Raw genomic sequence first — 236,519 nt, 5'->3', positions numbered from 1 at the left:
AATATCGGAATCATGAATGGAATACGTAGTACCCGTTTACTCGCGCGTGTGTGACATTGAACATATTGGTTTCAGTTTTCATGCATTTCCGTGGAAATGCACATATATTTCTCATGGTAAATTGATTGCATTGGATACTTAAATACGTGCACTGTGTGTGTGAGTGTGGGGAGGCAAAATAAAGAACAAACAATACAATATGCGCCCTAGAACAAACAAGAATCGCGCAGCAAGAAAAATATGTATTTTTCCAAGAAGCTTATCGAAAAATAGCTTCGATGGACGCGCGAGAAATAATGAATGTCATCGACGAGAATGCGAAAGGTTGCAAGAAAGAGTTTAATGAAAAAGAAACGGCATGCTTTGGATTCTTTGCAATTTTCTAACATCTCGATCATACGATGATTCGAATGACAAACTTATTTCTTATCAACATGTTGTTATCGTTGAATTGAAAATACGCGACTGTGTCGCGCCATGTGTGGTATCTGCAACACAGAAAAAAAGGACGAAAACATTCACCGTGCCTCTGTACACATATCCACACCACATTGCGTGCGGTTTTTCGCCTTCCAATACACGACGATTGACGATAGCACACAGCGGCTTGCAACGTAAACAAACTCCCCTCGGTTTATCTATTGCACGTCATACTGATGTAAATTCGAGCTGTCTCCATTAGGGCGTTCTGTTGTTTTTCGACGTAAATTTTATTTTTTCCTGGAAAAATGGAGACGAACATCGATTGACTCATTCGCTGAAATTTGGTTTCTCCCACCAATCGATAGGGAATTGAGTGTCACGTTTGGGATCGATGTAAATTTGGTATTGGGAATTTCATGGTAGAAAACGTGTATGTTTCACAAAGACAACTAATCACGTTACATGTTCAACGTGACGAAAAACAAAGCATCGATTTTTTTTTCCATACATGTGGCCCGTAGAATCCATCTTATTCTCATGTAATTGGATACAGTACACAGCTTCAGATACACAAAGAGAGATGTTGCTTATTCAAAGATAAAATTCCCAATTCACGAAAGTCATTTGAAGGTAGGTTCGATTTCGGAATGAACAGTTCACTCCATAAATAAAAATCAATGCACCGGCAATCCGAACGAAAATAGACACCCTTGATTTTGTAGCCAAGCTTGCGATCGCAATTACGCGCTTATCTTCATTCTTTTGGATTCGAAGTCAGTGTAGCACTGTGTAATGCGATAATTCTGTGAACGCGAACAAAAAGACAAACAAAAAATATTCACCCCAAGCAAAGACATCGTTATCACCACTGTTAACTGAAATAAATGTTTCTTGCTTTTATTTTCAAGTTCGCGTACTTATTAATTACGCTGTCCGGATATTACTATTTTTGTTTTGGAAAATAATCATACATACACACCGTAAACGAAAACAATCACGCGTCACAAAAAAAGTAATATCGCCTGTTCGGACGTAATCAAATTTAAATATGTTGGGCGTGAAATACAAATATTTGCCTAAAACATGAATGGACACGCGTGTTCAAATAGAAAATTAGTTTATTTAAGCGCTTCGCAAAAGTGTATATTTTTGTCATTGTCATACGATTTGCATACGCAGATTTGCTTGATCACTTGATTGTGAAATGAAAAGTGACGCATATTATACAAAGTGATAATGACTTGCCAATGAATGAGATTTTCGCGTTATCGTCGTCGTTGTCATCTATCTTCGTCGGTTTTGATGCGTTCCGATTTATTTTCAATATTTTGATCAGCTGAACAAATCAAAAACACATAATGCAATGATACCGCTAAAAAGAGGCCGTTCGCAACGAACTTTTTGGAGAGTGCCTGTGAAACAGTTCATTGTGAAGTGTCCGTATAAGAAACGCATACACTCGGGCTGATTTTTCCACTGAATATATTGAACAAATTGCAACAACGAGAAAACAGCATCCACATTTATATATGCGATGACGCAAACCGAAATGTTTATCCGTGATATATTTTGCGAGTTGCGAAGCTCATGCATAATTTTACTGAATCTCAAACCGCAAATAAATCAGAGCAAAAATAGATTTGTCATTTGAAAATATCGGCGAATCGCATGAAATATGAATGGATTATCATAATTGAAGTTTGAATATTGCACGCCGCGCAAGCAAAGCCATCGTTCTTAAAATAGTATAAGATGAATGAGTCTACGACGAAAATCAGTGTTATTTCTACTAGTGTAAACACCACATTTACATGTTCGACAGTCATCGTTATTATGCTTAAATCATCTTAATTACCAAGCTAGAACTATTACGAGCTCTTAATTACACACACACACACACCTGAGAAAAGATTGATCACAATCGCTGTTGGCTCAAAGTTCATCTCTACTAGTGCTTGGAATTGTTCTATCAGAGCATGATCTTATTTAGAAAATCCCCGTAACTATTAACGACAAAACGATGTGTATTCGTTTATTGGGGGATTTCTTGCATCCGTAAGCAAAATGATTCATAGTTATGCATATTTTTATTTGAAATCGACTTATTTTTTTTTCGAACGACTTTGAGGAACTTTCGAGTAAATTTCATCTTGACTGATTAATATTCCGCGCCGAATTCAAGGATAAATTCTTGGCATTGCTGAAATTTCTATCAAGGTTTCTGATGGTCTATGTGCACGTTGGTCTCATTTTCGGAGGAAAATGCTACAATTTGTAAATGACCTATAATAATATGTTCGTCTGGCATCTTTCGTAACGGTATTTCGAGTGAATATTAAGCCACAACATCTGTTCGCACGTGATTAACCAAAATTAGAGGAAACGTTTCATTGCCCGTGTGCAAATAAAATGACTAACAGTCACTCAGTTGTATGTAACTGTATGTAGTGATACACAACTAAAACTGGCTAAGTTGATTGAAATCATGCGTTTTGTATGGAGACAATCACGTTTAGTTATTCTTTCAGTCAGTCGACTAATTTGAGACATTTTGACTAAGAGTGATTTGTGATTAAAGTTAACTGCAGTTGCTTTTTTTGTTCGAGACAATCACTTTTAGTCAGTCAAAATGTCCCAAATTAATCGACTGAATAGTCAGTCAAAAATTTTCCACACGGGTGATTCACCCGTTTGCTATTTCTCTCTCTCTGTGTCTCAATGGCACAGAGAATTCTTAACAACTTGCAATCAAAGCGTGTCTATTTTTAGACACGTATTGTTCGCCAATCAATGGTTCATCAAATCTAATGGCACACGCCAATTTGGGTTCGTGTGAATTTCACGTATTATGAAATCAACGCTGTCATATCATTTCGGCTCTATGATAGAGACGAATTTTTCGCTTGTTGTGAAAAAATGCTCATTCATTTCGTTATTGGAAGTCTATCCAAACATACACACACACACACGAAAAAATCCATCGAAATGAATGCCAATCGAAATTTTTTTTTTTTGCATTTTGAATGAATGGTTCCAATCGAATGTGCAACTTTCAAGTGAATGATAACTTTTTTTTTGTCATTCGTGTATGGCTGATTTTTTCGATCGATTTTTATGCATACGTGTGATAACAAATCGAAATGGGGCTTGCAATTGAAAAGAAAGTAGGCAATTTTTTTCTCTCTCTCACATTTTTTCCAGTTTGAACCCAAGCAAGTGCAAAGTCGAATTCATGTGGCGTTATGGTTCATCAGCACCTTCGTACCTTTGGTAAACCGTCTTTATTGTTTTTTTGTGTGTTTCGTGGGTTTGGCTGTGTGTAAGCTCCAGACATTTAATTTTGATCGTTCATTGACTGCAGCGATTGGCTACATCAGTATGTATCTGTTTTCAAGTGTTTTTTTGGGTGCCGTTCAAATAAAGAGTATGAATTCATGAGAAAAAAAATTGGAAGTGCGAGATAATTCGTTCATTAAACAAGAAATGAAAACAAAAAACCGTCCGCACAAAAAGTTGAATGATTTGCGGTATTTACATACGACAAAAACAGTGATCAAAGACATTGGGAAAAAATAAGCTTATCGAGGAATTGTTCGACTGAACCACATCCAAACGAGCATTCAGCACTTATGAAATGCGTCGTAATCAATCGTTTTGAGATGAAGTAAGAAAAACGATGAAATGTGCTTTTTTCGCGCCAGCTCCAACCGCGAGATATGGCACTGTCAAATTGACACGTATATGATGAGCCGCCGCGTTGACGACTTGCAACGCCTTGACTTTTGACTTTATTCGAAAAATCGTTCAACGATTTTGAAAGTTTTGCGATTGTCAAAATTCAACGAACACATGCACACACGTTCGATCGCCATTTTATAATTTCGAGTCTAATGCAAGCTCATTTAAATGTCTTTTAAATTCCGTTTTTTTCCTTCGATATATTTATTTGGCAATGATTATTTCTAATACCGTTAAAGTTGAAGAAGAAGATGCGCGCAAAACGTGCGCGATTGAGGAAAAACAAATCGTAAATTTGTGCGTAAAATGCAAATGACACGGCATATATGGATGTACGAATATGCGAATCGTATTGGAATTGTATCATTCGATACGAGACGATGTATTCAAGATCAATTTCACTTGAATAAAAAAACGGTGTTGTTGTTGCTGTGCCTATGTTCATAATTACCATTATCACACTATGGCAATGATTATGCAAACATGAAAATGCTTTTTACAAACAATCTCGTTAGTGTTTATAAATTGTGTGATACGGTCTTTGAAAAAAAAAAAACAGTCGTGATATGGACAAGCAATTATCATTAACAATAAAATGTATTAAGTCGCTAACAATTTGTAAAATAGACAAAAGTCACATGCTACTTTGAATATAAAAATCGACAGAATAAAAAGTCAATTTGTTCAAATCTAGCTTACCTACGGTTGCGGCAAAATCGAATCCCCAGAATCGTGTACAGTCGAATATTAATGAATTTTCAGTGAATACGGTGTGTGTTTGATGGGCCGATGAACTGGTTTGTTTTATGGTGACAATTGGTTCGACTTCGAGTCCTCGTTCGCTCACCACCGCTGCGATCGGTTCTACAATCTCGTCAACGATCTCAATTTCGTCTTTCTCATCGCCATGAATGTCAACCACTTGTTTTTCGCTAAATTTCCGGATATTTCCACGTTCATCGCGTTCAATGACCAGCGATTCGATTGACTTTTGAACATTACTACCACCAATGCGATTGTTCATCGCAAATTGATCGGTGTCAATATATTCTGGTTGTTCGACGTCACGTTCGACTCGACCGCCATAGCTGTGATGATGGCTGCGATGATTGTGTTGCAATGTTGGATTAACTGTTGTCGATTCCAACGAATGATGAATCAATCGGTCATTGAATGATTTCCGAAATTCGGTTTGAAAATCAAAAATGCGTTCGGCCGTTGCTTCAACCGTGTTGTCCATATGAAAACGGGTTTTCAAGCCGCCATGCAGCCATAAAGCTGGAGTCAATGCCAAACACGCAATAATATTTGCAACCAATAAATTAATGACAAATCGATTGGCTGTGGCTCGTAAACCGGGTGAAATCCAAAATGCACCCAAAGCCAGCACATTCACAGCAGCTGCTAACAATTGTAAACCTCCGATTATATAATCTAATGCCATGGTTTCTATCGTTATTAGTCACTCCACTATTTTGTTGTTTTTTTTTTTAAACTTCTCTTTAAACTGTTATTGTTTTTAATTTTTATGTCTTGGGCGTTGATTGATTTCGAAATCGTCAGTCGTCGCTTAATTTCTCTTTAATTTCGTTGATTGAAACGGATTTCGTTGTCCTGCATCGATGATTTCTTCGTTGCGTTGATTTTGATTGGATTTCTCTTTGGTCATAGGTGTTCACACTTGAAACACTCATCAAGTAATGACTTCTTCGATGTTTTGCTGGGAAATTCACGTGTGTACAAACTTTTTTCCACATGAACGACCGATATCACACACAAAACCAGAAGGAACAAAAAAAAACGGTGATCGTGTGGCGACAGTGAAATTCTGTTGTTTGAAATTGAGTATTTGCCAACGACAATGAAACTAAATCCACCGGAGAGGCACGTTTTCTTGGAATATGCCCACAACTTATTATTAAAATTGTGGACAAGTGTGGCGTTTTTTCTACTTCTGCGGTTTCTTCTCTCACTCGCTCACTTCTTTCGGTTGTTTCGTTTTCAAATTAAACTTCGGACTTGTCTGACTGGCGTTGTTGTTCCCACCGGCGTCGCTTGTTAGAATATTCTAATGTGTGTCGCTTTTTTATGTCGTGTTCTATTTTTTTTTCTCTTTACTTTGTTTAAAAGAACACGGTATAAATGATTAGGCACTTAGAATGCACTTAATTACGTTTGATAATACTGCTTCAGTTGCTGACAATAATTTATTGGTTGATTAACCGTTGTTTTTCGGGGTTTTCGGCCGGAGTGAATGGAGGAAATTTTCCACACTTGATTTGACTCAAACAATTTACGAGTTGTCGTCGGATCCGACAAAGTCTTTTATTTGCAAATTTGTGTGAACGGTTCTATGTCCGCAGCGATGGTTGGAGTTGGCGAAAAAAGAAATTGTTACGTGTCGTCACAATGTCTATGTCGATGTGGTGTTCGCTGAATCTTCGGTGATGCTCTGACTCACTTACTCGATACGACGACTCTTCGCTTCTTTTTTCGTAAACTTGTGAATTTTTTATGCGTGAAAAACTTTTGGTCGCTCGTAAATATATCATAAATTTACTTTTCCGTTTCGCACGGCATTCAATTTCATTTATAACACCAATTTGTGTTTCAATTTTTCGGTCGGCCTCTCTCTATGTCAGTATTTATTTCTCGCTTCACGTTAAATATTAATTTATGCACACATCCAAATATATATATATATATATATATATATATACACCCCGAATAAAAAGCTAACTATGGATATCCAGCGATTGTTTCTTTCTTTATATCTATTCGTAGACACAATTTGTAGGTGATATTTTCGCGGGTCTTTGAATGTCACCAAACTAGTAACTAGATCAGATAAATGTTAAATATATATATTGTAAAACTTTTAATCTTGTCCTCACTTCTCGATTGCATCAAACAAAAAATTGTCTGTCGTCACAGTGGGCGTTCGATGTAGGCATTCTCTTTCTCTGTCTGTTTTATTCGTTTTTTTCTTCTTCTTGACAAAATCAACCACAGCAACAATATGACACAATTGATACTGAATGGATTCAATTGACGTAAGAATGTGGTGCAATTGGTCAATAACACCGTCCTCGTTAAATGGAAATGACTCCTTGATCTTCGAATGAACGGTGATATTGTTTTTGTTTTTTAAGCCGCGAATGTCTTCGGTTTTGAAAAATGTCTCAATTTTCCTTTGTCTTGTCGTTTTTTGAAACGAAAAGTTATCACTTGTTGTTGGCGTTGCTGCTTTTTTTTCCTTTGTCTTGATAAAATCGTTAATTATTTACGTTCGCGATTTTCTTTCAATGCAACTTCTTATGAGAGTCACTTTCACGCTTTCATCTCGTTCTCGTTGATTTTCAATTAATTTATACTTATATTGGTTGTGCTCCAGATTTTGCGTTTAATTCTATCTGTTTGTGTTTCGTCTTTCGTTTTTATTCGCTGCTTTTTATGCTGTGGATTGTTTTTCAGGCGTTTTAAATATAAGAATCACAGTTCGTTCCGTCTTTTTTTTTCAGTGTGAAGTGGGTCAAACAGTTTTCGGTTGATCCAATTTCTGTAGAAATTTGCTTTTCCTAGGAGTCAATTTATCCCGGTTTCGGTCACTTAAACTACTGAATCATTGAAAGGATTGTGATTTCTAGTGAAACTTTCCGTACACGCACGGACTGATCCTAATACACTCTGTATGTTTTTCTTCTTTTTTTTCGTCACTTGTTTCCTGTGTAATGATGATCTTTGCTGTATCAAACTATCACTTTCACAGATATTGTGTTTATAGTAGAGTCGCCTTGTTCTGTTTTGAGTTTTTTTTTTCGACGATTACAACAACAAAAATTGTTTATTACTGATATGAATTATTGTCTCGATCGAATCAAACGGTTCTCTTTTCTTTCATGAACAAGGAAACGGCGGGAGAAAAAGTTTTGTTTTATTTGATTTATTTTTCTTGGTCTGGTACGATTTTTATACTGCGATACGATCACTTCGCTTGTCGGGCGCGATTCGTATTGCCTAGATTTTGTTGTACGAAATGCAAAAAAATAAATAAAAAAATTCGTTGTGCGACCGTGCGCTATCAACTTTAAAGCGAAACTAATTCGAGGCTTTGTGAGTCAAGAGAGAAAAACACAACATAAAACAAAATTAAATAGCAACAAACAGAATCACACACATGCACCAATACACATCGTCACACAGACACAGGCAAGCACACACGGCACATAAACACAGCGATTGGCAGCGTGCAAAGCGGCCAAACTGTACTCGGTTCATAATAATCAAACCGAATTAACACAATGAAACAACACACTGTGTGTGAAAAAAAAACAGCTGAACGCAACAACAATAACACCGCAACCCAGTGAATTCACGAATATCAAGAATAGGAAGAATAGAAAATAAGTAATGAATGATCTATATTACGTATGAGCGACTTTTTTTTCTCTCGCTGTGTGTATGTCTATTTCTCGCTCGCGCTCGTTTTTTAGCACTACATGAAATGTAGAGCTAGTAATTTGCTCTTTTTTTCCCTACATACTTTTTGAGTGATGAAACAAATTATGGTGAATTTGAATTTTATGCTCTTTTTTTTAATTTAATTTAAAACAGTGGCAGTAACGACAAATAAGTGCATAATATCTCAAAGCGCCAATCAAATTTTTATTATCAAATGTTGTTGAAAAATTACATTAATTTTTCGTATAATATTTTCTGAGTCTTGACCAGAATTAAAGTGATTCTAGATTCTATGCTCATATTATAATAAATAATTATTTATTTAATTTAAACCAAAGGCAGTATATTTCAAAAAAGAATTTAAACCAAGATTTTCATTCGTTTTGCAAATAAATATATTACTTCAAAGTTACTTTGATGAAATACATTTCATGTAGTGCGCCAAAAAATAGTTTGTTGTAAAACAACAAAATAGATTACGTTATTAAAAACTCAAGAACGCAGAGTGGAGCGAAGCGAAGGTCTGCGGTCTTGTTTTATCTCTCTCCCACTCTGTTCCAACCAAACGCCACTCTTATTGGCACGAGTGTGTAGTGGTATCGCGAGTGCCATTCAAGTGTATTAAACGAGAATTGAGAAGTAACAAAAATATGTACACGCGAAACAATGAACAGTAACCAAGAGCATGAGTTACATTTAGCTGCACAGACACGAGTACCAGAGACTAACATTTCGTTATCGAAATCAGAATGAAAAATTTCATCACTTTGGTTTCGAAAGCCGTTGCATTTGTGGAAATAATTTGAGTGTCAACCAGAATTCCATCGTCCGGAATCTTAATCGATGGAGCATTCAAGAAAAATCAAATGACCACGATTTGGTCTCTGGCTTCTTTTTTTTTCCAAGTCGCTACAAATATGTCAATGAAATCAAATTATATGCGGTATCGCCATGGGTAAAGTAGTCAGCTCGTGCTGATATGTTGACCGTCTATAACTGCTGTGAACATGAACAAATTAGAGAAAATACACACACATAGCGTAAATGGGCTTAAAACATAGTGGCTGTATTCACAAACTAATGCGATCTACGTTTGCTGTATTTACTAGTGACTTTCCGTCGAGCACCCTTTTTTCTGGCATCATCAATACCGTCGATGTTAAATTTAGCAATTAATTCCGTACGAAATTTGCATGTGTATAAAATTTGGCTTCAAACAAAGACGACAACGACAACGATGACGATGACAGAAAAAAAAACGCTACAACAACGAAAATAAAGTTGATGGGACGCCACGCTTACTCAGTCAGTCTCTCACATTTGTGTACACATGATTTCTAAAACGGAGCATGAATGAAGAGACCAAACACAACAATAAAAAAAATCGCTGGCAATATGTAAAATAATCCCGATAAGAGACAGAGATAATGCTAATTCATCTCTTTTGCACACCATCGCCGCCATGGCTGGCCGTATGTAAATTACACGCTTGACTTTCCATACACACGCTTCGGTAGAAAAAATCATCTGTTTTTGATTTGAATTTTGCGCATTCGCGCATGTTTTCGTTCGTATTTTGCGATTTTCCGACACACAAACACATAGGAACACAAAAACTCACAACGTGTTTTGATTGTTTGTCATTTGATGATCAGGGAATTTGTCGTATTGACAAGATATAAGATTGTCCATTTGATCATCAGTGAAATCGCGAATGATTTGCTTTGTTTTGCATGCCAAAACCGAAATTTACACTCAAAAATTACAAACACGCACAAATCACTTGGATGGGGATTTCTTGAACGTATCGCTTATTTTTTGCCGCTCTTTGTTTATTATTGATATTTATTGACAGAGCAACACGTTGACCATCGACAAGCAGCAGTGATATGTAAATAAAATCAAAATGCAAATCACCGCATTTTTCGGTAGTTTTTTTTCGCGTGCCAATCGAATGGTTAAATACAAAACGTCTAAAAATGAAACAAAATCGTCTAAAAAAATGACAATTTTGTCTAAAGAAAATGGTCCCTTTTTTCAACAAATTCGTCTAAAATCATTTTTTTTAAATGACAAAATCATCTAAAAATGTGACAATTTTTTTCTTAAAAAAATCGGGTTTTAAAATAACAGAATCGTCTAAATACGAGTTTTCTGGCAAATCTGACAAAAACGTCTAAAAGAATCCAAAAACATCTATGTATAAAATGTTTATTCAGAGTGACAATATCATCTAAAACACTCTCAAAAATCACAAATTCATATGATACTATTTTCATCTTGAGAAAATCGCCTGAAATACGCCAATTTTTTCAATATCTTCTTTATTAAAAAAGAAATAAAGAAGAATATAAAATTATTTACATAAGTCGTTTGCAAATGAAAAGATACTCTCCGGATTGGAAAGCCATCTTCAGTGTATGTCTTATCAAATTCACTGGGTATGGTTTTGATCATATCACTTTTTGGAATCAAAATAAGCTCATATGCAATGTGTTGTGAAGAAAAAATAAAAATAATCAAATGAATATTCGGCAAAATGTGTGATTCTTAAAGCAAAAAATAAAGAAAATATTGGAAAAAATGAGATTTTAGATGATTTTGCCATTTAAAAAAATTTATTTTAGACGGATTTGTTAAAAGAAGGGACGATTTCTTTAAGACGAACTTGTAATTTTTTTAGACGATTTTGTTTTATTAACAAAGTGAAGCAATCGTTTTTGGACTCGGCATCAAGGCAAATATTTAGTAGAAATGTATTCAATTTAGACAACAGTATTTTTGAAGAATTGTATGTATAGTGAATAGTGGTGCCGCAGAGCGCCACTTCGAAGTCATTAGGGCTGGTGGCTAGGCTATTCGATTCGGGAGTGTCTCACTGCTTGTCAAATTGTAAATGAATTGTATAATGTTATTCAGTCTGTGATTAGACGGTGAAATAAATAAATAAATAAAATAAATAAATATTTTTAGACGTTTTTGTAAGCAGCCTATATTTTAATTTGCACACAACAACGAAATACGCAAGGGAAATATTCTTTAAATTTCGGTTCGCATATATTCGGTTATATTTGTTTAACGCTATTTTTATACGAACAACTGTGAGGTTTTCACATTCATTTGATTTACCAATCTATAAAAATGGACATTTCTATATCGGAGATATAATTTATGGGCGTTATTTTGTTAAGGCAATCGATAAAAGTTTATTGGTTTGATTAAGAGAACTCTTAAAATAATTAGGCGATGCCAATGTAGCTGAAATATGTTGCAAACACAGATAAATTGGAACAGCGTCAAACATATTGAATCTGTATACATGCACAATTGAGGAAATGTCCAATCGATTTCCTAGGGATACAACAAATCGACAAACCATTCTCATTACTCTTCTTCGAAACGCATTTCGAATTCGTGCGCATTTTTCATATGTCCACAGTCATGTTGTGCTGGCACAAAATTGAACAAGAAACTAGCTGTATGTGATGCCAATTTTTTATCGACTTGAACATTTTGCCCATAAAAACCATTTATGACCCATTAAGCCGATTTATGTTTTCTGAAAAGATTCACTCGTACAGAGAGACAAAAAAAACTCACAACCGAACGCAGCAAGAGGACGGTGGTTGGTCAATATGTAGTAATCAGCATCCATCACTTTCTGTTCAGCTAAATCGTTTCGCCATTTACAATGTGCAAAATCATCTTAATCATCAAGACAACGATTCTCTCATTTTTTTTTCTTCATCTCTTCTGGTTTCATTTCATTTCATTTCGACTCGTTTTTTTTTCTGCCGATTTTTTCTACGTGCAAATTCCAATGATATGAAATTAAATTATAAGAATTGTGATTGTTCTTTTTTTTCCTTTCCCATTTATCTCAATTCCATCGTGTACGTTCTACATTAACCCTGGCCATTTGTACAAGTTTTTATTCTTGGGCATTGCTATGATCATAAACCCACCGATCAAATGGCAAACATGAAAATCCAATTCACTTCCGGCATTTGCCCATCTTTCGGCGCTAAATAAATCTAATGGAAACGGATTGAATGGTATCCAGTCGAAAAATACTCATTTTAATATACTTTCGCATGCGAAGTACTTGAACAAAAAGAAGCGGCGCGTGTGTTACATAAAAATCTGTGTCAGTAGATGCGGTCATGTTACTATTTATATTTGATGTACAAAAACAGTCTGTTTTGGTGAGATCAACGCAAAACGAATAAAATCAAATAACAAAATCGACTTGAAAAGATGTTTTCAAGTGATAAAAAAAAAACAAGAGATGAAATAACATCAAAACAAACATTAAATCTAGGGTTAAGGTATCCACTTTACTGAGTCGCATAAAAATTGCACTTTGATCCGGTGCGATGGCCACACAGCAGATGGTCAGTCAGTTCATGTGCACAAACAAAGTGAGTACAAGTGAGGCGGTATCCAAAGTGCCCATAATCGGTCAATAACAACAAAATGAGAATAGAGTCGGACGCTTAAATTACATGTATCACACACGCAGAATGCATTGAATTAAATCACCGTAAAGGCACAAAATGATCACTCACACTGTACTCTTTCAATTTGCATACGAAATGAGTGCATTCAGGATGTGCATGCACATTGCACAGGCACTCAGTGCGATGCAGCGCACCGACTGAATCAACGCCAAGAATTTCCATATTTAACCAGATTAACTTAAATGGCATTTTTAACGGAACCCGTAATTTCATGCAGAAATTCTCTGCTAAGGCCACAATTATTGGCACAGAGATTCTTGTAGAATTTTTTTTGGAATATTATCGAAACTGGATCCAGATGAGAAAAAAATTATTTGCTCAACATACGCAAAAACCATAATATTGAGCTCTATTTTTGTGTGATGTCAAAACCAACGCCTAATCGACAACGGCGACAGCGACGATGTTGACATAAAGCGACGCCCTTTTGAATCCATCCAAGGGGGAAACTACTACTACCGCATAATTCATATTAATACAATCTAGTACAACATCAATTCTGATAAATTCCAAAAAATTCTGCGCAATTCAAAACAATTCCAATCAATTCCGATGTTTCTAAGTCAAATTTGATGATGATCAACTTCAAAAATTGCAAATATAGGGTCATTTAGCATCTCAAAGGAATGCTTAAGCGCATAGATGTTCAATCTTATCGAAATAACTTCAGATAGGGCATTTTTAATTGTACATAGGTCTCACTTCCAATTCAATATTTCACTTCAAATAGGTAAAGTGATGATAAAATATTTTCAAAATAGAAAACAGAGCTAGAATTGAGTCTTGTAGATCAAACCAAGTCAAATATGTTCTAGAAGTAAAAATCTTCAATATGCATTCAAATGAATGGTAAATGTTCCTATATTTGTAATATTTTGAGTTGATCATCACCAAATTTGACTAAGGAACATCGGAATTGATTGGAATTGTTTTGAATTGCGCAGAATTTTTTGGAATTTTCCAGAATTTGTGTTGTACTAGATTGTATTAATATTAATTACGCGGTAGTAGTAGTTTCCCCCTTGAATCCATCACGCGGGTTTGGACTATAAACTTATATGGAAATTAAAATTCTCAGCGAAATTGGTTTTTCCCATGTTTGTCACGCTAATTCTTTTGATGGAATATTTTTCATTCTTATGGCGTCTAAGAATAGACTCATTCACTCTCTCTATCTCTTGCCTCTCTTTCTTGTTTTTTTTTTCTCTCTCTCTCAAAAACTCGTTGTTCTCGCAAGCATCTTGTGCTCGAATGATGGATACGCTTCTGCGAAATGCTGTGTTGTTTGTCTCGCCAAAGGTGGGCTTGAGCGATTTGTTGTGTTGCACGTTGAATGCAAAAGCGTTCCTTTGATGTGCGCTTTATAATCTTAAATTAGCCGCAATTTTTCGTTGCATGCACGATAACGCGTTTAATGGATGTTTACATTGGTTTGGCTAAACAGTCTGTTTGGTGCACACACGTTCGCTTCCTAACTGAATACCAAGCAATTCTGTCTGGTTTATTTTTCCAACGAACAAACAAGCAACAACAACGACGGCAACCATACCAACCAACAAAACCCAATTGCATTGGATAATCGCAATAATACGAAAGAATGAGCATAAAACCTCTTTGCCTCTGCACGGACAATCACAATCGCCGAGACGTTGTTGTTGTTGCTGTCGTCATGGTCGTTGTTATTGTCACCGTCACGTTGTGAATCGGCAGGTTTCAGTCGATGAATTGTTGTTGCTTTTTCTTATTATTATTATTTGCAAAGGGGAATTTCAACCGGTAGAAAAACTTTCCGTCGCTTTAGTGCATGCGAATGACAGGGAATTTTTCCATTATTCGCGAGCATCAAACGTGTAAACATCAATCGACCAAATACAATGTTTGTTATGGGATGTGTGTATGAATTACACGCGACGCGCTACAACCATAAATTCTCTTGGTCAGTTTTTATTACAAACAACAATGATCCGTTTGAATTGGTTTTTCTTCAGTTGTTGTTGCTTTCATTTTCCGAGTTTTCCACATTAGCTGTCAATTCGAAACGACTTCACTCTATTTTACAATGTTTTCGTTTACATTGATCAGTTCCACGAACTGTTTATGATATAACCTGCATCGATAATAGCTGTTTTGTTACAAAACAGAACTATATGGTTTCATGGTCTCAAAGGTAAAATCGACGCCTTCTATTTGGTAGGAAAAAAAAACGTAGAGAGTAAATAATGCGATAGTGAACAAATGCCAATGAACAGGAATAACACGGAATGAATTGATGAAAATGGAGTAAACAAAAGTGACTATCCCATTGCTCTTGATCGAGAATGTTCGCCGGCATTTAATCAACCCATGTAAAGAGCTGGAACAATTGTGAACAACAAGCCAATAAACTAACAAAATTACAAATTTTCCGCATTTTAACACCATTATTTGCTTCGATATAATTTGATTACATTGGAATGAAAGCGCATTTATTCCCAAAGCGTAGCACTGTATGTCTCTTCTTCATTTCGTTAAGTTTTTTTTTATCAGTTACTATAAAGGAAAATTTTTATCATTCATTTGAGTTGATACGCGTATTCAATGTGCTTGTGCATGCACTGTCAATTGAACGTAATTATTTGTCTTGCTTAACATTTACATTGGGTATAGTGGAGTAGTAAAACGAGAATGTGTCCATATCACATGTACCTTAAGGCAATTTGTAATGGAAGAAGCCACCAATTACATCGAAAAACCATTAAATCATTTAATTGATTTGGTGGCGTTTGATATGAATAACATAAAATCGAAAGTGATGACTGGCCGAAAGTTGATTTACCCAACCACGACTGGATTTTTTGAACAGAAATTATCAAAAGAGTCCATGGTCCAGTCGATAATTTGACCCTCTTTAACATATGTATCAAGCACATAAATGTCAATCGCCTTATTCGCACTCAATAAAACACGAGCAATGTTAACGTCTTACTCGAATCTGGTCGTCTCAAAATACAAAATTTAATCGAAATGTTGACGCCATCGATGCTAATTGAAAGGAATGTCTGTATACACTTCGATTCGTTCGTTTTGCAAATATTTAATTTTAAGTTAAGTGATTTGCGTGCGACATGTGATCATCGTCATCAAATTTTCATTTTCAGAAGAAGAAAAACAACTTCATTTGTAAATATATTTCTGGTGGAACGGATATCACTTCATTTACGCGGAACACACACAACACCCAGGACAGATGTCAATCGTTTTTTATTTGAAAAAATTACTTTCAATTTAAATGATGGCTGATATCTTAATATTGCAAATGTTCAATCAAATCAATTATTTCAACGATACGCTTCATATCAAGTATGGTGTGTGTTTTATAGACTCAAATGCCAATCAATTTAAGCAATTGTATTAATCGATATGAAGCAGTTTGTACTACACATTACTGCTTAGTTGTCCATATATACATATTTCATTGCATCGTGTGTCGTCTGCATCAAATCTAGACAACAATTAAAATTCATATAACCATTTCACACATGTGACTTATATTACCGCATAATTAAATTCAATCAATTGCTCGGTTTATTTATTAACATTGCAATATGTGTTGATTTTCTAACCACTTTGATGCAATGTAAAGCTTGAATTTCAAACGGTATGGCTGAAATTCACGCAGAAAAATCCGCTATTCAATCTAATTGAGTTGCAGGAAAATTCAAGAAAATCAAATCGGCCGTTATTGAAGAGCCAACACAACCTATCTAAAAACTATAAATGTTCCACCTGAAACATGCCATTTTTGTTGTTGTTGCTGTTGTTGAAAAATGCTCTATTAAAACTGCACTTGCCACCGGAAAACGAACGAAAAAAAAACAACAACATAAAGTTAAATTAGAAACTGTAATCGCGATCTGGTCGAAGGCGTGACTCAATCAAAAAAAAAAATGAACCAAACATGCACACAACTCGTTGATGAAGTAGTTGAAAAATACAAAACATCGTCTCGATGAAGGCTCGAGAACGATTCAAATGAGTTATTAGAATAAAGTTTTGATCGAGAAAATTCAAATTGCACGCTGGCACAGAAATCGAAAAACCAGTTTTGTTTCTCTCTATTTTATGCATATCGAAATCGAACTTTGCATTTTACAATTACAAATATTATGCAAAAAATGCATCAAGAGCCAGGTAAGAAGTCAATGACGTCAAATTACAATATTTATAATGCAAGACAACAACTTCTAACGTCAATGCACAAAGTGAATGGGAATATTTTATGTGGATGGATTTGTTTAATAACTTTTCTTTTATCTTTGAAATAAAGTGAATCGGATTTCATTCACATATCAAACAAAGAACAAAAGCCATCAATCGAATCGTGTGTGTATGTGTGTGTCGTACATTATGAGTGAGCCGCACGCTTTATGCATTTCTATGGAAATTTTAATAAACAAACCGCAAACTGACGACGCAAAACGAAGTGTATTGACACGAGAACAGCGGGAAAAAAACAACAATGCTATCCATTATCATTTTGACTGACGAGCATTTTAAAATATTATAGTTTTCCATTTTTAATAGACGTGTCAAGTTCAATAAAATTCAAAGTCAATTGGAAGTGTGCAAACGACGTACGGCGTGTGTACCACAGAAAGCGCATGGAAAAAAGCTCAAGCCATAGAAACTAGAGCGAAAAGTGTTAAAAAGGCACACACATAGCGGAAAACGGAAGACGAATAACAATAGACAAACGAACAGGTTGATGTCGTCGATTAAGTTCATGACCAATTTGCCGCTCGTGCAATTTTTATGCAAGGACCGATCGATATTGCTATGGTGCATGCAACATAGTTGCAATCGCAAATCGATTCAACAGCCATATACAATACCGCCACCGCTTCGGTGAGTGCAAAAATTGCAAACACTATTCATTTGTTGCTCGGTCATTTTACACACGTGCTACACTCCAATCAAAAGTGTTTCAATACATTTTCCTGTTAGACGCTTCGTTTTTTTCGTGTATGCGATGCGGTTACTTTATTTCGGCCACGTTTAGATTAACCGAATCGAGCTTTTTGCAATAGTCCAATTGCTTGTATAACGGGCACAGTGATTGTTGTGAAGAAACACGTCGATTTTCTTTCCCGACATGGGAATATACATAACAATCCAACAATAAATGACAGTCGAAATCCACGTGTAACATCAGATGGGCGATGTTTTAACACGAGAAATGAACATTGCACCGAACAATTCACTACGAATGGAGGGAGGTGGAGAGAGGTGGAGAGAATAGTGTCATTCGCGTGCTCTTCCGTATTTCTCTATTTCAGTACGAAATTTGCGTGCATCTAAAATTACCGATAAAATCCCCCCACACACAAACACTCACACCGCATGTGTAAGATAATCTAAAACTAGCAATAAAATGGTAAAAATATATTCATGAAGTACATGTGTCGTCTAATCCCATATCGGTTTTAGTGCATCAATTCATTGGCTCGATTCCATTTTTGTTTCGAAAACTTCGGAACACGAGCCAATAAATGTATGATGACAACCTTGGATTTTTTGGTGGAGTTTTTTTTTCTTCTTTCTTTGTCGATTTCAAGAACAAAATGAAAATCTTAGATCAAACGACGTAGAAGAATGTCTTTGGGGTAATTTGCATTTCCCCGGAGATGGTCAAACTGCAATATGAACCGTTCCTTTTTGTTATTCAACGACCAGAAAATCAAAAGTCAATATAGCAATCAATGTGATTCTATACATTCTGAAAGCAAAAAGCCTCTGCGTCAGTCCATCCAATTGACGTTGATGACTAATTTGAGTGAGGTAAATTATGAAAGTCGACCGATATCTTTGGAATGTTATCCACACTCTCTATCTTTGGTCTGGTCGCATTCAGCTTTTTTGTTTTGATTTTCCCTCCATATCAGACCGGGAATTCGGGATCGATAACACTCATTGCGGTAGACGAATATTACTGATAATAAACGAAAAATATGCTGTCGAAATATAGATTTGTTATCTATGAAGGCTGTTTTGTCAGCTGTGGCTGCCGCCGCTGTGATCGCAGTCGGCACAACAAGTCATGAGGAAGCAGTAAAGACAAATAAAATCAACGCATTAATTGACGAAAGTCACCAGAACTGAGCAAATTTTGGCTAAATATAAAATATCGAATGACAAACCGAACCCGATGTATGTTGCTTAATCGAAATCTAATCTATCACGTGCCCCTATTCAAATTCGTGAGTAGATAAAAAAAAAACGAACATGGTGTGCATTGTGCCATCAACAAACAGTTTGTCTAATTCAAAACTCATTAAGCTTTTTATTCCTGTTAAATTAACCGCTGTGTTAGTCTAGACACTATCTGACTCCAATTTCTGTCATATTAAATACAATATATTTGAATTGACAACACGAAACAAACCGCGAACAACATCGAAATAATACTTGAAATTAAAACAAGGAATTCAAAACCCGGCCCCAGCACATGCCGTTGTCTTTTGCTAAATACATGCACCGCCGCTTGCCATTCAATTATTTATCATGGAAAATTCCATGTAAATTCATTTACCAATCGGAGGAGGCATGATTTGTGTGCTCTAGTTCGTTGTATTTTCTCTATTTCTCGCTCTCGTGTTCGATCGTTCTGTTCCTTTCTATTGTCTTTTCACCGACCCGTTCATTAACGGTTGTCATTTGAATTTGCTGTCGATTCAATTAATTCACGCAAAAGTGACGTTTTTCTCTCTCTCTCTCTCGCTATTACTGCGCCGTTCATATTATTTTCAAAGAGCCGACGGTTACAGCCAAAATGCTATATTAGGTTTCCATTGTTCATTATTTCATTTTCATTGTTGTCTTGGCTTCTTGTGGTAAACGAACACCAAAGTGTGCGACACGAAAGAAAGCCACACGGACGATAGGATTCGGGTTTCATTTAACCTCACACGTACTTTAAGTATCATTTTAAGCAATCGCACACCGAAAAAATAGCCATTTCAATTTCATCGACGGACCGAAAAAAAACCTCTCCGATAAACACCTACGTGTTGTCAATAGAACGATGGGCAGAAATGCAGTGCAGAATAACATAAGTGAATCATTCCCCCATGATTGATATCAATTACCATTTTCGTTCTCTTTCTTCTTCTTTCATTCTTTTCCTTCCATGTGCTTGAGTCGATCACATTTTATGTTTGATGATTGATTTCGTGCGTTGTGCATGTAGACAATAATGTTGGTTATTTCCAATGCAAAATCGCTTTTTTCACTCGCTCGTTGTAGAAAATGTCGAAAGAATAACGCATTGGAAGAAGGAGATGGAAAGCAAAATACCACTTATTAAATACACAGAATCGGATTATATTACGATTGGAGGGATTTTATTCTTTCGTTTAGCCAGCCGATTTGTTGAAAATGGTTGAAATTGATGAGAGAAGACGATATAAAAGACGACGGCGAAGACGCAAAATGTTGTGTGCAAAGTGCACTTGGAAATCAAGTGGTTGTCTTTGTGCTACTGCTCTTTATGTTGCAGTTTTTTTCCAGTTGGTAATAATCTGCACAATGAGCGGCAAAGAAGAGGAATGAAAAAAAGACGACCGCCGTCTAAGTGAATGCAAGCGACTGAATGATGATGAGCATCATGACCATGACATTTTCTCCCTTTTCATCACCCGGTGATTTTTTTCTTCTTCTGTTTTGCTTTCTTGTATGTAATCGCGTTGCAAATGGAGCTGTCGATTAAGAAAAAAAAATGTTATCGTAAAATGTTTTAAAATTTTCCGTAATAACGCACATACACAACGGCGCACATTTTTTTTGCCTGTATTTCGTATCAAATGCGAACATTCTTAGACGCCCGACCAAATGACGTGGAAAATTACTTTCATTTTGCGGTCGACGATTATTTTATAGCCACACATTTTTTTTTCTTGTTATGCACGGAATTATTTTGATTGGATGCATTTAGAATTGCATTTGTTCAATATGGTTTTGTTGTTGTTGAAAAATAAATCACGTTTTTCAATCGCGGTTTGACAGTACTGAGCGAGCAAATATTCCACCACAATTGTTTGTTTGGGAAAAATCCAATAGAGCGCAAGCGCCCTAAGGTTAAATTTTATCGCTTGTGGGATTGTTTTTGAAGCCCCGTCAAATGACTGACAAGTTCCAATGAGATGCCAAGACCTGTCTCTATTCTAAACCGTTCGACTCTATTCGTACAGGAAATTAGTTGCGGCAGAAGAAAAAAAAATGAATCGTCAAATTGCGGCCAACAGATGTAAAATCACACAATCGACCATTTGCTCGCATACACACACATTACGCACCGTCTTCTGATCACTTCGTTGTTCAAAATGTAAACATAAAATTGCACCAAACTTGAAAAACGAGATGAGCAAATACCGATAAATATTCCGTCCGTAAGTGACGGAACGAGTTCAACAGAATAGGTTCGTGGCCATACACAAAAACGGTGTCGGTGCATCGATCTATTATTACATTCTCCCAAAGGTCATACTGACTTTCTACGACCAAATCACAATGAACTATGTGTGTTGTAAGTGAATCGTACGATCATCATTGGGCCCGGTAATAAAGAATTTTCATATTGTTTTTGAAAAGAAATAAAACAAACGATCGCAATGTGAATAACAACATCTTCAAATGAGCAATTAACAAGTTTATATTGTGCATTGGAAACAAGTTAACACTGACCCAAACTACCAATCCAGTCAACCAGTTTATTGGTAGTCGGCTTGAAAACCGTTTTTTTTTCTCTTCTTATTCGTTTAAGACTTAAATTTTAAGTGTGTTTTTTTTTCGTTTTCTGTAGTAAAGAAGCAACAACTACGGTTGGCCTAATAAATAATAATCCAGTTACTATCAATGTCAATGACAATTGCAATGCAACGCGAGGCCGTTCGCACATATATTCGCATTGTGTATGTTTTTTTTGTCTGTTCGTGAAGGATATTCATACAAGACTTACAGTTACTTTTTACCTCAATTTACAGTTACTTTCTTTGGCTATTTTTATTCATGAACTGAACCGATCGACTCGACTCATTTCAGATTATTTTAACGAATTATTTTGTTATATTGAAAATCACAACAAAATTATCTTCGTCGGGAGTTGATTCCAACAAAATTAGATAAGAGTAGTTATTTTGAGAATGATTTTTATTATTGGATCAACATATGTGTTGTGTAAATAAACCGCTGACCAAATTAGGTTTATCGAAATAATTAAAAAATTCATTCAGAAATGTTGCGGTTTCGACTTCTTTGCATATTTTGCAACGAAAAAAGTTATAAACACGAGCTAATAAAAATAGAAGGCAAGGTGTTTGCACCTACATCTAAACAAGAATCACTGCCAATGGAATACTACCGATACGCCGTAATTTAATGCCAAACACATGAGTAAAACACAACTGAAATAATAACCAAAGTTTGAATGTCGCAACTTTTATTGGATGCTTGCGGTTTCGCACATTATAAAATGTAAAAAAAATCACAATCATTTCTTTTTGCGCGGAATTGACCAGCGGAACACCAATTAGATTTAATTTGCTTGCGAATGCAATAAAAGAAACGAAAATGATCGAGTTGATCGTTGATGTTAGTTCTGTTTATTCTTTTTCAACAAGACATTGATCATGTGAGCAAATATTATGGAAATATTCAGCATCGTTTCGCATACAGAAAATGTGTTTTTTCTTCGGTAAATGAGCCACGAAGACAAAACAAACCAACTTGATAATTGGATTATTATGAAAATTGTTGTTGAAAATTCGGAGGAAGCATGTGATTTTGTGGACATTGCCCACGCACGCGCAAAAAAATCACTAGTCACTATCTATTTTTTTGTCAATTACAAGAGAGCAATTTGTTTCTAAATCTACTTAAAATTGATGCTAGGCAAGACAAATGATCCCATGATGTGACAGCGCGTGTAAAAAACTCCTATAAATAGATTTATTGATGCTTATAATTTTGGCCCTTACAATACCACATTAAACTGAATCGAATCATTGAGCGTACGCATGTGTTATTGTTGCTATTGCGATGTTCTCAGGACTTTTCATTGTGATGTAAATGTATTTCTTGTCGACCGCTAATCGGCACTAAAAAGCAGCACAAGCACGTGATTTCGCTCATTACTCTGTGTTACTGTATATTAAATTGTTATCAAATATTGATTGAGCCGGGAAAAATGATTAATGCGGTGCAATTGAATGGGAGCAAGTGAGACCAATATATTTTACCAACAAAAATCACATGACTGTTTACATTTCTTAAAGCGGTCACATTTTCTCTTTTGCTCTTGTTCGCTCTTTCCCTCTTTCTTTCTCTCTCGTTCTCTCGCGTTCACTGTTTTTCATACGATTGGCTCAGTGTACTTGGCAAATTAGTGTATGAAATGTAATGGTTTTACAGTGTCTTGCGTTTTCTTTTCCGGTTTCTTAACCTTGTTTACTTTCGATTGTCGATGAATTACTTGGAAAGATTTTTGTGATATCTGATATATTCATGAATATAGCATGAATACTTGTCAACAATTCAGCGGAGAACGTACAACTGGAACATGTTCATTTTTAGAAAGACTTCAAATTGTAATTTTGTCACAATCTTTCAGTAAGAGCTGAAGCACTCAAGCGTACTAATAAATAATATGATCACGTCAAATCTGTTTGAGCTGAAATGTTACTGCGAATTTGATTTCCACGAAAGTCCCAAATTTTTCCATCGTTGCATTTCATAGAACAAAATTCTTATTAAAATCGACTTGAAAAGAATTGGATTGTTTATTCGACGAAATAAACCGCGGGAATATACGTATTTTCTTCCTTTCCATATATACGGCGTTTGTTTACATTTCTGTTGTAAAAAAAAACGAATAAAAATTCGAATCGTTTTGATTTGCGCTTGAATTGATCAAAGAGGGTGTGTCACATGACTTGGTTCGGTGGGCTTAACCTTGTGTGTTATCCTATATTCATTCAATTAATTCATTACAACGATTTATTTGCGTATTTTTACTGTGTAAAGCTATCATTACGCCCGGTACTTGGTGATAAGGAAGACTCTCACTGTAGCAAACTTCACATCAATTCAAGTAAAATTGAGATGATTCAGTTCAATTGATCAAATCCATATATATACTTTTTTCTCTGTTTCATGTTATTGGGTAAGATAAGTTTCATTTTGATGTTTTTTTCTTTCGCTGTACTTTGTGTGCGTCGCAGTGATAAGAACACTGTCTTTGTCTTGTCTAAAGTCAAAGGTCTGTCGCTCAGTAACAACAACTACTAACGCAAACAGCAGCAACAACAACTAAATGGCTGGAGAAAAACTTCCGCTGACACAGAAAACGTGTCAGTATTGAAATGTGATTAGTTATGAATAAAGTGGTGTACAATTGAATACTTTGTTAATTGGTTTCTAAATGCGGAATTTTCGTTGCGCAGAGATGAAAAACACAATCAATCGAATGATTGAAAAAAATTGAAAATCCGTTGATCTCATCACACAAGTAATTATCGCCATCGAGACAAAAAAGAGCCTACTACGCATGAGAAACCCAGTTTTATTTTTAGTTGTTAGTGCTATTTTGAATGGAATATAAAATTACGTTGTCCTCAAATCCCATTCTACATTGAGATTCTATCACTGAGAAGCCGTCAATTCTCATGTCAGATGTCAATAGAAGTTTGTCGCATCGAAACCTTATCAATTCCAATACAAATTGAGATTGAAACAGAGTCACAATCCCGATGCGTGCTATCTCTTTTGCTCAAGTGTTGCTCGTGTGTTTATTTACCCGGGCCACACATGACCACAATGTTGTCACATTGGCAACGAATGGCTCTTATTGCATCAATGACATGCTTTCACACGCAACTGTCACATATCAGTCTTGAGTGAAGCCAACGCGCCCTATTTTGACCAGTATCGAGTAAATAATCATTGATTTTTTATTTTTCTTTTGTTTGGAACTTTTTTCCATTTCGATGGGTATTGATACATTTCAGAAAAAATTGTGTAAAAAAAGAAATTCCTTTGTTCGCCTTCTATTTGAGTGTTCATTCACACGAAGAAAGACGTGTTTATGTCGTACATTCCTTCTGACTGTCAATTCTCTGGTTCATGTCATTTTACAAAAGAAGGAAAAATCCGTGTGTACTTGATGAAGCAATGGCGCGCCACACAGAGCATCAAAAACGGCGACTGGCGCATTCAAACAAACTCTGCGATTTAGATAATGGATGAGAATGAAAGCATCCAGCAACGTTATGCTATACAAACTTATTTGTATACGTACGAAATGTTCTTGAAATGCTTTTAACTAGAAAAGAAAATTGTGAAAATTTTCGAAGGTGAACGTGACGTCGTCGCCGTCGCCGTCGCCGTCTTGCTGTCGATAGCCAGAAAATCGATATGGATTGGTAGTCGAAATTCAAGTGCACAGCATTGAACGTTCCGTTGAACTGGTAACGAAATCACTTTACATAAAACGCTCGTCCACTCGTCGGTCTCACACCAGATGGAGATTAGTCATTTTTCTCAATCGCACATCGCAATATGTGTGCGCGTCAATTAAAAGAATTATGACAAAAATACTAATTGGTTGAACGAATAAGCACAGATTAAAAAAATCGGTTTCATTTCCGACTATTGTCTTTAGATTCCAAAAGAGATATTTTTTTTTATTTCGAAAGAGATATTGACCAGAGGTCGCAAGCGGACCGAAATTGAAATTTTTTCGTCAATATTATTGACTCGTGACTGCTAATGCATCAGCTTTTGTACTTCCTTCCGGCTATATCCGATTAAAACCAAGCTCATAATCAATCACTAAATGTTTATGCATGCGCCTGTTGTTTTTGCTGAACGAAACACGAAAATAAGACACGAAATGTTAACCTCGCATATTTTTGATTTACATACATATATTGACTTTAACAGATTCTTTGAACTTCCAGAATAAATTGTATTTCCTTATCGACGAACAAAATTCACAACGAAAGAAAAATGCATGTTTTTTCTTTGTTTATTCGAATTGATATTATACTGAATTCATGAATCAATTCATCAATGAATGAAAAAAAAAACATCACAAAAGTAGGAAATGTTCTATGTGTCAAAAATGGTTCAAACAACGATGAAAGACATTTCAATGGCTTTTGGTGATGATAAAAGGAGAAAGTCCAGTTGTTTTACCTTGATTAGCAAAATAGAAAGAGAAAAACAAATAAAATGAAATTAAGTTCGAAAATTTCATTGGCTAATTTTCCGACTTTATTTATGCCATGACTTCTCCCAGTATAAATTCAAAATATTATGGTTGGTGTTCAGCTGTTGTGAGTTCATTTCTCCCCGGCCAAATGTTGCCATTTGCTGAATTACGGCATAATAATGGGTTTATTGCGTTTATGATTCTTCATAATCGATTGACCTACTAATTTCGAAATCCACGGTTGAACGATTATTCTCGAATCATTGAAAATTATTTATGGAGTCTATTTTTGAAGTTTTCCACCAAAATAAATAAACGTCCAGCTCAAATGTTTTCCATTAGCGAGCGAGTTGTACATGACGAGAGTAAATAAAAATCGCGAAATTTGTTTGTTACAAATTAGAGTTCGTTATTGATATATGTGTGTCCGTTCGAGCGTCATAGACAAATGAAAACAATTTGAATAAATAGGGAAATAATTTGGCTCAGTGGTTCAAGGCAATTCCAACGCAGCGATACTTTGTACGACGGTTGAACGTGTGCGTACGTGTGTGTGTGTGTACAAGCGAGAAACAAGAAACTGTACATCATGCCGAGCAAACACAGAACGAGAACGATCGATATGTTAGTGAGAAGGCTGATAATTTAGATTAACTGGATGCGTAATGTGTTTACGAGATGAACTAGATGCAAACACGGTTAATAAATAATATATGGCCATAACATGAAGCGAATTAAAAGCATTAAGGCAATATTCTTTGGATCCCTCCGGTTTATCGCTTGCACGCATTCCCTGCACACATACACACACTCGCGTCAAGCCAACAATGTTGTGCCATTAACAGTTACCTTGCACAATTCAACTCACGTGACTATGAAACTCCTTGCTCAATAATATATTACGCGTCCCAACTGTCGTTTATGGCACAAAAATATAATGGAATTATATATGTATCCTGAGCCTAAACGCCTCAAATTCGGAAAATTGCTTGGATTTTACCTGTCAAATGTTGTCTTTGCATTTCGTGCTTTGCGTTAGAACGAATTATATGAACAAATAAATCAGACGAATTCCGACAGAACAATTTTTCTTACGCAACATGTCGACACGTACTGAATATGAATTTTTCCTCCTGCTCTATGGAACTTACTGACCATAACTCCAATTTTGGTTTGGCCTAACACACCGAAATGAATAAATTAATCACATTTTTTCACTTTAATGAATTTATTGCAAAGTTTTTGGGCTTAACTTTAATGAACTTTAATTACGAATAGGCATCTTATCGGAATAAAATATTCATTGATATCCCTTTTTTCGGCTCTTCCATCATCTATTTGTTGAAATTTTCAACCGTCAACCAAAATGTTTTATTCAAGCACTTCCCTTTTTCTGCAGTTTAATTCAAGCCAAAATTTATTCAAAATACGGACCCGTTTTTTCCAGCGGAAAAAGCAAAAATTTATTGCATGAATATTAAATCAAATAAAATGTGAGAAAATGCCACATGAATGTGATGCTATTTCTGCCGCAGAGTACAATTTTCTCCATGTTTCCCTATCTTGTTTTCTGTTGATGGGCCAAAGCGGCTCCGGATTCATGATTTCTCATAATCTCACGATAAACTTGATGAAATATGATTATGGCTTGAGAGCGCACAAACTCCCCTCTCTCTCTCTGATTTAAATCTGTTTCTTGTCATTTAACGAAAAAATATGCGAAAGATTTCATTCAAATTGTACTGGGTTATTCATAATAATGTGCTAGAATTAAGCTAATCCTATTGAAATGTGCCACAAATGAGATTTCAAAAGAAGCGGCGACTTTGTTTGGAAATTATATCGTGCATTGTTTATGCCGTGTAGTATGCTGAATCCAAGCCTTTTTGTGCGAAAATTCCATCGATTGACGCCTTTTGCTCAGACACGCTCGAGAAAATGCCTACGACAAAACAGAAGAATAATAAACGAAGAAGCGATAAGAATGTAAGGAGAGAAAAACAAACCGACGTCGTTTCCGTCGATTAAATCATAAAAGATGAATATTTCAATACCTGGCAAATCCTTTGTGCAACCACCGGTTGCTATGGAGATACCAATTTGTTCGTAACGCTTCAGCTCACCGCTGGGTTGAGTTGCACAAAAGAGCGCCGCACCATGATCACAAAAACATGAATCATCAATGGTATGCATTCGTTTGGTACAAAATTGATTGGTTTTCAATCGGAATGTTGTGTCCTCGAGATACTGTTGCCAATCGAGTTCGCACACCGAGCGATGTGTATCGGTCGATAGTTCAGTGCGGCCCAAAATTGAATGCAATCCTTTCAAACCGCTACAATTCTGTTGACCCCATGCAGCTGTGGTACATTCACGTGTGTCCGCCAATTCGGGAGATGTTCCAGGCAATGGCAAACACACCGTTCGAATGTTTAGCGAGAGCACGAATGGTTCAGTCACAAAAATCAACTGCACCGAATCTGGATCCGTTTCGTCGATATTAATAACATCAGCAATGGTTCGATCTTGATATGGATGCTCTTCGTTGATGGCACCAAAATCCCATTCACCAGCTCGTATGAGGTCCATTGCAGTTGTATGATGCTTATTGGCCGCAGTCAGCACGACCGATGGATGAATTAAAGAGCCAGCTCCACTGTACAATAGAGTCTCTTTCCGCGAACTGTGATTTAATTTTCGAAGCAGTGCGACGGTCCATGCAAATTCACCTAAAAATCAAATTGGTTCACTTATTTGTCATTGATTCATCGGTTATTCAATTTGTCGTTGGCTCATTGAAAAATCCACATCATGCGGCATGATTCATGCCAAAAATTTATTCATGAATTCATGGCGTTTGATGGCACACACACACACTGAATTTATTAGCTCACCTGCTTTGGAATGTGATGAGGACAAAAACTCCAATCCAAATTTATTCAAACCCGTCTGATTTGGTACGCCGCATTTTTTCAATTCCTGACTAGTGTTTTCACTCAAGCCCTGGTTTGCAATCGGTTCATTGATATCGAATCTACTGCCCAAGTCAATCTCCTGCCGAATACAAACAACGATTCACACAAAACCATCTTCGTATTGCAACATTTGTGCATTTTTGTTGATATATTCGTTTTTACCTGTTGAACTGCTGCGACCTCTGGAAAGGCTGTGCACGGTAAAAATTGATGGAAAATTACACTGATAGCCACTAGAGCGGTGTATGAAATTGTTAGACGTTCCATGTTGTGTATTCCGAATTCCACACTCAATCTCATACTAATTGTCAGTTGAACCGTCTCAATGCAAATGACTACCTATTTTATGCATTTGTGTGAGCCTGTTTCTGTTCTACTCCGTTGCAACGAGAGAACTTGTTTCAGTCAATGGGATTTTGCGTTACAACTGGTTATTCTGGTGCCGTGCGAATCTACAACGATTTGTTGTGTGTTGAGAAGAAAGGAAAAAAAAAAACAAATCGCGCAAGAACAGAACTGTTAGGTGAGATGAGACCCAATGAATGTGCATAAAATCTGATGCAAAAACTGAAACTTTAAGCCAATGTGAATATCCAGTGAAACCAATTCGATCGAACGCATCGGAATGGCACACCGTAAGAATGTGATACCTGTTGAGCTTGAATTTTTGCCATGGTATCATGATGACGGTCGGCTTTCCAGCAGCTGCTGGCCATACTTGGGTTGGATTGTGTGATCATGCCGCATTTCTTACGGAATATCCAATCGTTGAATCGTTTCCTGAAACTGATCATATTTTTCGTCACGAATGATGGAATACCTAGTGGTATGAGAGAATTGCATGAATAAAAATTTACAATGATGAAATAATATACAATCAATGAATACTGTAACATTTTTTTTCCTCTCAAATCTGCCGCTTCTCTGCAATGGAAAAATAATTCAACAAAATCATTTTGTAAACAAATGCTGAAAATGATGTGCACACGTTCTTGCAGTCCATCATCAAAGCGTCTTGATTAATCTGAACGCCAAATGAATTGAGGTTAGGGAATTCTCCTTTGACAATTCCGATAGAAACAACAACCAAAATCGTTTTGAATGATAACAACAAACCAATTAACAAGAACCAAAAAATTTTCTGTTTTATTCGTTCAATCAATTCAAGTCGTCAATTCACATTTCAAAATGCTAATGTAGAAGCAAAAAAAAAAATTGTATATAATGTTTGCTATCACCTGAGCAAAATTAAAAGCGAAAAAAATATATATACGTATGTCGAGAGGTCAATTTTAACGTGATTCCATTACAAGCAATTGAATTCATGATAACGTTCTATAAATTCCAAATCATGACCCGAATCTATGCCAAATGTCAATGATACTACTTCAAAGCAAAATATAAACACAGCTATTCTGCTCAAAATGGTAAATCGGATGGAATCGTTTACATTCCGAAAAATTGTTACGTCTTACTTGAAACGGCAAAGTGAAACAAACAATTCGAAAAATGAAATAAAAAGAAATGTATACACCAGAAGAGAATCAAGTTGAATGTCGGATGTCCAATTGTCCATAGCCGTTTGATGCCGCTTAAATGGTCTCATCATTATCTGGTGGCGGTTCACATGTTGAGTTTTTGTAATGATTGTGCAGACGAATGCGCAGGGAAAATGATTTTCGGCACGTTTGACATTGAAATTCCTTCTTGTCGCGCACTTCGTTGTCATTGGATTCGTGTGGTGTACTTGGTCCGCTCATGGTGTTTTGTTGATTGCCGTCATTTTTCTCTGCAAAAAAAAATTGGAATAGAACAAATCAAGTTTAATGAAGAAAATATGCAAACAATGTTTCAAAGTTTTTACTTGAAATATTTTATTTTGCTTACCTGTAACTTTTCCATTGCCAGTGTCATTGCGAGCACCAGTGTTTGATACAGTTTTCCTGTTTCTTTTCGACGATGTACCGTTCGATTGACCTGGCGGAATTTTATCCGTCGATTTGGGCAAGTGCACTGTTTTACCCTTCGCTGGTTCAGTAGCCTTTTCCACGCGAGCACGTTTACGATCATTCGTTTTTCGACTCGATGCAGGCTCTGGATTATTAGTGCTATTATTGACTCTTCCGTCCAAATCCAATGATCGCTTGCGTTGTCGTCCAGTCTGAACACCCGCTTCTTCGCTGGAAGTATTGTTCGGCACTGGCGCCGAACGGTCAACCTGATCATTTGTTGTATTTGGTGTATTTGTCGTATTTGGTGTATTTGGTTCAGATGACTCCGATCCAATAACAGACAGATCGCCGGGCGAAATTTCATGATGCAAACCAAGAATTTCCAACTGTTTGGCCACGCGGAAAAATTCATCGAGTTCATCGCTACGAATTTGTGTTTTACCCGTATACAAATACTGTACGATGCGTTTCATGTGCTCAAATCGAATGTCAGTGAAGACGACTGGAGAAAAATATTTTTTTAAACATTAAAATTGACAATTCCACTTATTGCTCTTCATGCCAAAGAAGAAGAAAAAAACATTTGTTTTACTTACAAATCGGAAATTGGCTTGAATTATCGTTGCTATGTAGCATGTTGTAGAAGTATTTGGAGCCAGCAGCTAAAACAAAGCGATGTACTTGGATACGTTTACCTTCCGCCGATAGAACAGCATCGAGAAAGTCATCTAATGCCAGGATATTTTGAAATAATCGTGCGTGGAAATTTCTAGAGCACAGAGACGCAATTCGTGGCACATTGTCCGACATTTTTGAGCAACAAATTTTACACAATCAATATCTGATGCACAGCGTTCGAAGCGACAAGACGAAATGCTGTGTGTTTATGGTAAGGTCACGCGGTTGAACTGTCACTTGCTGCAAACACACTTGTTGTTGTTGTTGTTGCTTCAAACGGTTTTTCAATGGAACACAATCGAAACAAACGCCGTACAGTCGGCTTTGTGACTGTATTTGAATTTGGTGTAGGGCTGCCACTTGAAAAATGCTAAAACTAGAACATCAACCGTTGACAGATACGCTGTACGTTCGCCGCTTTAGTTTATTTTGAGCTGACATAATAGTATCACGGTTTTCTTTAGCCAAACGGGAGAAAGACACAAACTAGCACGTGCTCTATTTGATTGAATTGAAGTGAAATTGGAATCGTTTGATTGAATCAACAAAATGGGGGATGAAACCATTTACGAAATTGAAGAGATTATTACACACCGGAGACGCCCAGATGGAAAATTTGAATATTTCGTCAAATGGAAGGTAAATATGATTTCTTGTGATTAAAAAAGATTCAATGACTGATGTCTTCAGTCTGATGATTTGTATTTAAGTGAATATTTCTTTGTTCATCACAAAAGTCTTGCGTAAATCGGATTAATCGATTGTGTAAAATTGAATTTGTTTCAGGGCTACGACAATAATTCAAACACATGGGAACCCGCAGATAATTTCGAATCACCAAGAATGCTCGTGGAATATCATAATTCGCTTGAGGGAAACTCCATCTCGGATCAATTGACACGAATGCAAAATGCCATTTCGAATCCGATCAAACGAAAATCGTCGAAGAAAACTTTGGATCCAGACGATTTGCTCACGGCAACAACCATTAAAGATCGTAATTTGGTGCCAGAAAAGGTGTTGAACATTTTTCATGTGCGTAATGATGAAAAAGACCTGGTCGCTTTCATTCGCTTCAAGAATACAAAACAACCGGAATTCGTACAAGCATCTTGGGCACACGAAAACTGTCCACAATTGGTCATCCAGTTTTACGAAAGTCGCATCTTTTGGCGCGATAAGAAGTGAGTGGTCGTCTTTTTCTGTGATTTTATTGCTACTTTTTCCATTTCAAAATTGGGCTGAATTTCAGTTAAGAGATGACTTTGATTGTAAGACTGTGCAAATTAATCAGAAAAATGTCCTTTTGGATTGATTACAGATCTGGAGAACTCGTCAAAGGTCGTCGTACAAATGGAGAATCTGGGCGAAAGAAACAATAGCTGCTATATAATAGCATGAACTTTCCAATCCAAACTTGCTAACATTTTTTAAGTTTACATTGAACTTCAAGCCGTTCAAGTCGCAAATTCGGTTTATATTCAATTTGAATAAATGATTACGAGATTTTTTTTTACTATTTTTGTAAACCGAAATGTTTTATTTATTGAAATCAGTGACATTTGGTTTTGGAATGACAGTTGGATTACTTTCACGGTTTATTGCTTTTATTTTAGCTCATTGTATGCGGTTATCATCGGTTTATGTACGATGTATTTTTGAAACGTTCAAGCAAAACTAATGCGAATCAACTCGGATCTATTTCTATTTTGGAAAATGATGCATTTTTGTTCACTTTACTTGTAAAAAAGACGTGAATTTTTAGCTCGGACGCATGAGAATTTCAGTCCCTGTCATTGATTGATTTGTTCATGATTATTTCTAGGTTATGTTCGTATTTTTATGAATTCTGTTTATCTGCATGGACTTTATCAATTCAAATGATATGGCGATTGCAACTAACATATGTTGACATCATTTAATTTGATCTATCTCTTCTTCTTCTCTTTCTTCTCTTCCATTTCTTTTTTCTCCTTTTGTTTGTATTTTCACATAACCAAATTGATTGATGATAAAGAGTATAATATAAAACGGTCTGTACGAAATGTCAAAAAAGGTAATGAAATGCAATTTCCATTGAAATTCAAACAAAATACATGATACGTCATTGGAAGCGCTATAAATAATCTTAATCCAAAACAATATAATAAAGTGTCATAGACAACAATGTCGGTTACATCTCATCACTTGTACTCCCTTCGCAACAAAAGGCTAACATGTGGAAATGTCTTAATCTCTATGCTTTTCGTACATTCTTGTACGTAACGAATGCTTTGTTTCCCTCCATATTGCACTGAATGACCTTGTGGTTGTGCTGAAAGAGTTCACGATAGCAGCCGGGAGAACTTTCAACGACAATCATTTGACGGCTGGCAAATTGTGGCCCACGGGCGAGATTATCAATTTCAGACACCAGCTGGAATGTGTAGATGATTTTCCGTAAACTGTCGACTGGGTGACCAATGATATTCTTGTTCAGGATGATTACCGATGGATTCTTCCATACGGACAGAATCATGTGAAGAAGCAAACAGAAGCGAGGGCTTTTCACACTGAGCAAGTCACTTGTGATGATGGTATCGTTGTTATCACGCATCTTGCCGACAAAAGTCAAGCCACACAGATTCTTTATCGCGAATTGATTGCACTGAAAAAGAAATGATACCCATGAGATTGTCTGAGTTTCTGATGAAAATCAACTACTTAAATTACCCATGCTTCGTCAACGGTTGTATCAGGGAACATGTAGACACTGCCATTCTTCGAATCAATTTCCAATCCAATGACTTCGTCGCGACCATCGATCGTTTCGTTCAGAGTGCTCAACACATTCTGTAAGCAGTAGAAGTACAAAGCAACCAAAAACATTTCGGTGCTCATTTTGACGACGTTGATTCGAACTTTTGGCATATTCACATCATATTCATCGACGCCTTCATAGTCCGACTGGAATTGTTTGAAATCAGCATCGAGTTTTGGCAATAGCAATGCCTTTGATGGCACAAAACCGAATGCCGCTTGCTTCTGATCGCGTAGCTGTGAACAAATCGATTTTTTTGACTCAATAATAATGACTACTTTTTGAATATTCTGAAGTACTTACGCTCTGCAAGCTCAATCCGGCCAAATCGTTTGCCTTTTGCATGTTCACCAGCTGTGGATATTTCTTGATGGCATTAAGTTGTGATGTCTTTGTCTTCAATTGCTTGAGAATTTCGCTGTGATCCTGAACCTTGCGATCAATTTCAATGCACAGTTCTTTCAAGTCCTCCTTTGACTGCACCATCGTTACCTCGAATTGCCGCTTGTAATCGAAGGTTTCTAGCACCGATAAGCCACGCTGAAGTTCCTCGATTCCGGGTTTGAGCTTTGCGAGGGCATCTGGGTGCGCTGCAACCATCGTTGTGATGAAGCTGTCCACAATTTTCAAAGCATTCTTCTCAAATTTTCTACGAATTGAGTAAAGAAAATGAGAAAAATTCGTATTCAATATAGATTCGTGTCTGAATTCGGAAAATTGACTTACATGATGGAGCCATCCACAGCGATCGCTTCAACCTGTGGCACCTGTGCTGTTTCCTTGAATTCGACGTGTGGCGTTGCATTACCTTCCTGAAAATTCAATCATGATACATTGACATTAGTCTTTTGACGTCGGTTGAAGAAAAAATTGAACTTTTACCTCAAGCAATTCCTTTTTCTTTCGATTGATCTCAGTCTGGATTTTTTGCTCCATCTCAAGATCCGCATACTTTGCCAACATATCCGTATTTCGAACCATATCCTTCATGCCATCTGCGATTGTGATCAAATTTCCACTGCAAATGGATTGAGTCGACAAACATGAATATTTGAAAATAATCAAAGAACATTGGAAAAAAAATTACATGCGTTCCACGAGTTCGCTGTGCATTCGTTCCGTTGCAGCCTTCTTCTTGTCGATTTTGAACTTTTCGCCTTGCAACTTGAGCTTCATGTTTCGCTGTACGGCGACCACCTGCCATTTCACCAAGAACTCTTCCATTGCACCAACCACTGTTTTGCCATTGAAAATCTCGGTGAAATTGCCATCTTCGTGGAAACATTTATTGTTGAAAATGATCTTGCAACGATGTTTGATCGCTAGCCGACGAATTACTTCTGGTTTGGCCTCTGCTTGTGTGAAAATGCGAATGTTGTTAAACCAATTCGTGATGAGTGGATACTCTGCTTGGGTCGCATCACTCAATACTTGATCGGCCAATGATGTGAATGGCTGTGGGATATTGTAGAATTGAATTCTGTAGCCTTTTTCCGTATATTTTCATTGAAAACAAAAATACTCACCAGGTTAGCCAAACGTGTCTCATCGACATCCTCAGTAATGACATGAGTGTAGATATGTAATCCGTCTGTCAAGAAATGCTTGACGAGCTCACTGAATGCGTCTGCCACCGACTTTGTCTTGAAGAAGAACATTGCAAAGTACTGACACAACAATGGCAAAGCAATATTCAGTTTATCGTTGCTCGTATTCGGGTTGATGAAGTCCAACACGTTTCCAGCAAAATTTTGCGGGATTTCCTTGGCGTAAGCCGTTTCCAAGGTCAGTGCCATGAAGCCAGCACGCCATGACTCAATGCAGATCTGGAATTGAGTTGAATTTTTGGCTCATTACTGAGAAATTGCAAAGGAAACTCTTGAGAAAAGGGAAACTTGGGTTTACTCACTGGATTCAAGAGAGTTTGACGCAGAAAGAACTGTTCAATGGTGAGTTGAGCGGGTGCCATCTGATTTGTGAATGTCACAAAATCACGTGTACTTTTGGAACTGTGGAATTTTAAGAGAGAAAAAAGGAATTATGGACTGTCGACTCAATGTGATTCTTCTTTTATGAATTACCGTTCAATTTCGTTGTCCAAGCATTTTTGTTCAAGACCTTTGAGCTTTGTAATCTCGTCGTTCACCGCATTGCGTCGATCTTCAATGTCCTTGCTCATCTCGGCAGCCAGTCGCTTTGTCAGCTTGTAATCTTCATTTTGTTGCATTTTCCGAAGACGATTCTGAGCTGCGTCAATTTTCTTTTCACAATCTTTAGCAAATTCGGCGGGTGTAACTCGTTGATTGAAATGAGCGCCAAGCATGGTTTTCATTTTGTTCATCTGAACATACTTGTCGTATTCCCACTGAATTTCACGTGCGTTTTTCATGTCTTCCGTGTACTTTTTCCAACACACCATGAATTCTTTGAACAAATCATTGACCTCAACCATAAATTCGGCGGACAAACTTTCCAATTCTGAAATCCGGTGAAGAGCATATGCGTATTTGTAAAAACGAAGAAGTTGAACGTTTTCGAATTTTGCCGCTTGCAGATGCAAGGCGATTTCACGCTGTTTTTCTCGAGCAGCGTGGTTATCGGGCGAACATTTCGAATCCATCTCATTGATTTCATTCATCAATATTGCCGCTTCCAATGTTCGAAGTTCAGTCAGATGTGATTTACCCTCAGCGCATTGCCGTTTTAGCACCAACAAAAGGCGTGACTCGTTGTCGCTCCGCGCGCTGCTCTTCGCTCCAAGGAAATTGCTGACTTTGATGCCCTCAACCACTTCCTTCAAATTCATTGCGCCAACGAAAATCTCATTCAAATCAGAACTCGTTGGGCAACTGCGTTCACTGATGAGCACATCATCCATGCGTGTGAACTGCAACAAATTCAACTGATTGTGAAACGCTTGAATGTCCTGTTCCTTTGGCTTCTGACCATTGCACGAAACGTAGACCGAACCAATACGATTCTTGGTTAAGAATCGAGTCAATTCGAATTTTTTCCCGTCCATTTGCTGTGAATAACAAAGAGAAGATTTTCAATTAGGTTTGTCTTCTGGAACTCAGTTTCTTCGTTTTTCCTCACATTCAGTTCGAAATCCACATCGCCCGAGATGTGCACAGTCACATAAGACTTGTCGATGAGACATTCTTTATGCGACAGTTGCGATGCCAGGTTTTCGTCTTGATACGATGAATTCAACACGAAATCGATGGCTGGGGATTGAAAAGAAAAAAAATTGTTAGAGAAAATATTTGAAAATGAAAGAAAAAATCAAACGTTTCCATCACTAGGATAATTCTACGTTCAATGATTCACGCACCCGATATAATTGCCTGCTTGACATCGTACGCCGGACCATCAAGCAAATTGGTATGCTTGTCGAATTTAACTTCGACTTTATTTTTGATCGCCGCAAATCCACGAATGACAACCTGTTTGAAAGAAAAAGCATGTTGCATTCCAATTAGTCACTTTGAATTTGTTGGTTGAGTTCAACACTCATTTCCGTTGGGTTTCACAAAAAATATCTCATTGGATAAATATAAATCCAATCGATTTTGAAAAAAAAAATCCATCAAAATCTGAGGTTTTACCTAAGGGGGAGACAAGAAACTTAAATGAGTAAAATTAGAACATTATTCAACGATAATAGAAAAAATAGAAGAAATTAGTGAGTTTGGTTTGCCAATGTTAACGCTTATGGACGTATTGTTTATTGTTTACAAAATAGTCCCGTTAGGTCTTTCATAAGCATTATATTGATAGTGTAATACGCTCTGCAACCGAATATTAGCACTTTTGCACCAAAACTAGAAAAATTAGAGGACATAAAGCAAAAATATATAAAATTGAATGTAACTAGACTCTACTAGAATTTGTGTCTCACCCCTTGGGTTTTACACGAAAAAGCACCAGATTTTCGAACAATTATGAAAAAATAAGTGAAAACCTTGTCAATTATTATTTTTGATGCCGTGAATTCCGTCATGTTGCAGTGCGTCGAACAAGCGTCCGAACAGAAAACACAGTTTGATTGATGGTTTGATAGGCAATCGTTACAAATTCCGTAAGATACAAATGATTTGGGATGTTGATCGATCAAAACTTACCTCAAGACTGACTCTCCAAAAAAGTAACCATCCGAAAAATGTCCATCGGAATGAATTCATGAGATCATCGTGCGTTCAGCAAATCGATGATTTCCGCTTTGATGTCACACAACAAATTCCTGAAAACAACAGAAAAAACAATGAAACCGTTAAAAATGCAAATATTTGTCAGCCGATTGAGATGCAATCAAAACAACAACCCTAGAAAAATCGAAACTATGTTCACATGATATTGAATGCTTGCATTTGGTTGTCAATCTTTGCAACAAAACAAACCGTTTTAGCAAACAAATGTTGGCCGAGCATTGAGTTGATATTTTTCATTTATCGTACGGAAAAGGTGATGACAAAGGCGACAATTTTTGCTTAATTCCACCATCGACTAAGAATGGGATTCCATTAACGATGTTTTTGTTGATGACACAATGGCATCTGCTCATCCAAGCCGTTCATTGTTCATATCAATCACTATTCTTTGTGCTGATAAAGAAGTTCAGACTTGATTTCCGCTCACAAAGCACAAGTCAAATCGCTCTGAATAATCGATGCGAATATAAAGAAGTTTGTGCATTTCAAAATCATCTTGGGATCCATTTCAAACTAATTTGATCGGATAAAGGAAAAACTCATGAAAAAAAGCGTTACAAGAAACTTTAGCCATTGTTTTTCAAACGCCTTGGGAAATGACCAATGACAACAAAAATGAGAAAGACTCTTTCACATGGAAACAAGCATTGTTTTTGCATAGAAATGTCTTTGTTCCGAATAAAATGGAATAAATCACTCTCAAAATCGCTAGCATGCACAAATCATTATAATTTTCAGTGGTTCAGTGGTTCAGCCGTTCATATTTACTAAAATGATGTTAGAAGAATTGTCTTTTCGATTCTGAATTTCGAACGATAAATTCGATGACACGAGAACAGAGCAACCAATGTATTCCCAATTGGCTTTTTTACTCTGAAAAATATGGAAAAAACGATTCTCGCTCATATCAAAACGTCACTCACTTTTTCATTGAGTCAATTTTGTTCGGAGTCAGTTTTCACTCATTCATTCGATGGAAAAAGTACTCAAGCCAATTCAATTCATTCTAGCCATTGTACTTGCAATCAGTTGTTATCAAACCATCATAAAAGTACCATCCAATTGCTGTTTACGTCTCGAATTTTCACTACAAAGCGAACGTAACCAATAGTGTGAGTTTCGGGCTACTTTTTTTGGCTAAAAGAATAAGAAATATCCTTTTAAATAGAATGATGCTGTTGATTTCGAGCAGGAATTGAATGTGTGCGTGTTGAGAAGTGTGATTGGGGTCTTTTATTGTATTGCTATGTCAACAATGTTTGTTGTCAACAAATTGGTTGAAAGTGAGAAATAATTGGGTCGTGGTACGATATATTCATTTTTTTCTTCTTGTCGTTTGTGTGTTGCAAAGAGCGTTTAACGAGAGTTGGAGATGCGAAAAATACGGTATGAAAGGTTTGCTTCATTATTTTGACTAGGTTCACGGTGTTTATTGATTAAATATTCAGAGACTACCTTCATCACGCATATGATTCATTTTTTTTTTGCGTTTTTCGTCATTTTATAATTCATAAATCGCACCTGTTCATCAATATTAGATGGGTTTTCGCATGAAAACTTTCGGTATTTTTGCTAGAATTTCAATTTTCATTCCATTTTCGGAACACTTTATCATCTCAAGCGAAAAATATACAACGAAAATGTTTTAACACGGGCAGAAAAATGCTTTGTTGCTCTGCAGTGTGGGGCTCATATTGTAAACGTGAGCGTGAGTGTGCGTGTATTCGAAATATACCTTGTTGAAACTAAAAAAGCCATTACTGTTACACATTCATACCGAGATCATCAAGAGAGAAAAAATATCCTTTGAAATCTCTTCCGACTTTGAAGAAGTCAATGAAAATCTATGTTTGTTTATCTCAATATTGACAACTTGACACAATCTCCATCCGAGACTCACAAATCTCATGAAGAATACAATGATTGAAGGAATTTGTTTGAAGAGGTGCTAGAGTGTCAATTTAGCCCGGAGTGATTTTGCAGTGTGATTGAGAATATGCATTGACGAAACAAAGCGGAATAAAGAGATGAAGAAAAATAAGAAGTAAATCGTCTAAAATGATATATGTTTATGTGTGTGTGATGTGTACTTGTGTCAGGTAGGGCATGGTATTTCTGTGATATATTGCATTGATATTAATTCACTTTGCAAACCACAGTCAAGTTCGTGCAATGCACAGCGACAATACAACATTTTGTTTGAGCTCAAGTGAACAAATCACATAAATGTCGATAAAACGTATCGCTTCGGGAGAGAAAGAGCGACGCAGAGAGAAAAGTCTATCAATACCAAGACAAATCGTGATCGAATTCAAGGTAAGGCAAAAATTGTACAATTTTCCCTAATGTAAGTGATTTTCTGTAGATTTACTCGTTTAAACGTGACATTCTGTGTATGATTTTGGGTAAAAAGCAATTGAACGATATTTACACATGAGCGTCGCTCGTTTTTAGCCATATCGGTGATAATTTTCTATCGGAAAACATCTCACCAACATTACATTCACAATACCATATTTCGTGTTGGGGCCACTTCAGCGTCTTCGACACGTACGCCACAGAAAGTAAATAAATAAACCAATTAAATGGTTCGTTTTCGCCACCATGCCAACACCGACAACCACTTAATGAATCATACTGGCGTTTTCGTTTCATCAGAACAATTTCCTAAATTAATAATTCCATCGTTCGCACAGAATAACGCAAAACTACTGTTACTTGGTAACAATAATCTAACCAGCCCTAGTTACAATCGAACCATTTTTGTCATTGTTTTGCTCTGAGACAAATGCAATGTCATCTCAGGATATCTTTGCATCATTTTCGACATCCGACGTTTCAACTTGATTATTTACAACGCTCGTATGCTCGTTTCCTGTATGTGTATACAATCCATCCTCTTTGGCAACAAAACAAGTCTACGCAATCAAGAAACACAATCACTCTCATTTTTCCCCGAAAAAATCTCCTTCGTCTGAACCTTCTTTGTTTACATTATTGGGACCAACACCACTTTTCTTCGGGCTTCAGCGTTTTCGTATTTCTTCGTCGATTCATTGAAGATATTTTCTCGTAACTTTGTCACTCTTTTTTTCACATTTCCTACACTTATATGGTTCAGTATGGAATTTTGAACGAAATTTCGATATTCAGTGTTTAATGACACGATAAATGAATTGATGATAGAAAATGTATCAAATGATAGAGATGCTCTGTGGCATTGAATAATAGTCAAAAATCCATCAGAGCTGCTAAAAACACATTGTTCCAATTTAATGCAAGCCTTTTTTTTGCGAGTCGGTGCTCTTCACGGCTGCTTGAAACCAACTAAATGTTTTGTATTATTCAAATGAAACTGAAACGACACAAATTTCGATAGGTCCACCGCACCGTATACAACAAACACAAAAATCGTTCCGACGGACGTAATTTGATCTCTTTGCGGCTCGTTGCGATCGTTTAGTACCAAAATCCGATTAAACATAAACTGTTTACTTGACAACAAATCAAAATACATTAAGTCAATCGAAAGTTTAAAGCAATAGCAACGTTTATTTATTGAATTTGTGTGGTATCAATAAATGCGGAGATTTCGAAGATAGGCGGTTCTTGAGAATGCAAAGAGCGAAAAAATATAAATAAATAGCTTGGTTATATATAAAAATGTGGGGTTCAATTTCTAAGAATCAATCGCCTCTGGTGGAAATCATTTAAGTCGAAAATGTTCATCGCATCGGTCGGTCACGTAATATAACATAGCGTTGCTGTAGGTCATTCTGGTGAATTATGACGTCGCAAGATAGATTTCATTAGAAGAAGTGCGTTTTCAATGGCAACGCCATGACTGAAGCCAATAAATTACGCCACAGAAGATGAACTTGCAAACACATACGCTCAAAAAGATACCTCAATTCGTCTAGTGCCACGTCACATATGGGAACTAAGTGTTATCCAAGCTGTGCATTTCAATGTTATATAACATTCGATTCTCTCAAATCCGGTCTCTTTTTCTTCTGAAATAGTATAGCAATTGACAAAGCCGAATCTTATTCAAGCCATTAGACAAAGGACACCGATGATTTGAACATTTGATAAGCTTCTTGTGAATTGGTGGCGATGATAATCAGGTTTTCGCTAGAAACCAGATACCAAAATCAAATTGATTGAAGTAAACGAAATTGAGTTGCAGCCGATAAGCAACAGTTAAAGTAATTGAAGTGGAAGCAAACGGCAAATTTCGTCGTCGAAACACATTATTGTCACAAATTCGGCTGAAATGTACTTTGATTGAATCTGCAGTTCAGGCGACTCAATTACTTTGGCCAACTCACATTCAAGTATGTGCGAAATTAATTTGCACATTTCGAATCATGAATTTTTCGGAAATTCAAATTAGCCACGGGTCATTACTTGAAATTTATTGCAAACGACGCTCGTGGGCTTATTCGCTTATAACGTAATGTGTTCATTCATACACATACACCTACACCCGAACAGAGATTTCGAGGGAAATGTATCAAAATTATTGGGACGGACCCAAATTTTACTCCAACTAATTGCCACATTTTTTGCCAATTAATCGCACAAGTCTGTCAATCGCATTCTGGAACGCTTTTTCCATCTCTTTTCCTCTTATTTGACTTGGCTCCAGCTCTTTGAAAATGAGCCATTTAATATGAAAGAAAATACTCTTTTGCTTGGGCGGTCGCCGTTTGTCGGGTAATTAAAATATAATATTTCCATGAACATACAACATAATTGAATAATAACCGTAATTTAAAATCGTGAAATAAAATACGTGTGAAACCTAGATTTACTCCGAGCATTGCTTCGGCTAAATGTATAGCTCAAAAACTATTTTCCACTGAAACTATTACGACAATGATAGGATAGAATTTCGATGTTTTGAGCCCTGGAGTAAAGCACATTGGAAGTGAAATGTTTAATATTTACCTTCATTTTGAGTCGAATTTAATCGAATGATATCAATATTGTGCTTCACGTGACGCTTTCGATTTGGGCTTTCGAATCCCTTTCATCTCAAGAGGAATTGCTTCTGTGTTCATTTCGATGGAATATGACGTCAACAATTTCGATTTGAATGTCACTTGAACTATCTCAAAAATGATGGATATTTTCCAAATTGGACACAATTGATTCGTGATACGGTCCTACGCAATAATCACAATCAGTGGCGTATCCAGGGGGTTTGAGGGTTCAAACCCCCCCGAAATCCGGAAAGGGAAAAAATATTATAGATTGAAGAAAAATTGCATTCAAGGTTACAAGTTATCAAGAAAATTTCCGCTCGATTCGCTCGCGACCCTGTAAAAACTTTCGCAAAATATATTATTGTGGCTCCATTTGCCTTGAAGATTCATATGATTTTGATTAAATTTTATACATAAAGTTAATGTTTAACATTTTTTTGTAAAATAAGTTCGATATTCGCAAATCATTTACTTGTGCAGCTGAATATGAAAATACCGAACACATTCAATAAATTGCAATAATCTTGTAGAAAATTCGATGATATTCCTCTGTCGCCCATTCAAATGTGACGATTTCTAGGGAATGGTGACATTTTTCACGAAAACTTAATATATATCTATTTGTTCACACTGCCAAGTACTGGCCGAATATGTTTTGAGAACGCCCAAAACCCCTGCATTAATGATCTCTTCAAGTCTTTAGCAGATATTGGCTCTCAAGCGTTTTCCAACTCTGGAAAAGGAAATTTCGCCTTCCCCTTGCAAATTAGATCAATCGAAAAACTCCCCCTGAAATTCATCTCTGGATACGCCGCTGACCACAATAGAAGTTTATTTTAACTCGACTTGACTTTGATAATCCAGTCGAACCGAAACAATAACAATGAACTAAGTTATCGACACAACCCCTGCACCACACTAACAAAACAAAGTAAAACACGAATTTGCGATGAGCGCATTCAGTGAAGTTCATTCCAATTATTTACGTCGTTAGACGCACCCATAAACGCAACAAATTGAACGCATCAACAATGTTCCGTAATGAAAGAAACATTTTTTACTTATAAAATTGATGTTTATCACGTGCTACGCTCTCACAAAAATCAATTTTGCACATTCGTGACATTTTTATTTTTATTTTGTCTACTTTATTAACAAATATAAAAAAGATTCAATAATACATTGAACGATCTGTGTCACAACTTTTGACACTTGTCTCGTAGTGCTAGAAGTGAACTGTCAGACGCTTAGGTGCAGGACCTTCGGTTATCGAACACCATGATTCGGTTTAATTAATTGGAATTCATTACAATGTGAATGGACAACAGAAAAATGAATCACTTTTTGAAATCTAAAATATTTGATTCAAACACGTTGCCGCCACATTTGCCGTTATCAAACATTACTCGGAAAAACTAAAATGGTCGTTTTCCTCCGGTTGTTATGTTCTAGACTGTTGTTTGCTTTGGTATTCTTAGGAAAAGTACTGTTAGCGTAAAAGCGTAAACAATGCGAAGAAAATCAATAAACTCAAAGGAATGGCGATGTGCAAGGGGGTTTTCTGAAGGATATCCAGCGAAATTGTTCAATTAATCGGAATGTTATTTGTAAAGCTAAAGCAACATAACTGTTCCCCGTTCCTTTTTGTGCGAAAATGATATTTCTATTTGGTTAGTGGAAGATGGCTGCATTTATTTCATAATCGATTACAACACACTTTTCTATTCAGCTTTCAATGTTATCGAATCATAATAGCATTCGTAACATTTCCACTTGAGTTTGTTGAGCCATTGAACACTTAATACATTTGCCGCGATAATAAGTAAACATTTCTCCGAATGAGTTAAATATTTTGCAACCAATATTTGTTATATTTCGTGGAAAATTTTGATTAAATTTTTTGATTGATTTCATTTACGCAATCACAGTCTTTTTTTTTTCATTCATTAGTTTCAATTGAAGTTCAGGAAAATTGTTTGACAGCACCAAAGCAACGACAAATATAAGCGTGTTGCGATGGGGAAAAAACTCGATTTGTCATATTTAACGATGACACTGACTTTCAGCCGATACACCATATGAATAAATCAAAATCGATTGAATTGTGAATCGAATTGAAGCTATATACATATAAATCACTATCGATCGATATGAACATTTCGGACTGTCTTCTACCGCATTATTCCATATTGGCATTTACGAAATACATGGATGAAGCACGACACGAAACAAAAACACTAAATTGCAGTGTGCGGTATTTTTCAGCAATTTTTCAGCACGCAGACACATGTTTGGATTCACTAGACGTATTGATTTCTCGGCATGTGCACGCAATTTTCAAAGGATATAATTTTCAGATCATGCCTGAAAACACAAAGATGAACCATTGGAATTAATTAATTCAATTAACGCATTCCCGAAAAAAACAAAACAATTAAGGTAACCGAAGAAATCACGTTGATTGCCGAAAAAATCTTTTGAATATTTTCGAAAAGATTTCCAATGTGTGTTGCGATTCACACGCTTCTTTCTCCCTCTACACATTTAACATTTTTTTTTTAAATTTTCATCATTTTTTCTATTGTTTTCGCAATTCAAGACACTTATGAAATACGGCGGTTAAGTTATTTCATTTTTTAGCTCGATTTTTGCACAAAACTCGAATGGATCAATCAAATCTTCTTGTGCTAAGATGATCTCTTGTCACACCACTATATAATCACTGTTTGGCAATGCTAACCGTCTTGTCAGTGTTCATCGGTTGAAAAAATATTGAAATTAGGACAAAAATGTTGTTTCGAATTCGGTAATGAGATGCACAGCGCTACACTTGGCAGATTCTTCGATACAACTGAATGTTTGAATTTTTTTTTTTGGGTCAAACCAAAAGTGCTGTCTACACCACATCCAAAAAAAAATCGTACGTTCGATGTAATTTGATCTCCTTGAGGCAGAACCCTTAGCTGAAATCGAATTCAATGTGGAATTCTTTATTACATAAAAACCAAAATATTTCAGCTAATGTAAACTTGCACAGAGTTCAACGTAACAAAAAATCGGTATCCACCGAATCCGGTATCGATAAATCAGCGATTTTTTTTACATGCCAATGGAATGTACCAGACGGTTTTTTCGGGAACGCTTTATTTTTGCTTCGCTAAATGAATGTCGGTTGTTGTTAATGAAAATGTGGCATGCACTTTTCAAATCAATTGCCTAGAGCGAAAATCAATCTGGCCTTCGATAAACTTCGGTAACACACTCAATACTCACGAAGCGCTCCACTCGAAATACACCTAATTTTCCATACTTACCATTACAGTCACATGCCCTTAGTTCACAATGAGAATTGCTCATAAATCGATTTTCCTTTCAAAATATCACTCGGAGTTGTCGGTGTGTATGTGTTTGTGTGCACGAAATTGCCAGAGGATTTCGACGTGGTGCATGCGATTGTTTTTTCCAATTTTAGCATTTATCATTTCAGTGTTTTCTGGTTGCCGGTCGGTCGGTCAGTCGGTCTTGACTCTGAACATTCATTTATTATTTAAGCCAATGAATCGACAGCTGTGTGACATTGCTCAGTCCACCGTCAACACACAGTGCAATGAATCGGAGTGAGGAAAAACCAGTCAAGGCCAATGTAAATCACATTGTGCAGGATTTTCCAATTCGGACATCGTGCACGATGGCTTAATCTCGTCATTTATTGTGCGGCATATGGTTAAATACAAATCAAATCGGAACGATGTGCTTGAATATAAAGTGTGTACACAATTTGGCTGTAGGCACAGTAACTGAGCATTGTGATGTCTTAGCGCTGTTTACGCGGAACTTTACTTCAATGGATTCCTTTGAAATGGATTCTGTTGTCTAATGCAAAAGGGTAATGTAAAAGTTGCCACCAAAATCTTTTGATACTACCGCACTGAATGAATAACGATTCAACTGTCGCTTCGTCAAAGTTGAATAAGTCGGCCAATCATTATGGAATCTTTTGCGACAACTCCATTGGTGTTGACATGCCACTCGAGCCGAGTGAATTGTTGTCGAATACAAAAGCCCGAATTATTACAATATTAATAAGACTGAATCATTAGCAAAGACGCGTTGGCATTTGGGTGATTTTTGTATCCATGTTTGGCAGTGAATTAATCTAGGAGACTTTTTTCCCATCTTTTAATTAACGTTATCAAAAGCTTTTGTAATTGATTCGTTGAATAGGCACCGAAATAATTTTCTTTGCAGCTTAATTGCGTAGTGATTTCATGAAATCAACAATCAATTTTTCAGTAAAAAATGTCTTCATCGAATAAATGTTGCCATCAAGCCATATTTGTGGTAGGCGATGCTCTTTCTTTGAAATACAGTTTGCCCTGATTTAAAGTGGTTCAATTGAACTGAATTTCGCTTTTCAAATTGCGAAACCTTTGAAATGAACTTCAAATAACAAATGAAATTGCGGTACATGTTTGGTTTATAATTGGATATAGCAAAAACCTAGAATAGGCATATTTAACATTTCCTCTTAAACGTACGAATTTAACTTTTTTCACAACGGATTTTGTTTTGCTTCTCTTATTTATTCATCAAGAACTCGCAATACAAATTTTTCAGCTCATTTTATAGGGAAGGTTTTATTAGACCGTTGGTTTTGGCCGAATTTTTCTATTCTTACTTTATTTCTCCCTCATAACAATGGCATCTCTCTAACGTGTGAGGTGTTTCACAATTTATATAACAGTTGTTTATTTCTAATACATATATGGGAACGCTAAAAACGCCAGGAACGCCAAGAACGCCTTGATAAACGCGCTTACTATTTCCGTTTGCCTAACGTGTGACAGTGCCATGCGTTTTACTTATGGCTTCTTTTTCCCTCATTCGGGTCTTTGAAATCAGTGGTTTCGTTTTAATTTGATTCCAATCGGTTTTTTCCACCTGCTTTCTTCTCTGGTGAAATTGTTTCCTTTTGCCTGTCAGATGTTTGCGTTTTCGGCATTTTTTCGGCATTTAAAAAGAATCTGTACCAATTCAACATCCTAACGAATTAATAAAAACACCGCCATAATTCCATTGAATGTACCTTCAATTAGAACCTGGTTTATTTCCGTTCAATCATTTGCGACACATTTTACGTCTCTCAAAGTGGTCGTTTCTTCTCTATCGATTTTTTTTAGAATTACTTTGTTGAAATTGGTCACGAAATTCCGTTCAACGGCTGTAAATGGACGTTGTTTTGAAAAACTGGTTCCAGCACGAATTGATCTAGCAAAATGATCAACACCTTGATCTTTACACGATTGTCGTTAATTCATTTTAGTTAGCAACCAAATTCATTGAACATACTCGCAAGAGCTCCCTCCATTTGAACGGCAGAAATGCTATTAAGGATTGTAATGAATGAAAAATGTATATAAACAGTAAATCGGGTCTTTCATTGTATTTAATGAATACCATCCATCACATTTTTTTTCCAAATTAATATTCATGGATGGAGGCCATTGATCTACTAAAAAATTCAAACGACTGGTTTGATTTACATTTTTTTGTTCTACATCCATACCTAATTTCTTCTCAACCGATTTATTCAGCAAGAAATTCTTTTGAAAACAGATTATTAGTAAGCGCAATACATATCCGGTTTCACCGTTTTCTTAAACCGAAGGGAAAGATTCTTTCCCTACGCTGACAAAATCTTGCAGCTTTAAAAATCCTGACGTGCGTTGTATCTGTTTCAAAACAGAAAATAAGGATTTCATTCCTTTTCGTAGAGTGATGCTTGAATGCCAGTCACAGCAGAAAATGAATTTGATATTTTAAAACCACTCTTGTCAAGCTGATCCAGTGGTCACTGTGAGAGTATATGGGAAAATTTGTGATTTAATCAGTTTCCAAAAAAAAATTCTTAATGCACCACCATCATCATATTGACATACATTTGACTGTGGTCTAGCCTAAAACGGAAAATAAATCAAATTATTATTAAAGCATTTTATAAAAGGTAGAACTGCGCGTAGAAGCTAACAACAAAGTAACAGGCAAACTGTTTGAATATTCAGATTGAAACACATTTTGTAAATTGATGCTCAGTGAAGCGCTTTCAAATTCCAAATCTGAACTGGGTGCAAACTATTTGCTTATATAGAATGTTTAAATACCGGTAATTTGAATGGTTGGAAATTCATTTGTGCAAGATTAATTGCAAAAATTGTAATTATAATTTTCATATTCGTTCGAAATTTTAATTCAAAGCAAAAACTACTTCAACATTAATGAGTTCAGCAAAATGCTTCCCCTGTATATAGTTCGCAGGCTTGTTTCAAATTGTTCTGGTGCATCATTACCGTTGCCATGCTTTTTGGAATTCAAATTGTTCTGGTGCATCATTACCGTTGCCATGCTTTATGGAATTATTAAAAACACCACTTGGACACTATGACACTCACACACTGCGATTTTGTACAGTGTACGCTCCATTATTCTTCTCCGATGTCGACAATTGAAGTTGTTGTTGAATTATAACTACATCTTCTCTTGTTAAACTATACGTCCTAACGAACACAAGGCAGTGTAATTTGTAAAGAGCCACTCGTCACTTTTTACATATTTATATTTCATAGTTTTGTCTGTTCTTGTTGTCGGGGCGCCGTTTCTGACTTTCATTACATTTTTCAAGGCCTAGGTTTCATTTTAAAGGTGAAACTGTATTAATTTAAAATTATTTTATTTTTGTAATTAAATTTTCTGATGGAATTCAGAGAAAAAAAATCCGATGTAAATAATTTATGGCAACAAATCAACTTTTATCATCAACGAATCACCATTAAGCAAAAAAACTACCAACATCAAAATTAATCCGAAAAAATACGTGGAATTCTTTGGGTAAAAAAAAATCGATGTGATGTTAATAATGAAAGTATGGACATGCCTGGAGTGATTGAGTATAAATATTATTGAAATATTTACTGCATCGCAAATCATGGCTGACATTTTATTATCATTTTATGTAAAATGGAATGTCATACAAATTTGGAATATAGCCGAGAAAAGCCCCGAAAAAGAAATTGGTTAATAAACCGATTGATTGGCTTGGATGTTCATTAAATAATAACGAGCAGCATTAAAGCATTTGATGATCAACAAATGGCATAAAAGGTCAAATGAATTGATTCTATGCACGTATCGATTAATGCCAACACGTCGCACACTGATTTGAATTGGTTTGGCAATGTGTGGTGTTGCAAATGATCGATTTACTTTATCACATGAATTTGTTAGGGCCAATTTTGATAAATGGCCGGAAACATTTATGAAATAATTGAATGGATATGGGTTACAGATGATTTCAGATAAATTGTGTTTTCGTTCGATTTATTAGACAGTACGAATAACAGTCGATGTATATGAAAAACAAACGTGATCCAGCCGAATGGGTTTACGAATTCATGAGAATAAGAGCTGTATAGCAGCGTTGTTTGTAGTCGGTGAAATCGTGCGTCGCAAGAGGTTTTCCGAAGTTTTTTTTTGCCAGCTCGATAATTTGGCTTCAAAGATTCACTTCATTGTTAGCATATTTTGTTTGGTCGAACATTAAACTTAACCCAACGCTTAAAAGTGATTGGATTTCTCGGAGACAAAACTTTTTTCGTGACCGAAGACGGGATACGATTACACGCTTGTTAATCAAAATCAATTTGGAATGAAAACCGGGAAAACAACCACAAAGCACTGTAAAACCTAATTTCCATCTATTTCTTCTGGTTTAAAGTAATTAAAAAAACTTTGTGCAAGAAATAGCAACCTTCTTCATGTACTTGCTTCAAAGAATTGCGCGAAGGTTAAGAGTATTGTGAAATATGCGTTTACCATGCAAATTGAAGACTAAATTTTACGGAAAACACAACAAGGTTAAGTTTTTTTTACAAGAGGGTGTAAAATTTTTGCTCAAGAACTTTTCTCGATTTTTTTTTTAGTACATTAAACGGAACAAACAACATACTCAATGCGAACAATTTCCAAGTGCTTTGTGTAGCTTAATCGAGAATCGCTCGAAATTTTTTCGAAACTTGAAAGAGTGCGTATTTCGCTGAGTATTTGTGTGTTTGTTTCAATTTCCATCGCAAGCGTAGAATTTTTTTTTCAACGAACAAAATTCCTGGTGTATATGTTTGGGACTTTGGGTGTATTTAGTTATAAAATGTATAAAACCGTAAAGTACACAAATAATGGCAAGCCAAGAAGATTGCTGTGCCATGGAGTCGATAATAACCATAAGTTCCGTTAAATTAGAACCGTTTCAACGCTATTAGTGCGCTTTGTAAATATAATATAACGGTGATTACATTCTTTGGCTTGCATCGAATTTTGCCTGCAGAAGCTGAAGCAACGGCACATATTCGGCGAAAAGCGACTGTAGAGGGAGGAAGAAGTATATAGAGAGGAAGACCCGTTCCAAGTTTGGTTTTTTCTTATTATTTCAAAACAAACACCATGATTTAAAGTTATGGCACACAATGGCTGCGAACGAGATCATATTTTTTTTCTGTTAGCATTTGAAAAGTAAATTCAAGTTTCGTCGTCGAAAATCAAACAGAAAATGCACGCCACAGCACATGTTCTGACGCAGTTTATGACACTTAACACATACAGAGGGAGAGAGAGAGAGAGATGAAAACAACAAAATGGAAATTTTCAATGGAACTCGGAAAAAAATACATGGAGAGGGTTTTTTCGTCGTTATTGTCAAGCCCACAGGTTTCAACATGTCGTTTTCGTTTACGTGCTTATTCGTTCTCTTTGAATCATGTACTTTTTTGCACTTGCATTTCGAATGCTTGAGCAAATTTGCTCTTTCCTCCTGCATAATCATCGTAGGCTCTGATTCTATCTTAATTTGCATGTATTTGTGTGTTTGTGCAAACCAGCGAATAAAATGTGTGGGACGATGAACAAAGTCCAAAATGCCCGATGGGTCTCAAATCCATGACAAAGCGATTTTTGTCTCACAGTTCCTTGCTACTAATAATTCAACCGAAAAAAAACGCACAATTGTCATGAAAAAACAATCGCATATGATTTTTCCCGGCTTCAACTTTCAATCTCAAACGTTCATCTCAGCAGATTTCAATCAATGGTAGCAGTTTTCAAATTTATAGTCGAAATTCCGGCAATAAAAAGATGAACGAACTGAATGAAATATTCATATGATAAAAAAAAGTTCATTTTGCGGTTTCTAACATGCCAATTTAGCATCCTTTTCGTTCCCTTTTGTGATGTTTATTTTTTTCGTTGTGGAGGAAAAACCTCGAATACATATACATATAAAACTAAATATCCTTTTGAAAACTGTTTTTTTTTTACCTGAAAGGTGGCTATGTCCCAACCCAAACCATTTGCCAAACCACATTTGCTGTTGCCAACTTCGGAATAATAATGCTGGTTTCGGTGAATGAATCAAACCAGTCGGAGAAAACGTTAGCTAATTCCAAAATGTGGTTCGTTACACCAAAGCAGCTGCTTTGCAGTTGCCATGAGAATGGGAGAGAAAAAGATTCGTCCGATATGAAAAGTGTTTTTTCAGCTTGTATTACAAGTGCGCTAGAAACAATATTGCCATGTTTCAACTTTTTTTCTACGTTCGCCCCATTACAGATATGCGCTCAGTCGAAGCGACTCGGTGTTTATTTTATTTCGACAACATTTCTCTCTCTCTATCTGTTATCTATTGTTTTTTTTCGCGGCTGTTGATCTTGTTACGGGTTTGTTACGGTTGAGGGAGGAAAATATGTTGCAAAACATTTACGGTGTGGCTTATCCAATGATCACATTCAAAGCAATATATCCAATCCATTTATATAGCTTACATCCGGCATATTTGAAGACAACAAACACAATAAAATCACCGTGTGTATTGCAGAGTAAAGCTAATTTTTTGCATGACAAACGCCATAAGCAAAGCTGACAAAAAAAGCGCAGATTTTGTTCGGTGAAAAATGGGGAAGGGTAATCATTTTGTGTTAAAAAAACATGACGAGTGTGCGTTTACAGGATAACAACTTCATTGTGTGTGTCACAAACAAATTGAGTGTGTGTGTGAGGATTGCTGTTGTTTAAAATGTCATCATCATTTCGCGGCATACCGTAACTCTGATTGATACCTTCAAAAGGGAACCGCATACAAAATGATTGCATGCCCGTTGCCTTTTTGTGTTTGAATTTCCGTTCTTTTTTTGAGTGCAATTCAACATATAAACGTTGCGTTCCCACGTGAATCCGTTTAATCCGTTCGGCGCTTTTCGCATTATTGTTTATTTTTAAAGCAAAAAAAAGAGCGGCGGAATGGAATTAATTAAAAAGGATTTGTCGCCGAATGCGCTGCTTCTGCTGACACTGGTACATACTTGGGTATGGCAATGACGCAACAAAAACCTAACGTTCAAGGATGAATACCATTTTTTGTGACATGAATCCGAAGCATGCACACAAATATTTGCTTAGTCGATGCATTCGATTAACACTAAAGAATGACGGCAGTCAGGCGGAATGGGGCCGATTTTCAGAAGGCTTATCGTCCGTTTTGTGTTGATACAGTGTAGCACATTTTCGTTTCTTTGGTCCATATTTGCAGTTTATTTGTGTATAGATCAAACAAACCTCATTCCATCATCAAATTGTTCACATGTTGTTTGGCACAAAATGCATGTACGGTTTTAAAGTTTCAAAGACATTTTTTTGCTCTTCAATTGAGTCTGTGTGCAGAAGAACTTGTCATTATGGCATTTTTGACAAGGGACCCGAATGTGTAGCGAGTATTCTACGGATTTTGATGACAAAACTTCGGAACTAAGCACCAAGCAAACCACAATGTTTGCAAAAAGAGTACCCAGTGTGGTTTATTGAAGAAAAGCGCCAGCATCTTGTCGCTTATCAGAATGAAGCGCACATATTATAAGGATTACAAGTTGGAAAAGACAGGATGGTGTTGTATGCGTGCATGTGTTTGCTCATAATAATCAAAATCAGACGGTTGCATGGTGTTGAGCTGCTTGTTCCTCTGTGCAATTCCTGGTATGCTTATGCTTTTGAATGCGATTAACTTCATAAGGTGCATTTTCGTTCGGAAAATTTCCACTTGCATACATGGAATCGCAATAATTTTCATGAATTTGTGACCGAAAGGCTTTCACCATGTCACCACACAAAGACAACTTTATTGCATCTTGGTGATATTTGATATGCTGTCGCTTCACCACACTAAATCTCTTCGGAAGTCACTGCTTTGTCCACAAAGCGTCGTTTCTTTCAATATATATTCCCATGCTACTGCTGCCGCTGTTGCTTGTTGCCATGTTCTGTGAGCAAGAACATGGCAACAAGCAACAGCGAATTGTCAAAGGCAATGAAAACGCAAAGTTTATTCAAATGACACAAGCAACCAGGCTGGTTCAATAAGCTCATAAGGTAGAACACTTTATTTTCCAATTGTCGTAAACACGAACGCACTCCGCGAAATACAACAGTCAATCTGTGCACAAAATAAGCTTTTCTCTTCTCATTTAAATATGAAGAGTGCTTGAGAGTTTACGGTGACAATGACAATTTTCTTTGCCGAATACATATCGTTTACATCTTTTAGACCTTGAGTGCTATTCCATTTGATGGCATGCACAAAAGTGAAGTGAAATGAATGAGTGGTAGATTGAATTAACTTCGCTTGGGTTAAATAATGTGATATACGCCTTTTAAAGCCCAATTCAATTAGCTAGTCCGGGCGGGTTTTTCTATAGCAGAAACTGTTGCCGAGTAATTTCAAAATTTAGTGAATCCCATGATTATAAGTTTTCTCTTCATCTCTTACTCTCTATTTCTAAATCACGTGCACAAAGTTTCTTTTGTGCGTGGCACTCTGGAGGATTCTTTCTGTTGAGCTTTATTTCGAATATTTCGTTCGCATAAAATGACGTGAATTTTTCTGCGAAAAAAATGGTGGCATTTCAAAGATTGCATCAACATAAATAAAATATTTTCCGATAAAATAACATGAAACACAAAAAAAGAACGTAACAGAATACAAAAATGTTTACAAAAAGCGCACGGTACTTGGTTCGGATATCACGCGGGAAAAAAGAAGAAAAAAAACAAACGCAATCCCCAGAAGTGTCCTCTGGTATGGTTGCTATTGCTGGCGCTGTGGTTTCATGACTTGGAATGAGGCAAATAAACAAGAAGAAACAAGAGCAAATAAAAACGGTCGTTAAATGCTCACCGCAAAATTTTCCATATGCTCGGTTGATTTGGGGGCTGGATGTTTGGTTGGTATGCGATGGTATGTTTTGCGATGTTATTTTTTTGTGCCTGGATTACGGTCTCAGCAAGCTTTGCTGTTGTTTGTCATTCAAGTGGTTTCGACATGATCAATCAATATCATGCGATATTGCCAACACCGTAATAGACACACATGCTTTGTGACTCCTGCCACCTCCATCCCCACACAAGAATGGATATGCGATCAATTTTCTTCATGTAATTTTTCATGCCATATTGGTTTAGGCGATATGATCCAACTCGACTCTCCTTTTCTCGCTCTGTGTTTGTGTTTTTCCCCGTTACAGCCTAAAGATGTGCCCGAAAAAAGTCAAGTCAAATAAAATACAACCGTGTACACTGTACACGATCCGTATATATACTTCCGACTGCAATTACAGTTTCCGGAATGGCATTCCCTGCGGTTGGTTGGATATACACTCACCGCAATCTCATAATACCAGCTAAATATGATTATGTACGTGTTCAATAATTCACCATCCACCATATGTATATTAAAAGTGTTCGGCGGCCGAGGCTCTAAGTGCGTCCCACGAATATGAGCCGTACGCATAATCGTCGGTTTATTTTCATTTTGCATCTATTATGAAGGTTTTTATGCTCCATTTCTGCAATTACCTCGACGATGTGGAGCGTCTATATGGGCTTTGTTCTTGGTGCTCTGTCATTGTGACGCAACAAATTGAAATACGATACGAGCGCCATCATCGTGTTGTGGTTTGGCCTGGTTTCATGTATTTGTGTATACGGCCTCCGTATTCAAATTTGCTTTCGGCAACTGTGAAACGTGTGCTCTGCTCGCTTCTGTATGGAAACTTTTTACATCATGCACACGATGCCCAGAGCAAGTTTTTCCCGCATACAATCCAATGAAAATCAATTTTCTATTATGTTTATGAGATTTTTCTTATTGAATTTCCATTGCTCACAAAGGAAACACGTAACATTCAAAAGCATGAATGAGCCCACATATTGGTCGTGTGTGTGTGCGGTGGCGGTGTTGTTACTGAACGTGGAAAAACGGAACATACACACAAAGTGCTGCAAAAGTATTCGTTTAGCTATGGCTCAACATTTTCGCTGTCGACACATCTTAACGTCAGTCGCGCAGCCGAGAGAAAGTAAATTTTTATTGAATTTATTGTACAAAAATGCGACAATGATGAGCCTATCATTTCGGCCCAAGTAAATACTGTTTACTTCCGTGGAGTTGGTAAAACGACACGATTGTTATCCGTTTATTTGCCTAAAGCCATATATGCAATCCCAAACAAAGCGAAGGAGAAAAGAAAATATACCATTCGCAACCAGTCCGTTTGCGAATGTGGATCGATTGCAGTCGATTGGGTAAATAATTTAAATTGTTTGTATTGTGCATGGCAGAATTTGGTTCGGAGAAAAAACGGTTTGACAGCGGTTTCGACATGAAGCCATAAAAGGGAAAGAACATACACGCACCAGCGTCCATTGGATACCAATCTCATTTCATTCGCTCATTTATCTTCATTTTATAGAAATAAAATGTCATGAGTTTCCGACAAAATTGGAAATTTCATTCAAATCGAAAGCGAACCAGCTGCAAGGAATCATTTTCAATTGAAAAAAAAATACAGACAAAGAATGGAAACTAGCTTCGTATCCTTTGGCTAAAATTTTCCGTTGGCAAAACTGTTTCTTCGCAATATTTATTCAAAATGACGAACAAAGCAATCGAACTTTAATTGAATGCGAACTTTTTCAAAGGAAAAATGGAAAATACTTTGGAAAAGTTCATTTCCGTTTGATGTAGTTTAATTAAAATATGATACACTGTATTCGTCTTTAATCATTTCCATGTAAGCGATTATTGCTACATGTAGCAATTATGCATAATATGAAGTTCCACGTTCCACATAAATATGTTTCATAAAGAATCTCTTTGAAAGCAGTGTTCCATTGTTTTGTTTGATCCTCTTCGCAATGCTCCGAAATACAGCATGAATTTACGTCATTGAATTCATTGTTCACTGGAATTTCCAGTGAAAAAACGGCAGGAATGAGTTTTGTCATTGGAAAAATAACATTGCAGGCGTTAGTTGAATGGTGGTTGAATGCCAATTTGTGCGATAAATTAAGTCATTTCATCATAATCCGTTGTTTTAAATAATAAAAAAATGACTCTCTGGTCACCGAATGCATTAGGTGAAATGGAATCACAAAAAATAAAACCATCGGCAAATTATTGTGCAATTAGTTCCAAAGAATACCGACGCAACCGACCGTTATTATTCACAGCAGAAACCAATCTTCGCCAAATTAAATATCACATGGGCGTCACTTTAAAAAAAACTATTGGAATACTTTCCAATTAAACAGAGCATTGCTATTATCTTCTTCTTCGTCGTTTTTTTTTTGTTATCGAACACCGCGTTTGACGTAGAAAAGCGATCGTAAAAATTGAATTCACCATAACAAAGTCGTTAGCGAAGCTCTTCACGATATCAATTTTATTGGTCGTCGTGCATTGGGAATGTCAGCGAGAATAAACACTGTGTGTATGACCTTGACACGTGAAGAGTCAAATGACATCTTTTATCATTCATACCATCAGTTGACAATGCAAAGACGACAGCCACGTCTACCACCACCACATCAATTCAATATGTAGTGCAGTTTAGTCAAGCAAATAATCGTGAACAATGGGCTTCCTGCATTCCTCATTCGCCCGGGTTAAACGAACGCCACAATCATTTTCAAAAGAAATCAACAATCATCGATAAAACATGGTGTAACAAAAAATAAATGAATAAAGGTTGTGGCTCTTGAGCCCAACGATTTAGCCATACAATGAATTTCTATTATCATGTTTGTTTAAATTGGTAACGCTGCTTAGGAGCATTGACCAAAACGGTATGCCTATATATAGCTGGCATGTCCCTTGGTATCTCAAGTATTCATTGCCGAAGGTGTACTGTACACATTCAACATGAGTTGGATACACGACACAGAGGTCGATTCAATAAATAGAAACTCTTCATCGATTTCACGTTTTTTTTACCTTTTCTCTCGAACTTTCCATCGACTTTATACTTGTTTTTCCCTCGGTCGATATTACTGTCGTATAAAATCGCATCAAAATCAATTGAGTATTTATGACTTTGACAGGAAATATGATAGACTTGCCCCTCTCTGGGTTGTAAAAACGGAGAGTAAATGTATCCGCTTAGCACGGTGTCGAAAGTATAACGGACGCGTTTCTTTTTTTAAAGCTTTAGCATTCGAACTAAATGTTTTTAAAATGTTCTAAAAGCAAGTGATGAATAATCCGCATATACCATGGGGTTGTCTTAAGGGATAAATGACTGCCATGGGACAGATAAACAACACATCTGTTTGCATACTTATTGCCAAGTTGTCATGAATGAAACTATACTCTTTTTTTTAACAAGAAAAGTGTTTTTCACTTTAGTGAAATATAATCAAGTGGTTGAAAATGCGGTCTGCACATTGTTTCTTGGCGAATGAAAAAATGAGCAATTTTTTTTCTCCCTAATAAGGGTCCGATATTAAGGTCGTCAATATTTGAGTTGCGGATATCGTTTGTACGATGAAAATATAACCTAAGTACACATTGTTTTTCTGTTTGAACATCACCCTTTGGACGCTTCAAATGCAAAATCTGCCAATAAAGTGAACGGCACTCTTTTTAGCGTGTAAATGGCATGCTGGAAATTGTGTGTACAAAACATTTGCACTTTCATTAGGATTTATCGGAATTGAATTCGACAAATTGAAAGTTTAATGTCGTTTACAAACTGTTGTGAAAGTGTCATTAGCATCGTTAAAAAGACAATATGATTGCTTTGTGCTTTCGTGAAAAAAAAATTCGTGGAATTCTTCCATGCCAAAATGTGGGTGTGTCAACTTGCACATTCCATGTCGTACAGAATAAAAAAAATTTCAACTGCAAACGTTGTTTGCTCTTCATCAGCTGAACAGCAATAACAAACAACAACAAGAAGAAGAGTCATTGAAAAAAGTTAAGTTTGTAATAAAACTTATTGTTTTCCTCTTCAGATTTATTATTTCGCTCTCCAGTAAAACAAATCCATTGAAATGCGGTGTAGTGACTCCACAGTCCACATGTTTCCCATTGATAGAAAGTGTAATAAAACATGAACTCGAGTTTTTTTCCCCCTACTTCTTCCCACTCCTATTGTTCAACAATATAGCACAAAGATTATTTTGTTCGAATGGCTTTGAAGTGGCCACGATAGAAGCACGAATTTATTGCTATTCGAAAACTATTTCACCCTGAAGACGAAACGGAATCATCGATTCGGTGCCGTACAAAGTGAATGCCTTTGGCGGGAAATCACAACGGAATTTAAATTATCTAGCAGCGATAAGGATGAAACGCTCGTGCATCATTCACGGCTTACAAAATTTGAAATGCATTGACGATCGAAATTAGTTTTGATTACTTTAAAAAAACCGATCCGAGTATATCCATGTGGCAGCGATAAATTCATCACATCGAATAAAGGAAGTTCATTCTCTAAGCTATTTACCATCATATCAATGAACTTTTTGAATGTGTAGGAAGGTGAAAGAATATATGTAATCAATACAGTGTTTGTACGAGGATTGAACTGAAACAAAGACATGCAAAGTTATTAAATCCTTTTCATTCCTTGATCCGGACATAGCAAATCAATACAATGACAATGGAGTTGTTTTTTTCCACTTTAAGTTCAAGTTTGAAGAGAAAAAGCCGAATGTCAAAGATAAATGACTTTTTTCGTATTGATACACGCGCCGTGCTGTGTTGTCAAGCTGGAAATTGAGGACGAAAAAAAAGAATGTTCATTCTCCAGTTTCCTAATTCATAACGCGTTCGAATTCATTTAAGCATCTGGTTCGAGTCCATTATGCAGTGGCACGTTTCGTTTCTAATCAATCAAATCATCCGAACAATGGATGGCCGGGCAACAGGACAATCGTCAACTCACTTAAACAAAACATTGAAATTCCATCATCCAAACCATTTGAATAAACTTGACATAGATAAATAGCGTGAAGATTTTTTCACGCTCTACTTAGAGGTGTCAACGGACACGGACAAAAATTCGGACAATAGTGTCCGTCCGTCCGAAAACCGAAAAAAAAAATTCGGACGTCCGGTCCGAATGTCCGAATTTTTTTTTCGGACGGACGGACAAGGGGTTTTGTCCGAACTTTTCAAATTTTTTCGGACGTCCGAAGTTTTTTCGGACGTCCGTAGAATTTCCAGACGTCTGAAAAAAATTCAAAGCCAAAAAAAATATTCGAGCCAAAAAAAAATTCGAAAGAAAATATATTAGTTTGTATATTAGTTGGTTTACACTTTTTGGTAAAAGTTTTTACGTTGGTTGTTGCACTTTGAAACTAAAATATTCTGAGGGAATTTGTTTGTCGCAACGGATTGTGGGATTAGAAAGAAATCATTGGAGCCGAGAAAATTTTCTTTTGAATTTTTTTTTGGCTCGAATATTTTTTTGGCTTTGAATTTTTTTCGGACGTCCGAAGTTTTTTCGGACGTCCGGAAATTTTACGGACATCCGAAAAATCTTCGGACGTCCGAAAAAATTTGAAAAGTTCGGACAAATCCCTTGTCCGTCCGTCCGTCCGAAAAAAAATTCGGACATTCGGACCGGACGTCCGAAAAAAAAATTTGGTTTTCGGACATTCGGACCGGACGTCCGAAAAAAATTTCAGTTTTCGGACATTCGGACCGGACGTCCGAATTTTTTCAAAAAATGTTCGGACGGACAGACGGACAAAATTTTGTCCGTTGACACCTCTAGCTCTACTTTCTAATCAATAATATTGATTTAAATATTCTTGGTTCGTGTTTCGGATACAGAATTGAAAGAGTGTGAGACTAATCAAAATCCGCATGGAGAAGAAGATGGAGAGAGGTAAAACGAAGGATGTAGTTTTCTTTCTATCAGAGTGTTTCCTCAATCCATGTTGAAAAGGTGCTGCGCATTTGAATAAATGCATTCACTTTGTTGCCATTTTACCTCAGGAATGCTGCCATAATTGTGCCACATATGGGTGGAAATTGGAATTTTGACTAAATTTATGGTAGCATTCCAACCTCTTATGTAAACAAAACTGCAATTCATTTGATATTCAAATTCGGTTGGATTGTTTTTGAATGAGATTCCTAGCCGAAACCGCATAAACCGTACACCGAGTATTAGTTTAAATGTTTACCAAGGATAACATGCATCCTACGGACGCATTCCTGAATATGCAGAATTTTCAATTAGTTGATGAACGCAATCAGGTTTTAGTTAAATGAGACCAGATCCGAATATATTTTTGTAGCAACAGGTGAAATACGAGCGCCTGATTTCTAGGGGTTTCACGCAACTTAAAATTCATCTAAAATTTCAATATTTCTCTCTTTTCTCTAAAATTCTCTGGGATTCACCAAAATCCGTATTATTTCGAAATATTCCAACATTCACCTTGAAAATGATGTTCTGGAAGTGGGTTTTTGGTGGATCCTCAGGATCGTTCAAAACTGCCCCCGGTTCTGGAAGTGGGTTTTGGTGGATCTTCAGGATGGATCCGACTGGGTTTGACAATGCCCTGGTCCATCCTGAGGATCCACTTCCAGAACCAGGAGCGGTTTTGAACAATCCTGAGGATCCACCAAAACCCACTTCCAGAATTTTTAGATTAAAAAAATTCTAAAAAATTTGAGTTTATGGATAAAAAGAAGCAATATCTATAGTTTACACATAAAATGGTTTTATTTCCAGCTATTTAGTAAAATCTTCGGCCTTCGAGTTTGCGTGAAACCCTAGCCTGATTTATAGCTGCCGTCTCGATCTTTGACTACTACATTGATGAATCAAAACAATCGATAAATTATTCACGACAGAGAAACATGGTGCCCTGAATCACTATCACTCATAATATTGAAAGAGAAAGAGAGAAAGAGAAAGGAATAACCACGTACAAATCAATTGCTTCGAGCTCGACTCACACTCATTCATCACGAACACTGATAATAATTCATTATCTGAACAACGGCAACTCAAAGCAAAATGCAATTGCTATGCATTTTAATGGTTGTCGATAGGGTAATGTGTTTGCTTGTGGTTCAATCAGCTGTATTACGAGGCTAGCCAACCATAAAGATATGGCCATTGTGTGCAGCCGGTTCGAACAACTTTGCGTGCTCCTACCTAACCGAGTTGAACTAGTTTAATAAAATTCCGAGAAGTTTTCGACGAAACAAATTGAATTGTTCCAAAACAAATGGTTCCGTCCAACGTGGGCAACTTGAGTGATTGAGAGAGAGGGAGAGAGAGTTTTTCGCCTATTTTTTGATTGGGTCAAAAAAAGTTCTTATCGAATTTCAACGACAAAATAAATTGGTGATATCATCAATTCGCCACCGTTCTGTTAGAGAGCCTCCACATCGCAGAAAAAAAGATCGTGTGTTTTCGATAATAATCAAAAAAAAGTTTTCTGGTCACACACCCGGTCTTTAGTCTTTTATTTGGTATGACCGGATCGCATCATCAAAATGTATATATACATCATGCCATGTCAAAACTTGCTGATCCAACTGACCCAAAATGTGGTTTCTGCTCTTTTGACTCGATTCGATACTCCCTTGTTCACTTATTTTTCATTCTTCGACCGTACACTGCTTCTGATGCATCAGCAAAAACTTATTCCAATCATATGAGTCACACAATGACATAACATTGTGAATGGCAATCAATGTTGAAACAAAAATAAATATTTTCAAGAGAATGAACCGTTGGTTCTTTCTTCGCTCTCCTTCACTTGCTCTCTCTCTCTCTCTATTCCAATTTCAATGGAAATTCTGCGTAAACATGCAATGTGATCCCAAGAAATCCATACATAAATTTCGTAGTTGTGTAAATGTAATCGGATTTTGATAGCCAATCCTTGTGGTTAGATTGTTCCGATGCCAAAGTAAATGCGAAATTCGTAGATTTCCAAAAACGGAACATATTTCAATCATCTACGTGAATGAACTGAAAGTGTATTTGCTTAAGCAGCGCAATTTAGCTGCTGCATGAACGAAAAATCATCTCGACGCGCCGAGAGAGAGAGAGAGAGAGAGAGATAGAGAGAGAGACACACCGGCGAGAACATTAAATATGCTCGGCCAGTCAATGCGCACAGACTAAAATTGTTTTGACTGAACCACTGAACAAAGACCAATAAACTCATATCGAATAATTTACTGATTCGATCAGCGTATATTTGCATTGGCTTTCAGGCACAAATACAAATGAATCGCACTGGGCTCTCTGATGTCTGTTCGTATGGAATCGCACACTAATTTGTATATTTCGTTGGTATTTTTTTCTCTCTCGATCTTATACAAGCAACCAGCACAGACAAGTAATAACCACATCGCAAATATTTACACCTATAAAGTGCTGATCAAAATGCAAAACCATCGTCCAGCGTTCGTCCCACTCGAAATCGATTCAACAAATCGGCTATATCTATTGTCTTACATTGGTATATGGAGATATTCAACTTGAAATATGGTACGGTATATGGTCGAGAGGGAGAGCAATTTTTCATGATGTGACAAAATGTCAACGAAATTTGTTCACTTGTTGGACGGACACGGTTATTTGCATCGGATCACTTTTCTGAAACATTATGCAAATGATATTTTTCACCGTTGCAGCAATTTGTCTCTGTTTTCATCTTCTGCTGATGATATGCAACATAATGATTGCCTGACAGACTCACCTGATCGCCGAAAAGAATTTATTCGCATATTGTTTGCATAAATAAATTCACACGGAAAGTGTGAACAATACATAAGGGCGCTATAAATAGAATCATCTCGATTGGAATATGTACGATTATTTGAATGCCTTTTATGAATGCGAACCGTCCCGAATTGGGATACGAATAAACGAAACCAGTAATCGTAAGCCAAATAGCAACAGCAATCATTTATTAATAAATCAATGGACGACATTGGTCGGTCGATCATTCCGTTTACTTTTTCTTTTATGATTAATTTGACGCTCAATTTCCAATCCTGAACAATTTATCTAAGAATAGCAAACCTTTTGAATGTATCAAACTTTTATACGACGTCGATATGGTTTCAATGTCCCCAGTAATAATTTTATATCCAGTGCCGTGCACGACACACAGTTGACAACCGTGAAAGTCATATTACCATTAAAAAGGTCGACTTTTTCTCACTATCTCTCCTATCGAATTGAAATGTAAATTCATGCGTTAGAATAGAAATGATTTTCTGATGAAAAATTGAAGTGTCAATACGCTCATCCGTTATGAATAGATATGAAAGAAAAAGTGATCACACACACACAAACCGGTGTGTCCCATCGAGATATGTGTTTGTAAACGATTCATTCACCTTTTACGGAATTTACATACACGGTTGTCCTTTACATCCAACGAATTCTATATTCAGCGCAAAATTTAGATATTCATCACAATTTGATGACTTTCTTAGATATTTGCATTAACATCAAAAGTTCATTATAAAACAAGCATCATTATTATTATAAAAGTTGAATCAATTATATAATAATTCGAATCTAATCATTGGAACGTCACAGTGTCATAAAAAAAGGGTCGACTAAAGTGTTTATCGTCTTTTAACAAGTTTATTTCGTTCATTCCAGAACCTTGTCGAATCACACGATGAAGACACATATTGTTTTCCTCCACTTTGTGTATTGGCCTTTTTTCACTCTTCATTCGGTTGGTTTTGTCTTCGTTTTTTGCTGTTGTGTCAGCACAAAATGTCAAACAGCAAAACAACATCTTGAGAGAGTCAAGAGTCTTACGATAGAGAGACAAATTGAAAACAAAATATAAACAAATTTCCCGCTTCGCAACAAGCGCATGATTTATCGATGATGAATAAACGGCAACGCGTTTTGTTGTACATTTATTGAATAACACAAGTCAATTATATACGTTGACGAACACAGCTTCAAACACCATATTGCTCTGTGTCTATCGCGGATAGATTAGTATTCGCTGTGATATGGTGTGATTATCGAAAATTGTTTACTTAAAAATTGATATTTCAGTTTAGTTTGAAGCATGAGTTAGTTGTGTGAATTTTATGGTTTGGTGTGATGACATATACGACAACGCAATTCTGAGAACTATTAAAATGAACTTGAATTTGACTGATTATTTTGTGCGATGTAGTACGATTTTCGGGGCTAGACATAAACAAACCATAATGCGGTAACCAATTAGAATGTCGTTCAATAAACATGGCGAAGAGAATGACAAAAAAGAACTGAGTTCTGTGTGTATGATTCAGAACGTTGTATGAATTTGAATGCCAAATTAATTTTCACACTAAATTGCACAACGGTTGCGTTATTTGAGTCGTGTAAATAATGTGCTCGTTTGAGACTGGCAACATAACTGCTTTGAATTTTAGCCGATTTCCAGAAAATTTAGCCCAATTTCACGGAGTCATGTATCGGATAATTTTGATATGGTTGCTTCGACAGTGAATGAGAGAGGAGCGAGCGAACGAGTGAAACCACAAATCACTTCTAATAAAGAGCCTCTACCTTGGTTACCCCAATGGATTTCAAAGGGAAGAAAAATGTGGTAGCCATGTGGTTGTCTCCGTCGTCTTCATGGTACCATATCATCAAATTCATAAAGGTAATGGGTTGAGTTAATCAAAGATTTGTAACGAGACTAACACACGTTGATCGGACTGCTCCGTACCGCTTCGTTTATACTCCACATCACAAACCGAGTTCGAGTTACACGCAATTTCGGATTCTATGCTACGCTATTTCGTTCTAATTTGAAACTACGACAAACTGATAAGCTCGACAACCGAACATCGTAAACAAATCAAATATTCACAAATTTACGAGAGAGAGAGAGAGTGAGAGAGAGAGAGAGAGAGAGTAAACGAAGGCCATTCCATGTGCATTTTGCATATAATTATCTTTTACACGCGCGTTTTCGTGTTTATTATTTACATTTTAACTGTGGAATCTAGAGCATAGCGCGTCAAGAGGCACTTACACGAGAAAAAAAATGACTGAAACTAGAGAAAGACTACACACTTAAAATAGAATATCATTTATCAGACACTTTGCTGCAACTTTATTCTATTTTTTGCCACAGTCAATTTGCATTGCCGTGGCGGCGGCGGCGGCGGCGGCGGTGGTGTCATTGTAGGTGAGAGTTGTTTTTTCAATTGTGTTTGGCTACAATGTGGGCTGTTGGCATGACATATGTTTTTTTTGTAGAGTTCCGTTCAACAATCTTCTAGAATCACACTACATTTAAGTGTGCTAAAAATACGTGATTTCAATTGGGCTGGCGATTAGATAAATCGATAAAATACCGTGTTTTTGGAATAGAGCCACCTTCGTCGTTGGTGCCGTTGCATTCCTTTTTCGGAACGAAAATAAATCAGTTTCAATAACAAATCAGCTGATATGGTGATGTAAGAAAAACAGAATCGTACAATGCGCGTTGTAACGTGACTTGGCTTGGCTTGCTGGCCAACTTGTTTGTCGATCAAGTGACCAATATGTACAAAAAATCAGCTCGTCTCTCGTTCAGCATAACACAAACGCTTGGGTCATTCATTGTTGCACTGTTTTTTCTCTCTCTCTTTCTTGTCACATTTTAAATTAAATGAACAAGTTTAAAATTAGGAAAATGAAGTCATCGCGAAATGTTTTTTGAATCGATCATCAGAGTCGCACAGAGTGCGGTTTCGGACAAAAGGGAAGAACAAACAAAATATATAATCATTGAGGTGTGATATTTTGTTTCCGTTTCATTTGCTTGCTCGTTCGTGTATTTGGTGGAATATAAATCAATCATGTGGGCTTAGTATTGATTTGGTATGCCCTAATGAAAATTCATAAATCATGAGTCTTCTTCCGATTGGATATATTCATAATTATGATGAAGTGTGCGCCTTCAGCTTTATCAGTTGATTAAGCTATTAGTCGAGTCACCACCTCTAATAGACATACACTTGGACTGAAGCCCACAATCCAAATCTAATTCTTCGGAATCCAATTTGTAGTACTTTCAATCTTGTGTGCGAAAAAACAACGACGAAAACAACAACAAAAAGCCGCAACTAACGAGGAAACACCATCAAATTCCAAGGAGACATTTTATGATGGTAAGAGAAATTCCTGTCACATTCATAAATCACACTTCAGCCGATATCATCAACATTACCATACCGTAATCAACAATGTTTATTAATTTAAACATTGGAGTGAGAGAGAAAAAAAAGTTGTGCGTGGTCGTGCACACATTTTGATGAACTCCATTATTCGTCCAATTACATTGTTTCGTTCGCTGTTTTCGTGACAGGCCGAACTGTAACGGGAATTGCGGTAGAGATTCCGTTTGGAAGGCGGATCTGCAATTAGTAGATTGAACAAAGCTTTGGAATATCTTATTATTCATTATGATACGACAACCGTCATTTCTGCCTCACATTGTGACACTCTTTAAAATTCAACACCTCAACCGAAATGTGGTTGTTTTGATGCAAACTCGCACGTGTTTGCAACATTTTTGCGCGCCAGAAGAGAGAGGGAAAAAACACAACAACGATGAACTTTGGCCTAATACATATTCAAAATGCATACCATTACATCCCGATATGTTACATAAACCGAGAATACATCAATTTGATTATTATAATTTAAATGAATTGGCTTCGCTTTCGATGGGAAATTGCGTGCCAATGGAACAACTTTTACACGTGGAGGCGACGACGACGGTGTCTAGAGGGAGAGATCGAGAGGGAGAGAGATAGAAAAAAACGGAATGAAATTGAATTGATTTGGCTCCGAAATTCGATGAAGATTCATCGATGCATGGAACTAATTAAAGCACTTCAAGCCGACAATGGCGGAGAGCTAGGAAAAAGAACACTGTCATTCCGGACTAATGCATAAAGTATAATTAACACATTTTCGGTACATACACACACGTACACGTGCCAGTGAGCGAAATCCATTAGAATTTCATTGAACTTTAGCCGGGATAAATCCATTCTCAGCTCTCTGTATCCATCTCTTCTCCGTACACTATTTCGGTACGCATGTAAAGTGTACACTTTCATCGTAAGACAAACAGATGAAAAACCAAACGGAAATGTGCATGTGATTGAGATTTATGTGTTTGGCGAAATAGTGAGATTGACGCCAATGGCAGTTACATTAACGCATCTCATGCCAATCTGACAGATTATATTGTCGCCGTACTTCGTTAATTTTCACTTGCAATTTAGCGACTGGTGTCGACTGTCGACTTTGGGTGTGTTTTTTTTCCTTCTCGTCGACGTGGGTTTTCAAAATGAGAGAGCAGTGCTAAGCTGATTCATGACATTTTCAGATTTCTCGACAGCTATAGATTATGCAGGGCACTTTTTTCAATCTTAATTCACAATTCGCATTCCATACGCGGGTGGCTGGCTGAATTAAAATGAGACTTCCATGAATTTTGACTCATTAAATATTTAAAGTTCGAACATGATGATGTTTTTTTATTGCTCATGAAATGGTCCCGAGATCGCCCCGCTTTTTTCGTAGACTTGTTTCGATACATAAAACTTGTATACGTACATTCACTAAATGCTTCAGTTTAATTAACCCGTTGGCGTTACATTAACCGAACTTTTCATCAGTTAACTCATTTCCTGCGCGCTTTCTGCGTAAGCATACACACCATTAGCAACGTCGTACAACGAATCCAGTAAAAACAATAGCGTTCCACTGATAACCACATTTTCGGAGTTTCAAACTTCTGATTAAATTTTATGTGACCCGAAAAATGTTCGGCGGCAGAACTTATTTCATGCCAGAACAGAAAAATGTTCTGAATCAATTTTGTTATTCTATCATCCGCTTGGATTGAATTTTTATCTTTGGTAATGTGAACCGCCTTTAGTCTCCCTCTGTTTCATATATTAAACAGACGACAACGGCGGTAACGGTCAGGACGGTTGACGGTGTGAATTGAATTTATACATTCTTCATCAAATCATAAATAATACACAACATAAGAGAAAAAAAAATGCGACAATCTTTAGTCAGAATTCTGCGAAAGAACAAGTTCTGACTAGTAAAAACTTCGAATTACTTGTTCCACATTCACCGAATTGTGTACACATGTAGACCCAGTGACCTCATCACGTGGCACGTTTGATGTGTTGGTATTGGATCGCAAAGACGGTGTTTATCGATTTTGATGTAAAAATCATTACAAACATGGGCATGTGGCTGATGGCTATGGCCTACCACTCGATTTATGGTGCGATTGATGCTACATTTGTTCCGATTACGATACGGATGACTTGCCGCATGTGTACCATATCCATTAACGCATCTATTTGCGGAATTTCACACCTAATTCGCATTTAATGATAAATCAATTGATATGACAATCACTTTGAACATAGAGCCAAAGTGAAAAAGAAGACTTAAGGCACATGAAGCAGTTTCTATAGCAATTTACATTTCACTTGATTCATTTTGATGTTTACAACTTTTTGAGACTTTTTTTTATTCTTCTAAGAAACATTTCCCCTCCTATTTCTCGCATATTTCTTGTCCGACGTTTTTCTCCGAAAAGCAGCAATTTTTTTGTTTGTCTCACCAAATCCCGTCCAATTTGCTACTTAGTCGAAATAAAATTTATCAAGTCATTGTTTGTGATTGGGCAAAAAAAAGAAGAAAACAACAACATTGATGGCCCCAAATTATGTGTGCCGAATAACGAATAAGCTGTTGAATAAGCTTAAGTCATCGTTTAACGAAAAGCTACAAAATGTTAGAAGAATCACTGAACCAGATTTTGCGTCCGATCGTTCTTGGAACAACTTTTTGCATGCGATTGACATTTGGCCAGTGAGTGGAGAGTGTCATTGCAAAGATCATGCATAACAATCTTTTTTTTATGGAATAAGGAGTCTTTAAACATGATCAGGTTATAACTGAACCGGGCAGTGGTATACGTGCCTCAGGTCACAAACCATTTTATTAAAAACAAAATAGACAAATCGACTCATCCTCCACACACACATTCAAACCAATTAATATCCAATCAAATCCACTCTCATGCATATTCATAATTCTCGTTTCTTTTATTTTATCTTTTTTGTCATATAATTTTATCGACGTCCGATCCATTGATAATCAACATACCTAAAAGAATCTCCGGGCCTTTACGATTATATTATTTATTATTAAATAACTTGAAATGGACGGAGTTTTCTTGTTTTATATTCATGAAAATCATTATAATCAGTAAGTGCAGTTGACCGTACGCTGTTGGTGGCAGAAACCAATAAAATCAAGAAAAACCTGTAGCCAACGTACAAACATCAAAGTGATATGGTTTCACTCGGGTGCCTGTCGTACCAATTTTTCACGGCGATCACTGTCATTCAGTTCCGTGGCGTTTAATAGGATTTCTTTGGTCTCAACGCCCACTCCACAAATACTTTGCATTTATCCGAAAATTGGACCGTTTCAAAAGTAAAAGAGACGAAACAAGTGCAAGCGGAAATGTGATGGAATGCGAGAGAGGTAATTTTGGATCGAAACACAGTTACATGGCATTTATGGGCAAATTAATCATTAATATGATGTCACCGACAGTGGTTATTCAAATAAATATCCTTTTTGATGAAGTGAACGCTATCATTGTGTCATGAAACATGTTACGGCGGTTGCAACTGGGTCTTACGCTCGCTACCACCATAAAATGATGTTGTGGACAAACGCTATTTAACGTAATGATAATGTTATTCAAATAAAAACCAATGATAATTTTCAATGGTTTGCATGCTAGCAACAGCGTCCTGTGCGCACGGGCCCGTTCAGCACGTGCAACACGCCGCATAATTACTTACAAATTAGCCATTAATTTTGTACAAATAGCTGAAATATGAATACACGCAAACTGGAATCAGACGCGCGCGTTCGTTTGCACTTTAATAGCCGCGAGCGAGATATCTTCTCACACTCACTCTGTCAATGTATCTCGAGTGTATTCCAGCGGTGCTCCTACGCCAATCGTACTTAAGTGTTCGTGTGTTTTTTTTCTTTTTCTCTTGGCTTAATTGCCAGGATTACATTGTTCAAGTATAATTATTTTCGGACATATTGTTCTGTGTGTTAGGGTGCTTGCTAAAAAGGCCATTCAACTCGATATCTCTTCTGCGCATTAGAATAACCTAGTCCGGTCACTCGGTAACTATTTTTAAAGAGCATGATTCATCGCTGGAGACTTTGAGCACGACGACAAGTGAAAAAAAGAAGAGGAAAACATTGTTGACAAACACGTTGCATGGCATAGGAAACGCGCCAGAGAGAATCTATCTCGATCTATCTGCTGAGTGGTGTCTAATAAAATGATGTTTCCAATGGCGTGTGAAAGCAATGTCAACGTGAGCAATGTATTGTCGTCGGGGGCACCATTTGCGATTATTAAACAAATAACGGAATTAACAACAACTCGAGTCGCCCCGCGGAACCATCGCAATATTCTCCACAGACCGACCGCCACAAGGAATCATCGAAATTATTATTATATACAATCGAAAATTGTGTTTCGCTTCCATGTTCGATTGATTCACAACATTTCTCTTTTCTTTCTCCTTTGCTCTCTGTTCTATTTCATTGATATATTTTGAACTTGAAAGCTGCTTAATCGCATTTCGTGTCGTGAAAAAAATCGATATATTCAACAAAATAACATTCATTAGTACAATTATCCCGCTGAGATACCGGCGGCATCATACCGCTTACTATTATTTTCAATGCGCCTAGCAAACACACAATATTAGAATTGTAGAAGTAATATTGTAGCGTATCGTAAACAAATTTTAATGCGCTTTTTTCTTTCATCTCCCTCATATCCCTCACTCTCTCTCGATTCAGTTTAAAAATAAAGTCACATGAACATTTACAATTTAACAAATGTTTTCACTTGGCTCTTCTGTAAATAAACATCATAACAAGTCTGTCGTGTTTTGTTTTCTTCTTGTTATTAGATGACATAGTGTTTAGCTATGGAATACAGCAAGAAAAGAAAATTTGGTTCCCAATTTTGAATCAACAAAATAAAATCTCATTGAATGTTTCAAGTGCAATGTGAAGGAATACGGAACACGTCCAATTTGTTGCCCCATCGTATCGACCGTGTATGTGTGTGTGTGTGTGTGTGTTCAGACAAACACTCAAAACCACTTAAATTAAGTTGATGGAACCGAAGCACGTATGGAGGACACAGGACGATTTAGGGATTGACATATGCCAATTTATGTCTATTTTTATGATGTTATCTCGATGTTTTCAATTCGAACCAACGACACATTTACGCTCCACTGAAATATAGCATACACAAAACAACACGCGTGCCACATGAACAATTCGATACCCAACAAGTTATGAGCTTGTATGCCTCTCGTTAAATTTCACATTTGGTCGTTAAACGGATTTATAGAGCTTCGACATGACGGTTTCTCACTCTCTCTCTCCTTCTCTCGTTCTAAACAAGATGGAACAAATCACTCAAACTTTTTCGAGGAAGAGAAAAAAAGAATCTTGTCATAAAACTTTGTGTCTTCTGAATTTTCCCTAATAATTCTTATCTGCGAAAAATTTCCGATGAATTTCTCTTCCTTGTAGAAAATAATTTGTTTTGCTTGGAACTTCCTACACATTCGGTTTACTTCATATTATTTCGGTTGGTTTTCAACTAATCCAATAAAAGATAAACAGCGAAAAAACAAGTACGAAGTTATGTGGGTTGAAGTCCCTTCATTGCATTATAATTAATGTGTATCTGCTCGCTATATGGAATATCTTCTGAACTAGCTGTCATTCAATTGACGGCCGCATCCAAGTGGACTCGAGCTTTGAATCTTAATTAAAATTTGATTCAAGCAAAAGTTTCATTTCGTTCAACGACTACGTTTTTTTTTCTCCCGAAAGTGATTCAACTGATCAGTGTTCATGAGCAGTGACTTTATTTCATCAAAATCATATTTTGAACGTAGAAAAAAAAACATTGTTCATTCATAGCAACATGCTACTGACACATCTGAAAAATGTATCCTCACAAGTATCATTTTTGATAGCCAATTTAACGGCCGATCTCAAATTTCATTCATACTCTGAAAAAACGGGGGCATACTGTCATTGCAACGTGATTTTGCCAAAAGGCTGTCATAATTCGTGTTTTCTAGGAAAAGGAATTTACTTGGAAAATGTGATGAATGAAAAAAATGACATGGATTTGTACGGAAAAAGCGACAGTGAGCTTTAAAAAGGAACAAATCGTAAAAAAAAGAAAGAAAGTCGAAATTTGTTGTTGGTTCTACGTCAAGTACACTTATGCGATATAAATCTGTGATAAAGAATTCTTTTACACGAAATAATCATTTCAATCCAACCTTCTCACATTATATGACCGAGAAACAGTTTCGAAACTTAAGTCATCATAAAATTCGGAATTTTTATTTTTACTGTACTGTGTCTGCCCCGGAATATTGACTCACACCAACTGTGAATCGTCAACTGATTATTGTACGGAAACCAAATACGTCATCACTTCGTCATGTTTGTGGTCAGCCAAAATTGGGGCGTACAATTCGCCGTAGTAAAAACCAACTCATCGCCTCAAATGACGACATTTTGGAGAAATTCAATCAGAAATTTGATCTACAATTCCCAATTGATAAAGTCGCGTCGAATCGCCCAATTTGTTATTTGAATCGTATAACGGTACGGTTTTCTCTGTTTCTTTGCGGCGCCGAAATCTAATTGCGCCCCAGGTTAAATGAAAATTCAGTGGTGCACTTCACTTGATTTAAAAGCAATTCTTTGTTTTTGTCCTTGACTCGTGGCTCCTTTTGATATTCGATGTGTTTTTGCAGTGAAACTTATGCGATGGATCATTTGTCGATTATTTTGCGTTTGTCAATCAATAATCCATTTCGAGTTTTCGGATTTCAATCCAAAGTCGGCTGATGTTTCATCAGCCGATTTCATTGAATGCAGCTGCTGTCATCGTCGACTTCTTGGAAAAGGTGAAATCGATTTTGCTTCACTCCCGAAATCTAATTCCAAATTGATTAAGCCTTTCGAAGTGTCGTGTTTTTGTATTCTCATCTAATCAGTTTACGGTGGAAGAGTGGGAAAGAGTGGGCGAGCAAGAATGAAAGCGAGGAGAGAGAACGAGTGCGAGTGCGACAAACATACGTTTACCGATGGCTCAGCATCTCAGCATTTCATATCACACAAACAGAGAGTTTTACAAACAACCACTTATACAGTGACTTGCGTAGTCGATATGCTCGGATATATCCGCAGATACGAAATGCTGAGATGCTGAGCCATCGGTAAACGTATGTTTGGAGTGCGAGAATGTCGTCTTTTATGTTCATCCATCATAAATGTGTCAATGAATAAACGAAAAAGTTGAGCCGCTTTCAAGTTTACGGGTTTGCGAAAGTAATCACTCAAAATTAAACTGAAATTGATAAAGTATGATGAGATAATGGCACACAATGTTGTTTAGATTGAGTATGCTCAAAAAAATGTCTACCAGATTATAATCATTCAAGTAAACATATATTGCGAAATTGATGCTCTATTTTGGAATAAATTTCGGGGCAAATTGTTTGTTTGCAAATTAACCGAACGAAGGATAAAATTGGAAAAAGGGATTTCATCCCATTAAAATGTTGACAGATTTCTTTTCTATAGAAAAACCAAGAAGAGTTTAAAACTAATCCCGCCAAAATCAATATTTAAACGAAGAAAATGCTAGACTTGTGCATGGCTAAAGAAGTCTTGTGTCGCCACGTAAAGTAAACGGCCTTTAAAAATTTACAACGTTTAACGAAATAAATTCCAATGGATTTAGCGATAAGGATTGAGGAATGTTCATGTCATTTTCGGTCACGATAAAGAAATAAAAGCATTCTCTCTATGTGAATCTATTAGATTTTAGATCGCTCAATTAACGATCCCTTTGACATAAACACCGTTAAATTGCTTGTGTATTTAATTTTCGGGGTTTTATATGAGCTTTGAAGTCGAACCGAACGAGAATAAAAGTGAAACAACTTTTACTACTTGTCGACGAAGGGAAACAAATTGAACGAAAGCAAAAACGAAACCGGTTGCATCGTTATCGCGTTTCACTGCTCATTTTAATAGTCATTGTTTTAGAACAATATATTATCCGAATGCCGGGCACCGATAACAACAAGTCATATAAATAGTCGCTTCACTAGAAATGAAGAAGAAGACAAAACAAAACGGTTTTCGATAGCATTGTGACGATTTACGAGTGGAGCAGCAGTTGCACACGCTCCATGTTCAGACGATATATCGTTTCATCTTCATGACGTACGCGATATTCGATTTCCAAACATATGAGAACCAATTATCTGTATACAAAAGCTGATTGAAAGTTTTAACATGGGAATAAAGCGAGAGTAAATATTTACTAAACAAAGGATAGCGACAGAACGAGAGAGACATGTGCGAAACGGCGGCGTTGTCGATCAAACACCAAGAGAAAAAAAGTACACGTACTGCATATATGGCCTATAGAAATCATTGTGTGATAAAGTACTTTGTTGAGGTATTATATAATCCGGAGAGCATAAAGAAGAGCCGGCTTATTGATTGTCGTGCCGTCGTGCGAAACAATGTTATTGATGGAGCCTCCCGCCACATGCAAACAATTCACGTATTCGACATTACGAATAAATTCAAACCGATCAAATAGAACCCAAACATGAAAAAATTCGTCGCTATTTTTATCCAATTGACGTCTAAACGCGGCAAACACTTTTAGACTGAAACAAAAAATCGAACTATTTTCGACATATTGTACAAGTTGCTACATTTTTTCTGGTACACAGTTGAATTTAAATAGTTAAATGAGGGTTTATTTTCCTCTGTGTGTCTCATGTGGCGTGTGCGTCATGGTGTTTTCGGACTAAATGCCAATTCAATTCATTCTCACTTAATTTGAACGACTCAATTGTAAAAACCCAAGTGAACTTTGATACCCAGCGAGAGAGTGAATGCACACAGCCACGAAGCGCCACGATGACGAAGAATGTTCAGTTCAGTTCATTATCGTCTGATTTTTTTGTTCGTCCCATTGAGTAAACAAAGATTGAATCATCATCGTCATGATGTGCATTATCTACTGCAGAAAAAAGCGAATCATGTGGTCAGTGAATAATTCAATTCACTGTTAACAAGAATCCTGAATAATGATTGAATTTGGACCGAGTACTGCAAAACATATGATTTTGTCTGGTAAATTGCTGTATTTGGTCAGAGTGTAATTATTCGCCATTTTTTTGCGAACGCTTTTAATTTACGATTGTCTAAGTGTTTAACAAACGATATGGTGTTGCATCGCAACTGCATTGATAAAAAACAAAGCAAACACCGCCACTTCGCAACAGAATACGCGAAAGTGAAGAGACAATATTGTAAACAATAATTCTCATATGACACTCTTGAAAAGTGTTTGAAAAGAACCTATTAACAGTGGAAGATAAAAAAAAAGTAGAAACATGATGATAGCAAACTGGGGGTAAAAACCAGCCAGACCATAAAAAAACCATTCAAAATGGCGCGTAAATGATCAACTGATTTCTTTTGTTTGTGACACACAAGTATTGCCAATGATAATAATAAATACTCGATGCGTTTTGTTATGATATGCAGCAAAATATACTGTTGCCATATCGCCTCGATACTTATCTTCGTTGCGATGGTAATGTTAACGTAATGCAATAGAGAGTCATCGAAAGAGATAGAGAGAATAATAGAACGAAGAAACAGTTGAGGATTTGACATTACAATGAAAATCATCATCATCATCGGTTTATTAAAAAAGGCTCAGCGTATGAAATCGTATACGTTTTGTCTAGACGCGATAAATGGAAACCGAATTAAATACTCGTAAATTATGTATATGAGAATAACAAAAAAAAAATTCAACTACATATAAATGGCAAACAGAGAGTAACTCTTTTTTTCGCGTAACACTTCTCTTTTATCTGTTTGTCGCAATGATAATCATCGGTTTTTGTTGTTGGTGGTATGCAAACCGCAAAGGCAAATGAAGCATAAACATAGTCTAACAAGCACATGGATTTCCATAGAATTGGCACTGTTTTTCAGAAAGTCTTATTTATTACTTCGAATCGATTGCAATTGTCTAACTTTTTCTTCTGTTTGCTTTCAATTTTCTTTCTATTCTATCTTTTCATCGTGGTGGTTACAAATGAACCCATATTATTCATGGAATTGTTATCATGTGAAACTGAAGACGTCTAAGTGTTTATATATTTTGAATTCAGCTTTTTTTTCTTCGTTTGAAAGAAAAGAAGAACACGAAAAATAATAACGGATTTATGTGTCGTACATTTGATACGTTCGAGGACTCGCGACAGAATTGAATTACATACTTACATGCACTCGTACGCAAAACCACTGAAATTCTGGATAATTGACTGGGAATTCAGGAGTGAATTACAAGGTTAACAATGAAACGTTCTGTCTGCACATACAAAAAAGTCTGGCTTTTCAAGCAACAGCAACAAGTTTGGACTTTAACGCCATTCGGTGACTTTCGGTTGCCAAGGAGCATATCAAATTCTTACGTTCACGTACTTTTGTTACAATTTTTGTCTCTCTTCTTTTTCTCTGCAAATAATCGTAAAATACCTCACTTATCGTTAGCAAGACACATTAAAATTCCCAGATTCCATTCACATTTAATGTAATCGTGGTGGAAAAATGGACTGCTAGAATGTAGCAGACTGGAAAATGAGTATATGCTCCCAAGCCGTTTGAAAGCCTTTAGAAAAAAATTCAATCATTTCAGACGATTGAGGAAAATTGGTTTCAGATTAAACATCGTCCAATAAATGCACTAGAGAGATTGTTTTCTGGCGGCTGATGTGCACTCAGACACTCTTCGAAAAGTTTTCGAGTTACATTTTGGCATGGTACATAATAATGAATGGTGAATTCGGGGTTGCATGCCTCTCTGCTGGCGACAATTTGTAGCTTGTTCACTTTATTATCACAACTTCTTCAATTATCGTTGTGTATGCTAAGTATTTGGCAACAGAGTCAAGAGACGAATCGATAGCATTGAAAAATGGCTACGATGTCAATACCAATGGAATACCATTATGCTAATTCAAGAACGTGAGTCTCGTTTTTCACGAAAACAAATGAAAATTGTTTTTTTTTCCTTCGGTTTCGTTACTTTGATGTCGATTTTTACGTGACTCCGCGAAACCATTATGTATAATATAGTAAATATGTATCGAAAACCAAGACTTCCGTATAACTTTTCCGTACACACCGTGTCAAGGGAAAGTATAGGAATTGGTCCCGAAAGCTTTTTTCGCAAAATTGGTTTAGATCATCATAAAAACTCATGAAACGCGTAGAAAACCACTTTTTGAGACACTTTTCCGTTCGTGTGCCGTCGTTGTCGTCGTCGTCGTCGTTGGTGTGTGTTAACACGATAACTCAAAAAATAATTGAGATAATCAAAATCTGGAAATGCCAAAAGTTTTGTATTCGAAAAACTTAGTTTGAGTTTGAAGATGAGCCATTTTCGATTTGATCCTGGGGTACTTGCCCTAAGAAAAACCTCAAAAATTGACACCTTTGTATGGGAGGTACCCGTAAATCGGACTCGATTGGCTTCAAACTTTCTGGGATTTCATTTTTTGAGAAAAAAATAAGATTCTGAAAGTTTGAAACCATTCGGAATCGATTTACGGGTACCTCCCATACAAAATTTTTGAAGTTTTGACTAAAATTACCGATTTTTGGACAATTTTGTATGTGAGGTACCCGGTAATCGATTCTGATTGGCTTCAAACATTCTGAGGATTCATTTTTTGAAGAAAAAATAATATTCTGAAAGTTTCATGTTGATCGCATTTGCAGAAGTTTGATTTTTGGCCCTCAAATTTTGTCGACATTTTCTTGGAAAAAATTGAGGGCCAAAAACCAAACTTCTGCAAATGCGATCAAGATGAAACTTTCAGAATCTTATTTTTTCTCCAAAAAATGAAACCCCATAAAGTTTAAAGCCAATGAGGATCGGTTTACGGGTACCTCTCATACAGAATTGTCGAAGTTTTAGTTAAAGTGACCGATTTTTCACTTTATTTTTATTATTATATTTTCACTGCCTTTATTTCAAGAAAATTCACAAAAAATAACCAAAAGTACCTACGGACAACGCAGGCCAACGGTACGGAAAAGTTCGGGATTACCAATGTAATTCTTTTTATTATTATTTATAAATTAAATAGATTTTCGTTTCAAAAAGTAATTCGATTCGAATTCCACGCGATGAAAACAATCGGCAAACCTATTACCGCTCCATTCTCGCCCTCTCTATGCCTCTGATGCATGCAACAAAGTTTTTTTTTTGGGAATACCGAAGCGCACACTCAAAAAAAGCAGTCTTCATTTGTCAGGTGTCATATTAAGTTTGAAATGAGATTGCATGACATATGAAACTTCATACCCAATTTGAAAAGCTCACACAAAAATCTTTCCAGAAGCAAGTGATAACAAGGAGTGTGTGTGTGTGTGTGTGTGTGTCACATGACAATTATATATTCACCACAAGTTCCAGAGCCGTCGTCACGCTTCTCTATGATTGCGAAAATTGAGCCGACTCAAAATGAATGCCGGGAAAGTGCACGCGAACCCCAAAACGACCTTGCCGATTGATAACGTGCAACTTGGTTTTTTCAGACGAAAAAAAAGAAATACACGAAAGTGAGACTACTCTAGAAAAAGGGCAATAGAAGAAGATACACGTTTATTTACGCCGAGTTAATTTCGCAGTTTGTCACGTTAGTGTTCGTCTTTCAGTTTGTGTCTACCTCTCTCACTCTCCGTTAAGCAGTGATGTCGTTTCAGCTCTCGGATTCAATTTATGTTTTTGTTTGAATTTGAGATTTTTACTACAAATATGGGCTATTGTGTGTTATATGCTTACATAGACATGACACACATCATCATATCTAATATCTTTGTTCACGTTTTTCGTATGAAATGATAATAATGCGATACGGCATATGTGCTGCTATCTCGGAAGCCAGGCACAACGACATCACATGCACACTCTGCGCAATTTGTCTGCTTGAACACTGAACGTCATAGCAGATATACAAAAGGATGATGAAGAAGAAGAACCCATTTGTGGATAGCTCTCGGTTTTTTTTCATCGAACTTTTATCAAATTAACTTACACACAGTTTTATCGCTTTCATCTCATTCATCATCGTGAATATCACGTTTAAAACCATATCATTTTAAAGTTCTAAGTAAACTATTTATGTATTCATCCGATTCTTTTGGTCTCTCTATCTCTGTTTCCGTTTCAGCTGTGATTTTACAAAGCCACTGAATTTGATGACGATGGATGCATTAAACTAACGGACGTCACAAGCAATTCAATCCTTACAAACATTCGCAGCCACCCATATTCGAACATTTTCTCGCAAGTTTTATCTACTCTTATTTTATATAAACTAAATGAAGTTCTGATTTCATTGAAAAGCCCGCATCCAACTCCGAAACTACTATTTTCGGTTTGTTAGTTCATATCCAAACTATTGCACATTGCACACTGCACACATATGTGATGCATTTCCCAACGAATCGATCATTAAAATTTCTCAATGGAATGAATAGCAAACGAAGTATTAAACGAAAATGCATCAGGTTTGAGCGGTAGTAGAACTAAAACAACGTTCAATATGCGCATAAAAATGCTTACATTGTAATGAAAGGAATAAAAGCAAACAACTTGTTTTTAAGACACACACGTGCGCGCCAAATGTCCTGAAATAAGCGTTCAAAGCAGAGAAAAACTTCAAAAGATTGCCATTTATTGTATGATTGAGACCGATGTCGTCAATAAAAATGCACATAATTTCCCATAGTATAAAATGATATTTTTGCGCGTCACGATTTATTAGTTGGGTCACATGTGATCGAATACAAATTGCACGTCAATACATGGCAGCTCCCTGTCATCGCCGCGCAACTAATTCGATTCACTGACTTCGGCACTGATTCTGTTATTCGATAGCCATACACAACCAGTCATTCGTTTGCTCTGGTTTCGTGCTATATCTTGGTCGTGCTTCAACTGCTTGGAGATTACTTATTTAGAAATATGAATCATGAGAGAGCCACACGACGCAGTGCTGCAGCGTCGCGAAATCGGAGCAAAAACCAATAATGTAAACAGTCAAATTAATGACTGTGCAATTGAATTAACGCAAAAAATAAATGCATTGAACAGACACCAAAACCACATAAAACTCGTCGCGACGCAAGAATTGCCGAGCTGTGTGTACGTTCAATTTGTACAATGATTATAAAGTCACCAACCAGCGATACATGAAGATTTTTTTTTATTAAGATTTTGCGACATCGTCGCAAGTGAAAAGTGAAAAGATAAAAAATAAACCCAGACTTGAAGATTTCGCTTGTTTTTTCTTGGGCAGAAAAATCGATGATTTATTCATTTTCTCTGGCAAATCTATTTTGATTACACCGAATTCCGATTGGCTTACCCAAACAAACCGAATTCACAAAATTCGCTTAAGGGTTATGATTAAAATTTAATCGCCAAAGAAAACAACACGGATGAAACATTTAGCGAAATTGTTTCAAATCGAATTGAATGATATTCGTAGAAAATTGAAAATTAATTGATTCATAAAACATTTTATGAAAAAACAAAGTTACTTTTGTTGAATCTCAACGCTGCTTTTCTATTTCAATCATTCGAGTTTAAGGACCAAATCAATTGAGTTTGAATTATTGAGCTTTACCCTTAGCATCGCCCATATGTATAATAAATTGACGTTCGTTTCAGCTATTAGTTTCTATTTCACTGTCTTTTTCCGTCCATAATTTATTAATAGATTGAATAGCTGCGTTCATTTCGTTTAAATTCAAATTTTCGACGCCGTTCGCTTGTTGAATGAAATTTTTGATTTATTCGATGAATTTAAATGCATACGATGAAGAGAATATATATGGAATGGGCGCCAAATGTCTGCTTACATTAAATAGCAATCGTCAAATGGGGAGACCGAATGCGATTTCTTCACCATTTCACCGAAATACCATGTTTAATTGAAGCGAAGAAAAATCATATGTATCGTTGTTTCTAACCAAATGTTTCTAAATTCTAAATTTAAAAGGATTCGTCTTTTGCTTCACAACAATGTATGCATTATTTGTTGCGAACGAGTAATTATGATCCGATTAAATCATTTGCCATGAAATAATTCATTCATCCAACTTACTGTCGTTCGATACAGATAATACGTTTATATTGCGCTGTTCCTTGTTTGCTCTTCGGTTTCAATCGTCGTTTCGTGCGTTTTGGTTTTCGTTTGTGGTTGTCAGTATTTCAAGCACAATCAATTTTGTGGGTAATTAAATCAAAAATAGTTCCGTCAACAGAGTTTGAATTTCATAAAAGTAATTGTTTGTCAAGGCGCTCGGGTCGCTTTCCGCTCTATCTTTCTCTCGCTTCGTGTTGTCGTTGTGTCAGCAGCAGGAAAACCAAAAATGACCTAATGAATATGTAATTATAGTCTTCAATTGCACTCGCAACCGCAGAATACAATTTGCATCACAAACTATCTATTGTTTTTCATCCCGTGACAGCAGCCAATCGATGCATGCACAGTGGCAACTATGTGGTTTTTTTTGTGTTCAGTAAAGTAAATAGCAATTTGAATTGTGGTTGAAAACACACCGACGAGAAAACGCGAACTATTCACGCGCCTGAAATCTCTCTCAATCTCCGTGTATCTCGTTTAAAGCGTAATTTAAATCGACAATTTCCATTTTTTTCTTTCAATATTTTAAAAGGCATGGCAAAACACTTGTCGAACGTGCAAAGTGAACAATTTATGGGGCAGAGAGCAAACGAAAAAAACGAGATTATAATCAAAATTCAATTCGAAAAATTCCAATTGAAACCGAAAGGTCGATTAATTTGATGAAACTAATTTACGGACTGAATTCGAAATGAGCTGAATGCGGTTGTGTGATGTTGTCATAAATTTCGACGCGTCACTGCATCGCCATCCACATAAATCATGTAATGAGCGGAATAAATCAAATTGACTCACCTGAAATCTATGACACCACGCACACACATCGCTTTTTTTGCACATATGACAGACTGACACATATATCTATTTTGGAGCCAAAACTCGAATGGAGTCTCTCTCTCTCTCTCCCTCGGTTAGCTTAAAATATTTACAAATATTTGCACAATACGACAAATTACAAAGAAAAATGTAATAACAAGCCGTTGAAAGTGGTGTATGTGCGCGTGTAAGATTAAACAAAAGCCACTCCAGTTTTAAAAATAGAATCATTTACTTTCGAATATCATTCCATAAAATGATGCGATGAAATGTGTGGCATCACATGCGAACCATCCAAAATACACCACATCATTGTTACAAAGTTATGAACGGAGCAAAAGAGCGTGAGTATTCAAGATAAATAATAAAAGAAGACTCACACAAAGAAAAATCTTTAATTAAAACCTACAACAAAACGATGATGTTGACATTTATGTCGTCGTATCACATGCGTTCGGCTGATGACGAATGAATTGCAAAGACGAGTGACAAGAACAAAGTATCATCATGATAAGCAATGGCGCGAGCCGTTGTCGCATGCAATCGGAATATATCTGAAACTGGATGTATTTACGTGTTTTAAATTCTCTGCGAGAAAACATTTCGTTCGAAGTGCATAAACAAGCGACACTACAGCTGTTCGATGGCATGCTATTGACTTAACGGACTGGTTTTTTGTGCGATTTTGGATCCGTTAATGTTTTTTGCGGGTTTTTTTTAGCCCATAACATTCCATACCTGTGCTGGAATTCTACGACATTTTTGACGAATCCGAATCAGAATCGGAATTCTGTCACAAAAAACAATGAAATCCATTCTTCTTGAATTTACTTTCCAAATTGGACTGAAATGGATTCCATCCACTTTTTTCATATTTTCCGAATATATTCGGTAACATATTGTGTCGACAGAATAATTCCGACTAAAATAATGTGTTTCGAGAATATATTCGGCAAATATGAAAAAAGTGGATGGGATCCATTTCAGTCCAATTTGGAAAGTAAATTCAAGAAGAATGGATTTCATTGTTTTTTGTGACAGAATTCCGATTCTGATTCGGATTCGGCAAAAATGTCGTAGAATTCCAGCACTGTATGTCGTTTAAAACGTGTAAAAAAAAGTTTAATTCGATTATGGCTGTATACGCTCAAGAGTCCCGGAATACAAGTAACCTTTTGGTCGAAGCACTGCTGTGAGTTGTCATCTTTTGAGTGTGTATTGTTCGTCTTGGCCATGTTTACTATCCAAACATGCAACATACAAACACAATGCATCAAACATTCCTTACTGTTGACACAATGCTCCAAGTTTCCCAACTCAAACGCAACATGTATGTAAATATTGTTCTTGTCCAAACATCCAACGGGCCAACGTAATTAGATGCATATGCGGTGAAATGGCACGTGCTCACTTGAGAAATCGAAGCAATGACAAAAACGTAACGCGATATGAAGACGCATTTAAATTCCGCTTCCTCACTTCCTATTGTCGTAAATCGAAAATAACGTTGCGCATTCAGGCGCACTCAGATACTGGTTTCGCGCCACGAATATCAATTTACTTAACTCGAATAAATCAAATGGCTTTTAATTAATGTGAAGAAGATAGATGAAACAACAAAAAAATGTTAAAATAACGGCTGATTTGCCACTTTTTTTCTTCGTTTTTTCTGCACTCTTTGTCAGATCTTATCACAGGCAGTTAAATTCAAATGGTCTGATGCCATTCAAGGCCGAATTCCTGTTTATTTCTTCAAAAATAAAAGGCAGCAACAGACACAAAAAAAAACAACTGAATATCATGTTATAACATCATTCTTTCTACAGTCATTCCAACCGCACTCTCAATTAATCGTTTCGAATAAATGAACATATCTGCTGGGTGCGCGTGCACGTTTAACTTCTTGATACTTGGTAGTAATTCTAACGGTGAAAATTAGGTCATCGAATATGCTTGCTTCCATCGCATTATATCACTGTAATCTCAAATGATGTTTTAACGATTTCGAATCGCAATTTTAATCCACGCATTGTAGGATCGCATTGTTTTTGCCGTGTTGTGTTCTTACATAAGTAATAATTGCAGGTGCGAGCAGTTATGATGATTCGTTTGATTTTGCGTTGGCGCAAAATAGCGCTCCGACATAACTGGGACACAAAGTGGATTCAATTCCTCAAGCCAATTCTATTATGTAATCTTCTTACGTTGGAAATAAATGGATTGTTTATCCTTTTATTGCATTGGCTTGTCTAGAAGTGGGTCGTGTTACAAATGTCGAGCAAACAACCAACCGCTTACTCTTCCTTTTCGACTTGAATTTGATATTCAATTCAAATTTCGATAAACAGCGGTTAACGCATCAGTGTCAATTTGGTGTAACCACTTGAAAATGTGTGTGTTGTTGTGTGGATTCCAATGCGCTCCGAAAGAATGAAGATTGATTTCATAATCCGATTTCATCATACGATTCTTCTCTGCCAGTCTTCTTTCATCTCAATGGTTACAGGCTTATATATGCATTGCGTTTGTTGCCAAAATTCGCGATATGCTTCACAGAATGTGGTGCTATTTATGAAAATATTATAGAAATGAAACGGAAGAGTGGCAGCCGGAAAAACCATAAGCAACAAAAGGCGTACATATGCTACAATGCGTATTTTGGAGTGTGTTAAATTCGTTGAAAAACAACCGAGATAAAACAAGTGATGAGCAAATGGTTATTAGAGCCAGTATTTGCTAAATAATTTTTAGATCATTGTTTCCAAGCCACAACTGATTATCAATTAGTACATCAAAGAGATATACAAAAACCACAATTGTTATTCGCACTGGCGATGTTTTCGACACATCTATGACGTCATGACGTTTTACTAATAATACGATTATTTTACACAGATGATTGGATATGTGTTCTTCGTAACATTTCGTCAGTGCTTTAAGTTTCGCATCGACCAAGAACTTATCTAAATATAGTATACGCGTATAGAGCGGATAAAAAACCCACAAACTGCCCACCACCAACATACGAAATTCATAATCACGTCGTTTTTATATTTCCAGTCGACATTTTAATGCGACGGACCAAATGCGATCTGTGAAATTTTCCGAATCATAAAGAAAAATCTCAATTTGTTTTTCTTCGGTAGAATATCAGATCGTTAAGATGGTTGTAAAATATTTGACAGTAATGACCACATCAAATTGTAGCCCGGACGATAAGTGTGCAAGAGAGAAGTAGCAACCGAAAACATACACACACTGGTGTGTATCTCTGGTCAGAAAGAGGTTTGCACATCAAAAGCATTCTGTGTATTGTGTTGCATTGCGAAACGAAAAAAACGGTTTTTCGTAAAATCACAGCAAAAAAAAATTGCTGGCCGAATTAGTTTGGTGATGATAAAGACACTGTATGTGTGTATGAATGGGCCAGAAATGCGAACGAACGGAGAACATTTCGTTCATTTTTTCTTCTTTGTCACTGTGTTTGCAAGTGATCGGAAGGCATTCAGTTCAGAGAGCGGTTTTTTCGAGATGAAGAAATAAAATTAAAAAAAAAAAAGAAATATAAACACACACAAAATCTATATATAAAGAATGAGAGAAAAAAGCGGCAGGCAAATGACATGAATAGTCGACATGCATAGAAACATAATGGTTGTGTACAGAAACGTATCACCGCACCGAAATCATCTGTTTTGCTTGCGTTCAAGTAATCAGCGATCAACTGGTGAACGCTGCTGCACCATCGAGAGCACACACCACATACACACATGCTGTGAACGTTCGAACGTTCGAAAATGCTCACAGATAAAAGTGACTGGCGTTTTGGTGTATGCACGCCCGCGCGTCACATACATGCCTCACATCGGTACCGAAACCGAACGAAAACATTCCGTTCATAGACGCAGCACAGCGTTCAAATCCATTTGAAATTGAAGTTTCAGTTTCGTGGTGAAATTGGAAGCGAATGGTTGTACTGTCGTTCGCTGTTACTGCACACGCATAGTTATAGCATTGTGTTTGAAACTTGTGTTCGATTTGTAACCGAAACCGAAACATTCAACGGAAATTTATAATAAAACCTGAATGAAAGAAACAGAAATTAAACACAAAAATCAAAATTAAAGAAGGAAATAAAGGTGAATAATATTTACACAGAAATAAAGAGAGTAACTTGGACACGCAAAGAGCGACAAGAAAAAAAAGAAACGAAATCTTGAAATTAAACATAAAAAAAAGAAGAAAATAGTCTCATTTGGAAATGGAATATACTTGTGCCAAGAGAATTGAGTGCGTGTGTGAACATTGTGAGTTTTGTGTTGGAAACGAGCAAGTGAGAGACAAGACATGGCAAAAAATGAAATGAACAAAACTCGACTGCTTTTGGAATGTGTGATCGTCAGCATTGAATTGAATGTAGGTTTTCTAAACGATTGAAAGTCCCATTTTTATTTTTATTTTCATTTTTTATTCATTTACGTATGTTCCCTTCTTTTCTGTCGAGATTTCGTCTTGTGTTGAAATAGTCATGGAACAAAATAAATCATGCTATCAGTAAATGAGTAAAAATAATATTATCGAAACAAAGAAATTCTCCGAAAACACAACGAATCATGATTCGGTAGAAAAATGGAGAATTTTTCTGCGGTTCAAATTCTTCAACTAACGAAGAAATGTTCGAACGAATAAAAAAAAAATCAGTGCATCAAACGGTTGCTCGCCTATTATTTACGGAATCAAAGTGCAAGCACATGAGAAAAGCGATGTTATGTTTGCTGTTCTATATGAAAACATCGACCATCAAGTCAAAATTACACATAACTCTATACAAAAAGGTCGACAACATAAACTCATTTAGTGCATACATATTTTTCTGCTTTTTTTTCATGAAACCCATAACACCGAACAAAGACGTTGAAAGAGTGAGAGAAGGGAACCAGTGAGAAAACGGATTGGAAGAATGAGAGAAGGAGAGGAACAGCAAAAAAATGTTGTATACAACACAGACAATATGTGTGTCTGTGTGATCATATGAATTGTTGTTTAACAAAAAAAAAACACTGGGGAATATTGTGTGTTTTACTTGTGCATCGTGTGGCATGTTAAGATCGGTCGGTTCGAACGAAACGACAATCGCACGAAATTGAAAGAAGAGATTTTTTCCTCTACCCATTTTAAGAGAGAAGACATGATAATACAAAAAAAAAGATCGAATACCGATTCTTCCGTGGTTGTAATTCTTGGTTCTCACGATATCATCACGGTGCTGTTGGTTCGGCTCAAAGCCAAAAGTGTTGCGACCAATGACCTACCATAACGTCGCATTCCAACACACCAGATAAACTCTTTCGGGTCGTTTTTTCTGTCTTCTTCTTTTCAGCTTCATTTTGATCGATATAAGTACCATGGGAAAAAAACAATTCTGAACTAAATCACAGAACAAAAAGAAAGTGCACACGAATCTACTGTAAAGAATATATCAAACAATTTTATCTTCTGAAATATGGCTAAGAAATGAAAAAAAAGACACGAACGCAAAAGCCGTTTCATTTTTGTTTGGGTTTCAGCACACGCTTTGTTCAGCAAACAAACGAAATGAAAAAAAATATTTTCGCAGTGTAATTAATCAGTGTTTTGAATGTTCGCTCAATCAATTCGACAATATTTGCGAAAGTGTGAAACATAGGATTTCGAAAAAAACACATTTCAATATAGTTTTCCTAACATATTTTGATTTTTTTCAGAAAAAGTGTTTTTAACAAAATTCGATTTTGAAATTTTGAGGTTTTGGAATTGAATTTTGTTTAGTTTTTCATGAAGAATTTTATGGTGGTTTCAGTTTTCATTTATGATGAGTCGTTTTGAAAAATTTTCCAGGTTAATAACGAAAATATGTTATTAATATGTTAATAAGATCGGTATCTTATTAACTAGCATTTTTGGGTTAATTTTTCAAAATGCTCAATCGAAGCTTCAAACTGAAACCACCACAAAATTCTTCGTGAGAAACTAAACAAAATCCGAATTTAAAAATCCAGAATTTCAAAATCGAATTTTGCTGAAAAACACTTTTTCTGAAAAAAATCGAAATATGTTAGGAAAACTATACATTTCAAGACACCTTTCCATTGACAGTTGTGAGCATATCGAAAAAATATCGCATTAATCAAGAATACACACAAACAGACAGACAGGGAACGTGGGAATTAGACTTTTTGGTGGCGAGACTTGTTGACATTAACATATACTGATTGGAATTGGCTGTGAAACCATTTCAGTTTCAAATAATAACACTATTAGACGATCTAAACTGCAGAGAGAGAGAGAGAGAGAACTTTACACAAGCCAATCGATTAACGATAATGGCCTGCTATATTAAGTGCACTGCTTTAATTGTGGCATATTGAATGTTCGATCAAATGACACTAAACATACAAACTGAAAAACTGGTTTCAATAAAACGCCTGATAAATGTTCTTCATCCGGGTCTCATATTAGTCGCAGCTAGCACACCATCGATCAGTTGGTCGTGTGATCTTTGACGCAGCGCATCACGGTGCAAATGCTGTGAACTGAATTATTCGCTCTCGGCTTAGAATTTTCAACGTCTCCGAACCGATGGTCGTTTGATGTCAAAGACATTTGAGAGAATGCGCATTTGAATCCGTCACGGGTATTTTGATGTTTGCGAACAATTTGTTACGGTGTTATTCGAAGGCATTCTTTTTATATTCGTTCATTCGTTCGTGGGTTCGTTTCTTCCATTATTATTGCTGTTGTTTTTTTTGTATCTTTCTCATTAAGTAATACACAATGTAATACAAAACGGTGTGTGATCAAATCATTAGTTTGCTCCTCCGTTTGTTTTTCTTATGTTACCTTTGTGTACAGCTCAAGACCTACAATGCATTGCAATCAGCCACAACCATTCGCAACGCATGCACAATTACATGCAAACAATAATATCGCTAATAAAATTGCTCAACCATTCGTAAAAGTGTGGGAATATCATGAATGTAAAGTATGTTTTCATTTGATTTTGTTTGCATTGTTAAACATCAATTGAAACACGTCGAATGTATGCAGTCGAAAATGGATGCTATCCAAAATGGTGTGTGAACGAAGAGAAAAGAAAACGAAGAATTCCAACGATTGATAGAAGAAAAAGCATTCATCAACACAAAAAAGTTGTGGTTTCATTTGGTTGGAAGCAGCAGCAGCAGCTCAAGAGAGAAAATCGCTGAGCAAAAATAAATAGTTCTTCGTCTTTCTCTTCTATTTGGTGTTGCATTCGATTGAAAATTGTTGCGACATTCGAATTATTCGAGTGAAAGATTAAAAATATCTTGTGATCCATTCTGAATGAGAGAGAGAGAAAAAAGAGTCCTATTTCAATATTAAAGCCTCTGTCTTCGAAGGAAATGAGATTATTTCGAGACAAGTGAAACTGTACAAATTTTGTGAATTGCCAGTGTTTCTTTTTCGGTCTATTCTGGAGCCTTTATTTCTTGCTCAATCCCCACACAGAAACAGAAACACATTTCACAATAGAATTAAGCGAATGGCAACAAAGAATCGATTTACCGCGTGTCTGTGAGCAACAAATTATTGGTTATGGCAAACTAGACGAAAACCAGGCGATTGAATTGATTTGAACCGATTGATTTTTTTCTGTTCGGTTGGCTGTCGTTTGATACCTGCGTTCAGGGTCACAAATTATATACACCAAATAATATGGCAGCAGCATGAACGGCGGCCCCATTTGATATTCCTTTGTAGTATACATGGTTTGGATTGAATAAATCGTGTGTGTGTGTGTGTGCGTTTGTGGCGGATGAAAAGACGACAAAACCGTTGAAAAACCGACGGTTTGAATGTTTCTTTCAATTTCTTGTTTGTTTCAAATTTGTCGAGGTCGAAACGAGATCATTACGCACAAAGATTTACAATACTCTACTCTTCTTGTACTCTGACTGTCTGAATGAATGTTAATATGCGTGTGACTGTTTCGCATGTGCCGAACGTGATTTGAACGTAAGACAAAACTACCTTCAAGTGGTAACAAATATTTAACATTCAGTGGAATCCAGCCGTTCAAATATTACATTATCCAATTGCAACTGACTCATGTTGAATCATTATTAATTTTTTGTATGTTTCATTCGTTGTTTCTTCTCATTTGCAGTGAAATCATCGTCCGGGCAAATTACACACCGAGAAAGAGAGAGAGTGACCTAGCAGCTAAAGTCAAGTGGCAATGTTGCGACATGAACACTCATTGTTTAATTGACCAAATCAAATTATAAGTGATTCGTGAAATTCTCAAAGCAGAAAAAAGATAGAAAAAAAAACGTAAAAGAGAAATTGAACTGTTTGACCCCAAGGAAAAAACGAAAAAAAAAACATTTCAAGTAAAAAAAGTACCAACAAGAGCCAAAACAAAACAAAAAATTAAATGATGTGCAAAAAATGGCAATCGATTATATTATTGGCGCTCTTCAATTACTATCAACGGCTGTAAATGTATTAGCGCTCGGTTCATTTTGGATAACACCCGGTCTACGAACAACGGCCAATCGTTTTGTAATCAATTTGCTGATCGTAAATATTGTTGGTTGTTTGGCATTAACGCCTGCACTCTGGCTGCATGGTGGACTTATACGAACGGTTTACAGTGAAACCCATCAAGTTCATGATAATGCGGAGGCATTCACCAGACCTGCAACGCCATTGAGCACACTACAAAATCACATTGAATTGATAGCAACCGTTAAACCATCGACCTTTGTCAAAATATTTGCCACTGAGCGAATATTTGACGATAATTACGATGAAGAAATTTTTGCTGATATTCGAGAGGATACGATTCAACCGAATCGCACGACGCACAATAAAACCGCCGCCACCAACGAAACATGGTCACCAACGAAGAACATTCAGTATTCTGACTGTACACGATTCTGGGGCTTCGATCTGGTTGCCGCCTTAGGTAAGTGTCATCCTTATCTTGTTTTCCATTATTAATATACACTTTTTCTGCGCTCTTTTTTTTTCAAAAATAACTCCCAAGGGCTATCTCAATACATCATTTATTTATGAAAATTAGAGTACTGCTTTTTTCATTGCATTCAAATCAAATTGAAAAATAAACAAAAATTTTATCGCATTTTAATGTCGATGCGATAATGATTAGCAATATACCGATTGCTTATGCATTATTTTCTGTGCGGCAGCGGCGATGGCGGTGGTGGTTGATGCGTCAGTTGCAAACAGAAACAGCACTTATTTCTAGTGGAAATGACAAATGTAAACAGCGCACACTTCAAATCAATTCACATTCATTGTGATAAACAATTCACACGTAGCACTGTCGCGAGGGAAAAAATCGAGTGTGTGCAAGAAAAAAATGACAACATTTTTATAATTTAAAATCAAATGTGAATTTTACGACCATTTTATATATATTCTAATCAATTTGAACGAGCTAACAGTCACTAATGGGATTCTTATCGTCGATTTTATTCTCGCTATTTTCCTTCATTTTTCGACACATTATAATTCTTGTGCATTTTTCATGATTAGATTGTTACTGATCAATGTTCGCACAGGCTATTTCAGCGTGTGTTCATATGCGATTCATCGAAATGCTCTCTCGTCCATTTATTGTGCATATCGCACCCTGTGATTGCGGTTGTTGTCGACTCTTATCAAATTCTGAAGAAGAAGAAAAAAAACACCACACACTCGTGTACTATGTACTACTTGTCATTCTATCACTCAACAACGCAACACTGTTTCTTCTTATGCTTTCTTCTTCTCCTCTCTGAATTGCCTTATGTATTTCAATGTACATCGTTCTTTTGATTTACAATGTGTGTCGCGATGAATCTCATCCTGTTTTCTGTGCCACATCAAAACACTCGATGCATTTGTGATTCAAATACATAATGATAATGTAAACATAGGATTTCTACGGTTCCGATTCCAAACCGAACGAGCGATAGAATGTTGAAGAAGAAAAAAAAAACGTAAAATCTCAAGTGGAAATTTTTTTCTTTCATTCTCTATAAAGAGACGCCATCGCGCTAAATAAAGTTCAGTGAAGAGTAACGATAGTGGCTGCAAACATTGCATGCATGATTTCAAAATAAACACAAATCACGAGAATAGTACAGCGCGAGAAAGTTGAAACACATCACAACAGTAAAAACGGTCTAAAGTGTAATGAAGTTTTACACAAAGCAAACAATCATAAAACTGTGTATGTGTGTGTGTGTGTGTGTGTGTGTGTGTGTGTGTGTGTGTGTGTACGACTGTACGTGCCTAAACGTTAGTTCGCGTCGAGCTAGTATCGATCGATTAAGAACGAGTTTCCTGTAGACACAAAGAGGTTGCTCTCTTGATTGCAGAGCACATCAGTGAATACATTTTCCGTGGAACAAAGTGAACGAGAGATGTGCACGCTTCCTTATTGCATTTATGCAGTCCGCTCTACTTGTTTGCTCGCCATTTCGTGCAATTCATGTTGGCGCGACATATCAAATTAATTTCATTTACTAAAATATATGCGCAACAAGTCACCAATGTTTAATAGAGTCTTGAATAGCATGAAATTTTCATGCTGTTGTTGGTTTGTTTTTTTCTCAACAAGCGATCAAAAGAGCGAGCACAGTGTACACACATACAAATCAGTTATATGGCTGTTGTCGCACAGCAAACTTTCAAAGACAAAGTACTTCCTCGAACTGTGTAGCTATACAATGAATTTCATTTGGCGACGATGATAGTTGATACACACATATCAGCTGTTGTCAAGTGCGACCACCTTAGTCGATTGAATGGCGTGTGTATGCATCAAGTGGCCAATGAAGGAGTTTTGTCACCAAGCCTCAACATAATCAAAAACATGAAAAAGGGCTTGTGGCTCGGTCAACCGTTAAAATTATTCAATTTTACAGCATGCGTAGTTTTTTCTTCTTCTTTGAAATCGGCTGAAATGTCATGTATCATCAGGAAACACTTCCGTTTTCATTGGACTGGTAGATATATACATATTTCGGCTGTGCATGATTTCCTGAACTTTTTAACTTCATTACCGATTATAATCCATTTTAAACGAAAACACATTTTTTGTTGGTAAGGAATGAGTTATTCTTTTTATCCATTCCGTCAAACCGAACTCCGGACTCATAATATATGATAAGCTCGAGGACGGGTTTTTTTTTCTGCTGTTGTTGTCTCGTTGCTCGTTGCTCGTTGCTGTTGTTGATTGTTCAATGCCGTGATTTCATTCGATTTGTATGGTAAATCATGGCTTTCTATTCCGAGTCGGGGGAAGCGTTTTGTTCCAGCAAATCTTCAAACAAACAAAAATTGCTGTCATTTCACTGATGCCATAGCCAAATATATTAAGCGTTGTCTAAGCATCATCTATCCGATTCAACTCACGAACCATGGTGAATGCTTTTGCCCATTGTCATAATATGGCAATAACGCGAATTTTTTTTCGACGCTTGCTATTGTACACTTCCCATTGTGATTCCGTTATTTTAAGTTTTGGCATTGGTATGTTTCGGTTAGTTTTCGCTTCAGTCGACCGATTTTTCTTGCCCTGAGTTGGTTTTTTCTGTTGCTCTTGCGCAAACATAAGTGAAAGCACGCGCCAAATAAAAAATACGCTGGAAAAAATGCATCGAGAGTCGACAATGATGAGAGCTCTCCACACACATAAATTTAATCATTCAACCGTGAAAACCATTGATTTTGGTGTGTGAGTGTGTGTGTTTAACTACGAACATTTCAATGGTTTCAATTCGACAGATTTTTGTTTTTTTCGGACACTTCATTTGCAAGCACATGGTGCTCGAAATGAATCCATAATTAACAAGTACACCAACCGAAAGAGAGAGAGAGAGAGAGAGAGAGAGAGAGAGAGAGAGAGAGAGAGAAATAAACGGTGTTAAAATGTTGAGCGTTTATTTTCGTAACTCGTTGGTGTTAAGTGCGATATATTTTATTTTGAGTACAAACACAAATCATGGCTCGAATGTATAATGAATACTAAAGATATCGTCGTGATTCACCAAAAGTCCATTAATCACACCAAAAGTCGATTATGATGATAGAAGTTGATGAGATTCGATTTGCAACATCGAAATAAATCGGACAAAATGACACATTTTATTGATTGATTCTACGCATTTACTTCATCTTTCTCAATAGCCTCACGTTTTTTTGTCTTGAACTTTTTTAAAATTCAATCGATCAGATTACCATACATTAAATGAGTTATCAGATGGAACAAGACATATACTACCGCCAATACCGCTATATAGAACCACTGCATAGATTCCGGACCGAAAAAATGTTTTAAACATCGTTTACTTTGAGGCCCACAACAATGAAACAAGAGGAAAGATAAAAGCATTTTCTAACAAATTGATTCGTACACGCGCCTATGCCATGTTTACAACAATCATTGTTTGTAAACTGTAACGTGATGCACGCGCCGTGCCAAAGAAATATTGCCAGAGTTTTACACAGTGACTGAATCTATCAATGTCTGAATTAATCGATCGTTAAATAATTCGTGAAACGAAGCGATTTTTCAACTAGTTTAAATTGCAAACGGTGGAAAATTTAAAACATCAATTACGCTATACCATATGCGTCGTAGTTTGTTGAAGTGAATCGGGTTTTGAGGCTAGAACAAGATTTTCAAAGAATGAAGAAAAAAATTCAACGATAAAAAAATACAAAAGAAACTCTATAATCTGAAAGGGAAACAAAAGAATGACTTCAAACTGACAAGGAGTGGTCAAACGAGTGGCCTTTTGAATGTTTGCGATTTAAATGTTTATGGCACATTTTTCGACAATTTTGATGTGATTATGCTTGATTTATTTTGGTTGGCATGTAGCTGAAGCAAATCATGTCCGCTTAGTACAATGTTCACATGTGAACTTTTTTCCCCTTCAAGCATCCATATGCTCTTAATCACATTTCATTTTTATACTTCATCATTTTGATGAATCTCATCAAATTCCGCCTGTCGTTCCATTCGTTAATTCGAAAATTGTGAACGATGGTACTGTCGTAAACCCATTTTCCAAACGCAAACATCATCGCCACCCATGCTGAACAACCGAACAGGTAATAAAAACGGCTTTATTTTTTAAAAACGGCATCAATGAATGAAATGATCGCCGCGTTTTTTTTCAGCGTTCGTTACATGAATTGCGTTTTTTATTTGTTCGCGGAATTTATCTAAGCAGTATCAAGACAAACGGACGCGTGTACGAGCACATTGTTTGTGGATGTGTGTCTGTGTGTCGGCGCGTGTGATTATTTACAATTGCACGATTCCGTCAGGTTCGTGAATCGTAACGAGACACAACTAATTTGATTTCATCTAGCAAATGGTTTTGCGAATTTGGTTGGTTATTAAGCACGAGGAGTGTGAGAAATACGAAAATCACGAAATGGTGTTTTCGAATTTTTGTTTTGTTGAAGCAAAATGCGTGCCACTGTGGTATCGGTGACCTCTTTAGGTGTATAAAATATTAAACAGCTTGCTTGTACTCACTGTTATTTCAAATTCCTTTCTTTCAGCTGTTTGTCTACTGCCGCAATATTTCACTCTTGATTTGCTTTGAGTGTGTATGTGTGTGCTCTTTTTCGTATACAAATGGCGTTTGCGTTTTGCGAAATTGAATTGAATGCAATTTTTATTTCACTACAAAGAGAGATACTAAACATACACCGTATATACTGTAAACAGCAATAAATTCATCAAAACACTAATAAATTCGTCTAGTGTTTAGAATTTAAGCGCGTCGTGTTCAAATCAAGTTCCTTACACGAGCGCGCAGCGCGCAGCTCGCACACGCGTACTGCCAAATATGACGCTTTCAATTAACTGAAGTGCAATCAGTGTGCGCTAATTAATAATAATAATATTGTTAATCGGTCATTGTTTACTGTTGACTTTGGCACTATTACTTGGCGTAAATCAATGTACACGCCAATCATCTGCGTTGCACTGCTGCTGCAGCTACACACCGGTGTGTTACACTTGCCATTGAGAGAAAGAAATAGCAATTGAAAACATAAAATTCCCCATCGTTTCGAATTAGGTCATATCGGATGCAGTCAAACAAACTCTCATTAATTGCGATAAGTTGCAATTTTTAACGCGATTTTCCATAGAGACATTGAAACTATTTCGATTCCGATGTCTACGAAACGAAGCGGGTCTTTGTGAAATGTTGTTGTTGTTGTTGTTGCTGCTTTTTTTCTCACATTCTTCACATCAAAGTGAAACAAATTGGCGGGTTTTTTCCCAGGGTCATCATTGATTTGCATACGACAAGATATCACGCTCTCTTTATCGAAAAACTGAAATCTTGAATCGGTCATAAATGACAAGTGAATTAAATTAATTTAGATCGTTTGCCGTTTGATCACATCAGCTAAGAATTTGATCAGGCAACGGTCTTTTTGGTTCGATAATGTTCTTTTTTTTTGGATCTTATCCATATCCAATTCTTATATCATACATTAAAATACTGTAGGCCCAAACTAGTTTTAAATGATGTGATCATTTCGATTGAATCATACGATTAATTTTTGTCTTCTGTTTTTTTCATTTTTTTCTCAATGTTGCAGGTGGCCTTTCGGTGATGCTAGTTGTGGGCGATACATGGTGTGCCGTGACCGATCCATTGCGATATCATTCACGTATATCAGGCCTAAAATCTTGGGTATTAATCGTGGCTACATGGTTTGTGAGCATATTGTTCTGCATTGCATCGGCATTGCGGCGAGATTGTCGTATGATAACAACGGAAATCACATCGACGCTACAGAAAATCACATCCAGTAGCTCTGAATCGGATGTGCCCTCACCAACATCATCATCATCATCGTCATCATTGTCGTCGACGAGCATGGTTGGTGATTCGCTCGGCTTTGATGACATCTACAATCTAATTTATTCGTGTACATTTTTTGTGGTAATCATTTTGCTGCCGATTTGTCTGGTGTGTGCAATGTACTGGAAGATATATTCGGAGGCACGTCAAAATGGATTACGAATGAGACAGAATGGTTCGTCGCCACTTTTGCAAAGCGCATTGAATTTGGCTACCGCCTCCGCACATTTGCCACCACCCACGCACCTTGATCATTCGTGCAGTGTGATTGGCGAAGAAGATTCGGACAATGCGACTGATAGTTTAGCTAGTAGCCGATCGAATGTAATTCAAATTACGCTGCGTCGTAATTCGATGGCCGCAACAACGAGTCCCGTTCATCATGTCAGCATCAAAGACCCACATTGCAGAACCGCCATCACACCAACGCGACTACATTCATCGGTGCACAAAGTCAATAGTCAACCTTCACCGATTCATCGTCGATACTTGGAAATTCCAAAATTTAACGAAATTCAAAACTATCGCACGCATATTGATGAGAGTAAAAATCAAATGACCGAACTGAATGGACCCATAGATGCGTCATCGGATGAATCGTCTTCGGGCGTTGATAAACGTCGACACTTACTATTCGAACATCGCCTCGTTTACGATCCATTGACAGCGGATGTGGCCAATGAACTGCGGCAGGTGCATTCAACACCGGATCTACAGAAATCCATACAAACGGAGTTGTCACTGTTGGCGGCCAGTCATCGCAATGCCAAGCATTCAAGTGATAAAAAGATCCATAGCAGTGGCAGTATTAATAAGCATGCATGCACCGCCACACCAACACGTCGACCATCGATTTGTACGCCGCCAAAAGCACTTAGCTACATGACATCAATACGGCATCGTTTGTCAAATGCATCGTCGATATTCAAGTATCGTGAAGAGTCGCGAGCAGCCCGCATCAGTATTTTAGTTGTAATTATGTTCCTATTTTCATACTTTCCGTACGGTTTGTTGGTGTTACTTCAGGGTCGTGCCACATTCTTTGCCAATTCATCGTGTTTTGGCGTATTATTTTTGCTTATTGCAAACATTAGCTCACCATTTATATTTGCTTATCGAAATCGACGTGTGCGCCGTGGTGTGTGCCGTCTATTTGGCGTCGATGCAAAAACAAATGAACGATTACAAAAACAACGAATGATCATGCACGGTAATTTGCGTGCGAATAGTTGTCGTGAGCGTAAACGTAAAACCAAAGTCGTTCGAATCAATCGAAATTCAACGAAATCGGCTAGCTTTAGCAGTGGTTCCATTGATCAACCCAAGTACACACCAGTCCCATTGATCGAACCAAATGAAACCACCGAAACGTCGAATCAAAAGTACAACAAACCGAAAGAGAGCACTGTGTGCATTGATGGTGAAAATGAAAATGATAGCACAAACGGCGTCGCTCCAATGGATGCAGAGTGTCGCATCGATATGCCACATACAAATGTGGACGATGAACATGAAACAAATGGATGCGTCCCATCGCATGTCATCAATTTCATTTCAAATTGTACGAATAATAGTAGTAATTGTAAACGAGACCAAAGTGATTCAATGGACGATGCAGCTGTTGCCAAATACGTTAAAGACATTGTTAATAATATAAATTGTGCGAATAATGGTAATAAAAATGCGAACCATCAACTAAATCGTATTCCAATCCACTTAAATCATAATAACAACAACAACAACAATAATAGTATAAATACTAGTTTGGGAAAAGTGGCAAATGTAAATAGCAAGACACGCGGAAATAGTTGCAATTTAGGCCCAACGACCGGTGCAAATGTAATTAAGCAAAAGATCTCATTGTTACGACGTGTGTGTAAGCACACGGCCAAAAAGCGCTCACCAACCAATTGTGGCAGTCCAACAAGCCCATGCACCGATCATCCATTCTATTTCGATAGCAACCATCCAACCAAACCGGTCAATGTTTAAATAATTGATACGTTAAGAAATCACACAGAGAACACATTTCCCACGAAACTACTCAACTAATGTTTCTTTTTCTAATTCGCGCTCTCTCTCTCTGTGTGTGTCTTCTTTTCAATTTCGCGAATTCAGTTTTTATTGTTCTGACCCTGTTGTATCATTGATAAGATTAATTCGCCCGCAAAGTTTTACATTGTTTTTTATCTTCAGGAAACCTGTAAACGAATTCCCGTGTGTAAATAAAATGACTAACAGTCACTCAGTTGTATGTGGCTGTCTGTAGTGATACACAACTAAAACTGACTAAGTTGATTGAAATCATGCATTTTGTAAGGAGACAATCACGTTTAGTTATTCTTTCAGTCAGTCGACTAATTTGGGACGTTTTGACTAAGAGTGATTTGTGATTAAAGTTAACTGCAGTTGCTTATTTTGTTCGAGACAATCACTTCTAGTCAGTCAAATAGTCACTGAATGTCCCAAATTAATCGACTGAGTTAGACAGTCAAAAAATTTCCACATGGGTTTGCATATGTTACAAACTAATTGAACGATTAAGAGCTCACACTAAAAAAGACACATCCAAGATATGAAAGCGATTGGAAATTGCAATAAATCAAGCTAGTTTTATATCATTCGGCCATAAAATGGTGAAAAAGGAATGACTGAAATGAATTTCCGAGTTTTAGACAGAAGAAAAAAAACTTCGTATTGTTTCATTAACATCTGTTTCGACGCATGAATTAGAAGACACAAAATTTAGACTCATTTTTGCGGCTATAACGAAGAAAAATCTATCAAAACAACAAAGTTCACAGTGGTGAATGACTTGGCGAAAAAAAAGTACCGCTGAGGATTAAATAGAAATTATCTTCATCACAGTGTTAGAAGTCAATAAGTAGCAAGAGTATATATTTTGTTGAACCTCCGTTGGTCCATTGCCATTACATTTTTTATCCGTCGACAGCATACACACAAAAACAGCAGACGGCGAATTGTTTTTTTTTTCTATTCAGCTCTCTTCCACTGTTCCCATGTCGTTCAAGTCAAACACAATAAAATGGCAAATTGTGGGAGAGAATGAGAAAAAACCACGCCAACACAAATCAAATCAACCGGTCAAACCTGTCTACTTTATTAATGATTCGATATGTTATTTTTCTAGTAACATTTTTACTGTTCAAGTATTAGATGCTAAAATGTTTAGCGATTGTGTTCATTTCTTTCTCACGATATGTTTGAGTACATGAACCGTGGTGGCTGCCATTTTTGGTCGTGGTGGTGTGAGATATCGCTGATTGACAAAGTGACAAGGAAATACATAATTTTTGACTTTGGCCATTTGTTTATGCCAAATACAAGACATTTAAATTCATAAATTTCTTCTGCCAGTGATTGGCTTTTAAAAAGTTTGACAATTTTTTTTTTAAAATTAGATTAATGAAAGACAAAGTAATTGAAGCGAACTCTGAACGGTCTGTCTCCGCATGACTTATATTCCGTGTGCGTCATTTTTGATGTTCGTACAACTAAATTGTAAGTGATAGCGTGCATCGCCAGACAATCGAACGCCAGCAGGCATAAAGCCAAAATCTTTCAATTTTTTTTCCTTCAGAAAAAAAAAATGACAGAGAGATAAAGAATAATACCCAAAGACTTTAAGTCTTTAATATTTTTAATTGGGCTCAGTACATCGTGAGCAATTCAATGGTTTCAAGTGGAAAATACGAGCTTCGTAAATAGAAAATCAGACCTTGAACACGTAGAAATTTTAATGTAGTCATACAAGAAGACAACAACAAAAATAGGATCATACACTAGTTAAATGCCAGTAAATTCAATGTTTTTCCCTCTCTTTCTCTCTCTAAATATAAATGTACGCTTTATCAAATGTTAAGCTTTACAGGAGATCAGACAGTCAATATCAAATACAATTCAAGCTCATTAAATGGAATTTTCAGATTTTAATCATATTTAAACATATTATGTAATAAATATATTTTTCGACAACATTACACTCACACAAACAAAATACATGAACAAAATATATCAACGTACAAAAAATAGAGATAAAATCATACACATTCAGTGGATATTATCGTCTACAGAAATTTTTAATCTAATTGAAGAGAGAAACAGAACATAATCGATATTCTACATATTTATGGAACAGATGGAATTAAATGCTAATACCATAGAATGCCTAAAAATGATTGTGATAAACGGAAGAGAAAGCCAGATAAAAACAAAATGAAGAAAATTATCGAAAAAAAGAAAATAATTTATATATAATATATTAAAAAATAACAAATCTTTTAGGATCTATCATTGTTGGAAAATTACAAAATGTTTAGCTAAAAATAAATGTTGCACAAGAAATGAATAACATTTAAAATGAATATTTTAAAAAATGGCAAACAAAACCAAGGGAGAAAAAAAAACTATATGGAAACAAATTCGAGTGCAGGTAATACACAAGTGATTTCAAAACGAGGTTAGAACATTTTATGCACAGAAAACAGTTTTCTGAAAACTACAAAAAACACACACAAATCGATTGACTTATTGTTAAGCATATAAATACATTGAAAAAACAAAATAATGTTCTAGATCAGAAGATGGTTTCTTTTGATTTGCATCTATTTAATTTACAGAGTAGTTTTATGCTCAACACATACTTTAAATTCATTCTAATATGGTTTTTTTTTATTATTATTTCATTTAATGTAAAAAACAAGTTGACTTACGATAATTTATATTTTATGATTTAAGAAATTCGAAATTATGCTAAGAAAAGAATTATTTATTTTTGTTTATTTCATACGATTTTGATTTATTTAATTGAAATTCAATACAAATGAAAATATTGCACAAAAATTCGGACTCGTTTTTCGTTTAATTTTGTACTTTTCAGTTTTTCTTTTGATATTTGTTGCCTTATTTCTTATGTTGGTGAGTAAAGACTTTGAAGAGTACTGTGCTTCAACGATAAATACCTTTTTTTATTGGTTCATTCTTTCCTGAAGGCTGTTTGGAACCCAAACTTTTTCTCGAAAAAAGAAAACCAGGAAATTCCTGGCAAGAATTGATTTTTCACACTAAAAATTGAAGAAGAAAAAAACAAAATCTCAATTTTCAATCTCAAGTATTCTTGCGTAAAACCAGTTTTTTTTATGCTTAGCCAATCTCATTTCCGCTTGTAGAGTAAGAAGCTTAAAATCAAATCAAATCAAAAAGAAAATCTCTTTGCCAATGCCAAGAGCACACAAGCACACGCACACAAATACAGCTGGTCTGCAAATGAGTGATTTCGCAAAGAGCGAGTGTGTAACATAATCTTGGCATCGAAAATGGCATAAGCGGTTAAAAACAACAAAAAATCGGTTAAAATCAATAAACTCATCATTTGAATGCGTTTTAAGGGACTATGGATATTGCAGAGCATATGTTTCAATCCCCATTGGATTAGACGTGATCGATATTTTTTTGCTTTCAATAGCATGTGGGTGCCTAGAAAAAGGCCTCAATTTCAATATTTTGACAAGCCAACGGTAAATCCAATTTCGAATGGCTTTTCACGTGTGAAAATCCATCTAATAGGAAATATCAAGTATAAAAAGGCCAAATATTCAAAAGGGATTAAGCGTTGCTGTTGCTTTTGAAACATGATAGCCTAAACCAAAATCCGTTGGCTGTAGTCTCTAAGCATAAGCATAAGGAAGTTAATTTTATATAAATAAATTGCTCTATTTTTGAAATTGCAGAGAAATTATGTCTACATGTAAACAATAGTCAATAATAAAATAGACCATGACTTCTTCCCAAAACAGAATATACACCCATTTAGCGTTGAATGTGTGAATTTAATTATAAAATGAAAACAATTTCTATGTGTGTAAATAATAAACGTTAGAGCTTTGGAAAATGTGTTTGTCTTTTGCTATTTATATCTCTTCTGCCAGTTTAATTTTGCCATAAATAAAGGTAAGGATTTTACATAATTACGGATTCCTGGTGAGTGTGCAGGTGGACGGTTTTGTGTAATTTACTTTGTTGGCTTTGAGGTGAGTTAATATTCTCCGCTCACTTCTAAACTACTCGGTAAGATATGTGATGCAACATGTCAGACAAACACATTCGTCTAGTCTATTGACAGCAACAAGTGTTAGCGTTATGTTACATGTTACGTTATGCCATCGTATCGAGCACATGTACACCGTTCGGGCGAAGCGTTATCGTTATGTCAAAATATGTCTGCGCATCCACATGTGTCAAAGCTGTCATTGTGTATAGTATACGGTGTGTGCAAACAAAGAAAATATTTATTGTCGTATTTTTTTTTCTTCGGTTTTTTTTCTGTTATCCCTAATTATTCCGTCGGGAGCTCGATTTGCTGCTGCTAATCCATTAGTGAAATTAAAAACACAAACTTATGAATTAAGCGTAATTAAAAACTTCTGATAAAATGTCAAATTTACGTGAAACATACAAATGGATTGATGAATACAATGATAAAAAACTTACACCATCACCGGCTGCCGCACGTTTCATCGAAATTGTCTTTGATGGCGAGGTGAAAGCACTTTAATTTGTTTGTTGTTCATTTCTTCATTTTTTCAAGTTCACCTTTTCATTCATTATTATTAAAAAAAAAACATTTTGCGCAATTCCCATTTAACAGAGGTATGAAAGCAAGGCTCTAGAACACGCACAATTCAGGACAACCTTACCATTTGCTCGTACCGAGTGTTTTGCAGCCAATTTCATTGATGTACATCAACTAATCAACAATGACGCTAACGAATCGATTAAAAATGTATATGAGCTCACGCTGCAGATCAAGGTTTGTATCACACAGCGATATGGCTTTCATTTGAATGCAATTGAATCGAAATTGGTGTGTTTACTATCTTTTGTTTCGGAATTTTAGAACAAAGTCATTGATTACTCGCCTGGAGACACCATTGGAATATTGCCACAAAACTCGGATGAGGTTGTGAATGTAATCATCGATAAAGGCTCTGAATTAAAAGCCAAATGCCATGATTCACTCCATTTGAAAATATCTGCCGAAGCGGCGACTCAGAAGAGAGTGCCAAAGATGCCTATTTTCTTACCGGCTTGTCAAACGAGTCTATATAAATTGTTCCAAGAGTGTGTTGATTTCCATGCATTCCCAAAGAAAGGATTTCTATCGGCTCTAGTCAATTACAATTGCTTGAGTGACGCTACCGAACGACGTTTTCTTTCAATTTTGGCATCTCGAGAAGGTTCAGCTTTGTACACAACGGAAATTTTTCAGCAACAAACCACATTCTATGCGCTGCTTAATCGGCTTCATTCTTGGACATTTACAATTGAAAATGTTGCCGTTTTACTTGAACACTTGCCACGTTTGATGCCGCGCCCATATTCCATTTCAAACAGTCCATTGACCACGGAATCCTCCATTGATTATGATGGACAGTCGACTATTTTAAAGGTTATTTTCTCATTGAATAATCCGCCGGGGATCACGACACGCATGTTACAACAATTGATATTCAAATATGAGGTTGAACTCACACTCAAGCTGGACACCCGTGACCAGTTTGTTAACGCTTATACTCGCCAAAGTAATCACTTCCAATTGACCAACGGAGATTTGGAGAGACCATTGATTATGATAGCCATTGGAACTGGAGTGGCTCCATTCATTGGGTTTTTGGAACATATTCAGGAGCAAAGGAAGCGAAAACACACAAAAAAATCATTCACATGGCTTATCTTTGGATGTCGATACAAGAACAAGCAAATATGTGGCGAGCGACTGAGTGAATTTGTTAAGGACGGCACACTTTCCAAGCTTAGTGAATGTTTTTCAAGGGATGCCAATACTAAAACCAAATACGTTCAAGACTGTGTTCGAAATGAAGCAACCGAAATTTCCAACCTGTTAACTGATGCCACCGGTGGAATAGCCAGTAAAGTATTTATTTGTGGCAACAAGAAAATGTCCACTGACATACGGACCGCCGTTGAAGAGAGCCTTGTCAAGGCTGCCCAATGCAGTGCAATCGATGATGCCAAACTAATTGTTGACGAATTGGTGAAAAGTGGACGATATATCGAGGATATATGGATCTAAAAAAGCAAACTTATTCAACGAGATCTAAGTCAGCATTTAAAATGTGCACCTTTGCAATTCGCGATAAAAATCTTATGAACCAATTCATAAACGCTTCGCCTTAATTTATTTATATTGTCATTTTTAATGGGTTTTTTTTCTAATAAACATTTTCAGTCTACAAGACTAGTCTATATTGACTATACATGGGTTGTTTCAAATTTACAAAACTTTGTACAAATCTTCACTAATCGCTTTGACTTCATTAAATCCTTCGCATTGTTTCAGCATATTTTCGGATATGACAGCGTCTCCGTAATAGGCACCACATAGTGCACCAGTCATACTTGTGATTGTATTTGCGTGTCCGCCCAGCGTAATCGAGTACTCGATGGCTTCTCGAAATGGATTTGTCTGTGGAATATGCGAGAGAATTGGTGAAGTGGATTTTTTCGGTCTAACTAGGTAAGATTAAGATTAAACCTACATCGCTTTGGTTTTTTACACCGCGTAAAAAGCAATAAATTGCCGTCGGTACAGAGTATAACGCTTGCGAGCTATGACCAAGAACATTCACCACTCTTTCTTCTGATGGATTTGTAACATTCAGCAGCTTCTTGACCCCATGCAATTGTTCTCTGAACGAAGGTCCATCGCCCGATGTAGAGTTTGTCTCCATTGAATCAAGGATTTCATCCAAAAAATGATCAATATTAAACTTTTTGCCGTCCTTAACGAGGATATTTATAGCGTTCGCTTGAAGAATCGCTCCATTCACAGCCATTTCATGAAGGTGAGTCAAAGTCGTTGCTTTTTGTACTTGATCATTTAAATTTCGAGTTTCGTCTCTAGTGCAGATTAACGCAATTGGTGCAACGTACATGGCACAGCTGTTGCCACCCGAGTCAATGTTCAAGGTCTCTTTTGCCGGAAATAAAACATCTTCGAAATTGGTGTGCTTGAGTTTTGCGAATATATCAATCAAAGAAGCGTCAAATCCTCGGTAGACATTCTTATAAAATTCATTTACGAAATTAATGGCCAAGATTTTTTGATCTAAAAATGAAAAAAGATGCGCATTTTAATAGCTTCTTCAATTAGCTGAATCCAAAAAAATACGAATTTACCGATTTGTTTACAAGCATTTATTGTTCGTGCGACGGCCAAAGTGAGCGCCGTGTCGTCTGTGTACGATTTGCGAAGACCTAAAAATAAACCACTCAAATTGTTTTGATATATTTCAATCAATTATAAGTTTTCTCATTGCAATATTTACCCACACTACCAGTCCCATTTTCCAAGTTATCAAGAAATTTACGCAGCACCAGACGCGAACCTTTCGATAAAATTGAGCTCTCTTGAAACAATGCACCGAAGCAATCGCCCACTAAAACTCCATAAAGTGTTCCACGAAATTTTTCAAGCATTTTTTCGACCGAAAAACATTCACATATAATTGCGTTTTGTTATGTTGTTTTGTGGCCGGCAATTTTGACGATTCTGTCAAATGGTTAGACACTGGTCGCATTCATTCGCATGAAACGCATCCACTGTCAAAATGTGACAGTTCATGTCGACGCTACTAAATGCCAGAATTATTGTGTTCTACAAACGCCGAATTCTTTAACTTCAATGCACGTTTAACACGACAAAATTGTATTTTTTTCATAGTTTTTTTCTATTGGTTTTATTTGAAGTGCACACTTTTACAGTGCTTTTGCATGAAGGCATGATTTGGAATTACAATGCCGAGTTCAGTGCAATGAAATTGTTCAATATTACGGACTAACACCGACCAAACACAATTTTTGGTTCTTTGGACCACTTTTCTTTTTTCAAACGCGATTCGCGTTCTAAATTCAGCAGCGGTAATCGATATTTAATTGTTTGCTAGGCAACACGTAACAGTGCAAGCACGGCATGCCCTTAGATTTTACATTAACCAAACGACTTTTATGTATTGTATTTGTATTGTGTTTGATCTATTGGTTGAAATATAGTGTTTTATTCATTGACGATTTGTAAAAGAAAGAGTAAAACAAAGCTACGCTTCTATTAGAATAGAGCTTAGAATAGATTTGATTTGATTTTGGTTGGCATTTGCATTAATTGGGTGTTCAAATGACACGGAAAGTATCATACTTTTACCATCCGGATGTGGGCAACTTCCACTATGGACCCGGCCATCCCATGAAACCGCATCGACTGTCGGTATGTAAATGAGTGCGAGAAATTGGCGACGGAAAAATGTCGCACAAATTTTCTTGATGAAATTTTTTCGTTGTAAATCAATTTTGGTTGTTTACTAACAAAATACTTGATTTGTTTCATTTACAGATGACTCACAGCTTGGTCATGAACTACGGCCTGCATAAAAAGATGAAAATCTACCGTCCATACAAGTAAGAAAGCATATTCTATTCAAAGGTCACATCATTTATTCATTGTGTTTTCCATTCTTTCTTCCATTTTAGAGCCAGCGCTCAGGATATGCTGCGATTCCACAGTGAAGAATACGTTGAATTCCTGCAACGAGTCACACCGCAAAATATTCAAGCGGTTGGTTACACGAAATACCTGTCACATTTCAGCGTTGGTGACGATTGTCCCGTATTCGATGGTTTATTCGACTTTTGCGCTTTGGTAACAAAAAAACACACGGCACACCTCATGCTATGTAAAATCATTAACGCGAAATTTGTTCTATTTTCAGTATACTGGCGCATCATTGGAAGGTGCTCAAAAATTGAATCATGATCACAGCGACATTTGTATCAATTGGTCAGGTGGATTGCATCACGCAAAGAAATTCGAAGCTTCAGGTATGTTAATTGAAAAAAAACGTCGGTGTACGAAGTGATGAATCAATTGCATCATTCGAAGCCATAGAATATGGAAATGAAAATATCAATCCGAAAACTTTAAATAGAACCAATTCAAATAACCAATTTTCCATTTGGCAGGTTTCTGTTATGTAAACGACATTGTCATCGGAATATTGGAGCTATTAAAATATCATCCACGTGTATTGTACATTGACATCGATGTGCACCATGGCGACGGCGTTCAAGAGGCATTTTATTTAACGGATCGCGTGATGACAGTATCGTTTCACAAATACGGGAATTGGTTTTTCCCAGGTACGGGTGATATGTATGAAATAGGCGCAGAAACCGGACGCTACTATTCGGTGAATGTGCCGTTGAAAGAGGGCATCGATGATTTGAGCTACTATCAAGTATTCAAGCCGGTTATATCGAACGTAATGGAATTCTATCGGCCAACCGCAATCGTATTGCAATGTGGTGCTGACTCGTTGGCTGGCGATCGATTGGGTTGCTTTTCGCTCAGCAGCAAAGGGCACGGTGAATGTGTGAATTTTGTGAAGGATTTCAATGTGCCAACACTTGTTGTTGGTGGAGGCGGCTATACACCCAGAAATGTGGCCCGTTGTTGGGTATACGAAACATCATTGCTAGTTGACGAACAAATTTCAAATGAAATCCCCATGAATGACTATTTAGAATTCTTTGCACCTGATTTCACATTGCATCCCGAGATCCCAACGCGACAAGAGAATGCAAACAGCAAACAATATCTCGATATGATTAATCGATATGTTTACGACAATTTGAAAATGTGTCAGCATGCGCCGAGTGTTCAAATGTACAATATCCCAGAGGATGCGCTACCACCAGAAGATGAACGAACACAAGATGAGCCCGATCCAGATGTTCGAATCAGCCAATCAGATGAAGATCGTGCGGTCGAACCACGAAATGAATTCTACGATGGCGATCAGGACAACGACAAAATGGACTCGGAAAGCTAAATTTTACATTTTAATTGATTTTAATTCTAATCATTATAAGCAGAAATAAAATAAAAAAGAAACGAAATAGTATGGAAATTGGTTTGGAAATTTTATTGAGTCACTTTCAAAGGTATTTTTTTTCACATTCATGAATGCAATTTGGTAAAGGCTTTTTGCCACTTAATAAAGGATTCAATAATCTGAAGTTCGTTCAAAATATGGTACCTTTTGGTACAAAGATTATCTAGAGCGGCTTTAGCAGCGACAAGATGTGTAATTGCTTCGATTCGGATTGATAATGGTTCACATGATGACACATGGATCCGGAGCGGCTACAGAATCAACAAGATGTGACTGTTCGAAGAATGGATTGGTGATGGCTTCGGTTTGTGTGCGCAGAACTTCCACCGTATCGTAGTCGACTTTCTCGTCACCTGAACCACAAAAGAAGAAATGAAACGAATCATAAATGATAAAACGTGATGAAAGTAAAGAATGAAATCTGTTTTCTTACGCAGATTTTGTTCCACTTCCAAAAAAACCTTCATCTTCTGGGCACCAGTCAGCTTCTTTCGTTTGGTATCAATCGTAGCAAAGACTTTGAAGTCTTCTTTTTGTTCCATCATGTCCCCTCCAGAAAACAATAAGTTTCTTACACTTCGATGCGAATAGCCGTTCAAGTACAGTTTTTTCAATTTTGGCAATCGGCTGCCCAGAATACGGATTGCGTCGTCATAATACGACAGTGGTCTTGCTGAACAAGAGACGAAAACCTCTTCCAAATTCGGTAAACGGCACAACAATTCGGCTGGAACAATTTCTTTTGCTTGCAACACTTTCAAGTTGATGAGTTTGGGAAAAACGGCAGCAAAACAGTCCTGAATGTAGTCTTCGAAGTATAAACCCACAATGTATGGTGCAAGTAATTCCAGTTGACCAGGTTGTTTTTCAAAGTCATTTCCACAAATCTTCAAATGCAGGCGAATTCGTTGATCATCGTTCACAACCTTCATTGATACTTGCTTCTCGCAGAAATCCTTCAAATCCTTCACAATTTCGGCAATTTCAGCTTCCCACTCAGCAAAGCTCCGATAAATAATTGTAAAAAACAATTCATTGACTTGAATGCCAGTTGTTGTCAAAATGGTGAGCTGACTTTGCGACTCCAATCGCAACGAAACAAACTTTATACCCGGATTCATCTTGAGAAAACGTACCATTTCAGTTACTGAAAAATCATTCTCGTGTTCGTGCATTTTTGGCGCCGTGTGCCACGCAAAGTATTCAAGCGTTGGACATGGTGGTTGCATCCAAATTGAGTTGTACGAAACCTTTACTGATCCAGGATCTTTGACAGTAAAATCTAGTACCGTCAATCGTTTCAAGTTAGGCATGAATCCAAACAGGCACCCGTCCAAATCAGCGTTGATTGAAGTGTTTTCGAATGTTACTGACTTGACGTTTTTCAAAATGGCAGCAATCGGGTTGCAATGGGCCTTGCTCACAGCCACTTTCCAAAAGGCAAATCGAATGGCTTCAATCGGTGAAGCAACTTCGGCTTCGGTTTCACGTTGGTAGAAACTGTTCACTTTTTTCATTAAAGCGGTTACCAAGCCCACTACAATCGGTGGAGCGGTTTCGGCTTCTGCTTCGGCTTCGGCTTTGGTTTCTTTTTGGTAGAACTCGTTCAGCTGTTCCATGGCTGCGATTGTCGAGAAATGTCTCAAGAGTGTGACGCTCCGCATGCTTTTTGCAAAGCATTCAATGTACTTCTCTTGATTCACACGCGGAAACGTAAACAGATTGCCATACAACCAATCGACGAAAACCATGACTTTTGCTTTGTGGTTGAGCATGAAATGACTTGAGCCCAATGCGTGCATGCGCCGACATGTTTGACTGAGTGAGCAGACATCATTCAACGGCAAGTATTTGAAGATTTCCAACAGGCAATGATCACTCAGGGCGAGAAAATCGGTGGACTGTTTCATCGACTGCTTGTTTTCTGGTTCATGTGCCTTATCTGCATTGCGCTGGGTGGCATGTTTTGCTGCCTTCGATTTACCCTTCTTTGCCTTTGGTTTGACCATTTTGGACTGGTTTTCGCGATTTCACAACAATGTGCAAAATGATGAACTACAATCAACACAAAATACAATTACGATTAATTTACTGTTTTCATCAAATTTTTCATATGCCGAAGCAATATTTTATGTCTGCCAAAAGAGAAAAACTATAATTAAGCTCAATACTTTTTGTACTTACTTCAGAAAATTCGAAAAACGTTAATTTTGATGCGCAATTGAAGCGGAATGAAACAAAGAAAATGGCGTCTTTTCAAACAGCTTATGCAAAGGAATGATTCACTCGACCCACAAACTAAGGGAATCGCGCTTATGTTGCGTCAATCGTATACATTCAACCGATTTGCATTGATGCAAAAAGTCACCACTACACCGAGATGATAGAATGCGACGAGACGATGGTCTGGCAAGCAGCAGTGTTCGACACAAACACATATGATTGTTCCGATCTATATATAAGTGACTGAATATGTTGAAAGAAAGAGTAGAAGCTAACCGGCTATATTATTCAAACAACTGATTGTATTGTGGTTACAAACACATTCGCAATATCTTGAAATTCCTTGGAATAAAAACATTTACTGATTTGAGAAAATCGCTTCGGTTGCGCTTTAGCCGTTGCGTTGATCCTATGCGTCAAAAGTTTTGACTCAAAACAAATCAAGTTTTTTTTTTCATCAAATTTTTGATTGAAACAAAAGTCAGCGCAAAAGTATAACCAATAAAAGAAACTAAATTGTATGGAAATAAGTTTGGAATTTTTATTGAGTTATATTTAGAGACATTTTTCACAATTGTGAATGTAATTTTGATGTAGTAAAGGCTTTTAGCCACTTGTTCAATGTATTCAATAAACTTAAGGTCGTTCAATATGTGGTACCTTTAAACACAAAGATTATTTGGCACGGCTACAACAGCAACAAGATGTGTGACTGTTCGAGTATGAATTGGTGATTGCTCACACGAGTACACATCGATCCGGTGCAGCCAATTCATCGATAAGACGTGACTGTCGGAATAATGGATTGGTGATGGCTTCGGTTTGTGTGCGCAGAACTTCCACCGTATCGTAGTCGACTTTCTTGTCACCTTAACCACAAAAGAAGAAATGGAACGAAATATAAATAATGAAACGTTATGAAAGTAATGAAAAAATCTTTCTGCTTACGCAGATTTTCTTCCACTTCCAAATACACCTTCAACTTCTGGGCACCAGCCAACTTCTTCCGTTCAGTATCAATTGTACCAAAGATTGAAAAGCTTTCCCTTTCAGTCTGGGGACTGTTATGGGTAACATCATCCAGATCACCATAAGCCATGGCGTTGTTCGAACTACAATACAAGTAGCTGTTCATATATAATTTGTTTAATTTTGCCAATTGAGTGCCCAAAATTTGGATTGCGCCGTCATAATAAGACAGTGGTCTTGCCGAACAAGAGACGAATATCTCTTCTAAATTCGGTAAATGGCATAGTAATTCAGCAGGAATATATTCCCTTGCTTGCAACACTTTTAAATTGCTGAGCTTGGGGAAAATGGCATCAAAATTGGTTGGAATGTAACCGACGAAGTACAGGCCCACGATGGGTGGTGCAAGCAATTCCAGTTGATCAGGTTGCTCTTCAAAGTCATGTCCATGGACCTGGAGATGAAGGTGAAATGATTGATCATCGTTGTTCATTTTCTCGCAAAAATCCTTCAAATCCTTAACTGCTTCGGCAATTTCATTTTCGCGATCATAAAAGTTCGTCAAGAACAATTCGTTGATTTGAATGCCAGTTTTCATCAAACTTTTGAATTGGTCTACCGTATCCAATCGCAACGACACAAACTTAATGCCTGGATTCATCTTGAGAAAACGTACCATTTCATTTGCTGGAAATTCATTTTTTTGGTCGTGGCAATTCGGCGCTTTGTGCCACGCAAAGTATTCAAGCGTTGGACATGCTGGTTGCATCCAAATCGAGTTTGACGAAATCGCTTCTGATTCGTCGTCATCAGAATCCAACACCGTCAATTGTTTCAAGTTGGGCATGAATCCAAACAGGCACCCGTCCAAATCGGCATTGATCGAAGTGTTTTCGAATGTTACTGACTTGACGTTTTTCAAAATGGCAGCAATCGGGTCGCAATGGGCCTTGCTCACATCCACTGTCCAATCGACAAATCGAATGGCTTCAATCGGTGAAGCGGCTTCGGCTTTGGTTTCACCTTGGTAGAACTTGTTCAGCTGTTCCATGGCTGCGATTGTCGAGAAATGTCTCAAGAGTGTGACGCTCCGCATGCTTTTTGCAAAGCATTCAATGTACTTCTCTTGATTCACACGCGGAAACGTAAACAGATTGCCATACAACCAATCGATGAAAACCATGACTTTTGCTTTGTGGTTGAGCATGAAATGACTTGAACCCAATGCGTGCATTCGCCGACATGTTTGACTGAGTGAGCAGACATCATTCAACGGCAAGTATTTAAAGATTTCCAACAGGCAATGATCGTTCAGTGTCAGAATATCCTTCGGCTCTTTCTTCGATTGCTTTTTTGCCGGTTCATCAGCATTTTCTTGCTGGATGCTACGTTTTGGTGCCTTTGGTTTACTCTGTACCTTTGGTAAATCCATTTTCACAAGGCTATGCGATTTCACAACAAATTAGGCTCAATATTTTTTTTTGTATTTACTTCAGACAATTCTAAAACGGTAATTTTGATTCGCAATCGAAGCGGCATTAGGCGCAGAATATTTTGTCTTTTTGAATAGATTGTGCAAAGGAATGACTCATATAATGCGTTTATCGTATACGTTCAATCGATTTGCATTGATGCAAAGAGTCACCACTACACCGAGATGATCAAATGCGACGAGACGATCGTCTGGCAAACAGCTCTTCAATTATGTGTGTGTGTTTGTGTCGAATATTATAAAATTGCGGTATATCACAAGAATCATAATTGGAGCGAGCCCCAACACAAAGATTCCGTTTTATCGATCTGTATACGTGAGTGAATGTGTTGAAAGAAAATCAAATAGCTATATTTCTCAGTCAACTGATAATCAGCTACAAACACATTCGCAACATCTTGAAATTCCTTGGAACAAAAACATTTATTGTAGCTAAAATATATAGCTAAATGGAGACGGCCGCTTTCATTCAACTTTCTTCTCTTCCATATGCTTTTTATTTTCAAATATATTTATTGATACAATAACTTTAACATTAAATAAATAACATTTTGTGTTGTCAATAAAGTAATCGTAAATATAGTTGTAGATAATTTTCTCCACATTATTTTAATGTTTTTCATATTTGATTTAAGTAAAATGCCAATAATTTGAACATATTTGATTTTATTTCTCATACTCGTCTTTCAATTTTAAATCGCATGGGCTTTTTTGTCTTTGTCAATGAAATGGTATTATCCAGATGGTTTTGCAAATCTTCTTCCGATTCAACAAGAGCATCAAAATGAAGTATTTTCAGTGATTTGAATTTTCCTATGAGACTCCTAATAACTTGATCATTTGATAATTTTCATTTTTTTTTCATAATCATTTGTACAGTCGAAATTCAATTTCAATGAGTGACGGCAACGATTTTTCAAGTCTTGGAACCAACACTTTGCTTAAACGTAAATGTTCTCTAGATTCATATATACAACCATTTGTTATTTTAATTTTTTCGATTGTGGGATGTTTGTCGATGAAATTATAGAAATGTCCATTCAACAGGTCGTTCGGATAATGGATAGAAAATGACTCAAGTTTTTTTTAAATAGAAATGGTAATATAACTGTTCGAAGCTCTTGACAACGCAAGGAAGTCATATCAATATCGAAATGTTTTACGTTTGCAAAGGACAATTTATCGTTATTGTAATCATCAAAGAAATGGTGTTCGGCCCAAATTCTTAGAATTTCAAGGTTTTGAAAGTTTTCTTGGGAATTTTGGAAAAAAATTGCATTCAACTGTGGTTTAAGAGATGGCATAGCAACTCGAAATATTTTCAATTGTGGATTCAAATGAAACATTGTGGCATAATTTTCTATACCGCTATTCTTTGAATGCATGTAAATTTCAAAGTGCCCTAAGTGCGGAAAATGATGTGCTAAAAACGCATTCCATGACCAAAGGTGGCAAATTATGCCGTATTTAAAGTTAATTTTCAATTTTTTCACTTTTGGAAAAAGTCGATTGATCCAATCTTCATCAACGTTCATATAACATTTACTGAATAAAACCTTTTCAACTCGTGTGAATAGTTTCGTCAAAATTTTTAAGGTACCTTCTCGACTTCCCATAAAAATAATTTTGAATAACGAATCAGTACAATATTCCTGTATATATTGTATCTCAAAACGTGATAATCCAATTCGGGGAAATTGTATCGCTTGCCCAATGTACTAAAGCGAAATTGTATTGCCTTAATAAGTCCACCAAAACAACGCAAAAGCTAAAGACATGATTTTAAATCGTTGATTTCGATGTGTTCCTCTTCGATTGCAATTAATCGATTTGGTGAGATGTTTATATCTTGGACGAGCATTATCTTGTGTTGATGCTTTCGAACGAAAACAAAATTAGCCGCTTTCCTCAGTCTTACGTTTGAGTCCGCCAGATTCAGAACATCAGCGAGTTCCAAATACACGAAATTTGTTTCGAGACAATCTAAAAATAAATCCGTGAATTTCATCATCGCACTGAATTTTTCTTCGATAATTCCTGCCAAATATAAAGAAATTATGAAATATTTGCTGTTGCTCCACTTACACGATATGATTTTTATTATGAGGACTCATCATCTTTGCTTCATTGTTTGGAAAAATTGAACATATGTATTTTGATAGAGTACCTTCTTCAATATTTCATGTAAAACTGTAATTATAATACGTTTAGACATATTGGCCGGGGTCTAAGAGAATTGTAACTTCAATAATGCGGAACAAATTTTGTATTTTGTCTTGTTTTCATCTTTGAAATTGCATTTATCAACCATACTATTTATAAGAGCGAACATGAGAATACACAGACACACATTACACGATAAATTAACACATTTGAATAGTTAAGACTATATAACATATCCGACATATAAACAAGGATGACCTTTTCATGTTGTGTTTGGAAAGAGCGATGTCAAAAAAGCGTTTGAATCTTAAAAGGGTTCGAACATTTATTTTATATTTCCATTTAAAAAAAAACCTAATTCGAATCGATCTAGACACAGTTTAAAAAGAAATAATTGTTATTTTGTCAATAAATAACGAACGAAAACCTCTTCCGATAGGGATTGCTCGTTCAAAGATGTGACAGATCATATTTGTTGACATTTGAAAGCCGCTCGCATTGAATTGAGTGTCCAATTCTTCGATCACAATAACACGATGTCAATCATTCTGGGGAAATTAAATTCGATTTTATTGCGCGAACATTTCGGTGTGAACGCTCAAATAGTTGGTGATTGTTTGTTTTCCGCTGTTCAATCCCGGCCGTTATCAACAATTGTCAAAGCCACCGGTTTAACCAAAAACGAAGTATCTGCTGCATTGGCATCTCTCATCCGATTCCGATTGGTCAAATTTGGACCAGGCTCCAGTGGAAATTTTGTGGAATATTCGATTAAAGCGGATAAAGTCTATTTGCTTGTGCGTTATGCCAAGTATGTGCAGTATATTCGAGAGAAATGTGGTGAATTGGCTGGGTTGTTGATCAACGAATTGCAACGTGTGGGCAGTGACATTGCCACCAATTTGATAATAAAATGCACTGAGACAGACGTCGGACGAGATAAACTCTGCGAATTGCGTAGGGAATTTTTGAATTTGGTGCAAAAGAATTATGTGATGCGAGCACCGGCCTTGGTGAAAGGCAATGAACCCAATTTTGTGCCTGAATTCAATATTGATGAGCACAGTTTCTTCATGGAGCCAGAAATCGATGTGGCCACTTTGATCCGATTGAAAAACCGAGAAGCGGTCGAACCCAGCGATAAAGAGGTCTATTGGTTCGTGAATATTGATCGATTGCATCAGGAATTCCGAGACTCGGTTATGGTTGGAGCAGTCGAACGAAGCATTGACTCAACGGCAGCCGAATGTTTTTGCTGCATGCTCGAATTGATGTATGCACGAACGGCCGCCTGGCAAGCCGTTACCAATCCCGTTTCATACTCTGAAATACGGCACACAATCGAAAAGTCACCCAAATGGAAACTAAACGCCAAACTTGCGAAACAATTGGATCAATACATAGCCGTCATTTGTGAGGATAATTTGAAATTTGTTGGAAAATTCGGCGAAGCCGGTGGTGGTCAGTATGTGATTCAGATGAAACATGCCATTGAACAGTTGACTTGGTCGTGCATTGAAAATGTTATTGACGAACGTTTTGGCAAGAAAGCGGCTCGTATATTTCGCATCGTTCGCTCGCAGCGATACTGTGATCAAGACGATATCCAAAAAGAGGCGATGATTCCATCCAAAGAAGCGAAATTGTTCACCTATAAGCTGGTCGAAGAGAATTTCTTCCAGATCAAAACGATTCGAAAGTCGGGAGCGGGTGGAGGAGGAGCTGCCAAGTCATTCTGTTTGTTCCATGTTGATCAACCGCAGATTGTGTCGATGCTGTTGGAACATTGTTATAAGGCACTTTTCAACTGTTTGACTCGAACTGATTATATCAAAACGGAAGGTAGACGACTCATTGAAAAAGCCCAACGGCTCGAAATGATCGTGCAAGCCATGAAAGAGCGCGGTGAATCCGAAGAATACATACAGGAAATTTATGAGACAATGACACCGCCCGAAAAAGATTTACTGGAAAACATAAATACTCGCTGCAAAAATTTGATGTATGCCGAAATTGGTATGGATGAAACCATATTTTTACTACAGTTGTATCAAGATTATCAACATCTGAAATAAACACGATAAGCGTTTTTTCTTTTGTAAGAATCTATTCTGGCATTTCTTCTTATTCATATTTTTTTTCTGCTTTCAAAGAGAATGTTGGAATGTTGTTCATTCGCAAACAGTCATTCACCTCGATGACCGGTTTTCCGATAGGGAATGCTGTGTCAAATTCAAACCAACTTGAACGAACTTTTTCTGTCGTGCATACTTCACTTGGACGCGCGTTCAAGAAAAATGTGGGAAATAAAGGCGAAACGAAATTCTTGTCCGATGCAAATTGTCAAGAGTAAAAGCATGCGCGCGCCCAATTCTAGTATCAAAAAGGTAAGAAATGAGTATCGAAAGAGTAATATGCTAGACACTAACACATGCCCACCGCATGGATTTGAAAACGTATATGCGCAAAATAAAAGAGAAAAATGTGGATAGAACAGTTCGATCCAACGGTCTGTGTTGCTGAGCAAAGAACGTGACAAACGTTCATATTGATTTTACCGAAAAGCCATATCACAACGACAGAGAGAGCGCTAGGCTGTGAATCATCGCCCGAAAGGCGTGTGTGTGAGTGCGTGTGTATTTGGCACTCTGACACTCACACAGGCGTATCACGCGCGCTCATCGAACGAGCGAGAAGCCATCACGAGATTGCGTGTGTCTCGGTGTGTATATGAACAGGAGGGAAAGAGAGACAGGGACGGAGAGAGAGAGAGAGCGAGCACACACGAAGCTCAGTGTGAGTAATACGAGATACAAACTTTGGAACAGTGTAAAATACAGTCGTCGACCATTCAAATCGCTCTCTCGCGCATTCTGTGTGTTCTTCTCAGTGAGTAACGATATTTCAAAGCAATTTTCAATTCGGTATTCATCGCTGTTGTGTTAAGAGAATAGATTGTGTGCTGTGCCCGTTGTCTGGATAATTTTTTCGTGGTTACAAATTTTTTAAAATCGAAAAACATCAACGATGTCGGAACGTGAAAATAATGTTTACAAAGCTAAATTGGCTGAACAAGCTGAACGTTACGATGGTGAGTTGATATTTTTTGGGAATTTCGTGTAGTTTTCGGGAAAATCGCGTTGAAAGATCAAACAAGCGAAAAATTAATTTTTTTTCTGTTGGTTTCATACGTATGTATTATATGCGTCGAATGATGCAAACGCAACCATGGGAACAATTTTTGTTCGCGCTTCGTTCCCTACAATTCAAAAAAAAAAAGAAAAAAAAAGATGAAAATCAAAATGTCTTCGACAAAAGAAAGAAATATACATTCTTTAGCAGCAGCAACAACAACACACAAAAAAAATTCATAGTTCCTATAAATACGTAAATGGTGATTTTTGGTTTTTCCATACAATACTCTTTTTTTTTCCTTGTGACAATGAAAGAAAAAAAAGCCGCTAAATTTTTTTGCCCATACCAATTTTTGGACTTGCTTGCTATTGTTGTGCATAATTCGTAGAAAATGTTCATAGTGTGAGTGTGACAAACGAAACGAATTTTTGAAATTAAAAATGCGACGAAATAAAATGTTAACGAATAACGTACGATTGGAATGATGCTAAAATGGTTGTAAATGGCGGCGGTGCTGTACAATTTTTTTTTACTGTTCGTATATACACACATATCAGTTTTCTCTGTATTTGCTTCTTTCGACTTCTCTCCGTTCCACACACACAAACACATACGCATACGCATACACAACTACAATCACAGCCGACGACGGCTCTGTTGTTGCCGTCTGGAGAATAAGTGCTAATTTTCAATGGGGGGAAAAAAAGGCGAGAATTTTCTTTTCGCCTCGACATTTTCTGACGAGAAATGTTTGGCATTCGAATTTTGTATTTAAATCAAGTTTTAAACAATTGATTTCGATTTTTTTCGCCGTGTCAAAAAACAGTCAATTGTTTAATTCTTCATCGTCAATTTTTCAATTGATTTCGCAGACGTAGAAACCGACTAACAAGTCACACACAAAAAATGAAGCAAACCCATACATGCATCATCATTCCACATACATCTACTGCGTTGAATCATTGACGTTTTATGCGAATTTGAACGAAAAAACGGAACTATTTAACACATTCTGAAAATATTCATAATGAATTTTTGATATTTCCAAAGAAACGACACACAGAAAACACTTCACATGTATCATGTCGTATGAAATCAATGGAAAAACTTGGAATTCATAGTATGCGAAAGAGACAGAGATAAACCAAGAGAAAGGAAGAACAAAAAAGGAAGGAAAAAGCACCGTCGCTATGAATTGCTTTAAGGCGTATGGCATTGTGTGCGTTGATTTGTGTGAGCGTATTAGTTGAAGTTGGATGGCATCGCCGCTTACGCCAAAAAGAACACGGAATGAATGTAACATGTAGACGATCGATGCGCCATACATACGCTTTTATCTATATATATATTTGTATATATGCATACATGCTCTTTGCTGCCATTTTTTTTCCAACCGACGTTCGAATTCACGTGAAATGTACACGGGTCTGTGTGTATGAAGAAGAGAGAAGAAGAGAGAAAAAGAACGCCCGTGGTCGTTCAACGTCTCCTTGGATTCATTCCTCACAATTCGAGAATCTATCAACATTGACAATCAAACAATGAGTACACAACAATAAGAGAACAGAGAGAAGAAAAATAAGTGAATCTGTCCACACAGCTCCACAGTGGATGGATTAAAAATGCCACGAAAAACAATCATGTCCAAACAAAAAGCATAATTCAAATGGTTATTCATTTTTTCCCGCTCTCTGTGTCCGTTGTCGCCATCATCGTCATACCTTTTGTGATTTGAAGCGGATTAAGTGGCCGCTATGTGGTCTCTCTATCAACAATTTTACCTTTGTCGTTTGATCCATTAAAAAAGTCCTTTTATTGAGTCCATCCGCATTTAGCCAAACACCACTTCTAATGTACATCCACCCGCCGATAGAATTCATCGACGAGCAGCACAACAGCAAGGAAATAGCATTTTCGCTTTTCCATCGCATAAATTCTGTGTGCTCTCTTGTCATATACATGCATTGTAGATTCAATTATTTTCCTTTTTTTGGCGAATAAATTGAATTACATTCGCATCACAAAGCATCTTCCTGTGTGTTGTGTGTACACAAACACACTCACACGCTATTGCTGTTGGAGCCGACGTTGAGCACCACCGATTGTTGCTGAGCGAAGAGCCATGGTTAAAATGCGGTGCGTCGTTGCCGATGGCAAATATCAAGTATTCGACATGAAAAATTACTTCGATTTTTACATTTTAGCTTAATATCTTTTGCACATTACGTTTACACGTTTCATTTTTTTTTGTTCGCTTTTTTTTCCCTGCAGATGGCTGGCTCTCATTCACTCGCTCGCTCTATCTCACTCCTTTTATCGTCAAATTATTTGCCATAAATATTGTTACAATATTTTTTTGTTGTGTTATCGTAATTGTTGTTGTTGCTGCTGCTATTCAAGCGGCAGATCGGTTGTTTTATGAATGTTCTCTACTGCGCAATGCATACGCATACAGTCATACAGCGACCATATTATTTCCCCTGTCGTCAACATTATTTGTTTAAATATTTGTTTGATGAGTAAGCGAGAAAAAATAAAACAATTCGCTAGAACAATCCTGTGAACAACAGCACCGAATAATAGTTACATTGTTGTTTGCGTATTAGATGGATATATCGAGATATTGTTGATGCTACGTGAGAATGGCTTTGTCAAGCACAATTATCGTCCATATCTCGCATTGACATTATTTGGCTGTTAATAATGATTTAGATTGATATATTTGCCGAACAAGGTTAAATGAAATATAATCTGATATTCACAGTTCGATCGCGGCCGTTCAGTTTGAGACGTATGTTTTTTTCCCCATTGTTGTTGTTCTCTTGCTTTCGGACATTTTCTATTTTTACCACTACTATAAATCCAATTGCAGCGACTAAGCGGAATAAAAAGCGTAGCCGAACGCCTACGTCACACATGTGTGCACGACAAACGACCATGTATTATTCCATTGCTTAGTCATATGAAAAAACCATCAATATTTCGGGCTAAATACTAAATCATCTTGCGATTTATGGAAACGGAATAGAAAAAATGACAAAAAAAACTCTTCGCCGCATATGCCGGCTGCACCACGCACCCAGAAACATTGACAAATGTCGTTAACAAAATTGCGCTCAAAGCAAAAAAAAAATCAATTGTAATCGGCTGACAGTCAAATAAAACCGGTTCATGAAAATTCATTGATAAAAGTGCTACCGTCTCTCGTGCACTTGTTTGAAAAGCGCACATTGAAATTCGCTTCGGCATTTTTTTTCTCTCATTGCTACTCCTCTTGTGTGTCTTTCTTCCATTGGTATTATACATGTAAATGTCATTCAATTGTGGTGCCATGTGAACATTTGCTATTCAAATATATTTTTATTTCATTCGAATGATTCAGTGGAGTCACCGTCCCAAATCAACAATTAAAATGCCGTATCAAACCCTTTCTCTCGTCGCATAATTTTTACACTTCAGAGAGGGAAAAAAAACCGTGCGGAAATCTGTTCCGAAATGGTGAAATATACTCAGTCAGGAGCACAGAAAAAAAGGCGTGACATGGCGATGTGTCGAATGATGATTCAAAGATCGCATAAAATCGTGTGCTTTCAATGTGTGTTTTTATCACGTTCGCGGCATTTGGTGTTCGAGAAATTCCAAGTCGTTCGTTTTTTTTTCTCTGCATTTATTTCACCATGTCACATACAAATGCTATCGCCTGACACACACAGCCATGCAATTCAATTGAAATTGCTCTTCGGTTCACCACTACATTGGCCATTAGCTTTGAAGTTCAGGAATAGTGATTCAATCTAGTGGTTCGCCAATATCACCTTTATACCAATGCTTTTGCTCGTATCGAATATTATGCGAATAAACACGCACACCGACATCATACCACACTCACACATGGGTGCAAATTGGCGAACAGAGAAAGAGAAACACCATGCCAAGTTTTAACCAAAGATAAAAAGAAAGAACGTCATCGTGCACATGCGAGTTTTGCAAATACGCTTCAAAAGCGTATGCTATTGTATATCGGTTCACATCGATACGAGTGTGTCTCTTTATTTCTCTGTATGTATTTGTGTGCCTCGTCTCACATTGAACCGTCTAGCACTCATACATGCTTGCGCCGTTTGCGAGTCTCTCGGATTCGAAAAAATACATGGGTAAAAAAATATAAGCGTAAAGCGTCTCTTTCAACTGACAGGCAACAAGGAGAAAGAGAGAGTTCAACATTCGATGGCTTTGCGAGTCGCGCAATATTCTAGCATATTCGGCAAAGCCACATACAAACACACAACAAGAGTCATTCGGTTAAATCGATTCGGAACATATAATGTGCACAAATACACTCGCAATGATACATACATAATATATTTCGCATAAGAAATGAAATGGCTTTCTGTCTCATTTCCACGTTGCGTGTCTCTGTTCGCTGTTGGCTGCTGCTGTTGGTACGCTACAATTGCGGTTATTTCTATTTCTTTTTCGAACCGAAACAATAGTTTGTTCAATTTTCTCGAACGAGATGCCATTTGAAAATTGCAAATTGAGATGGGATTTGGTATGTTGTGTCTCGTGTCAAAAATTCCATTAAATTCAACGGCCACTATGCTCGATTGTGTCGACATGCCCATATGGCTGTGTGCATGAGTGTCTCTCCCTCTCTGTCTCTCTGTGTATGTGTGTTTGTGCGCGCAAGATGTGCACAGAACAAGCCACACATACAGGACATACACACAGTGTGCTGAAATCTGCCAAATGGCCGAACGCGTTTTTTTTTTGAGGATGAAATAATGGTGTTTCGATGATGAAACGATAGCATAACCAATTTGCGCAGTGTTTTGTCGCTATGGACGGAACCCAATTGAATTGTTGTTGCATGTACTCATCATGAAGAGAAGCAGGCAAAACTCAAGCGGAGGGAATTAAGAACAAAAATACAAATTAGCGGTCAAACAGCGTCCATATATATATATATTTATATATTTTAATCGATTGACTTGCGTACCAAAAAACGGACAAAAAACAACAAAAACTCGACTTATCAGAAATAAACCTTCAATACGAATATGTATATCGTTTATCCATTAACGCCACATCGTTTTTATCCATCCATTGATACATGATTTTTGCATTTTCATACATGTATATATCGAATATCGCATGCCGTTCTTCAAATGATAGCCCATAACCTCCTGCCGATTTCGCCATGGTATTCGATCCATTTCGCTAAATTGATGCGGCATATTTTTCGTCCAATCACTTTTTCCACGTCGAATCGTCTACCCAACCAAAGGATTAATTGAGAGAGCTACCACGGTTCGAAAATCAACCAAAGAAGAAAAAAAACTGCGCTGAATTACCAAACGATAAGCTAAATAGCGAATCATCAAACTAAATACTTGCAACGCAATATGATTTGCGTTTTGATAAGAAACATTGAAATGGTATAATAAAAAAAGAACTTTTTTGCCCCGTAAATATTGTTCGATACCGTTACCGTGCAAATCAATGATATGAAAAAGAAGAGAAAAAAAATACACTGAGTAAGCGGCAAAGCGGCCTTTTTACCGTGAATTTCGGCACTAAGTGTGGATTTGATCGCGTTTGAACTGAATGAAACTAAAAAATCGATAAATGAATGCGATAGCGTGTACAAGTGTACACTGTACACAATTCCCAAGTTCGAAGTACACATATAGTTAGTTACCGTAGTGTCGGCGCGGCTGTTGTATCGTTGTTGCTTCGATATAGAAAATTTCCTCTATAATAATATTATGTTGCGATTTGGCATTCTCCGTTGCACAAAATACGATGAACCGAACGAAACGAACCCGTCAGACCCATCCATTCGACAAGCTCACACAAATTTACACACTTCACCACATCATGGCATCGGAAAAATTTGTACAAACTTGTGTCTCTGATTCAATGCTCGTGCGCAATGACTGCTCAAAGTGTGGTGCTGTTGCTGTCGTGTGCTGCTGCTGCTGTTGTCGCTTTTATCGTCTTTTCTGATTGCCTTCGAAAAGAAATGCGTTTTTCCGTCTTTCATTGCAAAATCAAATGAAAAATGCGATTTACACAAAAGCAACAAAAAAACCCTTAAAGGGACTTTGAGTGGATTCCATTCATAGTAGTACACAAGGTTGATTCACATGGAAAAGAGTTTAATCTGGACTTCTAAATTGAATAGGTCGCATCTCTTTGTTCATACTGAAAATTAAATAATCCTTTCTCAAAAGCTGATGACAATATTTGAAGAAAGCATTTGCTTTCGTTCATTTGAAAAGAAGTGGCCGAAATTGAGAAAAAAATACAACAAAACAATCAAATATGACTGATTTGAACGAACCAAAGAAAAAGGTTACACGATTCGTGAATCGATTGATTCTTCTTGGCAATGGCTTTGATTAATCTGGCGATTTGCTGTAGACATGTGTAACGGATCATTTACCACGACAATTCAGCGGATATTCGATTCCAATTTACGATCGACAGACACATCCCTTTCGCTTGAAATACGAGCCAAAAACGAAATAAAATGATTGGATTAATTATGAAGAATGGAACAACAAAATATCGCGCAAAAAAAAATATATACAACAACTCAATTGTGTTTCGATTTTGATCTATGTTGACTAACCAATAAAAAATGAGCAAGAACGGCAGCAGTCTGTCGCTGAGACACGATACTATGGCTTTCGTTACATGAACAAAAATACGATAAAAAAAGAACGCAAACATTTGTTTGAAGCGAACAAAAGGTTTCGCTTCGACAATTCCGTCTGCTGATTTCTATCGGTACAAATCGTAGAATAAAGTGCTCTCTTTTTTTAAAGAGACCCATTTTCTTGATCTTTTATTCTCCTTTCTCTCTCTCTCTCGGTTATTCTGTGTGTGTGCTAGTTGAATGCATATATGCCAGCCACTCAAAAGAAAGCACTGAACGAGAGAAGAGAACAACGGATTAAAAAGAAGCAATAGGTCCGTGCAAACAGTAACGGTTTGTGACGCAACGAACGAATTTCAATGATAAATTCGTCGGAAAAGATGCAAAGTGCAAGCGACCACTAATGATTACAGTTAGCGGCTTAGCAACACAGCTGCGAGTGTGTTCATTCAATTGTTTCAATTCATTATGGCCCGTGTATGCTCCGAAAAAAGTGGCGCTGACTTGTGCTCTTTTATTTTACTTTCATGAACTACCTTCTTGATTTTCCCCATGTACTTTTTTCTGTTTTTTTCCTCTCTCACTCTCACTGTGTAACTGCATTTGGAATGTGTGTCTGTGTGATGCAGAATGCTAAGCTTATGTCATTATAGTTTTACATTTTCGATATGTTATTAATATGTTAATAACCAAAATATCGGAAAATTTCTAATAACTCAAACATAAAATATTATTAGATTAATAAGATTTTACGATATTATTAACATATTATCTTATTATTAATAAGATAATCTTATTAAAATATTAATAAGAAAATCGCATTTTATTAACCAATTTTTTTCGGTCCAAATGTTGAATTTTTCTTCACAAATTTTTTCAAAGTTTCATACTAAAAACATGTCAAATATTGTCAGATGTAGTTTTCTTCAAGATTCCGTCGTCTGACGATATTTGAAATGTTTTTAGTATGAAACTTTGAAAAAAAAATTGAAGAAAAATTCAACATTTGGACCGAAAAAATTTTTTTGGTTAATAAAATCTGATTTTCTTATTAATATTTTCATAAGATTATCTTATTAATAATAAGATAAAATGTTAATAATATCGTAGAATCTTATTAATCTAATAATATGTTATGTTTGAGTTATTAACGCCCCGTTAATAATATGTTAATAATTAATAACATTAGTATGTTAATGCCTGTAAATCTATATATGTCATTCAACAGTGGTGTCAGTCAATTCAAATTTCTGTTTTTTCTTCTACTGTTCCACCGTACTCTCCATGCAAATGAGTGCAATGAAGCGCAAAACAAATTTGCCGGTCAATTTTAATAAATTTTTGAAATGACTGAAGTTTGTGCTTGGCTCACGCCTCGAAAAGGACAGGGGATTACTACAGAAAGAAAAAAGCGTCACAACTGACTTGATGGAAGTGATGCTTGAATGACATTCACTAAATTGTCATTGTAAAATTATTTTTCAATTTCGATTCGAAGCTTGTTTTCATCAGAATGTCTAAATTAAAATTGTTGTATACACAATTGTTCCATCGATTCAATATCTCGTGCAAACAAACAATTCATTTGATATAGTCGACTGACGAGAAATTTATAATACGATTCTCATCTGTGAGCAAACAAATTGAAATTTCGCTTATTTTCATGAACGAAATAAAAACCATTGGGCAAAGTGTAGCTACCTTTTTGTTTTTATTTAGTACAAAGCGTAGAAAGTTGAACACAACGACCGGGCTCAAACATAAACAATTACACAGAGAGAGAGACACGTATTCGGTCACACGTAAATACCCAAAGTCGAAGTGGATCCCAATTCAATATTTATTTTCGGGCACTTTAAATGACATAATAGCAAAAAATCGCTTATGCGTAACATTCCATCGGTTCACATCGGCATGAGAGGAAGATCGTGTGCCGATTTTACGTTGTTGTTGTGATTGTACGATTTATTTTTCACATATGAAGCGAGAGAGACAAATCTGTGAATGCGCAGCATAGAATAGGATTTAGGTTGGTGACATTTGGAAAAATCGTATATTGAACCGGCGAATTGCCAACCAAAATGACGCTCTCACTGCGGATATTAAAGTCGAATGGAAATGAGCAGAGAAGGAAAAAAACTTTCCGAAAAACGACCGTAGTAATAATAAATGATGCGGAAAGATGGGTCACTCATCATTCTCTCTGCGTTGTGCGTCGCTCTATCTCTCATATTCGTCTCATATTACACAGCACGAGCACATACACTCACTGTTCACAGCGTATGCGAACATTTGGCGCATGGCTGTGTGGGTGCCCTGTTTTAATTTATTTGCTGGCGAAAGAAAAACATGTGACGCGTTTAAAAGAACAATGAACTTTTTACATTTATCAAAAAATAAATGTCGTCTCGTGATTTCGTTGCGCCAATGTTCTCTCGTTCGTTCGCTTGCTCGCTCTCTCGGTGTACTTACTGTTTGCGATTTCTTCGACTTGACTCGCGACTATCGAGGCTTTCGTTCAATTGGGCAATAACTTCAAGTATTTTGTTTCTTCGAACTGAAATCGAAATTGAAAATAGAACCGTTGAAAACAAAAAGTTACGCGAAGTTGGTAATTACAATTTTCCGACTACGACGACGATGACAGCGGCGGCGCCGTTATCGTCGATTTTGACATTTACAGCTTTCATACGGGTTTCACAATGGATTAAGTATTTATGATGTTGTGATTCACGCGAAGCTAGAGAAAAAGTGTTTAAAATATTGAAATGGTGTGTCCTTCATTGACTGGTTAACCTGTAGAGTTGGATTAGTTCGATGACTCACCGTTCATTCACATTTCCACCGGAATACTCAAAATTATCGATTTTCTAGCGTTATTTCGTATCGAGCACAAACGACGCACATTCCAACACAAATGCAAAACAATTGAAAACAGCGCCAGCTTCAAGCAAAAAACTCTTTCTGTACATACGTTAACCATCCTTTTTCTGTAAATGTCGCAGTTCATATCGATGAATAATAATAATTATTACCGCATAAAAGCGGAACAAAATGTAAACCAATGAACTAAAGGGAGAGAGAGCGCGACAGCTCTAAATGCTCTGCAAATGACGAGCATTCGTGGAATGAAAAATATAAAATAGCAATTCAAATAATTCGTCTAATTGCCAAACCGACGACACATTTCCCAACAATATTGCGTGACATGCTCTTCATATGCTCTGGTGTGTAGCTGTGGTTGAACTCTGTTGCTGCTGCGGTGGTCGGGTTATATCGGCAGTTGACAGCCACAAAACATACAACACAAACCCATAATATCAAACCATTTCAACGATTTTCATGGGCATTAGAAAACCCAACTTCAAAACTCATGAAAAAGTATGAAATAAAAATATTTTCACTCTATTATGGTCTAAACATCCGTTATTCTCAAATGAACGTGTGTTCATTGTATAATTTTTTTTCCATTCTTGTATTTTCTGCCCCTCGTGTGTGTATGCATGTTTGGTTGGTTCTATTCTTTCTCTGTCGTTCTTTCTATTCTCTGGTGTGTGCCAAGTGAATTTCATTGCCTACGAATCGATTGTATTTTACTCGTTGAATTGCCATTACGTGCTTTTCCGGTTCATTTTCCATATTCGAATGAACGCTTTTTGCTTCTACTGCATTTCCTATTCTGTTTCGAAGCTCATGAAAGATACTCACATCTATACGCTATGTATGTACGTACGTACGTATATATTTATAAAACCCCGAAACGTGTGTATGGCTATATGGTGAAACCATAAACAAATGCTAAATTGTTTTCGATGGGTTAGTCGATATTTTTAATTTCAATGGCATTCAACAGAATACACGTACTGAATTCCAGCTCAAATAATTGGCCGTTTGAAATTTAATAAAAAACTGTTGACAAACACACAAACACACGAATACACATGCACATACACTGATAATGAACGTGCGATATATAATATATCAGGCGGAGTCGGTGCCGCTTTCGATATAGTAACAATCTTTTTTTTTATTCACTTTCATATCTTGGTTGTGTGTTTGATTGTCATTCGCAAATTGTCTATCTGTACGCAAATCAATTGCGTAATTGAACGACATTGTGAAATTAGGTCTCCAATTTCATCGTAAACAATTATTTCTCACGCAAAAGCCTTTATTTTCCTCATATCAACTGTACCAGCACAAATTAAATCGCATATATAAACTGAATATACATTTTTATTGAACGCTCGTTCGCTCGCTTGTCTTCAACCTCATACGATGGCAAAATGTATGTAATTTTCAACTGTTAGCAAATTTCCGCAAATATCGCGTATCGAGCGCGAAAACCGATTAATCCCCATAATCTCACAAATTGTTTGATCAATTTAGAAATAAATCCAAATGTCAACCGGATTTGTGCACTTATACTTGTTCGACTTTTTGGTCAAATAATATTTGCTCATAATAGAATTGTCGAATATGCAAAAGTGCTAGATAAAGCCGACGATGTTGGCCGAACTCTCAACCATTGCTGCACCACAAATTCCATTGGTGTACCACACTGATTAGAGTGCGACAGTCGAATTCCATTTGGGAAATCGATTTTTCGTGTCCTTCCAACAAAAACAACATACTACAAGAAATAAAAGGTGAATAAAACTATTTATCGTAGCAAAGAAGCGAAGGTAATCGATAAACGGGATTGGTTGACGACCCTTCGAGAGCTTTTAAACTCGGTATCTCTCTTTCTCGTTTTCTTTCTCTATGTTTTTGTCTTACTTTAGTTAAAAATAAATGGAGAGAGAGAGAGAGAGATGCTTCGATATATTTACGAAATGACCTTTGGCTTGATTCGGTTCGACCTGGAAATGCAATATAGCTATTGACTTTGCACCGTAACTTGTTTGGTTAGATTGGTAATTTATTTGCTAATCAATGTCTAGCCGAATCAAAACAGGTGCTAGATCAAATGGACTCTAAACCATTGCTGCGTCTAAAGCGAATGTAGGCGCATCACACTGAATGGAGACCAACAACGTAGCATTTATCATGCGACGTCTAATTTAGCCGGCAATCAATCGATTAAACGGCAATTATATCAATCAACTAATATCACATTTTCGCCCCGCCGCTCATTAACTAATGAGCTCAAAAACATAACTCTCTTTCTCCATCCCTCTCTTTCGCTTTCTTCTTTTCGCCGTATGTCTCACATAGTCGCGGCTAATTAGCCAGAACATATAAGTAACATATATACTAAGTTGCAAAGAAATTGAATTATTTATCAACACCGCAAAACCGACCACTTAGTAACTAAATTCTTACTTTTATGACGCAACTTTAACACCGTGTGCATACTTGAACGACTGACGATATAGACGGAATTCCGTACGTCAGCATGCCACCGCATGAAATGACAATTTTTTCGTTCAGTGTACAAACAAATCTCCAGGGGAAAACGAAGAAGAAAAAGCCGAAGACGCTTTTGCTGAAATGGGACTTGAAATAAGTGCAGTTGTTGCATTAGATACCCACTTTTCATTCTGCTTCTTCACTTAGCCGTCATGTGTTTTTTTCTAGAATATACCATAAATTGTGGGAAAAAGAATGAAAAACCCTATAAAAATGGCGCTGGCAGTAAAAGTGCCAATTATCGAAGCGTTTCGTTTCCCATCTATTCTTTGTTTTGCCACTTCGAGGATGAGTTTGTGTTCACGTTGTCGAAATTATAACTTTTTTCCCTTTCAGCTTTTATTAGTTTGTCGCGCGTGATTTATGCCTTATTCCATACAAACATATAAAACAGATTGTTGGAGCGCGTGCATGCACACGATTAAATCACTAGTAATTCAGTCGTACACTTAAAAAAAAGTGGCAAGGCTTTTTTCGCTTTTGGCTTGTTATTGTATTGTATTTTGACTCAGTCGAACGGATAACAAGTTGACGAGCATTTACTCTGTGTGTGAACGTAAATACATTGATAAGAATATTTTCCGTTAATTGTGCTCTAACCGCCACTGCCATTGCAATCAATGTCACACAACGACGGCGACGGTGACCACGATACATTCATAGTTTTGCGCACGGTAAGAACTAGACTTATCGAATTATGAGTGACATTTGCATTGCATGCACATGTAATGATCAAATATTTAGCACTGAAAATACGAAAAATGACACACAAACGACACACACACACACACGGCATAAAACAAAAACGTAAAGTAAGTCGAGCGTAATTTGTTCGGATTTGTTGTTGTCGTTGCTGCTGTTCGTTCACCAGCCGTTGACTGATTCGCGGTCACATCGCAAATGCTAATTCATGCACAGCCAATTGGATTTGTATATAATCAGTACAAATATTGAATAATTTAACATTGTGCTGTGAATTTTGCGGATTAAATTTGGGTCTCAATTTTGTGTTTATTTAAAGTCACTTTCAATTTTTCGGTGCTTTTTTTGCGCTTTTGCGTTTGCTATTGTTGTTGATTGGTTGACAAATATAACGTTTTTTTCCACACCAATTTCGTATGTGCGTCATTACTTTAGCTTTTATGTTGTCCGCCTCCAGTTCCGATTACAATTCTCACTTCGAATGTTTGATACAGAAAAATAAGTCGAACGAGAATAAAAGGGACTTATTTTCTGTGACGTATACAGCAGCAGCCCAGCACAAAGCACAAATCATTTTCTTTTTACCGAAAAAATCAATAAACATTGGCAACTTTGATGATCTGCGATTGATGTGGTCGCATTGGTGCGCAGAAAATCCCATAAATCTCGCCCCAGCTCTTGTCAATTTCCTTTCTCGGTTCATACAGCGGAGAACAAAAGTGGGAGAGTGAGTGAGTGAAAGAGAAACCCAATACGATGTACAAAATGAACTCGCACAGTTTTTATTTTATCCTAAAATCCATCTTGCCTCAAGCTAAAAATAACATTTAACTTCCATTTAGCAAAATGTTGGCTTGCTCATACACATCCACTTCGTTCGATATAGATAGATTGGCAAGAACATATCTCTCTCTCTCAGGCTCTTCTCTCTTACTTTTGCATAAACTTCTCCGTGTGTGCTCTCGATACGATGCGATGACGATAGACACCGAAAGAGGGATAAAACACTACAACAACAGGAAATATATTGCGTTGCGATTTTGCGACGAACAATGATTGAAAGTGGATGTTAGTCTATGTAGAAAATCGAGCCATCTTTGATACTTGATTAACGAATGAATCCGTTCAAGCATCGACCCGATGACTGCTTGCCTATCTCATGAACTAACACTGCAAAATCTTCTTCATCATAATCAGTGGCAGTGTATCAACATTTACATTCTCTTTCTCTGCTCGTTCCAATTTCACAATTGAATCCAACCGCAAGCAAATACCAAGACATTTGTCGAAAATATATTCCATTTTAATTATATTCATGTAAATTGAACAGGCAAAAGAAACATTGCAACCGAAAGCCCCAGATAAGTTTCTCTCTCTCTCTCTCGGCCGCATGAAATTCATCATTTTAATTACTGCGGAGGAAAACGATTTTCCTGTTTAGAAAACTTCATCTATACCATAACCGAAACGAGCTAACAACGGATTTTAATCAGCGCACACAAGAAAATGAGCGAAACACTTGATGAGAACAATTTTGTTTGTCAAAATCTTGAACGCTTTGCCTGTTGCTTGTGATGGTTGTGTATTATTTCTCACCTGTAAAACAACTCGGGTGTCGCCTCGAAAACAAGTTGCAATTTGTAGCAAAAGTAAATGTTTCCTCCCTATTGCGGCCGTCCTTTGTCACAAGGCAATATAAAACATTGTGCTTTGGTCTGTTTCTGTGTGTCTGTGGGTATGAAATCGGGACAAAGATTTATGGTTCTGTTGAAATGGGTACGAGTGACGCTTTTAAGATATGATAAGTAAATAAATTGTAGATGATATAAAATATTTGCCCGTGAGCTCATGTTCTCCCTTTCTTTATTCCCTACATCTCGCCCACGCTCAGGTGTTCTACAAGTGTTCGAGTCGACAACGCTGCCATACATTATATATTCACATACTTTTCACCTTCATTTCGAAACAAACAAATGTAACGAATTTGTTCTCCTTTTTATTCTCAGAAGGAATTGTCTTTCCAGCACAGCGTTCGTCAACGTCATCGTTGTCGTACAACGCTGTCACTTAATTAATTTACATAAAGTCATTTATAACTCGATGGCGAGATACAAAGAGAGAGATAGAGGCAGAGTGAAGCTATGTCGTCGTCATCGCCGTTGCTCCAAGGTCTATATTTTTCTCTATGAGCACCGAGAGAATTTTTGTCTATTTATCACAAAACAAAGAGTTTTGCTTTGGCAAATATTTCTAATTGAATAGTCAAGGCAATCGTTGAGTTTATGAAGCGCAGCGCAGGCATAGAGTGTGACAACGAAACGGCTCGTAAGCACACCAGCTTCTTCGAAACTCGATTTTTTCACCTTTTTTTTCTTCCTTCTCTGTGTGTATTACGTTAAACTTGAGAATCGACCGACCGACCGACCGATGCAACGACAGCACAATAAAGACAGAGAGTGGAACAAGTTAAATGAAGAGAGCAAAAAAACTTCGGCAAAAGCCGCAGCCTTTTGCAATGTAAGCCACATTTCAAAGCCAGAGCAACCGAATGGGGAAAAAAGGTTAAAAAAACGAGGGAATAAAAATGAAGAAAAACCAGTTAAAACAATAAAAGAGAAAGAGAGCGAGAGAGAGAGAGAAAGAAATGTGCGCGGTCGGAGTTCATTAGAGCCATTTGTATTTTTGCTGTTCTGTCACTGTGAAGCATATTTATGGCATTTGCGTTTGCCGCTCGTACAATACATTGTCCGTTGTCGTCCAGAATGCCACTGGAAAACTTGCCCAACTGTAACCGCCGTTTTGCCGCACACACACACACACAGAGAGAGAGAGAGAGGGAGAGAGAGAAAAGGCAGCAAATCCAACTAGAACATCCAACTAACCACACGAAATACAAAAATCAACAGCAACAACGAAAAAATGGTGCAGATGAAATATGATTTAATGTTTCATATTTTTTCTTTCTCCACATTGCATTGTGTTTATCTGTTTTAATTTGCATAATATTTATTCAGTTTGCTAAGGACGTTATACTCTTTGCCATCATATCATTTTATAACAACCAAGTAATAATAACTTTTTGAATGAAAAAAATGCCATCTTCGTGTCGCTCAGCTATACACACATAGAAGAGAGAACAGCAGCAAAAGCGACAGCATCATCATCATCATGATCATCCCATCGAATTGAATAAAGTATTGTTTGCGCCGCACCATCGTGGCCGCACAGAGATATGACTAAGAGCACAAGCGCTTATCAATTTTGCTGTGACTGAGCGAAGAAACGCGCGCGCTCACGCTTGTGAGAATAGCTAGCAGACGAACGAAAAAAAATAAGAAAACGAACACAACAAATACAACAAGCAAACAGCGCGAAACGAAATAAGTGCAAAATAACACACAGAAAAAAATCGCTTGTAAAGAAGGAATGAAAGAAGAGCGCGAGAGAGAGAAGAAAGAGTGGAATGAGTGTGAGGTGCGCGCGAGCGTTCGCGCGACAATTCCCTCACACAAATATGTAATAGAAGGTACCGAAATGACTTTTTGCGAACAAGTGTAATGCGGGCAAAAGAGAGCGAATGAAATGACAGCGGGCAACAAGAATAGAAGGAAAAAACAATATGTAGCTCTAACGACCGAGTAACGAACAAGCGAAAGAGTCGCAACAGCACACAAAACGAAACGAGAAAGGAACGAGAGAAAAAAAGCAACTCAACAGCAGAAGCGCACATACACGCAAACACATTTCAGTGTTCTATTCTATATGTATCGAACTATGAGCTTCGGAATCTATGCGTGTGTATTTGTTTCGCTTAGCGACAGCGAACCCATATTCAATATTGAGTTGGCGCACTAACTTGAATTACAGCTTCAACTCCGCGTATGTTCATTCGATTCGGTTTTTCGGTGTGTTTGTTTTTATTCCCTTTTTTGCATTTGCTTTTGATTTCTTCTTTTTTTGTCCATATAAAAACCGAACAATTTTATTGAAAACAAAATTACAAGCACGCAATCTAAGCTCCCTCTCTCTCGCTCGCTCTCTTTAAATATTCAGATTATTTTCCCTTCATCCGTCTATTCTTAATTCATTTGTTGTTGTTGTTGTTTTTTTTTCTATTCTAACGGTTGAACTCATGATGATGATCTAATGGAATGTATAAACTTAGAAAAGTATATTTAAAAAAATTTCGCCAAGTCTCAATTTCTCACTCTCTATCTATCCACTGGCTGGAATAGATGAGATTACTCAGAGTTTTACTACTTAATATTTTCGCCTTGTCGTCGTTGTCGGTGCGCTCTTTTGTATGGAAGGTGAAAATATTGTGTGTTTTTTTAAACGAAATTTCGAAGCGTTAATATGCGCACACGCGCTTCCTATCTTTCTTCCATCTGTGATTCTGTCTCTTATGCTATGAATAGTGGTCTCTTTCTGACGGGCGTGATGACTCACGCCAAACGTCACGAGAACTTTATTGCTAACAACTACAGATTAATGTTGTCCTGTCTACAACAGCGCTTGTAAACGTTCGAGTGATAATGACTAGCAAGTTGATGGTTAGCCACAGCAATATACTCAAACATCACTAATGCTCAAGCGTAAAAAATCTATGAAAAATATGGTCGTATGTTTTTTTTCATCGACCTTTTCTTTCATCGACCCCATCCAATTCTGTATGCACATATTTATGAATTCATTAACAATATTATTGCTATTTGCTAATGACACTTAGTTTTATGTGTGTCATTTTCGATATTTTCGACTGTGGTCGTCATCGTCGTCAAATTTATGAAATTAATTCCGTACGGAAGAAGGCCAGTTCCTTTGAACTCGCATGAAATTCTCCTGGCCTCTGGCTTGATACCCGCTTCGCTTGTTTGATGGAAATGCGAATTATATTTTCCTCACATCTTTTATTTTTGCCTTCATAATTTTTGATCCACTTAGACTGGTGGTTGTGTCATAGATTTTAATGAATTTCTTTTCTTCATCTTTTGTTTCCGCTCCATTTAGAAATGGTTGAAGCCATGAAGAAGGTTGCTTCACTCGACGTGGAATTGACAGTTGAAGAGCGAAACCTCTTGTCGGTAGCCTACAAAAATGTCATCGGTGCTCGTCGTGCATCATGGAGAATCATTTCATCCATTGAACAAAAAGAAGAGAACAAGGTTTGTATGGCAATCATATTCAGTAATCACAAGTGTCCATTTTTTTTTATTGCGAATCTTAGCTAATAGGATGTATGCTCATACCGTGTATGTATGCATGTTTTATTTTCTTTATAGGGAGCCGAAGAGAAAATCGAAATGATCAAAAACTACCGTGGTCAAGTGGAGAAGGAGTTGCGTGACATCTGCTCAGACATTTTGAATGTTTTGGAAAAACATTTGATTCCATGCGCTGGTACCGGCGAAAGCAAAGTCTTTTACTACAAAATGAAGGGTGATTACCACCGTTATTTGGCTGAATTCGCCACCGGCACCGACCGCAAAGATGCCGCCGAAAATTCACTAGTTGCATACAAGGCTGCTAGCGATATTGCGATGACTGATCTTCCACCAACACACCCAATTCGGCTTGGTCTTGCTCTCAATTTCTCGGTGAGTTTTTCCGATTCGAAACAATTCTTCGAAACGAAGTTTATTTTCGGATGAATATTTAATTTTGATAAAAGTTTATTTTTGGATAAAATTTTGGGTTTTTGGCCGATAGTTTATTTTAGAGATAAGACCTATTTTTACATTTCCGGAGTCGGTAATTTGACTAATGGTGTTGGTTTTCGGTTTTGTTTCGGGAAAACAAATAGGTATTCTACTATGAAATCTTGAACTCTCCGGACCGTGCCTGCCGATTAGCTAAAGCAGCATTCGACGACGCCATCGCTGAGTTAGATACCCTAAGTGAAGAAAGCTACAAAGACTCCACCCTCATCATGCAACTGCTAAGAGACAATCTCACACTATGGACATCGGATATGCAAGGCGATGGTTTGTATTCAATTCAGTTTAACTTCACATTACAGAAGAAAAAAAGAAGAGCCAATCTCAAATTTCAATCGAACTAATGCATTTCGTACGTTTCTGTGTTCTGTATTGCAGGTGAAGGTGAACAAAAGGAACAAATTCAAGATGTAGAAGACCAAGATGTATCATAATTTACACAACTATCCTCATCTAAACAGTAAACAAGAAAAAAAACAAAAACACACATCCTCTTCACAAAACAATTTTCAACACAAATTCAGCAAAAGTAAACCAATCATTTAAGAAAGCGTTTAGTAAACTCAAAAAAAAGAAGAAAATGAAAACACGGCATGAACTCTATCAAATGAAAATAGAAGAAGCATTTTCAAAATAAAACCATACAAAAAACATAGAAAACAATTACAGTTTTTTTTTAAATTTCTTTACATTTAAAACCAACAACAAGAACAACACAAAATGAAAAAAAAATCACAAAAAAGGAAGGGATTAAGAAAAAAAATCATTTTAAAAATCACAAAAAATATTAATAACGATTATTTACATTGTGAAGCGTGTGTGAAAAGTAAAAGAGAAGCATCTAATTTTAAGGAAAGTAATTAAAAAAAAATGAAAAAAATGAAAGAATATATAAGCTAAGGTAAACATAAATTATGATTATGTATTGTTTTGTCAGTAAAGAGTTAAACAAGCAACAACAACAACCGTAAAAGAAAAGGAAAAGAAAAGAAAAAACCAGAAACAAATAGAACTTCAGTATCAAACACCATTTTACACTTGCAGAAATGGCAGCAGTAGGCAATAAACAATTCCGAATGAAAAAAAAAACTCTTCTGATGGCCCATTTTTTAGTCAATGTGCAATGCATATTTTTCTGCATTGAAAATTCCATTTGACATACATTTTGTTTGTTTATTATTTTTTTGTTTTCTTTTTTAAAACGCATTGGTGCATCCACTGAGACACGAATCACTACTACTTTATATACTATTTCAGAATGGGCTAGCCACCAACGCTTGTATGCGTTGTTTGATTGCCATTTAGCCCGTCATTCATGCAACCAAATCACAAAGAACAAAACTCCTCACAAATGCCACTACACATCCCACACAATACAAAACGCTCATTCATAATTCTACTTTTTGTTTATCTGAACAAAGAAATTGCACATTTTTTTAATTGATTTTATTCTCTTTTTTTTCTCTTTGGAATTATTATTAAAAGTGAAAATAAAATTAAATGAAAAAAAAAACCAAACACAAACACAAAAGCAAATCCTTTTATATTCTGTTTGTGCGCTATTAACTCCCCAACCTTCGAAAATTTCTGAGTGTAGATTTTCGGTGTGCTTTGAATACACACCTTGAACGCAGCTTAACAAAAAAAAATATAGATATTTATACACTTTATCTAGATCATGATATCAGACGGACAAGTAATTAAAGAAAACAAAATGAGAAAAAAAATCATAGACATTTTTTTCGGTGTAATATTCGATATGTGCTTTTGGAATCGTTGGCGTCATCGAATGAGCGGACTGTAAATAATCAATATTTTAGATCTCTATCATAATGAAAGATCTCCCAAATCCAGCGACGGCGTATTACACGTTTTCTTTCCATCGAACTGGCCCCAAAAAAAAGTCTTCTCATTCTTTGTCACCGGTCGCTTCCGAAAGCTAGTTTCTCTCTTTCTCTTTAAGTTGGGAATTCATTTCGATTTCACTTTTCACGACAACAACAGCAAAACATGAAAACAAATGCTTTTCTTTCGCACAGTGAATAAATATAAAACAAAAACCATGAGTATTTTTTGTCAGACCTTCTTACAAGATTCAAAAAAAAAAACAAACAAAAAAGTATAGAGAATAAGAAATGAGAAAAAAAATGCTATATGAATTCATTTATTAGTAGATATTTACTTGAGCTAAAGACCGAGATACATAGAACATGCATCAGCTACAAGAAAAAAGGAAATTTGTTTCATTGAAAAGCAGAAATCATAAACACACACCCACATTCACAGCAACAATGTAATATTATTTAAATATTATCGAGGTAAATTTAATAATAATAATATTAAATAACAATAAATATGAAAAAAAAACAAAAGCCAAAAAATGTCGTGTCACCAGTTATTTTGTGAACGTTCTTCTTTCTCAGCAGTGGAATCGAATGGGCTTTGATGAGATATAAAAAGGTAATGAGATAAAGGAAGATCAAAGGTAACGTATAAACTTCATGGGTAAGGCAACGTTGGAATCTTCTAATTCTGCTGGGTTTCATGAAACCCTTTGTCAAGCACGGTCCCAATTTCGAAGAATTTTCCTGACGTTTTAAATTCAAAATCAACTCAATTTTGAAAATTGAATTAAGTTCAGAATTTGAATGCTATCAGATAATGCTGTTTACTTGGCTCGAAACGCAAGAATCAAAAATTCAAATCAAAATATCCTCTTCATTCGCTGAGTTTAGCAAGTAGCTCAAATTGAGCGCCGATTTGCTCACAAACAAAATGACGTCTCACATGACATTTCCAAACAGAAAACAGATTGCACTGAGCTGTCAAACGGAGAGTTTCTATCGTGAAGAAAAACTTTTGTTCAGTCAATCACCATGGGAAAGTTCCAAAATCTTGAATTAAGCGAGGCGCAACGCCGCATTGAGCAGCTCAAATACCAACGACGCATGGATTTGCGTGCACAGTTTTGGAAAAACATGACCGATCCAAACAGACACGGTGCAGGCGAAGGTGGTGTCCTGGTAAGTTTTCACAATATTCAATTCGACGTATACATAACCTCACGACTTGTTTTGTGCCTGTGTTATGTCATCAAATCATTTGTAAATATGCCTTGTCCAGCGACGATGAACGAGTATTTTCCATTTAATTGAAGCGGATTGCAGATAAAATGTGTTGCATAATTGATTTTTTTCGATTTTTTCACAGTTTGATCCAGCTTTGGCTCGTTTCCAAGCAATGAGAGTTTCACATGCAGAGCATTTCCGACCAACTGGCAAAGCAGCTTTCTGGGGGTTTGCATTGCTTGTCGGACCAATGTGCATCCTATACAAACTTGTCCGACGAGAGCGTGATGCAAGGGAATTGAAATACCGTAACGGAGAAGTATCCTATGCAGAACGCGAATTCAAATTCGTCTAAATCCAAATCCAAATGCATTGTTAACCTTTATTTTGTCGTTTGTCAACAATACTACGGCAACCAATGACATTTCGAGGCGTAGTTTATAAAGAAAATTTAATAATACCAACATAAAAATCTAATAAAACAATTGATAAAGAAAAGACCAAATGTGTTTAGCTTAAATTAATGTTTATTTCATGATTTAGTATTTAGTTTTATTATTTCTCCTCCAGTTGACGATCTCTGGAAATGACATGGTCTTCAAATTTTACCATATAGGTCGTTCCCTTATGCCAATGTGCTGTCACTTTGCAAGGCTGTAGAAGAGAAATGATCCGATTAATATGAATATTTATATGGAGCATCACTTGGCGCCATGAATTCACTGACCAGAGCCTCAGTTGAATAAATTTTCCAATTACAACAAACCTAATGACTTCTTAAAACGTTGATCAATACTTACAAATCCACAATTACTGAGTACCGCTTCGATTATCCCAGCTGAGAATGTTGCACAGTTTAATGAGCCCTTATCTTTCGGTACACTGATGAATTTATTCACCAGTGGATCTTTTTCAATGATATAATACGTTCGATCATCGTCATTTGCATGCTCCAGTTTTTCAGCTTCTTTGCCAAAGAGACTTTTCCACAGAGTTGTTTTAATGAACAGCAACATGTTGATTAGTTTCGTTTCACGTTTGGAATTCCGTTCTCGAACAAAATACAGATCAATCACACGGGTTCCGACATCTCTACCCAAGTCATGAAGCCTATATTTCAGAGAAATTCGTCGTAAATATCGCTTTGGCCCACTAAATTTTACCGTCTTGAGGAAGAAAAGTTACCTGTTCTGCATTTCTGGAACAGTCAACACTCGACTTTGACAGTATTGCACGAGTTCGGAAAACAACAGTGCAAAACTGCTCAATGAAACTTCACCTTTGCCTCGGCTCAATGGCTTGTCCAAGATGCTAGTTCGTGGTCGTGTTAGTGACATGATTTCTGTTTTGTGAATTTTCTCAACAAATCTAGTATTTGTTGTGTGCAACACGAATGGAAACGTACTTTGACTTGAATTGAAAACCAAAAAACTTATTGGAATATTGATTAAATGCACAATAGAAGGAGGATTTCAGTCAGTTTTCATCCACCTCAACAAAACTAATCAAAATTATGTTGATATGTTGTGTCATTGGCAAATCTACGGTATCGACGTCAAAATATCCCACATTTGACATTTCCACTCAAAATGACATTTGAATCAATTCAACGCTTGATTATTGATGCCGGCTCATTGCGAAATTGAACCAAACAAAAGAAGCACGCAATTTGACCGAGTTCCACTTAAAACGAATGTAATTCAAAGGATTGTGAGGAAAATATAAAAATTTAACATGAAGTAAGTTGATTTTAGGTAATTTTTTTGGATTGAATTAAATGAAATTTGCATGATATTTTTTTTTTAAAAAGGCTCAGCGTGGATGGTTTATTGGTGTACTTTCCGTATGAGTATATCTATCCCGAGCAATATGAGTATATGCTGGAGCTCAAGCGAACTCTTGACGCAAAGGTAATGTCACTATAAAATGAGAAAGAAAGAAAGTTTTTTTTTTCAATGGAAAACTAAAAATGACTTGATTGGCAGGGTCATTGTTTACTGGAGATGCCTTCAGGGACTGGCAAAACTGCCACTTTGCTGTCATTCATTGTTGCGTACATGATGGAAAACCCAAACATCATCCGAAAACTGGTTTACTGTTCGCGTACCGTGCCCGAAATTGAGAAAGTAATCGCCGAATTGAAAACATTGATGGAATATTACGAGAAAAATTCAACGATACAGCCAAATATGACCGGTTTAGTGCTGAGCTCACGTAAAAACATGTGTATTCATCCCGATGTGAGCAAAGAACGTGAAGGAAAATCTGTCGATGGCAAATGCTATGGACTGACAGCTGGTCATGTACGTGAACGGGCCAAACGTGATGATACAGTGCCAGTTTGTCAATATTACGAAGGTTTTGATATTGAAGGGCGCGAATCGGTTTTGCCGGTTGGCATTTACAATTTGGATGATCTGAAACAGTATGGTCGTGATCGAAATTGGTGTCCATACTTTACCGCTCGTTATGCCATCAACAATGCACACATCATCGTTTACAGTTACCATTATTTGCTAGATCCGAAAATTGCCGAAGTCGTTTCAAAGCAGCTTTCGCGTCAAGTGGTCGTGGTATTCGATGAAGCTCACAATATCGGTAGGTGACTTGTGATATTGAAGAGATTATATTCAGACTACTTCGAGTTTTTGAGCAGTGAATAATAGACAAAGCGTGATTTTTTCAATTGTTTCTTTCTAATTTCGTAGACAATGTTTGTATCGACTCCATGAGTGTTAAAATTAATCGCAGAACCATCGAACGTGGTACGACTGCGTTGGGAAAATTGGAAGCATATGTCAAAGAGTAAGTAAAATCGACTCCAATTTTGGGAATGTAGAAGAAAAATGCGTATGAAAGAAATACGTCCTCAAAATTGCATCAAGCATTGTACTTACCTCAGTTGATTAACCAATCCGTATCTAAATAACTTTCAACTGGTTTATAATTCAGATTCAAAGAAGAAGACGAGAATCAATTACAAAGAGAGTACGAAATGATGTTGGAAGGTCTACGAAAAGCGAGCGAACAAAATGACGCTGACATGTTTTTGGCGAACCCAATTCTCCCGGATGATGTGCTAAAAGGTACTTTACATCATTCTTGAATATCAAACGTTTTTTTTTCCTTAATATTTTGGTTCAAATTTGATTTCATTCACTAGGAGCTGTTCCCGGTAATATAAGAACTGCAGATCACTTCTTGAGCTTTATGAAGCGATTGATTGAATACATAAAAACAAGACTGCGCGTACAGCACGTGGTCCAAGAAACTCCCGCTCGATTCCTCAAAGACATTCAACAGAAAGTGTGTATCGAACGAAAGCCACTCAGATTTTGTGCTGAACGTTTGGCATCACTGATGCGAACATTAGAAATCACCGACATGACTGATTATGGTGGATTGGTTGTTGTAAGTAGAATTCCCTCCTTTCAACTTTCATCTCGAAATTTCAATTTAAAATTGACCTTAAACATCCATACTTTCAATTAGATTTCCCATTTCGCCACATTGATTTCAACATACACAAAAGGATTCACAATTATCGTAGAGCCATTCGACGATAAAACGCCAACCGTTATCAATCCAATTTTGCACTTCAGTTGCCTGGATTCGTCGATTGCCATGAAACCGATTTTCCAACGATTTCAAAGTGTTGTTATCACATCTGGTACATTGTCACCCATCGATATGTATCCAAAGATTCTCGACTTTCAGCCGGTTCTGATGAGTTCATTCACAATGACACTTGCTCGACCATGTTTGCTACCGATGATTGTATCAAAAGGAAATGATCAAGTGGCGATATCATCAAGATTTGAAACGCGTGAAGACACGGCCGTCATCAGAAATTATGGGCAACTTTTAGTGGAAACAGCACGTGTAGTCCCAGATGGAGTTGTCTGTTTCTTCACATCGTATTTGTACTTGGAATCAGTGGTGGCTTCGTGGTACGATCAGGGAATCGTTGACCAACTTCTGAAGCATAAATTGTTATTCATCGAAACTCAAGACAATGCAGAGACGTCATATGCATTAATGAATTATGTGAAAGCATGTGATTGTGGCAGAGGTGCCATATTGTTGGCTGTTGCACGAGGAAAAGTGTCCGAAGGAGTGGATTTCGATCATCATTACGGAAGAGCTGTACTCATGTTTGGCATTCCATACGTTTACACACAATCGAGAATATTGAAGGCACGTTTGGACTACCTGCGAGATCAATTCCAAATTCGTGAAAATGATTTTCTTACATTCGATGCCATGCGGCATGCAGCTCAGTGTGTGGGTCGTGCCATTCGGTTAGTATTTTTTTTTAGATTTTCATCGAAAAAATACGTTCATTTCAATGGATTCAATGAGTTAGTTCTGAGTTTTGGTAGACACCTTTATAAATTTTAAATCCCTCTTCCAATTTACAGTGGTAAAACCGATTACGGTATTATGATATTCGCCGATAAGCGATTCTCTCGCCAGGACAAACGATCTCGTTTACCGAAATGGATTCAAGAGCATCTAACCGACAACTATGTCAATTTAAGTACGGAAGAAGCGATGCAAACGGCCAGAAGATGGTTGCGTCAAATGGCGCAGCCATTTTCACGTGAAGATCAACTGGGTGTTTCACTGTTAACACTGCAACAACTTGAGGCGATGGAACGTGAAAAGGCCAAAAACAAAAATATCGAAGGCAATGATTCTGACAAAGCAAATAATGGCAAAGAAGGCAACGGCAAAAATCATGACGATGATGACTACGATGATGATGCCGAAATGATGGAAGTTTAAGACCCATCTGAACACATGTGTTACTCTTTCGAAATAAAAATATTTTATTGTCGTTTCTAATCAATATGCTTTTCTTTTATTAAAAATACCTTTCTTTTCAATAGTCTTTTCCCAACTGATTCAGTTTCTTCTTTCGATAAAACTCCATCAAGTTCACGATTTTTGTATAGAATACTAAAGATTTTTCATAGTTTTTCAGTGTGCTCCATTTGCTTTCTTCAAGGATTATTGACGATATACCCCTGCGTTCCAGATGGCGACTTTGCTTTTTCGCATATCTCATCTTATTTCGGTCTTCCCATTTGCCACTTTCGTCTTCTATGACAATTACACCGATCCTAATTGATGAAATGCATTTTTTTAGTTCAATTTTCGACATTTTCATATTTCAAACTAATGAAATGGGTTTCGCTCAACTGAAAAAAAATTGTACTTACAGCAATTCATTATTCTCCTTACGCCGCACTGATGGCGCTTGAGTGAATGGAAGAAAATCTCCGGACTTTAAATCCATTTTCAAGAGATATGGAATCGTCGATTTACTGTCGATGCGAACATTTGGCCAGATTTTATCGATACCAAACATGCCTTTTAAATCATCATAAAGTGGTGGCTCGCCATCAGTGTCATCACTACTTGAGCTCTCATCATCTGAATCATTACTGGACTCACTCGATGATACATCTTCACGTTCTAGAATTTCTGTTAGTTTATCCAATTTGACGGGGTCATAGCTTTTTTGCTTTTGAAGGTGTTTCGAATTCAAAATATTTCGAATCAGCCGAGTATCGCAATAGCCGAGTTTTTCTAGGTATAAAGCGAATTGAGCCCAATCAAAATTGCCAAAACTAGTCAAATAGATACTGAATTTGAATGTTTTTAATGCTTCAATGATCGTTTTATTCCAATTCGCTGGTTTGTAGTCGGCTTTGACACATGCAGTACAAATTATTATGTAATCCACCACGGTCAAATCTCGCATATCGTCTTTTATCTCGAAAAACTTTGATAAATGCTCGATTAGATCCACACTTACGAAACCCTGGGATGAAAATTGAATTGAGTTTAAAAAATCGATGCAAAAAATTGACTTCTTTCTTTCAACAAGCCACGATTCAAACTTACAATTCGGTTGAAGCTATTTTGAACGCTGAACGATATCTTCTTTTCATTCTGTTGAGTAACGATTTTAATACAGTGACGAATGAACTCCGAATCTTTGAAAATCTCTTTGTCAATTGTGTGACTTTTGGCGGCTAATACTTTCAATAGCACCTGCACTTCGTTTGCAGTTACGGGCGATTGATACCACAGCCCGATCACTTTGTGAAACAATTTCTCAACATGTTCATTCAACTTGCCTAAATTCGATAGAAATATCACCACAGATGTTAGATCCATAACAGTGAACTTATCTTCGTCGACTAAAAGCAATGACGTCGTCAAACTGTTTACAATTTTTGATGGTATAATTTCCGAATTGTTTTCACAATATGCCACAATTTTCATAATTTCTTCAAATTCTTTCATTTCGGCTAGCTCATCCTCGACTTTTGACAGGAACATTGTTTGCAGTGTCAGTCGGAGGATGTTGTAATTTTTGCTCAATTCCGTTACATTGTAGTACTTGTTCAATATAAAATCCACAAACATTATTTGGTCGAATGGTATATACGAGACACGCTTAAGTAGGGCATCAACGATGATATTGCCTAATTTATCGAACATGACTGGTTTCGATGGAATTACAGCAATGAAAACATTTTTCAATTCCTTTGTATTAAGTTGCGGCGATAATATTTCGGTGGCCTCACGAAAAACCGCAAACTTCGGATGTTTTTTCATATCATTCGTGATTAAGTAGTTCCCTTTGATTCTATCGTAAAATTCAACCAACGCTTGAAGACTGACATTCTTTGGATCTGATGGCAACGAATTGAATAATTCAACTAAAGATGCATTTTTGTCGGAGCGGGAGTATTTGGAATCAACACTCTTTTCGGGGATAAATGTTGCCGGTTCAGATGAATCTTCAGGCTCGTCTTCGATTGGCTCAAGCACCGGTATGGACGAATCTTAAATGTGAACGCATTTTAATGAACATTAAAACTGCCTTGAGATCAGAAACATGCAATAGATTTTTAAATACCATCCGATTTGCTGGAACATAGTCGCACCGCCGAATACTGTGCATGTCGCAGGGTGTTTAAATGAGACAATCTACTTAAAAACCGTATCATTTTTTTTCAAACAAAATTTACTGTTGGAAAACGGAGGTTTGAGGAAAAATCAGGTACGAAAACTAAACTAAAACAATGTTTCAATTTTTCAACGTTAACCTAAAACTGATTGAACCAATTGCACAATTCATTTCAAGAATAACCCATTTGACAGTTCAGCTGTCAAATGGCTAAGCACGTGCTGTCATTTGGACTGTCATCCGCAACATTTAAATCATTTTGAGCATGAATTTTTCCCAAACACAATGAAAGCACAATGTTTCCTTTTTATCACCAACAATATCGTTGATTGAACACGTTTTATTTAAACTTCAAACTTATTTCAAATCTAAATCATTTTATTCTTAGTTAACAAGTCAAACGTGGACGATTCTTAGCTTATTCACTGTTTTCGTGTTCGATTATTTATTGCATACAAAATAATTTTGAAGAATGTGAATGCTCTTTTGTACGTTTCCATCGTTCCATAAAGGCTTTCGTCGAGGGTGATTGCAATCCAACCCTTCTCTTTGATAAGTTTTCTCTGCTTATTCAGCTTTTCGGCAAACATTTCAAAATTTTCTTTCATTGCACCGATATCTTGCGTGATTACACCGACTCTGGAATATTGAGAGAGAGAAAATGAATTAGTAAAAGCCCAAAAATGTTTGGATTTTCGAAGATATTCGACAATGATCGAATTTGGCATCCACATGTTAAAAATAAAGTACCATACATCAATTCATTTTTGTTGCAAATTAAATTTTGCCTCTCCGTACGCTCTTTCATGTCCAAAAAGTTGCCCGTTTCCGTATTGACTTTCAAAACTAGTGGAACTGTCAAGTCATCGCTGACGATAACATTATTTAAAACTTTGTTGGCACCAATGAATTTTTCCAAATCCAATGCCAGCCAAGACATATAGGGAGTAACATTCTTCTGTGTTTTTGGCTCAGCCACCTCGAGAGGTGTCCCAATCGAATAGGCTTTATGTACTTCGGCCAGTTTTTTGTTGTTTTTATGCCAATGTGTCAGCTGTGCTGAATTGAAAAAATTTTCAATGAACGCGGCATGTTGAATCCCTAGTTTATGCAAAGTCAACGCCAAATCGACTTGTTTGAAAAAGTTGCTCTCTTGAAGTTTTGCCCGTTTTATCGCTGGAACAACATTCGATTCCCAATTCGTTGGTTTGTAATTGGCTTTCTCACATGCCGTACAAAATATTCCATAATCGTCCACTTCCACGAAAACGTGCTTATTATTCCAATATGTCTTGTTAAAAGCGATCGACACGAAGTCAATCAATTGAGTGCTAGCGAAATTCTGAAAGATTTAAATAAAAATTGAATCTAAAGAAGTCAAATTTAATCGATTCATTGTTTGATACAAACCAATTCATTGTATGCATCTAAAACCGCAAAAGCAGATCTCATGTCTTTCTTTTCGATCGCAATCTGAGTACAACGTTGAAAAAATAGCGGATCATGGAAATGAGATAAGTCCGTATTTTCGGGCTTCTTAGTACACAAGAGTTTGAGGATCCCCTTTACACTTTCGATGTCTTGCTCGTTGCCGCACCAAATTCGATACATTTTCGTTAAAAGTTGCTTTGAATGTTCGTCAAGCTTTGGGAATCTGGCCAATGTTACAATTGTAAAAACAACATCGCTGTCTTGAAATTCTTGATCATCTTCCAACAACAACTGTTTCGATAGACTACTTGTATCGACATATTGCACCAACGACCGATTATTGCCCAAATATCGCATAATTCGCATCAGTTTCTTGTGGCTCAGATTTTCCACTAGTTCTTCGTTCACTTTCGCTACGAATGCAGCACGTGTAGCCTGACGAAATTCTTCGAATAATTTACTTATTTTCCATTCTCTGGCGTAGTATTTGCGCAGCGCAAAATCCACATCAATGATATCATCGACCGTTATGAAGGTAATGTGTCGCAATAAATCTTTTTTAACTAATATATCTTTTACAATAATTTCATTCAATTCGTCGAACATTGGAATTTGTGCCCGAGCAGTTTGCTTGAAAATGTGCAAAACTTGTGATACACTGAGTTTCAGTAGAATACATTCCGTGGCATCGATAAAAGTGTCAAAATTTGCATGCAGTAAAGCCTCATCGTTGATTGGGCCAGCACTCAATTTATCGTATGTCTCGATCAACATTTCTTCGGTAATGTCTTTTGAATCGGCTGGTAACGCTTTGATTATCTCCAATGACCTTCCTCTATCTCGTGCAGGCCTGACACATTTAGCTTTAAAATCAAATTTGTATTCCTTCGTTGGCGTCTTTTTTCTCCGCGGTTTACTATTGAATGTTTGATCTGTTGACGCAGCAGCTTTTCGCTCTACCCACACAGAAAAACAAGAGTGCATTTTTTTTAAATGCAACGCAATTAAAATATAAACAAAATCCATTGAATATTAGCAAATTTGCTTACCAACTATCTTATAGCAAAATGACCGTGAAATATGCTGGAGACATTGTTTTGGTCGGCTCGGAACTCGAGTAATTTGTGTAAAAATATGGAACATTTCTTTAAATTGGAAATTTTTGTTAATTTTCTTAGCCTTTCACAATCAAAACATTGATTGCATGACAATAAATGTCGACTCACTTATGAAAGACTGACACAAGTACGTAGACAGCTGATCTGAACTGTCATTGAGTGTCAATTTCCACGGCTGAAAGAAAATACTGCCAACCTTAGAAACGAATTGAACGATTGGTTCTTGATAAAAGAGAGGTTATCTATTTGAATCGTGTCTTTTCAATTCGTTGGATATTCAAGGAAGAAGTGGCTATAGATCTATGGTTTCAATGGGAAATAAAACAAACGACCATAATTTTATTGCTCATTTTCATTAAATTCAATGCCATTTATTCGAAATCTTGGTATTGTTGATGCTTTTGGGGAATAATAATAGCATATGCATAGCAATAATTGTAAAAATGTATGCGATTACGAATGGTTTGAACTGCTTATTGTTTGCTTCATTTTTTTTGTTTCAATCATTGAATTTTTTTTCTTGTTTTCTTTCACACAAAAAAAGTTCTAGCGATTTTTAGGTACAAATATTTAGTTGGAAATTCAGTGATTGCATAAAAAATTCAGTAGAAATATAGTACTTGAATCGAAGAATTAAATAAACAAACGAAAAGTGAAATAGTCTTCTGTTATTTTTCTTATTGTTGTTGTTGTTGGGAGATTTGCGATATTCTAATAACAAATAGATAGAGGAAAATGTGCAATATTTTTTTTGTTTTGTTTCATTTGTATTGAGCATAGTAAAAGATGTGAATTCGGAAATTCGTGGTGCGAGGTGTTTAGATGTCGTCAATGTCGAGATCGTCGTCTTCTTCATCGCCGGCAGCTGCTTTCTTAACGGCCGGAGCCGGTTTTTCGGCACGCAACGGTTCGACACGGGCACGGTCATTGTATTCGATTTCAAGATCCGAATCGTCCTCCTCTTCGGATGACTCTTCGTCAGCTTCACGCAACCATTGAATGAACGGTTTGGCTTTCTCGTGAATCTTCTCCGACATTTCCTTGGTGACATACTTCTTGCTAACCTTTTCCGACCATTCCAGAATAGATTTTTCTTCCAAAATGTCCGAATCGTAGAACAACTTGAAGATGCCGGCCACTTTATCCAATAGCTTGTCTGCATGCAATGAAATGATCTGCTCGATACCACTGCAAAGAGAAATTGAACATTTTTAAGTCATTTGGTTTCTAAGGGTTTTTCATGTTTCATTCAAGTTCTTCTTGCTCAACTTACCCCAAGAGATAGCGTTGTGCCTTTTGGTTGTCGTGTGTGAAACGCAGCAATAGATTGCGATGCTTCTTCACTTCCGTAATAATGTTAGCGCTGAAAACCAATTCGGCTAAAACCAATGGTGCCTTTTGTGTGATGTCCAAGCGTTCGGCTTCGGTGGCAATTTCCTTGTGCACTTGCACATTATCCAATTGATTGGCATCGCGTCGCTTCTTGACGAATTCGTAGAAAATGTCGATACGTTCTTTTTCGCTTTTCTCCGAATCGTCGGAGATGGTCATCGTCATAGCACCATCGGATAAATCATACATTCGGGCACGCACAGCCTCCTCAGACACATCCGTTGTCCAGGTGGTGTCGTCATCTTCTTCTTCGACAACACTCTTGCTATGGCTGAGCGTTTCCTCACCCGAATTGCTCACAACAGACGTATCACCATCAGCCATTGAATTGTTGGCATCACCATTTTCACCGGTCTTCTTCGAACGCTTGCTGCGCTTTCCTTCAGTCAACGACGAACCTTGCGTAGCCGGGTTAATATTCGGTGGATTCTTGATGATGAAAGTGTTGACCTGTTTGTAAAACCAACAAAAACGGATCGATTAGGATAGAGCTCTTCTTTGCAAACATACATAAAAATGAGTTTAACCCACACGAAATATGCACGTTGACTTCTTCATTCATGAATGATTTCATCAAAATATCAACTGAGTAGTTTGGAGCGAAAATTTAATAGAGAAAAGTTGCGCGGAAAAATGTCACTACAGTTTACTATACAGTATACTATATAGCTATCTCTTTTCCGCTCATTCATCATCGACATTTTTCCGCGCAACTTTTCTGTATTACATTTTCGCCCCAAACTACTCAACTCACCTTGTGGTGCACTTCCAATGGACCGTGAAAGCCGCAAGCCTTGCAGCTTTGGGAAATGGTGCCTTTCTTGGACTGTACCTTCAAGTCAGTTTCGGGATTGTCGCATTCGGGGCACAACACATACTTGCGGATGAAGCCATCCAGTAAATCTTGCAATTTTTCAGGGTCGTGCGAACCGTTGACAATGAAACGTTCATGCTGCATCAAGTAAGAAAAAAGAAATTAGTAAAAAATCTCTTCACATATGGACATTTAAAGCATACATCAGAATGGTTTGAAAAACATAATGATAGACAGATTTTATTTTACCTTGTAATCGAATTGAGTTTGAGCGCCCAATTCGCAGCCGAAGTACTTGGTTGGATAAGTGGCTGGACGTCCAATAGCCTTGGCCACTTCAGCCATATTGACGATGACCGTCTTGATGCCGTTACCTTTGCCCTCGACTTTGGCCGAAATGCGTGGCATTTTGTAACGATAAAAGAGATCGGTCACGTTGCGATTGACGTTAACACTACCCATTTTGATATCTTCAGTTTGTTAACTCAGTTATGGTGTTGATCTTTTCTTTCTCTTTCTCTCACTCTCCGGAACAAATCCTCTCGCTTCCTTACTCACTTGAGCGAATATCTTGAAATCGTTCATAAACTAGCCCAACAATAATGGAAAAAAAACGCGCGGAAATTTTTGACTGCAGATTGTGCATTCACTACTTTTACTTCACCATCAACACGCTACGCAAAATGACCGGATCAAATGCTTTTCATCAGCATGCAATGACGATTGACGTAAAAGGAGTGCGGTGGTGGTGGTTGGTGATTAGTGGTGCTGGTGCTGGTTGAAAGACAAATCGGAAAACGCCGTTGTAACTCGATGTGTGACAAAAATTTTCTGCAAAATTTTCAGTTTTCACGCGAACACACCCGGTGCACTTCGATCGATAAATTCATTTGTATTGAATAGTAGAAAACCCGTTTTACTTCACTATAAAACGATAACGACAATGATGCGGTCCTATGAAATTGGTTATAGTTTTACGTATATTCATGGGAAAGTACTGAATTAATCGGTTCAACGTGGTGGTGATGATGATTTTCACTTTAGACGACTCGTTCGCAGAACTTATTCTGTGTATTATGTGCGGGCGGACGCGTAAACGCTCCTTTTTTATTTCGGTTTATATTATCGAAGAAAATGCAAATTTTTATTGACTGAATATGATTTGAGTGCTGGCTCGTTCAGTATTCACCGACACTTTTGATCCAGCGAATGCTGCAGATTGAATATGGTTGATCAAAAACAGAGAGAAAAAAAATGTTGTATTAAAATAAGTTTAATGTAAATCGCTTTGGGTTATCGGTTACATACTAATGTTTCAATGCAAATGATTATGGTTTCGTGATACTTACGAGTGGTTTATGGATGTAAATCCTGTATTATATGGATTTGCGGTTTTTGCGGTGCACAAAACTGTTGCAGAGTGGTTCACTCGACGTATGTGGATTAATGGTGTGATTTTAACGAAAATTAAGCATTTGATTTTTACGACAAAAATAAAAATCGGGATTTTATAACATAAAAAAACTTATAAGCGACACGAAAAAATTAAATAACGTTTTTTTGTGCAGATTTTTTTTCTGATTTTTTTGTTTTTGATTTGTTGTGTTAAGGAACTAAATTAAAACGAAAATTTCTCGCGGTTCGCGTTCATATAGAACGACGATGACACTTTCTCACGTTTCTCTGAATGGCTGCAATTTTCGGTGTCTATTGCTGGAAAATTTTGAAGTCCTAACGAGCGACGAACAAGGAAAAAACACAACAAAAATGAAACGAAATATTAATGAATACATTTAGACGATTGCTTGAGATGGTTATAATGACGATTGCGATATACACCATACCTATGACTTGAATATTGCCTATGGGAAATCATGCACGATAAATCAACAGACTGGTCGTGTTGAATGGATGATGGAGGTACTCCTTTATATACTGATGCTTCTGTAAATATAACAACCATAACAAGTGGATTATTTTTATCTGCCTGGTACAAAGTTAGTCATTTAAATGATTTATTCAAACGGAATATTGTCGATTATTTCCCCGAGCTACAGATCTCATCATCGTTGGGCTTAACGAGTTCCATATTTAATAGCGGAAAAGAAATCATCAAAAGCCAAAGACTGCTTCGATAGCAACTAAAACAGTTAACCGTCGTCGCAATCTCATCGGGTGACTTATGATTTTTCTGCCAGGTGTAACGCTAATTATATCATTGAAAAGATAAATAATTTGCTGACTCCATGTGACGCTTAACAAACTTTACGGTTCACGAGACACCAAACAACTCTCTACCGTTTGAAAGCATATCGGATATCATCGAATTTATCACTGATTTTATCGTCGTACGAACGAACACACGGCTCACACGACACATTTTTTTTTCTTCTCCTTCTTATTCTTCTGCTGTACAGTATGACATAAAAATCAATCGAATGTGTACTCACATCACTCAACAGTATTCATAATGTCAACACGAAGTGGAAAATTATTCAATGCAAAGTTATTCAATCGATTTGAAAGATTGTTGTTTGCCGGAAACGATGGAGAAATGGGCGATTTTTCGTGTCAACAAATAACATTCAACAAAATAGGGACGAGCAAATGAACATGCACACTTGATAGAGATAACGCACGTAGAAACTCAGATAGGTCTTGTTGTTGTTTACGAAATCAATTTTGATTTTACTCGGTTGTTTAATGTTCCAATGGAAAATGGAACTCTTAATCGTCTCCTCCCAAAAATGGTTCTTGTGAAAGAAAAAAAAACTTCGGCGAAATATTCTCTGTAGTGTTAATGCTATGAAAATATTTTTGCAATATTTGCTGTTGTTATCAAAGTGAGAGAGACAAATAAAATTTGCTCCGTTGATGTGTTGTGTTTTAATTTACTTCGTCAAGATCAATTTAAATTTAATTCAACACTTGTGAACTTTTCCATGCACACACATATCTTTCGGCTGAAACGTATTTTAAGTGCTGAGAAATGGGCCCATATGCACAACTGATGTCAAATGTCTCACTACTGTCACTATGCCGTTGAGTTGGAAATATAGTTTTTGAACGTGTGTCTCCTTCGAAATTCTCTCATGACGTGGTATTTGAAAAAATTCTATCAATCAAAAAACTTTTCACCGAATTTAGTCGCAATATGAGCGCACCCGGTATGCCGCACCGTCGACTTGGATCGACTTGATAAACCACTTTATTTGCAACGCAAAGTAAACATGTGAATACGATAGTCTGTGGTCAAGTACTTCAAATTGAAAATTGATCGGTTCCAAAGCAAAATTTCGATTTTAATATTTCGTTTGAAAATGTCAAACTAACGCTAACTAATTGCATTTGCTTTCGTAGTGTGGCCTACACCATATCAAACTCGCACTGACATTTGATTGGCAATGAAGGAAGATAAAAATAAAAATTTATGCACCCGATATTTGTCACGGTATTATAGTAGAATTAGCACAACGTATTGAAAATACCGGTTGTTCGCTAGTTCGAGACACACGGTAGTGAACCGTATATTGGAACATGAATTGCGGAAAATGTGAATTTTCTCGAAAAATTCCGGTTGGAATGGAGTGATGTTACGGGCGCAGTGCGCACAATCGTCGACACAGAGTGAAACGTCATCAACAGAAAACACATTTGTAACACTCACGTAATTTATTCTTGTGTATGGGTTTTAAAGCCCGTTTTTTTCGCAATAGCAAATGATTTTAGCGGTTCCGTAAACAGAAGCTCATTCTTTTTTCCTCTTGACGAAGACCAATTTCCAAATGGATATGTGTACACTCGGAAATGCTTTCGATCCATTATGAAAATGATTTTTTTTCTCATATGATGAGCACTTTTATATGATTCAGAGGATACATACGACGAATCATTATCGCGGAAAAATTGAGCCGAAAAAAAGAACAAATAAAATTAAGCATCATTCTCGTGAAACTATGTGGATGGAATGTGTTTGGCGGCTGCATTGTGGCGAGAGAAAGCACAGCCCGTTTGTACAGTCTAATTTTGAAATTCAAGTGCCGAAAGTGATGTGTCAACTGTTTTACACGTTTCCATACTGTTTCGCTTTACTTTTTTTTTGTAAATTTTTGTTTCACTCTCTGGCAATGTTTGCACGTCGAAGAAATTTATTCCACAATTAAATCGATAAAATGAAATTTATTGGTGGCGAATGTCGACACTCGTACGAGTAAAAAAAACGTGGTGTATTGAGACAGTACACACAGTTTGAATAAAGTTGAAGACAGATTTCAGTTTGCTATAAAACTGACTGGCTCGCTCGTTATCACTGTCATGAATATTCACTTGACTTTTTTCCCAATCGGTGCCGCGTCATTCGGCCGCTATTTATTTGTCAGCGTTTCGCTTTTGCTGTTTACTTTTGATAATAAATATTTTTTTTTCGTCGATTTGAAATTCTGTGTACAATTCTCGCTCGATGCGTTTTCAACTTCATGGAATTGGAAATTTATGTGTTTGTTTGAATAAAGTTCTATTTGAATAGGACGAAAATGTGTTTATAAATTAGAGGGGAAAAAATATACCCGAACGAATTTCAGCGAAAGATTGATTCCGAATGATATTTGCTGAAGAGTCAGCAAATCCAGTTGTTTTATGTGACTCGATCGCGAATCGATTGATATCGAAATCAATTTAATTTTCAAAGTAAACACTCGAACGGCAGAAATCAAATGGAGAAACGAATGATTTGTTTTCCCTCCTTCTCCTCCTCCTCCTCCTCATCGTCATCAATTTTGTTGTGATTTTTTTTCGCTGATGACCTTTACGGCAGCTCTAAACGGTTATATTAAGCTCGAATTGTGATTTTATCCCATTTTTAGTTGGTCTTTTGTTTCTATTTTGTTCGCTCGGCCGATTGCAACATGTATATCGATGAGTTACAACATACATTTCCTCTCTCTCTCTCTCTGTGTGTGTATGGTCACATAGAGCAGAGTGATTGTCGTGTGGCGAATGCAATTGCCACTGAAAAATCAAGTGACGTTGAATCACGAAAAATGTGAGTGTGTGTGTGCAAAATCAGAAGCAAGTAATAAGAAACATTTACACAGTCACTCGAAAAAAAAGAAACAAAAACAAAGAACGAACCATTAAAAGGGACCCGCGCGAACAACACAACTCGTAAAAATAATACATACAACACACAATCCACGAAATGCATGCGAATAACAATAAGGCAACGCTAGAAAGAAAGAGAGCAGGCGACGTGACTCTCTGACGATGGATTTTTTTTTGCTTCATTTTTCGCCGCACGATGAGATAATACACGTTTTTACGTTCACACACAGTGAATAAACGAAAAAAACGAGCGAACGTACTGAAGCCATAACCAGTTTTCAACTTGTGTTGGCATATATTTTTCTCGTTTTTTTTTCGATTCGTCGTGCAAACTTTTGTTTTGTCTATCTCTCTGCGAATGCAAATGCAAACGAAATTTCATCAAAAAAGACACAGACAAAAAAATCCGAACATTTTATCGAACAATAAAAAGTCGCCTGCGGTAGCGACCGTCGTTCAAATTCAATTTTCAACGAGATTTTCGAGATAAACATTTCAGTTTCGTCCAGATGAAATGCGGCTCAAATTTGATTCTAGTCCAATTCGGTTGAACCTTTGAGTATCACTTTACGGTTTCCTCTATCGCTTGTTTCGACGAAATTCGAAACGCGAATGTGGTGGTGTGCTGGGTTTATTTGAACAATGGCAAAATCGTAAATATTGATAGAAAGAAAGCAAGCGACAAAGTAACAATATTCACAATTATCAGTATTCAAAACGTGCACCGACATAGATAGATAGATATTGAGCATGTATATTTCGAGTAAACGGAACTCATGTTTGGGCACATGAAATGATGAAGAGATTCAACCGATGTTGGTTTGATGATAACATGAGCCCCACAAAAAATAATCATGGTGACATTCGCATCGGAATGAGTGAAATGTGGCGGTTTAATACTTCGACAGAGAGAAATTAGAGTATTAAATAAGTTAGCAGTAGCAGCAGAAGTCACAAATAATTGCTGCGTGTCACATATGTTCAATCGTCCATCTGACCGACGTTGATGATATAATCGATAGGACTGAATTGGAGCAGAAGAAGAAATTCAGCGAATGGTATCCATTTTCAATGGTGGATATTGATGTAAAATTCATGAAAACCAACCGAACCGCACAACACAACTACGATTGACTCGGCCATCAGCTCAAACCATCAGGCAGAGCCATGTGCGATCGATTGAATGTGATGTGATAATAAAACATAATTAGAATTGATGGAGTAGAGCGAATGCCGCCTTTCTTACTCACCATTCAAATGTCATAATTAATTGGCATCGACACACTAGAATCGAATCGACACGCGGAACAAAATTCTCTCTACAGTGTAGAGAGTCTACAGTCTACACTCAATTCAAACTCAACTGTTCGCTTATCTCGGTTTCGGTGTCTAAAGATTCCATGCAAAAATGGAACGATTACAGTAAAACAAAAGAAAACATATCATACGCTGTATAAACATAACCCCTTTCTTATTCAAACACACACACACACACACAATATGCATGATCATACAGCATTGTCTTGGCTCAATTGTGCACATTCAATAGCGATTCATTTTGATTTTATTATGATTTATTGCCCGAGGCATATCAATTTGCTAATCAAAATATATAAATCAGAGGCATACACTTACCTTTAATGCTTTCAAAAGTCATATAAAACGGGGTATTGCCAATCTCGGCGGTCAGCAAAGCAAATAAATAAAATCAAAAAGAACTCGGCTCACTTGACGGCTCACTGAACGAAAATTCAATTGCTCTCTCTGTGTCGTTGCTGAAATGAATACGAAAATAATGAACACAATTGAGAACGAAAGAGTTTTGAACAAAAAAAAAGAAAACGTTGAATAAGATTAGAACGGTATTTTGAGGAAGAGTCAAACGAAGACGTTGCACCAAATCCAAATGCATTCAAACGGGCAATGTGCAATTTTATGCATCAATGGGTCGCGCCACGCACTGCCTCGAATCGATGTGAAAGCGGGCGCTCGCACACACAAACGTACGTATGAAACGGACCAAAGCAGTGCGAAGCTCGTGAAAATGAGTTTAAATAAAGTTAACATCGACATTCATTGGGCAATTAACGGGGCCGAATATCTCGCGTCGAGGCTAATTTTAACAGATATATTCCAAATCGGTCTGTCGGATGGGAAGATAAAGGGATAGAGAAAAAAATTGGCCTCCTTTTTACTCTGATGGTTATTGGGCATTAATTTCAGCGAGACAGTTTGAACCGACTTGATTCGTGTGGTTTATATCAATTAAAAAAAAGGTATCAAAATGTGGAATGTACACATGAGGTATGCCACGGTGGCGAGCGAGACGAAAAGTTCACGTGAATGAAAAAAAAACAACAACGCTGGCAGCAGAAAAGAAGAAAAACGAACAGGGAAAATGCGAGTTGTGCAAAATTCTGCACCGTACACTTCTGCGACTTCAGCCACTGCGTCTAAACGTAGATTTTATATATATATATATATTGTTCATTGCTAATGCTCTTATTATGCGGATAGAATGAAAGAAAAAATAACCACACTCTATGGCAATCGTAGTAATTGCAACAACAATGAAATTGGTTTTTTTTAACAATTGAAAAGTGTCCGAGAGAATAGAGTGAGAGCGCGCACAAACACACACGATCCAACCGATTGAACGAAACGGCAACAATCGCGAAGCAAATAGAATGAGAAGCGAAGAGAGAGAGAAAAAAAAATATATTCCATACAGATATATAACACACACGACGAGAAATGCGAAAAACCGAAAATGACATAGAGACAAAAGAGAAATGATTCGATATGGGCCTTTTTTTCAGGCGAAAACACGCGAGATTCACGCAATGACAGTCGTCATTTTGCCAACAATTATTCACTCGATTCTAATTAATACCAACAACACTATGCATAATCAATCGATTGCCGTGCAAAAGTCGATAAAAAATCGATCGATTCAATCGGAATGCAAATGCATTTTTGTACAGAGATATAGTAAGTGCGAACAAATAAAGTGCGAACAAATAAAGTGCGTTTTATACGAACCACACTACTGCAAATGACAACTTGAACTGAATGAAAAAAAAATTGATGTATATTCCTTCTTATGGTCGCATTGATGTACGATGTTCACACGCATTCGGAGCAATATTGATGCGATGGCAACGACATCTGTTGAGACGATTTTCAGTTTGAGGCGCTTTCATCGGTCAGATTCGATTTAAATTGAAAATGAACTTATTGTTGTTTCATTTTGTGTGGTTTTGTACATAGAGAGAGAAAATATTTTATCCAAATAATCAAAATGGTATAAATCTGATAAAAATTCTATTTCTAAATACAAAAAGCTTTTGTAAAACATGATAAACTCAGAGATGACTTTACCATTTTGGTCAAAAAAAACTTTGTATCGATATTTTGTGTAACATAACAAAAAACAGTTTTTGGAAAACCACATTTATGGGGAATCCAAACATCAATTGTCGGAATGTTGGTGAATGTGCATCTCTTATTTTTTCCTGTATAAAGGCAAGCACTCCATCCATTACTAAAAATCGAAAAAGCAGCGCTGAATTTTGTAACGTTTACAGAACATCAGCCCTAATACCATTACAGACAACGGTTTGGCGGATTTAAAAATCATTTGAATCGGATAGGTAACATATCTTAACGCCATATAACCACTGACCATCGCTATTGAACCCGTCATTCCTGCACTTGCATAGCAAAACCACCGTGTTGTATCCTTTCTTTTCTCCGAATTCGTTAAATTTAAAGCTAAAGTAAGGTGATAAAAAGTTGAAGGAAAATCAGTGAGCTTTAACGTTCATAAACATTTTCCGTCTAGATGGAATTGTGAAAGAATGGATCGTTTGAAAATGAATCGTTTTTACTACACCGTTACATACATTGTACAATAATTAAGCCACAAAAACACTTGACCAGCACCAATGTCATGGCGTACGTAAATCGTTCACCGTGTTTACAATTGTCACTGGTATCACTGCCTTAGCAACCTCTCATAATCATTTCTTGGAGTATTCCAACGGCAAAAAATGAACAAAATATGCCCAGGGCGATGATAATGAAGGTGATTCGACTATTTGAGCTGTAGCATTTTTTCAATGCATTCCCAATAACATTTTCACTTGAACTTGGGTCCCTATAATTGGACATGTTTGCAGTACTAAGTCGATGTTTACAGTAGCGTGTCTCAATTTAATCTGACTAATTCGAACAATTTGTAGATTTTAGTTTTTTAAATCGATATTTATAAGCAGTCTATTTTGGTCATCAAACAAGTAATACCGCAATTATATCAGTCGCTTTCAATACCAGAAATGGGTCCGGAAAACCATGGCAAAACCGGCCTGATTCTGGAGAACCAGAGGAAATACAATGATGAGTTTTTGAAATTAAAGTACGTTAACATCAATGGGAATCATCAATCAAATGAAAATAACAAACTAAATCTAGATTCTAGTAATTGGATAAGTAATTCCATAACAATGATCCGATAAATCGCGGTTTGAAAGATGTCGAATTATCACTACCAAAATAGCGCTCATTTCTGGTTGTGGAACACACTATGTCACCAGTTGTGAGACACTTGTTTTTCCATTTGAAGCGTCAAATATTGTCATTTGTTTTAGAATATAGCGTTTAAATACAGTTTAATTGGTATATTTTGTATTTCTCAAGCCATGCCACCCCAAAAAAACAGACCCAATCCCTAGGAAACTGGAAACTGGAAACTTGGTCAAAATTGATAAAATGGCCATATCTTGATCAAATGATGATCGGTTTTGATATTCTATACCAGAAATAACATGTACTTTTCGAATTCTTTCCAACGATCTTCATTGCTTTGTTATAGAAACAAGTTCTGTACGAAATCGATGGGGAAATGTATATGGGCACACATGCACCGGTTTCACGTATAGCGCATCTCACATGTTTATGCGCATATGTGATAAAATATTGTGCGTATATCAGTATGTTAGCGTGATTTATATAGCCAAATGATCAATGATTTGAACCATAGTTGTTTCATTCATTATTGAAATATAAGCATTGAAAGCTGGTCTTGGTCTGAAGATGGAGAGGAAGATGATGAATTAAAAATGTCCATTCTTATTGGGTCAATTCGAAATTTTCCGCCGCTGACATTTAAATGTCGCCACTTGTAACTGAGCGTAGCTTGACAAGTGAATCCAATTGCATTTTGTAGATGTGACATTTAGCAATCTAACTCAGAGCAGAAAGATTCATTTTTCGTTCTGCGTCATTGTTTTTGAATCGATTGAAAATGGATCGTCATAAGGTGTTTTTTCGAGGGGCCCTTCTTTTCTTATTTGATTCGAAGAAAACTGCGGCTGAAGCTCATCGAATGCTGTCAGATACTTATGGCGAGCAAGCTCCATCGGAACGAAGCTGCAGAGAATGGTTTCATCGATTCAAAGGTGGTGATTTTGACTTGAAAGACAAAGAACGTTCAGGTCGGCCAGAAGCGATTGAAGATGTCGATTTGCAAGCATTATTGGATGAAGACCCAACCCAAAGGCAAAAAGAACTTGCATTGCAGTTAAACGTCGGCCAAACAACCATTTTCAGACATTTGCACGCCATGGGAAAAATTCGGAAGCTGGGAAAATGGGTTCCACATCAACTGTCTGAAGAGCAACTTCAAGCACGAATCGCAATATACACAAAACATCTTGCAGAGCACAAAAGAAACACTTTTTTGTATCGGATTGTTACCGGCGATGAAAATTGGGTTCATTACGAAAATCCCAAGCGTAAAGAAGCGTATGTTGATCCCGGCCAACCGGCGCCATCCCAGCCAAAACGAGATATTCATTGCGATAAGGTTATGCTGTGCATCTGGTGGGATATGAAAGGAGTCGTGTATTATGAGCTGCTAAAACCAGATCAAACGATTAATAAGGAACGCTATCGACGCTAATTGAATGATTTGGCTCATGCATTGGATGAAAAACGGCCATTAATAGCTCGAAAACACCACAATGTTTTGTTCCACGATGACAACGCTAAGCCACATCGTGCAACAATCGTTAAAAATAAGGTAGAGCAGCTCGGTTGGGATCGGCTTGATCAGCCCGCGTACTCTCCAGACCTTGCTCCTTGCGACTACTATCTATTTCGATCGATGCGGATTGCCCTGTCTGAAGTACGCTTTCAAAATGAGGAAGAAGTGCGAAAATGGGTTGATGACTACATAACCTCAAAAGACGAGGACTTCTTCAAGCGAGGAATCCACAAGCTGCCAGAAAGATGGCGGGAAGTCATGGCTAACGATGGCGAATACATTGGTTAATGTACATTTTCAATTTATTTTGCAATAAATGTATTTTTAGACAAAAAAAACGGCGGAAACTTTCGAATTGACCCAATACAATCTTTTCAACTATTCTTCTAAACCGTTTAGCCATTGAAGGCCTTCAATACAAATGACGATTCATATTTCCGAACAGTTATGGGGTTTTTACTTCATATTTTTCCAATTTTATTGGATTTTTTAAGGTGTCTCACAACTGGTGATAGTTTTTTTTTGACTTTTTTAGCATACTCAGAAAATTGGTCACAATCATTTTCGTGGCGATGCAATCACTTTACTTTCTTCGAATAAAAGTTGCGTAATGAGATTACCTTTCCAACGGTACATAGAACTCCTGATTTTATCGGACCAGTAAAAATTTATAGCTCAAAAACAAAACCCGTATTATACTCGGTACATCTCCCTTACGCTATGTACACTAGGGTGTTTTCGGTATTAAATAAACAGAAAATGGTAGTTTTAGTTTGATAGAGCAGAGAATTTGGAATCGATTTCATATATTTTTGTTCGGAATCAGTCCAAGATGCCACTTCCCACAAGCAAAACAAATGTTCGTCGAATTTTGAGGTTATATCACTATTCGCTGAAACTAATCTGATATTTTCCACTTTTTTCGATTCAATCTCACTGCCAGAGATGAATTCTCAATGCAAATATTTATTTTCACGTAATTTTCATTGGAGAAAGTGGCCAAATAGTGGAAAATTCACACAAATTGTATTGCCTCTTTGACCGGTTCTTCAATCATAGAAAAAACGCCGACAAACTAATTTTTTTCACAAAAATTCATTCAATGGGCTTGAAATAGACGATAAATTATCTAAATCATCTAAAATATCCAATCGAACAAAACCAGGAAGGCCAAATTGCAGCAAAACCAAAACGTAAACAAAAACGAGCTATCATTATGAAATTTGGGCTTAGTTTGATGTTTGACAAGACCAAAATACATCTGCGCGAATCACTGTGCGCGAATTGACTGTGATTCATTCGCACAAGTGCATTGGTAGCCCTTCAAAATGTCAAAGAAGCCCAGATTTCATGATGACAGCTCGTTTTTGTTTACGTTTTGGCTTTGCTGCAATTTGGCCTTCCTGGTTTTGTTCGATTGGATATTTTAGATGATTTAGATAATTTATCGTCTATTTCAAGCCCATTGAATGAATTTTTGTGAAAAAAATTAGTTTGTCGGCGTTTTTTCTATGATTGAAGAACCGGTCAAAGAGGCAATACAATTTGTGTGAATTTTCCACTATTTGGCCACTTTCTCCAATGAAAATTACGTGAAAATAAATATTTGCATTGAGAATTCATCTCTGGCAGTGAGATTGAATCGAAAAAAGTGGAAAATATCAGATTAGTTTCAGCGAATAGTGATATAACCTCAAAATTCGACGAACATTTGTTTTGCTTGTGGGAAGTGGCATCTTGGACTGATTCCGAACAAAAATATATGAAATCGATTCCAAATTCTCTGCTCTATCAAACTAAAACTACCATTTTCTGTTTATTTAATACCGAAAACACCCTAATGTACACTCTGTGCAATGCGAATAGACAAAATGAGGCCGGAACGAACTCATAAGCGGAACGAACCCACATATGCCCTACCATCGCACCCTTTGCGTTATTTGCATAAAACAAAATTTGTATAAAAGCAGACGATCAGCCTTCGAAAACCGGTACTCACTCAATGGTCTAACAAACCTTTGGTTTAAAAGCAAAATAAAATAACAAACAAACTAACTAAGAAAAATCTTGTTCAATTTCTGAGTCTTCGATCAACAGAAGTATTTTTCAGCTATCTAAACAGCCGATTTTATCTTTTCCAATCGATATTTATTAGCAGTCTATTTTGGTCATCAAACAAGTGATACCGCCATTATATCAGTCGTTGACCATACCAAGACCAAAAAAACGAAAAAAGCCTAGATAATCGCCACATTTCAAGACAAATTCGGTGTTCAAATATCTTCAATTGTTCAGACAATACTCGGTGCTCGTCTAGAATTTAGGTAAATCTCTGACCGAAAATTATGGCCTAGCCTTAGACTCAATCAACATTTGATAAGTGCTTATCTAGCACTAATTTTTCATTCAGTAATAGGTTGAAGTAGAATCGCACGAAAAATAGCACACTGAAGTGTGCCATGAGACAGGCAATAAAAAGAATCCCAGTTTCTGAGATTTATAGGGGAATTTTCGGTGAGATGATTTATACATTAAAGATTATCTTGACTCTTTTTTTATTTTCGTTTCTACTTTTGAACCGAAGAAATATTCCAAATATTGGGCATGACGATGCATGAATATGGATTTTCCGATCTCAGTTGGGGATTAACCACAAAGTACTTTTTAATCTTTGGGTTTTTTACAGAATTAACTCGACTCCTCTGGATCAATCAAAATTATACTTGATCCAGCACTCAATCGGCCAGTTTTGCTCTGATTTGATTCAAGTATACCGTGCAACACATGTTTCTGCACATGAGAAATTCCGATTGTTTGTTTTAGAGGACCAAAAACCAAGCACTTTTGCATCATTAGTTTGTTCGAAACCACGTCTAGATTTTTTTTTTATCGACACATATAACCCAAATTTCAGGTCAAAATGAGCAAATCACAAACATGAGCTTCGATTTGACAGGTAAAGGCAAATGATTTTTACCTTTTCTGCCTTTGAACATCTAGTATGATCCTTTTCAAACATTTTGGGTACTTACATGACCAAATCGAGTGATGTTTTCACATATTTCTGGCCGCATATTTGGTTGGTTCGATTTCAACTCTAAAAGAATCGACTTTTGGCCAAAAATCCTTAAATATAGGCTTTTCAGGGATAGTATCTTAGCGCAAAGTTATTTTTTCTCGAAAATATGGGGAGTCTACCCAGACAAAAACTCTCAAAATTGACTTTTCGAGGTACCTCCCAAACAAAAGTTACGTTTTTCATACATTTTGCTATGAAAATATCATTTTTTGTTCGAGTTTCGAACAAACTAATGATGCAAAAGTGCTTGGTTTTTGGTCCTCTAAAACAAGCAATCAGAATTTCTCATGTGCAGAAGAAAAAGTTGAAATTTGTTACACGGTGGTATCAATATCAAAATTAATTGTAGTTATCATATCACGTTAATCATTGGGATAAGTGGTTTATACCATTTAACTCACCTCATATCAGTAGATATTGGAACACTTGTAAATCAGAGTTGAGAACGATTTTAATTCTAAATATTTCATTTTATTATTAACTTTTTTTTCATTTTTCGTCCATTTTTTCAGCTTATGAATAATAAAAATATATATTTATAGAATAAATATAAAGTATTAGAAGATTATGAAGTACGTTTAATTTTTGCTAATTTCTTGAATTGTGTGATTGTCTTTTTTGATATCAGCTTCTTCTACTTTGTCGTTGTTTTCAGCTTTTTCAACGTCTGCATCAGCTGTTTCTCCTTTCGCGACCTTTCTCTTTTTCTTGCCAAAGGCGGCATCAGCAAGTAAACCTGAGAATACCAAAGCGGCACCGATCCATTGCAACGGCGTCGATGGATTTCCAAAGAAAATTATTGAGAATATGACGGAGAAGAATTTCCGAACGGTTCCAGTAACTGAACAGGCCAAGGCGCCGAAACATGAGATCATCGTGAAAATGAACATATTGCCAACGGCATCAGCAAGACCCAATGTGACCAAGTGCCAAATGACTTTCGGATGACGACCAATGAATGGGATGACTTCCAAAAATTCACGAGTTACTAAAATAGAAACCAAAAGGATTCCACAGACCCAAAGACACATGTTAAACATCAATTGTCGGAATGTTGGACGCGAAACGGCTCGCATTTTATCTTGGATAGCACCAAGCACACCGTCCATGGTCAAACTGAAGCACAACAAACCGGTTCCCAATATTTGAATCATAGTCGCCGTATATTCACCGTCACTTTCGCTGTCGACGCTTCGTTTTTCGACTTGTTCTGCTTTCGGCTCTTTTGCCTCAAAGAACTTGAATACAATCACACCCGTCACAATGATCAATACGAAGAAGTATCGCTGGATGGTGTATTTTTTACAGAACATCAAGCCCAACACCATCACGGACAGCGGCTTGGCCGATTTGAATATGACCTGCATTGGATAGCTGCACCATCGAAGTGCCATATTCGAACTGACCATGGACAACGAATTTGCCACTGCTGTACTGGCATAGTACAACCAGTGGGTTGTGTCTTTATTCTTCTCAGGTCGTATCCAATTTAAAACTGAAAATGACAGAAAAACATAGTTCATTTTTTCATTAGAACACATAGGTTTGATTTGAGAAAAAATGTTGTTTGACTTGGGAATTAAAAATCGCAACTTGACTTAAATGTCAAGCAAATAGCATTCGCACTCTCAGAATTGTGCGTTTGATATGTTAAATTATTGGCATTTATGTGAAGTTTACACCTGCACTGTTTTATGCAATTAACTAATCATGTACCTTGAATAAACACTAAGCCACAGAAACTCTTTATGAAGACGAGTGTAACAGCGAATTTGAATTTTTCTCCCGTTTCACAATTTTTGTCGTTCTCTTCACCACCATAACAACCTAAAGAATACACAGAAAAACCATTTTAATGACAAAAATATACCGAAAAACCACTGCAAACATTCATTCACAAACCTCTCATAATCGTTTCTTGGAATACACCAACGTACACAAATGACACCAAAATGCCCAAAGCAACAAACAGAAATTTAATTTTTCCATTGCTGGTCCAGATATTTTTAACTACGCCGAAAATATTAACAGTCATTTTGAATCGAAAGAATTAATCACTTTTCACTTTCCAAAGCGTTCACTTTATTCTCTATTTTTCTCCTAGCTGTTTTAACGGTAGCACGTTCGAACACAATCTGACTGTCGACTGAATGAAGCGATGACATTTATAACGGAACTTTCGTAGGTAATGTGAAGTTATCTCTGCATCTCGTACTCGGCCTAATCCATTCAACAGAATGAAAATTTGTAGATGAAAGTGATAATGCTACTTGAATACGCTCATGTTAAAAGATACGAACGCTATCAGCCATTGGCCACACCAAAAATTGTGTATATTTGTATTGGAAAGTTTATCATCGCAATTTTTCACATTTTAAAATGACAAGAGGTAAATTTCAACAAGCCTTATTACAATAATGTTTCAGTGGCTGAGGCAATATTCACACAAATCAAAGTAATCACATAAACAAAAACAATGGCTTAGATTTTATCATAAATTCTCTTGATAAAGGACTATCTACATGAGTGATTACACAAGAAAAGTGGCACGACGAAAAAGCTTCAGACGATTTGAAGTGTATTTTGATTTGACCGGTAAAACATTGAATTACATCCTGTACACACATTGGCACAAGTTTCCTGTCTCGAAAATCCAAGCCACGTCGTAACTAAATGATCTATTTGAACAATAATACAATCGATCAAAGTGACTTTGTAGGGAACAATAATAACATTTCGTGGAATCGAATGATCTAATTTAAAATTTGAATGGGATATTCCACTGGTCTGATCAAGATTCATTATCTCAGTAAACAAAACAAACGAACGTTTTATCTAATGGTAATTACAGGAATTTTGAATCTCGGTCTTTGTGTTAAGACGCTTTTTAAAAATGGGTTGCACATATCGGTGAAATCTGTATTTTATTTTTATTTGGTTATTGTCTCGAGAATGCGAACAGCTCAGAATTCAACGGTCTGAATTTTTGTTACAAAACACTACATAATTTACAAGTGTTCATAAATAAGTGTTAACTAATAGACTCCTTTTTTCCAACGACCAACGAAAAAAATTACTTTTATTTCAATATTTTTTTATAAAGTTAATCGATTGTCAAGAATTTGATTTCTTACTCAAACTTCGTAAATTTTCGTCGTCATTCGAAGCAAACTATTTATTATTGACGCACCAAACTTAATGGAGGCAATTTGGAAATTTTCTCGTCGGTTGACAACATTCTGTGATTTGGTAGCGATTTGCGTCGTTCATGCAAATTTGCGGTAACTGAGTGAACTTTGTGTATTGTTTTTACCAGAAGATCACAACGACCGAGTAAACGCTTGAAAAATATTTGACAAATATCAAATAAAATGTTCATTGTTCTTTCTGCAAATGGTATTAAAAGCCTATACATTTGAGCATTTCTGTTTATCCTAAAACATGATTCTTACAATTATAATTTACAACTGTGTTTTCTTATGCATAAGAGATAGACTCGTGTATGCACCGAAAAACAATGGTATTTACATTTTTTTTCAACTGGTTCATTTCTCACACTTTTTTTTATCTTGATGTTTATTTACACCGATTTTTCGAGCGAGGTTGTGTAAAGTGATGTGGTTAAACATATTCAGTATATAAATAACAAGTTTATAAATCTGCAAGATTTATCACAAACATATGGCACCTGAAAGTAAATATATGATGAGAAAAAAAATAGAAAAACATTCCATACGCATCAGATGACAAAATTACATTCTCATAAATATGAATTGTGATTCACATTTTTTGGTAAGGTGGAAAGTATCGTCAACCCAAATTTAATCAAACAAAAATTCACATACTTACAGTGCATGAATAAAATTGACGTCATTGCAGAATCCTTTTCGAGGAAAAGTATTACTGGTTTTATCATATCATTTATTTACCGTCATAATTTCTCTTTTATTTTGTCAACAAAGGAATGTTCCACTGCGTCTGTACTTCGTAACCGTTCGTAACAATACTATTTTCGGTAAATAACAATGATTTTTAAGAAATAGAACAAGCTTGGAGAAAACAAATCATTTTAATGATACAAAGTCAAATGCGATTGGTAAAATTGAAAGAGTAAAGGTCGAAAACAATTATTTCAACAGATTTTGATTATTTTTTAGATTAGAAGATTCAAAAAGTCCAAAGTGCTCAATGTGCTCAAATTTGAAAGAATTTAAGGAAGTTTCTTGTTGAAAACCCTCAAATCTTACACACTTTTAACCCAAATCTATGTCGCTGGTCATGACTTAAAGATACGAAAATTTTCGGCTTGAAATGTTTCAAAGACCGTGATGGCCATGTGTTGATATCGGCTATCAGCTGATTACTGAACCAAAAAAAAAAACCTGAACATACGGAAGAACGTGTTTCTTTAAGTCAAGAAAAAAAAGAACTTTCGAATTTTGACAAGAAGCTAGTTGCTACGAAATATAAGACAGATATTGATACAGACAGAGACTTTGGAATCGATCAAAGAGTTCGATATTTTAAAATCCACTTGAAATTTCAGATTTTCTAATTCAAGTGCTTTAAATTAAAAAAAAAATGTATTGAGTATTGAGTTATGTGATTAAAAAACCTGATCATTCACCCCATATTGTACTGTTTCATAGAAAAAGTCTGTATCAGTGCACATTCGTTAAATAAAAAACCAAAATATTATTACCATAATCCATTCGTATAATTAAAGGATGTACAACAATTAGTTGAAATAATAGAATGACCACTGGCCATACAGCTGTTGAATGTAAATTTCGAATCTTTTTTACCAATGAAGAATGAAGAATAAAATGGAATGACGCTGATTCGCACTGACTCACTGATTTCGATGGTCAACAAACCAATAAATGCGTTTGATATTTAAAACGGATGAAACCCGACGAGAAATTTGCGGTAAAATAGGTGTACGCCGACACTCCGTCGCATATCCGCGGATACTCGCAATGCGAATAGGAATCCACAATAAAAGTTGCCGCAAAATGTTATCGCTGAATACCCTGCGAATATTCGCGCTGCGAACAACAGTACAGTCCCAACCTGAAGTTGGCTGCGCATGACATTTCAGAGTATTCGCATGGTACTCGCCAGCTATCCGCAGTGCGATTATTCGCAAATTTCTTGTCGGGAAAGAATACATACGGCACAATTTTATTTACTATCTAGAATATAAACACATAGTTATGTATACAAAATTTTATTTATACAATTTGGGATTAGTTCTAGCAAAGGGGTATATGAATGTCCGAGAATGAAAACGCAACTTCATTTCATTCAACATTTGGTCTATTTTGGGGAATTGTATGGGTTAGCACCTCCAGGTATTGGCGCATAATACTGATATTGTTGTTGGAGATGTGGATTGCTATTAAAACGATTTTCCTGGTAATTCGTATAGTAATCAAAGGCACTTCGCAAAATTGCCAAGGCAAACATAAGGCATACATAGCACAGAATTTTAAATAATTTCTCGCTCATCATTGACTTTTTTCCCGAACTGTTCTCAGCACTTGTTTGTGTTGTTGGATTTATATCACTTGTCTGCGTCGGATTCGCAGCATTTGTTTGGGTAGCAGGCTGTGATACAGTCTCATCTGTAATATCAATAGTTGATTCCAAGTCTTTGGATGTTTTCTCAAAAACTGCTTTTAGTTTCGGCATTGCAATAGCCACCGCATCATCGAGTATTTCCTCCATTTTATCGTGATTCAAATCGACCACTTCATTAATCTCTTTTATGAGAAAAATACTTTATCCAACTATTTATACACTTTATTTGTCAATTCAATTTAGTTTGAATTGTGAATTTGACTCGTAACAAACTGTATTGGTAATTAGGATAATCTACATAGAAAAAGGGAAATTAATATAATAAATATAATAAACATAAACAATTTACTACTGTTCCGAAGAAATCTATTCTACTACTGATGCAGTGATCACATCGATTTATATTTTGAAAAGGCGAGTATGATTTCTGTTGGCGTTAAAGTAGAGTATGTTGTAGTACCGTCTAGCCTCCGCGGTCTTCACGGTTTTCGCGCAACTGATAAAAGATAACAACATGGTGTCTTCGGCAAAGTTGTAGTACTTGAGGTCTTCTATAACTAAGCTGAAGACAGTTATCTCTTATCTCTTATCAGTTGCGCGCAAATCGCGCACATAAAAAAGCAAATTTTATATAGAACTTTTTTTTTCTTATCATTTTTCGCGCTTTTCGCGGAACTGATAAGAGATAAGAGATAACTGTCTTCAGCGATGTTATAGAAGATCTCGAGTGCTACAACTTTGCCGAAGACACCAAGTTGTTATCTCTTATCAGTTCCGCGGGAACCGTGAAAAACCGCGAGGACCCGATAAAAACGAACATACTCGCTTTTAACCATTTTTAAGTCGACAGAAACTTGCTCTTCTCTTTCGTAACAAAGTCAATCAAACATACACTACTCTCAAACTCACCCATAGATATATAGAATATATTCACAAAGTCAACAAATTTCTTCTCAATCATTCTACTATCGTTGATGTACTATATGCTCTGTGATATGTGTATAACTAGCGAGTTGATAGTTTTTTTCAGTTTATCATTTGATTCAAAGATTTTGTTTCTATTACTAACCTACGTCGAATGAGATACAGGTACTTCATGGAACGAAGCAACGGACTCAGCTCAAAATGGTGATCATTTTTTTTTCTTCAATCAATACAATGTGTCGCCTCAAACTTTCCTCAACTTCTTTTTCATTTTCTTCCAAATAGTATAGACAAAAGCGAGATGAACGAGAAGCATAAGTTGAGAAAACAAAAAAGAGGTTGGCTATCAAATAAAATTGTCCATATTTTGTTAACCCATTGGAGAATCTACTAGTATTTATGGTGTTAGTATTCTTCTTATGGACTTACCAAATGGTTAGAGTCGCAATTAGATTTTGAATATGTTTGACTAACGATAATAATCATTGAACAAAATATGGTAATAATTGAGGCAAAATGCCTGCATTGTTTTTCGATTTAGCGTAATAATATTGCAAACATGAGCTCCAAATTTGATTTGAAGAACAGTCCAAAGGTTTGAAATGTCAACAGGCATTGAATTTACCACTTTTTTTATTCAAATAAAAACCAAGCAGTAGGCGATAATAAAGGAGCTGCAGCAATTGAACGAGCTCAATACTGTTCAGCAGCATATCAAGTCAGATCTGGAAAATAATTTTAAAATTGTGTAACTTAGGTTCAGTTTTGTGTAAATCTTTTGTCTATCATAGTAAATATTTAACTTATTGCGACTTTTTGTCAAATATTATCCCTGCACATAAATCCGAATAAATGATAAATTTGTCTAATAAACCGGTCAGTTTGTAGTGATCTATTGTTTTATTTCAAAAAATTACGTAATTATTACATATATCAACTAAAAAGATGCTAAAACCATTTTAGTTGGTTACTGTTTCCTGGTCTAGGTTTGATTTTTCCTTGGAATTCGATTCCAGCAGCAAATCGAATGGAATCTCCATATTGTTTGCTTCCAGCAATGCGGTTAGTTTGGTTTTAAACGTTGGTTTTGGTAGGATGCCATCGGTAGAATAGTCAACCCATAGATCCAATGCTTTCTGAGCCTTATTTTGTTTGTGGTAAATATCCAAAATGGTTTCGTATATAACATGACGATCGCAGTATATGCCTTTTGTAGCTTTCAACAGTGTTTTTGCAGTCTCAACCCGACCGAATTCAACATATTTTTTACATTCTCTTGAAATGGCTCGCGAAATATTTTTGGTGCGATCATTTTCGAAAATGGCTTTCGCTTGCCGATCCTGGCCGCATTCAGCAAAAGCAAAGGCCAAACGGCACATTGCTTCATTTTCACCTTTACATTTCTCAAATGCATCGTAGGCGCGTTGCAGCAAGTCGATTTCGTTGTTTCGAATCAAGTGCGTGAACAAAACCATTGTCATTGGAACAAGGTTGTAAGTGTTTGCGAGATGTTCGTACTTTTCAACGGCTTCAGCGTATAATTTACTGTTCAAGCGGGCTGTAACTTGGGGTCCGGTCGATTCCACTGTTGCTTCAATATAGCTGTAGTTGATAAGGGCATTAAATAGTTTCTCAACCAATTTCACTTGACCATTGGTGGCCAACCGATCCAATAGATGTTCAAAGACAAAAATACGGAATTCCGGTTTGCCCTGACGATGAGCAAGCAACAAAGCATCAATCTCATCGAAATCACGACCCTTTTCAACCATCAGTGCTACCAGCTTGCCCACTTTGATGCTATCCAATTTGAAAGATACATTATTTGCACAAACTCGTTTCAACATGTTTAAAGCGTTCTCCAAGTTGCCCACATGTGTATAGAGTTGGATCAGTAACGCATAGTCCGCATTTGTAATGGAGAATTTACCGTTGGCCATCAATGTTTCAATTTCGGTAATGTTCCCTTCACGCACATACGCCATGAATAAAAGTTTCTCTGTTGCCGCGGCACTATGGCCTTGCGCTAATTTAACTTCCAGAATATTTTGCACATCGGCCGAACTGAGTTGGTTGTTGATGTTGTTGTTAAATGTTTTCTTGGATACCTTAACCGGCTTCAAATTCAGCTGTTCGGTGCTCAGTTTCTTCAGTAAACGGCCAATTTGTGTTTGATCGTCCACTTCAAGATGTTTCTGGATCTTTTCAGCTTGACTTGGACTAATGCCTAAGCCTTCTTCAACAAAAGCCTCCAATAGTTGTACGATGAGTTTTGAATCGACGCGACGATGTGAGATGGCCGAAACTAAACTTTCATCCAGAAATTCCTTTTGTTTTTGCTGAATATCGGTCGGTGACAATTTGTTGTCGCGATAATAGTCATTGATTCGCGAGAAACTGTCATAAATTATCCGGACAAATGACACAAATTTCTTGACATCTCCAGTGCTAGCAAATGCTTTCAAAAGTGGCCTTTTAACTAATCCAACGGCAAAAAAACTCTGATTTGTGCTTGCAAACTCGTAAGCCGTTTTGATATCGTCTCTGTTTAAGCATTGATTAACGATTGCAATGACTACATTGCGGATACGTATTTGAGTGGTTTGCAGATTGTAGAAAGCCAACGCTGGATTTTCTTTTACATTTAAACCGGGCAAAATAACATCTCGCACGAATGTGATTTGTGGTTGAATTCTAAAGTCAGAGCACATCAAATTCACAACGTCCAACACTTCTTTGGTACCCTTTTTGGCCGACAATTGAAACAGTTTTTCGAATACAGTTTCTGTCACTTGCAGCGAACGTGATTTCATGTGTGCCAATAGTTTGTGAATGATTTCAATAGACGAACTCTCGAGAGCTGGCTGAAAAACGTCAAAATTATATTCCATTGTAACGCCGGCCTTTTCGATACGTTTGAATACTTCATTGAATTCTTCTTCAGATGATTGGAGACGAACCATCTCTTGGAGCAAATGTTTATATTTTCCAAGGACGTCGCCATCACTTGTTTGCAGGAGCTTTGGCACGATTGCCGATTGATTGTTTTCAACGAATTTCGTGATGGCAATCAGCAGAGACCGTCTGAATTCAATGGTTGGTTTCAAACTTGGAATTAGGGAGTCAATTTTATCCGCATGGCCATTGACCGCTAGATCGCACATCACTTTGAGAATGTCGCGGTTCAGCACCTCCAAATTCTCCTCTTTGAACATTTCGAATGTCTTTTGAATGTTTTCCAGATCACCCGCCTTGGCATAATGACTCAATAGCGCTTCAAATGTGTATACGTTCACTTTATAGCCACTCCCTTTCAAAGTTGCAATTGTATCCATTGCTGCTTGGATGTTTCTATGAGGAAAAAATATGATTGAAACAATAGCTATGAGAAAATATGGATCAAATTCGGGAAACATGTCAAACAAGTGGAGAAAATGGTGAAGGAAGAATCAGCCGAATGTATTCCGAATTGATTTATTTTCGTTGGAATAATACTAACCCGCAGAAAATGTGGCACTGAACCAAGTTATTGAATGAAGATTCGTTGATGTAAAGGTTGTCTTTGTCCATCATTCCCAAAATCTCAACGGCTTTTTCGATATTTCCCGCATTGCAGTAGGTCGACAGCAAACATTGATACGAAATACTAAAATCAATTTTAATCGTATGAGAATTTTGTTTTCATCGCCAAAATGAATCAATTAGCCAAATGAACTGATCCAATCTACTCACGCGTTTGGTTTAATGTCATCTTTAATTAAATCATCGAATATCTGTTGAGCATATTTCACATCTTGTTTATTTCTGGCGATTTGCAGCAAGTAATTGTAGTGTTGAACTTGAAAATCGGGATTTTGCTTCTTCAATTCCTTCCAAATGCCTTTTACGATGTCATTTCTTACTTCGTCTGGATGAACGAATGAACACATTCGCAGAATTTCCAACGCTTGTGCACTGTCAACTGTTTGTGATTTCAAATTGGTTAACAGCGATTGTAAATCCCTATTTGACAGACGTGATTTGTTTTCCACTCGATTTTTCAGCTCTTCGACGACGGTCTTCAAATTGGCAGATCGATTGAGCTGCCTGACAGCCGGCGCTGCAGTTGCATAATTGCTATTGAAGTCGATTTTAAAGGAGAAAATATGGGATTTTAATAGTTGATGGCAGAGAAGAAGGCGATTAATAATGAGAAATGGACAACAAAAATCATCTGTACACAAATTGAATCCATAATTCTAATGCAAAAGTTCATTTTTTCATTGTATATCACAGCACCGGTACAACAATAACAGAGTAGAACACAACCTATAACACAGTAATGATTACCTTTTTTGTTGCGTCAAAAGCAAAGCTGGAACTGAATGACACTGGTTTGTGTTTACAATGTGTGCCAATCGCACGATTTTCAGTGAAGAATTACAGAATCGACTCAACATTTTGGCGAATTTGTTGTTTTTCGTTACACGCGGGCTGACAAAGACCGAACAACACTAAAATGTGAATACTATGGTTGCACATGACGATAGACAGCCGATGTCAAAATGATTATGTCAAAATCATCAAAGTCATTGCTTACTTACGGGCGATGAACACTAGATGGCGCCAGATGCGCCGCCATTCTCACAGAACAATGCAAAATGAAAACTCATCGATTTTAATTTTTGAAATAAAAAAAGAATACATTTATTTTTATGCTTCAATAAATTTGTGGTTAAATTATTGTATGCAATTACGATTTCGCATTGAAATCGCTTCATTTTCTTAATTAGGTAATTAAAAAAAAAAAAAAGAAATGTAGAATTTACCAATAATAAACAAGTGATTTTCTCGTAATATTTGTTCACTTAAAATATGTTTCAATTAAGTTAAATTGTATCGATTTGTTTTTTTTTCCTTCTCTCTAACTCCATGCGATTCACAGCTAATTTTGACCATTTTCAACTCTTTTTTTTCGTTTTATTTTCTTTAATTACTTTACAAAATATTCTCTTCTCTCTTCTGATTGAACATCGTATGGATCGCATTTTATGTTTTAATTTTGATGGGGGTGGAAAAAACGTGTTGATCTCGCCGGCGATAATAATAGATCAGAAGAAAGAAGATGAAAAATGCCACCAAATGAGAAAATTCCTTAAGATAATTATTTAAAATCTAATTTTCATAAATGATTTCGTGCAAAAATTAGAACAAATAAAATTGCTAAAGGCTGGCCGGGGAAGAGGAGTTGGGAAAAGGTAATAAATTTAAGATTAGAAGAAGCTTTATGATAGAGTTTGAGCAAATTTAAATAGAATAGCAGTATTGTTCCTTTTTTGTATGGTGTGCAATTTAGATTATTGAAAATGTGCTGCGTTTCATCATTTCTACAATATTTTTCTCCTCTCTAGAGACGTAGTTGCAAGACTGGTACCGGCATAGCGAACGGATTTATTGATTTTTCTGTATGATACTCTCCCATTGAGCGATGAGACGATGCGAAGATGGTGTCTCGCTTGGATCTACATCGCACAATTGCGCCAACGATACGGCCGGCTTCAATACACTTCGGCTCATCTCTCGCTGATAATATAATGGACTTGGCGATTCTCTGCAGAAGAAAAATTCGATAAACGATTAAATTCGATTCGTTCAATTTTCTTCGATTTTCTTGGCTACACAACAAACAACCTCCAAAGTTTAATATGACACGTGATTTAAAACTTAATTTACTTTGAAAATGTTATGTTCGACTGTGCTTACCTTGGCGAAAGACTAGTATTTTGTGTCAATGCGTCACACAATTCGCTGATCGATTTTGATGATCGTAGCTTGTAGCAGGGCTCATCATCGGAGTCTTCACCAGTTGAGTCACAGCTGTAGGCATAAAGAATACAATTTAATAACTTGAATCAAACCGAATATGTGTGTTTATGACTTACTCAACACCTTGATCGACACAGTCCAATAAATCCGGTTGCGATTGGAGCAGCTGATTGCGACGCATTCGCTTCAATTCGGTTTCACGTGAGCGTATGTCACGTAATTCCTTTTGGATCTTCTCTTCAACTGGAATGAAACCACGACGGATTGGCTTGCCAGTAGCATCTCGTTCGATGATTGGCGGTGATGAAGAATCTTGCTGTAGCATGAACGGCGTGCGATTCAATTCCAACGAAGTCTAGGGAATAAAAAATGTTTCCAATTCAAATATTTCTCTTTGAAACTATTTTTAGTTTTTTTTTGCAGAAGAAGAATTTTTCAAATAGAACCGAAATCATCTCTTATCAGACGAAACTCATTCCGATTGTTATTACACTTACCAAAATCGCGTCATTCCGTTTGTTTGCAAATCCATTCTGTTTCTGAGTCGTTTCCATTGCACCAACGCCATTTTTTGTGATGTTGTTATCATTATTATTGTTGATTGAATTGGCCGCATTGGCGGCATTAGCTGCAGCAGCCATTTTACCACGAGTCGAGATGAAGCGTTGCATGAGTCCTTTTTTGGCTGGATTAATTTGAAATCGTGGTGTTATGCCCGGTACAAAAATTTGTGGCGTAGATGTAGTGCGTGAAATGATTTTCGAAGCGACGCCAGACGTTGTGTTCGCCTTGAATGGGCTGGCCGAAATTGCATTCTGAACGGTATTCAAGCGAATATACTTCGACGGTGAGTTGATGTTTGACATATTTTTCGGTGGATCGATTTCATTAGCCGATTGCCCGTTGATTGGGCTTGAAGCTGACGAAATGCCGGAATCGTCAGAGAATGCCGAAACACTGTCGCTACATGGGTCTTTATCCGGGGTGCTTGACAAGCTTGAGTGGCCATCGCTAATAGGCGACATTGATGGATCAATGCCAGCATCATCGACAAAATCACCGTCATGCGATTGTGACAACATTTTCGTAGCGGTAGCTAGTTTCTCGCGATGTTCGCGCTCCCGTTGCTCAACCTCGTTAATTTCGGCCTGAATACGTTTTAATGGATCGTGATTCTGGAAAAATGCAGAGAGAGAAAGAAAAACAACCAAACAAATTAATCAAATTGTTATGAATCTTTCACCGATGTGTGGCGGTTTAAGAGGAGGAAAACAGAACTCATTCCAAGCAACACTAATTACATTTATGAAAAATTCATTCAAAATCTAAATGGAAAATGAGAGGTAAAAGCGCACATGCTCGCGCATCGTTGTTAATTGACGTTTTGAGTCGGAAGATGAGCTCATTATCCATTTGAAATACATATCTATTGAGAAAATTTGCGTGGCTTCGGAAATAGAACAGCCGCTAAAAATAACAATGGAATTCACAAAATCGACGCACAATAACTCTGCGGAAGCCATAAATTGCACACAAAATTTTAAGTTGCGTTTCTTTTTGTATTTTACAAAATTGGTTCGCATTCTAATTTTTCATAAGCTGTTTGATTTGCATAAAACATCGAAGTGTCTGCTGCTATAGCATGGTGACTGATTTAGTTCGCAAGCCAACCAATAACACGAAGAACAACAATGCAATCGGATTTCTAGGCGAATGAGCGCGCCAACATAACGGTTCCATTTGAAATATACACATTGTGGCTGGATGCATACAGAGAAGTAGATTGTATTCTTATGGATTAGATTTAGCTGGAGATGAAATATATTCGAAACCAAAGAGCAACAGCAACGGCAACCGCGGCAGCAACCGCTTTATATCCATTTATTGCATCGAATTACTCATAAATTTTCCGTAAATCAGAAGTAGAAAAGAGAAAGGGAAAGAAATCGACCGCAGAAGTATTCCACGTGCCCCATAACTCATGGATAACAACGAAATTACATTTTATCCCCTTCGTTTCAATATTCTCTCCCACTTCAGTAAGTGCTGCAAATTGTGCTTGCCAAAAACATGCAGTCAAGCATGAAAGTATCACGGTGACTTTATCAGTAATTAAAGCACAATCAATTCAATCGCTATTACGACGGTCCCATGCTCTTTTTTTTCAATTGTCGATAACGAAATGCCGCTAATTCAATCGGTTACGTAATTAGACGGTGTAATTCATTTCAAATTCTCTACACTATCAAGTCGGAACTGCTTGTGTCGATGCGGCCGCTTATTGTCTCTGGCAAATTATTGCTGTAATCATGAGAAACATGTAATTATCATTACGACAAGAAGAAATATCTATCGTTCAGTCTCTATGCGCTTGTTGATGGGTGTTTTTGTCGAGTGTGCAATTTAAGCGATCGAACATTAGTTGAGTGGTCAAAAACCTTCAACACATTGAATGGCCAATTTTCGCTTTGCGAAAGAAGCGACCGTTGAGCAGAAAAAGTCTATTGTTTTCGACTTGGGCTAGAAGTGATAAGCAAAAAAAGTGGAGCATCACATAAAAAGAAAGACGAAGAAATGCCCCAATTCATATCTTGTGCAATAATTCATCCGAATGGAATGTTCCGAATTTTTACTTAATTAAATCAAGCGCAACTCATTCAGGGGTCATATTCCACCATTTACACACCAGATCACACACACTCGCGTGTAAAAAAATTAATTTCTCAGCGCTTCATTATAAATATCCTCTTTTCATTCTTCCACATTTCACCAAACAGTGGCTCGCTCAATGAATGCCGCGAAATCTGAACAGACGAAATTAAAAAAGAACTCTTAATGTTTTTTTTTTTCTTCTTCTATGCAGTGGCTTTCCACATAAGTGGGATGTTTATGAGTTATTTTATGAATTCTTCAGCGTTTTTTTTCTTCATTCTTCTACTTTTTTGATGAACTGTGTGGTTTCCGCATTTTTCTCTGAAATTCATCGAGTGCAGAGAAACCAAAAGATAGCGAACGATAAAAGAAATAAAATGATGATGTATGGGGCTATATCCAAACGAAAACATAGAAATATTTGGCCTGATTCTTGCGTCGACCAAGCAATTAGTTCAAATTCTTGTGTAAGATATGTCATCATCACGCGTGCACACAGCGCGCACACACATAATGGAAAGAGAAACGACAAACTCCGAATCCAGTAAACATGTTTTTAATTTCTACGAAACCGCTAAGTACGCTCTCGCGCGCACTCTATGTCGTCGAAGAATGTACACGGCCAGCATTTTTTCCTTTCTCATTCCATTGTGCGCGCTGCTTCGATCGATCATCGACTCTTGTTGCGTCGCATCTTTTGTTTTACACGATCTTGATAACGATCTTCATCGTTGTAATCGCCGTCGTCCGTCTTGCTCATGCAATTTGACCGATTTAACTTGATTTTGCTTGGAACATGTTGACATCGATTAAAGCAAACTGACAGACTTCACTCCGACTATGTTCGTCAAGTGTCTGATTACGTGCGCCAATGTGCAACAGAAATCAAACAACTCTGACATAATTCTTGATTTATCCATTTTGCCGTTAAATGTCATTGACAATGATAAACTGACATAATGCTTGGATCATCGCATCGCATCATAAATGTGTCCATCCTCACTCTCAATAATCAGCAATAGTTGTGCTGACTCGCCCAAAATGATTAAGAGAACAACATTTTCAATGCTTGGAAAGGCAAAAAATTGACATTGAATCTAATTTCTAGTAATGCACTTCACTTTATTTTGTTGTTTTTGGTTGTGTTCCACACGTGAAAACACGCGCAAGGTATAATTATAACGTAAACATCGCAGGGAAAAGCAACAAAAAACGACAAGAAGAAACGCAAAAAAAACCAAATAAAGAACACATTGTTCGCAAAAGTACAACAAATATTTGCTAAAGAGACACTTTACCGCTATGGATGTCGTCGAAGAGGTTTGTTATAATTTATACACAATGACAACAGTTGTATGCGATGCACGACCATAGTCTTGCTCATTTTATCGTCGTGCGCATTTAGTCGATATTCTGCAACATTCAATGATGCCACTGTCTGGATATTTTGTACGTTTCGCCACAATCGAATCGCTTCTTTGGAATCGACCGAGACGCGTAAATGGTAATGCGTAATTTGAGACGATCATTTCTAGAGCACAATTTGTGAATACAATTTCATACAGACAACGTGCATGTTCAAGTTGAAAATATCCATCACATTCGTTGTAGTAAACATGCAGAAGACTTCTGTATTGAATGATTCAATATAAAAATATTCCCATAAATTAATACACAAACGATGAGTCAATGATTGCAATCATATGTTTATATATAAACAAAGGGGACTGTATAATGATAAAACCACCCGACAATCGTTCACTTGCAAATCCACTTAATATTGTGTTTGTTGACTTTCAAAATCGAAAACAATGATGTAAATCAACACTTGAAATTCGCAGTCGTGAGATTACAATTGTCAGTCAATCGATGATAATGAATTGAACAATTGCAATATTTTATGCAAATTTTTCCATTCGACTCATTGCATCCATTCAACCGACTGAGTTCATTCCACTTGTCTCGGTTTCACATCTAATTAGATGACGAAAAATGGGTTCAACTTTTCACATCTACCAACAATGACTGTTATCACAAGCACTCGACCTATTTCGCAAGTGCGCTTACTTCATCGAGGTCTAATTTTGTGATGAATTATTTACTCGGTGCAAAGTAATTATTTTTGGGTGTGATTTTTTTCTGTCTTTGATGCGAAATGTTCGAATTTGAGGTGGAAACTTATTAGAAAAAGCCGTTAAATTTCTAAGAATGTCGTGGATGAATAATCCATCAATAAATATATCACTTTATCGTAAATCAAACAGCAGATTTGCGCAATGGATATATGATTCACCGGCGTTTTTATTGAAATTTTATCAAAGAAATGAAAGACAAACTCTTTTTTTTTCGTTTGCATTGTGTCACCTGTTTGCTATATTATTTTTAGGGGCCCATATGTGTTTAGATAAAACTGCATTTCACTCGATGGCAAGTACTGTTCATCGCCGCAAGCCCATTTTATCAGCTCGCTCGATTACCGCTTTAAAAGCATTTCTCCGTAAAGTGAATTTGAGGTCTAAGTCAGTAACGACGTAAAAACTTAATTGCCATATCAATTTTCAACTATTTTTATGTAGCCTTTTTCCAGTCGAAACCAACAACAATTCACGATTTTTTTCCACAATTTTCTAAAATATTTCGTTTTGTTGAAATTATTGTTTAAGTGTTTTCAATAAGTGAAAAACACTATCTATACACACTTAATAATGCATTAATGATTGAAAGTTGCGAAAATAGAGCCGATACTCAGACACACACAATGATTTTGAAATATGATTGTTTTCCTTGTGAGTGGATTTTGGACATGGAAAAGTGTATGTTTTCTGTGTGTTGGCAACATCAAGGCGTATTTGAACAGAGAGAATATGGGCTGTTAAGCACTTGATGTATCATTCATTGACATAATGGGAAAGTCGATTGAATACATCAATCAAATGGGTGGATTTGCGTAATTTTGCAACAAAATCCAAATGAAATCGAAACAAAAAAGCGACCGGTACATTGCACTTCATCATGCATTATTTATTGAACCTCAAAATTCCTTGAAATACGCAAAAATTTTGCAATTACCGTATTCTTTCAATATCAATGTCTTGAAACAAAACGCTTAGCCGCATTATCGCGCAGTTACAAATTCCGTAGAAAATAAATCAAATTGAAATTTTTTTTACGCGTTGTTTTGTTTTAATTTACAGCAAGCACATAATTAAATGTTTGGGCTAAAGCTCAATTATAATTTCATACAATTAAAATGAAACAGCAATTTCATGAACAATGCTCAACAACGGCAACAGCCAAGTGGTGGAGGCTTCAAAGACAACAAGCGAAGAGACGGCAACGACAACAACGACCAAAATGGATGGAAAAGAAAAGAAATGATCGCGCTCGCACTCTTTATAAGTGCTCGCGTTCTTTATAATATTGCATTTAGTCGCCGTTGCGTGCGCCTTAGCCAATTGAAATTGCATTTCGAGCACCTTCCTACAATAGAAAACGAAACACAGCGCGATAGAGAGAAAAAAACCGTGTTGTGTTTGCATCAACTACAAAAGCCTCATTGTTGAAACGAGTTCGATTTGAGGCCGAAACAATGTGTGCAAGCACACGGGCGCGCACACACGCTCACGTACGTGCTAAGGCGAGCAACAACTATAATTGAATAGGCCGCTGTTATGCGCAAGAAAAATGCGAATTAATTTTCAGTTATCGAAACACAAAATCCATGAATTTTTTTCTTTCTATCCACCAAACACACTTGAAATGAGCTTAAAATGCCAAAATAAAAACACATAACATACGTAGAAACCGGCAAATGTTGGCGTCTCATAGCTACAAGTCGGAAAATGTGTGTGCGTTTTTTTTTCTTCATAAAATTATTGTTAAAAAATGCGAATGCAATGCACGTTTGAAATAATTATGCGTTAGGTATGGTGAAAAGGTAATTCTCGATTTAATTTCTTTTTCCTATCATGAGCTCATGACTGTAACATGATTTGTGTATCAAGTCAGTTCATAAAATGATCTCTTTGCACAACAGAGACTGATTTCAGTACAACGAATGAAAAATGCAGAAATTTTTTGTTTGTTCACTGCCACCTACTTTTTTAATCAGTTTTATAGCTGCTAACGATGGAAAAACGTACGAACCCAACGGAAAATGGTAATATCGGAACTCGGTTTGCGAGCGCATGCAATCAGTTTTGCACAGTAAACATAAATTTTATAAACTATTCGTATAAATTCGATGTGCTTTCACAGGCTTGGGCGAGTCAAAGAGAAGAAACGAAGAAGAAGAAGAAGAAATTGTGTGCAAATTATGCGAAACGATTGATTGGAGAAAAATGAGAAATCATTTCACTTTTTTTTATAATACCAACCAACCAACATATAAATATATTTCGAGCATGTTTATGGCATATATGTTTCTTGTGCAAAAAAGAATTTCAATTTACTGAACATGCATTTGTGCCCATGCCTTCGCGCTTGGGCACATCATTAAAGATGATGGTTTTATGTAAGTGCAACAAAAAACATTGTAGCCAATCTTATAAATGTTCACGTTGATCCCACGCACAACAAAATCCTTTTCACTGCCGTGCGTAAAGAATTCACCGACAATGCTTTTTGGGTCGTGTGATTAAACGTGAGTTTTTTTATTTGCTTCGCTCGGTACGTTCGTTACGTGAGTGAGACTGTGATAGTTTTTTTTATCACTGAAAATGTGTGGCAGATACCATATACAAATCTATAAAAAGACGATTTGGACTAATTAATTAACCCAGTGAAACAATTCAAACCGTTTGATTCAAACTGAAATGTTGGCAATTATATCAACGACGGACATAGGCCATACTGAATACATTTACATAAAATCATCGCCATTTAGGTGATTCAACAATAAATTTATTGCTCAAGTTATGGCATATCAAATGATTCCATTGGGAATTTCTTCGTATTTTGAATAAATGTGTAACCGAAAAATGTAGCCACTTCAGATGGATGATACCTCTTCGTTCAGTTGTGGGATAAACAAGAATGGCTCGTGCCACTTTTTCAGCTGCCTCTCGATGTTTTCGTCATTTCGGCCATTTAAGCGTCGATGCACAGAAATAGAAGCAAAGAAAAAACGAAAACAGTTTTAACTTTGACCATTGTCAATATTCTTAACACCAAAATCCAATCAGATTGACACCAAAGTGTGCAAAATGTGCAAATTCTTTGCGTTCAAATGATACTTATCGATCGGTTGGTGCGTCGGTTATTTTTTTTTTTTCGTTGGACTTTCGAAAGTAATTGATTTTGGACTTGATTAGCATTTAAATGGGTGTACGGTGAATGCTTTAACGTCCAAAATTTCCTTTACGTCTCTCTTGATGCTTTTGTTTGTAAATTTAGCCCAAAGATGGATGCCAATTCATCGTGCCGTCACATCATGTTGAAAACGAAATTATTGCTATTTATTCTTTCATTTATGATTGCTTAAAAAGCGCCAGAAAAATGAATTTGAATGCATAAAAAACACAGACATGTGAAAGATTATCATTGGATGCGATTTATGTTTTGTTCATTTGGGTTGTGTATGCAAAACGCGTGGACCGGTTTCAATGAAGCACTGAAATTTACTAATGGCATTGTTTGCGTCTTAATTCTGCGCACATTTCAGACGTTGGCTGCTTTCGATTTCAACACAATGTACGTTAAGCGTCTCTTGTTTTGAATGCTTAAGTCGCTGGTCAAGTGTATGAGCGATTAAAACAAATAAAATCGGATGATATTATGCAAACCGCATACAAGTGATTAACAATTTAAGTTGCGTTATAATAATCGTGTTTTTTTATTTTTATCAAATTGTTAATGAGCGCTTTTATTTAAATGTGTAAATTATGGACCCAAGTTCAGTTAATTTTGAAATTGGTTTGAAAGTTTTGTGATGCTGGTTTTTTTTTCCAAATCACCGTTACTCATTCGAACAATGTGTGCAAATTGAATGAACGAAATAAAGAGCAATGTGAAGACCTTCCCAGAAAAAAATCAAATTTATTGACCAAAAATTTCACTTTTACAACTGCAACTTTCTCGGATGCATTCTCTTCGGATTCTGCATACTGCACGCATTCCGCACTCGATTATTTAATGCATATAAGACATCCGAATAACGGTGCATCCCACCTCAAGCATCCATTCCGTATAACGTGTGTGTGATTTCGACCGGAATAAAAATCAATAAAAGAAAAATTAAGTCTTGCTTTCGGTCTTGTTTACATAAAAAAACGTAAATCTTCCGATTAGACAGATAATCTTTCTCTCTCTCTCTCTCGCACACACACACGCACACACACACACACTCCCATCTTGTTATCATCAAAGCTGACGGTAAATAGCTTAATCAGTTTATGGCGTAAAATAATAAACTGCACGAATTTGGCATTATAAATCGAAATTTTATGGCGTAACCGCAGGCAAATAGCAGATTTTTGTTTCTTTCATTTTCATATGCAATACTTTTTTTTACGCCCAATGTGTTACAGTATTTTTTTTTGTTTGACTTTGTATTTTCATGGAGATATTGATAAATCAGATAGCGCCAACCGTTATGGAATGGAAGCCTTGGGCTGAATTTTTAGCAGAAAAACTGTATGTTCATTGGCACATACGTAGAAAATGATATTGTACCATTGGCTCCGTACAAACGCATTCACATTCTCAATTACATCTGCTCAGCTTCTGGGTTCGAGCGATGTGAAAAAAGAACAAAATCCAAAGGAAACAATAACCATTACACGTAGCAAGCTCAATTAGCAACTTAGCTCACATTAATCACGCATTCTTTTATTTTGTTATTAATGAGAATGAGACATCCATGTGATTTTCTAAAACGAGTTGTGTTTGCTCTATTTTTGCTAATGATTTCTGGGCTTCAAACAGCAAAATGATGCCATTCATCGACTCATCATCGCTCGCATGAATATCTTCGACAAAACAATAGCATTCGCTTGCTGTCAACACTCTGAATGATTTATATGAACGTGACGAATGGCAATGAAAACGTCACATTTGCCGTCAAGGATATCGAATTGGATCATTTGCACATGGGATTTACTAGCTGTGAGTAAACTTGTTCAGGCGAGTTTACAGAGATTCAGTTATAACTGAAAAAAAATTTAGTTCACGCAAACTGAATTCCAGCCATAAACCTCAATCGCAGCACATTTACTGGAAGAAATTGACCTAAACGAATTTGTTATAAATTAAAATGTACTGTTTCATGCTGTGACTGTGCAAACAGCAACAGCAGAGAGGAAAATAAAACCATTAGAAATTATCGCTGGGGCGCGAGCGCATTCGGCAGAAATTTGAAAGGGTTTCGTGAAGATGAAGTGTCCAGATAGTGGCAACGAGTGTGTTGTTGGTATTTGAGATTCACATCAAATAAGCCAAAGAAAAGTGAAGGTTGGCTTTTTGGTTTCATTGGAAAAAAAAATATCGTGGCACGATTTTTAAGAACGATAACCCAGCAATCCACATTCAATTGACGGCTTTATTATTGCTGTCGTTGCTCAGACATATATCCACTTCAGCCAACCGAACCGAACCGAACCGTATGATCACAATTGCACACGCGCACGCGCGCATCCAAACAATTTCAAATGCGAAAATAGCGCAAAACTAGCGAAACAATTGTACGGAGACAGAGAGAAAGACCATTGTGGGCGGCTCAACAGACAGAGCGACATAAGAGATTGATGTGTTTAGGCGGTCAGTTATTGGTCAGTCAATTTTCACTATTTTTTCTTGGCTTTCTGTAAATTTATTTTCATTTGAGCTCGCCGAGCATTTCAAATGACGTATTTTGGAATTTGTTGTACCGCCATAACATTACCGGGAATGAATTGACGTGGCAACACGAAATCAAGATGAATTGAATACGTTTCTGTTGCTATTGTTTTTGTTTTTGTCTTTCATTGCCGTTGTTCCATCGCTGGAGAGAAGGAAAAACAAACTGTGTTTGTTTGCGCCTACAGAATGACGCCAGCGGTTTTTTGTTTTCTATAATTGAGTTTATGATACGGCATTTTTCTTTCACTTACACTTTTGCCCATTCTCTTCTAATTGACACCGCTTGAGTCTCAAATAAACAGAAACACGCTATTTTTTTTCTCTTTAATTTGCGATCGAATTTTTAGCCTAATGTTTTTTTTTGCAGCATTATTTTCTCCTGATTTTCATTTTGCATGAGAGAGAGAAATGCCAGACGGCTGTGCAATAAATCGTTTGAACATCGGAAATTTAACACAAAAGACAAGGCGAAGCGAATACAATGTGGTTGAGTTGCGTTTTATTGAACTAATTGAATTAAGAGGCAGAAAAAAACGCGTCAAGCTTTCTTCTCATTAGTGTGTGCGGCTGAGAACAAGCGCGCGCGTGTGCGCGTCTTGTGTATAATGGCTCCATTACCAACTCTAGCCACTTAGAAGCACACTCTCACAGAACAATTATAACATTACAGTAAAAGGTTTTTTGTTCTCTTTCTCTCCGCTTTTGCTTTTCTTTCTCTATCTCCATCTCTTTCTCTCTTCATCGCTCGCCAATAAAACCGAAATGTTTTTTTTAAAAAGTCTCACATGGTTTTTTTATATCTCTCGCGAAAGTGAGTTAAACCTGAGCAAGTCGTTGAATAAAAAGTGTCCTCAATCGAAATGGGAAAATTAATGGAATTACCTATCTCGAATTGGGAATCGAATTATTTCGAATGCATATATGTTCTTTTTATTACATGCCACTATCTTAATCTCACACTGTGGCTTCAACTCGCAGAACTTTCTATTTGTCTAATGAAAAATCGATTTGTGTGCGGGAAAAAAGCCATGATCTATCGATCACAAAGCCATTGGTCTCGCTTTTGCTTGATTTATGAGATTGATGCGAATGAGGTATGCGAATAGTGTGCTTTTGGCTGAAAACTTGCTGACATTACTACGAAAATGGTGATGAAGTGTTTATTGACCGACTGCCCTGACGAAAGTAAGTAATGATCCGATCTCGTTGATAGATGAAATGAAACGAAACGAAAGGAATGGTGTTGACTACCGACATTCGTTACAGATCGTGGGCATAAATACTAATTGATTGATCCGAACCAAAACAACGATGATGATGGAAAAAAACGACTTATTTTGATTAAATATGCGAATGGGTAAACAATAGCTCAAGATGTTTTCTTCAAGGTTTACGGAAAATGCTGCAATTGCTTGTATAATAAACATCGAGAAACAACGAGAGGAAAAAAAACTCCAAAAACGGAAATTTTCGTGCGTAACTGTGCGAATTGGTGTATTGTGCATTTTGTTAGATTTCGAACTGTTTGATCGCATCTTGTGGGCTTACGTAATTTTGAGCAATTTTCGGGATAAGTACAATTGTGATGATAGGTGAAAGAAGAAATAAAGAAAAAAGTGAGGCAGAAGAAAAAAAATTTCTCCCCTTTTTGACGCTTGTGAATATTTGGTTGTTTACTTTGATGTTAACACTTGTTTCAAATGCTCACACATTTACTTTTGTTTTAATGCTTGAGCTCATTCGAGCTTGTTAGTTCATATATTTTACCTAATTGACGCTGCTGCTGCTGCTGCGTACTCGAAGAAATGGAAGATGTACAGAGAGGAAAAAAAAGTGCGATTGAGTAACAACATCAGCAGTAGCAGTAGAAACAAGCATATTATTTGCATATTAACTACGTGTACGAAATTAACGCTGCCATTTTCGGATGAATCTCATGCAAGAGAGAGCCCAATCGTGCATTATCACGATGAGTTTTTTCTTCTTCTTCTCCTTCTTCAGTTCATTTTGTTTTAAGTAATGCTCATTTTTTTCGTCAGTGAGCAACGATTATCATTAGTTTTGTAGAGTTGAAGGAAAGAAAAAAACCTGCGTGTAATCTATCGTTTTGCATGCTTCACATGAGATGACGGAGAAAGAGAGTATAACCACGGCGCAATCGCACATGATACGGATATTGTTGAAATTTTTCTCTTTATGTTCATCTCTGTTGAGTGTCATTCACTCGGGCCATGCATTTGCTTTAACTACCAATTGGGCCAAAACAATTGCACGTCTTCGTTTAATGATCTTGATTACCCACTCACAGCGAATCGGCAGTATAATTCATAATTGCCGTGCACATGTTACCTTCTAATTGTGTGTCATTAAAGTGGCTCAAGAAATCTCGTAAACCAACGAAAGGAAAAACCAATTTTTCTTCGCTCTTTCTCCGAATCTATCTATGAACCACACGGCGGCGACACAACAACAACAACAACCAAATGATGAACAAAACACAACAGATCCATTTATTTTCAACGCAAACAATAACTCAGCCACAAGTGTTTTCATTCACATTACCGGAGCCAAACAAACCAATTTCATGTCGTCGATTTTTCTGAAAGTATCAACATCAACATCAACAAAACGCTCAATGACGAACAACAAATCAACAAATAATAACAACTCACTTTCAATTTAGCATTTGCACTGGAATGATCATTTCGCGGTGGAAGTTCACAATGATCCATTTGGTAATTAAATGCTCAACTTCTCTCAATTACATTTTCGATTAATCAATTCTTGTGTTGTACTGTGTCAACAGAATATTTAGGTAGAAGAAGCGATTGCAATCACGCGATTCGATCATTCGTCTAAACATATAAGCACGGCTAACCTCCATTTGATCTTGCTGTGGCTACCGTGCGAAAAGGAAAAATACTAACTGACCTATTAAATGACATCTCAATGGTGCACATAAAAGTATATAGCACATAAACTTGTACTCTATCAAGATCACCATCATTGCCAATGGAACAATATCAGAATGAAATATTGTGTGCATTGACAAAATTCATGAGAGAGTCGCTAGAAAAAACAGTTCTCAAAATGTAAAGTTTGAGTTTCAGATGTACAGTCGAAATCATTTAACGCCGTTATGACAACGATGCTTGAGCCAAGTGGCGTCTGTGTGAAACTTCCCACGGTTCAAATGCTAATGAACCTGCAACATAAAAGAGATGTTTATTTCACTAATTCAGACGTTGACTACCTCAACGTTTAATTAATAAGAAACGTTCGACGCAAAAATCTCCAGAAAGTTTTTGTTTTGTTTTACGAATTGTCGGAATTGCTTTCACGGAATCCATCAGTCAGTTTGGTTTCGCGTGATTTTTCAGGAAGGAAACTCATTTTAACAGTGATTTAATGGGATATAACAATTTATTGCTCGTTGGCATGCGCCAACCATTCAATTGATTAAATTCAAAAAAGCAGAAACAAACGAGAATCAAGAGAAAGAGAGAGAGAGAATGGACTTTGTTTTAGCCAAAGTGGATTTTTATGATTTGTACGATTCGATTTGTGGAACCATTGATATGAATCTGTTGAAATCGGCTTTGCTTATGGCAGAGTTTCGCACATTTTCATTCGCATGCAAGCGGAACAGATCAATCTGATTGTGGAGAGCGTGAGAGAGAGAAAGAGAGAAAAGTGCTTCATATGCAGCCAACGGCGTCATTTTGTGCTGTTTCTCCGTCGTCTTCTTTCTCGATCTCGGAAACAGAAGCTTGAAAAAAGCTACAACATTATGACAGTATCATCATGGGTCATAATCATCATCATATTCAATTCATTTGTCTTATTTCGCTTGCGATGGTTAATTTTTCCAGAATTCCACTATTGTGCGAGACGACGGCATTTTTTGTTTGTTCGCAGACTTGTTTGTCTCTCAATTTATTTTGTATGGCTGCTGGCAACTTGTTTCGATGTCATTTTCTTGCTGCTTCAATGAAATGATGTGTACACTTTGTGCCACGATACACCGTAATTACATCTTACCTTGTTTGGTTACCGCGCTTTATTTTGTACACACACTCGGTGACATGGAGAAGAAAACGAAAATAAGAAAAAACACCGATCGGAAGAACGGCATGACTGTAGATTGGATGGCATTAATTTTTTTTAAAGAGGATTTATTTACAGCTACAGCTCTTATCATTTCCCGTGCGCAGTTTTTTTTCGCTTGCTTAATTCACTTACGGTTTTATTCAACATTCATTTGAATCGAAATTGGCAACAAAACAAATCAATTTCGCACTTGTCAAACAAAGATCCCGTCGAGTTAGTCGAAAGTCTTTTTATTTGTATTTGTGTTGCACGATTTTCGATAGCTGTTTCTTGAAATCGAGTCGATTTTCGAGGAAAACGCTTGTCATTTGAAGGAGAAAAAAAAATTGTTGTTTTATATGTACTTCTTTTGCAACTCTTGTTTTTTTTTCGAAGCAAATCAGCGTCAGGCACTCGATTTGATGGGGAGAAAAAGAAAGATGATCGCATGCAAAACATTAGGGAAAAAAAACTCCATATGTGTTAACTGATGAACTGATTGCGTGATGATTTTTTAACGCTTCTTTGGCTCATGCCATCGGCATAAATGATGCAAAACAAGCATCGCATGGAAAAACTCGATTATGATTCGTTGTTTACCATTTTGAAATTAAGAGAGTGACTGGTTCCGAAGTTGGCTGCAAGCAAATGCGATTAATTTCCATTTCGCAACCAATTTTTTCCGGGGCGACACAAAAAAGCGAACGCAAATACTTCCTTGAGGAAGAACGTTTTTCTTCGACGTATTACTCGAGACCAGAAAAAAACGCACTTGACATAATGAAGCGTGTCATTTGTAAGTGGATAACTTAATTAATTTAAAGAATGCAGACATTTAGTGTCGCTTTGTGTTGAACAATAGTTCAATATACGGTCGACTTGGGTTTCTTTTTTCTGTTTTCCTTTATTGAAAAAGTCGTTTTTAAATTCAAAAGATGTAATTCAATCTCGTTGTGTGCAATTTTACTGGAAGTTTAAGACAATTTGCATTTGCGGAAACCGACAAACCCATACAAATGGCGGCATCGATTTCATGTGCCAGAGCTGGCCAGAGCCGGGCAGAGCAAAGACCTTAACTGCTTTTGACTTGATGAATTTTTTTTCCAAGGGGAATCATGATAAACTTTTGTGTATTTTATTCAAAAAAAAAATCACATTGTATCAATATTGAATCACGATCGGCCAATAAATTCCTTTTGAAATGATGACAAGAAAAGCACGATTCACATTGAACCAGTGTCAGACAGCGCGAATAATGATCAACACAAAAGAAACGTGAGACCCATTGTCAATACAATTTTTCAGAAAAGGAGAAGAAAAAAATCATTCAAATTCCGTTAGGTTCATTAAAATGCGACTTTTTTCACTGAAAATCGTCCTAATCCGAACTGGAACGAAACCGATAAAAAACCGATTTTGTTCTTATTCCAGAATTTGTAACAAATTTGTAAACAGAGCTTTCGGGCTCTATCACAATGTTTGTAAAAAACAAATATAAAAAAAAAACGAATTACTTGAAAAATCGACGAAAATCTAGCAGAGCAAAAAAAGAGAAGCGAATCGCGACGACACGCGAAGAACCACAAACAATAGAAACGATATATCTGTGAACAGTAGAAATAAAAAAAAACAAAAGCAAATGTGAAAGAACACGCGAAAGCCATCATCATTGGCTCTTATTATGATGAAAATAAACAAAAACACGGGCCATACACCAAATCTTCGCTCCGCCATACGATCACATGTGATGAAAATTGCCGCGATTCTGATACTATTATAATTGATCGCACGGGGCTTGTATACACATTCAAAATTGTCCATTGCTTTTATTCGGCCTATCAGATCTACTCGCAATCCATGCAAAATGTATGGAGCCTTAGCTTGCGGCTACAAATGTAGAACACCACTGAATGAGATGAAGAAAATGAACCACAAAATTTCAGCATCTAGCGAGAGAGTTCAAGCAACGAGAAAATCACTGCAATTGTTTTCAACTCAACACACATTACGACAGCCACATCGTAATTTCTTCTTGTCTTACAAACGCTTCCATGTTTCATTTCTTCTCGAGATGTAATCACTCAAATTACGACAAATGACTGCTGACTACTTCAACATTTCATTTTTGCTATGATTTCCGGCATTCAATTGTTAGAATTCCAACCGTTTTGTGGGTCATTCCGACCAATTCAAATTGCCCCAACAATTAAATGATCTCTCCAAAAAATTTAATCGAATTGAACCAATCATTTGCGATTCTGTTCTGTCTTTTCAGGCTTTCCCAATGAACGAAGCATGCTGATTTTATGTAGCGTATCGATTTCGTGAAAAGAAAATCTTTGACTCACTTGTTCACACTTGACTTGGCAACCGGCAATTTGATCTCTGACCAAGTTATAGACCAGCAGTTTGATCTCCGATTCCGAATTGAACACATGATTCTCGGTCCACAAACATGGATATACGTGTATGATGAATATTTTCGTTCTGCTCTGAATTTCTAAAGCATAAATAAAAACAATTTCTCGGAATCGTCTTAATGTCTCTTTTTATTTCAGACACATTGAAGTGTTCATGGTTTTGTGATTTCAATCGAATTTCTGCTGTCAGAAAATGAATTCATCAAAAGAATCGGTCGTCCGAAAATATGCACCGGATGCATTAGAAAGGTAAATGTATACCATTTGAGATAAATAAGTCCCGTTTGTTAGATGCATCAATTGTGCTCTTCATATTTCTGACTGTTTTTCGTTGTGCGTGACACATTTTTCCTCGAACACTTCAATTGAATTGGTTGAAGGCTGTTCTCTTCATTTGACTGACACATTGAATGAAAACCATTCTGTGCGCTTCAACGAATCAGTTCATGGATTTCCACTTTTCACTAGTCGAGCCAAATATGAAGCTCGGTGTAATGATGACCAAATGTAGAGTCTTGACTGCAGTGTCACACAGTTTTAGGTCAAAATATCAAGCGCAGCGAAAATCAACAACTGAGATTAATAAAATTTAGCCCACTATGACCTATGAGTGTCACAAAAAGCACCAATTTTACTACCATTCATTATTCAGTCGAGAGAATAAATCGCAGAAAAATTTCACTGCATAAAATTCCACGGAAAAAATCGAGCTATTTTTCAAGTTTACCTTATTTGATTTGTAGCGTTTAAATTGTCGACATGAAATTATTTTCTGTCTTCACTTCGATGCTGGGATAAAAGAGAGTTTGGCAAAAGGAAAAATGATATCGTGACTGCATTTTATAGGTCAATTCGCAAAGCAATAGCAACTGGCAGCAGCTCATGTGCTTGAACATCATTTATTGTTAAGTCGGCATCTTTATGAAAGCTACTATATTCATTACACAGACAAACCATAAAGCACAGCAACAGCTCGTTTTCTACTCTATCTATTCGTTTACTTCCATTCGTTTAGCGATGGTAGTAATTCATTTGTCTGTTTTTAACTCGATATAAATCAATTCAAATTAATGAATGTGGAATAGATTCAAGAGTGAGCCATTTTCAGAAGCAAAAAAAAACGCTTCATGAATATTTCATTGCATAGAACAAGTCATTAAATAACCTGCAGAAAAAGAAGAAGACAAAGGAGAAATGAAAAATTCACGGTGTAGAACAACGAACTTGGTCTGGATGCTGAGCAGTTTTAAGAGAGATATTTGCATGATTTATACATCATCAAGATATATGAGTGCAAGAAATGTGTAGAGAAGAAACTCTGCAGCGATCATCAGCAATGGCAGAACTTGAAGGAGGAGAAAAAGTGAAAAAGAGTTTCGGAGAGAGTGTTTTATTCGATTATGAATGGTAGTGCCGTTTCTATTGTCTAGATTCCATGACTCAAACAAATGCTGCAGATTCATGACAATAACATCAAAAATACAAAAAGCAACACAAAAACAAAAACAACAATCGCATCAAGAGAAAGAAACCTCGACGAAAAGAAAACAAAAAATTCGCGAATAAGTTTCGAAATTGAAAAAAAAAACACAAGTAGACAGGGCGAAGAGAAGCATTGAAAAATGTAAAATGAAATATACGCGAGTTGAATGTGTGTATTTGTTTGCATTTCGTATGCTTTCACTGGTGCGGAGCTGACGATTTGATTAAGTAGATATTGTTCAGCAATTCACTCAGTTTCGATTTCAATACAATGCTGCGTGCCGAAAATCTATGGCCATACGTAACAAATGGTGAGAAAAAAAAGTAAGCAAAGTAAGGTCATACGCATATCAAGCGCATTTTGTATGTGTATGAATTCTCATTTGATTGGGCCAAACGTTGAAAAGTGTGCCGGCAAAAGTCATCCATTTTTACGCGATGAAGCAGACGGAAAAAGGTTGGCTTTTTTCATTATAGCGAGCTGAAGTGCTGCAGCTGCCGGCGATAATTAAATGCGATCACGAATGATCGACCCAAAATCAATAGGTTGTCACTTTAGCACTAACGGATTACTCGCTACAATTTCAATATTTATGCAATAAAATGACTGGTTGAAATGGCTTCTACAAATGTTGGCCTCAACTCTCAAGAAAAAATGCTGTAACGTCAATCATTTGGCGGTAATCATTTCTCATTCTCTAATGAGCTACGCAACCGCAGCGCACGGATGTTCCGGAAACTGAAAGTTACACATTGTAGAAGAGAAATAAAAATTATCAAGTAAAATAATGATGGTGTGCATTAGCTAGCGGCCATCAAGTTTCTGGTTGAAACGGCACGAGAAAGAGAAAAGTAGCATTTTTGGTATAAAGTGTTTTGAACTTTGGAATATTGCATTGGGTTCAATCGTAAAATTTCGATTTTTTTCCAGCTGACCCATTACAATTCAAATTGAAACGATTAAGCAAGTCGTTGCCGGTGCGCAATATATGACTTTCTTCAAACACCGTTCGCGCGCGCGTTTTTTTTTTAAATGTCAACAACCCAAAGCTCTCAAAGTTATAGATATATTCGACACTAAATAATCGAATTGCATGGTGTGAAAAATAAAGAGAGAAAAAAATATTACGAAGGAGAAAAAGAAGAAAAAAAAACACACAACAAAACTTGCATTAAATAACAATCCGTTGAAATTATATTCACGACTTTGTTTCGGTGAGAAAATATCGTGGAAGATTGAAAATAAAAAATAGACATAAAAATAGTTTACGACTGAAACGAAGAGATAGAGAGGGAGAATTCACCGGGCTGAAGAACACACAAAATCTGTTGTGGGCCGCCTCGCAAAGAGGCAAAACATCACATAAAAATCCAACAGGTCAAAATTTGTATAATATTTATCCAGCCCGGTAACAGCAAAATAATGAAATTACTTGTCGGTGGTATGTCGGATTATGTTGGATATTTATTTAAATAGGCATAGCGCGCAATGACAACATTCCAAATATTCATGTCAAAAACGAATGATGAATGAGGCCGAACTATTTGTTTGTCACATGAAGAATGGAACGGCAATGTAATCAAATTAATTGACGCTTGAATTGTTCGAATGGACGGGAACCCATTCTGCCCACAGAGGCGGTGGCGGAGACGAGGTGAGAGAACGAGAGATGTTAAAATAACTGAAGCGCAAACATCATGGTTAACTTGTCTTGTTCCAACACGGTGATGTTCGATCGTTCATTCGTTGGTTCGTCGCTTTTTACGTGTTTTTCATGTCATTTTCGATCGTTGCAACAAACGACAGATCTCTCTCTCTCTCTCTCTCTCACTCTCTCTCACTCTCTCTCTCTCTCTGCCGCTAAAAACAAGTGCAAAGAAGAAAAAAAGGGAAAACAAACATCAAGAAAGAGCTCATGAACCCGACGGAACATTTGCATACCATTATTATGGTGTTTTCAGTTGAGTCTATTTTTCTTCTTTATTGTGGCGTTTGCACAACATACACACACATACCGTCAATTACAAAACGCAATCTATTGTTATATCCGTATGCTCTGGTATTGTTACCGATAAATTCTGAGCTGCGAGTGTTATTATGTTTGTTTATTTTTTGCCAGTGACGCCAGCCGATGGTGAAAAAGGGAACGAAACATTCGACAATATTGTAAATGAAAACGAGATAAATATTATTTTAAATGACTTTGGAACTTCATGCATAACAATAGCGCCAATTCTTAATGGTGTCGATATGTGTGTGCTGTTGGATATGGCCATTTCATTCGTGCGCATTTTATACTTGTGTGGAAAAAAATTTGCGTAATGTACATATACACAATCAAAACCATGTTCAATATATAATTAGACCGAGATCCGTGGCCATAATGTGAAACAACATGAGCTGTGGTCACTGCACAGGTTCATTCGTCATGAAATCAATGGAAACCATAAAAAAAACACAGCCACACAGTAGCATAAGGTGCTTCAACGATATATATTGCGTTCGTTATTGTACATATAGCGACTGTGATTCATTGAAATTGGCAAGTGCCATGGAAATACATTGTGTCTGTTGAAATCCATTTCGATCGACATGAAATAGAATTGAAAATGAAGCGCGCAAAAAAAAATGAGAAAGAAAAATTAGCACATGTGCTGAAATTAGTGGATTCGTGTCGTGCGTCTTTTTCTACTTCTTCTGGGTTTCTTGATCGACTTACCATTGAAGAATAGACAATCACATTAATATCATTCGGTTCTTACTTCGTTCATTACGTGAAGCCACTTACGAATTAGAATTGATCGTCATACACGAAGCGATGAACTCTAAATAATTAGTGACATTGTTTTTTGCACCCAGCAATAATTTCAATTGAGGAGCATTTCAATTCTACTAATTCTAACTTCAATTGAGGAGATCAAAAGGTATTCAGAAGCCACCATTGTGAGAATTAAATTGAGCGATTAGTACCACTACATATGAGACAAGCCAGTCAACTTTTACTTTGATTTTTTTATTGGGAACCGAATAAATCAGCTTTCAAAACGTTGGCTCTTGAAACCTTTTGGCAATAAGAATATCTGCTTGAAATTCAATCGATTCCAAGTTTTTCACAAAAACCAAATTTAATTTATCACGTATGATTTTGATATTTTCTACAGTTAGGCCATTTGTTCGAATAAGAATATCGCATTTGATGCGAAGTAACATGAAAATTGACCATTCAATACTAACAGAATGAACAGGTGTCTGAATCACATCCGTTATTCAATTTTCAATGAAAATGCACAAAAATGAAAGAAACAGACAGAAAAGATGAACAAAAACAGCAGAAAGAAAGAAAAAAAAATCTACCAGAAAACGATACATGGGCCATTTATATGCCGGTCGTTGTGAAGAAACTCATATGGAACGTGGTGGAATATCCTATATACGAGGTGGCACACAGTGCAGAAAGCAAAACAACAGATTGCCAAAGAATTTGCCGATGAAATTGTTTCGAAAGAATAAGTGGCCCGATCGATAATAATGGAAATCCAAGACGGCGAATAGGTGTACAAAGGTGCAGACGATATGGTATTACGTACGCCTCGCTGCGCTCAAATTGAGCCAAACGTCTGAGCCGACGCGCAATCGAATCAACGGAATGGACAGAAAAATGAAAATCGATTATTTTATGAATAAATAATAATAATGAAAAAAAAGGAATAATCGAAATGGAACTGTATTCTAACGCAACACTCTACGTAGTCGAGCACTTGATATATTCGTCGGTTCCAGTTCAACACCACTTCGATGGTGATCCAAAAGGCCAGCGACTGCAGTATAATTGATTCAACGGTGTTTACGGAAATCTTAATGATTTCCTGAAGTGCGTGAAGTAAAAATTTAAACTCGCATTTTTCCACGTAAACGACGTGAACATGTATCATCATCATCATCGTTCGGTTCTTGAAATCGATCGATCATCGTTGATTTGTCAATTTTCCATGCCTTGGCGTGTTATTTTGCTCGTCGACCGTTCTTTTTTGTTTCGTCTTCGTCTTCTTCTCGGTTCGCTTCTCAAATCTGTTCTTGGATTTCAGTCGAACAAACAAGGTTTTAAAGTCTAATTTTAACATCACGCTTCAGTTGACAACTTGTTTGCGGTTACAGCTCAACACAGAGTTTTCATTATTTTTCTCATTGTTTTCGCATTGTGCGGTTGTCGAGACGATGGCACACAAACTAGTTTGGATTTCCCCATAATCATTTTACTTTTCATGAAATTTTAGCATTGAAATTGTGTAGCAAACGCATGAACATGGCCATAACACCGTGTATTATCATGGTTAATCGCTGAGCATTGTCGTGCAAGCGTGCTTCTTCGAACTGCGAAACGCACCGGGCGAGAAGAAGAAAACCGTGTGAGGAAAATATAGGTGAAGTGTTGCTTTAAAATGGCTCCAACAAAATAAAAACCCGACTGTGATCGCATTTTAAAACAAGAAGTTGCCACAAGAATTAAATGCGACGCCATTCATCATAACTTTGAAAGATATGTTTGCCTCATCCGCCCGGCTCACACACACAAACACGCACGCATGAAAAATGCTCGATCACAGCAAATTTATAGCATTAACGTGTATCACATTAAAAAGGCATGAGAAGAAAATGCCGGGAGAATGAAAACTAGAAACTAGCTGGCGGTTCGTGTGTTGCGCTCGTCAATTTGTTTAAAGACACATTGCACACGTAGACCTATTTTCATGCCGTGCTATGGAGAACATACACATCGCTGCAATGACGACTGAAAGAATTGAAATGCGACGATTTTTTTTTTATCTCACGCATCCCATTTCAACAATCTTGACGACGTGAAGAGATGAATCGACCCCAAATCTCCACTTTTTGACTCGATTTTTGAACAAACAAATTGCACGACACATTCTTTTGTTTCACCATCCAATTGACTGACACCAAAACAACAACAAAGATCAAATGCCTTGAACGAATGCGAATTGTGGGAAACGAGAGAATCACTCCAGAAACAGAATTCAAAGGAATTAATTGGAAATCCGGTTAAATAGCAATAACACAATAATTAACTGAATGTAACATGAACAGAGATGCATTGGAATAAGATGTACACCATTCGTGTTCACCTGTTACGTAAATCTCTCTCTCTCTCTCTCGTACACATTCAGGTAGAAAGAAAATGATAAGCTGAAATGGGGATAAACATCGGTTTTGGAATTGCATGAGCAAAGTAAGCAATTCATCATTATTTTCTTCATTTTCTATTTGATTCGAGAAGTTGCTTGGGCGTCTATGCGTGTGAGCGTTCGGAATTCAATTAACTTAATACGATGATTAAGGTGAGTCTGTGATAAGATTTACGTTGGAATGCGAGATTTCAAGAGCCAAATAAATTCGATAAACATTTTTTTTTTGTTTCATTCATTAAGCAATCGAAACAAATGTAGCGCCGCATCGATTTGGAAATGGACGCGTTTATCCAATTTAGAAACGAAAATTTTGTAATTCGACTATTTTTAACACTTCGACGTGATTTCGTACGTTTACGGGGCTTCCAAAGGCAAACCAAACAAAATAAATCGAACGAAAAAATAAATCTTTTAACACCAATACGTATGGTTTCTTCATCAGCGAATTTATGTCATTTGGTGCATGTGAAAAGTGGCGATCAAGAACAGAAAAAACAGCTGTTTCACATGCACGGGAGAAAGAAATGTGGGTAGCCGACATTTGTACTGGCGGCGTCTGTGACATCGTAAACAGTGCGTACAATTGTTCTTTTTTTTCCCTTCCTCGCAATAACCGTCAATTCGCGCGACAGTCTCACAGCAAGTACTTGTACCTGCGAAATTTACACGGTTAAAATAGAAAGTCGAATTGAAGAAGCGCTCGTGCACACTCAAACAGACACACACGAAACAAATGTACGGAATTCTATTCTCTTTTTTTTTCATTCGGATGTTTCTTTATACTTTTTTAGTATAAGCACGCGCTTTCAAAAATACCAACTGCATTTCAACACGATATACGGAAAGCAACAGTCGGAACAGCAGAAAGCAAAACAAAACAAAGACATTTCTTTTCTTTGGGGGAAGTCCAAAAAAAACCCCAACAAATCTATGGAAGAAGAAAAAACTAAGTAGATTCATTGTTATTTTTTGTGAGATTTGCGTTGTAGCTCATCCGCGATGAGCGAGGAGAAAATGCGTTCAGCGATGCAAAACTTTAGAAGGAGCAATTGGTCAAAGTCAACGCCATCGCTCTTTTGTTTCAGATACATCGAACCATTGCACAATTGCCGAGCAACGGTGGCAACATCAGCGGCGAGAGCGAGTACAAAATGATCGTTCCGGCACAGAAGCCAGATAATCATTTTAGCGTGATGCGTGACCCCTTCAATGCTCAAAATTCACTGTCTCTTTACCTATATATGGCTGAACGAGTGTTGGCTTATTCGTGTTGTTGAGCGAAACACTATAAATACGAGAAAATTCTAGTAACAATCAAGACTGTTGTGTGTTGGTGAATGAGTTTTTTTTGGCAGTGAAACTGTATGCCAGAAGTCCATATGCCAGAAGCCCTTTTTGAATTGGACAATTTTTTTTTTATTTTTAGCATATCAAATTTATCGCACTCAGAACATGTGAATGAAAGCGAAATGTGGTTCTTTTGCTCTGCGACAGCTGGCCACTTGAGCTGGCGTTTTTCTTGCAATTTGTTGTTGTTGCTTTCGTCTACAATGTATTTTTTTCGTTGCACCTAACATTAGTCATATCCCATGGTATTTGTTATTAGTCTGTAGCTCATTATCGCACCTAAATTTAGCCACTTTTTAATGAAACAAACAAACACTCATCCTGCTGATAAAATGATAACGGCATTTTGGTGCGGTATATGGTTGTAGAGCAAATTAGAAAAATGAAGAAGAAATGCGGTTTACCTCGTCGTAGTGACGTTCGCTAAACGGTCGTTTGAAATACGAACTGTCACTAGAAAAACATGGTTTTTGCGGTTCAGCCATCATAAAACGGAGAGAAAAACTATGCCATAAAATTACGGCATGCTGCACTTAACGTTTTCTAAGTGTTAATTGTGCTGAAATAGCGAATGATTTTACGAGTTTGACATTGGCTTTGAGTTGTATGTGTGTGTGTTTTCATTGCTCAAACCAGCCAAGCCCGAAACGTTTCAATTAAACACATGACAAATTCACTAGTAATACCATATGGAAATCACTTGAAACCACTCGTTTTTCTTTCGATCGCAGACAACGTAATTGTAGCAAATCGATTCGAATGAAAAGGTATTTCATTACAAAGACGAGAGTGAAAAAATATATATTATGAATGACATGCGTTGAAAGCGCGTCACGATGAGGTTGGACATTTTTTTTCTGTTTTTAACCTCAAGGATGAATGAAATGAGAAAGAAAAGTGTTATTACCTCAGCTCCAATCTGTCGCATGCTGGTATCAACTTCTATTCCGAATCTCGATTGTTCAAATCCAGATAAAAAATTTGTTTTTTCGTTCTGAAAATTACACAAAATTTTTTGCACACAAATAGAGTTTCTCAAGACCAATTTAATGCCACTGGTTACTTTTTTTTGCCGTTGAACTGCACAAACAACGATACTGATAAAATTTGTACGAAAAAAAATTTACTTGAGATAAAAACTTGTTGAATTACGGCTAAAACTTTATCTCGCTAATTACCTTTTTGGAATGAGAAAAAAACGAGATAAGTAACGAAGAATTGGATAACAAGTGATATGCCAATTCGATATATTGGATTTTATTTGTATGTACAGACACACGTTTCTTTTGCGTCTGACCGGCTCGAGTTACTACCTATAACTGTTGCTGTTTTCTGTTTTGCTCCGTCAATTCAGCGTTGATCGACGACAACGACGACCGTGCCGTTTGTTTGCGCCTCTTACATTATAATCACATTCTCATTACACTGGAAAGTCGTGCGCGCATTCGGCTTGCTTACTATGCAATACATTTACACGAATCAGGTGGAAAAAGTTACAAACAGCGAAACCACATGCATGTGTTTGTGAATGGGCTTTGTGCACTGAAGCACATTTCCAGTATCGGGGTCTTTTTTTTCTAGTGCAGAAAAACAGCTACGTTTTTTTTGTATGTTTTTACTCTTTCTCTCAACAACTATTCCACTGTCTCAGAGGTAAAAGAAGGGTCATTTTGGTTTACTTCCACTAGATGGTGCTGATCATCATATAAACATTCAATAAACAAACACATTGCAATATGAAAGTAGGCATTTGCCTACTTGACTTGTGTTCTGAAGTACAAATGTGAAAAAATAGTCAAAAAATCATCGTTTGTTGCAAATTTATTTGATTAGCTGTGATAAGAGATACATTAAAATTGGTCAAAAAGATTAAAATGGGTTTTCATTCGAATTTTGAGATATATCTTATCTATCTTGGTGTACTTTTGGCGATTTGTTCCTTCAATACGAGTATACTGGCGCGTTGCTCTGGCGATAGCATTGCAATTTGTTCGTCTGACAATTGTAACACTTGCATAATCAATTGTGCCTTTTCATTGTCCGATGCATCGTTTGGAATAACGCCAGTCGGAACATTCGTTGGAGCACCACGGTTTGGTGCTGACGATGGTTGTTGCGGTGGTGGTTGATTGTTTTGTTGCGGTTTCATGCGAGGATCGGTACGTTGGCGTGGATCAGTTTGGAATGGTGGAGCCACTGGTACTGGTCGCGCTTGATTTGTTGATTGCCGAATAAATGGCGGATCAACCATCATCGAATTAGAGTTACCAACTGAATTGCCCGGCATTGAACGCATATCCAAATCCATATTACGATTGAGACGAGGATCTAAATTAAATCACGTTGGAATTAGTTTTAATTCGTCGAATTAGAAATTGATTATCTGAAGAATGAAAAGTTGATGAATCTCATTACCCATGCCCATGCTGCGTAGATCCACATCTTGACTGACAGGGAAGTGATTGGAGTGATTAGCCATTCCCAATGGATTGATCGAGTTGTTTGTGTTCTGTGGCATCGTTTGCCCGATCATTGACGAGTTATTCGATAGCACTGGCGGCATTTGATTAGCTCGGAACAGCATAGTCTTTGATTCGATTCAAAAATAGAGGAATAAAGTTAAGAATAACAACGGAACTAAATTGAGTTTGAAGACGTATGGACTCTGATAGTAATTCATTCTACAGATTTCATTCATATATGAATTTTTTAATTCAGAGAAATTTAACCATAACCAAAAGTATTAATTTTTTTTGCACATATCACCCAAAAAAAACTAGCTTTTAAAACACATACCACCGCTGTTTGTGGATCAACGATACGCATTACGACCATTGACTGCAGCAACGCATATCCCAATTGTGGATTGAGTAGCAACATTTGCCGTGCTTCCGTTGGATTATTTTGAATGCACAACTTCATCTGTTTCATCAATTCGTACATTTGCTCCGGTGGCAACGAGGTCACAGTTTTTGTTATGATTTCTGGTGCCTGCTCTGCATCGCAGTGTTCACCGTACGGATTCTCAATTTGTGGACCTTGCAACAGTTGCTGCATTTCCATACGCGATTTTTCCGTACACGCATTATCAACACGAAGCGTACGACCACCGATTTCATAACCATTCAAATTTCTCATTGCACTCAATGCGGTCTCTTGATCCTTATATTCGCAGAAGCCATACCCTTTCGGCTTGCCGCTTTCTCGGTCAAATACTAACCTGTAAATAATCAAAGTTAATTTGATAAGGTTGATCAAATTCAAATGAAAATCACTCACTTCAATGAAAGAACTGGACCAACTTCGCTGAAAATCTCCTTCAGCTTCTCTTCGGTGGCTTCGTATGGAATGTTTCCAACTGTGAACGTATGTAAAAACATTTATTTAGAACATCAATACAGACAATACTCATGTCACACCGGACATATAGATCCATATGGAAAATACGTGAAAAAATTTACTCACCGAAGACCGACCTCATGGATTTATCCATAATACTCTGATCATTATTCTTTTCACCCATTTTAACCACGTCTTATTTCCAAAACAAATCGAAAAAAATTGATAAAAACTCCGGCAGCGTCTGTATGGCTCAAGAGAAATAGCCGCAATGAATGCAAATGTCACCGTATATACGACTTTGAGCTGTCAAACTACGTTGTGGATTTGCTGTATGTGTGTCTCCCGATAGGGACAACGCGAATTTCATCGAATCGCACGAAAACATTGCATTTTAATTATTTTTTTCTCTCAAAAAGTATGAATTTAAATTGACTGCTGTCACATCATCTACGCATCATACTCTTATTCTATCGGTCAGTTTGCACGTTTAACATAAATGTCAGTGTGCTTATCATGGATGTTTTGCGATATAAAAAAAATCATGTGCGTTGCATCACGTTATGAGCGTATAAGTTCGCGTTTGTTTACCGTTTCACGGCTCACATGGTGATTATTAGTCATTGGAAAATGTAGCACGCAACACACGCAACCACATGATACGGAAAAGAAAAGAGATGGTACAATTCTATTTTTATATCGACATGAAAATAGACAGAATTAGCCAAATAGTGATGAATTTTGCATGAAATATCATCGAATCGAATGTGTTGAGAGGAAAAGAAAAATTATGAAAATTGAAATATTGTCGGAGAACGGGTAACAGCTGCAATCAATTGAGCTTCGCGCCAATCACATTGTCCTACGTGCAGGATTGTTCGATGCGATGTTATTTCTATAGTGGCGAAATCACGCAAAAAGTCGGTTGTTAAAGTGTTGGTGGAGACGTCGCGACGTCTCACGTATTCGGTGTTGACAGTGTGTGTGTACGTCAGTGTCTGTGGTTGTGTGTGCAACGAAAAAACGGTGTTAGTAGCACTTTTTCATTCGTCTATTTTCATTTCGCGTATTACGTTTTTCACAATTGTCTCTATCAAAAAAGGGGAGCTAAAATCATAACGTTGAAACACCAAATCGACACATTCTTGCAATAAAGTCCGATGTCATACCGTACCGAAAAAAATGAATCAAGTAATCAAGTGATAAAAATTATCGTCGCAAATGATTTTCGGCAATTTCGTTACCAAATTAGATGGCAAAAAAGGTCAATTTGGCAATCGGTTCGAAAAGTCAACGTGGTGTGTTGAACACAAAGCAGATCGAAAAAAGTGCCATTTGATTTCATACATTGTGTGTGTTCAAACAGGACAAAATTAAATTTTTAAATTCCTTCGGCAAACAAAACCCTCAAGACGAAGAGAAGACGACGACGACGACGGAGACGACGAAGAAAAAGAAAAGAGTACGTCACGATTATTGCCAAGTCAAGTAAAAAGTGGATTGTGCGGATTAGAAAGGGAAACAAGTCAACACAACTAGGAAATAGAATAGTGCAAAGAGGCCGCCAAACACCAGTAACAACAACAACAACATCAATACAAACATAAATACATGAAAATGACTTAACAAAAGAGAGCAATATATCGAACACATCATAAATAAACAACGATAAAAGTGCTGATAAATTAAATAAAAGTGACTATATTGTTGGAAAAACGCGATCGCACGCGCGCTCACAACCCAAAAAATCCACAATTACTACTGAACAAACGTTTCACGATTCAAATACACATCAAACACACTAAGCAAAAAAAAAAGAAGAAGCAAAGTTCGTAAGTAAATAAATTTAGTCAACTATCCCAAATAAAATTCGGTTACATGTATACTTTTGGGTATGTATATATCGCATGTCGCATCTGCAGTTATACAATAGAATTCGAGCCGAATCGATGAGTAAATATCGAATGTGTTAACCGAAAAAAAACCTTTTTCATTGGATATTGAGGAGAAAAAAAGAGCCAGCGACGAATGGAAACGTTTCGACAAATGTGAACGCAGTGAATTTTTCGGCAGTACACGAAATTAAGCAAGAATGTCGGTATTACTCATGAAGCAATTTATTTCTCTGAAGAATTTTATTAGTTCATTGCTCTTTTCTGAGATACAAAAAAAAACAACTCTTTATCCTCATTATTCACTTAGCATTGCACTGAAAAAAGGTGCTATCGCTTTCGTAGTTTCTCTTTGTTTTATTGCATGTTCTAACAACATAATTGTGCCTAATTCTCTGTTGAAAATGTGTCACATTCAATGGATGCGTCATTTGTTTAATTATTGTGGTCGGTGAGATATATCGAATTTCATAGTCTCTACTTTCTCGAATTACGACGATGACGCCATGTGATGTGATTAAGCTTGACCAATGACCATCAGCTGAATCGCGTAAACAATCGAAATTTCAAGTGAAAAATTCATGCGAAAAAAAGGCAGCAGAACAATTCATTTCAGCAATGATCAGCAGAAATGAATAAACAAAATAGCATCAAGCCTCCAACGACAAAAATGGCAAGGAGACGTTGAAACTGGATTTTTATAATCGTTTCTATTTTGGGTGTTGTTGGTCGTGTTGTTGTTGTCATTGTTTGCTTCGGCAATCGATTCGCATTTCGTTTATTGACCATATTGTTTCACAGTCCAAATGACGTACATCACAACAGCCAAATGGCAATCGAGCAGTTGAGTGCTTCGCGTATTGCATATTACAGCGTCACGTCAAACGTTAAACACATGGACCACAAGAAATCTCATCGCTCAAAATTCGTTCGGAAAGGGAAAAAAAGCAGCAACAGCAGCAGTAGCGTCAGCAGTTGATTAATGAAAATGGGTGTTTAAAGCACGATTTGCAATTGCTATTAGTGGCAATTAGGCGGAGTAGAACGAATCAAAAAGTAAAATCCTTGATTTCGAAAGGACCTTCGTGACAGCACGAAATTGCAACTTTTTCAATCGCGAACCAAACTATGTGTGTGATTGTGATTATTCGAATCGGAAGGCGCGCGGAAATGCAATACAGTGATTTTATTGTTGTGATTAGTCTATATGGGAATGTGACACGCAGAATGATCAAAACTAACGACGTCGACGACGATTTCTTATTGCTTAAATATTCTTTATGTGCCGCATCGCAATCATTCAGCCAGCCCAGTCAGAGTGTGTTGATTAGTTGATTGGTCGTGTTTGTTTTTATCTTGGCATTTTTTATTCATGTGATTGTTTTTTTTTCTCCTTTTCTTTTCTTATAAAATGAGTGTGCATGAACTTAATTTTAGTTAGTTTATGGATGATTGTGGCTCGGTTCGATCGTGTATGCATTCAAATGCCAAAATAAAGCGTTAAATGAAACTTTATGATTACAATTATAAGCAAACGAATGGGCCAACAACGATAAGCGTAATCAAACGAACGACGCACAGTGTAGGAGACAACGACAGTCGAAATTGTATGCTGTGTGCTTCGGATTCTTATTTTTATTTCAAACACTTATAAATCGAACGAAACCAAAAATCAACAACAATAACACAAGAGAAATGTTTGTTATTCTACTCGCTTGAATTGAAATGAACGAGATAAATCGATTAGTCGTGATATTGGGAGAAAATCATCATCTCACAAGATGTACGACGCTTTATTTTGTTCGATTGTATTTACATTTATTGAAAATTGAATTCAATTCAGTTAGCGCATTCATGTGAAACAGTCGAATTTGCGGTAATCGGTTCGGTCCATTTAAAATCGCACAACACTCATCACGCTGTGCCCATCGAATAAGACATATTTGCAACAAGTGAAAATTAGTGCGACGAATTGTTTTCTTATTTTTTGGGATTTCAATGCATTTTCGGTGATTTGAATTATTTGTGCTATGATTTTGGTTGTTTTGTGTGGTCATGAAGCATGCATGGGGTCGCTCTGATGATAATGGTGGTGGTGAATGTCTTGTTGTTGTTAATTTTCAAATGACGTACAATTGATGTGAATGTGTGCGTTTTGTGGTGGTGCTCACTGCTCAGCTGCTCTCGTCTCATTCACGCGACGTCGTTTGTCATGACACAGAGTGCATGTGTGTGTCTGTGTGTGTGTTGTATATGCGGTATTTGTCTCTTCTTCGAACTATCTTCAACTGTGTTGGTTTGACTTCGTTCGGGCCTATAATATCAATGCGTGAATGTGTGTGCGTGTATTGGTTATGTAAATGTCATCAGAACCGAGTGTGAATGCGCGAAAATCGATATAATTCTGGTTTCATTGTTTACATTTTGCAGCGTTGTGTTTTTCATCGCGGATTTTTTCCTATCTTCTCAACGTTTATTCCTTTCGCCGACTCAATGTGGTGCACTTAATTGGGCGCAGGAGTTGTCCTTAAATGCAATTACTTAATTGTATTACAAATTATTACAATTTGTTACACATCAATACCAAGCCCATAAAATACAGTTCAGTTGGTGTTCTCTATTCGTGTCTGAAACCGTGGACGTGTGACTTTTATGCAGTTTTCATTTCCAGTCGCAAATGGTTACTAATTCTTTTCATATGAATTTTTATTTTAATCCAGTTTTATTCCACTGGAGTTTACATCTATTGTGATGTTTTTTTCCTTCGTTTTTGCAGATAAGCCATGGCTGAAAGTGATACAACTCGTATGGGTCGCTTTAAAATTTGTCCACCAAATTCACCAGGACCTCCCGAGCAGCTGTCACACGGACGATTTCGTATTATTCCCCAAGGTAAATAAACAAGAATTCCGTCATTCAATCCAATCGACGATTGTGTTTACGAAAATTCTTGTGAATTTCACAAGAAATGGCTTTGTTTGAGTCACCCTTTTTTTTTACGGTTTTCCCAGCGCAAGTCGTATGATTGAATTGAGTAACAAACACTTTTATGAATCCAATCGCAGAGCAATAAAAAATAACTTGAAACTTTAATTGCAGGAACATATGGTCCGACATCGCCATGTGTACAACGCGGTCGATTCGCTGTAATCCCCGAAGAGCCGAGCTCTTCGCCATCCGTTCATGATGCAAACACAAATCGACGTCCACCATCACCCGATTGGGATTTTACGACTGAGGTAACAAACAAATTATCCAAATGAAAACTGCACAACCTTCTCTATTGGTCGTAGCAACATTTGCTACGGAAAATCCAACGATCGACAAATTCTGTGTGCTTTGTGCGAATCAATAACAAATATTTATCGACCGCGAAGTGGGTAAATAAACAGTGAATCATATGCAAAGTTAAAGAGCAATACTGTCTCTATGAACAACTAAACGGCAACAAACAAAGATTTCGATCGATAAACAAAAAAAAAATTCCCATTAAATTTCTGTGTACCAAAAAAACGAAAAGAAGAAAATAGAAAAAAAAACAACAACACAACGTTTCAACTGCCGTTTGAAAAACCAGTTTCGAAATTTCGAACGGATCAAAACGTATGGAATCGTGTGTATGTGAGGCGAACATATATGTGAACATAATAATAAAACGGAACGTCGAACACCTACGATAACAAGGTGAACTCACTCTAAACTGAAAGTGATCCGTCGCTGTGATATTTGTTTGTCAGTGTTGCCGTCATCGGCCCGGAGTCGCAGCTTATACATTGTTTTCATAATATTTTTTTTCTCTTCTTTTGTTTCTTTCATTCAACGCGGCCTCTCTTTCTGTGTGTGGAACAATCTAAATTCGATTAGCTATCATACGGACGTAGTTGCGCGTTCACGACACACGGCTACATACAGCTATCTCGTTCTATACAGAAAAAAAATATATCTGCCTAAGCATTACGTTTTTTTTTACTTCTCTACTCTTCGTCTCTTTGGATTTGTTGTTTTTTTACATTATTATTATTATAGTGTCATCAATTCTCATCTGGAACCAGTTTCATTGGTACAATTCACATTCAGTAACTCGTACACAAAAACAGAAAAAAAACTTGAATTAGAAATTTGTACAATGTCGAAGTGGATTGCAGCTGTTTTTGATGCTCTCATGTGATCATTGCATCGAGAGAAGAAAAAAAAGTAATATAGTTCGACCAGCATACGAAAAAGAAAACAACAACAACAACAACAACGTCAGTCGAGTTCATAAATGCGATCGGTTGCTTCAAGTGGCTACAGTTTGATTTGTTTCAAGTGATTTTCCTTGTGCATTCTTTCTTAATCTCGTGATAAATTTCTTTATTTAAAAAAAGATAATCAATTTGAAAGGCTAGAAAAAAAATGGTTTTTTTTCCTTCAAGTAATAACGTAAATGTCAAAGTTAAATAGCTGCGAAATAGAAGGGAAAAAACAGAACTGCCAAAAAAGATGTTCAATGAAAATTATTGCGTTTTCGTGCTTAACATTCATAAATGAAATAGTGTTGTAGATGTATGATGTTTGAACTACGTAATTGGCAAATAAGAGAAGAGAAAAAAACACACATTCAATTCGGCTATTGTATAACAGTGAGCCGATTTCTCTCTGTGTTAATTAAATGATTGTGACTAAGCATTGATTCTGATTTTCTTCTTCTTTGTTCTTCTCCATTGTGCATATCATAATTAACCCCGATAAAAAGAAAAAAACAAACGACAGAATAAATGAAGAAGAAGCTTTGTATTGCTCTCTTTCTGTTCGTGGCGGTAAGAACTGTCAAACCGAAAAACGATTGGAATCATGTGTTTTGACGTTCGCGTGTGTGTATGTATGTGCTTTTGTTGCGCGTTTCACGGAGCGAAAATTCTGATTTCATCGAATTTCGTGGAAGAAAAATGGTTATACATTTAATAAAATATAGCCCACGAAGCCAGCACGATAGAACAATCGTTGCATTGTGAATGAAAAAAGAGCGAGAAAAAGAGTGTCAACGGCAGAAAAAACCGTATTTTATACACGAACAAAAAATGACGTAAAACGTAGGTCATTTTCCATTCCATTGAATATTCGAACTGCGTTTTTTCTACACTCTTTGTTTTTCTGTCTCTGTCGCGCCATGTTCTAAGTGAATCGGCTCTCATATCCGCAACTGGTTTACGCATTAAACAGTCATTCTCATCGAATTGGACGTGCGCACTAGCACAAACTATCTAAACGTGATCACAGCAAGTCTCTTCAAGATCGGTCGGTTGTGCGATTATTGTTTTTATCTCTTTCTCTCTTTCTCTCTCTCTTTTCGACTAGAATCGATTCGTATAGAATAGAACCGTCCTTCCCGTCTAATTTCCATTGTGTTTATGTATAAATAAATAATTGGCTTTAATAGATTTTGATGTTTGTCGGTGTGTAGTTTGGAGCGTATGCAAATCGGAGAGCCCGCACATCCAAAGCTCACAAGTACACAAAGGGAGAGCGCGCACGACCAATCTAATTCGGTCAGATTGTTCGTTGATAAGAATGATGAGCAATTAATCAAAATTATTTTTAAAAAAATGTGATAAAATCTAATAAGAAGCGATTGTCGATTGAATATGCCTCACAAAACATCAACTAATGCGATATTAGTTTGCCGGCCAAAGATCAGAGCGAAAGCGAGAGAGACTTTTTGTCAATTTATAACTGATTTTTTTTCTGTATCGATAGCCATCCATTTTCGATTTGCATAATTTATTTTCGTTGAATTGAAACGAGGAGAAAAAAACAAACAGATGGAAAATTATGCAAGACGAAAAGTGATTAGCTCATCCATATGCGCCGTGCATACGTATATGAAGTGGTCCATAGATCAGTCGTCTAGAGGAGAGAATCTCAACGAAATAATCGACGGAAAAAAACACACACTGAAGCCCATATGTGATATGACCGTCTCACAAGGATCAAGAAGAGAGTGAATTGAAATTGAAATTTTCACGTTGACAAATTGATTATAATGTAAATTGTAAATAAACGCTTCGTTCAAAGTGAGTGTGTGACATTGGAACGTGCATAAACAATTGAGTGCGGCCGCTGAGTAAATAAATTTGTGAATTTATTGAAATAAATAAATGTTTGAGTTGTGTCTCAAGTCGGCGTCAACTGCGACAACGACAACTAGCACTGAAACTGAGCAATCGTGCCACACACAAATTATTGTTCGTTTCAGTTGAAAATATTGTTGTACGCTCGCGCACGCCTCTCTCACTGTGCGTCTCTCTCTTGCTCCGGTATTTCTATCGCTCACACCGAGTGTGTTCCGCTCGGAATAATTGTAACTTCGTCGTTGAAACGCACAAAAAAAACACACACACACAACGATACACACACACATGAATGGTGTGTATAAGCAAACGGGGAACGACGATATATGAACGTCTCTGAAATCGGTCGGTGTGTCTCGCGGGGCCACATCAAGCAAAAGCGAGATAACAAATGGCAATGAGATGTGTGATCGCGCAGACGCATTTTGATTATTACCGAAACCATAAAAAGACGCAAATTTCTTTATGTGTGCTTTACTCTTTGACACAAAATAGCCCAAATCATTCTCTGTACCCGATTAACGCAATCAATGCGAATATAACATACGCTGGAATTGGGAAAATCCACCGAAAAAATTAAGAAACACGAGGCAAGGGTTGAGCAGTCAAATGGGAGAAAATAAAATATTACGTGTTGAAAATCAGGCAGAAAAAAAATAGCACAAGGCATTAAGAGAGTTATTAAATCATCAACATTATGCGATCATTATTTCACTTAACACCGAACGATTTATTGCCTGTGTTTAGCCTTTTTTTTTAGTTGTATGTTATACGATCGCCATCCTCGTATATCAGTGTGAAGTGGAGTTATTAGTTGATATTTTACCGTTTTGATTCGTACATCTACATAATGATTGTTATATTGAGTGTTCAATTTCAGTTTTAAATCGTTTTCGCGTAATTTTACACAGCGTTCAGCCGAAAAAAGAACAACAAGAGATACATATTTCAACGGAGAATTAACAAAGAAAAAGAAGGAGAAAAACAACAACATACAGAAAGAGTGAAATACACACAGAGCCAATAAAGCGCTCAAGTAAATAGAAGAAGAAGAATATATTCATGGTTATTGTTATTGTTGTTGTTATTGTTATGTGTGCCTATTAATAATTCACATCAGTGGACAGAGAGTTATGTATTAGTGTGACTGTCACACAGAAGAGTCACATGTGAGACACATTAAAAATGTTCATTTAGGCAATTAAAACAAAGTCAAAAGTTAAACTACATAAAGTGAAGAAGAGACGAGGGGAAAAAAGGGCAAGCAACAAAGACAGAAAACAAAAATTGATTGTTTTCTTCTTCATTTTTGTTGTTTGTATGTTTGTCATTCTTCGTTTCCATTAATATTGAGCCGCTGTGAGAAACTACGATAAACGACGACGACGACATACATACAAAGAGTGCGGGTTTTGCCTGGTGATCCATACACAACGATTGATTAGCAAATGTCATCTGTGGACAGCAATGAAAAAAACACTTGATGACATCGCATGTGTGTGATCGTTCAAAGCACAGACAAACAGATAATAACCATTCAAAACTATTTTATTGTTCACCAAAAGAAACAAACAAAACTGCCATAAACTGTTTGGCGCAACGTTGAAGAGCAGCGCATTTATTTTGGAATTTTTTTTTTCGGTGAGTTAGCAGAAAAAGTAAAACGGTTTGCATTGAAAAAATATGATACACGACGAATTCGAGCAAGAATTTGCAGCGTCAATGGATGACCTGGAAAGCATTGACACCATCACAATTCCACCACCAGCAAGTGCAACCGCACTCACCACCAGCAAATTGGCCAAGTTTAAACGACTACCGGAAATCGATGAAAACACTGTAGTCAGAGACATTTCGTCATCTTCATCGGATTTACTGTATCGTGTGTCGACGGATATGCTGGCGGCCAGTGCTGGTGCGGGTGACTTGAGAAAAACCGTTTTGATAAACAACAGTGCCAATGAAATACTATCAAATTCACCGGTGACCTTAAGCGATGACGATGATGGTGTCGACGATGACAAGCTTAAAATTGATGTGGTCAATAACAATTTTACCAATGGCAACAACAACAATAACAACAACAAAGACGAAACACCGATTGATAACAGAAGTGCCGATGATACACAAGTCAAAACGGGAGCCAAACGCAAATTCATCGTCACACGTATGGATTCAAAGGTGCTGCTCAGACCGGAAGCAGAAAATCTACGAAATTTAACAGCCAAATCGAATGCGGCTACCATCAGCTTCCCCTGTTCATCATCATCGAATCGAACATCGCTCAGCGGTTTGTTCGCTCCAAACGCCACATTCGAACCACATTTGGATAAGAGATTCTTCGACACATCTTTAGTTCGTATCAATGCGAACAGCATGCAATCGTTGAACACATCGAATGACAATGGCCAAGAAAGTTCATTAAACATTGACGGCAATATCTGGGAACGACGAAAAGATATCAAACCCAGGGTACAATTGGTTGTAAGTTCTGCATACGAATAATAACACTTGAAAGGCTTTGAAACTAAATATATTTTCGGAAAATTCACAATTGTCGATCGTTGGATTTCTTTCAATGAAACAAATTTCATGTCGAACTGGATTTGAATGCTGTAGCTAAATTCAATTTAATGTTTTTTTCTCCGCAACAGGAGGCCGATGGCCGTGGACAAAATCGCTCAGCCAAGAATGGTGAAGCGACCAAATCGGTAGAAAATGATGGTGCAAGCAAAAAATTAGATGAACTCAAACCAAAGAAGTAAGTAGATGGCAACATACAGCAATCAACATACAGCAATTTGGGCATTTTCCAATTGGTTTTTTTTTTCTTCTTTTATTTCGACAGGAAAAATAATCGCTCAAACTCATTGGAACGGCGAAAGAGTGGCGATGGTGATTCAATCATTAATCAGTCAACAGTTCATGGCATTGCTAGTCCAAATCGTCGGCCAACCATATTTGATGTGTTTCGGCCACGTTCAAAGTCTGACGCCAAACGAAAAGCAGAACGTGAATTGGCCAAGGCACAATCGACCGATAAAGACAGTAGTGCAAGCGGAAGTAGTACGCATAGTGGGTCTGGCATAATGCATAGCATGAAAGCAGCGATGCAACATACAATTGGTACAAAATCCGATTCAAAGTCATCAAAATACCGAGATGGTTCAGCGCATCCGCACGGTGGCAGTGATGCACAGTATTATCATACTGTGACCGCTGTACGAAGGCTTGATCATGCTAAATCACCGATGACCAAAATGATGGACTTATTCAGGCATCGATCGAATTCAGCCGTTTCCGAAGCGGATAAACGCAAAGCGGTAGGTTTAGTCAACAAATCGATATTCTGGTTTACTCAGAAGAAAAAACGATGATCATGAACTCTTTGTTTTTGTCAATTTGGATGTTTAGAAAGCGGCTTCAATGCTTCAACATCAAATGGCGACGCAGAGTGCAATAATGCGACGAGCATCAGCTGAATTGGAAAAGCGACGCGCTTCATTGGGAGCGACACGTGGCTTACGATCAGATGGCACACTCGATCCATATTATGCAGCTATACTATTTCGTGATTCAAGAGGCGTACGTATCTTTTTATTTATATGCGACAAACTCTCATGTTTATACAAATCTAACATATATATACATCCGCATGAGTTATCTTTGTTTTTGATGATGATTCACATTCTCGGCATTTTTTGCTCTTGATTACAGCTACCCGTTGCGGATCCGTTCTTGGAAAAGTACAATATGTCAGATTCGGGTAAGTTTCCACGAATTCAATGGCATTTCAGAGTTTACGCAGCCAGCTATATGAGTGGCCTTATTTAGTTTTCTTTCGGACCGATGCTAATGACACGACTAGTTTTATCTTATTGCGTGTAACCATCGAGCGACTCTCCTTCGATCTTGTTTACGAGTCGGTTTGAACTCGTTCGAATGACGCATGCGTACAACGTGGACGATATAGAACAAAGTAACTCATCACAAAATAGATTTTAAAAATAGGTTTAATGATCGTTCATAACATTTAAACCGTCTCGCTTAGACGGCAATAAGCACGCGCACTCTCGAATGTCCTGCCTTCACTTAAAATGAGCACACAGTTCGGTACTGGTAAAAACAGCCCGATGAAATGCAACTAATATTTAGTTAAAAACGATCATGTAGCGTAGCGTCCATTTGCGCCGATGTCATTTGAAATTTGTTTACACGTCGCTTAGCGCTCCCTCCGAAAAGTATTTCGTCGGTTTCGTATGCCAAATGTACTCGATTCACACTCGAATGTAATAATAGAAATCAGCTGGTAGTCAATTCGAACGACGCTGAAAACAACAGAAAAGAAAAACTAATTCCGAACGGCGTTGGCTTCTATTGTGATTTTTTCTCTGTATGTGTAGTGAGTTGCGGTTTTTTTCACTTCTCGCATCGCCTTCGATACGATGGGGCACTGTCATTCAAACGGATTGCATCGCGCTTCAGTGCCGTACACAAAATTTATTTCGTTTCTAATTTTATAATGAAAAAAAGAGCACCTTACGAATAAAACTTACAAATCACACCGACGCACCTCCTGCAAACCAATCAAGTTTTTCTTTTTCGATTCGACACGTATTCGAACACAGTTTTTCACTGAAATCCAAGTCGGGACGAGCTAAATATTTAAATTAATAAATATGTTTATTGAAAAAGAAAATACCGTTATATAATTCACGTTGTGTGCACGGACTAATAGTGTCGCATCGCTTTAATTCCTTGTCGCCTATTCAGAATTGTGATGACAAACTTAACAACATTTTTGTGCTATTTGTTTGTGATATATTAAGAGCTGTTTAGTGTCGGTATAAAATGTGCATATTTTCAAATCGACGATTTAAAGTTGTGTAAATATATTGCGATAAAACGGGGCAATCCGTTGCGTGGAACATTTCTAAATATGCTTCAGCTTCATTTCTATTCAAATTATGCCGGTCGATTGGTGCTACACAATGAATACCATGATTGGTGGTCGTTTGATACGTATCCATTAGAAAGTATTAAAGAATTTGAACAAGTATCCGAAGCATGGAAACGTTTCTTAGCTCATTTGCTGCGTAGAGGTTCGAAATCATCATCATGAATCATATACGCTTGACCTTATTTTATTTTTTTTTGGAACACACTGTAACATTTATGGGGTTTGTCTTTTCATTGCAGAAGAAGATGATTCGCTGATTTTTGTGAAATTCTTCCGGTTTCACAAATGCTACGACTTGATACCAACATCCGCTAAATTGGTGGTTTTTGATACTCAACTATTAGTGAAGAAGGCGTTTTATGCACTCGTTTACAATGGTATGCTATTTGAGCAAATTCGAAAAATTCCACAAAAATTGAGTGATCAACAAATTGGAATTAAATTTAAGCCGAAAAATAATTTCATATAATTTGTGGCTAAATTTCGGTTTGATTACAGGTGTCCGTGCTGCACCACTATGGGATTCCACGAAGCAGTCATTTGTTGGCATGTTAACGATAACTGATTTTATCAAAATCCTTCGAGCATATTACACATCACCGAATACATCTATGGATCAATTGGAAGAGCACAAGTTAGAAACATGGAGAAGTAAGTCATTCGTAAGTGACAAATCGTCACAATATTACACTAGACAATGAATGGGAATACAATTTGCATTTGTTTTATTCTTCAATAATGCTAAAGGTGTCCTTAACGCCCAAGTATTGCCGCTGGTGAGCATTGGTCCGGACGCATCACTGTTTGATGCCATTAAAATGCTGATAACCAATCGAATCCATAGACTGCCCGTTATTGATACACTAACCGGTAACGTTTTATACATTTTGACCCACAAGAGGATCCTACGGTTTTTATTTTTATATGTAAGTACAATGTACTTAGTACATCAAACAAAGTACCATATAAACACTTGTCGCTGTGTCATCATCACATTATTGATTCTCATCAAACTGATTTTTTTTTTAAATTATTCGAAAAAATTGAAAAAAAATAATGAAATATTTGCAGATAAATGAGCTACCAAAACCTGCATACATCCATAAAACATTGCGTGAAATTCGTATAGGAACGTATGATAATATCGAGACTGCAAATGAGGACACTAGTATTATAGATGCGCTGCATAAGTTCATTGATCGTCGTGTGTCTGCGTTGCCAGTGATCGATTCAGAGGGCCGTTTAGTTGATATTTATGCAAAATTTGATGTGATTGTAAGTGTTCTACTTTTGATCTTTTCAAATTACACCATGGGATTACAATCCAAATCATGACAAATATAAAACAAACCATTTTCAAATCGGCTTGATTTTTACAGAATTTAGCGGCAGAGAAAACTTACAATGACTTGAATGTGTCGTTGCGTAAGGCGAATGAGCATCGGAACGCGTGGTTTGAAGGTGTTCAAAAGTGTATATTGGATGAAACGCTGTATGTCATAATGGAGCGTATTGTGCGCGCCGAAGTGCATCGTCTAGTCATTGTTGATGAGGCCGACAAAGTGATTGGTATCATTTCGTTATCGGATATATTGCTTTATTTGGTGTTACGACCCATGGAATCATTAAAATCGATGGGCGGCTCATTGCATTCGCTACGATCACTGCAGACAAGTAGTCTGGGCGGTTTGGATGATTCAATGGATAGCATTATACGTGGTGGAAATAGTGTGATTGATGACAATGTTTTCGATGAACGTAGCGAAGATTTAATATCGGGAACGGAGGGTGAAGATGAAGGTATTGTTTCACATTCAACCACACCGAATCCAATGTCCGACGATACCATAACCGAAGCAAAAAGTGATACATTCAATCCGAGCGATATTACTGAAGCAATGGGCTCATTGGATCTAAATTCAGAATCGTCAGTGGGAGCAATTAGTACGGCTAAATCAGCTGCAAGCGAATTAGCCACCGTTGCCGAGTAAACCCCTTTTTTGTTATAGTTCATTTGAACGAAAGAAGAAGGAGAGACACAACAACAAAATGAATAGAAAACCACAACCTTTTTTGTATATAAAATGAAATAATTTTAAATTGAAAAGTTCTCTTATAAATGAGGCGAGACATGTGAAAAACTGAGTTGAACAAAACAAAAAATTGTAATTCGATTTTTGCCTAAACTAATACATCTTTTTTTTCTAATAAAACGAATTGGTAAATTGTACGTGTAATTGAATATAGATAGGAAATCTGCTTCTAAGAAAATCTATTGAAATAAATCTTCAGCAATCAAAATTTATGCGAAATGTTTAGATGATCTAATGAAAACAAAAATTGGCAGAAAAACACACACGCGCTTTTTCGGCCTGATTAGTGAAACAACAAAACACCAACAACACAAATATATTAATATTATCAATCCTTTTTAGAATATCTCTTTCTAAAATTGCCAACAACAACACTTCACCATCCACAATTTTATTTGAATAAATAAGACACACAAATCCTTTTTACAGCTTTACAACTTGCATATAGATGAAAATATCAATTGGTACAGTGTTGGTATGCGTAGCCAAAGAAATCGAATTGAGTGTAGACAATTTTTCCAGATAAATATGATCTTATTCAAATGACATGTTTCTTATTTTTGAACGATTTTAGACCTGAACACACAGATACACAGCATAAGCGAGGTACAAAACAAGTATCGATTCAGTCGACGACAGTAAATTATCTTGAAATTAATAGATAAATCGCTTAGCCGTAAATAAAAATACATTCGTATTAAAAACCACGCTTTAATAAGCCAGATAAATTGATTGAATGAAACAAAAATTAAAATAATAATAGATTAGTGAAAATAGACGATATTTATAAACTATTAAAACTCATGGGTTTTATTTGTAACTTTTTTTTAACTCTCAGCAACGATAGAGAATCAAAATTTATTCATTGAAGACTGAAGAGGTAAGATTCATCCCATATTTGGTGACTTTTTTAATTGCTTCTTCTAGACGTTTTTATCGCATTAGCACACGACGATATTTTTTTACTTCTTGATTTCAAATTGAATTTTTACGATTTTGATTTATTTTTCATATTTTTTGAATGCTACCGAAAAACAAATTTTACGTTCTCTTTATTAATTTAAAGAAAGTTCGTTCGTTTGTTCATTTTTTGAATTGACATTTAAATCAATTACACTTTTTCAAGTTCAATAATACATCCAACGGTTTTTTTCTGCTGACGATGAAATAATATTTATATATAATTCGCTTATCATTTTATCAATAACATGATATCCGTTTCCAAGCGTTGCCTCATTGGTGTAAATATTAATAATTGTTTCTTCGTAAAACCATTTAGAGCATGTGACGATGTGCATTTCGGTAGTAAAATAAAAATAACTGCATTTGTGATGTTTCTTGCTATATTTGATGCAGGCAAAAGCAATCAAATGATGCAAACACGAACTACATAAAATGTATGCACATATTCAATCTAACCCTTAAAAAGGAAAGATTAGTTCAAATTTCCTGAAAAATTTGTTCAAAAAAATTCCAATGAATAGTCTTCAATAGAATAGAAGACACGTCTAAAATGAGATCATTCAAAATATTATCGAGGCATGTCATTAATCACGTTAAGCCAATAACGATTGAAACTATTCTAACGATTCGGCGAAAATAGAAAGAAAGAAGGATTAAAGTTTACAATCAACATTGCGAATTTTGAAAATATACACGTTCATGAAATAGAGAATTGGAAATAACTATAACGTTCTATTCTAATAAGACCAATTAAACCAGAATGAGTGATATCAAGTGATTATTATTCAATACAGAAAAGCACATCCAAACGGATTCCAAAACAATATATATTAATGCAGCCCGCTTCACTTAAGTTTATTTCCAATTTTCATTCCATTCGAATTTAACGGTGTTTAAATAAATGTTTTGTTATTCTTTTTAATTGCCTGAATTCAGTTGAACATCATTTAGCATTCGTGGCTTCAATAGTTAGTTACATTTCGGACCGTTTTTCAGTTGTGTATAGAATGATTTCCATTTTCCGTGTATGCTGTTTATCATATTGGCTTACTTCAAATTCAGAATTCGTTTTTGTTTTGGGCCATTGCCACTTGATTGTGACTCCAAATAAAAGTGCTATGTTACATTTTTTAGTTTACAAAAGACGTTTGTTTATAAATAAAAGAAGCATTAACTCCGTTATGATTCAGTTCCGTACAATGCAGTTCTGTCGATAACACGATACTCAATAGTGTACATTTGCATACACCGGCGAAATATCGACAGAGAATTACACTAACGCTTAAATAATGTGGATGTCAAAGCGTCAATAGTGAAACGCATACGTTCACGATTAATTTCTGCCAAAAAAACGGCCTTTGAATGTATGCAATGCAAATGAGCGTTGAAATGAAAGTGTGAACCGGAGCATTGTCGAGTGCAGAGCTGAATCGTTGCGGATTTGAATCCGATTGTCCGGGGAGACTTTTCTTCATGGGGATATTCACGATATTTATCGCTTCACCAATAAACGTTGTGCGATTGAAAATATTCTTTCATTGGTGACCATTTGTTAGAGCCCTACGGAACACATCTCTGTGCACTGAAACAAATGGTATGGTTTATGATTCTGCACTTCGGTTTATTTCGGTGCTCTCGCATACTCTTCGAATATTTCATTCTACGCTGAGCCGTTTGTGTGTGCTATTGGCGAACTGCAGAAGAACGCACGGCTACTATGTTCTACGTAGGCTACGTAACGTAGCCATAGAATCGAATTTACGAAAAGTATGTGTATAGCACCGAAATAAGCCATTTGTTCGAGTGCACATACATTGGTTGAGTAAGCCGCAAGCTTCCAGTGTACAACAACCACACTCGCTTCGGATGTTTACATATCCTTATCGTATACATATAATAATTGCCGCACAGTACAACAAACCGCATTCTTCGTTTGGCAGTCGTATCGTGAGCAATCGATTAAAGAGCATTTGATCGTCGTTCGAAAACAGTGAATCAAGAACGTTTTTGATTCGGAAATTTAATGAAGAATAAATATTTTGTGTTTTTCTGTCCAAAAATATTGAGGCATTCGTAATTAATACAGACTATACATAATTGTTGTGATTTACTATTTCATTGCGATTCAACCATAACATTTATGTACTGAACTTGTGCAGAAATTCGAAAAAAAAAAAAATATTTTCCAACCAAAAACTCATATTAAAAACATATCCAGTTGCATTCAATGCGCACAACGAGATCGTGAACAGTGAAAAATTGTGTGTTCAAGTTGATTCGAAATGATTCTCTCAATTTTGAAAGCGATTGTATTCGCTCTATTGTGTTTATTCGGATTCTTTTTGTGTTTCGTTTTTTTCCTCGTACTTCGCTGTAAATGGATACGTTGGATGTCAAATCTTTCGTTTGTTCCACTGGAATCTCCATATATTTACGGAAACATTTCACATGAAAAACATCGATCTCTCCAACTCGCCGATTTCTATCAACGCTATCGAACACAACCACTAATCGGAATAAATATGCTTTTGGAACCATCAGTGATGATCATTGACTTAGAATTGATTCGACGTGTTTTAATCAAAGACTTTCAACATTTCCAAGATCGTGGCATGTTTTACACCGAAAGGGATCCATTGAGCGGTATTCTGGGTACTTTGGATCATGCAAAATGGAAACCGCTTCGATCGAAATTGACACCAGCATTCACTCCAACCAAAATTAAAGACATGTTTGAAACGATGAAAACCGTCGGAGATGCGCTCGTTAGAGGATTGAACGAAATCGTCGAGACCGAGGACCAAGTGGAAATTCGGGAACTATTCAGCCGATTTACGACGGACGTAATTGGTGAAGTCGCCATTGGCATTCATTGTAAAACATTGGATGAATCAACACAACTTCGTGAAAAGACCAAAGAGGCAATGCAACCACACTTGAAATTCCCGTGGAATCATTTTACAACCGCATACCCAAGATTGGCTAGATTTTTATCCAAATTCTGGTATATCCCTTTGTTTAACTTCCGAAAACATCCAAAAGACGTGTCCGATTTCTTTATAAATGTTGTTGAGCAAACCATTCAGTATCGCGAAAAAAACAACGTAAGAGGCAACGATTATATGCAATTGCTTATTGATGCGGGTTTGAAAATAAACGAAATTGCAGCGCTTGCCTTTGATTTTCTGTCCGCCGGCTATGCTGACTCGACTTCTACGCTCGCGTACTGTTTATACGAGCTGGCACTTCCAGGCAATTGGCATATCCAAGATAAAGCCAGGAAGGAAATTCAATCCATTTTGGAGCAAAATAACGGACAGCTGACGAATGAAGTGTTGACACAGATGGTGTATTGCAAAAAAATTATTAACGGTAATTTCAAGTCAATATCCACTGCGTACATATATGTACATTCAATATTGAATCAAATTCATGCCAATATTTTCTACTACATTTAATTGTTATGAAAAATCAGCTCTTACTTGGAAATCTTTATCGATTTTTTTTCACAGAAACGTTGCGAAAGCATCCGGTGGCTGGTAATTTAACGAGAATCGCAACCAAATCGTACCAGGTACCCGAAACAAACATTTTAATACCAAAGGGAATGCGCGTTTTTATTCCAATTTACGCCATTCACCACGATGCCGCGTTCTATCCTGATCCCGAAGAATTCAACGTTGAACGAAAAGAGCCTCCATCGAGCGCATCTATATCATTCGGAGCAGGTAAATATATTTGATTTTTATTTTTTACTATTCCACCCTTTACTGTTTCAATCATTCAACTCATTTTTTGTTGTGCTTTCCAAATAATTCAATCCTGTTGTCTTGCATTTCAGGTCAAAGACAATGCATCGGCTATCGCTTTGCAACGCTTCTTGTTACCGTTGCTTTGGTATCGCTGTTACAAAAATTCAAATTTTCTACTTGCAATCGAACACAAATACCAATCAAATATTCGGCAGACAAAAATACACTCATTCCGAGTTTGGATGGTGTTTGGCTGAAAGTCAACCAAATTTGATCATTCAAATTGGAACAACCGTCTCGACACTTCGTTCGATATTTTTGATTTTCACACGTTGCAGATTTTCTACCTAGTCCTTGGATCTTAGATCTTCTTCAAAAATTCCAACTTTACCAAATACATTTATCAGAAAGTCATAACTTTCCAAACACATAGTCAATACTAACGAAACAAAAACTGTTACATTTACTCGATACCATTAAAATATCAATGCACAAATTAGTGTGCTCCTTTTCAATATCATTTATTGCTATTTGATAAAATGATTATTTTTTTTATTATATATTAATTTTTACCGATTTAAATTGACCAATGTTCATTGCTTGTTCGAAGTCAAAATTTCAAGAATCCTCATATTTTTAGCATAGCTTACTTTTTGACAATGTATCGATGCGTTAAGTATTTATGAAATTCACAACATAAATCGCTACTTTCAAATCGCTTCCGTAGGCAAGTTTGAGGTATTTTTTGTTTGGATTGATAAAAAGGAATCTTGCATTGGTGACCATTTGATAGAACTCCAAGCCGCGAACAGCCAGTGCTCAACAATTCATTTTGAATGTTTACATTTCTTAATCGCTCATATACAATTGACTCGCATACAGTAAAATAAACAGATTTCATCGTTTTGCAGTCAACAATCGAATTATAATTATGTTAGCACTAAATTGTAATTCAAATGCCGTGAATTGAAACTTTGTCATTCTGAAGTTTAATAAAAAAACAGTTTGCTCTTTTTCTTGTGTAAAATTAAATCGACACTTTTAAAACACATCCGTTGGCAAGTTTGATACATTCTTTGTTAAGTATTACTGAATCGATAATCATGTTGGTTAGCTACTGCATCGATATTACTTTCACAATGGAAATTGAGTCCACATTTTGCCTATAGTCGAAATCTGAATACTGTGTAGATATAGAATAAATAACAAATAAATTGAGCAGAAAAAAAGAAATTAGATTTTCTTTATTTGAAAGTCTTCGGGTGTTTGTGTATCATTTACATGCATATTGATTTTGTTTTCCTTATTCGATTTAATGTTTTTAAAAGAATCAACGACATTTTTTCTTCTTCTTTTATTTGCTTGAATATCTACAGATTGATACACCCAAATGCGATGTACGAGAATTTTTCGAGAAAAAAAACGACGATGATTCTGCTTATGACCGCCATTCCGAAACGATTGAAATTATCATTTGGAAACTATAAATTAGATAAATGATTGGTTGTCATCATTCAACCGATGTACACATTTTCAACGTTTTAATTTTTTTCTGTGATATATGTATTGAAAATAGAAGAAAAAAACTTCAATTGTTCATTAATTTTTCCTCAAGGCCAAACGGTATTTTAGGAGGTGAATACTGAAACGCAATCAGCCCAATTTAGTTGGAAAGGTTTTTTTTGGTGCGGTTTTTTTGGGGCTGGTTTTTTTGGACGCTGCCGGTTGTGGTTGGAAAGCTTCGCTTATTGTGTGTCGCCAAGTGGCTGTGAACGGGACCGTCTCAATAGTTAGTATGAGTTTCCCAAATTTTTTCTTGATGATGGCTCTCACACGGCTCAGCGGCAAAATTTCAACGTGTTGTGGACTTGCATCGCTGGATGTTTGCGACCTCAGTGATTCCCGCACCATTGGCACCGGTTTTTTTATTGGTATTTCGTCTTCATTCGTTCTACGCGGTTGTATTCCGTGAACTTCGGTGTATAAATCAGTGACACGAATCAATTCCTGTGTTACGACCCATGTGACTGACTGTAGCGTATCACCAAGATGAGCAATGCTCGACAGTACAAGATTGTTTGTGGTTGCCGACTGTGAAATGTATGTCGGAATAATTAATAGGCGTTTCAAGCGCTTGCATTGTGCGATGCGTGTGTCGAAGCCGAGTTCTATGTCAAAGTTAACTAGTTCCAATTGAACCAGCTTCGGAAGCTTTTCAACCGCTTCAAGAATATCAAATGTGACACATCCTTTGCCATCCTCCAAACGTAAACGCTCCAAATTCCGTAGTTTTATTAGAATATTCTTTGCAAAACCACCGGCCAAATTATTACATTTGCCTAGCTCAAGGGACACAAGTGCGGTCAACGATGCCAATGGCTCCAATTGATTAGCGTCCAGTGACTCGAACGATGTTAGCGAAAGGTGACGCAAACTGTCTAACTGAAGCAATGCTCGCAAATTCTCAATACTCATCGATGAACCTGATGATTTTGTACTTGATGATAGACGTAGCTTCTTCAAAGCAGGCGATTGTTGATTTGGTTTCAAGGCAAACGATGTCGGGAAAGAAAATAAATTTCCGGTTATATAAGAAGCATTCAGCGTTTTCAAATTTTTGTTCCTCTCCAGCAAATAGACTACAGCTGCAGGCGAGCATGCTTCCAATTCTACGTTTGCCCTATTTATGAATCGCGTCATTTGACCACCCAAGTTTTCCATCACATTCACACTTTTAGTTTCTTTTGTGCCAACAATACGCATTAATTTTGGAAAAACCTGAAATAATTTAATTAATTGCATTAAAATGTATGCATTGCATGTGATTTGGCTAAATCCTAAAAAGCATACATCACAGCTTAGACGCGCCGTTCTGTGTTTATTGTAAAGCTCTTTAGTTGAGAAGCTTCTGGAGCAACTCATGCATTGAATTGGGCTTTCCACGGTCTGACAATTAGAGCACACCTCGGGATTCGCAACAACTCCTTGACAAATTTCGCAACGTTTCTCATCTTCTGTTGACTGCTCCTCAACTAGCATAGAAATGAACAAAATGTGAAATTCTTAGCGTGAATGCGGGCGAGTTTTATCAATTGGTATTTACCCTGAGTGTCTGAACATTTGTACACCAATTGATCCGTTCGATGCTTCTCCAATTCTCCAAACGTTTGGCAAATCTTGTGGCAGTTTGTGCACGTTCGCTGCTTTCCTGTGCCATGACAAAATAAACAAGCTTCTTCGGAATCTTCGATTTCATCTAGGTGTTCGACGTTTTCGCCTAATACGGGTGAAAGAAAACATTTGAATCATAGTTAAAGCTTGAATCCATATATTTATCCTAAATGGAAATTCAAACTTATTTCATACCTTGATGTTCCACATTGTCTTGTTGAGACTCTTCTGAGTTCGATTGAATTCGCTTGCCAAATTCAAATAACTGAACACGCCAATCAGGATTGAAAGCGATTTCTGCTTCAAACACTGATAAAAGTTTGTAGCATTCATTTGATGTGTGAATGCTATTTTCTGGACAGCCAATAAACACAAAGCAGTCTATTTCCATAAAATTGCCCAGCTTGGCTGGATTGATTTGGCCTACAGGTAGCAAATATGTGCGAATTCCTTGATTACGGGCCAATGTTTGAATTCGGTTTACTGCATTCAAGTAACCGTCCGCGGTTAGGGTGCTCACAACAATTCCAATCGCCTGTGCATCCTTGCATTTTTTCACGAAGGAATTTCGGCGACGCATCCAATTCGTTGCTAATGGATTGTTGACTACTTTTATTTGATAACTACGTCTATCACAGGACAGCCACTGCTTTGCTGTTAAATGAAAGAAGAAAAATTGACTTGTGACAATTTACAAGCGATTTATGAGCAGAAAATTACTTACCATGTACAGTCAAACTCAGATTGAAAAGGGATTGGTTGTCATCTCCGATCCAAATACATGTCGTTTCCGATAAATTATTCTTTGGCATTTTCCAGCATAAATTATCCGGCTTTCCATCGAGTGCCAACTGTGCGTACGACACATTTGTGAATGAACTCAGCGCCGATTTAATGTCATCTGCAGAAGAAGAAATGGTTAAATAATCGAATGGAAGTTGTCAGAAAATCGACATACCTAAATGATAGTAGAGCCCTGTCGCATAGAAGACAACAATCTCTTCATCTGCATTCGAGATGTGGTTTTTCATCTCTTGACATACTTTGTCCACATCCAATTTGAAATTTGGAAATACATAGTGAACCGGCAATCGTGAGACTTTGCTGAGACATGCATGTCCGAAATGTATTATCGCATTGGCATTGACATGTGAAGCAGCTATCTGGAATTATAATTGTGTTAACATCTTCGAAATCAATTGTAGATGCTCGTTTTCAACTTAGACGTTCTATATCGAGAGTTTTAGAGTTTTCATTTATTCAATGGCACTCAAGTCATCGACACAACAGCTTCCATATGATGTATCTCCCAGGATGCACAATTCGGCTGATGCGCCTTTCTTCAACTCCTTCAGTATCGTTATGCTGCACGGAATCAAGTCATCGGGAAATTGAAGACATACCTTTCGTTAGCGAGAACAGAAACCAAATATTCAAATAAGCCATTTCGCTAACAATGTCCAAAGATAATATTCAATATTGTGATCTAAAATACAAACTTTATTAAATTGATGCGTATTAATCCACTCAGCACATTCACTCAAATCAGTCCGAATTTCATCCAAAATTTCTACGTCCAGTACATGCTCTGTGCCTTGATTATTACTAGCTAACAAATCCATTTTCCACTGATTGGATTTTTAAATTGTTTAAATTTAATTATGAATGCTGTTGTAATCACTTGAAACTGTTGACATATTGATGACAATGACATTCACATTTCTAACATACATGTGTATTATTATAGGTGTGTGTGGATGCGACCATTCATTGTGTTGACATTAAACGTATCCATTCGACTACTAAAATTCCATTTGTTTGTTTTAATGAAACATTTGTTAATTTTCAGTCTTGAAAAAGTAGTGGACTTGCATTTTCTTCGGTTTTATTCAATTGAACAGAAATATTTCTCTTGGAAATGAAGTAGAAATTGTAAATGTATTGTTTCATTCAAGCGGAATTTAAATCCATACCAACCGTCGTTCTGAAGCACAACATTGACACTGTCAATTTGACATTAGTTCACAGTAAACTTATTCCGATTGACGATTATTTCATCATAGCAACTTATAGATTAAATCACCTTCAGAAATAAAATATATCGCAAAACAAACGTTTTAAATTGTGCATAAAAATTTCTCTGAACGTTTTCATTGAAGAAAAAAAAAATCCGTATAAAAAAGTGTATCATGAAATAATTTTAAATCAAATTGACTCGACAAAATCTTTACAATAGGAGTAGTTCAACAACCTTTCCGTCGAGAATAAGTCGGAACTATCGTTTGGTTTTTACAAAAAAAAAAATGTAAATTACAGTTCATTCTATTAAAAAATGTCCAGAATTTTGAATTAACCAAAGGAAATTTGTTTCAGCTTGAAGTGATGGCAAATAAACGGAAAAAAATAAATCGACAGTCAAATTTGAAGCATAAAAAGAGAGCGACAAACTCTGGTATCACTACAAAGATTGATGATGTAAACCTTGATTGTTTGGAACATATATTTCGATTCCTACATTTGGAGGATTTGATCAATGTGGCTCAGGGAAATAAGCACCTTAAAGCAGCAGCTAATATGACATTCAATCATAAGTTCAAAATGCCGATACGTCTACAAAACTTTAACGATGTGGGTGAATGCATCACAATATGCAACCAGAGAAATGCGATCATAATTCGGAATTTGAAATTTATTTTCAAATTTCTACGGCTTTTTGGAGAGAATATTTCGATAGTAGAAGTATGGCCAAATGATATCAGAAAAGCCTTCAAACCAGAAGATATCGACATAATTACTTACGAAAGAATCCTATTTTACATCAGCGAATATTGTTCAAAATCGCTTACATCATTTACAGTGATCAGACACCCTGACAACGTTTTTATTGGAATGAAGAACAGATTTGAAAATGTCGAAATCGTTGAAACCCGTATGGGAAACATAGCATCTGAAACACTACTGCAACTTGAAAGTTTATTCCCCAGAATGCGTGAACTAAGATTAATCTTCTATCGTTCAAAAGTAGAATTCATAAAATTCCCACGTTTGGAAAGGCTACGAATAGGAATCATTGGAAATAATATTTCGAATAGAGAGAATCTTGTCACAGCAATCACATTAAATGCACATCTTTGGGGCTTCGAATTACGGGATGCATGCGATCCAAATATTTGGAAGCTGATCAGTACCGAAATGAGGAGTCTCAAATACCTTCATATGTTTTATTCGTTCGTCCATTTTAAAGGTTTTGAAAATACACCCATTCACTTCGAAAGTGTTGAAGAACTCAGTCTAGATTTGCTTCGTAGAAATATTGAACCCAAACTTATAGGTGTATTGACATTCAGTCGTCTCAAAGTGTGCACTTTCTATTTCTTTTCAAAACATTTAACACCATTGCTTGATTTTGTAGCGGCAAATCCACAAATTGAAAAACTCGTGTTATTCATAAGTTTACTAAATAAGAATGACCTAAATACAATTGGACTTGCAGTGGAGCAATATGCAGCACTTAATCCTATACAGATAGAACTATATTTATGTTCTGTCATTTGCAATGTAGACGATTTTCTACGGTTTTTTAAAACAAATCAATACTTATCTAAAATCGAAGCGGGCTTCGGAAATATGTCTGAAATTGAATATGTACGCAAGCAAATTGCACCGGAATGGAAAATTATCAAGATTCAAAGTATAATTAGAAAACATTTTATAACAATTTCTAGATTATAAAGTTGCTCTATGGGCTCTAAGAAGTAGGCTTTTTAAAACATATATTTTCGTTGATTTCTAGTTTTCATTACGTTGAAAGTAAATGGTT

At 36.7% G+C, this 236,519-nt stretch overlaps 26 protein-coding genes across 66 annotated transcripts in view; 11 read left to right on the top strand and 15 right to left on the bottom strand.

The window, feature by feature from the left end:
* LOC129574784 (uncharacterized) overlaps positions 1-8,346 on the bottom strand; it is a 16,307-nt gene extending 7,961 nt beyond the window's left edge. The window contains exon 1 of the mRNA XM_055457253.1: positions 4,861-8,346. Within this exon, the coding sequence (XP_055313228.1) occupies positions 4,861-5,605 (745 nt within the window). The 5' untranslated portion in view covers positions 5,606-8,346. The remainder of the gene's footprint in view (positions 1-4,860) is intronic.
* Positions 8,347-27,594: 19,248 nt separating this feature from the next.
* LOC129574763 (phenoloxidase-activating factor 2-like) lies at positions 27,595-30,344 on the bottom strand. The gene is made up of 5 exons (XM_055457220.1): positions 30,011-30,344; positions 29,523-29,812; positions 29,280-29,439; positions 28,440-29,114; positions 27,595-28,327 (listed from the first exon to the last, which is right to left on the bottom strand). The coding sequence occupies exons 2-5, from the start codon at positions 29,658-29,660 to the stop codon at positions 28,239-28,241; spliced, it is 1,062 nt and encodes a 353-aa protein (XP_055313195.1). The 5' UTR covers positions 29,661-29,812; positions 30,011-30,344; the 3' UTR covers positions 27,595-28,238.
* A 135-nt stretch (positions 30,345-30,479) lies between these two features.
* LOC129574767 (longitudinals lacking protein, isoforms H/M/V-like) lies at positions 30,480-32,281 on the bottom strand. The gene is made up of 3 exons (XM_055457232.1): positions 31,909-32,281; positions 31,248-31,814; positions 30,480-31,149 (listed from the first exon to the last, which is right to left on the bottom strand). The coding sequence occupies exons 1-3, from the start codon at positions 32,120-32,122 to the stop codon at positions 30,953-30,955; spliced, it is 978 nt and encodes a 325-aa protein (XP_055313207.1). The 5' UTR covers positions 32,123-32,281; the 3' UTR covers positions 30,480-30,952.
* A 107-nt stretch (positions 32,282-32,388) lies between these two features.
* On the top strand, positions 32,389-33,519 carry LOC129574775 (chromobox protein homolog 3-like). The gene is made up of 3 exons (XM_055457241.1): positions 32,389-32,629; positions 32,777-33,174; positions 33,312-33,519. The coding sequence occupies exons 1-3, from the start codon at positions 32,540-32,542 to the stop codon at positions 33,370-33,372; spliced, it is 549 nt and encodes a 182-aa protein (XP_055313216.1). The 5' UTR covers positions 32,389-32,539; the 3' UTR covers positions 33,373-33,519.
* LOC129574751 (uncharacterized) lies at positions 33,496-98,314 on the bottom strand. Its single transcript, XM_055457170.1, has 13 exons — positions 98,226-98,314; positions 38,915-39,033; positions 38,125-38,236; positions 37,887-38,017; positions 36,872-37,815; positions 36,700-36,799; positions 36,317-36,616; positions 35,878-36,245; positions 35,673-35,808; positions 35,517-35,602; positions 35,094-35,439; positions 34,703-35,026; positions 33,496-34,637 (listed from the first exon to the last, which is right to left on the bottom strand). Exons 2-13 carry the CDS (start codon positions 38,972-38,974, stop codon positions 34,227-34,229), a joined length of 3,318 nt encoding a protein of 1,105 aa, XP_055313145.1. The 5' UTR covers positions 38,975-39,033; positions 98,226-98,314; the 3' UTR covers positions 33,496-34,226.
* Positions 40,033-104,436, top strand: LOC129574754 (uncharacterized). Of its 3 annotated transcripts, none has more exons than XM_055457205.1 (3): positions 40,033-40,113; positions 92,826-93,629; positions 99,308-104,436. In XM_055457205.1, the coding sequence occupies exons 2-3, from the start codon at positions 93,110-93,112 to the stop codon at positions 101,563-101,565; spliced, it is 2,778 nt and encodes a 925-aa protein (XP_055313180.1). In that variant the 5' UTR covers positions 40,033-40,113; positions 92,826-93,109; the 3' UTR covers positions 101,566-104,436. The 3 variants fall into 3 exon arrangements, with proteins under 3 accessions (XP_055313180.1, XP_055313171.1, XP_055313160.1); XM_055457196.1 differs by lacking the exon at positions 40,033-40,113 and adding an exon at positions 88,503-88,779; XM_055457185.1 differs by lacking the exon at positions 40,033-40,113 and adding an exon at positions 88,582-89,056.
* A 1,391-nt stretch (positions 104,437-105,827) lies between these two features.
* Positions 105,828-107,870, top strand: LOC129574735 (methionine synthase reductase). Its single transcript, XM_055457130.1, has 3 exons — positions 105,828-106,132; positions 106,241-106,402; positions 106,490-107,870. The coding sequence occupies exons 1-3, from the start codon at positions 106,025-106,027 to the stop codon at positions 107,684-107,686; spliced, it is 1,467 nt and encodes a 488-aa protein (XP_055313105.1). The 5' UTR covers positions 105,828-106,024; the 3' UTR covers positions 107,687-107,870.
* LOC129574744 (ADP-ribosylhydrolase ARH3-like) lies at positions 107,781-109,092 on the bottom strand. Its single transcript, XM_055457158.1, has 4 exons — positions 108,942-109,092; positions 108,793-108,870; positions 108,153-108,721; positions 107,781-108,079 (listed from the first exon to the last, which is right to left on the bottom strand). Exons 1-4 carry the CDS (start codon positions 109,090-109,092, stop codon positions 107,888-107,890), a joined length of 990 nt encoding a protein of 329 aa, XP_055313133.1. The 3' UTR covers positions 107,781-107,887.
* A 176-nt stretch (positions 109,093-109,268) lies between these two features.
* Positions 109,269-111,575, top strand: LOC129574740 (histone deacetylase 3). The gene is made up of 5 exons (XM_055457143.1): positions 109,269-109,876; positions 110,003-110,067; positions 110,140-110,308; positions 110,379-110,487; positions 110,629-111,575. Exons 1-5 carry the CDS (start codon positions 109,787-109,789, stop codon positions 111,495-111,497), a joined length of 1,302 nt encoding a protein of 433 aa, XP_055313118.1. The 5' UTR covers positions 109,269-109,786; the 3' UTR covers positions 111,498-111,575.
* On the bottom strand, positions 111,570-114,173 carry LOC129574731 (uncharacterized). Its single transcript, XM_055457116.1, has 4 exons — positions 114,146-114,173; positions 113,745-114,026; positions 111,994-113,615; positions 111,570-111,913 (listed from the first exon to the last, which is right to left on the bottom strand). Exons 3-4 carry the CDS (start codon positions 113,567-113,569, stop codon positions 111,783-111,785), a joined length of 1,707 nt encoding a protein of 568 aa, XP_055313091.1. The 5' UTR covers positions 113,570-113,615; positions 113,745-114,026; positions 114,146-114,173; the 3' UTR covers positions 111,570-111,782.
* Positions 114,174-118,873: 4,700 nt separating this feature from the next.
* Positions 118,874-120,512, top strand: LOC129574713 (DNA-directed RNA polymerase III subunit RPC3). Its single transcript, XM_055457092.1, has one exon. The coding sequence runs from the start codon at positions 118,944-118,946 to the stop codon at positions 120,480-120,482; it is 1,539 nt and encodes a 512-aa protein (XP_055313067.1). The 5' UTR covers positions 118,874-118,943; the 3' UTR covers positions 120,483-120,512.
* Positions 120,513-120,992: 480 nt separating this feature from the next.
* Positions 120,993-141,555, top strand: LOC129574723 (14-3-3 protein epsilon). Its single transcript, XM_055457104.1, has 5 exons — positions 120,993-121,498; positions 139,331-139,485; positions 139,603-139,917; positions 140,124-140,304; positions 140,416-141,555. The coding sequence occupies exons 1-5, from the start codon at positions 121,435-121,437 to the stop codon at positions 140,469-140,471; spliced, it is 771 nt and encodes a 256-aa protein (XP_055313079.1). The 5' UTR covers positions 120,993-121,434; the 3' UTR covers positions 140,472-141,555.
* A 1,279-nt stretch (positions 141,556-142,834) lies between these two features.
* On the top strand, positions 142,835-143,603 carry LOC129574706 (NADH dehydrogenase [ubiquinone] 1 beta subcomplex subunit 4). The gene is made up of 2 exons (XM_055457079.1): positions 142,835-143,060; positions 143,248-143,603. The coding sequence occupies exons 1-2, from the start codon at positions 142,914-142,916 to the stop codon at positions 143,458-143,460; spliced, it is 360 nt and encodes a 119-aa protein (XP_055313054.1). The 5' UTR covers positions 142,835-142,913; the 3' UTR covers positions 143,461-143,603.
* Positions 143,604-143,614: 11 nt separating this feature from the next.
* On the bottom strand, positions 143,615-144,637 carry LOC129574696 (trafficking protein particle complex subunit 5). The gene is made up of 3 exons (XM_055457067.1): positions 144,291-144,637; positions 143,906-144,215; positions 143,615-143,759 (listed from the first exon to the last, which is right to left on the bottom strand). The coding sequence occupies exons 1-3, from the start codon at positions 144,440-144,442 to the stop codon at positions 143,661-143,663; spliced, it is 561 nt and encodes a 186-aa protein (XP_055313042.1). The 5' UTR covers positions 144,443-144,637; the 3' UTR covers positions 143,615-143,660.
* Positions 144,638-144,692: 55 nt separating this feature from the next.
* On the top strand, positions 144,693-147,957 carry LOC129574685 (general transcription and DNA repair factor IIH helicase subunit XPD). Its single transcript, XM_055457042.1, has 8 exons — positions 144,693-144,844; positions 144,916-145,015; positions 145,091-145,703; positions 145,814-145,910; positions 146,058-146,191; positions 146,269-146,516; positions 146,598-147,406; positions 147,527-147,957. The coding sequence occupies exons 1-8, from the start codon at positions 144,840-144,842 to the stop codon at positions 147,891-147,893; spliced, it is 2,373 nt and encodes a 790-aa protein (XP_055313017.1). The 5' UTR covers positions 144,693-144,839; the 3' UTR covers positions 147,894-147,957.
* On the bottom strand, positions 147,936-150,311 carry LOC129574689 (uncharacterized). The gene is made up of 4 exons (XM_055457055.1): positions 150,043-150,311; positions 149,019-149,968; positions 148,331-148,935; positions 147,936-148,231 (listed from the first exon to the last, which is right to left on the bottom strand). Exons 1-4 carry the CDS (start codon positions 150,131-150,133, stop codon positions 147,991-147,993), a joined length of 1,887 nt encoding a protein of 628 aa, XP_055313030.1. The 5' UTR covers positions 150,134-150,311; the 3' UTR covers positions 147,936-147,990.
* An 81-nt stretch (positions 150,312-150,392) lies between these two features.
* Positions 150,393-152,794, bottom strand: LOC129574678 (uncharacterized). 2 transcript variants are annotated; one of them, XM_055457017.1, is made up of 4 exons: positions 152,574-152,794; positions 151,504-152,480; positions 150,849-151,435; positions 150,393-150,732 (listed from the first exon to the last, which is right to left on the bottom strand). In XM_055457017.1, exons 1-4 carry the CDS (start codon positions 152,665-152,667, stop codon positions 150,516-150,518), a joined length of 1,875 nt encoding a protein of 624 aa, XP_055312992.1. In that variant the 5' UTR covers positions 152,668-152,794; the 3' UTR covers positions 150,393-150,515. The 2 variants fall into 2 exon arrangements, with proteins under 2 accessions (XP_055312992.1, XP_055313003.1); XM_055457028.1 differs by having other exon boundaries at positions 150,844-151,435; positions 152,574-152,789.
* Positions 152,795-152,979: 185 nt separating this feature from the next.
* Positions 152,980-163,084, bottom strand: LOC129574614 (eukaryotic translation initiation factor 5). Of its 18 annotated transcripts, none has more exons than XM_055456855.1 (8): positions 162,991-163,084; positions 161,584-161,723; positions 156,693-156,792; positions 156,198-156,579; positions 155,098-156,060; positions 154,789-154,986; positions 153,916-154,484; positions 152,980-153,830 (listed from the first exon to the last, which is right to left on the bottom strand). In XM_055456855.1, the coding sequence occupies exons 5-8, from the start codon at positions 155,308-155,310 to the stop codon at positions 153,461-153,463; spliced, it is 1,350 nt and encodes a 449-aa protein (XP_055312830.1). In that variant the 5' UTR covers positions 155,311-156,060; positions 156,198-156,579; positions 156,693-156,792; positions 161,584-161,723; positions 162,991-163,084; the 3' UTR covers positions 152,980-153,460. The 18 variants fall into 18 exon arrangements, with proteins under 18 accessions (XP_055312830.1, XP_055312848.1, XP_055312897.1 ...); XM_055456873.1 differs by having other exon boundaries at positions 162,842-163,017; XM_055456922.1 differs by having other exon boundaries at positions 162,340-163,013.
* A 6,443-nt stretch (positions 163,085-169,527) lies between these two features.
* On the bottom strand, positions 169,528-171,226 carry LOC129574608 (solute carrier family 35 member B1 homolog). Its single transcript, XM_055456842.1, has 3 exons — positions 170,976-171,226; positions 170,790-170,900; positions 169,528-170,568 (listed from the first exon to the last, which is right to left on the bottom strand). Exons 1-3 carry the CDS (start codon positions 171,106-171,108, stop codon positions 169,652-169,654), a joined length of 1,161 nt encoding a protein of 386 aa, XP_055312817.1. The 5' UTR covers positions 171,109-171,226; the 3' UTR covers positions 169,528-169,651.
* A 5,235-nt stretch (positions 171,227-176,461) lies between these two features.
* LOC129574604 (leucine-rich PPR motif-containing protein, mitochondrial-like) lies at positions 176,462-180,121 on the bottom strand. The gene is made up of 4 exons (XM_055456828.1): positions 179,910-180,121; positions 179,313-179,696; positions 179,080-179,226; positions 176,462-178,931 (listed from the first exon to the last, which is right to left on the bottom strand). Exons 1-4 carry the CDS (start codon positions 180,017-180,019, stop codon positions 176,540-176,542), a joined length of 3,033 nt encoding a protein of 1,010 aa, XP_055312803.1. The 5' UTR covers positions 180,020-180,121; the 3' UTR covers positions 176,462-176,539.
* A 114-nt stretch (positions 180,122-180,235) lies between these two features.
* Positions 180,236-207,944, bottom strand: LOC129574595 (uncharacterized). 3 transcript variants are annotated; one of them, XM_055456794.1, is made up of 6 exons: positions 207,598-207,841; positions 207,327-207,516; positions 181,883-182,560; positions 181,502-181,740; positions 181,323-181,436; positions 180,236-181,170 (listed from the first exon to the last, which is right to left on the bottom strand). In XM_055456794.1, exons 2-6 carry the CDS (start codon positions 207,345-207,347, stop codon positions 181,011-181,013), a joined length of 1,212 nt encoding a protein of 403 aa, XP_055312769.1. In that variant the 5' UTR covers positions 207,348-207,516; positions 207,598-207,841; the 3' UTR covers positions 180,236-181,010. The 3 variants fall into 3 exon arrangements, with proteins under 3 accessions (XP_055312769.1, XP_055312777.1, XP_055312787.1); XM_055456802.1 differs by having other exon boundaries at positions 207,327-207,413; positions 207,598-207,780; XM_055456812.1 differs by having other exon boundaries at positions 207,327-207,944.
* Positions 207,945-208,222: 278 nt separating this feature from the next.
* On the bottom strand, positions 208,223-210,048 carry LOC129574588 (cleavage stimulation factor subunit 2). The gene is made up of 5 exons (XM_055456783.1): positions 209,885-210,048; positions 209,699-209,777; positions 209,216-209,639; positions 208,835-209,006; positions 208,223-208,747 (listed from the first exon to the last, which is right to left on the bottom strand). Exons 1-5 carry the CDS (start codon positions 209,940-209,942, stop codon positions 208,329-208,331), a joined length of 1,152 nt encoding a protein of 383 aa, XP_055312758.1. The 5' UTR covers positions 209,943-210,048; the 3' UTR covers positions 208,223-208,328.
* A 60-nt stretch (positions 210,049-210,108) lies between these two features.
* Positions 210,109-225,025, top strand: LOC129574492 (uncharacterized). 19 transcript variants are annotated; one of them, XM_055456699.1, is made up of 13 exons: positions 210,109-211,590; positions 214,081-214,330; positions 214,427-214,542; positions 214,750-214,889; positions 220,415-220,521; positions 220,609-221,083; positions 221,175-221,345; positions 221,478-221,526; positions 222,960-223,097; positions 223,219-223,371; positions 223,468-223,646; positions 223,792-223,995; positions 224,100-225,025. In XM_055456699.1, the coding sequence occupies exons 3-13, from the start codon at positions 214,434-214,436 to the stop codon at positions 224,709-224,711; spliced, it is 2,337 nt and encodes a 778-aa protein (XP_055312674.1). In that variant the 5' UTR covers positions 210,109-211,590; positions 214,081-214,330; positions 214,427-214,433; the 3' UTR covers positions 224,712-225,025. The 19 variants fall into 19 exon arrangements, with proteins under 19 accessions (XP_055312674.1, XP_055312684.1, XP_055312646.1 ...); XM_055456671.1 differs by lacking the exon at positions 210,109-211,590 and adding an exon at positions 211,686-211,852; XM_055456682.1 differs by lacking the exon at positions 210,109-211,590 and adding an exon at positions 212,066-212,706.
* Positions 225,026-226,221: 1,196 nt separating this feature from the next.
* LOC129574577 (probable cytochrome P450 6a14) lies at positions 226,222-230,523 on the top strand. The gene is made up of 3 exons (XM_055456754.1): positions 226,222-229,148; positions 229,289-229,504; positions 229,618-230,523. The coding sequence occupies exons 1-3, from the start codon at positions 228,059-228,061 to the stop codon at positions 229,800-229,802; spliced, it is 1,491 nt and encodes a 496-aa protein (XP_055312729.1). The 5' UTR covers positions 226,222-228,058; the 3' UTR covers positions 229,803-230,523.
* A 219-nt stretch (positions 230,524-230,742) lies between these two features.
* On the bottom strand, positions 230,743-234,410 carry LOC129574573 (uncharacterized). The gene is made up of 8 exons (XM_055456740.1): positions 234,199-234,410; positions 233,920-234,102; positions 233,658-233,862; positions 233,424-233,600; positions 232,895-233,353; positions 232,632-232,805; positions 232,379-232,560; positions 230,743-232,306 (listed from the first exon to the last, which is right to left on the bottom strand). The coding sequence occupies exons 3-8, from the start codon at positions 233,728-233,730 to the stop codon at positions 231,182-231,184; spliced, it is 2,190 nt and encodes a 729-aa protein (XP_055312715.1). The 5' UTR covers positions 233,731-233,862; positions 233,920-234,102; positions 234,199-234,410; the 3' UTR covers positions 230,743-231,181.
* A 149-nt stretch (positions 234,411-234,559) lies between these two features.
* LOC129574581 (uncharacterized) lies at positions 234,560-236,513 on the top strand. Its single transcript, XM_055456770.1, has 2 exons — positions 234,560-235,004; positions 235,073-236,513. Exon 2 carries the CDS (start codon positions 235,082-235,084, stop codon positions 236,429-236,431), a length of 1,350 nt encoding a protein of 449 aa, XP_055312745.1. The 5' UTR covers positions 234,560-235,004; positions 235,073-235,081; the 3' UTR covers positions 236,432-236,513.
* The last annotated feature ends 6 nt before the right edge of the window (positions 236,514-236,519 follow it).

Source organism: Sitodiplosis mosellana, unplaced genomic scaffold (assembly GCF_009176505.1).
Source record: "Sitodiplosis mosellana isolate CC-2019 unplaced genomic scaffold, AAFC_SMos_1.0 Smas_scaffold_1, whole genome shotgun sequence".
NCBI classification, from domain to species: Eukaryota; Metazoa; Arthropoda; class Insecta; order Diptera; family Cecidomyiidae; genus Sitodiplosis; species Sitodiplosis mosellana.
Note: the sequence above shows the minus strand (reverse complement) of the source record. Positions and strands in the feature narration are given on the sequence as shown.

What these genes read in the sequence shown, in the direction of transcription:
- LOC129574763 (XM_055457220.1), bottom strand. Translation starts at nt 29,660, where the DNA reads ATGAGATTGAGTGTGGAATTCGGAATACACAACATGGAACGTCTAACA. An exon ending in AGGTCGCAGCAGTTCAACAG is followed by an intron (nt 29,440 to 29,522) that starts GTAAAAACGAAT and finishes TGTATTCGGCAG; the next exon opens with GAGATTGACTTGGGCAGTAG. An exon ending in TTGCACAAAGGATTTGCCAG is followed by an intron (nt 28,328 to 28,439) that starts GTATTGAAATAT and finishes GTTTTGTCGTAG; the next exon opens with GCATTTTCTCGAGCGTGTCT.
- LOC129574767 (XM_055457232.1), bottom strand. Translation starts at nt 32,122, where the DNA reads ATGTCGGACAATGTGCCACGAATTGCGTCTCTGTGCTCTAGAAATTTC. An exon ending in TTCAAGCCAATTTCCGATTT is followed by an intron (nt 31,815 to 31,908) that starts GTAAGTAAAACA and finishes ATTTTTCTCCAG; the next exon opens with TCGTCTTCACTGACATTCGA. An exon ending in TGGCAATGGAAAAGTTACAG is followed by an intron (nt 31,150 to 31,247) that starts GTAAGCAAAATA and finishes TTTTTTTTGCAG; the next exon opens with AGAAAAATGACGGCAATCAA.
- LOC129574775 (XM_055457241.1), top strand. Translation starts at nt 32,540, where the DNA reads ATGGGGGATGAAACCATTTACGAAATTGAAGAGATTATTACACACCGG. An exon ending in AATATTTCGTCAAATGGAAG is followed by an intron (nt 32,630 to 32,776) that starts GTAAATATGATT and finishes AATTTGTTTCAG; the next exon opens with GGCTACGACAATAATTCAAA. An exon ending in ATCTTTTGGCGCGATAAGAA is followed by an intron (nt 33,175 to 33,311) that starts GTGAGTGGTCGT and finishes GATTGATTACAG; the next exon opens with ATCTGGAGAACTCGTCAAAG.
- LOC129574751 (XM_055457170.1), bottom strand. Translation starts at nt 38,974, where the DNA reads ATGAATTCATTCCGATGGACATTTTTCGGATGGTTACTTTTTTGGAGA. An exon ending in GTCAAACTCTCTTGAATCCA is followed by an intron (nt 36,617 to 36,699) that starts GTGAGTAAACCC and finishes ACTCAATTCCAG; the next exon opens with ATCTGCATTGAGTCATGGCG. An exon ending in GCTGTGGATGGCTCCATCAT is followed by an intron (nt 35,440 to 35,516) that starts GTAAGTCAATTT and finishes CTCAATTCGTAG; the next exon opens with AAAATTTGAGAAGAATGCTT.
- LOC129574754 (XM_055457205.1), top strand. Translation starts at nt 93,110, where the DNA reads ATGGCAATCGATTATATTATTGGCGCTCTTCAATTACTATCAACGGCT. An exon ending in CGATCTGGTTGCCGCCTTAG is followed by an intron (nt 93,630 to 99,307) that starts GTAAGTGTCATC and finishes TCAATGTTGCAG; the next exon opens with GTGGCCTTTCGGTGATGCTA.
- LOC129574735 (XM_055457130.1), top strand. Translation starts at nt 106,025, where the DNA reads ATGTCAAATTTACGTGAAACATACAAATGGATTGATGAATACAATGAT. An exon ending in AAATTGTCTTTGATGGCGAG is followed by an intron (nt 106,133 to 106,240) that starts GTGAAAGCACTT and finishes CCCATTTAACAG; the next exon opens with AGGTATGAAAGCAAGGCTCT. An exon ending in AGCTCACGCTGCAGATCAAG is followed by an intron (nt 106,403 to 106,489) that starts GTTTGTATCACA and finishes TCGGAATTTTAG; the next exon opens with AACAAAGTCATTGATTACTC.
- LOC129574744 (XM_055457158.1), bottom strand. Translation starts at nt 109,092, where the DNA reads ATGCTTGAAAAATTTCGTGGAACACTTTATGGAGTTTTAGTGGGCGAT. An exon ending in AAATGGGACTGGTAGTGTGG is followed by an intron (nt 108,871 to 108,941) that starts GTAAATATTGCA and finishes GTTTATTTTTAG; the next exon opens with GTCTTCGCAAATCGTACACA. An exon ending in AAATGCTTGTAAACAAATCG is followed by an intron (nt 108,722 to 108,792) that starts GTAAATTCGTAT and finishes TTTCATTTTTAG; the next exon opens with ATCAAAAAATCTTGGCCATT.
- LOC129574740 (XM_055457143.1), top strand. Translation starts at nt 109,787, where the DNA reads ATGACACGGAAAGTATCATACTTTTACCATCCGGATGTGGGCAACTTC. An exon ending in TGAAACCGCATCGACTGTCG is followed by an intron (nt 109,877 to 110,002) that starts GTATGTAAATGA and finishes TTTCATTTACAG; the next exon opens with ATGACTCACAGCTTGGTCAT. An exon ending in AAAGAAATTCGAAGCTTCAG is followed by an intron (nt 110,488 to 110,628) that starts GTATGTTAATTG and finishes TCCATTTGGCAG; the next exon opens with GTTTCTGTTATGTAAACGAC.
- LOC129574731 (XM_055457116.1), bottom strand. Translation starts at nt 113,569, where the DNA reads ATGGTCAAACCAAAGGCAAAGAAGGGTAAATCGAAGGCAGCAAAACAT. An exon ending in GGAAGTGGAACAAAATCTGC is followed by an intron (nt 111,914 to 111,993) that starts GTAAGAAAACAG and finishes TTTGTGGTTCAG; the next exon opens with GTGACGAGAAAGTCGACTAC.
- LOC129574713 (XM_055457092.1), top strand. Translation starts at nt 118,944, where the DNA reads ATGTCAATCATTCTGGGGAAATTAAATTCGATTTTATTGCGCGAACAT.
- LOC129574723 (XM_055457104.1), top strand. Translation starts at nt 121,435, where the DNA reads ATGTCGGAACGTGAAAATAATGTTTACAAAGCTAAATTGGCTGAACAA. An exon ending in AACAAAAAGAAGAGAACAAG is followed by an intron (nt 139,486 to 139,602) that starts GTTTGTATGGCA and finishes TTTTCTTTATAG; the next exon opens with GGAGCCGAAGAGAAAATCGA. An exon ending in GTCTTGCTCTCAATTTCTCG is followed by an intron (nt 139,918 to 140,123) that starts GTGAGTTTTTCC and finishes GAAAACAAATAG; the next exon opens with GTATTCTACTATGAAATCTT.
- LOC129574706 (XM_055457079.1), top strand. Translation starts at nt 142,914, where the DNA reads ATGGGAAAGTTCCAAAATCTTGAATTAAGCGAGGCGCAACGCCGCATT. An exon ending in CAGGCGAAGGTGGTGTCCTG is followed by an intron (nt 143,061 to 143,247) that starts GTAAGTTTTCAC and finishes ATTTTTTCACAG; the next exon opens with TTTGATCCAGCTTTGGCTCG.
- LOC129574696 (XM_055457067.1), bottom strand. Translation starts at nt 144,442, where the DNA reads ATGTCACTAACACGACCACGAACTAGCATCTTGGACAAGCCATTGAGC. An exon ending in GTTCCAGAAATGCAGAACAG is followed by an intron (nt 144,216 to 144,290) that starts GTAACTTTTCTT and finishes TCTGAAATATAG; the next exon opens with GCTTCATGACTTGGGTAGAG. An exon ending in TACTCAGTAATTGTGGATTT is followed by an intron (nt 143,760 to 143,905) that starts GTAAGTATTGAT and finishes TCTCTTCTACAG; the next exon opens with CCTTGCAAAGTGACAGCACA.
- LOC129574685 (XM_055457042.1), top strand. An exon ending in AGCGAACTCTTGACGCAAAG is followed by an intron (nt 145,016 to 145,090) that starts GTAATGTCACTA and finishes CTTGATTGGCAG; the next exon opens with GGTCATTGTTTACTGGAGAT. An exon ending in ATTATGGTGGATTGGTTGTT is followed by an intron (nt 146,517 to 146,597) that starts GTAAGTAGAATT and finishes ACTTTCAATTAG; the next exon opens with ATTTCCCATTTCGCCACATT.
- LOC129574689 (XM_055457055.1), bottom strand. Translation starts at nt 150,133, where the DNA reads ATGATACGGTTTTTAAGTAGATTGTCTCATTTAAACACCCTGCGACAT. An exon ending in ATGTTCCAGCAAATCGGATG is followed by an intron (nt 149,969 to 150,042) that starts GTATTTAAAAAT and finishes TTCACATTTAAG; the next exon opens with ATTCGTCCATACCGGTGCTT. An exon ending in AAAATAGCTTCAACCGAATT is followed by an intron (nt 148,936 to 149,018) that starts GTAAGTTTGAAT and finishes TTTTCATCCCAG; the next exon opens with GGTTTCGTAAGTGTGGATCT.
- LOC129574678 (XM_055457017.1), bottom strand. Translation starts at nt 152,667, where the DNA reads ATGTTCCATATTTTTACACAAATTACTCGAGTTCCGAGCCGACCAAAA. An exon ending in ATTTTGCTATAAGATAGTTG is followed by an intron (nt 152,481 to 152,573) that starts GTAAGCAAATTT and finishes CTGTGTGGGTAG; the next exon opens with AGCGAAAAGCTGCTGCGTCA. An exon ending in TAGATGCATACAATGAATTG is followed by an intron (nt 151,436 to 151,503) that starts GTTTGTATCAAA and finishes TAAATCTTTCAG; the next exon opens with AATTTCGCTAGCACTCAATT.
- LOC129574614 (XM_055456855.1), bottom strand. Translation starts at nt 155,310, where the DNA reads ATGGGTAGTGTTAACGTCAATCGCAACGTGACCGATCTCTTTTATCGT. An exon ending in AAACTCAATTCGATTACAAG is followed by an intron (nt 154,987 to 155,097) that starts GTAAAATAAAAT and finishes TACTTGATGCAG; the next exon opens with CATGAACGTTTCATTGTCAA. An exon ending in GCACAACGCTATCTCTTGGG is followed by an intron (nt 153,831 to 153,915) that starts GTAAGTTGAGCA and finishes TTCTCTTTGCAG; the next exon opens with TGGTATCGAGCAGATCATTT.
- LOC129574608 (XM_055456842.1), bottom strand. Translation starts at nt 171,108, where the DNA reads ATGACTGTTAATATTTTCGGCGTAGTTAAAAATATCTGGACCAGCAAT. An exon ending in CCAAGAAACGATTATGAGAG is followed by an intron (nt 170,901 to 170,975) that starts GTTTGTGAATGA and finishes TGTATTCTTTAG; the next exon opens with GTTGTTATGGTGGTGAAGAG. An exon ending in TGGCTTAGTGTTTATTCAAG is followed by an intron (nt 170,569 to 170,789) that starts GTACATGATTAG and finishes TGTCATTTTCAG; the next exon opens with TTTTAAATTGGATACGACCT.
- LOC129574604 (XM_055456828.1), bottom strand. Translation starts at nt 180,019, where the DNA reads ATGTTGAGTCGATTCTGTAATTCTTCACTGAAAATCGTGCGATTGGCA. An exon ending in CTTTTGACGCAACAAAAAAG is followed by an intron (nt 179,697 to 179,909) that starts GTAATCATTACT and finishes CGACTTCAATAG; the next exon opens with CAATTATGCAACTGCAGCGC. An exon ending in GATGACATTAAACCAAACGC is followed by an intron (nt 179,227 to 179,312) that starts GTGAGTAGATTG and finishes AATTGATTTTAG; the next exon opens with TATTTCGTATCAATGTTTGC.
- LOC129574595 (XM_055456812.1), bottom strand. Translation starts at nt 207,347, where the DNA reads ATGCGACAGATTGGAGCTGAG. An exon ending in AACGGAATGACGCGATTTTG is followed by an intron (nt 181,741 to 181,882) that starts GTAAGTGTAATA and finishes TTTATTCCCTAG; the next exon opens with ACTTCGTTGGAATTGAATCG. An exon ending in TGTGTCGATCAAGGTGTTGA is followed by an intron (nt 181,437 to 181,501) that starts GTAAGTCATAAA and finishes TTATGCCTACAG; the next exon opens with CTGTGACTCAACTGGTGAAG.
- LOC129574588 (XM_055456783.1), bottom strand. Translation starts at nt 209,942, where the DNA reads ATGGGTGAAAAGAATAATGATCAGAGTATTATGGATAAATCCATGAGG. An exon ending in GGTCCAGTTCTTTCATTGAA is followed by an intron (nt 209,640 to 209,698) that starts GTGAGTGATTTT and finishes GATTATTTACAG; the next exon opens with GTTAGTATTTGACCGAGAAA. An exon ending in TCTACGCAGCATGGGCATGG is followed by an intron (nt 208,748 to 208,834) that starts GTAATGAGATTC and finishes GATTTAATTTAG; the next exon opens with ATCCTCGTCTCAATCGTAAT.
- LOC129574492 (XM_055456582.1), top strand. Translation starts at nt 219,444, where the DNA reads ATGATACACGACGAATTCGAGCAAGAATTTGCAGCGTCAATGGATGAC. An exon ending in CAAGTTAGAAACATGGAGAA is followed by an intron (nt 223,372 to 223,467) that starts GTAAGTCATTCG and finishes ATAATGCTAAAG; the next exon opens with GTGTCCTTAACGCCCAAGTA. An exon ending in TACGGTTTTTATTTTTATAT is followed by an intron (nt 223,647 to 223,791) that starts GTAAGTACAATG and finishes AAATATTTGCAG; the next exon opens with ATAAATGAGCTACCAAAACC.
- LOC129574577 (XM_055456754.1), top strand. Translation starts at nt 228,059, where the DNA reads ATGATTCTCTCAATTTTGAAAGCGATTGTATTCGCTCTATTGTGTTTA. An exon ending in TTGCAAAAAAATTATTAACG is followed by an intron (nt 229,149 to 229,288) that starts GTAATTTCAAGT and finishes TTTTTTTCACAG; the next exon opens with AAACGTTGCGAAAGCATCCG. An exon ending in ATCTATATCATTCGGAGCAG is followed by an intron (nt 229,505 to 229,617) that starts GTAAATATATTT and finishes CTTGCATTTCAG; the next exon opens with GTCAAAGACAATGCATCGGC.
- LOC129574573 (XM_055456740.1), bottom strand. Translation starts at nt 233,730, where the DNA reads ATGAAAAACCACATCTCGAATGCAGATGAAGAGATTGTTGTCTTCTAT. An exon ending in CAAATGTTCAGACACTCAGG is followed by an intron (nt 232,561 to 232,631) that starts GTAAATACCAAT and finishes TTTCTATGCTAG; the next exon opens with TTGAGGAGCAGTCAACAGAA. An exon ending in CGGCGCGTCTAAGCTGTGAT is followed by an intron (nt 232,307 to 232,378) that starts GTATGCTTTTTA and finishes AAATTATTTCAG; the next exon opens with GTTTTTCCAAAATTAATGCG.
- LOC129574581 (XM_055456770.1), top strand. Translation starts at nt 235,082, where the DNA reads ATGGCAAATAAACGGAAAAAAATAAATCGACAGTCAAATTTGAAGCAT.